The sequence below is a fragment of the Callorhinchus milii genome, unplaced genomic scaffold, assembly GCF_018977255.1.
Source record: "Callorhinchus milii isolate IMCB2004 unplaced genomic scaffold, IMCB_Cmil_1.0 Scaffold8, whole genome shotgun sequence".
NCBI lineage: Eukaryota > Metazoa > Chordata > Chondrichthyes > Chimaeriformes > Callorhinchidae > Callorhinchus > Callorhinchus milii.
This window is the reverse complement of record NW_024704749.1, coordinates 19621187-19904433: the sequence shown is the minus strand read 5'-3', so window position 1 is coordinate 19904433 and position 283247 is coordinate 19621187. Positions and strand designations below refer to the sequence as shown.

At 49.9% G+C, this 283247-nt stretch overlaps 12 protein-coding genes, 1 long non-coding RNA gene and 2 other non-coding genes across 23 annotated transcripts in view; 5 read left to right on the top strand and 10 right to left on the bottom strand.

Moving 5' to 3' along the window:
- ptpa (protein phosphatase 2 phosphatase activator) overlaps window positions 1-7534 on the top strand; it is a 17501-nt gene extending 9967 nt beyond the window's left edge. For 2 of the 3 annotated variants that reach the window (XM_042337141.1, XM_042337140.1), the window contains exons 7-10: window positions 1-19; window positions 671-771; window positions 2545-2652; window positions 6404-7534. The exon at window positions 1-19 is cut by the window's left edge and continues 106 nt beyond it. In XM_042337141.1, the coding sequence (XP_042193075.1) occupies window positions 1-19; window positions 671-771; window positions 2545-2652; window positions 6404-6481 (306 nt within the window). In that variant the 3' untranslated portion in view covers window positions 6482-7534. 3 annotated transcript variants of the gene reach the window in all.
- Window positions 7535-17435: 9901 nt separating this feature from the next.
- Window positions 17436-18683, bottom strand: ier5l (immediate early response 5-like). The gene is made up of 2 exons (XM_042337420.1): window positions 17983-18683; window positions 17436-17835 (listed from the first exon to the last, which is right to left on the bottom strand). Exons 1-2 carry the CDS (start codon window positions 18423-18425, stop codon window positions 17475-17477), a joined length of 804 nt encoding a protein of 267 aa, XP_042193354.1. The 5' UTR covers window positions 18426-18683; the 3' UTR covers window positions 17436-17474.
- A 4139-nt stretch (window positions 18684-22822) lies between these two features.
- Window positions 22823-37415, top strand: LOC103184688. The gene is made up of 3 exons (XR_488549.1): window positions 22823-22838; window positions 31357-31481; window positions 36928-37415. It is a non-coding gene; the product is annotated as an uncharacterized LOC103184688 (long non-coding RNA).
- Window positions 37416-74365: 36950 nt separating this feature from the next.
- asb6 (ankyrin repeat and SOCS box containing 6) lies at window positions 74366-89075 on the top strand. Of its 5 annotated transcripts, none has more exons than XM_042337404.1 (7): window positions 74366-74385; window positions 83052-83254; window positions 84009-84181; window positions 84506-84612; window positions 84704-84812; window positions 84889-84975; window positions 85825-89075. In XM_042337404.1, the coding sequence occupies exons 2-7, from the start codon at window positions 83133-83135 to the stop codon at window positions 86502-86504; spliced, it is 1278 nt and encodes a 425-aa protein (XP_042193338.1). In that variant the 5' UTR covers window positions 74366-74385; window positions 83052-83132; the 3' UTR covers window positions 86505-89075. The 5 variants fall into 5 exon arrangements, with proteins under 5 accessions (XP_042193338.1, XP_007901043.1, XP_042193337.1 ...); XM_007902852.2 differs by lacking the exon at window positions 74366-74385 and adding an exon at window positions 78448-78504; XM_042337403.1 differs by lacking the exon at window positions 74366-74385 and adding an exon at window positions 81776-81806.
- Window positions 89076-89494: 419 nt separating this feature from the next.
- On the bottom strand, window positions 89495-96094 carry ntmt1 (N-terminal Xaa-Pro-Lys N-methyltransferase 1). Its single transcript, XM_042337406.1, has 4 exons — window positions 95976-96094; window positions 93617-93811; window positions 91712-91964; window positions 89495-90551 (listed from the first exon to the last, which is right to left on the bottom strand). The coding sequence occupies exons 2-4, from the start codon at window positions 93776-93778 to the stop codon at window positions 90289-90291; spliced, it is 678 nt and encodes a 225-aa protein (XP_042193340.1). The 5' UTR covers window positions 93779-93811; window positions 95976-96094; the 3' UTR covers window positions 89495-90288.
- Window positions 96095-114515: 18421 nt separating this feature from the next.
- Window positions 114516-125028, top strand: LOC103184691 (paired mesoderm homeobox protein 2). Its single transcript, XM_042337776.1, has 4 exons — window positions 114516-114741; window positions 122233-122411; window positions 123473-123651; window positions 123757-125028. Exons 1-4 carry the CDS (start codon window positions 114567-114569, stop codon window positions 123890-123892), a joined length of 669 nt encoding a protein of 222 aa, XP_042193710.1. The 5' UTR covers window positions 114516-114566; the 3' UTR covers window positions 123893-125028.
- A 151-nt stretch (window positions 125029-125179) lies between these two features.
- On the bottom strand, window positions 125180-131072 carry card9 (caspase recruitment domain family, member 9). Its single transcript, XM_007902855.2, has 10 exons — window positions 130882-131072; window positions 129614-129751; window positions 128874-129199; window positions 128125-128304; window positions 127397-127540; window positions 127104-127229; window positions 126700-126891; window positions 126302-126346; window positions 126095-126174; window positions 125180-125728 (listed from the first exon to the last, which is right to left on the bottom strand). The coding sequence occupies exons 1-10, from the start codon at window positions 131069-131071 to the stop codon at window positions 125602-125604; spliced, it is 1548 nt and encodes a 515-aa protein (XP_007901046.1). The 5' UTR covers window position 131072; the 3' UTR covers window positions 125180-125601.
- Window positions 131073-133511: 2439 nt separating this feature from the next.
- On the bottom strand, window positions 133512-155919 carry snapc4 (small nuclear RNA activating complex, polypeptide 4). 2 transcript variants are annotated; one of them, XM_042337520.1, is made up of 20 exons: window positions 155738-155919; window positions 154102-154154; window positions 153226-153402; window positions 149586-149702; window positions 149271-149349; window positions 147974-148055; window positions 147430-147534; window positions 145358-145430; window positions 144596-144760; window positions 144284-144431; window positions 143837-143943; window positions 143166-143260; window positions 142285-142379; window positions 141809-141894; window positions 140278-140799; window positions 139135-139369; window positions 138577-138647; window positions 136384-138333; window positions 134145-134268; window positions 133512-133873 (listed from the first exon to the last, which is right to left on the bottom strand). In XM_042337520.1, the coding sequence occupies exons 1-20, from the start codon at window positions 155901-155903 to the stop codon at window positions 133851-133853; spliced, it is 4473 nt and encodes a 1490-aa protein (XP_042193454.1). In that variant the 5' UTR covers window positions 155904-155919; the 3' UTR covers window positions 133512-133850. The 2 variants fall into 2 exon arrangements, with proteins under 2 accessions (XP_042193454.1, XP_042193455.1); XM_042337521.1 differs by lacking the exons at window positions 147430-147534; window positions 147974-148055; window positions 149271-149349; ... (2 more) ...; window positions 154102-154154; window positions 155738-155919 and adding an exon at window positions 146609-146662.
- On the bottom strand, window positions 155004-155099 carry LOC121849607. Its single transcript, XR_006085281.1, has one exon. It is a non-coding gene; the product is annotated as a Z30 small nucleolar RNA (small nucleolar RNA).
- Window positions 155920-156529: 610 nt separating the features above from the next.
- Window positions 156530-164152, bottom strand: entr1 (endosome associated trafficking regulator 1). 2 transcript variants are annotated; one of them, XM_042337736.1, is made up of 8 exons: window positions 164058-164152; window positions 161938-162050; window positions 161094-161486; window positions 160364-160437; window positions 159453-159564; window positions 158908-158970; window positions 158134-158273; window positions 156530-157655 (listed from the first exon to the last, which is right to left on the bottom strand). In XM_042337736.1, the coding sequence occupies exons 1-8, from the start codon at window positions 164092-164094 to the stop codon at window positions 157547-157549; spliced, it is 1041 nt and encodes a 346-aa protein (XP_042193670.1). In that variant the 5' UTR covers window positions 164095-164152; the 3' UTR covers window positions 156530-157546. The 2 variants fall into 2 exon arrangements, with proteins under 2 accessions (XP_042193670.1, XP_042193669.1); XM_042337735.1 differs by lacking the exon at window positions 164058-164152 and adding an exon at window positions 163353-163531.
- On the bottom strand, window positions 160014-160085 carry trnav-cac. Its single transcript has one exon. It is a non-coding gene; the product is annotated as a tRNA-Val (tRNA).
- Window positions 164153-164216: 64 nt separating the features above from the next.
- pmpca (peptidase, mitochondrial processing subunit alpha) lies at window positions 164217-172473 on the top strand. Its single transcript, XM_042337536.1, has 14 exons — window positions 164217-164289; window positions 164732-164931; window positions 165569-165648; window positions 166272-166354; window positions 166574-166668; window positions 167160-167260; window positions 167836-168019; window positions 168273-168352; window positions 169313-169405; window positions 169774-169892; window positions 170073-170163; window positions 170319-170381; window positions 170632-170776; window positions 171629-172473. The coding sequence occupies exons 1-14, from the start codon at window positions 164243-164245 to the stop codon at window positions 171796-171798; spliced, it is 1551 nt and encodes a 516-aa protein (XP_042193470.1). The 5' UTR covers window positions 164217-164242; the 3' UTR covers window positions 171799-172473.
- A 384-nt stretch (window positions 172474-172857) lies between these two features.
- inpp5e (inositol polyphosphate-5-phosphatase E) lies at window positions 172858-182713 on the bottom strand. The gene is made up of 12 exons (XM_007902860.2): window positions 182603-182713; window positions 182043-182280; window positions 180053-181041; window positions 178458-178581; window positions 177398-177495; window positions 176956-177080; window positions 176258-176377; window positions 175901-176008; window positions 174903-175064; window positions 174400-174515; window positions 173960-174096; window positions 172858-173406 (listed from the first exon to the last, which is right to left on the bottom strand). The coding sequence occupies exons 3-12, from the start codon at window positions 180919-180921 to the stop codon at window positions 173277-173279; spliced, it is 1989 nt and encodes a 662-aa protein (XP_007901051.2). The 5' UTR covers window positions 180922-181041; window positions 182043-182280; window positions 182603-182713; the 3' UTR covers window positions 172858-173276.
- A 988-nt stretch (window positions 182714-183701) lies between these two features.
- sec16a (SEC16 homolog A, endoplasmic reticulum export factor) lies at window positions 183702-221296 on the bottom strand. Its single transcript, XM_042337419.1, is given in 33 exon segments — window positions 183702-184911; window positions 186077-186151; window positions 186804-187073; window positions 187474-187562; window positions 188606-188740; window positions 188996-189104; window positions 189687-189746; window positions 190566-190637; window positions 190838-191008; window positions 192515-192562; window positions 193795-193883; window positions 194521-194805; window positions 195756-195960; window positions 196257-196370; window positions 197839-197979; window positions 198134-198239; window positions 198716-198827; window positions 199476-199593; window positions 199944-200025; window positions 200773-200870; window positions 201707-201961; window positions 203135-203273; window positions 203489-203550; window positions 204522-204664; window positions 205351-205555; window positions 206188-206377; window positions 206909-207035; window positions 208091-208188; window positions 208530-208566; window positions 208569-208689; window positions 209182-211241; window positions 211244-212925; window positions 221243-221296. Coding segments are annotated over 32 exon segments (7488 nt in total). The 5' UTR covers window positions 212853-212925; window positions 221243-221296; the 3' UTR covers window positions 183702-184848.
- A 5960-nt stretch (window positions 221297-227256) lies between these two features.
- On the bottom strand, window positions 227257-246077 carry LOC103184734 (notch receptor 1). The gene is made up of 23 exons (XM_042337425.1): window positions 245813-246077; window positions 244347-244539; window positions 243669-243814; window positions 243088-243201; window positions 241008-241127; window positions 240721-240873; window positions 239959-240187; window positions 238930-239131; window positions 238427-238580; window positions 237785-237969; window positions 237047-237179; window positions 236531-236788; window positions 236025-236137; window positions 235300-235871; window positions 234387-234806; window positions 233902-234050; window positions 232607-232823; window positions 231655-231748; window positions 231130-231295; window positions 230195-230496; window positions 229512-229659; window positions 229232-229329; window positions 227257-228736 (listed from the first exon to the last, which is right to left on the bottom strand). The coding sequence occupies exons 1-23, from the start codon at window positions 246075-246077 to the stop codon at window positions 227315-227317; spliced, it is 5853 nt and encodes a 1950-aa protein (XP_042193359.1). The 3' UTR covers window positions 227257-227314.
- Window positions 246078-283247: the final 37170 nt, after the last annotated feature.

The following is a 283247-nucleotide window of genomic DNA, read 5'->3' as shown; positions in this document are numbered from 1 at the left end:
GGCAGTTCCCAACTCGTAGGTAAGTGAGCGGACCCTTCCGCTCTGATACACTGATTCATTGCTTATTCCCACCGTCTTGGCTCAGCACCTTGGATTCACCAGCGAGACTGCAGAGATAGACATGTTTTCAACCTGTGAGTGTATTCACTGACAATCGGGCAGACAAGCATCTAATCTTTGTGGTTACCACTTAAACATTTACTTCCTCCCCATATCGGGTATCGGGTGGGCGGTGAGATGTGTGCATTATTCCTAGCTGAGGATCGAGCAGATCACCTTACCCAGCTGACACCCTCCTTCACTTTGCCTGCATAGTGTCTGGGAGCCAGCACAGCATGTGGCCATGACAACAACAACAAATTGCATCTATATAGCGCCCTTCACGTGGGGTAGCGTGCCAGAGCGCTTGACAGTGTTGGAGTCTGACCCCGAGCCAGGGGGAAAGAGAGGGAGGAGGTGACCGTAAGCACGATCAAAAAGGAAGGTCTTTAGGTGGGATTTGAAAGTAGGGAGGGAGGGAGAGGGCAAGGCAGAGGGATTGAGGGAGAGTTGCAGAGTTTGGGAGCGTAGAGGCTGAAGGCTTAATTTAATACTTCCAAATGAAAGAGTTACTCGCTGGCACGGACAATCTCCATATAAGACTGAATGTAAATTAAACCTTCTCTTTCAGACCATCCACACCTGGAACCACGTCACTTTGTGGATGAGAAAGTGGTGAATGAGCACCACAAGGATTACATGTTCCTGGAGTGTGTCCGCTTCATCAATGAGGTAGGAACGCTGTGGGAAGGCTGTATTGTCCCTTTTCACGAACAGAACATCAGCAGCGCTCAGTCAGTTATCCTCTTGCCTCTTGCTTAGATGTTTGTATGTGTGTGTGGGGGGGTGGAGAGCTGTGCGTGTGTTGGTGGAGGAGGGGGCCGGGTGGGTGGGGTGGGGGAGAATGGGACCAGCTCCCACTACCAGCTGTTAAATAGCCATGTGGAGGCAAGTGGGAGCCTTATGGGCTGAAAAGAAACCAAGGTGAAAATTCTCTGGAGCGCATAAGGGGTTAAAGCTTGCTGGTAGATGTGGCGGAGGAAGTGTGGTGGGGGGAGGTGGGGGAGTGTGGGATTGGATTTCAGTTAAATGGCAAAGGAAGCTTACACAGGAAGAGGGAAGCTGAAGCCCAAGGCTGCAAGAGAAACAGTTTAAAAGGGTTCAGTCTCTGGGGACTGGCAAGCCATGAAACCAGTCAGTGAGTAATTTCCTTCCCAAGATGGCAGCCTCTGATTCCCCACGAGACTGAAGAGGCTTCAGTGTTTTGCTCTAAACCTAAAATAGCGCCTCTGACACCATAAAGGGCTTCAGCTTTCTCGTGCGAGAGACGTAAGCTGTAAATCTGTGTAACCGGGATGCTAGCAGGGATGGGGAGAGGCTAGTAATGAAGAGAGGCTTGAGACTCTGGGTCTTTATCTCTCTCTCTCGCTCTCTCTGAAGCCAAGACCATTGAGTTGTGCCCTGCTGGAGGGTTTTCAGGATTATGAAGGTTTTTATATATATATATAAAACTGGGTGAATCACAGGATGTTATTTCCACTGGTCGTCGAGTCAGTCACAGATTTAAGATGATTGCGAAATAATTCAAGGGAAGGTTTGGAAAAACTTGTCGACACAGCTGTGCCTTTCCACACCACGCACAGTGGTGATGTGGAATCCTCTACCACAAACCAGAGCTGAGGCAGAGCCTTTTATAAAGGAATGAATGTTGGAAGAGGAGGAATATTAACGGGGGGGTTTGGGGAGTGAGCAAAAAAAACACACCCTTTGTTATTGACGTTTTGTTTTGTCTATAAATCACACCGTCAAAAAACACTTTTACAGTATATACAACATGATAAGGTGCTATATCAAATGCAAGGATTATTATTATAGTTAATGGCTTCTGATGCTGATGTTATAAATCTGTTCTCATTATTCAGCCTGTCCAACTCTTCTTTTACCCCCCACTCCCCCCAGAGAGAACACAAGCCCCAATCCATTTTCGCGCCCTTTCTCTCTCCGCGCCACCCCCCACCCTCACACCACACACAGAATTGGGAAACCTGAGAGCCTTTCTGATAGTGAAATGCCTTTGATTAGCTGCTGTTTGAGAGCTGGTGTGTGGAGAGCTGCAGGACTGCCATCAGCTACTTATTGGAGGCTTTTGAAGACATCGACTTTAAAAGGGGAGAAAGATCTCTTAAGCTGCTGAATCCTAACCTCAGCCCCACTGCCACGCTCGCGTTCAGCCCCACTGTGTTGCGAGTCCCGTGTTCCTTGTAATTCAGAGAGAACCATAGTTTGACTGCTACCACTAGTGGAATGACTTGCTCCTTGGGACGTGAGCGTGGAGAGTGAATGTGACACTGGGGACAAATTAGTTTGAAATCTCCGTCCACTAACGGCAGAGTTACTGACTACCGTGTGCTCTCCTCTCTCACGGGCGTTTGAGTGTGATGGTAATTGGACTGGAGCAACCAGTTCTCCCTGCCTCCCCTGACCGCCATATGTTTGCTCTTCCAGATGAAAACCGGTCCCTTTGCAGAGCACTCCAACCAGCTTTGGAACATCAGCGCTGTCCCAACGTGGGCCAAAGTGAACCAGGGTCTGGTCCGAATGTACAAGGCAGAGGTAAGGACAATATCGAGGCAGGGGACCCTGCTCCGCAGCAGCTCGTTTTGCCTTATCACAGCAAAATGTCTCTCAGCACTTTAAAGTCTAGTGACAGATTTGCAGCTGACAATGGAAGCCATTTAGCAAAGAGCATCAGGTGAAATGAAGTGAATATTTTCACCCACAAAATACACAGTCAATTCACTTTCCAGTATATTCTGTGAAAAGCTTTGAGACGTCTCGAAGATGTGATAAGGCGCTATATCAAATGCAAGGATTATTATTATTAATAATAATGATCTGGAGTATTTGACCAAGACCCTTCTCTTTTCAAATTGTGTTCAGGGATCTTTAAGATCTGCCTGAACAGACAGATGGGACCCGAGTTTAACATGTCAGAGGCGCGCTGCATTGTTGGGGGTGCTATCCTTCCAATCAGATGTTAAACTGAGGTCCTGTCTGTCCGCTAAGGTGGACGTTAAAGATCCCATGGCTCTATTCAAAAAGAGAAGGTAGTTTTTCCCAGTGTCCTGGCCAAAAACACTAGATAAAATGGCTCATTTACTTTATGGCTGTTTTGGGGACATTGCTGTGCGTAAATTGACTGTTGTGTTTACTTGCGCTTAGAGATAGTTTGATGATGGGAATAGGCACTAAGCACATAATAGTATTATTATTAATGACGTATTTGAACATCAGCACCTCCCAGTCCTGTGCTGGAGTGTCAGCCTGGACTATGAGCTCCATAACCAACATGACACAGAGACAGCAGTGAGCCAGGCTGACCCCTAACATCGCAGGTTTAGCCCATGAATCACAGTCACTCCACTTCACGGTAAATCCTGTGAAGCGCTTTGGGACGTCCTGTTGACATGAAAGCGGGGAATGTGAAGTTGCCAGACAAAATCATGCGAGGCTCTGGGATTGTTATCCTGGAATCCCGAATTCTAATGGTTTTCCCCAAATCCTGGTATTTTCTATAAATTGACGGGAGCTGGCCGTGAACGGATATGGTTTCCCAAACCCGAGGTGCTGGTGTGGAAAATCACAGGCATCTCGGACAAGGAAAGATTTAGTATCTCAGCACCCTGGGATCCTGGGATTTGGGGCATTAAAATCCCGATATCCCAGGATTTAGAAAGAGCTCCGGGATTGCAGCCTCCAGCTGACATCCTGTGGAGAGAGAGAGAAAAGATATAGTAAAGAGCTGTTTTATGGGGGAGTTGATGTCAGTACCTCCTCTGCTGATTTATTTATCACCTTTAAAGTTGTAAAACCTGATCTGGAGAGTGTCAGACAGGCTTGAGTGCAGTCCTACAGAATATAATTTATCACCTCTTTGCTTGGCTGGGTTTCACACCATAAATTCTGCTGCTATGAGGTGTTGGGGCGGGGTGTCTACACTGGTGTCCGTCCATCCGTCTCCTCGCTCTGCTCAGCAGCTCAGCTCAGCCTGTGAAGCCTCTGCCATTGATTCTCCTCCCAGTTGTCTAAACACTAGCCCTGAGCCCAGACCACTGAGCCTGGGCTGTGGCTGTGAGGCTCAGCCTGGCCTGATTCATCACCTCCCTCCCTTCCTCTCAGGGGTTTGCTTTCCTTCAATATTGTACAAAGTTTTTACTGCAATGTTATCCTTCAGATCAGGAGAAGGTGTCTGCTCTAAAATGGGAGCAAATTTTGTGTTAGTGCCGAGACATTGTAAGGCGGAAACCTACAGTAAATGCTAACTCCTCACTCTGAAGGTAAAGGGCCAAGTGCCGAGTAATCAGGAGCTGCGAGTCCTGGGTAAAAATACATAAATAAATGCGGAAGGGATATAAACAGCGCGATGACTTCAGTAGTCGTGACAAGTTAAGTCAGGGTCGAGTTATTAGAAATTTACAGTATTATTTTGATTGCATTTAAGGGGACGGGGGTGGGGCTTCTCACTGTGCGGACCCTGGCTGTATGGGAATAGCTTGCCTGCTCTCATTAGTCACATAACTGTAAGGACCTCTGACAGCTCCTTCCGGCATTCCATGAATTCCAGCCTGTTCCTGACACCCCCGCTCTCACATGACATCGCTGACCTCGGTGTGCAGTTCTCATGGAAAATCCCCCACAACTGCCTCTTGTTCCTCTACGCAGAAATAACCATCTTTTAGCCACAGTCTCCTCATTATTAGCCAGCGAGTCTGAAAGTGGCAGCGAAGGGAAATTCAATGCAGATAAAATGAAGCTGATCCTCCTATAAGATACAGCCCCTGCACTGTCTAAATGTCTTAAAGCGCTTCACAGGGGATTGTTATCAAGTGTAGTGACTGTGTATAATTGGAGGTAAACATGGTAGCTGTTTGGCGCACAGCGAGGCCCCGCTCACAGACCATATTTGGTGAATAGCTAATCTTCCCGGCGAGGAGCTTGCTGCCACATCACAGCATAGTGTAGTGCAGAGCAATCCGTGCCCCCTGCACCCAGGGGCCTGCCTCTGCCCCACTGGGGACCACAGGTCAGCCACAGGAGATACCTGACCCAGGAGATAACTCAGGGTAACGACAACAAATTACACTTGGATAGCGCCTTCACGTTGGAAAGGCATCCCAGGGCGCTGGACAACCAGGGGTTTTTGGACCCGAGAAACTAAGAGCATAAGAAATGCTAGATTAAAAAACAAGATACATTTAGCTTGCCTTCCAGCATCCTGCTGGTTGCATGCACATGTCCCGAACTAATCGCATTATGTTATTTCCTAAAATAAAATATTTAATCTGTGTTTGAAGGAATCAACACATCAAGGATCTCATTGGTGCCTGACTTTAGTTCTGGACTGTCTTGGCAGCGAGGCGATGAAGCTGTGAGCTGAGTTGGGAATGATATCCCAGGCTTGGCTGATTTATGGGAATGATAAATGTTTTGCGATGTTTGAGTGTGGAGTTGGACAGAGATTCAGGTCATGTGCACAGCAGGAGAGGAAGCAGCTGCCGTGCGGTCCACAGCTTTCTTTCTCTCTCCAGCTGATCTCCTCCTCCTCCTCCTCATGGCCTTTCATTGTCAACTTTCAGGATAGAAGACATGTTAATGGGGGGGAGGGGGGGAGGAAAGTTGTCTTAGGGGGAGTGGGGGGACATAATAATAATCCTTGCATTATATATAGCGCCTTATCACTTCTCCGAGAGTCTCAAAGAGCTTCACAGAATATATTGTAAAGTGAATTGACTATATTTTGTGGGCGAAACAACGCGTTATTGCGGGGGTGGGGGTGGAGATGTGTGTAATTGGGGGTGTTGAGGGAGACAGGTGAATGGATGAAACCGCTGAATGAATGGGGCAGGGAAGGATGGCTCAATCACTGAGACCCTGATTGTCAGCTCAGTCGCACTCAAAGCGTCTGCAAACTGCCCTCGCACTGTTCCTCCATTCCGCATGTTAACCACCCTCAAGTAAATCTGAACTTTTATTTTCCTCCTCCATGAGACTTGGCGTGTTCTACACCCCTGGTTTTTGACCTCTTGATCATGCTGTATAAGGTTTTCCTGTTCCGCTTGCCTACACTCTTTAGGGTTGAAAAGTTATCAATAAAACATTAACTCGCGCCCAGCCCTCCGAATTATAATTCTCTCTTGTCTCCAGTGTAGGCATTTCCCAGACAGTGAGTGTAGCGTGGAAAGTGAGCAGCAGAACAGCTACACACAGACATCAGTCTGCTCTGCACAGTGAAGTCCCACCAAGCTTTTGAGGGTGTCTGTAACGGTGTGCCAGCCTTGGCTAACCTGTTTGTTTCTCTCCCCAGTGCCTCGATAAATTCCCTGTGATCCAGCACTTCAAATTTGGCAGCTTGCTCTCCATCCAGCCAACGCAGCAGCCCTGAGCCGAGCAGCTCACAGACCTGCGATTGGTATCCAGACACCAGCCGGCTGCAAGTCTTTCTCCCAAACTGTGACTCTTTTGTTTTCCCTTTGTTTTGGAGTGATTTGAGACCGGCCTCTGAAGCTGGGAGAGACGGGGGTTTGGGGGCTTGTTTTCATGTGATCATCGGCAGTGGCTGCGCTGGGGAGATGTTTGACCGACCGGCACAAGCTTTTCTCCAGCACCATCCGAGATGCACGTCTCAGGATTCGGATGATGGGGATGGGGGAGGGGTTTGGCAGGGAAATCGGAAGGGCTTAAGTTAATGTTCTCTCCGCCACGTCTTAGCTTTTACTGCCGTTCTTTGTCACGGTGACGGCAGCAATGTTCCACGTCACTCGCTGACTTAAACCCTTTCCAACACCCGGCCTCAAAGTTCATAAACCGGTTCACTGCACCCTGTGTGTTTACCAGGTCACAAGCCCCTGTGTTGGCTGCTCATCAGGTAACCAGCCCCTGGCAGTGAGCTATTGTATTGTTTTATTATATTTATAGAAATATAAATCTTACTGGAGTCTCATTGGGGTTCACAATCACCAAGAATCTAACACTCACAGTCCTCATTGCTTCCCCCCTCCCACTCCCCGGTCCATCAGACAAACACACAGGGTCCGAAGCTGATAAACTCCCACATTTTTACCATCTTTGCCGGGGAACTTAGGAGCTGGTAAGAATTTAAACCAAAAAAAGTGTTTCTCCGCCAGTAACTCTCAGTTGCACTTTTACTTTACACGATGCAGCCTTCAGTGTTGAGTGATTCCACATCATTGGAAGCAGTAGTTTTCAGCCTTTGTCAGTTCCGTGTTAGACAATATTTAAAGGATGTTAATATCATCAAATCTTCCTAGATTTATGTGTGAGCGTGTGTGTATACATATCGACCAGGTGTTCAGTGGACGCCTGAGGAGTGCTAACCAGCAACGCCCCCACACCCCTTTGGTGAGCACTCCTCAATTGTGTCCGTATTGTATTATAGAGAATAAAGATGAAGGGATCTTCCCCTCACTGTTCAGTTGATGAAGCTTTTGTTGGTGTTTTTGTGGCAACACGGGGCCAATGCTGGTGCCAGGATATGGGACAAGGGTGGGGTAACTGTTAGTTGAAGTACAGATCAGCCATGATCTTATTAAAATGACAGAACAGGCTTGAGGGGTTGAATAGCCAACTCCCGTTCCTATGTTTCATCCAAGCGTGGATTTTTGTCACCGGTGTGTATTCACGGGTGTGAGACTCCATGCGCACTCGATCTCGCCCAGCCCTGGCTGAGTTGGGGAGGGATAGGGCCCAGCCATGGTGGGTGGGGGGGCCAAGAAGAAACCAAGCCCATCCCTGCAATAAATCTTTACCTTAATCTCCTGTGAGGGGGTGGGATTTGTACTGCAGGCCAGTGGTTTGAAACGGAGAAGAGATGGAATTGGGTTTATATTTATATGTCTGTCAGGCTGGCTCAGTCAATAGCCCGCTGACCTCTGAGTCAGATTCATGAATCACATTGGGGCTTTGCACTCAGTCCAACCTGATATTCTATTGCGGTGCCTGGGGGGGGGGTGTTGCATTGTCGGAGGTAACGAACATCGGATGAGACATTGAAACCGAGGTCCCGTCTGTACCTGTTCAAAGATCCCATGGGACGCTTCAAAAAAGAGAAGGGGTTTTCTCTCTCCTGGTCTCCTGGCTGACAGTCCCCCAAATAAAATTGGTCACTCACTCCATGTCTGTTTGTGAGACATTGCTGTGTGCAAATTAGCTGAGACATTCACCTACGAAATGCAGTCACTACACTGTACAGTATCCTGTGAAGTTCTTGGAGACTTACTCCTGATGTGAAATGTGCTATAATGTAATCTAAGGAATATTATCATTAATAATCAAATCTCCACTTTATTGTTGCGAAATTAAATCAAACTGAATCAAAGAAAACCTGGACATAAACCGGTCACGTGACACAGATTGTTGGGGTAAAAACAGGAGGATTCCTGATTGCTGCTGAGAAGTGCATGTGGGAAGAGCCGAGATCAGGTTCGCTCACGAGAGCCTCCACTGACGCTCACTGTCAGCTCTCCCCATGAATAGCATCCAATTCCAGGCTGAGCCAAATAATAAGGAGCCGTGAGATGCGATGATCATTTTAAGGTCTCGACAGAGTTCAGCCCTCTCTGTAGAGGCAGAGATGGAAGGCTGGACCTCCCTGAGAGAAATCTACACTGGAGCCTGATGTGGAGCTCAGCGCGAGGCTGTGACTTTACCACTGGGAGTTAATGAGCTTAGAGCCTTTGAGTGCGTGTTGCAATTGGAATTTATTTTCAGAGAAAATGACCATCCGTGGATGCATTAACCATCAGTGACCCTGTGAAGCCACCACGGTTCCGTGAGCCGTGACAATTGGTCTCTGTACAGCGATGGCTGTCACCAGGTCACCACGGGCTCTTCTGGTTACACTCTTGTCATGGCTTCCTTAACAAATCTTCATTCCGCAAAAGAAATCCTAGTCCGGGGGTGTGATCCTCTGCAGGTAAAGTAACGTGGTCAAGTTTGCTATATTGCAGTGCGTCAACCTGGCTCAGTGGTAACGCTCTCGGTTCTGAATCAGAAGGTTGTGGGTTCAAGCCCCACATTGGGACTTAGAATCACGTGGTCTTAGAATTCCATTGGCGGGCAGGTGGGCCTTCAGCCTCACTGCCCCTACCCTCTGGGACTCCATCCCACGGTCCCTCCGCCTCACCCACTTCCTTGCCTCCTTCAAGATCCTTCTCAAGACCCTCCTCTTCAATCATGCCTTCGGGCAGGGAGGGTGGGGGAAGGAGACTGATTGAAGGTGTGGTCGAAGAGGAAGGTCTTGAGACGGGCCTTGAAGGAGGCAAAGAAGGGTGCGATGCGGAGGGGCTGCGGGATGAAGTTTCAAAGGGTAGGGGCAGAGAGGCTGAAGGCCTGACCGCCGATGGTGGGGTGTGAGCGGTGGGAGTGGACAGGTCGGCATGGAGTTAGCAGGTCACAGAGGCAGGGAGGAGGGAGAGATATGACAAACGCAGTGCCTGAGCCGTGCAGAGTGAAGAAGGGAAGCTCGGGTGCTTTCAAGAGTTTTAAAGAAACAACTAAAAGAGATTAGCACTGAAGGTAAGTTTGAAGTCGCCCCAGTGATTGAATCTCAGAAAAGCAGCCCCATCCCACAAGAACATGTGTGATCAGCTCCAGATTCCTGTGCTGTGGTTGGGAGAAATTGTGCTGATTTCAGGACTAACCTTCACATCCTGTCACTAATCACTGCTCGCCTCTGCTCAGCTGGCGCTGGCTCTCTCCACAGCACATGCGGTACTGTGCACGTCTGCTCACACTGGCCTTGGGGTCCTGAAAACACTGCCTTTGCCTACAAAAAAAAGTCACTCCACTCGCTCCCTTGGTCCATGCCTTTGTCACCTCTCGGCTGAACTACTCCAACGCCCTCCTCGCCGGTCTCCCATCCATAAAATCCATCCATAAAATTCAAATCATTCAAAACTCTGCCGCCCGCATTCTCACCTGCACGAGACTCCGCTCCCCGATCACCCCAGTCCTGGCCAGACTGCACTGCTGCCTATCCCAGAGAGGATCGATTTCAAGATCCTCACCCTTGTATTCAAGTCCCTGCACTCCTCTGCACCCCCCAACCTCTCTGACCTCCTCTTTCCTCAAAACAGTACCCGTTGCCTTCGTTCCTCCGGGTCTGGCCTCCTCCTCGTCCCCCGAGTCCTTCGTCCGCTCCACCCTCAGCAGCCATGCATTCAGCCACTATGCCCCGAGGCTCTGGAACTGCCTTCCTCACTCCCTTCGTCTCGCTCCCTCCCTTCCAATTTTTCAGGTCTCTGCTGAAGACCTTTCTTTTCGACCGCGCCTTTCGACACCTTCCCCATCCTCCCCCATCCATTACTGTAAAGCGCTCTGAGACGCCGTCCGGCATGGAGGGCGCTATATACATCCAAGTTGTTGCTGTTGAAGCACTCGGAGACGTTTTGACCTGATGAGTTACATAGAGTGATCCACCAGGAATCAGGCCATTCAGCCCAACTCGTCGCATAATGTTTATACTCCACGAGAGCCCCCCTCACCCCTCCTATTCCCCTCTATTCCCTGCCCCCTCTGAATGCATTAGGTGCTGTATGTTATTGCCGTTTAAGAAGGTCTTTAGGCAGGATTTGAAAGTGGGGAGAGAGGGATCAAGGCGGAGGGATTGAGATAGAGAGTTCCAGAGCATATCAGTGGATGGAGAATGATAGACAGATACTGGAGTAGGCCAGTCTAGGGTCCCAGGTGCCCAAAACAGCTTCAAATTTTAGCTGGTTCCAACTGTACAGAACTCCACCAGCGTCTGAGCCAGGCCTGACCTACACATAGTAACAGTGCACTCCATGTCCCAATACTAACATACAAATACAACGGTGCAGAACTGGGGGAAGTGCTGCATTGTCGGAGATGCCGTCCTTCGGATGAGACATTCAACCGAGGTTCCATCTGCCTGTTAGGATGGATGTTAAAGATCCCATGGCACTATTTGAAAAGAGAAGGGAGTTTCTCTCGCCCAGTGTCCTGGCCAACAATCCCCTGAACATAAATTGATCATTTACCTCGTGGTGTTTGTGCGACATTGTTCTGCACAAATTGGCTGCTGCGTTTGCCCAGAAAATAGTCACTACGCTTTACATTAAATCCCGTAACGCTTTGAGACCTGCGCTGATGTGATGATTGCTATAGCAAATGGTAGAGTTTATATACATATATTATAGAATTATTGAAACATTATTAACTTCTTTGAAATTATTTTATTTCCTTGGTAAGATTGAGCTAAAGCTAGCTCAGTGACATCTCTAAATGTTATTTGAGTGTATTCATGTTTTTATATTAAAATATCCACGTATACATTTTTATATAGGTGGTGTTTAATGTTACAGTAGTTATATTTATTTCTTTTTTGGACTTTTGAGCGACTGCAGATGTAATTTGCATGAACGGCTACAAGATGGAGCTATTGTACAATGTGATGCTCAGGTAAGTTAACTGAAGTACCAATCTGTTGTGATTCTGCTTCATAACTGAAATTGTGAATATATGTTAACCCATGTAGTCAAAATAATTATTTTAATAATGCTTAAAAATGCTTATGTTGGCTCGAAAAATAACAAAAATGTGTTTATTATAGCCGAAGGATTGTTGAAGATGTTTGTCCATAACAAATTCATGTTTTAATTAAGTGTTATGTTAAAGCTGAGGTAGTTGAAGATGTTTTCCCATAACAAATTCACATTTGTTTTAAAGATGTTTTCTATAACAATTCTAGTTTAATAACAATTCATGTTCTTCTATAACTAACAATTCTGCAGATTGTATTTTATTATTATTTTATATGAGAAAGGAAAGATTGTATATTCTTATCCTGTGGAAAATCGATTAGAAAAGATGTATGGCTGAACTATATTGGTTCCGCCCAGGACGTAGCATATTGGGTGCTGTCTACACAAGAGCCATCTTTCGTGTGACGATATGAAGAGGTGAAGCAAATGTGTTGTCTTCGGAGTTAAAATCCATCAGACTTTAAATTTAGACTGTTCCATCATTTCATCAACTTTCGTTTTCTCCAGCAATTTCAGGAGGAAGGAAAACTGCAGAAATTCCAGAACGTCTGAAATCGTCTTAAAGGTAATGGGAGGAGAAGAATTACAACATATAACAACTGTTGAGTGAAGCACACAGCTCAGCTGTCCATCATTAAAGATTCAACTTTGATTTTGTAATCAACGAACCCAAGCAACAAGAAAATTCTGGTCTGAAGCAAGAGACTTTTCATCTGATGTCTTTTGCCTGCTGTTTGAATTTACCAACTGACTTTGATAACCGACATTTGTCTGTGCTCTTGATCCGTCTGCCGTATTTGTGATAATTGAACTAACAAACTTTACATTTCTTAAGTAAAGAATTTTCAAAGCATGAGTTGCTTAGTGTCTTTGGTTCCTCTGGTCTCAGGTCCTTAATTAAAAGAGGGCTATAAAGAATAAGCTGGTCTTACTCTGCTCATTCCCCAGAACCCAACAAATAGAGTAAATGTTTACTGCAGTGTGTGTATAATTCCATAACTTTCACTGTAACTCTCTGACATACCCCTCACTGTAGCAGTCTACTACACCCCACTTAAAAGGAGAGTATTGGAAGCTTTATTTATTAAACTGAGACAAGAGCCAAGACTTGGGGACCAGCTAGGAATACCCTACCCATTAGGGATTTGGGTTTATGGACCCCCAAAACACTGCATGTTAATGGGAGGGGGAGAGGAGATTGCTCTGTCCCCAGCCGGGCAGTATTAGCCAATATTAGAGCCAGGCAGCAGGTCTCCAGGTGGGTTCCTGTGTTAAAGATGACAAATTAAACAGATCTGTTCCTGGGAGATGTGCGGCACAAGGCAGGCGTGGCTACTGTTCACTCCTCCTGATAAGGCATCAGTGTAAGGCCTGGCCTCTAATGGAGCTGTATTCCCAGCAGAAGGAAGGGGATGTGCTGGAGAATGGGTTGGGGAGGGGACACGGAGAAGAGAAAGATACACTTAACAGCAATGTGTTCTTTGCCATTAAATTGCAGATGATTACTGAAATGGTGATGAGAGAAAAGTGGTCCATTCTACAACGCGCTGGTCATTTAAGTTAACTTTGGAGAATCTCAATCACCACTGCTCCCCAGTGAACAAGCAGACTGGTCTTCATACAGTGAGCAAGTCACTGGCAATGTGAAGCTGCGGGTATGAAAAGCTGCCATCAGGGGGCAGTAGACAGCCATCAGTAACGGGCACAGCCGCCAGATTTACGCTCCTCCTTACACTCAGTTTACAGAGCCCAATGCAACACTCAAACAACGCACAAGAGATCGGCAAACACCAGGCACTGAATCCAACCACTGTACAGTACACTGACTTTACATCATAATAGGTGAAGTGGCGAGGCACCCAATAGTGTGTGGGTGGGTGGGTGGTGGGGGGGGGGGGAGGGGGGGAGAAGGGGAGGAAGACAAAGGTACCTAATAGAAGTGTGTGGGGGGCGGAGAGGAAGAAGGGAAGAAAGAGCAAAACAGAGTACGTGTCAAGGTTGCGAAGGTGCAAGTGGTGGAAGCAGATACAATAATAGCTTTCAAAAGGGAATTGGATAGGTACTTGAAAAGAAAAACTGTGCAGGGCTATAGGGTAAGAGCGGGGGAGTGGGGCTCGCTGGCAGCTCTTTCAAAGAGCCAGCACAGACACCAATGAGCCGAATGGCCTCCTTCTGTGCTGTAAAATTCTATGATCTCCCCCGCTGACAGCACAGAGTGACAGCCCCCCCCCCAAAACTGAACCCCAGGTAAGGTTTCTTCCCACACAGGATGAAGGCAGGAGAAAGAGTCATTACAATTAAAGAAACCATAGACCACTCTCGGTCCTAAGTTACGTGGGCAGGTCGTTCACGGAGTTAAGAAGCAAATACATCCTGCAGATAGACACAGCAGCTCAACAAGAGACAAAACATTGCACAGGATTTACTGTAAAGTCCAGTGACTTTTGCAGGCAAAACAGGCAGCCAATTTGCAGGCAACAACCTCCCAAACAGCCAGGAAGTGAATGACCCGGCCAAGGCTTTTTTTGTTCCTGCTCTGGGGGTGGATTATGGCTAGGATGACACTGGTAGTTTCCAAAGGATTTACAGATTCAGGAAGAAAGATTAGCAGCTAAAAACTTAAGACAAAGAAAGTTTTAAGACGATCAAATGTGGCGATATACAATTTATTAAAAGCACAAAAATACAGGTTACAGACACAGTAACGATGGTTCTTGGCAAGTGTTGGCAGGGGAAATCTCTCCCCAACATAAACCCAGGCGGACACGATAAACTTAAATGCAAATTGGTAGCTCGACCCTTTTACAACAAAAGGCAGCTAATATATATATATATATATAAAAAAACTTAAAAGTCAGTAATATTCACTTAGCTCACTGGGGGGGGGAGTCAGATACTGTATGTCCACATTAAAATGAACATTGATGGCAGCAACCACGAATTAATGTCACAGCACTGGGGTTGTGTGTGTGTGGGGGGGGGGGGGGGAGAAGGTTTATGGTGCGGTTGGAAGTTTGAAATCATCCTTTTGATGTGAAATGGGGCTGGAGTTTGCGTTTTACAGAACTTAGAAACGTTAATTGCTTTTAAGTCGTAACAGGAACACACTCACAGTGGGAGTTAATGCTGAGCCTGGGTTCGCGTCCAGAGAATGAAAGGGAAAGGTTTTTATTTTTCTAAAAAAAAACACAGGCTGAAATAACACCTTATTAATTCGTTGCAGCTCACTAGAGGTCTGAAGATTACCGGACCTGAGAGGCTGTGAGATTTGGGGGGAGGGTTGGAGAGGGGGAGTGGGGGAAGAGTGGGAGTTTTACCCCAGGGAAAAAAAAAGTTCCTTTTCTAGAAGCAGTGACTGGGAGGGAGGGGGGAGATCCAGAGGGTTAAAAAGAAAAGGCATTCCTCATTTTTTAAATGTAAAACCGAGCAGGAACACTCGATGGAAACAAGGCTGTGGAGCAATTCCCTGGGCCATTGCCACATTTTTATCATTTATTTGTTATTTAAAATAAAAAGGGGGCAATTTCGTGCCATTCACAAGGTTTAAATCGTTTTTTTTCCCCCTTGGACAGAGAGAGAGAGAGAGAAAAAAACACCTCCCATCAATAAGATTCCCCACTGGAGAGAGAGAGAGAGAGAGGGAGAGCTTTGTGTGGAACCCCTTTTTGTTTTAAGAGGAAAAAATAACATTTGAAGAGGGGAAAATTGAATTTGGGAAGAAATTTGGGGGGGGATTAAGGGGGTGGGGAGGGGGGGAAAAAAATCAAGACACTCCCCACTCTCTCCTCCCCCCCCCCAAACCAACAGGAACATCGACAGAGCGGAATCTCGGCGCATTGTGGCGCTTTCGGGCACAATACGAACCCCCCGTGCGCGGTTGGAGGGCCTGTCCCTTTAAGGGGCGCCGGGCGGCGTCACGTGGTGCCTCCCAGTCCCCCATTCAACCAAACGGCGGCGGATCCGCGGCGTCAGGAAGTCTGACCCCATTTAAAGGGACAGCATTCCTGCTCTTAAAGGGCCACACACACCGCACCGAGAGACAGCGAGAGAAGGGGGAACCGCATTCAAAACACCCGGGAGGGAGAAAGGGGGTTACATATAAACAAAGGGAAATAAATAATTCCACCTCAGCAACAGTACAGTTCAGTTTGCATCAGTTTTTTTTTAAAAAAAAGCAGGTTCTCTCCCCCCCACACACACACATACACAGGGAACATTCAGACCCTCAAAAAAACAGGTCAACACACATATTTCCTCGGCTCAAAAATCTCATTGAGAAACACTGGAGATTTTTTTTTTGTGGGGGGGGGGAGGCTTTGAGAAAGGAGGGGGTGAGTGGGGGGTGAAAGTGTCCCACTCGATCCCAGCCTCTGTGATCCGGTTGGTACAACAATCTGGATTTTGTGTGTGTGTGTGTAAGTGTGTGTGCGTTTTATGTTAAAAAAAAGCACAGAAAAAGAACACTTTCTGCCACTCTCTGGACCCAAATCTTCCCTGAAACCACACACAGAAAAAGAGACAAGAAAGGACACGTCTTTTTTTTTTTGCCTCTGGTTCAATACAAACCCCGAGAGAGAGAGAGAGAGAGAGAGGGGGAAAAAAAGAGGATTTCTTCTTTCAACAGAAGCAAAAAAGATTATACACACAAATTCTCGATGCAAAAAAGTATCCTTTTTGTGACCAGGAGAGACTTTATATATATATATATATACACACAACACACATATATATATATAGTAAAAAAAAGCAACAAAGAAAAAGAGAAGCAAAAAAAATATTGATCACTTCCACACTCACTCACAGAGAAGCTTCAGACCCATTGCAAAAAAAAAGGAGGGGGGGTGGGGGGGAAGAGATTTGGGGAGAAAAGTGTCCTTTTCGTGTCTTCAGAGGGTTTTTTTTAAAAGAAAAAGGGGGAAAATGATAAGAGAACTGAAACACATCACACATTGCTGGAGTCTGAGCTCCAGGTGTGGGGTCTGTGTGTAAAAAATATATAGGAAAAAGGGGTCGAAAAAGTGTCCTTTTCTGTGTCTGTGTGGGGAGGGGGAGGGAGAGGGGGTTTTTTTCTTTAAAAAAAAGAAAATATTAAGAGGCAAAAGAGAGAGAAAATAAGAGAGGAGAAAAAAGGGAAGAGGTTTTAAAACAAAGGTCCTTTTCTGTATCTCCAGGTTGGGGGGAATAACATTCTTTTTAAAAAAAGGAGAGGAGAGGAAAGCGATTCGATTAAAACGATGGAGGGAGAGGAAGAGTGGGAGAGAGGGAAGGGAGGGGAGAGAGTGTGTGAGGGAGGGAGGAAGGGAGAGAGAGTGTGAGGGAGGGAGAGAGGGGGAGTGTGAGGGAGAGAGAGTGTGAGGGAGAGAGGGAGGAGAGTGTGAGGGAGAGAGGGAGTGTGTGGGTGAGGGAGGGAGTGTGTGAGGGAGGAGGGAGTGTGAGGAGGGAGGGAGGGGGAGTGTGAGGGAGAGAGGGGGAGTGTGAGGGAGAGAGAGAGGGGGAGTGTGAGGGAGAGAGGGGGAGTGTGAGGGGGAGTGTGATGGAGAGAGAGAGGGGGAGTGTGAGGGAGAGAGAGGGGGAGTGTGATAGAGAGAGAGGGGGAGTGTGAGAGAGAGAGGGGAGTGGAGGGGAGTGTGAGGGAAGAGTGTGAGGGGAGAGGGGGAGTGTGAGGGGGAGAGGGGGAGTGTGAGGGGAGAGGGGGAGTGTGAGGGGGAGTGTGAGGGAGAGAGGGGGAGTGTGAGGGAGAGAGAGGGGGAGTGTGAGGGGGAGAGGGGGAGTGTGATGGAGTGTGAGGGGGAGTGTGAGGGGGAGAGAGGGGGAGTGTGAGGGAGAGAGGGGGAGTGTGAGGGAGAGAGAGTCTCAGAAAGCCACGATGGCCCTGGTCCAGGCCGCTAACCCCGCCAGCGCCTGTTTACCGCACGGCTGTCCGCTCTGCGTCGAGGCGGACTCCGGGAGCTGCTGCTGCAACAGCGGCGGCTCATCGTCATCGCCGTCGCTGTCCGTGTCCGTGCGGTCGGGGTCCGGGTCCGGGTCCGCCCGGTGGACCAAACCCGAGAAACCCGCGTGGAAGATGGACACGAGGCTGGAGATGTGGCCGCTGTGCTGGAGGTGGAGGTGGCAATGGGGGTCGGGAGGAGGAAACTCCCCCAACCGCACCCGCTTGACGCCGGGGAGGAGACTGAAGTCCTCGGGGTCGCCGCTAGAGCCGCATTTGCGCTTCCTGCCGGGGCCGGGACCGGGGCCGGGGGGGGGACCGGGGCCGGGACCGGGGGGGGTCGGGGGGTTGGGGGGACTGTGGCTGTTGTTGTTGTTGTTGTTGTTGTTGCTGGAGGAGGAGGAGGTGGTGGGGGGTGAGGAGGAGGGGGAGTGGGGGGAGGAACCCAAACTGGAGCCGCAGCAGCAGCAGGAGGTCGCCGCGCAGTCCCGGAGGGAGAAGCCCGTCTCCACCGTGGTCACGGTGTGCGTGTCGAGGTCCAGCACCGTGCAGTGCGAGTCCCGGTTGGCCGGACAGACGCACAGCGGCTCCGCGCGGGGCTGCGCCACAGCGCATCCGGAGCCGTGGATGGAGACGCCGCCGCCGACGACAACAACACCGCCGCCGCCTACTCCTCCGCCGCCGTTGTTGTTGTTGTTGTTGTTGTTGACCCTCCTCTCGCTGAGGTACAGTTGCCTCGCGTTGCGCAGCACGTAGGACACCAGGAGGTTCTTGTGCAGTTTGATGCCTCCCCGTTCGCTCCTGGAGTTGTGGATCTTGCGCAGCGACATGGAGATCAGACTCTGGGCGTCCACCGAGCTCTCCGCCGCCAGCATCGCCCCCCCCACCACCGGGCACCGGGCACCGGGCACCGGGCACCGACTCCCCCACTCCGGGCTCCGGTCCGAACCCCCCCACCCCTCCTCTCTCTCTTCCTCTCGTTCCTTCCCCTGCGACAGTCACTTTTTTTGTTGTTGTTGTTGTCTTCCTCTTCCCGGAGAGCTCTCTCCCTCTCTCTCTCTCTCTCTCTCTCCCACTCTCTCTCTCGTCTTCTGTCCTTCTCCTTTTAAGAGATGCACAAAAAGAGGGTGGGGGTGGGGGGGGTGTGGGGGTGTGGGGGGCAAACACACCCCACCACACACAGCACCAGCTCCAGATGCAAAAAAAAGGGGGTTTAAACCCTCCCACACACACACACACACACACAGCGGTACCAAAGTGGTGGGTGGAAAAAAAGTGCCCCTCTTTTTTTTCTCTCCTTCTTCTCTATTTCTATTTGGCACAGAGAAGACTTCTCGACTGTTGCAGCAGCGCTTGGCTCTGTGTCTGTCTGTCTGTGACTCTGGGTGACTTGTCCCCTTTAAGAGATGCAAAGAAATAGGGGAATAAACCCCCCCCCCCCACACACACACACACACACACGAAGCAGCAGCAGCTCCAAATTGCACCCCCTCAATAAAATGGGTTATTATCTTCGCTACTTCCACAGAAGACTTTCCAGCTGCTGCTGTAGCAGTGCCAGACTGTGTGTGAGTGTGTGTGTGTGTCTCTGTGTGTGTGTGTCTGTCTGTCTCTGTGTGTGTGTCTGTGTCTCTCTCTGTCTCTCTCTCTGTGTTCTGTCTCTCTATGTGTGTGTCTATCTGTGTGTGTGTCTCTGTGTGTGTGTGTTTCTCTCTGTGTGTCTCTCTCTGTGTTCTGTCTCTCTCTGAGTGTGTCTGTCTCTGTGTGTGTGTGTCTCTGTGTGTGTGTCTCTCTGTGTGTGTGTGTGTGTGTGTCTCTGTGTGTGTGTGTCTGTCTGTGTGTCTCTCTCTGTGTTTCTGTGTGTGTGTGTGTCTCTCTGTGTGTGTCTCTCTCTCTGTGTCTGTGTGTGTGTGTCTCTGTGTGTGTGTCTCTCTGTCTGTGTCTCTCTGTGTGTCTCTCTCTGTGTTTCTCTGTGTGTGTGTGTCTCTCTGTGTGTGTCTCTCTCTCTCTCTGTGTGTCTCTCTCTGTGTGTGTGTCTCTCTGTGTGTGTGTCTCTCTGTGTGTGTCTCTCTCTCTGTGTGTGTGTCTGGGCACAGTGTGTCGGTGTGTGTCTCTCTCTCACGCTTTATAGCGGAGGCGGCGGGTGACGGGCCTGACTCCCGGCCACTCAGGCCCCGGCAGCCGCTCCCCGCCCAGCGCCCGGGCGGCCAATGCGGGTGAGAGGCGGCTCCATCAGTGCGGTTCAAATCCGATGTGAACAGCTTCAAAAACCGACTGACACTCCGCGGCTCCGGTGAGTCCAGAGCGGCCGTAGCCCAACGCTGCGGGTTGGGCGGCTTTCACGCCCAATTGGGCGGGTTCGTGGCTTTCCGTAGCTCAGTGGTTAGAGCAGTGGCTTTGCGAGCGAGAGACCCGAGTTCAATCCCAGGCGGGTCGGGGCCAAACCTGGGGCAAGTTTCCTTACCCCACCCGCAGCCCCTAATAATAATAATCCCTCCAAAAAAAAAACAACCCCAAAACAATAATAAATCGGTCGCTTTCAATCCCCGACTGTTTGTGGGGACGTCGCTGCGCGCGATCGGCCGCCGCGTCCGCCCACGAATATGCGGTCGATTCACTTTACAGTGTGTCCCGTGAAGCGCTTTGGGACGTCCTCCCGACGTGAAAAGCCCTCTGTCAAATGCGAGGATTATTATTTTTATTATTATTATTATTTCGCTGTGCGTGAGAAGACCGTTTTTTTTTTTGGGGGGGGGGGGGGGGGGTGAGTGCCTAATTGTTAAAGAAAAATATAAACCCTCAAAGGCGTGTTTTTCTCTTTTTTTTTCTTCATTTGCGGTTTCGAAAGCACTAACCGAAATTGGCGCGTGATGTTGGGCTACTTTTGGGCTACTGTTGGGTGGACTTTGGGCTACAAACCTATTTGAATTTGGGACGAGTCTCTCAACCCTTCTCAACAATCCCCCAAATAACCCGCTTCCGTGGCTGTTTGCGGGACGTTGCTGTGCGCAAACTGGCTGCCGCGTTTCGCTCACACAATTGCACAGTCACTACACTTTACAGTGTATCCCGCTTCAACGACGACGACGACAACAACTTGCACGTACATTAGCACCCTCCTCCAAGCAGGGTAGCGTCTCAGAGCTCTCCGAGACGTCTCAACGATGTGATAAGGCACAATGTCAAATGCAAGGAATATTATTATTATTATTAATTTCTGACAACTCTGTATGGATCCCTGCAAACTTGGGCTCACGGCACGACGCACAGCCCTCCCGAATCCAGCTTCCAGCCAGATTAACTTGGGGGGGGGGCACGGTCAAATGTTCGCGCTTCACAAAATGGTTTCGCAAAAAAAGAGAACATTACGTAATCCATTTCAATTCCCTCCCCCCCCCCACCCCCCCCAAAAAAAAAAACCCACATTAAATTACGCCTGAAGTGAAATGCGTTTGAGAATTGACGGGGAAATCGTTGTTGTTTCAAGAGCGGCTTAAAATAATACGATTCCTTAAAAATGATAAGAGTCTCCCGGCATCGTCGAACACTATCACTGTTTTTTTTTTGGTGGGGGGGCAAAGGGCAGGGGGCAGGGAGGTGGCATGTGGGACAAACTGGGAATGATTTTGTAAAGATGAGAATTTACGATTAATAATAATATTAATAGTTACATTTGGTATAGCACCTTTTACATCAAGAGGACGTCCCAAAGTGCCTCACAGGATATACTGAAAAGACTGCGTGTTTTGCAGCCAGTTTTTGTGTACAGCAATGACTCATAGCTATGGAGTAAATGACCGATTTTATTTTGCCGGATTGTTGGCCGAGACACCGGGCGACAGAAGCTGCCTGTTCATTGCAAATCAAATCAAAACTAAATTAAAAGTATTGAAAGTCAGAGAGTGAAAAGGGGGAAGTTAGGAAGTGTTTTTCCTCCTGGAGGATGGAATGGGTCACTGGAGTGAAGGCTGGAGCGGAGTCGGGATAGTTAGAAGGGAGTTGGATTAGCGCGTGTGGAGGAAGGGGATTCGAGGGGATGGGGAAAGGGCGGGAGTTTGGAAATAGGACAGAGATGGCTTCACTGGAGGAGTATACCCTGAGAGTGGGTTAAACGGCCGGCAAGGTTGTGCTGGAGCACTTGGTTTCTATAACATCCGTGTCTCGTTGTCCGGAAAATAATAATGATAATCCTTGATACCGTGCCTTTCACATCAAGAGGGTGTCCTGAGAGCCCATTGTATCTCTCTCTCTCTCTCTCTCTCTCTCTATCTCGCTCTCATGCCTCATGGCCTTAGCTTTATGTCTTAACATGTGTGATCGTGCGATGCTCGAAGGGTGGTTTTCCACAGCTCCTAAAGCCTCACTGCCCCCACCCTCTGGAAATCCATCCCACAGTCCCCCTCCCTCACCTCCTTCAAGACCCGTCTCAAGACCCTCTTCCTCGACCGCGCCTCCAGTCACCCTCCTTCAGTCTAAATTTTAAGATTTTTCAAAAAGGTCTTAAGTCTGAGATCTGTATCTGAAATGCCACATTTTGTGACAAACATCCTAATCACTGTAACACCCACATTTCAAGAAACCATCACGCAATTGACGTCACCCTGTGTTTTTTCATCAGCCGGGTGTCTGACACACACACAAACCGTAGGTGTCTTAAGAGAATCCAAACCAAACCGAGAGTTCTATGTGTCACGTACACGTGGACATTTTCCTGTGTCTCAAACAGAACGCGTACTCTCTACCCGGAGGGATGAGGGATGCACGCACTTTACCTGATCCTGGAGAATGTTAGGCTCAGGTTGGTAAGAGCCAAGGTTTAGGGACGGCAGATAAAGATTGGGTAAATACTTTTCAATATCCCCAATGCTTTCTGGTTTGGAACTCTGTAACCGTGGGGATTGGGCAGTGCTGTCTGCTTCCTGTAGCCCGTGATGGAGAGGTATAACATTCCTACCTCCTGATGGGACTACGGGAATGTCATTCGTGGAATGCAACTGGGCAGGGAGCACTGGCAGGCTTTACAACCGTCAAGCAATCTTGCCTCTTGCACTGGGATCGGGAATATCCTCCTGGTAGCATTCTTGGCATTGCGTTACGTCTCTCGGGAAATTAGATATATCGGGGACAACTCGTGACACAACCAAGACACCAAACTGTCCGTGGCTCTGCTGGAAGCCACTGTGCAGACTTTTGTCTCCTCTCCCGATACTCACCCACAGACGTGAGTGTCGTCCTTCAGATGAGACCGAGGACCGATTAAACCGAGGGCCCATCTGTGCCCTATTGAGGTGGATGTTAAAGATCCCACGGCATGTTGTGAGTTCACTTGCACAGCTGTTTGTGGGATTTTGCCGTGAGCAAATTAGCTGCTGCCATCACCTTACAAAATAAACAGTCACTACACCGGGGGTAAATGATGTGAAGTGCTTTGAGACATGCCCCGGACTTGAAAGGGGCTGTAACAGAGGTAAGGATTATTATTATTATTACTATTATGTGAGCCAAGTCAGCGAGAGTCTTAAGTAGCCGTGAAGAACATCACTGCCAAATCTAATCCTATCTTCCAGCAATGTTCACACATAGATGTTCCATCGAGGGGAGGGAGGTCGGGTGTCTCTACATAACGATCAGGAGAAGGAAGCTGGCTGATTCTCCCCCCCCCCCACCCCCCCAGCCCAGGGGCACTCAGGCCAACTGTTGAAATCAGTAACTCAGCACAGAGCAGGGATGGGATCTGGTTCCTCTCTGGTGTCTGTCTCGCAGTTTCACATGATCAGCTCAGCCCAAACGATCTCCTCCAGCTGCGGACGGACTGGTTAGACAGGAATTTGGAAGATTTCTCGAGCGCCTCTGGGAATGGCTTCCAAGCGCCCCCGGGGATTGGCTTGCGAGAGTCACAACTGGGGAGGGAGGCCACCCTGATCTCATCCTCCCAGCGTAACGTTGAACCCTCATCCTGTGAAATTGCCTCAACCATCCTTCCTGGTAACTTGTTCCAGTTATTAATTGACCTCTGGGTGAAGAAAAACTTGCTGGTGTCGATCTTGAAATTGTCCTTTGCACTCATAATAATAATAATCTTTGCATTTGATATAGTGCCTTATCACGTCTGTGAGACATCTCAAAACGCTTCACAGAATATACTGGGTTCTTACTGCTAGGTAAACAGCAGCACGTGGAGTAAGAAAACTTGCCTACGGTTTTGCTCCGCCCGGGAATCGAACTTGGGTCCTCTTGCTTGCGAGGCGAGCGTGTATCCACTACCTATGGGATTAAGGAAACTTGCCCAACGTTTCACACAGCCCAGGAGTTGGACCCAGGTTGCGAGGCGAGTTCTTTACCCACAAAACCAGAGGACTCCGTGTCAGGCACTATATAAATACAATTTGCTATTGTTGTTGCTCCACTCTACCTCCGCAACCTCCTCAAACCCTACTGACTCACCTGCTCCCTTCGCTCAGGGGGCGGAGGGAGTCTGATTAATGTCCCCGCTCTGCTTGCCTAACCATTGGTGGATGTCCCTTCAGCTAATCTGCTCCTATTAATAATAATAATAACAATAATAATAACCCTTGCACTTGATATAGCACTGTTCACATCTCACGTCTTCCAGACGTCTCAAAGCGTTTCACAGTAACACACCGTGAAGTGCAGTGACTGTGTGTTTTGTGGGCGAAACGCGGCTGCCATTTGCGCGCACAGCAGTGTCCCACAAGGCGTCGTGGATTGAGTGACCAAATTATTATTATTATTACATTTTTTGGGGGGGGAAGGGGAAAGGATTCTTACCCCCGGAAAAGGAATGGCTCGCGAATGGCCTCAGTCCCTTTAATTTGGCCCGATCTCTCTGACTGCTGCAGACTGCAGTCCTGATGGTCTACACAAAGCACCGTACTTCACAGCCCCCACTGCAGGCAGACTGCTCGCCTTGTGCTTTGATTTCACTCTCATGAATATTTCAGACTCTGCAAGTTCCTCTTGTCTTTTTTTTTGCTTCTGAAATATTTTACGGGAATATCACTCATCTCGATTTTCCTCTCTCCCTCGCCCTCTCCCCTCCCCACCCCCCACCCCACCCCCACCCCCCCCGAACGGCTGGGTTGGGGTGGGGCATGGGTGGGGATGATCTCATCCTCAGGAGCCTCAAATTCACACCACCTTATCCCATGAGATCGATTTGTCTTCAGGTTAAGATACAGCCAGATTTGGGGAAATTACGGATTTCAGACTCATTTGGAACCTGTTACTTTTATGAGCCGCGGTTAACTACGACTTGTATTTGTATAGCGCCTTTTCATGTCGGACGGTGTCTCGGAGCGCTTAACAGTGGCGGAGCCCGATGGCGGGAGATCGAATTTGTCCACGGTTCAGGTGTCTGCCTGGTGATCACTTGCTCTCGTCTCAGTGTTAGCCCGGCTCAGTGTTAGCCCGGCTCAGTGTTAGCCCGGCTCAGTTAGCAGCTCTCTTGCCTTTGAGTCAGGAGGTTGTGGGTTCAAATCCTAGGTGAGCACTTTGAGCTCACAGTCCAAGCACTCACTGGGGGTGAAGGGGACATTGTTGTGCCCAAATTGGCTGCCTTATTTGGCCACAAAATGCACAGTCACTACACTTTGCAGTATATCCTGCAGAATACCTCTTTGAGATGTTATTGTAAGTAATCCTCAGATGTTAACGTGCAGCAATTTGCTTGAGAATGTGAGTTGAATATTGAATTCTTTAACCTGGAGGTGAAAAAGCACAGTGTGACGAGAAATAAAACAAACTTAAAGACTTCTCTATGCCCAATACAATCGCAGCATCTCAAAACACTACCATGTGTCATTGCAAGTGTTTGGAGGGGACTTTTTCAGGCAAATACAACAACGACTCACATTTATATTGGGCTCTTCACACAGGGCAGTGTCTCAGAGCTCTTAACAGTTCTTGTGAAGTGGAGCGTCGGTGTAGTTGTAGGCAAACCCAGCAATCAATTTGCTTCAATACACCAGCAAGGCCCACAAATATACAGTCAATTCACTTTACAGTGTGTTCTGTGAAGTGCTTTGGGACGTCCTCCCGACGTGAAAAGCGCTATATCAAATGCAAGGATTATTATTATTATTAAGGCCTCACAATCAGCTCGCAGGTGAAAAACCAATTATTCTGGGAGTTTTGGCCGGGACACTGGTTAAAATTCCCCTTTCTTTTCAAATACTGTACTGTAGCATCATTGTATGTTAACGTCTACCTGAGCAGATAGGCAAGCTGCTTTTATAACCGAGTCCAGGGTTCCAGCCTCATCCCCTTCCCTCCGTTTCCTGGCAATGAGGTTTTAAGACAACTAACTTAGCTTTTAAAAATGTAAAAAGCATTTAAAAAGTAGTTTGATGCCGTGATGAGAGGACAATAGGGTGGATGTACTGGGAGGATCAGCTTAGATGGGCTGAAGAGCCTTCTTCATCCAAACCAATCTTATGAACCAACAGCCCCCTCTGCATTTGGCACAGAACCTTTCACGTCAGGAGAACATCCCAAAGTGCTTCACAGGATTTATTGTCAAGTGGATTGACTGTGTACTTCGAGGCGAATGCAGCAGCCAATTTGTGCACAGCAACGTCCCACAAACAGCCATGTGGTTTGAATCTACAGCTTTCTGATTCAAGAGGAGAGAGTGCCTGTGACTGAGCCAGGCTGAGACTCAACTAGACAGTGGTGAGTGCTCAGCCCTCCCAATGCTATGGAAATTGAGCAGCGTGAAGAGGACACGAGCAGCAGGCTCCAGCTGATTCCCTTTGCTTTGTTATGTGTTCTGAGATATGGTGGAGTGTGAGCTAAAAATAGCCCAACTGCAACAACAACAACAGCAACAAAATTACATTTGTATGGCGCCTTTCATCAGCAGGACTGGTGGTGGGGGTGGGGGGAGAGCGTTGCATTGTCGGAGATGAGGAGTTAAACCGAGGTCTCATCTGCCTGTTCAGGTAGATGTTAAAGGTCCCAATGGCACTATTCAAAAAGAGAAGGGAGTTTCTCTGTCCTGGTGTCCCGGCCAATAAACCCAGAGCTAAAATTGATCACTCACTCCATCGCTGTTTGTGGGACGTTGCTGTGTGCAAACTGGCTGACCCCGTTTCGCTCGCAAAATATACACTTTACAGCAGTCACACAGCGAGTTGTTGGGATCTGGAATGCATTGCCTGAAAGGCTGGTGGAAGCCGATTCGGTAACAACTTTTAAGAGAGAAGTAGATAATTATTTGGGGAGGACAAGTGTGCAGGGCTATGGGGAGAGCACGGGGAATGGGATTGATTTGGATAGCTCTTTTCAAAGACCCAGCACAGACACGATGGGCCGAATGGCCTCCTTCTTTGCTGTATAATTCTCTGATAGAATTATTTCGATAAAGTACAGCCCAGAGAAAACTTCAGAGCCTGTAGGTAATGTGTATAAAATTAATCAGTGTGTGTGGCACATAAATCCTGCAGGCAATGGGATGATGTGATTAGTCACACATGTACATGTAATAAACTATTACGTAAAGTAAACCATATGGATTTGTTAGAACGAAAATCCCTTTAGTGAATGGTTCGGTACTGGGGGAACACAGACGGCCCTCACGGAAGAAGAGAGAAGGGAGTTTCTCCTGGTGTTGTGGTCGACAATCACTCAGATAATATCGATCATTCATTTCACGGCTATTTGTGGGAACGTTGCTGTGCTAAATTGGTGTAAAATACACAGTCAATATCAATATTTTCAGTTGTTGGATCATCGAATCGAATATACCAAAACAGTAAGTTATTTACTGGTATTGCAATTGCAATAATAGCAAATATTTTATTTCTGGCACTTAACTGTTTTAAGTACCAAGCTTATGTTTCTTATATATTCAGAAACAACTTTCAATTTCAAGCCACTGTGTTTACCGAGCAATAAAAAGGAACCCGCTTGTTAGTCAATTGGCGGATCGCTTTCTGGGGGGAATAATCCCTTAAAAAAAATCCTTTATAAAACTCAACCCACGACTGTTTGTGGGACACTGCTGTGTGCAATTGGCTGCCATTTCGTCCACAAAATACAGTCAATTCGCTTTACAGTATATTCTGTGAAGCGCTTTGAGATGTCACAAATACGTGATAAGGAGCTATATCAAACGCAAGGATTATTATAAAATCAGAAGTCGCTGGAAACCCGCAGGGGGTCAGGCAGCATCTTTTTTTTTGCTGAAAATATATATTTATTTGAAAATATGATATTTGGTACAACAATAACCGCAGAAAACCACAAAGTACATCTTTCATTTCACTACTTTTCTCCGCATCCCAACACAAAGCATTTTGTTCTTTACGTTGCATTCCCTTTTTCGGGGCCGCTCTTCTATACGGTGGGCGACCCCTGATATTGACTTGCGCGCAGCAGGTCAGGCAGCATCTATGGAGAGAGGAAAACGAGTTACCATTTCAGGTCGATAAGCTTTCATCAGAATTGGGGGAAGGGAGCAGATTATTAGGACAAGCAGAGGAGGGAGCTGGGAAAGAAAGACAAAGGAAAAATTTAGGTGTGGGACAGAAGACGAGGTGTTGATGGTGCAAAGCAAAAGAAGGCAATAGTGGGAGATTATAGAAAGAAAAGATTTGTCTCATACCCAGAGGATGTGTGAATGGTTATAGAGGAGGGGGAAGCGGGAGATAAAGAGATAAGGCTGAGAGAAACTGGGAGCTGTGTTTAAGGTTTGAAGTGGTTAAAATCAGTGTTGAGGCCAGAGGCCACAAGGTCCTGAGGTGGTCGATGAGGAAGATTATTATTATTATATTATGAAGCGCTGTTCTTCGAGCTTGTGTTGTGCTTCGTTTGAACAGCGTAGGAGGCCATGGATAGAGAGGTCAGAGTGTGTGAAAGGATAATTATTGTTATTATTATTTATTCCAGCACTATTCCAAGATGTTTATACACTTCATTTTATTATGATTATTATTATTATTCCCACCCGTGGCAAAGTAAGATATTTGGGAGCAAACCCTGATTTTCTATCTTATCATAAAATGAGTGATGACATTAAACAAAGGCACTAACACGTCCGTGTGAAGACGCAGAGAGAAAATTGGGGAGGAAATAGGGAAGATGGCCTTACGTCGGAAGCTAACTTACCCTCAAAGCAAACGACACATCTGCTCACTGGCTGCGGGGCTTGGCACATGTGGCTGTGAGATGAACAGTTCATCGGTGGTGGTAAACCCGACCTCCCACAGGAATATCATAGCTCCACGAACACATGGCAGCCATGGCAATTCACTTTGACTGTAGCTAGCCGTGGCAGGCACGCACTACACCATCCTGCCTCACAAGAGGCTGACAATTGTCGCACACCTCAAGGGGAGACCTCCTGGAATACACATTCCCAGTCAGTCACTCAGTCCCCAGTCACTCGATTCCAGTCTATTTACAGAACAGTAAACGTTCCGTCCGGGACTCTACCCCATGTGAAGGTCGCGATATAAGTGCAAGTTGTTGTAGTCGTTATTGTAATGTAGATTCATGTAAACCACACTGGAGATGGCAAGAGAGCTGGCGAAACTGATCTCAAGGCTGTTCTTATGCACTTCCTCACAGTCACTCCAAATTTGAGCAGAATTAATAATAATAATAATAATAATAATCCTTGTATTTGATATAGCGCTTTTCACGTCTTCTTGACGTCTCAAAGCACTTCCAAGAATAGACTGTAAAGTGAATTGACTATATTTGTGGGCGAAACGCGGCAGCCAATTGCACACAAACAGTCATGGATTGAAATGTTTTTTTTGAGGGATTATTATCAGGCGTGTGGGGGTAAGGAAAGGAAACTTGCCCAAGGTTTCGCCCTGCCGGGAATCGAACCCAGGTCTCTCACTTGCAAAGCGAGCGCTCTAACCACTGAGCTACAGGACTCCATTGATGTAATGTAAGGACCAGCCTGGCTAAGTCTCGCCTCTGAGTCACCATGTTGCGGGTTCAAGCCCCACGTCGGGACTTTGAGCTCACAGTCTAGACTGACGCTAAAGTGCAGTGCTGGGGGTGGGGGGGGCTGTATTGTCAGAGGTCCTGGCCAACAATCCCCCAGAAAATAATCATGCTTTGCGCTGTAATTAGCTCTAGATATACAGTATTTACATATATATAATATGTGTGTGTGTTTAATATACATATTCATATATTTTTGAATGTGAATTCCATTCCAACAATTTATCTCTGGAATTTCCATGTGTATGTGGGAGGCATGGAAACCTGTCTGGTTTGGATATTCTTCAGCATGGTGATGGGTTTCCGCATGTGTCAGACATCTGGTTGACCATAAATTATATATTTACCGCGTGTGTGTATATACACGTTATATATATATATATTTATGTAAATGTGGAGAGTCACTGCATCTCATGTGTTCCTTGGCTGTTTTCTGGCTCGAGATGGTGTTGTGTTCGTTCCGTGATATGATGTAGGGTTCCTGCTCAGATAATACATCAAAGCTGTGGTTGACAAGCTCACAGTGCCGAGATATACCACGATGGACAACTGAAGGTTCGGAGTGTTTGTGAAGAGGAGGTGCGGAGGTCACACAAAGTGCTGCCAGATTAGAACCAACCATCCACAGGATTCTTCCCATCTCGTTCGTTCCGTTCGTTCGTTGGTATCTGCCAGAATATCGCTGCTTCCCTCTGCTTTCCCCCTGAGTCAGCGCTCCTCACACAGCCGTGGCCTCACTCCACCACCCACTTCTCTTAAAGCTGCACTCCCTCATTCCCCAAACTCCCGCAGCAGCAGTGGTTGGAAACACCACAGACCATAATCTAGAACTTATATACTTCCGGTCTGAAAATCTTCACGGTGTTGGCCTTGAGGCCGCAGTCTTATAATTCAAGATTCTGTAGATTTATTCGCAAAACACACGATCGCCACACGTTATAGTAAAAAAAAGAATGAAGCACTTTGAGACATCCTCCCAATGTGGAAGGTGCTATTCCAATAATACATATATATTATAGTCACCTCATCGAGATGAAAAGTAAGGATTGTTATTATTGTGAAAATTCATAAAGTTGGTCACAAAATCAACATTTATATAAAATAAACAAAACACTTCTAACAGATCAACTTTACAAATTGGTTTATTGCTCCCTGAAGAAGTCAGACCGTCTTGGAATTGAATCATCATCGTTATAATAATAATAATAATAATAATAATAATAGTCCTTGCACTTGACATAATAACATATCATGTCAACAAGATGTTGACGAGCGTTTCACAGGATTTTACTGTGAAATGGAATGACTGTATTTATTTTGTGGGCAAATGGGGCAACCAAGTTCACACAGCAACGTCCCACAAACAGCCATCAAGTGAGTGACCATTTTTATCTGGGGGATGTTTTGTCAGTTTCGTCTGTTCTGACGAAGCAGTCGTGGACCCGAAACATTGACTCACTTTCCTCTCTCTAGAGATGCCGTCTGACCTGCTGAGTGTTCCCAGCGATTTCGGTTTTTGTTTTCAGATTTTCCAGCATCTGCAGTATTTGGGGGTTTTGTTTATCCGCGGGGGATACTTCCCTTTTTGAATAGCGTCGCCAGGTCTTTAACATATCAATCGCGAAATTGGCTGCCGAGTTTCGCCCAGAAAACGTACAGTCGCTACACTTTGCGTTATATTCCGTGAAGCGCTTTGAGACGTCTCGAAGACGCGATAAGGCGCTGTATCAAATCCAAGGATTATTATTATTATTGTTTAACGTCCACCCGATCAGGGAAAGTCTTTGGTTTAACGTCTCATCTGAAGGGCAATAACTCTTTTGACAGTGTTCCACTGGAGAGTCAGCCGAGACCGCGAGCTCTAGACGAGTCTCGAGTGGGATTTGAATCCACAACCTTCCGACGCAGAGACGGGAGGGTGAGAGAATGGACCAGGCGCTGACAGTGATAAAGTAAGTGACTAATTTTCTGACACGAGTAGTAGCAGGACTTCACATCGAGCCTCGGTTTCTGAGTGAAGGGGTTAAACGGAATTGTTTGGGCGTGGGTGCTGAAACTCTGTGGTTAATTTCTGAGTTGAGGATTTCCTTTGAACTAAAGCACCGGGGATTTTCCCCGCCCACACAGCATTTTAAATAACCTCTGCCTGTGAGTAAGAGTTTGCACTTAAGGCAAGGAGGAAGCTAGCAAAAAAAGGGTTGAGGGTGGAGGGAGGGGGGGGTGGGGAGTGGAGGTGGCGAGGGGAACAAGTTCAAGTCAGAAGTGACACATGGGGTTTGATGTTTTTCCCGGGCATCACGTTTTGTTTCAGAGCAAAGTTCAGAGCGGATCACCCAGCAAATCGAAACTGCTCAGTGCCTCTGAATTCAGTGATCGCTGAGTGTGGGCTTTAATAATAAATAACAATACTTGCATTTGATACAGAGCCTTATCACGTTTTCGAGGCGTCTCAAAGCGCTTCACGGAGTACGCCGCAAAGTGAATTGACTGTGTATTTTGTGAGCGAAAGGCGGCAGCCAATTGCGCACAGCAGCGTCCCGCAAACAGTCGTGGATTGAAGTGACCAAATTATTATTATCATTTTTTTTTGAAGGGTTTATTGCCCCCGGAAAAGCGATCCGCCAATCGGCTAACGACCGGGTCTCTACTTACCGCGGTGTCCCACACACAGCCGTGGTTTGAGTGCCCAAATTCTCCCAGTTTCCCCCGAATAAAATCGGGTCAATCACCTCATGGCTGTTTGTGGGACGTTGCTGTGCGCAAACTGGCCGCCCCGAGACGATCGGGGACCTTCAACACAACTCGTCTGGTTCCAAGTGCGCGGTGGGGCTCTTGCGCTTTGACTTCCTCATCCAAACTTGGGACACATCCTGCGCAAGAACCCACTACGTTTTGGGACCAGATCAACGGTGCTCGAGGCGGGGAGGTTTTAGCTTTGATGGCGAAGCAGTCTATAGGTTTACCTGCTGATACGTCAGGTCTCACTAGCGTCAGGGTTTTATTTCTCCTGTCCTCTGCCATTACATCTGGAATTACTTCACAACATTTAAGCTCAACAATACTGACAGCTGACGGCATCTATCAGTTTTGAAGTGAACTCACCCGGAAAAGTGGAGACCCCATTTCCAACTGAATTTATCATTTTCCCTTGCTCCGCCAACCCTCCCCTCACTGTTTCATCATTTCCATATTCGTTCAATCTATTTCCCCACGCGGTGTGTCAGCCTGGCTCAACCTCACCTCAGAGTCAGAAGGTTGTGGGTTTCAAGTTCCACATCAGGGCTTGCAACTCAGATGGTCCAGGCTGATGCTCCAACGCAGGGCTGGGAGGGTGTGTTGCATTGGTGGAGGTGCTGTCCTACCAACGGGACATTAAACCGAGGTCCCGTCTCTCTGTTCAAGTGCACGTTAAAGATCAAGAAGAGAAGGGAGTTTCTCTCTCTCTCTCTCCCGGTGACCTGGCCAACAGTCCACCAAACAAAATTGGTCACTCGCTCGAGGTTGTTTGTGGGACATTGCCGTGTGCAAGTTGTCTGCCGTGTTCGCCCTCAAAACGCACAGTCACTGCACTTTACAGTAAATCCTGTGAAGCTCTTTGAGGCGTCCTCCTGATGTGAAGGCACATGGAGCGAATGTAATAATTGTCATTACTCCTCTCTTGTCATTAGAGCTGACAGGGATGGGGATGGAAATATGTGAAGAAGACACCTAGTCTCTGGTCAAAATGGGTTTAAAGAAGGATCAATGCAACAGTTTAACATTTACACGGCGTTTTCGTGTCGGGAGGATGTCTCAAAGCGCTTTGCAGAGCCGGCTGAGAGCCTAATCAGGGGTTGAGGGGGAGGCAGGGGAGGGGGAGGTGAAACCAAAGGTCTTGAGGCAGGTTTCAAGGAGGAGAGGGAGCGAGTGAAGTGGGCAATGGCGACACATCCCACAGAAGCGATAATATCAATTGATGCTGAATCAGGGGGAGATGTCTGCTGTGGGCCTGTGTTCTTGGCTGAGACAGATCTCACTGATTTTCCCCTGAGAACTTTTACACCCAACAGAGAGACAAGACGTTCAGCCCATCAGTCCAGCTGTTTGTGGGACGTCGCAGTGTGCAAATTAGCTGCTGCGTTCGCCTACAAAATTCACAATCACTACACTTTACGGTAAATCCTGTGAAGCGCTGTGAGACATTTCGGCGATGTGATAGGGCGCTATATCAAAATACAAAGATTATTATATTAATGTCCTTTGGTTAAGGAAACAATAGCGTCTCAACTGCATTATTTGCAAAGTCCATTCAGGTGGTTAATTAATAATAATAATAATCCTTTCATTTGATATTGCGCCTTATCACATTGTTGAATCGTCTTAAAGAGCTTCAAAGGATTTTACTATAAAGTGTAGTGACTGTATATTTTGTGGGAGAACGCGACAGCCAATTTGCACATGACAATGTACCACAAACAGCCACACAGTGAATAAGTGAATAACTGGTTTTATTTGAGGGATTGTTGGCCAGGACACCGTGTGAGAGAAACTCTCTTCTCTTTTTGAATAGCGCCACAGGATCTTTAGCATTCATCTGAAAACAGGCACAGACGGGACCTCGGTTTAATATCTCTCCCGAAGAACAGCACCTCCGACAATGTGGTGTTCTCCCAGTCCTGCACCGGAGAGTCAGTTTAGACTATATAAGGTCCAAGTCCAAGTTCATTGTTACTAACGATGCACAAAATTCACAAACAATGAACTGTGAATCCCAAACGGCAAAGCCTGAAAAATCACCGGCTTGTTTTGTGCCTTTGCCGGTCAGAGGTTCGCTGTTTCCCCGAATCCCACAATTCGACATTCGCGAACCAGAAATGGAAAATGGCGACTTGCACCGGGAGCTGACAAATGCGATGGCCCCAGGCAGCAATGGGTTAATACGCTGTGCACTTATTAAGTGTTTGTGCTGTTAAGTGATCACCAGCGTGTGACTGGGGAACAGGTCAGACGACAAAAAGCTAAATAAACCCAGTTTTCTACTTGTTCAACCACACCAACTCCGCACTCAAACCTGTTGACCCGAAGGATTAAGCCCAGAACAATACATGTGTGTGGATGAACCTGGGGAGAAAATCACCATCAATCTGGTCCTGTCCTCACCCGAAGGTGCTCAGGACGGGGTATGACTGAGCGACTAGCTCCCTGATCACTAGGAAGCACAGCTGATTAATATAATAATCTTTGCGTTTGATGTAGCGCCTTACCACGTCTTCGAGACGTCTCAAAGTGCTTCGCAGAATATACTATAAAGTGAATTGACTGTGTATTTTTGTGGGTGAAAAGCAGCAGCCAATTGAGCACAGCAGCGTCCCACAAACAGTCATGGATTGAGTGACCCATTCGTTATTATTATTTCTTTTTTTTGAAGGCATTATTACCTCCGGAAAAGCGATCTGCCAATCGACTACCAACCTATTGTTCTATTGTCTTTGGTGCATCCTAAAGCATTGATCTGGGTTAACGTTTTCAATTCCAGTTAAAATGTAGACATCTCTTGAGTTGTCTCCTCTGACTGGAGAGACGCAGCTGGTCTAATTGTTTCTCAAAATTCCTCAAAGGCAACTGGGAAACCTGGAAAAAAGAGGAGAATAACCTTTTCAAGACCCCTCTCAATACCCTCCTCTTCGACCGTGCCTTCAGTCACCGTCCTACCCCACGCTCCCACCCACCACCCCTCCTGATCCCAACCACCAGCTCGGATGCGGATCCCTGAATGTTCAGCGCCTTGGGACTTCCTCCTGATGTGAAAGGCGCTGCACACATGTAGTTTGTTGTTGTTGTTGTTGTTGTGATTGGCTTCCACATTGTGAAGGGGAAGGAGAGACTGCAGAGAATGGCGCACAGACATGGGCAAGATGGCCCAACAAGAAGCAGGACCTTATGTTCAAGGCCAAAGCAGGAATGGACATGACGGGGCCATAGAGAACCCGGCAAGACTGATTGAAGAAGACAAGAGGTGGGGGGGAGGAGTGAGGGATGGAGAGGGTGCGAGAAGGGGATGAGGAAGGTGTGCAAGGGAGCTGGTGAAAGGAAAGGGGTGCAAGGAACGATCTATATGGAAAATGGACAAATGGTAAGTGTGGGGAACAGGGAGGAAATTGGAACCACTGAGGGTCCTGAAGGTACAAAACAATCACTGCACTCAGACGGTGAAGACAACAAGTTTACTTGTTATTTGGACAGCAATAAAGTACTGATCAACGCTTACTCCTGACTCACTCGACGTCATACACCCAGTGTGGGAGGACATGTGTGTATCTGTGTGTGTGATGGTTTGGGCACAAGGTTGTGTATGTGTGGTGTTTGCCCCAAGAGGGCGTTGTGGTCTGTATGTGAGTGTGTGTGTGTGCGCGCGTGTATGTGAGAGTGTATGCGCGGGTGTGCGCACGTGCGTGCGTGCATGTGTGTGTGTGTGTGTGCGCGCGCGGGTGTGTGTTGCGTGCTTGAGTCGTCTGTGTACACGTTTGTGCGTGCTCGAGTGTGCGCGCGCGTGTGTGTGCGCGTGCGCGCGCGCGCGTGCACGCGCGTGTGTCTGTGCGAGTGGGTGTGCGTGCGTGCGTCGTGCGTGCGTGCGTGCACGTGTGGGGGTGCGTGTACGCGCGCCCGGGACGGGTCTGGTGTTTGTCACGGGTTGTGTGTGGGTATGCGTGGTGCTTTCGGCACAAGGGGAGCGCGGTGTGTGGGGGTTTGCTAGGAGTGAGCGTGTTGTGTGTGTGTGTGTGAGTGATCGTGTGCGCGCGCGCGCGTGTGTGCGCGTGGTGTTTGCCGGGTGCGTGGCGTGCGGTTGTTTTTAGCACAAGTAGGCACTTGTGTGGTCTGCGTGGTGTTTGTCACGAGGGCGCGCGCGTGCGTGTGTGTGTGTGTGTGTGTGTGTGGGTCTGTGTGTGGTATTGGCCACAAGGGGGCGTTTGCGGTGTGTGTGTGTTTGTGGTATTTGTCACGAGGGGTATAGAATTGAAAAGCAAGAGGTAATGCTAAATGTATATAAGTCATTAGCTGGACCACAGTTAGCATATTGTGTGTAGATTTGGTCGCCCCACCTCGTGAAAGACATCAAAGCGACACTGGGGTTGCAGAGGAGATTTACTGGGGGATGAGTGGTTCGGTCGATCGGGAGAGATTGGAGGAACCGAGGGTCTTTTTTACTGGCGGAACAAAGAAGATCGAGAGGTCTTTAAAATGGTGAGGGGTTTTTGCGGGTCAACAGCGAGAAATTATTTCCACTGAGTCGGCGCCACAAGACTGCAACAGCGACAGCAACAACAACGCTCACTTGCAGGGGTACCTCATCAATTTAAGATGGTAAACGAGGAAATGGGGAGGTTAGTCACGTTACTTTACTTTGCTTTCCGCCCCCAGATACAGGGAGATCTCCGGGACGGTGAGTGCAGTGCAGGAGGTGCAGTGGAGCACATCATCAACAAACAGAGGATCTGTCAGGAAGCCTGGAACAGAGTCCTTCCCTCTCCACGCCATCCAACACCTCGTTGATCAACACATCGAACGGAGAGGGTGACAGTGGGCAGCCTTGCCTTACCCTGCGTTCCAGAGGGATGGGCTCAGCGACTCCACCATCAACCCTTACTGAGATACACACTCCTGATAAAATCCCAAGATTTGGCCACGTATTCCCATGGCTTCCAGTTTTAACGTGAGGGATTCATGAGGCACGAGGTCACAGGTCTTGAGGAGGCAATGGACGTATTGTAAGCAGGTTTCCCCTGAGCCTTACTACCTTCCTCAATCTCGTGCAAACCTAAAACCTGCCCCACACATTCCTCACGAGAATGGAATCCAGCCTGTTCCTTCCTGATTAAACCACGATACACGTGCAGTGAAAATCCAAAGCCACTGAAGTCGGTGAGATCCATCTATAGTTCTCGGTCTCACTAGGGTCACCCTTCTTGGTGGGTAGAAGCCTCAATTGCACTCTGGAACACTGACGGAGCGTGTGATCGGAGAGTGTCCTACTGGCCAGCACTAGGAGGGCAACTTCAAGATGAAGTGGTCCTACTCAATGCGTGTGTGTGTTTGATGGTATGTTGGAGGGAGTGTTTGCGTGAGTGTGTGAGATTGTGTGCGTGTGAGTGACGATGTATGTGTGTGTCTGTGTGTGTGTGTGTGAGGATGTGTGTTTGAGAGTGTATGTGTGTGAGGGAGGCTGCGTGGGGGAGTGTGCGTGTGTGAGGGTGTATGTGTGTGTGTGGGGGTGTGTGTAAGTGTATGTGTGGAACCAGACGGTGCTTTCAATGGCAAACGACGTGGTTTAGCTGGTTAGACTCCAGCAGTTACCCCAACCCACACTCTGGGGTCTCCAACCCTTGGCTTTTGCCAACCTGCGCCTAACACTCTCCGGAATTAGGAGAGCAGAGTGCATCCCTCCGGGGAGAGGGTGCACAATCCACCCCAGACACAGGGAGATCTCCATGATGGTGAGTGCAGTGCAGGAGGTGCCCAGGTGAGCCCGCCAACAGCACATCATCAGAGGGATGGGCTCAGTGACTCCACCATCCACGGATTACACGGATCTTGGAGCTGGGATACACATTCCTGATTAAATCCAAGATTTGGCCACGTATTCCCATGGCTTCCAGTTTAATCATAAGGCATTAGGTCAAAGGCCCTGTGGAGGCAGTGAAAGCAGGTGGGTTTCACCTGAGCCTTATGACATTCTGTGATCTCATACAAACCTAAAACCTGCCCCACGTGTTCTTCACGAGAACAGAGGCCATCCAGCTCCTTCCTGGTCAAACCACGAGTCTCCAGTGCGTGTGATGCACACACAGTGACTCCTCGAAGCAGCAACTGAAGAGCCACTGAAATCAGTGAGATTCCTCGATAGCGCTCGGTCTCACTAGAGAACATTTCATGTCAGGAGGGCGTCACAAAATGCCTCACAGCATTGACCGTGTAGTGACTGCATTTTGTAGGGATTGTCACTCCCTTCGCTTTTCCAGTTGCGCCCTTTGGATGCTAAGAGTGTTAGGCGCAGGTTGGCGAGAGCCGATTTTTGGGGCCCCCAGAGAGTGCTTTGACAATGTGAGCGTGATATTGGTATTGTATTCCTTTACCAGGTTCTTGAGTGTGGCAACAGATGATTTGATAGTTTGGGGGAAATCACAGCCAAGTCTGACCTCGATCTTGATATTAATAATAAGCGTTAATAACCCTTACAGATCATACTGGGCCTTTCGCTTCAAGAGGACGTCTCAAAGTGCGTCCCTGGATTCAATGTAACGTGCAGTGACTGTGTATTTTGTAGGCAAACGCAGCAGTCAATTTGTGCAGAACATCCCACAAACAGCCACGGAATGAGCGACCACAGCTCTACGCATTACAACAAATTCTGGGAAGCGCTTTGAGACAACGACAAACAACAACGACCGATTACATTTGTATAGCGCCTTTCATGTCAGGAGGACATCCCAAGGCTCTGGACAGTCAGGGATCGACACCTTCCATGACGTGAAAGGAGCTATAACCAATGCAGGGATTATTATTATTATTATTATTATTATATAACCAATTTGATCCAGGGGATTGTCGGCCAGGACGCTGGGAGAAAGACTCCCTTGTCTTTTCTAACAGCGTTGCAGGATCTTTAACACGGGGGCTGCGTGTGTGGGCGAAACAAACTCTTGTGAAGGGAAGGATAAAGCCGCAGACAGTGAAGCCGGCGGGGAGAGGTCAGAAACAGGTCATAACACGTTCCCAATACTGTGTGCAGCTGGAAAAGGAATTCCTGCTTCCCGTTCACCACTGACAACACCTGGCAGCCGGACCTCACACAACAGAGACAGGGAATCGCGTCCACCGGGACCGGTTCAGTCACTTTCCACAACTTAACGGGCTTCATGCAACCGGCTTCTGAGCGAACCCTTGCATCCAATAACACGTCTTTCTCTTCGGGGGGGGACGTCTCAAAGCGCTTCGCAGGATACGCTATAAAGTGTCGCGACTGTGTATTTGTAGGCGAACTCGGGCAGACAATCTGAGCACAGCGACGTCCCACAAACAGTCACGGAGCGAGTGACCGGTTTTATCTGGGGGATTGTCAGCCAGGACCCTGGGAGAGAGAAACTTCCTTCTCTATTCGAATAGTGCCACGGGATCTTTAACGTCCCCCTCGGTTTAACATCTCATCTGAAGGACAGCACCTCTGTTAATGCAACAGCCCAGCACTGCATCGGAGCTTCTCTGCAACCTTAAGTGATCTCACAGTCTGGGCTGAGGCTCCAGTGCAGTGCTGTAGGAGCGCTGCAAAATTGGAGGTGTCGTCTTTCTGATGAGATGTTAAGTTGAGTCTGTGCCTGTGGTTCAAGGTCGATAAAGATCCCATTATATCAATCGTGATCCAATTAAACAGACGCATTGGGTTGAGCTGACCTGGGAGTATGGATGGACAGTGTAGAGGGAGCTTTCCTCTGTCTCTAACCTCTGCTGTCGTTGACCTGGGAGTTATTTCTCTTATCGAATACAAGGATTATTATTTTTTAGATCAGCGTTCCCCCACCCTTCCACCACCTCCCCACCTCTGACCCCCCCTCCCCCGGCAGTACAGCTGTGGTAGGAGGAAGGAATGGGAAGAGAAACCAAGGAAGAGAGGGCGGGAGAGAGAGAGCAAGGGAGAGAGCGAGGGAGAGAACGAGGGAGAGAAAGAGAGAGAGAGAGAGAGAGCAAGGAAGAGAGCGTGGGGGAGAGCGAGGGAGTGAGCGAGAGAGAAAGGGAGGGAAGGAGGGAGGGAGTGATTAATGAGGCAGAGAGGTCACCTCTGGAGGCAGAATGTGAAGCAGCCAATCCTGGGCTTCCTCCCCCACTCTGCGCTCTCCCCGCTCTCCCCGCTCAGCTCACAGTCGTGCTTAAATCCACCTGAAATGATTAACCCTCTCCTGCCCGGAGAGAAAGAACCTGCCGTTTTGCAAAATACGTCAAAGCCTGCTTCGGACGGAGACAGTGCAGAGGGGAGCAGCGAGGCTGATCCCCAGTGTTAGAGGAATAGAGGACTGTGAGCAACAATTAGACAAGCTAAGGCCCTTCAGACTTGAGAGAAAACATCCCGGAAGGGACCTCAGGCGACCAGAACAAGAGGACGCAGGTTTAGAGTCGCAAAAGGGCAATTTCAGAACAGACACCAGGAAGTGTTTCCTTACCCAGAGGGAATTAACAACAACAGCAACAAATTACATTTGTACAGCGCCTTTCATGTCGGGAGGACGTCCCAAGGCGCTGGACAGTCAGGGATTTGGGACCCGAGCTGGGGGCATTGGTATTAGGAGGGGTGGAGGGCGGGGAGCGTAGGGGTAGGAGGGTGGCCGAAGGCGCGGTCGAAGAGGAGGGTCTTGAGACGGGCCTTGAAGGAGGCGAGGGAGGGAGCGAGGCCAAGGGAATCTGGGATGGAGTTGCAAAAGGGTGGAGGCAGAGACGCCGAAGGTCCGACCGCCGATGGGGGGGCCGGGCTGGGCCGGACGGGGGACCATGGAACAGGCCGGAAAATGAGAAACAGAGAGAGAAACAGACAGAGACTGAAAGAGAGGCCAAGAGAGAGAGATGGTGTGTGTGTGTGTGTGTGTGAGAGAGAGAATGTTTTCACCCTAGATTTCAACTTGGCCTGAAATAAGGTATTAGTTCCTCTCCCTCCACCGCCCCCTCTCCAGCCATAGTAAGTGTGAGAGTGAGCACCGTCCCCTTTAAGAGCTGGTGATGGGTCTCCATTAGCAGGTGACAGATGTGTCCTGCTGGTTTGTGCTGACCACATCAGATCCACAGCCCAAGGCTCAGAGACTGCCATATGTCTCAGTTCACCTGCAGTTCACAGCCATCCTCCACATCACAGGGCTCAGTGCACGTACACAGCCATCCTCCACATCACAGGGCTCAGGGTGTGTACACAGCCATCCTCCACATCACAGGGCTCAGTGCATGTACACAGCCATCCTCCACATCACAGGGCTCAGGGTGTGTACACAGCCATCCTCCTCATCACAGGGCTCAGGGTGTGTACACAGCCATCCTCCACATCACAGGGCTCAGTGCACGTACACAGCCATCCTCCACATCACAGGGCTCAGTGCACGTACACAGCCATCCTCCACATCACAGGGCTCAGGGTGTGTACACAGCCATCCTCCACATCACAGGGCTCAGTGCATGTACACAGCCATCCTCCACATCACAGGGCTCAGGGTGTGTACACAGCCATCCTCCACATCACAAGGCTCAGTGCATGTACACAACCACCCCCCACATCACAGGGCTCAGGGTGTGTACACAGCCATCCTCCACATCACAGGGCTCAGTGCACACGCAGAATTGAAATGAAACCTTGTCCGGCAATCAGCACACACTCGCTGTTGAGACTCACACGTGCATTTTTTTTGCTCAGCCGGGTGTCTGACACATGCAGAAACCCATCACCGTGCATAAGAGTATCCAAACCAAGCTGAGATTTCCATGACCGTCAGCCCCAGCTACCCAGGCTACACAGGCTCCCTGTTTCCAAGCAGATCAACTTCCAAGATGTCGTTGCTGTATTTATTTTCGTTGCTGTTATTGATGTTGTTGTTATTGTTGGTGCTGGTGTGTGTGTTAATATTGTTGATGATGTTGTTGATGTTGATGTTTTTGATGTTGTTAATGTTATTGTGTGGTGTTAGTATTGTTGATGGTGTTGTTAATATATAATAATAATAATAATCCTCGCATTTGATACAGCGCCTTATCACGTTTTTGAGACGTCCCAAAGCCCTTCACAGAATATACTGTAAAGTGAATTGACTGTGTATTTTGTGGGTTATATTTTGATGTTGGTGTTGCCGGTGTCTACCACTGTTCAGCACTCTGAGATGCTACTCCGTGTGAAGGGCGCTGTATAAATGCAAGTTATTGTTGCTGTTAATGTTATTGTTGCTGCTGTTTTTGTTGTTATCATTGTTGGCAGTGATATTGTTGTTGGTCCACTCATTGAACATTCTTTCTTCAAAAGCATCAGCACCGTCATTAAGTACAGGAAACCCATAGTACATCTATTTCCTGATTCAGAACTCCGCCGCCTGTATTCTCACCCACCAAACCCATCCATAACCCCATCACACCAACCCTCGCCAGGCTCCGTTGGCTCCCTATCGCAGAATGGATTCATTTCAAGATCCTCTCACTCGTCTACAAATCTCTTCATGCCCTGGCTCTGGCCTCCTGCTTATCCCTCGTCCCCTCTGCTCCACCATCGGCGGCCGCCCTTTCAGCCACTACTCCCCGAAGCTTTGGAACTCCCTCCCCCAATCCTCCGCCTTGGGGCCCACTCCTTCCCCTCTTTTCGATCACGACTGAAGACCTCCCTCTTCGGCCGGGCTTACGGTCACCTCCTCCCTCCCACCCCCGGCTCGAAGTGGCACTCTGCCACTATTAAGCTCTGCGAGACCCTGCCCGTCGTGAAGGGCGCGGAGCAAATGCAAGTTGTTGTTGTTGTAAGTGAAAAATCCGAACGTCTCTTTAACGAGCAGCCGATTCTCTCAGTGACCTACATAAGTCACATCCAGAAAAGATTACAGAAATCACACTTCCCCAACGTCCCTGCAGGCACTCTGCTCCCACTTTAATATTCACATTCAGAACTTCGGAAATTCAAATTAATTAGCTGGAATTGAAATTAGTCGGCTGTTTGCGGCTGAGATTAAAATCTGTTGGTTTTGAGACCTGAGCAGCTGGAGAGCTGACAGAGAACCTAGAACAGAGACACCAAACCCAGCCTCCCGCTAACACACTACACTGTTGTGTTCTTATTTTAAGTGCCACCCCCCCCACTTCTCTCCCCCGCACCCAACCCAGGGGCACTTCCCCCTCCTCCGCATTTGACACATGCGGGAAGAGTATCCGAACCAAGCTGAGAGTTCCACATATGTACGCCAGCTACACATGAATTTCCCTGCGTCTGGAGTGGAATGTGCACCCTGTTTATCTAATCCTGCAGCCGTTCTGCCCACCCCAGCTCTCTGGAACCACATCCCAGGCCTCACCAGGCTCCTTCTCCGCTTACAAAGCCTACCTTAAGGCCTATCTTATTGACAAAAGTTTCTGTCATCTTCCCCCGCCCGCTCCAGCCCTCTTCAGCTCCCCTCCCCCACCCCCAGCTGGAGGCCGAGTCAACTTGACTTCAAAGTGTGAAGCACTTTGAAATGTCCTCTTTACATGAAAGGCACTGTACACATGTAAATTGGTCGTAGTTGGATGCAGTTGGCGAGAGCCAAGGCTTGGGGACTCCAGAGCGTGCATTGGGGGCAACTGTTGTAGTCTATCCAGTTAAAATCACATAGTTTGCGGGCATAGAAATTCTGTACAGTGGAGTTACTCTGTATTTCTAGGCAAACGCAGCGGTCAATTTGTGTACAACAGTGTCCCACAAATAATCATGGAGTGAGTATACAATTTTATGCGGGGGCTTGTTGACCAGGACACCAGGAGAGAGAACTCTGAGACACTGTCTTGCGTGTAGGACACTATATAAGTGCAAGTTTTTCTTGTACTGAACGCTGTCAGTGTTTATGACAGTTAATTGTTCAAATGTTCTGTGTTGAATGTGAGGTACAGCGAGTTAATGATAATTCTCTGTATCTCTGTTCTTCTCTTCAGGTTGACCTTCAGTGACCCTCAGCCCTAACCCCTTGCGATCTCCAACCTCTGCTGAAAGACAGCCTTTCACTGTGTCTTCACTTATACTGTAAACTGTTCCATTCCGTATATGTGAACAGCTGATCTGTTTGGAGATCGGGAGCTGATGGATCCTGGTGAGGACAGGACTGATGGGCGTTGTGTGTGTGTGTGTATGTGTGTGTGTGTGAGGACGCTGTCGAGAAAGCTGGAGCTGGGGAGTGACAGAGGTGTGGACGAGGGTATCTGCAGCGTTTAGTGTGAGACGGGTTGACACACACTGAGCCGGGCTGACACAAACTGAGCCGGGCTGACACTGTCTGTGCTTGAGTAGCCCGGTAGCTCTCTGAGGTCACCAACAACAAATGGCATTGATATAGCCCCTTACATTTGTACAGCGTCTGTGTGTGTGTGTACGTCTCTCAGTATTTCTGTGTGTCTGTGAGTCTCTCTGTATCTCTGTGTCAGTCTTTGTGTGTGTGTGTGTGTGTCTGTGAGTGTCGCCCTGTATCTCTGTGTATTTCCTGGCAGGTGGTCACTGGACAATGATGAGGCTTCTCCTGTGTGACAGATATTGACCTCAAAGAGCTATTGGGCTCTTCAAGCCCTCGCTGGCAGACACGGACACGGATACAGCTGTCTCCAGGCCTCTCTGCATCCCAGGGGAAATCACCACAAGAAGCCCCCAAGGTAATGAAGTGAAATGCCGGGTTATTGACCACATATCTCACTGTCTCCTTCACTCTGCCCACCCCCCCCCCCACCCCCTCCAACCCCCACCCCAGAGCAATGGACTATGGAATTCCCACACCCCGAAATACTGACCCCTTCCAATGCACACTATTTCAGTTATTTGAATAAAAATAATCATTACTATTATTATCGTCACGGAGGTGTTCCAAACTATGAGGGGTTTTGATAGAGTAGATAGAGATAAACTGTTTCCTCTGATGGGTGGGTCGGTAACCAGAGGACACGGATTTAAGATAATTGGCAAAAGAACCAGAGGGGAGACGAGGAGACACTTTTTTTTAACCCAGAGAGTTGTTACGGTCTGGAATGCACTGCCTGGAAGGGGGTTGGAAGCAGATTCGATAATAGCTTTCAAAAGAGAATTGGATGGGGACTTAAAAATGAAAAACGTTCAGGGTTTTGGGGTAAGAGCAGGGGAGTGGGACTAGTCGGTAGCTCGTCCAAAGAGCTGGCCCAGGCACGATGGGCCAAATGGCTTCTTTCTGTGAGATTCTATGATGTATAAATTGGGCGTGGGGGGGTCAGCCTGGCTCACTCAGTGACACTCACTTCTGAGTCAGAAGGTTGTGGGTTCAAGCCCCACATCAGGACTTGGAATCACATAGTTTAAGCTGATGCAGTACAGCGCTGGGGGGAGGGGGGTGTTGCATTGCTAGAGGTGCCGTTCTTTGGATGAGACGTTAAACCGAGGTCCCGTCTGCCGGTTCAGGTGGACGTTAAAGACCTCATGGAGCTATTCGAAAAGGGAAAGGAGTTTTTTTCTGGCGTCCTGGCCAACAATGCCCTAAATAAAATTAGTCACTCACTCCACAGCTATTTCTGGGATGTTGCTGTGTGCCAACTGGCTGTTGTGATCAGTCACTGCACTTCACAGAAAACCTGTGAAGCGATTTGTAAACATCCTCCAGACATGAACGGCACTGTATCAAATGTAAGGGTTATTATAATAATCCTTGTATTTGATACAATAGCAATAACAATAGTCCTTGCAATAATATATAATAACATTATTTATTATCATCATCATTATTGATATAATAATAATAATCCTTGCATTTGATACAGTGCTTTATCACGTCTTCGAGATGTCTCAAAGTGCGTCGCGGAATACATTGTAAATTGAATTGACTGTATATTTTGTGGGCGAAACGTCTATAAAAATATATTTATAAAAATAGAGCGCCGTAGCAGGTCGTCGAGATGCCTCACTGGGCTTTATAGGATATCCTGTAAAGTGGAATGACTGTCTATTTTGTGGGCGAAATTATTATTTGCAAAGTGGCGATTTACAAACAATGTGTTGTCTTAAACAATAAGCAAGACTTTAGTTTCGGGGATGGTTTGCGGCCCGTGGAGAGCAAGCCTCATCTCAAATCTGTCCATATAAAGTTCAGAGTGATTCCCCCACGCCCCGCTAACGCTCTCCTCCCCCCCCCCCCCCTCCCTCACCCCCCCAACCCCGGGAGGGAGGCTGAGTGACAGCGGTTGTTGTGGAGACGCTCCCGTGGGGGCTGACACCGAGCTCCCGATGGCAGCTGAGAGAGGCCGACAGCTAATTCCCTTCCTTTCCCCTCCCCGGCCTCCCGCTCCCATCGGCTCTCACTACACAGTGGTGAAGTCACGCTTCCACCGAGGTGTCTGTCTGTCTTCGTTGCACAGCTTAAGAGCCTGAGCTCCGTCACACAACCTCTCCCCCCCCGCCCACCCCACCCAATACATCCAATTCATACCGCAACTTAACGCGTCAAACCTTCTCAAAGCGCTTCACAGAATTTATTGTCGAGTGTAGTGACTGTGTATGTTTTAAGCAAACGCGGCAGACGATTTATGCACAGCGACATCCCACAAAAAGTCACGGAGCGAGTGACCCATTCTATCTGGGGCATCGATAGCCAGGACACCGGGAGAGAAATAAACTGCCTTCTGTTTTTCAATTGCACCAAGGTGATCCTTAACGTCCACCCAAATAGAAAGACGGCACCTCGATTTAATGCATCGTCCAAAGGACCACATCTCCCGCGATACCACACACCCTCTGTGTTACAGTGAGGGGTCAATGTGTGTGTCAGTTTCACACTGAGGGGGAGATTTACACATTCAACAAGTAAGAGAACAGACGTTTCCAATCAACTTGCTGTTGGTGAGCCTTTCCTTTCCATATAAGGTAAAATATGGAGTTTGCCTCCGTTATGAAACACAGTGGTTTGTCAATCGCTGGGAAGTGGTGTGAGCTGCGGAGAGCTCTCAGTACCTCCCCACATTCCCCGAGCCGGGGCTGGCTGTGTGTCACTCCCCTGCCAGTCGCGCTTTGCGAGCCCTCGAAGGGTTAAAAGAATACCCGTGAGAAGCGTGACCGGCGACGTTAGTAACAATAATAGCACAGTAACCCTCGCATTTGATGTCCCGCCTTATCGCGTTGTTGAGACGTCTCAAAGCGCTTCGCAGGACACACTGCAAAGTGGATTGACCGCGTATTTTTGTGCGGTTTGGATTACAGTTAAGGGTTTCCGTGCGGGTCAGACGCCCGGCAGGAACATTCCGACAGTCAATTCATTAAATGTGTATTTCATCCAAGCGCAGGATTCCGAAATACTCTGTCCCCTTCCCACTCGCTCCCAGCGTCCACAATCCCAGTGGAACGTCGAACACAATCCTGATCTACGAGATGCTTCCGGCGTCTCAGCGCTTCGCCCACAAGACGTACGGTCGATCCACTTCACCGTACATTCCTGCGAAGAGCTTTGAGACGTCTCGGAAGACGTGACGAGGCGCTGTATCGAATGCGAGGAGTATCGTTGTTACTGCGAAGCAAGAAATATTCGCCAAAGTCTCTGCTTTAAACGCTCCGAGAGGCAGCACGTTGCTGCACCCCTACCGGCTTTGAGCGTACGGATGCCTCGCTCAGTGGTTCCTCCGCTGTCGAGGCTGAAATGAATAATTAATGTCGCTGTGTGGTGCAGAGATTTGCAAATTTGTTTCCCTCAGAAATGAACCTAATCAGGGATTCCTCGCATCTGGATTTAACGCTGATTCGAGGTGTCAGTTTGGTTCCGTCGCTCGCACTCTCGCCTCCGAGTCAGTTGCAGGGAGTCACGAGCCCCGAGTCAGCACTCAGAACTCACAGGCCAGGCTGAAACCGCACAGCCAAAGCACACAGTCACTACACCTTACAGCAAAATCCTGGGAAGCGCTCTGACTTGTTCCCCTGATGTGAAAAGCCCCGTATCCCTGGGCCCTAATCCAGGGATTATTGGGATGATTGTTCAGTCTGTGCACATTCCAGGATCGGGAGGAAAGGCATCTCGTGGGGAGGAGGTTTCCCACATTGTGCAGAATGGGGGAGGGTCGGGGAACACAGTCTGTCCGTGTGAGAGTCACCAACAGCTCCACACCAACACACGCACACACCAACACACACCAACACACTCACACACCAACACACTCACACACCAACACACTCACACACCAACACACTCACACACCAACACACTCACACACACACACACACACACCAACACACTCACACACCAACACACTCACACACCAACACACTGACACCAACACGCTCACACACCAACACACTCACACACCAACACACTCACACACCAACACACACACCCACACACTAACACACTCACACACCAACACACTCACACACCCACACACTCACACACTAACACACTCACACCAACACACTCACACACCAACACACTCACACACCAACACACTCACACACCAACACACTGACACCAACACACTCACACACCAACACACTCACACACCAACACACTCACACACCAACACACGCACACACCAACACACTGACACCAACACACACACACACCAACACACTTACACCAACACACTGACACCAACACACTCACACACCAACACACTGACACACCAACACACTCACACACCAACACACTCACACACCAACACACTCACACACCAACACACTCACACACCAACACACTCACACACCAACACACTCACACACCAACACTACACCAACACACTCACACACCAACACACTCACACCAACACACTCACACACCAACACACTCACACACCAACACACTGACACACCAACACACGCACACACCAACACACACCAACACACTCACACACCAACACACTCACACACCAACACACTCACACACCAACACACTCACACACCAACACACTCACACACCAACACACTCACACCAACACACTCACACACCAACACACTCACACACCAACACACTCGCACACCAATACACTCACACCAACACACTCACACTAACACACTCACACACTAACATACCAACACACTGACACCAACACCCTAACACCAACACACTGATACCAATACACTCGCACACCAATACACTCACACCAACACACTGACACAACAACACACTCACACACTAACACACCAACACACTGACACCAACACACTCACACACCAACACACTGACACACCAACACACTCGCACACCAATACACTCACACCAACACACTCACACTAACACACTCACACACTAACACACTAACATACCAACACACTGACACCAACACCCTAACACCAACACACTGATACCAATACGCTCGCACACCAATACTCTCACACCAACACACTGACACACCAACACACTCACACACTAACACATCAACACACTGACACCAACAAACTCACACACCAACACCTGGCCAACAATCCCGTGTGCATGTTTGCGTGTGTTTCAACGTATGTGTGTGTCAGTGTGTGTTTGTGGGGTGGGGTGGGGTGAGGGGTGGGGGGTAATCACTTTACACAGCAGAGCCCCCCCTCCCACTCCCATCACAAATGACATAGCTGTTTCTCTATAAGAACCCAGGAGTGTGGCCGGTAACCCGATAGGAGCCCCAGCCTTCCACCCACTGACTGACGATGGAGCCAAACACAGGCAGTTCAGGCTGCGGAGGAGGAAGGGAGGCCATGTGGCCCCATTACAGTGGGAGCCCAGCAGGAGCTCAGCTCCGTCTGTCTCGCACAGCCGGACCCCAGAGCAGCCACCGACCAGGGAGACGTGACTGCGTGTGTTTTTTTGCTGCGAGAATTCGCTCGTTCTATTCTCCGTCCCGGGCTCCTCGAACACACGCAACCAATCCTTGCTTCAACGCGTTGTCCAAATGTCTGGAAGTGATTCACAGTAAAGCAACAGCTCGCACTCATATGACGCCCTTCCACGTGGGGGGAGCATTCCAGGGCCCTTGACGGTGGCGGAGTCTGACCCCGAGCCATGGCGGGGGGGGGGGGGGGGGAGAGGGAAGGGGGAGGTCCTGACTTGGGGCTCGAACCCACAACCGAACCTGACTCAGAGGCAGGAGAGCGAGGGGCTGAGTCGTCACAGACTGTGACCTCGCAGAGCCAGGGAAAGGAGCAGAGATGAGGAAGGGGTTTTGCAACGTGCGGGGAACGTGTCGTGCAGCGTAGTGGTGTAGAGCGCTCGTCGCATCGCGCGAGAGGACCCGGGTTCGATCCCCCAGACGGGGCAAAACCTTGGGCAGGTTTCCTTACTCCCCTTACGCCTCTGTTTACCCGGCAGTAAGTAGGGACCCGGTTGTTAGTCGACTGGCGAAGAATCCTTTCTTTTTAAAAAAAACACAGCAGGGACACCGCCGGGCGCAGTCGGCTGCCCGCGTTTCGCCCGCAAAACACGCAGTCAATTCGCGTGACGGTATACGCGGCGCGAAGCGCTTTGAGACGTGACGAGGGGCCTCATCAACTGCAGGGATTATTATTAATATTTTTCGACCGTTCCCCACAAAACCCCCACCCCCTCCCCCCCCCCCCCCCCTCCCCAGCACCCCACCCCACCCCATCCCCAAAACGCTCCCAATCCAAGGCGCAGAAAGTAAACGTCTGCGTAACGCTGGAGCCGCAGCTCGCTCTCCCGGCTTAATGTATTCCTGGGAGCAGAACGCGAGGCAGGTGGGCGTTGCGCAGCCGTTAATTACTGCTGCCATCAATGGCTGAGCCAGGCCGGGCAGCAGGAGCTGAGTCAGACAGACAGCCTCGGATGCTCTGCCTCCCTCCGACAGCAGAGAGGAAGCCGATCTTGCTTGAGCTAACACGGTTGCCATGGGGACGGGGGCAGCGATGGAGACAGGAAACGGCGCACGACAGCATCTCGTTTGCGCCGAGGCGGGCAGGCTGCTCCCCTGCCCGTGGCAGGCAGGTTGCCCCTGCAAACGCCGGTCCCCGGCCCGCGCCCGCCCGCCTGCCCGGCGTGAGCGAGAGGAAATCCTTCGCACCCTGACGCCTCCTCCCTCCTCCCTCTCCAATCCGCTCATTCCCCCGACCCGCTGACTGCCGCCGCCTTCGCTCGTCACCTCGTGCCCCTGCGCTCCGCCCTCGGCAGCTGCGCTCTCAGCCACTTGCCCCCGAGACTCCGGAACTCTCTCCCTCCCATACCCGCCGCCATTTTCAGGTCGCGCCCGAAGATCTCCCTCTTCGACCGTGCTTAGGGCCACCCCCCCCCTTCCGCCTGGCTCAACGTCCTGCCCCGCCACTGTCGAGCCCTCGAGGGACGCAACCCCCGCGCGAGGAGCGCAATGTGAACGCAAGTTTGTCGTTGCCGTCAAAAGCCGGGGCAGCTGACACTTCCTGTCTCGCGGCCAGCGGCCACGACGACGACAACTTGCCTTTATCTCGCCCTCTTCTCACGGGGTGGCCTCCTGGAGCGCTTCGCAGTGGCGGAGCCATTGATGGCTGAGCCACGCTCGCCAGCCCACCATGACACCGTTTGACCGTGGACCGGTTTGCGGGAGCCAGCGCGGGAACTTGACACAACACTTTTCCGCTGGCGAATACTAACCGCCACCACCACCACCACCACCACAACAACTTGGCATTTATATGGCGTCCCGGAGTGAATATTTAATAGTCTTTCAGTTGTAACAGATCACAACCGAAAGACCATTAAATATTCACACACGCAACTCACCTCCCCACCCTGTCCATTCCACCCCCCCACCGTGGCTCAGCTGGTGAAAATCAGCGACACAGGTTAGCAGCCCCCCACCCCACCCACCACTCTACCCCCCCCCCCCTCCCCTCTGCTAACCCGTGTTACTGATTTTCACCAGACAGATGAATCCCCTTCGTGATTCCCCTCTCCGTGATTCTTGCGGCAAAGTGTGTGTCAAGTGAAGACAACAACGACAGCTCATTTATAATAATAATAATAATAATAATCCTTGCATTCGATACGGTGTCTTTCACATCAGGAGCGTGTTTCAAAGTGTTTCACTGGATACGCCGCAAAGCGCGGTGAATGTGTATTTTGCGGGACAAAACACGGCAGTTACTTTACGCACCACCAACATCCCATCAACACGGGAATCGAACCCGGGTCCTCTCGCTCGCGAGGTGAGCGCGCTAATCTTTACGCACCGGGACTCGACATTCAAAGAGGTAGGATATGAGGTAATAATAATAATAATAATAATCCTTGCATTTGCTGTAGCGCCTTAGCGCGTCTTCGAGACGTCTCAGAGCGCTTCACAGGATATACTTGTAAAGTGAATTGGCTGTATATGTCTTGTGGGCGAAACACGGCAGCCAATTGCGCACAGCACGAACAGTCGTGTTGAGTGACCAAATTCATCTCCTTACTTTTTTTCAAGGGATCACTATGCCCGGAAATGCCACCCGCCAATCGACTAACAACCATGAAGACAGAGAGAGTGAGAAAGAGAAAAAACAGGGTCTGTCTTGGCTGTTTCTCTTTCACCACCTCCCCCCCCCCACCCCCACCCCCACCCCCACCACATGATTGAATAGTCTGCCAGCAGCCACTGTCTGTCTGAGGTGACATGGAGTGATGAACGCTGTGTTGTGAGGAGGGTTCCCAGTGCTGTGCGTCCGTGGCTGGGCGTGAGTCAGTCTCTTCGCGAGACCAGGGCAGAAATTGCAAGCCCGAGTGGAGAGATCTGAGGGTACGAAGCTTCTCGTTTCACAGCAGCGTTTGTGAGTTCTACGCTGGATTTGGGATTGATTGGGAGATGTTCAGAATCTTTGGAACACCATTGGTCTCGCTCCCTTCCTCCCTCCTCTCATTTAAAGCCCATCTCAAGACCCTACCTCTTTGACACCTTCTTAAGTCTTCTTCTCCCCCATCCCCACCATCCCCGCCGGCTCTCATCCCTTGGCTCGACTTTGTCAAACGCTCCTGACGTGCGATTCTCTCTGCAAGTGTAATGTCGGCCACTCTGGACCCAGCTATTATTGCCTGGGGCTGCTCTATCCTCACATCACTGCCACACAGGGAGCTGCTCGCTCAGCCAGTCTTTACGGTGGGGATGGGTGGGGGCTACACATGACATCTCACTGTGGTTGAGGACGGGGTTGGTTGTGAGCTGATAAATGTGGTAAAAACCATGTAAAACTTTTACATCGTGTTAGTAGTTTAACGTGGTTCCAGACAGTGATATCATTTGGTGTCCCTCCAAGGATAGAGGACGCCGTCCTTTCCAACAATCTATCTCTTTCCACGGGTACGTGGGATGCATGGAATTCCCAACTTGGTTTGGAGACTTCAAACTTTATCTAAAGCACGGTGACGGTTTTCCGCATGTGTTAGACACCCGGCTGACCCCCACCCCCCCTCAAAACTTAAGCAAGGTGTGTCTCACCAAGTAAGAGAGTGCGTATTCCGTTCCAGACGCAGGGAATTTATACGTGGAGGTGGCAGATAAGCGTGGCACTCTCAACAACGACAACAACAACTTGCATTTACATAGCACCCCTCACTCAAGGTAGCATCCCAGAGCACTCTTGGTCTCCTCCACTCTCTAGCCCAGGCTTGCTGGAGCCAATTGTAACACCCTCCCCACCCCCCCCCCCCACCCCGAATCCACTGCCCCAGTTGGGAACAGCAAAGGCAGCACAGACCATAGACTAACACTGGTCTGTCCAGGGCTCACACCTCACCACGCGAGAGAGAGACGAGGCCCTGAGCCATGGTCTAGGAACCCGGTTGTTAGTCGATTGTCGGATCGCTTTTCCGGGCGAATCATTCCTTAAAAAAATAAAATCCACGACTGTTTGTGGGACGCTGCTGTGCGCTATTGTCTGCCGTGTTTCACCCACAAAATGTACAGTCAATTCACTTTACAGTATATTCTGTGAAGCGCTTTGAGACGTCTTGAATCAAAAAGGCACTACATCAAATGCGAGGATTATTATTTTTATTATTATGGGGGGAGGGGGTACCAGTGTTTTGCCCCTCACATGACAACAGAACAGATAATTATTGATGTTATTTTGCTTGCGTTCGGACACCTTTGAGAACACGAGCAAAGCTCGTCCCAGGTCCCGATCGCGGCTGGTCCAGCGCCTTGGGACGTCCTCCCGACGTGAAAGGCGCTATGTAAATGTAATTTTGTTGTTGTTGTGGACTTGGCGCAAACATTAAGGCCGGGATCGAACCTGCAATCAGGAGAGGTCTGACCCTCTGCGCTTCCCACCCCGACCGTCTAAACCTCCCTCCTCTCAGGCGTGTGGGTGTCCCCGGGTGAGTTAGATGGATCAGGCAATGTTATGGGTTAATGTGTTCTATTCAAGCCTTGTCATCTGTCGAGGCACCATTTCCTCCCCCTCCCACTCCCCTTCCCCCTGCGCCCCCCCATCCCCACCGCCCCCCCAGCAGCAGCCCAATCGAGTGAGTGTGTCTGAACAGATCCAGGCAGGCAGCTGGGCTGAGCCAGCGAGCGAGCAGACAGATCCATGGCTGAGTCAACAACAGATGGATAGGGGTTAGGTGCACTCGGCTCATTTATTTAAGGCCTAATCTATCAGCTGCAGGGACGCCTCGTGAATACAGGCCCTGCACAATGCACGGCTTCACAGGCAAACCAATCCCGCTAATGCACTCTCTGGCGGCAAAGAGATTTTGTTTAACTCTTTCAAGACCCCATTGAATCTCTTCTCTCATCCACTGGTGAGCTGGGGCAACGGCTCAAGGGCAGCCGAGCGAGAGGTTACAAGCTCAGGGTAGCAAAGGGCATTTTGTGTGACAGACACCAGGAAGTATTTCTTTACAGAGAGGGCGAGTTAACGACTGGAATGGGATGATAATAATAATAATAATAATAATAATAATAATCCTTGCAGTTGATAAAGTGCCTGATCACATCTTTGAGGCAAGTGGAGTAAGGAAAGGTTTTGCTCTGGCCGGGAATCGAACACGGGTCCTGCGCTTGCGAGGCGAGCGCGCTAACCAATACTCTGCAGGAGATCAGCTGAGGCAGCGCAGGCGAGGGAAAGGAACCGAGGTTCTGAAGCCTCTTGTTGTCTGGATGCGGGGGAGGAGGAACAGCAACCTCTTGGAGCCTCCCTTTGCTTTCTCTTTCTCACTGACAGCAGAGAAGGAGCTGAACAGGAGACCTGCCTGTGGCCCACGTTGGTGAATGGGCCCTGGGAAGGCTGCAGATCGACTGAGGCTAAGAGGGGAAAGGGACCAACTGGCCTCAGATGGTCCACAGGTTTCTGTCCTGCTGCTACGGTGACAGGTTTTGGCTGGAGACCAGAATTCCCGACCACATTTCCCTAATCCGTAAACAGCAATGGTTTGGGAACGGATGTCAGACACTGTGTCTCCCTCTGACCTCTCTGGCTCAGGATGTAGCATCACAGCCAGAAGCCATCAAGAGGCGTGAAGCGTCTAACCATGAATTAATTTTATCAGTATTATTCATCATAATAATAATACTCCCATTTTTTATAGAACCTTTCATGTCGGGAGAACGTCTCACAGCGCTTCACAGGATTCACTGTAAAGTGCGGTGTCTGTGCAAACGCAGCGATAAATTAGCATACAGCAATGTCCCCCAAAACAGGTGGGCTACAACACGGGTTAGAGACAGAGTAAAGATCCCTCTACACTGTCCATCCACACCCAGGTCAGTGACAGCACGGGTTAGACAGAGACAGCTCAGAGATTGGCACAGTCTGAGGTCAGGAGATCCCCGCCTACTGCCGATGTATGACATTTCTATGTTGTGTGGCAGCCAAAGGTTGGATGAGAATCCCAATTCCGAGTCAAACTCGGTCGCTCGTTCCCAACTGTGCGGAAATCACCTCGAACACACTGCACCTTGTGTGCCTCCAGCCTCAGCCTGGACTGTCGAGCCTTGCTTGGGTCAGAGGTTAATGTTTATCCTGAGATAACACATTTTAAGGATGTTTAACCTCAATATTTTCCTTGTGTAGAGAATGGTGCGAATGAACTGAACGTTGGAAACTCTTAACATCTGTCTTTATTTAATGGCTTATTTTGACGTTTTGCCCTGCGCAGTGACAAATCGACTGACAGAGCGTACCGGAGAGAGATTGTAGTACATCGGGCTCACACACACCCGTGGGGAGGCTGTGGTCTTGCCATCATCATTCAATACTGGAGGGCTGCCATCATCTCACAGTAACCCGGCTCAACCCCCTCATCCGTGCTTCCGTCACCTCTTGGTTTCTCCATCACTCTCCTCACTTGGCCTTTCTAGCTGCGTCCTTCCACAAGCTCCAGCACATCCTTCATTCCCTTCCTCCATCCTCCCTCAGGGTCCTCGAGCCCCACTCATCTTCCCATCTAACCATCTGCTCTCCTCCAACCCAACCACACTGCAGGTTCCTCGCCTTCTCCATTCCAACAGCCACTCTGGAACTCTCCGAAAAATCCCATTGCCTTGTGTCATCCCTCCCTGTCTCTGTCTGTCAGACTGACTCAGTGGGTAGCGCTCTCACCTCTGGGTCCAAGCCCTATGTTGGGTTGTTGAAGTCAACAGTCTAGGTTGAAACTCCTGTGACAAAATGTTAAACCGAGGGCATCAAAGAGTCCTGTAACATGGTGGTTAGCACCTCCAACAATGCAGCACACCCCAAGCACAGCGCTGGAGGCTCAGCTTACACTTGATGAGTTCAAGTCACGAAGTGGGGCTTGAACCTACAACCTTCTAACTCAGAAGCGAGAGCCCTGACTGAGCGCTGAGCCAGGCTGACTGACACAAGATCTTACGTGAACAGGAGGCGGTCAATGGGTTTTCAACACGGGAAAGTCCTACAGCATCGTCACCTGACGGGTACTGACCCTCTGAGCCAAGCCCAGTGTCTCCAGTGGGAATTGTTTAGAGTCAGTGAATGAAGTATCGCTGTGGTCAACAGCCGATCCAAGTGGTGTTGAAGGAGACCCTTCGCCTCCCTCTCACCCTACCCACTTTAAAGTCCACCTTAAGACCTTTCTTTTGGCTACCTTCAACCCCCTCCCAACTCCGGCACCTCAATCCCCCTCCCGTCCCAAGTTCCCAGACAGCTGTCACTTTGAGATGTCCTCTTGATGTGATGGGAAAGACTCTGTATCAAACACAAGAATTATAATTATTATTTATCTGTCTTTGATCATGTATTAGATAACCATTGTTGCCATGTGAGCTCAGGTATTACAGCTAAACCCTTTCCTGTCCCCACCTCACACAAACACAACCACACGCACACTGACACATCGCACACACACACACCTCACACACACACACACCTCACACACAATCCTGACATACACACACCTCACATACCCACCCACGCAAACCCGCACAGATACACGCCTCACACATATACACACAGGCGCTCACCTTACACACACAGGGATCAAAGGTTTACAAAGAATGCATTTCAGCGGTGAAACAGGCCACTCGACCCAACAAGTCCATGCAGTGTTTATGTTCCACTCTCTCCTCACTCACTCCCAAACTCTTCTATTCCCCTCTCACTCAAGTGAAGCTCCAGCTTCCAGTCGAATGCATCTACACCATCTGATTCAACCACAGCAGTGAGTTCCACAATCTCACTCCCTCGGCGTGAAGTAGTTCCTCCTAAACCCTCTTGTTGATCCCCTAGTGGATATCTTATACTTGTGTGCCCTGGTTACAGACTCTCCAACCTGTGCAAACAGACTATTTCTGTTTACCTGAGAGCCCAGACCTGGGGTTCACTGAGAACGAGGTTAGTTCTGGCTGAGAAGAACAGCGCCAGGCTATCAGGGGCCAGTATGGCTTTATTAACCCCAACATCAGCCGCCGAGGAATAAGGAAGAATAAGGGAGAAAGCAGACCTGGGGTGGGGGGGAAAGTCCCCCATATCCCACCCCCACCCCCGGTTGCTTATTTGGGTCTGGAATGTAATTTCGATCGGAGTTTCGGTGTCCGCCGGGGAGAAAGAGTTAAGTGGGAAGCGAGCTGTGAGCAGCAGCCTGCATGCAGCAGTAAAATCCCATCTCTCCCCAGCTCTCCCACCCCCTCCTCCCCCTCCCCCAGAGAATAAAGGTCACAGCGCTGAAATCCCTCTCCCTCTCTCCTATCCGCGCGCAGCCTCCCCCAGGGGAATGAAGCTCATTGCACAAATGATTACTCAGAGCTCAGTTGCTCTAGCAACAGGGACGCGTGATGGGAACAGGCATCCATCCAGCACAACAAAGAGCAAAGCCTAGTCAGGGGAGAGAGAGAGAGAGAGGCAGAGAGGCAGAGAGGCGGGCAAACTCGGGCAAAAAAATTAGCCCTGTTTTTCCTCTCAGCGTCGTCGCCTCTTAAATCTATTTTTCTTTTTCGTTTCGATGAACAAGATTATTTTTTTTTGGGGGGGGGGGTAGGGGGGTGGTGTTTGTGTGTGTGCGGTTGTGTTGGTGGACTTTCCTTGTTGATCGCGCTTACGGTCAGCTTCCCCTTCCCCTTCCCCCCCCCCTCCCCCTCCCTCTCCCCCTGGCTCGTTGTCAGATTCCGCCACTTTAAACGCTATCCCGAGTGAAGGGGGCGGCGGTATAAGCACAAGTTGTTGTTGTTGTTGTCGTTGTTGGAGGGGGGGTGGTGGGGAGGGGGTGTGGGGTGCACCATGGTCTTTAATTGATTCTTTGGGGCACGATTTTGGGGACGGGAACGATTCAGAAAGTGAAGTTTTCACTTTTACTTTCACTTCGGTAAAAGTGTATCCTTTGACCTTGAAACTGGACATGAAATCGACATGGAATGATGGCGAGGGAAGGAGGGAGGGAGGGAGGATGTCACCCATCCTAAATTTAAGGCAGAGGGAGAGGGTGTCAGGCTCTTAATGAGCAGTTAACAAGGTCACCAGTGCGTGGAACTGCCAGAGGAAAGCTCCTGAGCAAATGATACCAGGCGGAGAAGAGATAAGCTGTGGGTTTATTAACCATGGAGGAAGCAATGGAGAGTTGGGGGGTGAGCATAGGGATCATTGGAGCCTCATACTCTTTCCTGTGCTCCCTCATACTTCCTCTTCACCTAAAATCCAGGTCAGCCGAAAGAAAGCCTGGCTCAGTCGCTGGCCCTGAGTCAGAAGGTTGTGGGTTCAAGCCCCATGTTGGGACTTGTAATCACACAGTCTAAGCTGATGCTCCAATGCAATGCTGGGAGGAGTGCAGCATTGTCAGAGGTGTTGTCCTTCGGATGAGATGTTAAACATCTCATCCGAAGGACGGAAATCCCATCAGCCTTTTAAAGTGGGTGTTAAAGATGGCATTATTCGAAAAGAGAAGGGAAATTCTCTCTCCCAATGTCCTGGCCAACAATCCCCCAAGTAAAATTGACTGTATTGACTCCATGACTGCGCTTGCGAGAGAGTGCTCTAACCACTACTCTACTGGATGTATTAACAATGTTGGACCTCTATTGGTTTATCTCCATGCCTCTGATCTTCCCTGAGTCTTCCCTTCTTTAGTCTTAAAAAACATTCCAAGCTTCTGCCTCGTCTCCTCTTCACTCGGAGTCTAATTCCAGCCATCCGTCAGCTTACCCTCTCTGTGCCCCCGTCAATGTCACTCCTACAGCAATTGTAAACCTGCTAGCCTAACCTAAATAACTGGGAAAGTGATGGCGTCAATCATCAGAAAGGAAATGGAAGATGATTTTAAAAGGAATATGTGAGAAAAGGACTGACACAGAGGGCAGATCCTGTCTGCTCATCCTCATAGCTGTTGTTTGAGAAGGTGACGTCCCAGACTGTATGAGGGAAGCCATGTAACCTAGGCATACCTAGACGTCTTAAAAGGTATTTGACAAAGTACCACATGAGAGACTCCTTCCTCATCTTGAGCAGAGAGCCCAGCAGCTTAAGGAGGGAACTGAGTGAGATGGAACAGAGTGAGAATTCTGTGAAGGAATTTGGTGAGATTGGGAATTCTTCAGCAAGCGAGATACCAGAGAGTGAGAGAGAACGCTTTCATTCAGCAGAACAGTGGGAAATCTATCTTGAAGTCGCGGCAACCTTATCTGTAAGCAGGCAAACAAGTCAAGTAGCAGTTAATCGTAGGCCAGGTGTTGGGGATTAATAAATTTACGGACCAGTCGAAACTGGGTGCTTTTGTTTGTGTCCTATATAAAGAGGAAGACTTGCGAGAGCCTCACCTGAGCAGATTACAACATTGTTAGGTTTAGAGTACTTATGGAAAGAGACAACGAACAATCAAAGGTGTAGATACTCAACTGGAAGAAGCTAATTTCAGTGAGTTAAAAAGGGACTCAGTCAAGGTGGACTGGAAAAAAAGATTGGCAGGAAAAACAGCTAATGAGCAATGGGAAGCCTTCAAGGAGGAGCCAGTTCGGGGACAGAAGAAATACATTCCCACGAAGGGGAAAGGTAAGTCACCCAAACCTCTCTGGATGAATAAGGAAATTGGGATTAAAATAAAACAGAAAAAGAAGGCTTATGACAAATGTCAGGTCCAAAATACAGAAGATAATCAAATAGAATATAGAAAGTACAGAGGAGAACTGAAAAAGGAAATAAGAGGGGCAAAGAGGTTGTATGAGAAAAGATTAGCGGGTAACATAAAAGGGAAACCCTAAGGTATTTTAGAAGCATATAAAGAGTAAAAGGTTAGTCAAAGGTAGGGTGGGGCCAATTAGAGACCAAAGAGAAAACCTTCTTGTAGAGGCAGAGATCATGGCTGATGTACTGAGTACTTTGCATCTGTCTTCACAAAAGAAAATGATGCAGCCAATGCCACAGTATCAGAGGAGAGAGCAGAGAAATTGGATGAGATAAGAATAAACTGAGAGGAGGTATTAAAAAGGTTGTTGGTGTTCAAGGTAGATAAGTCACCCGGTCTGGACGGGATATATCCAAGGTTACTGAGGGAAGTAAGGTGGAAATAACGGAGGCTCTGGCCACAATCTTTCAATCCTCCTTGGACACCGGGGTGGTGTCAGAGCACTGGAGGGTTGCAAATGTTACTCCCTGTAAAGAAAGGGCAGAGCCTAACGTCAGTAGTGGGGAAACTTCTAGAGACTATAATCCGGGACAAAATAAATTTTAATTTAGATAAATACGGATTAATAAAGGAGAGTCAACACAGATTTGTTAAAGGCAAATCATGTTTAACAAACCTGATAGAGGTTTTTGATGAAGTAACGGAGAGGGTGGATGAAGGTAGTGCAGTTGATGTCGCTTATATGGATTTTCAAAAGGTGTTTGATAAAGTGCCACATCAGAGACTTGTAAGCAAAATAGAAGTCCCCGGTATTAAAGGGACAGCGGCAGCGGATACAGAACTGTCTGGGAGACAGAAAACAGAGAGTGGTGGTGAACGGTTGTTTTTCTGACTGGAGGGAAGTGAGCAGTGATGTCCCCCAGGGGTCAGTATTAATCTGTATAAATGACCTGGACTTGGGTATAGAGAGTACAATTTCCAATTTTGCAGATGATACTAAGCTGGAAAAGTAGTAAACAGTGAGGAGGATAGTAACAGACTGAAAATGGACATAGACAGACTGGTAAAATGGGCAGACACGGGGCAGATGTGAAGAAATGTGAAGTTTAATGTGAAGAAATGCAAAGTGATGCATTTTAGGAGGAAGAATGAGGAGAGGCAATATAAGCTGATGGTACAATTTTAAAGAGGGTGAAGGAACAGAGAGATTTGGGGGTTCACATAAGTAAATCTTTGAAGATGGCAGGACAGGTAGATAAAGCTGTTAAAAAAACATACGGGATACTAGGCTTTATAAATAGGGGCATAGAAGACAAAAGTCAGGAAGTTATGATGAACCTTTATATAAATACTGGTTAGCCCCCAGCGAGAGACTGTGCTCAGTTCTGGGCACCACACTTTAGGAAGGATGTCAAGCATTGGAGAGGGTTCAAAGGAAGTTTACCAGGATGGTACCAGGAATGAGGGACTGCAGTTATCAGGAGAGGCGAGAGAAGCTGGGATTATTGTCCTTGGAGCAGAGAAGGTTAAGAGGAGACTTCATACAAGTTTTCAAAATTATGAGGGGATTCAATAGGGTGAACAAGGAGGATCTATTTCCCCTGGGGGGTGGGTTGGTAACCCAAGGACACCGATTTTAAAATAGTTGTTAAAGGAAACCGAGGGGAAGTGAGGAGAAATATTTTCACACAGCGAGTTGTTCAGATCTGGAATGCATTGCCTGAAAGGCTGGCGGAAGCCGATTCAATAACAACTTTAAAGAGAGAAGTAGATAATTATTTGGGGAGGACAAGTGTGCAGGGCTATGGGGAGAGCGCGGGGGAGTGGGATTGATTTGGATAGCTCTTTTCAAAAAGCCAGCACAGACACGATGGGCCGAATGGCCTCCTTCTGTGCTGTATAATTCTATGATTCTATTATCTTCAGGTCACGCCTGAAGACCCTTCTCTTTGACCATGTCTCGGCTTTAGGCTCTAGCACTATCAAACGCTCTGGGGCACTATCCTTCCTGAAGGCGTGCTATATAAATGCAAGTTGTTGTTGTTGAGATGAATGGGTATCACCTACAAGAACACACTCCCCCCCCAGCAGTGCAGTGGAATGTCAGGCTGGACTGCGAGTTCAAACTCCACAACCTTCTGATTCCGAGGCGAGAGCGCTACCGCTGAACCAGACTGAGTAGCGCCCTATGTGGTTGTCGCCTCTTTCTGTGGGGAAATGTATAGAAGAAGGGGTACAGTCAACATCATGAGCTCGCTGGAGTGAGAACTGTCAGCACAGACTTGCTGCCCGAAAGTCAGCACGCTCAGCTTGCCCACAAATACACAGTAAACACTTGAGGCGTGCTCGGAGATGCGGTCATCAACAATGTGAGCCAGCCTGGCTCGGGGGTCGCTCTCTCGCCTCTGAGTCGGAAGGTTGCGGGTTCAAGCCCACATCGGAACATGGAATCGCGTAGTCTAAGCTGACACTCCAGTGCAGTGCTGGGGGAGCATTTCGTTGTGAGAGGTGCCGTCCTTCGGATGAAACGTTAAACCGAGGTCTAAACCGTTTGCCCATTCGGGTGGACTTTAAAGATCTCATTGTGTAATTGGGTTTCTGCGTACACATGGTCAGAACCCACTGAGTGCGCCTCAACCCACTGAGCGGCCTGGGAGCTTAGTAAATAAAGCTCTAATCTGTGACTTTCATTTGCCACATGGCCTTCCCTGAGACTGTTACATGGTCTGTGCAGAGGGAGCGCAGCTCAGTGAAAGCTCACGCAGTCTCTCCCTGTGCCACACGGTCTCAAGACACTCTGCAGTTACAGCCTGGAATCTGCAGAGATGATTGCAATGAACAGCTTCTCAGTCATTGCCCTGAAACTGCATTAATCCTACAGGGCAGCCTGCGAGAGAGCGAGAGAAAGAGAGAGAGACAGAGAGTGAGTGTGCGTATGTGAGAGAGAGAGAGAGAGCGTGAAAGGGAGCCAAGAGAGAGAGAGAGAAAACAGAGAGAGCGCGGCATAAGAGGGAGCAAAAAGGGGGAGAGAGAGAGAGCTCAGAAAGAGAGCAAGAGAGAGAGAGTGTAAGAGAGAGAGAGAGAGAGAAAGTGAGATGAAGTCAATGTTTCAGCTCATATACCCTACAACCCCAATGAACTCTCGTCTCTGGCAGAGATTGCGTCTGTCGAAATCTCACCATTTATCTAAGAGAAAAGCTGGATGTCATTTTTTTTCCCAATGACTCTTTATTGTTGCTGTAGGTTTCTAGCGAGGGTTCTGGGGAGGAGAGGGGGGAGTGATTCAAGCCTTTGTTTCTCATACGCTTTCATTTTTTTTTCCCTGCTGATGGGAGCCGAGAGCTTTGGCGCCAGCAGTCTGGAGCAGGCGTGACAGGGGTTGAATTATGGAAGGGAGAGAGGCGGGGATGAAAGGCAAGGTGCTGAGTGAAGGCGTGGGGGAAGGGGGGAGAGAGAGAGCGAGAGAGAGAGTGAGAGAGAGAGAGAGCACCGGAGAGCGAGCGAGCGAGCGAGGAGACAGAGAAAGGCAGCGAGAGAAAGGGAACGAGAGATTAAAAAAACACAGGAGAAAGAAAGTGAGAACGTCAGTGAAAGAAGAAACGATAAAGCAACTGTGTGATATAAATAATAATGAAATCCTTACGTTTGATACAGCAACCTTGCACATCAGCAGGATGTCTGAAACAGGGGCTCGCTGTAAAGTGTAGTGACTGTGTATTGTGTAGGTGAACGCCGCAGCCAATTTGCGCACAGCAACGTCTCATAAACAGCCGTGAAGCGAGTGACCGATTTTAGTTGGGGGATTGTCGGCCAGGACACTGAGAGAGAGAAACTCCCTTCACCTTTCTTTAACGTCCAGCTCAACAAGCAGACAGGACGTCAGTGTAACATCTCATCAAAGGACGGCTCCTCTGACAACGCAGCACTGCCCCCAGCGCTGCCCTGGAGTTAACAAGTTTCTCTTTCCCGGTGTCCTGGCCAACAATCCCCCAAATAAAATCAGTCGCTCACTTCATGGCTGTTTATGAGACATTGCTCTGCGCAAATTGGCTGCGGGGTTCAACAACAACAACTTGGATTTATATAGCGCCCTCCACGCCGGACGGCATCTCAGAGCGCTTAACCCCACCTACAAAACCTTGTAGGTTCACCTGCAAAATACACAGTCACTGCACTTAACACTCAGCCATGGATCCGGAGTCCTGACACGGGGCTTGAACCCACGATCTTCTGACTAACGACAAGAGAGAGTTGGAGGCAGAGGTGGGTTGACTGACACAGCCACTCACTGCCTGTAGCAATAAACACTCTGATTTTCCTCTTGTCCAAATCCCAGACTGGGCGTCCTTCTGACGTGAAAGGCCCTCTACAAATGTAGTTTGTTGTTGTCGTCGTCGTTGTTGATTCCAAGACCCGAGAGCTTGTGACGTCACAACTGCTTCATTTTCTTTTGGGGTTGATCAGACCACCTGAACAACAACAACAACAACAAATTGCAATTTGGGTGACCAAAGGCACGGTCGAAGAGAAGAGGATGGTCTTGAGATGGGCCTTGAAGGAGGCAAGGGAAGGAGCGAGGCAAAGGGACTGTAGGATGAACCTAAAGCACTGGATGGACAGGGTAGAGAAAGGGAGGGTGCGATTCGATTACTTTCCACAGAGTCAGTACTGGAATGGGCGGGCGGCTCAGGCAGACAGGAACAGGGAATCATAGAGAGTTAGTCTAATGAGTGATCAATGATGTAGATTTGTTACTCACTCTAGGCTGCAGTAATAGTGTATTACTGTGTCTGTAATGACTGATCTCAGCGTGCAGAGAGCACGCCTGGTTTAGTGGAGCCGAGGGTCAGTTCCCGATCACTGCTGTGTGGACGCAATTTGATGAGAGGGTGTGACTCAGGCTCAGGCCCCTGCATTGCTGACTCTCACAGTTTGAGCACACACACATGGCTCATGGGGAGGTGGGGGTGGGGGGGCAAGGAGCAGAGCACAGCTGCGAAGAGCTGGATTGAGAGATTAAACAGGAAAAGCCAGTCTGCCTGAGCCATGCGAAAAACAACGCTCACGCTCACTCACTCACCCACAAAACTCAGTCACTACACTTCACTACACTCAGCCACTATTAGTGAGTCAGTCCCCAAAAGCTTTGAGACGTCTTTCTTGCTGACGAGGAAGGCGCTGTAATCTGATGTAAGATCATCATTTAATAAAACAATAAATTGGTCACTTTAATCCATGACTGTTTGTGGGCCGCCACGTTTCGCCCACAAAATGTACAGTCAATTCCACTTTACAGTATATTCTGTGAAGCACTTCGAGACGTCTCGAAGACGCGATAAGGCGCTGCATCAAATGCCAGGGTTATTATTATCGTTCAATTGAGCGCGGCACAGACTGGGCTGTTCACACAGGAGGCCGGGAGTTGCAGTTTGACAGCGAGGAGAGAGGAATGGGATCAGGTTACTGGGCGGAAATCAGAGAGGTGAAGGAGTTAAGTCTGTAGTCTGCGTGGGGCTAGAGTCCTGTAATTGCTAGCAGTGGCCAGAGCCTGATGCCTGGGGTGGGGAGACTGAAAGGCTCTGTGTGAGATGGGAACATTACAGAGTTTGGGAGGCGAGGAATTCTCTGGGGTCTCCCGTGCGGCTGGGAAAGGGAGCCACACACTGAGCAGCCAGGCTGAAGCCGTCTCACATCTCGCTGTTATTCTGAGCGAGGAATGTGAGCCAAACAGAAAGGCGGACGGCAAGGAGAGACCGGGAAACTGAGGGCTGCAGCTAGACCTGAACACATACCATAGCATGTGAAGGCAAAATACTGCAGATGCGGTAAATCTAAAATAAAAACGGATGTCACTGGGACCTTTCGTCCAGTTTTGACAAAAAGGTCAGGGGCGGGCGACCAGCCACAAGGCCAGGGGGATGGGGGGGTGGCGGTCAGAGGAAGAGTGAGGAGGCTCTCTGGCCCCTGCGTGTGTGCTGATCCCCAGATCAGTCTTCACCCAAACACATAAAGAATCAATTAAGCGGGGTCTCCTTGGAGCTGAACTGCCTCCATCTCCCCTGCCCGGCTCAACCCACCATCTGCGGTCAGACTTTCAGCCTCTCTGCCCCACCTTTGGAACTCCATCCCACAGTCCCTTCATCTCATTCCTTCCCTTGCCTCCTTCAAGGCCTGTCTCCAGACCCTCCTCTTCGACCACGCCTTCAGCCACCCTCCTACCTCCCAGCCCTCCGTACCCTCCTGATCCCAACCACCTGCTCGGGACCAAAACCCTGACTGCTTGGGACGTCCTCCCAGCATGAAAAGCACTTGACAAATGTTATTTGTTGATGCTGAACTATCAGATTAGTCACAATACCTAAGGAATCTCACTGATTGTGGTGGTGCTGTTGATATAAAGCCTCATAATGAAACTGGAAAACATGACCACAGAATGTCTGTGTATGTCAGCTCCAAGATTCATGTAAAGATTGACGGTAGACTCATCAAACCCATCCCTCTTGAAGGCACTTCCAACACTGCAGCACTCCCCCAGCTCTGCGTTGGAATGTCAGCCGAGGTGTGAACTCAAAGTCCCAGGAGTGGCATTTAAACCCAATATTTGGAAATCCACAATGTGCACAGCCGCGAGTGAGTTTGTTGAGGTTGAGGTCTCAGCCTGGTTCTGTTTGTCCGTTAGCCCTTTCGCCTCCGAGTCAGAGGATCGACATTCGTGGGACGTCCTGTCCCAACAATCCCCCAAATAAATCGGCTGCTGTGTTTGCCTGGAAGATACACAGTCACTCCATTTTACAGTAAATCCATTGAAGAACTTTGAGACGTTTCAATAACATGATAAAGTGCTGTGTGAAATGCAAGGCTTATTATTATGTGGGCCAACCACGTGTGCTGTGGTCGGTAAGTTTTGTGGGTTTATAAACATAATAATAACCTTTTATTATAATAAAATATAATCAGCTTATGGTATTTATAAATGTGCTCTTATAAATCCCATGCATTTGAACTTTGCAGCAAAATTGCATTATAATTGGAAAATTACATTTTACATATGAAACGTGTTAGTTATTTCAGGAACAAATGCACATTACTCACTAAACAGAGCAGAATAACAACAACAATAACTTGCATTTACACAGCGCCCTTCACTCCGGGTAAAGTCTCGGAGTGCTAAAGTTAAGAGGGTTTTATATGGCACCTTTCGCATCAGGAGGACATCTCAAAGCCCTTCACAGGATTTCACTATGAAGTGCAGTGAATGTGTAATTGCAGGTGGCAGCCAATTTGAGCAAAGCAACGTCCCCAAAAAACAACCATGAAAAATGGCGATTTTTTTTTTTATCTGGGGGATTGTGTGCCAGGCCTCTGTGAGAAACTCCTATAGTGTCATGGGATCTTTTACACCCACCTGGACAGGCACAGACAGGACCAACACCAACGAGGCAACAACACCCCCCCCCCCCCCAGCACTACACTGGAACGTCAGCTTAGACTGAGAGTTGAAAGTGCATACATGAGGCTTGCACTCACAACCTTCTGACTCAAAGGCGAGAGTGCTACCAGCCTGACATCTGTAGAAAGTAGAAAGGAGAGAGAAAGAGAAAAAGAGAGAGAAGGGAACAAGAAGAGGATGAGAAAAAGAACGTAGAAATATGACACAGAATGTAGCGCACGGAAACAGAGAAATCAGCCCCAACTAGTCCGTGCCAGTGTTTATATTCCACACAAGCCTCCACCTCTCTCTCCTCTTCGCCCTCCCAGCACAGAGAGCAAACAGAGATTGAAGGAGTGGAGATAAGAATAGATATTGTCCCACAGGCAACTCACTGCCTGGCTCCGTGTGAACAGACACATCACATGCTCAGCCCGTGCTCTGCCCAGATGGAAAGTCTCTACTCCTCGGCTGATTACGTTGTGAGATGCGTTGGAGATGCCCAAACCCTCACAGTCCTGGGCCTGGGCACTGCTTTGTAAGCAGACCTGTTCCTTGTTTGTTGTTGACACTTGGACAAACTGGTAACCATCTACTGGATCAGGATTTCTGGAGATATAAGTGGCCAATACTTGAATCGTTGTGACGCAGGAACCTCAAACCAAGTGCCAGGCAACACATGACAGACACGAGGACCCTGTTCCCAGAGCGCATTTGCCAATCAGCGCATTTGCCAATTACCGATCCAGAGAAACCATTTCCTCTGGTGGAGAAATTCAGTACAAGGGGGTCATAATCTGAAGATCAGAGCAAGGCCATTTAGGAGTGAAATCAGGAGTCAGTTTTTCACTCAAATGGCAGTCGTCATCTGGAACTCTTTCCCCCCAAATCCTGGATCCATTCACATCTTCAAGACTGAAGCGAAAAGATATTTGTTAGGTCAGGGTATTAAGGGAATTCGGGGCAAGGGCTGGTAATTGGACTTGAGGTTCAGATCAAACTTGATCTTATAGAATGGCCGAACAGGCTCGAAGGGCTAAATGAACTTCTCCTGTTTCTATGTCTTTATGTTTCTTATCCGGTGCCCAGCTCAGCACCACACCAGAGAACTGGGGGATGTTCTGCTCTTGGTTGGGTCAGCATTTTATATCTCGTGTCCATGTCTATACACCTTGAAACAAGGGACTAGGAAGTGTTTGGTCTGTTGGGATAATAATAATAATAATAATAATAATCCTTGCATTTGATACAGAGTCTTTCACGTTGGGAAGGACGTCTCAAAGCGCATCATAGGATTTCCCGTGCAATGCAGTGACTGTGTGTGTTCTGTGAGCGAACATGGCAGCCAATTTGTACACAGCAACGTCCCACAAACAGCCGTGGAAATTTACAGTCAATTCACTTTACAGTATCTTCTGTGACGCGCTTTGAGACGTCTCAATGACGTGATAAGGCGCTCTATCAAATGCGAGGATTATTATTATTTTAACCGAACCATAAAACCTCTCCAAACACGACTTGAAAGTTCCACACGTCTACACATGAAAATCTCCCTGTGTCTGGAGTGAAATACGCACTTTCTCCCTGGAGGAACGAACCCTGTTTAACCAACTAAACCTACGGCTTGCCATCGAGAGCTTAGAGCTTTGTCTTGCGGGGTTAGCAGGACCCGAGAGGGAAGGATCGCAGTGACTGGTAGTTTGAGTGTTGGAATGTACACGGGAGTGTGTGTGTGTGTGTGTGTGGTGGATAGGCTGGTGGGGGTGGGGGGGGTGGGGGTAAAATGGAGGGTACGTTCCTGAGGCTTACACTCGCTCTTTATTTCTGCCTGCGCGTCTCTCTCTTCACTTTAAGCGGTTGCGCTTGGCTGTTGCGTGCTGGCAGTAATTGCATGCTGTCTAGACTCTGTCTGGAATGAGGTGGAGGGCCTCTTTTCCCCCGTTCCCAGCCTCTGGTCATTTCTGCCAGTTCCCGGGATCCGAGGAGCAAAGGTGAAAGAGTCGGTTTCAAGCTGTGGGAACACAAGAGCTAAACCCAGCCTCTCTCACCGCCGGGATGCAGCAGCAAGTTTAACCCATGACGTCCCGATTTCTTGCTTAATTGGTGCGGTTGCAAACAAAAAAATTCCACTTTGAAATTTTCTGCCCAACTCTCTCACACAGCTCGACTTACATGGGTTAGTTTCACAGACAGGCACCTGCCAGCCTCAGCCTCCTGTCCTCATCAAGCGATCGCTCTTCATGTGTGGGCTGAGACGGGGGCAGTTTATCTAACATGGGGCGGGGGGGGGGGGGGGGGGTGGCAGGGGAGGTGGTGGAGTGCGGGGCAGGTAAGAGGGAAAGGGAGGAATTGCTGCCTCGTCCCTTTATAAGCCTGGTCGGTTGGTAGCACTCTCATCTCTGAGTCAGAAAGTTGTGGGTTCATGCCCCACACATTAGGACTTTGAGCTCTTAGTCTAGGCTGACACTGCAGTGCTGTGGTGGGGGGTTGCATTGTTGGGAGGTACCATCCTTCGGATGAGACATTAAATGGCTCAAGGTCCCATCTGCCTGTTCAGGTGGACGTTAAAGATCCCACGTCATTATTCGTAAAGAGAGTATCTCCCAGCGTCCTGGCTGACAACCCCCTCCAGATTAAATATTGGTCAGTCACTCCACGACTGTTTGTAGGACGTGTGTTTGTGCACAAATTGGCTGTCGGGTTCACCCTTACACACACAACCACTACACAGACACACAATTACTCAGTAAATCGGGTGAAGTGCTTTTTGCGACATCTCAACGGTTTGATGAGGCTCTTATATCAAATGTCAAGCTTATTACTATCATATTAAGCCCCGTCTTCACCCCTATGTCGACGAAGGCACATTTTTCCATCGGTGGCCAGTGAGGGGGCGATCAGGAGCCCAGGGCAGAGGACAGCGAGTGTAGGTTGGCTCACTGTCGCTTGCCCTGGGGGAGGTTCAGAGACTTTGTGTTGGTGAGCACTGCAGTCAATCTGTGCTCAGCAATGTTCCCGCGTACAGTGTGAAGTGAGTGACCTATTGTATTTGAGGGGGACTTTGGATCAGGAGAGAGAAATTCCCTTCTGCTTTTGAGTATTCCCGCAGGATCTGCAGTTTGACGTCTGACCCAGAGGAAAGGACGGCACTCTGCACAGTGCAGAGCTCTCTCAGCACTCTGTTGGAGCATCAGCCTAGACTGCGAGCTCAAAGTCTTGACGTGGGGTTTGAACCCGCAACCTTCTGACTGAGCGGCGAGAGCGAGAGCGGCTGGACCGGGCTGACACAGTTCTCGGTGACAGAAAGTGGGACTTTCCTGCTTGCTCCATGTGCTTTGCTTCCCCACATTCCAGTTGGGTTGGGAAAAGGCAGCTGAATTCACTTACACATTTCGTAAATGCCCTCATGGAAACTCTTCCGTGTTCATTCTGTTCAGTCGCAGAGAAACATCGCTCTGAGACCAAGTCTTTCAAAGAGAGGTCCAACAAGGGACAGAGGTCAGACCCAGCTACACAACAGCGGACTGTTACAAACAGGAGCCAGGGCCAAAAAAAGGGACCACAGTATCATCCAATTTTCTAAGCCTGAGCTGTTTGACTCACGGAAATAAAAGGATTTTATGTTCGAGACTTCAGGACCCATATGCTTTCCATCAGCCACAGGGACAAGACTTGCCCAGTTCCTGAAGGTCGAGCGGTTTCTGAACAGTGAGAGTTTGTTCTCTGCAGCATCCATCCTGTTAGGATTATTCAGTTTGGGCCTCGTTCAGTCCCGACATTTTGGGGGGAATATCTTGTGTTTTCCTTCTTGTTCCTTCATTGCCTCCGAGTCTGAAGGTTTGTGGGTTGAAGCCCCACATCGGAACTGTGTGCTCACAGTCTGGGTTGACACTCCAGCGCAGAGCTGGGGTAGAGCTGCATTGTTGGGAGGTGCCGTCCTTCACTCGCGATGCTAAACCGAGGTCCAGTCTCCCTGCTCAGTCGGACGTTAAAGATCCCATGGCACAACTCAAAACAAGAAGGGGGGTTTCTTTCTCTCCCGGTGTCCTGGCCAACAATCCCCCAAATAGAATTGGTCACTCGCTCCTCGGCTGTTTGTGGACTTCGCCGAGTGTAAATTGGCTGCCATGTTCACCCACAAAACACACCCTCACTTCACTTTAGAGTGAATCCCTACAGTTGAGAAGCATCCCACTTGGAGAAATGAGTGGGGGGTGGGGGGATTTGGAGCCACAGCAGGTTAACAACAACTTGCATTTACGCAGTGCCCTTTATGCATGGTCGTGTCTCGGAGCGCTTAACAGTGGCGGAACCTGACGCTGAGCCGGGGGAAAGGGAGGGAGGTGATGATCTGAAGATGGGGACGAGAGGGCAAGGAGGAAGGATTGACGGAGAGAGTTCCAAGGTCCTGGCCCGGAGAGGAGAAGTAACAACTCACCCATTTACCCATTTCTCAGAGGTCTCACTCTCACCTCAGAGACGGAGTGGAGTGTTCTGTGTAAAGAGCTAGAAGGTGGATTTCAGTGACACAGAATGTGCTCCCCGGCTCTAGCTGAGCTGGGAGGCTCTCGCAGGCTTGTAATTACCATCAGTGTGATTATCCTCGCCTCCAATCCCACCTTCCTGTCTCTCTTTTCCCTGAGCCAGCGCATCCTTTGTAGCCTGCAGCAGCTCTCCCCAGCTCGCAGATTAATCCCTCATCCCTGTGTGCCAACATCACAGCATCGATTCCATTTCTTATTCACTTTCTTCCCTTACAGTCTCTGTAACCAGTTTGATCAACTGTATGACTACACTGATAGAATATTTCACATCCTCCCCCTTGTACCCGGACCCTGCCTGTCTCTCCTGAAGGGGGCGACTCTTTATATACATTGGCCATTCAATGCAATACAAGTTGACATTTATATACTGTAGCACGTTTCATATAGGGAAGTCGTCCCAAGGCACCGGACAGTCTAAGGTTTGCACCCGAGCTGGGGTGGGGGTTGAGGAAACATAGGAACACGAGTAGGCCATTCAGCTCCTTGAGTCTGTTCCACCATTCTATTAGATCATGGCTGATCTGTACCTCAACTCCATTCACCCGCCTTTGCTCCAGATCTCCATGGTGGGGGGTGGGGGAGAGATAGCCAAAAGCGCAGCCAAAGAGGAAAGTCTTGAGGCAGACTGCCAATGGCAGGGCAGGGCAAGGGACACAGGCCAGTGCCCACCGAGCAGAGGGAGCGGAAAGGTGGGTATGGTGTTAAAGCTCAGAATGATCCCGACATCCACAGGCCACCCCATCAATGGTGGCCACTGGGCAGAAGCGGGGAACCTGCTTCTCTGGTGGGGGAGGCACTGGGCAGTGTGGAGCTTGACAAGAAGGACACAGGAATATCCCATTTATCTGTGGCCTGGCTGAGATCATGAGGCTGGCACGACACAACTGATACATCCACGGCCCACAAGGTAGCCAATAAAGGTAACAAGTACCACAGGTTGGATGACGTTGTCTCAGGTCCAGTGGGTGTCAGCCTGGCTCAGGTGGCAGCACTCTCACATCTGAGTCTAAAGGTTGTGGGTTCAAGCCTCACGTCGGGGACTTTGAGCTCAGTCTCGGCTAATGTTGCAGGTCAGTGCCGGAGGGAGCACTGTCGTGTCTGAGGTCTGTCCTGTGTGTTCAGGTGGATATTAACAATCCCTTGTGATGATTCAAAAAGAGAAGGGAGCTTTCTCTCTCTCTCTCTCTCTCTCCTGGTGTCCAGGCTGACAACGCCCCGGTCAAAATCACTCACTCGTTTTGTGGCTGTTTCCGAGACGTTGCCGTGCGCGAAAACGCAAAACACACAGTCACTACACTTCACAGCCAAATCCCGCGAAGCGCTTTGAGACGTCCTCCCAATGCGAGAGTCACGATACCAAATACGAGGATTTTTTTTCAAAAACAAAAGGGTTTTAGAAAGAACTACAAACAAATCAGCTCCCAAATTCAGACTGAATGTCAGAATGTTCCCCGGATCTGCGCGTTCTCAGGCCTGAGTTGTCTTGCGGGCTAAGACTCGGTGGAATTTGAGGCCTGGGGGGAGGGGGGGGATGGGAAACCTGACTGATTTTTTCCTTCCCCCCCCCTGCCGCCGCCGCTCCTGTTTTCTAGCCCAGGGGCACCGAGGCCAACCTCACACAGAGCTTTCACAAACCAGCGGGAGAAGAAGCATCGACACCAAATGAGAATGGAATCAAGAGAGAAGAGAGAGCGATGGAGCGAGCGAGTGGGTGGGTGATACGCGGATCACGTCTGATTTCTTTTAATGGTCGAAAAGCAAAAAAGGGGGGGGGGGGAGGGGGAAAAAAATTGCAGCCCTGAAACAAAGCAGATTTGCAGAGCGTATTGCGCGAAGAGTCTGACCGCTGCTTTAATCGGAGCCAGATGTTGCCAGTGTAACGGACGGTCCAAGGGTTTCTGTGGTGGCGGATGTGCGGATAATAATTGCCTGCATTTTTATCACAATCTTTTTGGGAGTGGAGAGAGCGCGGGAGGAGGCGGGCACAGACAGACAGACAAGACAGACAGACAGACAGACAGACAGATAGGCTGCAACGTTCCCCTCTCTCAGATCAAAAGGCAGCAGCTTTCAAAGGCTTTTTACACAAGCCTCAGTCAGAAGTGCCGGAGAAAAGGGTTGGAGTTTGCAGTGCAGTGAGATGCTGTAATTCAATAGTCCTGCCTGCTGCACACATCCCCAGAGGCTTTTTTCCATTACACAGACACAGCAGAATGCTGAAGCTCTCTTTCTCCTTCCTCCTCTCGTCTCCCCCTCCCCCACTTAGCAACGCCCCCCCCCCCCCCCCCCCCCCCACCACCCCCCTCCCCGCTCTCCTCCACCCACCCCCCACCAACCGGCACTGTGTAAATGTGTCCTTTCATCAATCTCTCTCTCGCTCTCTCCCCCCCCCCCCCCACCACTCCCACCCCACGCCTCACTCTTTCACATACACTCACGCTCATGTGTGCAAAATTCTCCATGCGCTCACGTGCTTTTAGGCGTGTACACACGCAACGAGCGGACCGACACACGTGCGCTGGCTTACAAGCGCGCCCGGGGCAGACAGGGTGCGTGTCTGTACAGGGCGATCGAAAAGTCATGATACCATAACTATGTCTAATAAGTCTTAAAGAAATCATGCTAATTATCAATGATTATCATTAAAATAAACGGCATCACGACTTTTTGGTCACCCCGTACACTCCTCACCTCTCCTCACAAAACCACAAGCTCCGTCTGGATGCAGAAGACTCTTTGGCCCATCCCAGCTCAGAAAACTCACCCCACCATCCATCTATCACAGCATCCAGCTGCTTTTTAAATGAGTCCCATTGTCCTGGCCTCAGCCACCCTTCCTGGTAACCCGATCCAGTCATTATTTACCCTCTGAGTAAAGAAAATCTTCCTGGTGTCTTGTCAGTGAAATTGCCCCATTCCATCTCTAAACCTGTGTCCTCTTGTTCTGCTGTCTTGGTGCTTCTGAAAGTATTGATCTGGGTTTACATTTTCAATCCCATTTAAAATCTTATCCACCTCTACAAGGTCACCTCTGAGTTGTTGTCTCTCAAGACTGAAAAAGCCCGAGCTTGTCTAATTGTTGCTCACAGCACATTCCTCCAACGCTGGGGATCAACCTTGTTGCTATCTATTCTAACCTATCCATCCTTGTCTATTCCAACCTCTCTTAACCCAATCCAGTCTATTTCTAACCCTCCTAACCAATCTAGTTTATTCCAAACTCTCTCAATCTATTCTAGGCTCTCCTAACCTAATCTATTCTAACATTTCCTAACCAAGCATTAGATGTTCCTTAACCTCAAGTCCAGTTTGGGAAGACAATTGAATAAATTTGGGAAGTAAGGGTTGCTCACAACAAGCTTGATATTTAAAAGGCAGTAGAGTGTAAGAAGAGAAGAATGAGGGAGGTGAGGAGTCCTGGAGAGTAGGAAAAAGGGAAGAGTGAGGGAGGTGAGGAGTCTGAACATAAGCAGAGACCGTGGAGTGATTTAAAGATGAGAACGAGGATGTTGCACTGATCGCTGAGGGTTGAGGAGCCAATGTCACTTGGATATTCTGGTTCTGAGACCTGGTTTGGTTGCTAACTGGACCTTGGCTCTTGCTCAGGGGAAACAGGAACAAAGAAGGAGAGAAGACTGAGAAACTGGTGAAAGAGAGAGAGAGAGAATGAAAGGCAAGAACCACAACCAAGAACTAATAAATGGCTGAATTGATTGAGTAGGTTAAGCTTTGGCCTCACTGTTTATCTGTCCTGAGGGCTTTTGGTGGATTGAAGATATCTCTTCCCTCTGCCAGCGCACCTGGACTTTGAAGTCCTAAAGCAGCTAATAAGGTGTAGGAAGATGTTCCCATGGTTACTTGTGTATCTCTCTGCCACTATTCATGTTCTGTTTCCTGGTCCTACAAAAATCTTCCTTTCAGCATTTCAGTACTATGAAACTCTCTCCCTCAATCCCTTTGCCTTGTCCCCACTCTCCCCATTTTCAGGTCGGACTTAAAGACCTTCCTGTTCGACTGTGACTGTGGTCACCTCCCCTCTCCCCTTGGCTCAGCATTGGGCTCCGCCAATGTTAACTGCTCTGAGACTCCGTCCGGCATGAAGGGTGCTATATAAATGCAAGTTATTGTTGTTGTTGCCTCAAACTGTTCGACTGTCACAGGCTGTTGCTGTCAGGTGTAGTGTCTGTTTCTCTCCTATCAATCTTCTCCTACCTACTCCCCCGCTCGCCCCCATCACTCAGCTAAATCGTCCCCCGCCCTCTCCGCGCCATCATCAGTGACCAAGGCCTTCAACTCCCTCGCCACTGAGATCTGGAACTCCTTCCATCTACCCCTCCATCTCACCCCATCTCTTTCTGACCTTCAGTTCCACTTCAAACCCTACCTCCTTGAACATGCTAATGCCACCATCCACCTCCCTGCCTCTCCTCTCTCCTTCCCCCCATCTTCTCCTTCCCCCCATCTCCCCCTTTCCCCCCATCTCCCCCTTTCCCCCCGCCCAGTGTTCAGCGCTGTCCCTGTGAAATACTCTGAGACATTGTCATACATGATAGGTGCTGTATAATTACAAGTTCTTCTAGGCAAACACAGTGGTGTTTAGTTCACCAGGAGCTCTGGATAACAATGAGAGCCAAGGCTTGGGGTCCCCAGTCTGTGTTGGGGTAACTGCTAGAATCTAACCAATTAAAACCACACCTTGCCATTGAGAGCACTGCCCAGCAAGCTTTCCTGCTGCTTGTCTAGCTAGGGCCACCCTCTCTGTTAGGGCTTTGGCTTGCAGTTGATTGGGAGGATTCCCTCCCCCAGACTGGTCTGCCCCTTCATGTCCTGCTGAGGAGCCAGGCTGGCTGTGCTGTCATCAGAAGTGACCTGGAGTATTGTAGACCTGCCCGGCTCAGCAACTGGACTAGAGACAGAGGGTGGACTCGATTCTAATATTCCGTTGCCAAACACGTCACGTTGGAGTCAGTTCAGCTCCAAGGAAACCCCACTTACTTCCCCCCCCCCCCAAGAAGGCTGGTAACTGTCCCCTGGTTTAGCACAGCATGGACCACCGCTGTTCAGTCTCAGCAGAGGCACTGATAACGTGGAAGCTGCAAGAACCATCTTTAAGAGTAATGCAAAAACACAGTCACTACACTTAACAGTGAATCCTGCGAAGCGCTCTGAGACGTCCTCCCAACTTGAAAGGTGCCGGATCAAATGCCGGCATTATTCTTCTTACTATGATTGTTAGTTCATTGTGTCTGGTATAAACGCTTTGACCCATCCCAGCGCTGAACAGACTGCTGCAACGTAAAACCCAACAAAGTCAATTGAGAAACCAGGGCAATAAAAGTTTGCGATGGTTTTTATTGTAAAAGTTTGTAAGATTGGAGTAGTAACTGGGAAATCAGCTAATCTCCAGACTGTATTCATAGAACAACATTGTCACCTACTGTAACATCTGGGCAACTGCAGGGACTGGGAAGAGCATCGGTTCATCAAAAGTGCAACGTCCACATTTATAACGAGATTTCTCAAACTTGTTCTTTCTCTTGTTTTATTTTTTAAGAGGGGGACAGGAGACAGCACGACAGGCCTTTGGAGATATTCTTTTCCTTCCTCGTGTTTTTTTCCTAAGGAAAAAAGATATTCCTTTTTATATAATTCCGTTAAAACGAATGGAAATTGGGGTTTGGCTGTGAGCTGGACTGTGCTCTAACCCCCAATCCCTGCCTCTGTCAGGTCTTCACGTGAGGAATGGTCGCTTGGGTAAGGTACTGGAGAGACCGAGGACACCCAGTGTCACACAGGAGGGGGAGCGGGAGGATGAATATATACTTGGGAGGTAAGATGTCAAATGCCCTTGTTGAACTCTGTGTCTTTGGCGAACCCCTGACAAGCCACGGTGCTCACCAAACAACATCTTGGCTCAGCGGCAGGACCTAGAACAGCAGATCAGTCACTGAAGGCAGGGAGTCATCCCACTCAGCTCCTGTTAACCCTGCAAGCCAAACCCTAATGGGTAGGGTGGTCCCAGCTGGACAAGCAGCGGGAAAGCTCGCCCGACAACAATATCAATGGCAAGCTATGTGGTGTTAGCTGGTTAGATTCCAGGAGTTACCCCAATGTGGGGTACCCAAGCCTTGGCTCTTGCCAACCTATGCCTAATACTTTTCGGAATTAGGTAAGCAGGATATGTCCCTCCAGGGAGAGAGTGCGTAGTCAGGCTGCAACTGGCCTCAGAACCCCTGGGTTAGGGAGGAGGGAATCAGCCAGCGCTCCCGCTCCTCTGACATAGTGATTTTTTGCTGAAATATCCAGGGTTAAAATGATGAGTGAGGGTGCAATAAAGTGGCAGGGAACTTGGTGAGGCAAATGGCCTCGTTTAGCACCTACGTTATTATGGCTCAGTTCAGACGCTGTTTTTAATGCTTCTACCAACCGAGCCGGAGGGGGGCCCATTGTCCACCGTTATAAGGAAATTCCCATTATCTAGGCCAGTTAGACAGAACCTGTGGGCACCAGCAGCTCTGCCAGCTCATTCCCTCTCTAACACTGGGTTATCTCACTCCGCAGCTGTGCAGCGTTTTCAAATAGCATTCGGGCAAAATACAGCCAATTCCGTCGTGTTCGCTAGCTGCGTGACCTTTAGCCCCGACCCTCAAAACCAAAACCTAAAATGAGCTATTTCTTACCTCGGCTGCCTAGCAACCAGCTATTCACGTGGTGACTGGTACGGGAGCCTGGAAGCTCGGTCGATGGGCAGCCAGCGTCGTGGGAATGCAGATTCCAGCCTTATTATGCTATCCTGACAGAGCGGTTGGGAAAATCTCTGCATTTTTCTCTGTGTCAAATGCGGATTAAGTCAAATTGAACACGTAAGAAATTGCAGGCATCTCGAAACAAATTTACTCTTTTCAAACTTGCGTGGACATTCGGTTCATATCTCGGTTTGCGTTGGTTACGTGGCATCCTGCAGCTTAGTGGTTAGAGTACTCGCCTCGCAAGCGAGAGGACCTGGGTTTGATTCCCGGGCAGGGCGAAACGTTGGGCAAGTTTCCTTACTCAGCACACCTGTGCTTACCTAGCAGTAAGTAGGAACCCCGTTGTTAGTCGATTGACGGATTGATTTTCCAGGGGTAATCATCCCCTCAAAAAAAAAAAAAATTGGTCACTCAATCCAGAACTGTTTGTGGGGACGCTGCTGTGCGCAATTGGCTGCCGCGTTTCTCCCACAAATTATAGTCAATTCACTTTACAGTATATTCTGTGAAAGGCTTTGGGACGTCTCGAAGACGTGATCAGGTGCATTATCAAATGCGCGGATTATTATCATCACACCGCAGAGAGCGATCAGCCAATCGACTAACGACCGGTGGTCCTAGTTACTGCTGGTAAACGGAGACGTGTGGAGTAAGGAAACTTGCCGGGTTCGCTCGCAAGTCAAGCGTGCTCAGCACCTACGCTGCGGGGCTCCACGCTATGGGAGTAGCAAGAGAGCGGGCGGCCTTGATACGGCAATGGGCAGGTCAGCTCGCTGGTTGTTATTGCTGCTGGTTTGAATCCCAGTTCGTGCTGAGCTTGATGTCTCAGCCGGAGAGATGCAACGAGGAGGCTGGCTTTCCTGTACCTGAGCGCCGTCCAGTGGCTGTGGGTGTGTGTGGCAGCCCGGTGGGGAGACTTCAGGTCCTCACTGCTTCACACCACCGCAACTTGCATTTATATCGTCCACTTCACAAGCGTAGGGTCCGGCCAGGGGTAACTGCTCGCGAAACCAGAACCCAGCCAGCAAGAGGGCCAGACCGTGCCAACGGGGAGAAAATAATTGAACGCAATAGGTTATTCAAAGAATATCAGAAAAGAATCGAACTTTTATTGAGTCAAAACAGCCATCCCCTCCGGTACACTCCTCCTACACCCTTAGTCCCCCTCCCCTCATGCTCCTTCCCACCCTAAGCCCTGCACCCCCTGATCCTTCTACACCCCATCTCCCCAAACCCCTCGAACTCTGCTCCCCAACCTCCACAACCCCACACATCCCCTCCAGGTACTTACACCCCGTTACCCCTTTCCCTACCCCTCTATGCTCTCCCTCGCCCAAATTTGTCCACACAATGCACAGTCACTCCTTTTGTTTTGCAGTATCTCATGTGAATTGCTTTCAAAGGCAGGACACCCAACGTGAAAGGCGATGTATCACATACAGGGTGACCAAAAAGTTGTGATACCATTACAATGTCCAATTAAGTCTTAGAAATTATTATTTTTAAATAGATAATAGTGTAGCTGAAAAAAGATTTTTTTGGTCACCCCGAATAAGGATTGTTTAGTCCTTACCAAATCACCCCAAATTCCTTATCCCCATCACCCAACACTCCCCTAAACCCCTTCCCCTCACCCCCATAACCTCCCCTCCCCTCCACCCCCATAACCTCCCCTCCCCTCCACCCCCATAACCTCCCCTACACCGCCTCTCCACCCCACCCTAATCCAACCCCCACCCCACCTCTCCCCCTCCCCCTTTGGCACTGGGATGGCCTGTGGGGTGGGGATGGCCTGTGGGGTGGGGGGGGGGTGGCCTGTGGGGAGGGGGGGGATGGCCTGTGGGTGGGGGGGGGATGGCCTGTGGGGGTGGGGGTGGCCTGTGGGGAGGGGGGATGGCCTGTGGGGAGGGGGGGGGATGGCCTGTGGGGAGGGGGGGGTGGCCTGTGGGGAGGGGGGGGGGATGGCCTGTGGGGTGGGGATGGCCTGTGGGGAGGGGGGGTGGCCTGTGGGGTGGGGGGATGGCCTGTGGGGGGGGGGATGGCCTGTGGGAGGGGGGGGATGGCCTGTGGGGTGGATGGCCTGTGGGTGGGGGGAGATGGCCTGTGGGGGGGGGATGGCCTGTGGGGAGGGGGATGGCCTGTGGGAGGGGGGGATGGCCTGTGGGTGGGGGGGATGGCCTGTGGGAGGGGGGGATGGCCTGTGGGGGGGATGGCCTGTGGGGAGGGGGGGGATGGCCTGTGGGTGGGGGGGATGGCCTGTGGAGGGGGGGTGGTGGCCTGTGGGTGGGGGGGGGGAATGATTCTCCTCCGGAACCAAGGATAAGGCCGGAAGCGGAAGTGCGCGCGGGGGGGGAGAGAGGAGGGACGGCTTCCGGTGTTTGAGGTGTGTTTGAGCGCGAGAAGGCGCTCCTCCTCCCCCCGCGGCCAGAGGGCAGGTCAGTGTGAATGGTCAGCCTCCCCCCCCCTCCGTGACTGCTTATTAACGATGGGGCAGCATCTATGGAGAGAGGCAAGTGAGTTAACGCTTCAGGTCATGACCTTTGATCGGAGATCAGAGATCAAAGGTCACGACCTGAAGCGTTGACTCACCTTCCACTCTCCATAGATGCTGCCTGACCCGACCCGACTGAGCGTTCCCAGAGGGGGAGAGGTGAGTGGGGGTGGGGGGTGGGAGGGGGGCGTTGGGGAGAGGAGACGGGAGGGGATTCATGCCAAAAGGGGAAGGGGTTTGGCGCCCCTCCCCGCCCCTCCCCCCCCCCCCCCCTCCCCGCCCCTCCCCCCCCTCCCCCCCCCCCCCCCATTATAATCCCTCAAGAGAAACTATTTTTCTAATCGGGTCACTTCAGTCCCACTCGAGGCCGTTGGCGCCCGATCGGCCGCCGCCTCTCGCCCACAGCGGGTCCCGCCACGCGCTGTGAGACGTCTCTGGAGACGCCGAAAAAGCGCCGTGTCCAACAAGGAGGGGCGTCGTCGTTATCAGCCTCAAAGCGCTGCGCGGGAGGCGGTGGCTGTGTCTTGTGGGCGAAGGCGTGAAGTGAATCGTCGTTTTTTTTTATCGGGGGTGGTGGGGGGGGGATGGTTTCGAATAGTGCCGCGGGAGCTTTAACGTCTGCCTGAACTGGTTCGGTGTAACAGGTCATCCGAACAGCGGGACCTCCCGACAGCGCGACACGCCCACAGCCCTGCGCTGGAGCGTTACTTGGACTGCGAGTTCAGAGTCCCAACGTGAGGCTTGAACCCACGAACCTTCTGACACATGAGGCATAAGTGCTGCCGCTGCACCAGGCCGGCCGGCCGGCCGACACACGTCTGCGTTCCAGGCATTTCTCAGTGTGATCCGGGCATCCAGAGTCATTAATTATTTAAATACACCTTGATTTTTTTTACCGTCAGTGTCCAGCCTTAATCGCTCTGCTTGGTTTCAGAGTGTGTTGCGTTCACCCCAGCTCCCCCACCCCCCCACCCCCCCCCCAGTGATTGTCGGGAGTAGCCTGCTTGTTAATGGTCCTTATGTGGGAGGATGAGAGATGGAAAGGGAATTAATGTGAGAATTTTGGCTCTGTGCGTGCTCAAAAATGAACTGCATGCAGTACATTCACTGCTTCATTTTTCCCCATTTCTGCTGCAGACAGAATGTCCTGCACTGAGTGAGATTGCAGACGAGAGGGAAAGCCACGCACAGACTCTTTGAGAGTGAAGACTGACAGCCATGTCCTATCTGCACGGATTCCGACGGATTATTTTTGAGTATCAGCCACTGGTCGATGAGATTCTTGATGTTTTGGGACTAAAGGAGACACCCAGGAAGGAGGCCGGGGACCCTGGGGACGGGTGAGTCACTGTCAGATTTCACCAGCTTCATTGTTTCTGTAGATGCATTCAAATTCTGGGGCTATCACCTCTGAGTCGGGATATTGTGACTTCAAGCCCCACAATGGCTGTCACTCTGGTTGGTGCAGGTGCTGCATTGTCCTCAAATGAGACATTGAACCAAGGTTTTCCGAGCTTCCAGATTAAACATCCACATTTGAAAAGAGCTGGTTGTTACTCCCGATGTCGTGGCCATCAATCCTCTGCTGTAATAGGACGCTTCCCTTATGGTGGGACCTTGCTGTGTGCAGAATCGCTGCCATGTTGGTTGCAAACAGTCACCACACATACCTGTGAGGTTCTTTGAGACGTTTTGAAATCTCAAAAACAAACAAAAGAATGCTTTGGCATTTTGTTCTGCTACCCCACTCCTATGTTCGCTTCCCCCTCTGCCCTGTGTTCAGCTAACACACGTCCACCACCCAATCCGCTCTACCATCAGTTGCTGAGCTTTCCAATTCTGTACCCCTAACGTCTGGAACTCTCTCCCCCCCGCACCCCCCTCCTACTGTGCCTCGCCTTTTCTCGATTTGTTTTATTATTATATTAAGTCTTGTCTAGGTTGGAGGTGCTCAAACATTGCCACAGCCCCCAGGACTCCGGAATGGTTCTGGAATCGGAGAAGAGATAGGTGTAGCTGTTCATAAGCCTCGGTGCTTGTTCCTGTTTCCCAGCGACCAGTCCTAACTCTCCCGCTCTGTATGTTTGGTTGCAGATGCGCGGAGGGCGGGGCCGGGTGCTCGGCTTTGCCGGAGCTGCTGGCGAGGGAGGCGGAGTCTGCCTTCTACACGGATGCCGTCAGCTACTCGCTGCTCAAAGTGGCTGAAGCCGGACGGGTCAGTGCTGCCGAGGAGCTGCTGTCACATGGAGCTGATCTGAGCTTCGAAGGTCAGTGTCGTCCCAGTGGGAGGACGGTCGGTGGCCAATAGGCGTGTGGGACGTGAAGGGGGGTGGGGAGGGAGATACGTGGGTGTGGAACTTTCCAGGTACAAGGAAATGTCCGTGTGTAGATGGGTGTACATATATGGAACTCTGCCTGGATACTGTTAAGCATGGGAACATGTCAGACCCCAGCTGAGCAAAACCAAAACCTGGCTGTGTGCGGGGTGGGAGGGGGCTGCTGTGTGTGGGTGGCTGCGGCTGTCACTCGTCGCTGTGCCACGCACACAAGGGGACATTCTAATGGCGTCACGTTGTTTCTCTCCGTCACAGATCCCGTGACATATTACACGTCTCTGCACGTGGCCGTGCTGCGCAACCAGCCCGATATGGTGGCCCTCTTGGTGCGGCGCGGAGCGGACATCAACAGGCGAGACCGGGTAAGAACCGTACCCTGCCGCGCTAATCCGGCCCCAACCTTGTGGCTGTGATGGACGCTGCATATAACCCGAGTCGTTGTCGGTGTTGCAGGTTCACCGGAGCAGCCCGCTGGATCTAGCGAGCGAGGAGGCGGAGCGAGTGCCGTGCCTGCGACGGCTCCTGGAACTCGGGGCCGACGTCAACGGCGTCGATAAAACCGGTCAGTCGCCCGTTCCCGGCTTTCTCTCCGGTTCCCGAGAGGTTTCTCTATCTGATTCCGTCTTGTTTTTTTTCAGGCAAATCCGCGCTGCTGCACGCCCTGGCCAGCAGTGACGGGATCCAGATCCACAACACACATAACATCCGGCTGCTACTCGAGGCAGGTAGGTTTCATCCACAAAATACACAGTCACTACACTATATCCTACGCTATCCTTGCTTCCATTTTCTCTCCATTTGGGTCTAATCCCCGGGAGTTGGAAGCAGCGAATCGTGCAGATACCCGGATCATTGCCAGGTCCCTGATCTGCCGTGAGTTGCTCTCTCTTTGGGCTGTAATCTGTCCACAATCTGACGTGATCCAGCATGGGTGGTCCTGTGAGGGTCATTGCGAAAGATCTGGAGACCTGTGGGATTCCTTCTTCACAATGCCTGCCTCTGTGTACGTGCCACCACACAGTATTGCAGGCATTGTAAAAAGAGGGGATTTCTAGGGTTCATGCCCACGAACTGTTCAAAGGCCACTCCAGCCTCACTCAGCCCTTTAATACATAAGCTGATCGAGTGATGCTGATCAGCTTGTAGATTTGATTTCCAGCATCACGTGTCGCTGTTTACTTTGTTCATGTAGATGAGAGGATGGAATTCAGCACCAACACTGCCATAGGTTAGAGACAGTAAAGCTCCCTCTGCACTGTCCGTCCATACACCCAGATTAGCGACAGCACGGGACAGACACAATAAAGCTCCCCTCCTACACTGTCCGTCCAAAAAGTTAGTGTTGGAAAAGAGATGGGAGATCTCATTTCATGTCTTGGCCAATAAACCTGCAGATAAAATTGAATGTTCATTTTACGGCTATTTGTGAGATCTGGCTGTGTGCAAATTGGCTGCTGTGTTTGTTTGTTAATAAAAACATTGACAGCAATGCCACGTGAGGCTTTGGTTGAGATATTTTGATGTCCCCGAGCGCTGTGTCAGACGGAAAGGGACTCAGTAATGTTCTATTGCAGGCGCTGACGTCAAAGCCACGATGTCGGATGGTGACAATGTCTTCACGAATCTGATCTTCCTGTTGGGGGAGACGGAGGGCAGAGAGCCGGAGGAGACAGCAGCCCTGCGACAGTTCTGTTTGGAAGCCACACAGTTGCTGCTGAGTCACTCGGCTGAGCCGAACGCCTGCCCACCCGAGGAGTCCCTTGTCTACGTCTGCATTAACCAGTATGAAGTCCACCTGCCATTGCTGCGAGCGCTCCTGGACTCTGGGGCCTGCTGCTACTGCCCACAGCATGGCCCTTCCTGCTGGTCTGGTTTCACCCTCGTCTTTGAGAGACTCCGCGTGTTGATGAACTGCTCGGACTCCGGCATAACCCATACAGACGCCTTGTGCCGAGCAGAGACTGCTCTCGAGCTGATGGTGGGCAGTACAGCTCACCCCAAAATACCTTCAGGTTGGAAGGTTATACCCTCAGCTTACCCTGTCCACACAGAACATGTCCTTGGACTCTACAGATCTCTGAAGCTGATGGGGAGTTCTCCAGCTACACTGAAACACCTCTGCAGGGTATCCATTAAATGTCTTCTGCGGCCCGTGCCCTTAGATGCCAAAGTGAAAGCTTTGCCTTTGCCAGACCGACTGAAGTGGTTCCTGCTATTGGAAAATGGCAAGGGGGCGGAGGAGGAGATTCAGTGACGATGTGAGAGGAGGCACAGATGCAGCTGTTGGAGATTGTGTGTGAGAAGCTGACTTTTCCATCAGCTATAGGACAGCAGAGCCTCAGCTTCTCACGCTGTTTGGGCCACAAGCACCCATTTGCTCTTGCACACAATCTCACATCCAAGCAGTCAGCAGCGTGGACGAGAGGCTTGTGGAAACATTGCACAAGTGAAATCAGCGTCGTGTGCCACTACTGTCAAGCACTCTGGGACGCTACCCCTCGTGAGAGGTGCTACATAAATGCAAGTTGTTGTTGTTGCACTGGCCTGGTCTGTGGTGTGCTGCTGCCAGCTAGCACTGCAAAGACTTTTCATTAACAGTGAGTTCTTGCTATGAGAATGGGAAATTCTTCCCTATAACTGATTTCTCTTTTGTTTCCACCTTATTCCCAATCCCTGCAATTGTGAGCAGATTGTTAGGGAAACGCGTGTGGTTGGGGGGTGGGGGCTCTGAGTTAGCTCCACAGCAGATGAGCTGGTGGGGATGGAGCCCCCAAGTTCTAGCTGTTAGTGAGATTGGTTGCTGACACAGCATTGCTTGGTTCTCCCTGACCAGTGCTTCCCTTGCGATGGCTCTTTGATTTGTGAATAATTCAATGAATTGGTTCCCCCATTCTCCTCACTGTTGATTTCTCTTCCGAACATAAAGGGATTTCTCTCCAGATGGCTCATACTCTTTCCTCCGCGCGCTCACTGTGGCCAGCCTACTGCATGCTGACTATCCCGCTCTGTGCTGTCACTCAAGTCTGCGAGAGCAGCCTGTGGGGAACAGCTGACAGCACAAACCAGGGATCAAACCTGGGACCTTCCTGACCTTGCTCCTGAAATAACAGCAGCCGAGGCTGGGAGATATGCTTGAACGTCAGGCTGTTTGGCTCCTAATTCCGCCATGATTATTTCAGGACTGTAGTTGTTGCATTTGCATGTCATTGCACTTTTCCTTTGAGAAACAGTGGCAACTCCAAAAAGGCTCTGGGATAATGTGATTGGATATTTCAGCTGCTTCGGAGAGGGATTATTTCAGGCTTTTTCCTTTGAGTCTATGTAGACACTGCAATTACAACTCGTTCTTGTTGATTTGTGCTGTTGTAGCTAACTTTCACAAATTTTTTGTACAGTTTTTAACATTGTATTTGACGCTCTGTGGGAGCTCTCAAAATGACTTCACAATATTTACAGCAATGCTGAAATAATTGACACTCCGCATTCTACATAATTATATGTAACTTCAAAATGACCAGAATAAGAGAGAAGCATGAGAATACTGTTGGTAAAAGGTGCCAGGCGTGAGGAACAAACTACCAGCACAGCGAGGGGTTCATAAAGGAACCAGGAAAAATCTGGAAATTAAAAGGATTCATGGTTTATAGAATCTTACAGCATGGAAGGAGGTCATTCGGCCCATCGTGCCTGTGCTGGCTCTTTGGGAGAACCATCAAGTAATCCCACTCCCCGCTCTTACCCCGTAGCCCTGCAAATGTTTCCTTTTCAAGTACCTATCCAATTCCCTTTTGAACTCTGCTTATTAATGATGAGATGAAAATAATGTTTTGGAAAGCTGGACTGGAGTAACTGCTGCTATGCTGCTGGAGTGAGAGGCGAGTCTTCCTCTGGGATCGGTCTCTCCTGGGGTATCTAACTGGTCTGTACTGTGTGAGGGAGTCTGCTCTAGCCTGGCCACATTTGATTCGAGCCTATGTCCATTACTAACAGGGCATCCTGTGCCATAGATAGGTGTCCCCCTGGCTTGGTTGGTAGCACTCTTACCTTCGAATTAGAAGATTGTGGGTTCAAGCCCCAGATTGGGATTTTGAATTAGGCTGTCACTCCCAATACCGTGCCAGGGAAGCATCGTGTTGTCAGAGGTGCCATCCTTCAGCTGAGATATTAAACCAAGGCCTATCTATTCGTTCAAGATGATTTGATATCCCATCACACTTTTGGAAAGGAAGTTTCTTGCCAACAATTCCCCAGGTAAAATTAGTAATTTACTTCATGGCTGTTTGTGCGACATCGCTGGGCAAAATTGGTTGTTGCATTCACCAACAATTAGTCAGACTTCCGAAACACTTAAGATATTTCAATGAGATAAGGCACAATATCAATAGCAAGTTTATTGTCTGTAATGTGAGTAACTGAGGTAGTTAACTTGTCCTTTGCCCCGTAGCACTGCTGAATGTTGTTGCACATACACACTGAAGAAAATCACCCATGTTGCATTGTATTTACAATCTTCCCTTTTAAAAATCCTGAATGTTTTCACCCTCTGTAATGCTTTGCTCTTACTAACATGCTTGAAGCTGTATGAATGACAGAATATTCCAAATTTTTATATCTTCAGAATGTAATGCTCATTGTGAAAAGAAATGACAACTTAATGTAAATTGCTGTATGCTAAAATATTTGTATTTAGTCTTTATTTTAGGGCAGCCTGTAACAAGTAGCACCTCAGATTTACTTTCCCAATCCCTGTTCTGGATCTCAGGTGTGTTATGAGAAGATGCCCAAACTAACTCATTGATAGAGTAGGTAATTTTGGTAGCAGTTATGGAGGAGCACACTTATCTCTGGCTGATAAGAAATCTCTGCAAACAGTTGTGCTCAGCTAACCGTGCCACCGTCAGGGGCCAAGCTTGCAGCAACAATACCCCTCTACCCATCTGTCTGGCCCTCTGTCTTTAAATCACACCTAAATACCTACATCCAAAGCAGGATCCTCCCCCTCACCATTCTTCACAGGCCTCAGCTGAAAAGCAGTTTCGTTCCACGATGTTGATATGTACCTCAGTATGAGTCAGTGTTTTCAGGGGGAATGGGTGAGGAGAGAGAAGGAAGAGAGACTGAATTCACATTTCTAATGTGTTCTGCTTGTGTTAGGACACCTGATGGACCTTTACCCCGAGCACAAACCTACCACTGCAAAAAAAAACACAGCCACAGATTTCATATTTTTACTAAACAGTTTATTTTTAATTCCTGAAAAGCAGAGGTGGCTTTGGTTTTTTTTAAACAATAAGTTATTATAATGTGATAAATTGTGCCGTTTAAAAGTGGGACCCAAGCTCTGAGGCAGCAGCAGTACAGGATCCTCCTGAAATTTAGAATGTTCACTCTCACAGCACCCCAGCCAGGGGCTGCAGAGGGGAATGCCATAAGATCTCAAGAATTGTTGAACCCTCTGCACTGATGCTGGCTTCATTCTCCTCAATACAAGCTTCCTGATCTCTGTCAGGGCACCAGGCATGAAGGAAAGGAAACTCATTAAATTGGTCATCTCAGCATCTGGAACAGCCTGGGAGCAAGTTACCTGGTAACCTCTGGGTTTGGAAGTGCAGCTTGGCAAGAGAGGAGAAGAGAAGCCAACAGAAATAATGGAAGCGTTCCAGGGTTCTTTTCCATTGAGAGTGATTGGGCGTTTTCAGTGCAGATTTAACCTAGAGTGAATCAGGGAAGTGAAGTTTGAAAATAAGAATCTCCTAAAAATGACAGACCGAGGCTCAGATTAAACTGAAGGCAAATGAGTTTTTTTTTTGGCATGACAAGCTAGTTATCGCTCACCATTATGGAGAGTTCAGGACCTCAGTTTGTGCCCTTGCTCACAGATTAGTCCAGTCATTGGAAAGATTGATCCAGCCAAAGGCAGGCAGCGAGAGTTGTGTGCTTCTGTTCAGTGTTTGATGTGATGTTCTGTGGATTCCCCTCCCCTCCCCCCAAGCTCAGACACAGGAGCTCTGCTTACAAACGCTGCTCTTTATGAATGGTTAGCTGGGCCTCATGGCGAGGCTGTACACCTGGTAAATCTCATCGGGGAAGTTGTCCTGCTTCTCCTCGGCCAGCATGCTGAGCCCCGCCAGTTTGATGATTTTGCGGAGGGTCCCGAGGTCCCGGCACACGCTGCTGTCCACCTCGTCCATCACCAGGCCTTCCTGGGTCACGTTGTCCTTGATGCAGATGATTCCGTTTGACCGAAGACCCTTTTTGCATCTCTTCAGGAACTGGGTGAGGTGCTCGTCCGTCAGGTGTCCTAACACAAGCAGAACACATTGGAAATGTGAATTAATTCCTTACTTCATCTTGTTCCTCGCCCATTCCCCCGAAAACACTGACTCATACTGAAGTACATATTCATGGCTCCACAGCCCATTTTCCTCTATAAACTCAGTTAGTAGGTTATTCAGCAATGGAAGGTATCACAGCTGAACATCATCCTGTCGTCATCTAGATTCATACACTTACCTTCCAGCAAAATAGTCTGGATAAGGATTGGAGCTGATTTTCCTAGCCCGGGGAGTGGAAACTGAGGAGAGATCTATTTTTTATGAAACACTTTTTATGGCTTGGCACTGCACCACTTGGCCACCTTGCATTGAAAATACAATACAATTTATACTTAAATAGCACCTTTTAAAAGGTGCTATTTTACATTCACAATGCTTGCTGGCTGGCAAACGTGGCAGCTAATCTACACCAGCAATATCCCGTAAACAATGAGATGAGCAACTAATTCATTTGAAAATAGGCTAGGGGATTTGGATGGGGAGCAAACAGAAACAAGGAGAAAAGAAAAAACAGCAGTAAGGTAGTCCCTTTAAATCCACCTGAATCACAAAATGCAGATACCTAAACAAATAGCACAATTAACAATGTAGGGTCATTCACACAGGATAGATGTGCTGTACAAGGATGAAATTGGACGCCAAGCAAGGAGGAAGAGGACCATAGGTGCAGTCAAAGATGTGGGTCTTAAAGTGGGATTTAAAGCTAGATAAAGCAGGGGTGAGGTGGAGGGATTGAGGCAGGGAGTTCCAGAGATTAGGTGTAGTGGCTGAAGGCACAATCACCGATGGTGGCACAGACAGGTCAGGACGCACAGTAAGTCTGTGTCAGAATGAGGTGGGATCAGGAATTTTAAAAATATATACTGTAGTCTTAGACTGGAAGTCTCAGGCAAATTGTGGATCAAAACTACAAACCAGCAACACTGAAGCATATAGTCTTCCCGAGAGTTCAAAGCGGAGGACACATTGTTGGAGTAACAGAGGCAGGTCACGGCAATCAACCATTTATAGCTGATCTTTGCATGCTTCATCCCAACACTAAATGCGGGTGGGGGAGTGTTGCAGCGGACAAAACTCAACTCAAGATCTGACGCGGTGATAAGCTGGAAGATATTGTACAACCTACCTATTACCCATTGGATCCAGATGACGTCATAGCGCTGGGACTGTGGGGCAAAGAACTGGAGGCCGCAGCAGAAGTAGTTCTCCACGCGCTTTCCGTCTTCCCCCAGGAACACTTTAGCCTTGGCCAGGAAGCTCTCAGTCACGTCCACCATGTCAACCTTTTTGAACATGGGCAGCAGCAGACGCTTAGTTATCCTTCCAATGCCCGCGCCGCAGTCCAGTGCCAAATTAGCCCCCACTTTGCCAGCGCCGTCCTGTGGCAGACAGAAGGGAAGAGATTTCAAGGGTGAACATTTGGGTTACAGCTACATTAGTTTTTTTAAGTTTTACTAATAACTGCGGTTTCTCCACTTTGTGGTTCAGGCTGCTATACTATTTCAGAGAAATAATTTTTTCTGCTGGTTTCTATTTCCCTCTTCAACCAAATGTAACCTTTTTCAAATGAATCATCTCATTGTTTAAGGGTCGCTTTTCACACACATTAGCTCCCACATTTGTTCTATAACAATCAGTTCATTTCTAATTAATCAGAATCGTAGAAACTACAGAAGAAGGCCATTTGGCCCAGCGCGTCAGTGCTGGCTCTTTTGAAGAGTGATCCATTCAATCCCATTTAACTGCCTTTTCCCCTATAGTGATAGTTTACTTTTTAAATATTTATCAGTTTTCACCCTTTTGAAAGCTAATATTGATTCCGCCTCAACCACCACTCCCGGTAAGGTGTGTGAAAACATTTCTTAATAAAAGTATTATTATTATTTCTCCTTGCCTCCCCATTTGCTCATTTACTAACTATCTTAAATTGATGCCCTCCATTTACTGACTCACCAACCAGTGGAAATAATGTCCCCCAATTGTCCATCAAAACCCCTCATTAATAATAATCCCTCCAAAATCAAAAACAATAATAAATTGGTCATTTTCAATCTACAACTGTTTGTGGGACATTGCTGTGTGCAATTGGCTGCCGCGTTCGCCCACAAATATACAATTCACTTTACAGTGTGTTCTGTGAAGTGCTTTGGGACGTCCTCCCGACGTGAAAAGCGCTATATCAAATGCACGGATTATTATTATTATTTTAAAGACCTTGATCAGGTCAGCAATCAATTCTTTGTTCCAAAGGGAAAACATCCCAGTTCCTTCAGTCTCTGCCATATCACTCTGCCGGTATCATCCTAGTAAATCTCTGCACCCCCTGTATCACTTCGACAACCTTCCTACAGTGGAGCGACCAAAAACTGGACACAATAATCTAACTGTGGTATAACTAACGATTTATATAAGTTTATCATTGCCTCTTTTTAAAAATATTTTTATACATCTATTTACTAGGCTACAAGAGCCTGTAACTCCCATCCTCTCCACTGGATCCCCACCCCTGAACGTATTGAGTTCAAGATCCTTGCCTTTGAATCCCTCCACTGTAATAATTTGATCACTCAATGTTCGACTGTTGTGGGATACTGCTGTGTGCAACTGGCTGCTGCATTTCACCTATAAAATATACTTTACAGTATATTCCGTGGAACGCTTTGAGACATCTCAACGCCGTGATAAGGCGCAGTATCGAGTGCAGCCCATCATCGGTAGCCAGGCTTTCAGTCTATCTGTAACAACTCTCTGAAACTCCATCCTGGAGCCCCTCTCTCCCTTCAGCTCCCATCCCCCAGTTCAGGTGCCAAACTAGGATTGTTTAGTGCCTTAAGGTATCCTCCCTGTGTGAAAGATGCTGTATAAATGTACATTTGTATTATATAAAATCAAGCATTCCATTTGCTTGCGTGACAGCTTTGCACACCCCCCTTCCCACCTTCAAGCTTCTGTAAATATATTATGCAAAGCTCTTCAAGATGCTTCTTTGACACTAAACATGCCTCGTGGCTTTTCTTTTTATATGACTCACCCCAACAAATCGTTGAAGGAACTTCTTAGAGGAGTTAATATCTATGTTGGAAATGTGCCCATAGCCCCCCAACATGCCATCCACTGTCGGAGGAATATTTTTCCAGTACTTCTGGGCTTTAGAGTAGAACGCCACCTCGTCATCAACCACTTCCGTAGTCATGATGTACGACTTTAATGTCACTGGGTGAGTCAACTGAAACATAGAAATAAGAATTAGATCATATGGATTAATCGGGAGGATGTCCCAAGTACAGGAGCACCATCAAACCCAACAGGTTTTGAAATCTGTGCACCACAAAGTAAGGTGTGAGGTTTGTCAGTTATAGCCCCAAACACTGCCCAGTTACATTCAGTTAACTCAGCAGGCGTGGCCACGGGACTTTCCTGGTCTGTGCAAGTTTCTCACGAGGTGCTAGTTTTACCAATTGAGTCATCGGGAAGCAGTACAAACAGCTTTGAATTGACAATGTGGCCTATCAACCCTGAATAAATATAAATCCGAATCTCAAAACCTTCACCAACAAAGGCAGAGTTCAATCAAAGCCAGTGTGTTGTGAGAAAAGTGGCTCAGGGGTTGATCCATTAATGCAGCGTGCAGCCACAACAATAGGAGAAAAATCTGAATTCACTGAGCGGAGTGTATTTGTGGTCACGTTTGACCTGACAGTGAGAAGCCCAGAATTCAGAACGACTAGGGAACTCAGACAACTTTTTAAATAGTCTGACAGGTTAAACAGCTGTGGATGAAACAGGTGGAGAATAACCCCCTGCTGCCTTTTCAAGGAACCACCAGCCCCATTCTAAAAATTCACCAACTATATTGGGAAAGCTCACCAATACCCCTCTTCAATCTGTCAGCCTCTCGCACCAGAGGGGAGCTTAATTAAGAACACATTCAAGCATTGAAACATTTTGACCTTAAAAAACTGAATTTCCTCAGCAGCATAACACATGCCCTCAGTATTCTGAAGAGAACATTTTAGTCTTCAAGGGTTATGGTCACTCAACAGAGCACGAGATACTCAATAAAACAAGGAGAGCTATTTAAAGGAGGTCGGTGGGGGGTGGGAGTTGTGCGAGTGTTTGATTTCAAATTTTCGTGTGGAACAAGTACGTTCCGAGGGTTCCAGCCAGGGGGGGGNCTCATGACAAACCTCCTTCCATCCCACAGCATCATTTTGACCAAGATAGCTCAGGACAGACGATAGGCTTTGGAGCACATTGTGGACCAAGTCTTACCAACTTGGGATTCATCTAGTCCCTTCAAAGCAATAATTTACATTTATGTAATGCCTTTCAAGTGGGATAACAGTGAATTCACAGAAGCAGTGTCGGGCATCGAACAAGGGGGGGGGTTAGGTGGAATTTAAAGGCATTAGAGGGGGCAAGACAAGGTTAGGGGGAATGAGACAAAGACAGGGTAGGGGGAGCCAAGTCAGAAACTGGGACAGAGGGGGACTAGGTAGACAACAGGGCAGGGAAGGGGTGGGGGGGGTGTGGACGAGGCAGAAAGTAGGAGGGGGGGAACACAAGACAGAGCAGAGAGGGGAATGTGATAGAGGGGGGAATTAGAGAGAGGAAGGAACGAGACAGAGAGGGGGGTGGGTGGGGCAAAGGCGGAACAAGCCTGGGAGTGGGGCAAAGGGGGGAACAAGGCAGAGAGTGGGGGAAAGGGGGAACAAGGCAGAGAGTGGGGGAAAGGGGGGAACAAGGCAGAGAGTGGGGGAAAGGGGGGAACAAGGCAGAGAGTGGGGGAAAGGGGGGAACAAGGCAGAGAGTGGGGGAAAGGGGGGAACAGGGCAGAGAGTGGGGGAAAGGGGGGAATAAGGCAGAGAGTGGGGGAAAGGGGGGAATAAGACAGAGTGGGGCAAAGGCTGAGGGGTAGTGGCTGAGGGTCAGTAGCATAGTCTTTAACTGGTTCTTACACTTCAACATCCTCTTAAGTGTTAATATTAAAGCCCCAATAATCATTACGGCACGTGCCGAGGTTGGGGGGACACCCTCCCACCCACCCGAGGCGTCAGCGCTGCGGTCGCCCCTCGGCGAGGCAAGAGTGTGGGGGGGCGCTCAGCAACGCCCGGAGCCCAGCCTGGGCCCACAGGGGACGGGAGGAGAGAGGGGGGGGAAACGGGCGCTGCGGCAACTTTCCGGGCCCGGAGTGCGCCCCAGAGCCGGAGACTAGAGTCGGATGCTACACCCCGGCCCCGGGGCCACCCGAGCGGCGGCGGCGGCGGCTAAATCACCGCCCGTGTTTTGGCCGTCGCTCTGGCGACCCCCGAACGGGCGGGAGCGCTCCCCACCCGAGCGGGATATTCAAACCCTAACCGTCTCGGTGTGGCGCGACGGGAGTCACTGACCTGCTGACTGACTGACCGGCGGGCGGGCGGGCGGAGTGTCCACCTCACCTCAGGCTAACGGTCGCTCGAAACGGCGGCGGCTGCGGCGGCGGCCCCGCGAGCAGCGCGCGCCATGGCCGGCGTCTTGGCAACGTGCGTCACGACGTCATGACGCCTTCCCGCCGGCTGCTACCGGATTGGACGGCGGGGTTCACGCCCACTTTTGGCCATTTGACTCTCTATATATATATATATAATGATGAGACGCGCCGCCATTTTTTTTTCACCCCCTGTGGTGGTGTCGGTTTTTTTTCGCGTGGAATGCAAATGGCTCGTTGGGCAGGTGCCTAATTTCTAATTTTGTCATTGACCGCGACAGTAACAATGGTTCGCTCTGACCCCGCGCCTCATCACGTGCACACAACGCGCTTCACAGGCCACAAAGCGCTGCGCCTGTGTATTTTGCGGGCGAAACCCGGCAGCCGGGTTCGCGCACGGCGGTGTCCCGCGAAAGAGCCGCGGATTGAGTGGCCAATTTTATTCGGGTGATTGTCGGCCAGGACGTGGGGGCCGCTCTTCTTTTCGAACAGTGCTGCGGGATCTGTAACGTCCACCTGAACGGGCAGACAGTCTTAGCGAAGGAAGGCACCTCCGACAATGCAACCCCCACCCACACTCACCCACCCAACCTCCAGCACTGCAATGGAGCATCATCTCTTGGACCGCGTGATTCCAACCTTCGAGATGCGCCTCGAACCCGCAACCCGGTGACTCGGGAGGCGAGAGTGCCACCACTGAGCCAGGCTGACGCATCATTTAAACCCGCAAAACGTTTTCTTCCCCCCCCACCCACCCCCACCACAACCTCCCTTTTGTAGACCTTTTATTACCCGGTTTCAAAAGTACAAATCTAAATCAGGTGAAACATAATATTGGGCTGTTTCGGGAGAGTATTTGGTGAACTTCGGGCTATAAACAGATTGTGGGTGGTCGCTATCCTCCCTCTCCCCTCCCCCCTTCCCCCCCCTCCGGATCATGTTCTTTTCAAAGATAGCACCACCTTAAAACCATACAATAACATGTGACAGTTTATTTGCATGTTGTGACTATGGAGGAGGGAAAGGGACCGGTGGAAAGCGGTGAAGAGCCACGTGACGGTCGACGTGGTTACACGTTGGTGATGTCACATGGACGCGTCGCCAATGGCAACCGGGCGGGCCGGAGTCCGCAGGCGCAGGCGCAGGCGCAGATCGGCGGCGAAGCGGCAGACGGCGCGATGACGTCACGCACGCCAGCGGGAGCGCGGCGGCCCCCGTTGCCGAGGCGACGCGACGCGACGCTCGCGGACCGGCGGTCGGTGTTGAGGTGGGGCTCGGCCGCCGCTGCCGCTTCGCAGGTCAGTTCACGAGGGCCGGGCGGCTGGAGGTCAGAGGAGGAGGAGGGGGGGCGGAGGAGGAGGGGGGCGGAGGAGGAGGGGGGGCAGAGGAGGAGGGGGGGCAGAGGAGGGGGGGGGCAGAGGAGGGGGGGGCAGAGGAGGAGGGGGGGCGGAGGAGGAGGGGGGGCGGAGGAGGAGGGGGGGCAGAGGAGGAGGGGGGGGCAGAGGAGGGGGGGGGCAGAGGAGGAGGGGGGGGCAGAGGAGGAGGGGGCAGAGGAGGGGGGGCAGAGGAGGAGGGGGGGCAGAGGGGGTTAAAGGAAGGTCGAGTGGGGCAAAGGAGTTGGGCAAAAGAGGGGAGTCAAAGGACGGGGTGGGGGAAGGGAGGGGGTGTGGGGCAAAGGTGGGGGCTAGAGGTCAGAGAACAGAGAAGCTAGAAGTCAAAGGGGGGTGAGCAAAGGAGGGAAGGGCAACAACAACAACAACAACAAAATTACATTTATCGAGCGCCTTTCACGTCGGGAGGACGTCCCAAGGCGCTGGAAGGTGGGGGGGGGGGGGGGGACAAAGGGGAAAAGGAGATGGAGGGCAAAGGGGTGGTAAGGCTGGCCGCCCTCGCCCTGAGCCTAGCAGTGCAGCCAGGCACCTCCGCTCAGTGCTGGGGGAGCGTCGCATTCTTAGTGGTCGCCGTCCGCCGGGTGAGACTCTAAACCCAGCCTCCCCCCTCCCACCCACCCCGCCTGATTTAAAAATTGCGATATAAATCATCGCCCACAAATATACAGTCCATTCACTTCACAGTGTGTTCTGTGAAGCGCTTTGGGACGTCCTCCCGACGTGAAAAGCGCTATATCAAATGCAAGGATTATTATTATTATTATTATCATTATCATTGCTGTCCATTGTGAGGATGACAACTCAACTTTCTGATTTTTACAAAAGAAGCTCATGCGATCGGGTCTAGATTTATAAATACGGCGGGGTGGGGGTGTATAGATGGATAGATAACCTGAAGGAAAGCTGATGTGAGCGCAAATATAGTTAACTTGCATTTTAAGTTGTATAAACTAATATCAGAAAATTGTTCATTTCCTTATGTCTGCCATATATATATCTAAGGATCCTCCTTCCAGTTGGGTTGCTGGGAGAACACCTTAGAGCCAGGCAACTCCCCAAAACTGTCGGAGCAGAATCAAAATGGGATATTTTATAGAGTGACGGATACTTGGGATGTAAGGGTACAGGGAAAAGTGGGGAAATGGGATTAAAAACCCACCATCGGAGATCGTGCTTTCAGCCACTATGCGCCAAAACTCTGTAACCCTCTCTCTCAATTCCTCCGCCTTGCCCTCTCCCTTCTTTCAAGTCCTGCCTGAAAGTTTACCCCAGAAGTCAGGATCAATGACCTCCATCAGTGAACTGTAGATATGCATCCCACTTGCAGTAGGGAAGTTGTCAGACTTCATTCTGAACCTTCTTCTGACTGTTTAGAAACCTGGCAAATTGATATGCCAATTATTTTAAGGAGGCCCACAACCAAGTTGAAATCTATTTCTTTCCTCCTTCCCCCCCAGCTAATCTGTGAAGCTCCCACTTTTCGGAATGCAGTAAGAATGTCACTCTAGTCCCCCTTGGCTTGATCCATGCGGCTTCAGTTCCTCCAATCACTGCTTTCCAACATGTCTGCACGCACACTGTGACCTGCTAGTCTCCTGCCATCTCACTGTCTGCTGCAAACCATCTCGGGGTTGTAAGTCGGTTAAGATGAAGCTGATTTGAGCTGAGTGGGGTCTCCCGTGGTTCAGGCTCGCAGCTGGCACTGTGCCATTTAAATTGTTATTGTTTTTTTGAAAAGTTAAGACAGAGTGCATAGGTTTTTTTAAATATATATATAGGGAATTAAATAAATGCTTGAAAAAAAGAGGAATATTGAAGGGAGCCAAGCAGGTGATTCGTATGGAATAAAATAGCAGGCCAGACTTGATGGGCCAAATGATCTGTTTCGATGCTGTAACAGTGTGTGAATTTGATTCTTTATAACCAGATGTAAAAATAAGAGGGTGCTGACGTACACTAAGTATTCCCCTCTATGTGTCTCTCTGTCCCCCTCCTCGTACTGGTATAGCTCCTGCCAGCCGGTGTCAGGGCAGCATTGCTCGTTACTTGTGATCCAGTCAACCCGCTTGTCCAAATGGCAAGAAGAGAGTTTATTTCTCTGTTAAACTTTTTTTTAAAAAATTTGGTACTGAATCGTTGCTCTGGTATTTATTTTTAAGTGTATTTCTGAGTTAACTTGCCACTCTTTCTCTTTCCTTGCTCTCTGGTTCCATGGTGGGGGGAGTGTGGGTGGGGGGGAGCGAGAACGAGAAGCGAGAAGGGTTCCTGGAACATTAATTGGTTTCAGAGATGAAGGCAGAGGGGTTTTTTTTGGTGCCAGAATGAGATCTCCAACAACGAACCACTTCAGTGACTCAGAGAGCAGCATAATTAAGGAGAGAGTCCCATGTGTTTCTCCTCTCTTTTATGAGAACCAGATTTTTGGAAGTCACTGAAAATTATTTTTTGCAGATGTGATGTGATTGTGATGAAAAGCAGCTGCTCCCTTGGAAGAGAGGCTGCAGAAGATATTTTGGGAGAGTGGAGTTGGAGAGGAGAGTGGCAAAGTCCAAGTCCCAGTCTGCGATCAAGTCAATGCAGCCAATTGCATAGATTTTAGGCTGCATCATTCATATGGTTCTGGCTTCAATATATTTAGCTGGGATTTAATTAACTGGGGATTTACTTCTCTCGCCTGAGATAAAGAGATCATGATGGTTGGGGAGGACATTTTCAAAAATTATAGCACAATAATAAAATAATAATCCTTGCATTTAATACAGCACCTTATCATATCGTCAAAACATTTCAAAGTGCTTCACGTTATTTTTTCAGTTTCCTTTTTCGGCAGTTCTGTTGACGTTAGTTTTGGTTTTGTAAGATTATTCTCTGTAAGATAATAATCCTAGCGTTTGGTTTAGATCCTTTCACATATCCTTTCATGTCAGCAGGTACTAGAGAGAGAGAGAGAGAGAGCCCTGTGGAGCCATACACGAACACGAGTCACTACCTTCAGAAAAGAGAGTCAGCGCAGAAGCAGGTTCTGTGCTGAAAATGTCTCTTTCCTTAAGGCGGTGACTTGTTGGGGTAAGGTTGTCTTTGGACCTTGGGAGTAAAATGCCGAGGACACTGATTTTTTTCCATCTCAATCGGTCCTGGCACATATCCACAAGGGGGCAGTAATCACTTGGGTTTTCCTTGTCTTGTTCTACAGATAACTGGAATCTTGCTAACCCACTTCTCTGCTCAAATACTTACGACTCACGACAACTACAACAACAAATTTACATTCATACACTGTAGAGCCTTTCACATCGGGAGGACACCCCAAGGTTCTGGACCATCCAGGCTTTGCACCGGATCGCTTTACAATGATGGAGTTGAACTTTGAGTAGAGTAGAGAGTATAGAGGAGGTGGCCATTGGTATAGTTGACGAGGAAGATTTTAACATGAAATGGGGCTGCTAAAATGTTGGAAATGGGACTTCTAAAATGCTGGATTTAATAATAATAATCCTTGCATTTGATAAAGCCACTTATCGCCTAGTTCAGATTCTTAAAGTGCTTCACAGCGTATATTGTAAAGTGAATTGAATTTTGTGGGCAAAACGCAGCAGCCAATTGTGCACATCAGTGTCCCACAAACAGTCGTGGATTGAGTGACCAAATTATTATTATTTTTATTTTTTTGGAGGGATTATTATCCCCTGGAAACAATTTGCCAATCGACTAACAACCGGGTTCCTATTTACTGCTTGGTAAGCAGAAGCATGTGGAGTAAGGAAACCGGCCTAAGGTTTCGCCTCACCTAGGAATCGAACCTGGGTTCTTTCACTTGTGAGGCAAGCGAACTAACCACTACGCTACGAGACTCCATAGACAGGGACAAAGAAAGGACGAGGCAGAGGAGAAGACAGGGGGGCTCCAGAGGCTAGGAGCATAGTAACTGAAGGCTCAGCCACACGCCATCCCAACTGAGAGCTGCCTCAGCATGAATTGAACCTGAGAACTTCCCCCTGTCTAAGCTACTAACTGATAAAGTCATTGTGGGAGCCCCCTCTTTCCATTTCACGAGTATTTCAGGAACCAAACCAATGAGAAAAGTTTGAATTCTGGACAAAGAGTTACCCAGTTTCACAACTGTCTCTAGGCAGCATTTGGTAGCCATGTTACTTTGTTTTAGTGGCTGAACTTTAAAACTGGATAATTGTGGGGCATTTTTTCGTTAGATCAGGAGTCATTGTGCAAATGTTATGTTTGGATCAACTGTACACAACGGGAATGAATGGGAAGTGGTTTGCTCCAAAGGAATTCTCCACTTGAACATAAAGCGAGCATGTGGTTGTCTGGTGTCTGAAGAATCCAGTTTTTACAATTCATTTTATATGTCTACAACTTTTTTTTCTCTAGAAATATTTAAGCCCAATGTCCACTTCCTGTGTGCTCCATGTCTGAGCCTCTGGCAAAGCCACAATCTAACCCACTGCCCGGAGAGGAACGGATACAGGCACTGGTGTGAGCTTCACTCAGTTCACGTTTATACCTTTTTCCCCTCACAAGGGTGTATCTGTCAATATGCTGTGCTAGTGCTGCACTGTTGCACCTTCAAGCCTGTGGCACATCTTTAGTTGCAGGAGGCGTGTATGTCCACTGCAGGGAGATGTTTTTTTCTGCAGTCTTTAGAAGGACGTCTCCCTAACCCCCCCGCCCCTCAACTGCAAAACAGGGTGAAACACTATCCTCATAATTTTCCTTGTGGTCTCTCTTAATACTCCCAGCCCCTCAGATCTCTGTATCCGTGCCAGCATAAACACAGAGCTTCCAAGTTTCAGAACTGGATTTGAGGGAGGTTATTGGGTATGGTGCTGGAATCTGAGGTTTTTAGGTCTCTTTGTCTGTATAATCCCAGGAGATTTCTGCAGTGAAATTGTTGAATGTATTTCACGTTACTTTTACAAAGTAAAATGTTGGAACAGGAGCCTAGGCTAGCCAGCACAAGCCAATCATTAATGTATAGATTTTAAAGGAGAGAAAACATCAGAACACAATATATGGGTGCGGTTTGTGCCACAATATTGTTGCTTGTGATTTGCTTTTACTAACTGATTTTCTATTTTTTCACCTTGCTCCTCTCCTCTCCTGAAAATAGCTTATGCTTGAGGGTGGCCCCATATTTTGGTACTTTGCCCAAGTGCCAGCAATCATTGTGTGGACTCATACATTCTTTGCGTGTGAGTCCACACAATGATTGTTAGCATGTAATAATCTAGGCTGACACTCAAATATAGTGCTGTGGGATTGCTGCATTGTTAGAAGTGCAGTACTTCAATGAGATGTTAAACCGAGGCTCCGTCTGACTGTTCAGGCAGATGTTAAAGATCCCATGACACTATACCAAAATAGATGGGAGCTTCTCTCAGTTTCCTGGCCAGCCAACAATCCTCTCAATAAAATCGGTTATTACTAAACTGTTTGTGAGACATTTCTCTGTGCACCCTTGCCTATAAAATTCAGTAACGACATTCTACAATAAATACTTTGAAGCACTTTGAGATGTTACAATGAAGTGATTCAGCACTATATCAAATGCAAGGATTATTATCGGCGACAGTGGGATGGCCCCCACAGATGCAGCAGGAAAAGTCACTGGATTTTCTCACTTAGGAGCACTGAGGCCACCTGTAGCCCTACTACTGACCGTCTGAGATCAATAGCTCAAGACAGAGTCGGAATTGAATATGGCAACTTCCTGGTCTGTATCGGACAGTCCTAATTGCATGTGGTATGTTAATAATAATAATCCTTGCGTTTGATACAGCGCTTTTCACGTCTTCTAGACGTCTCAAAGCGCTTCACAGAATATACTGTAAAGTGAATTGACTGTATGTTTGTGGGCGAACGCGGCAGCCAATTGCGCACAGCAGTGTCCCACAAATAGTCGTGGATTGAAAATGACCAATTTATTATTGTTTTGTTTTGGAGGGATTATTATTAGGCTCTGTGTGGAGTAAGGAAACTTGCCCAAGGTTTCGCCCTCTGCCTGGAATTGAACCCAGGTGTCTCGCTTGCAAAGCGAGTGCTCTCACCACTGAGCTACAGGACTCCACAAAGCCATCAGAGAAGCTTGCCAAATGCAGTTTGATACTTGGTCACTTTCCCCAAATACTGCGCCGTCCAGACTGATTCTTTACCAAACAAGTAAAAGTTATTCCTCACTTGTTCAGCAGACAGCAACATCGTGAAAATGCGTAAAAGTCAACATCAAAAGGGAACTCATCAAATTCTAGCGAGTCCCACCCGGTATCCTCAGACTTTATACTCTGCTGAAATTGGAAGAATTTAGTTGTAAAATGAAACACCTAGCAATTAATTCCTTCCACATTGGAAGAATTTAGAATCTGATAAATTTATCAACTTATCAAGAAAAAAAAATTTGATTTTTATAGGGCCTTATCAGATTGGAATAATAATCCTTCCATTTGATATAGCGCCTTATCACGTCGTTGAGACGTCTCAAAGCGCTTCATGGTAAAGTGAATTGACTGTATATTTTGTGGATGAAATGCAGCAGCCAATTGCACACAGCAGTGTCCCACAAACTGTCATGGATTGAGTGACCAAATTATTATTATTTTTGGAGTAAGGAAACTTGCCTAAGGTTTTGCCCCGTCCTAAAAACAAACCCGGTGCTCTCGCTTGTGAAGGCGAGTGCTCTGATCACTACGCAACAGGAGTCCACAAATGTCTCAAAGTGCTTTACAGTAATTTGTCAATGGCAGTGATTGTTTTTGTGGATAACATTTTGCACACAGTAAATTCTCAATACCATGAAGTGCATTTAATCCGAAGGGTTGTTGGCCAGAACACCAGAGCAAACTCTCTATCTCTTCCAAGCATGCAACATCTTTATCTAACATCCCTTATAATTGCAGCTTCCCCACAGAGACAAGCTACATTTTGGTTGCAGCAGTTGCAAAAATGAAACTAATGTTTTTGTTCATGTGGGTGCCTCAGACGTCAAGCACTCAGTAATGCTGCCCTGTGTGAGAGGCGTAATATAAATGTAAGTTGATGTTGTCATTGGCCCACTTTCGTGATAATGTCTTATATTCTTGCACAAATAGCACCAAAACATTTCTTCCCAGACATGAAAACAGCTCGCTACAGAGACAGAACCTCTGCTTTTGGCATGTATTTTGAACCACCAGAACCGCAATCTATAAACCAAAAGTATCATAACCAAAACAGATAGCAGTAAGTTTATGAGACGGGATCTCATTAAGAGCAAAAGTGTTTTGACCCCGTCTGATTGTTGTTTCACAGCAAGTTGTTTATAATGCTAGTTAGAAAGGATGAGATACAGATGGTCACTTGGGCTGACAGATGGGTGCTGGCCTGGAGATACAAGCCCACAGTGGAGTGCAGTGAGGGATGCAAGAAGGACTGTTATGCTCAGAAGAATATAGAGCTGGGTCAGCCCCAGAATCCAGTGTGAGGAACAGGTTTTACTCCTAAGAACATTGATGTAGCTTGAGACACAGCGAGGGCTTTATAGCTCACCTGTGCTGTATATGACCTGGGTATTTTGGGCAGGATGATGTGAAAGGAGGTAGTTGTGCTCGATGGAACAATATCGTTATTTTTTATGTACGCAGGTAACAAATGTATGTGAGTGTTTGAAACGCAATTCACTTACGTAGTTGGGGTACAAAGGCTTTGACTGACGAGTAGCAGGTCTTTGGGTTGGAGTTTAAATAGAGCAAATTCAGCACAGAAAGAGTTAATGGAATTATTTTGGGGGGGAAATGGACACTTCTTTTCAAAACTAGAAGCAAGCTCTGTTTACCTAAAACCCCGCTGTGATGTCCTGAGATTTCATCACTGATCCATCAATTAGTAATACTAATCCTTATTTATTATAATTTATTATAAAATTAGAAAGTAACAGCAAGAAATCTTTTTTTTAATAAATGACAAGTATACTACTAAGTCTGATGATGGATGTCCATCAAACCTGTTCTTGCTGCTCAATGTTATTGTCCCTACTCCAGACGGTAATTATATGTGATAAGAACTCTTTCTGAATATTCTCATCAATTGTCTTGTATTTCAAAAGGGCTGTATTTCTGCTGTAAGGAGTCAATGTGGGGCTTGTGCTGAGGAGATTGTAAGCCAAACAATGTGGGTCACAATTTTCTTTCTGGGAGGAATTACACTGCAAAACTATCACCTAACATCGAATGATACTGAGTAGTGACACAGCACTGAATCATAGAATATTACAGCACAGAAGGAGGCCATTCAGCCCATTGTCCCTGTAGCTCTTTGGAAGAGTCCCACTCCTGTGCTCTTTCCCCAAATCCTTGCAAATACATGGCATAAGAATATATATAAAGTGAATTTACTTTGTTTTGCCCACAAAATATACAATCAATTCACTTTACAGTATGTTCTGTGAAGCCCTTAGAGACATCACAAAGACGTGATAAGGCGCGATATCAAGTGCAAGGATTATTATTAGAAGGAGCACGGAAAGTTACAGGATCAGAAAAGACCAGTGCTTAAGAGATGCTGAGGTCTCTGAGGCAGTCAAGGATTTCAGTCTCAAGAGAAACTCTGAAAAAGATTGTGTGAACTGAATCATGGATCCTGAAGCCAGGAGGTGGGGGGAGAGAGCTCCTCATGGAAAATGGTGATTCAGGCAATTGCGAATAGTTTAATAATAGAACACGGTCTGGGTTGTACCATTCGGCTCCCTTGACGCTGAACGGCTTTCATGTGGCTGGGACTGTTGATGCTGTCAGACATCGGCGGCTCTGCCCCAGGGCACTTGGAACGTTTCCGAGTTGTTATACTTGAGGTTTTAATGTTTTACAGGTACTGGATGTGCTTGAAGTGTCAGCATCAATAAGGGCGATGGACGAGGGCAGGGGAGAGTCTTTACAGAGTTCGTGTTTAACCCTCTAACACCCAGCTTGTCTGCATTAATTCAGTGCATTCAGCTCAGTCAAAGAGGAAGCTGCCTTGCACAAAAAAAGGTCTACATTTCGGTAGGGCTTTGCCTTGCAGAATTATCTGGATCGATGTTGTAAGGAATCCCCAGTGACTGGTCTGTTACTCCCAAGTCCTGCCAACTCAGGTATCAGTCTACTGAAGCTGCCAAGGGATTGATTTAATTCCAATCTTCCTTCACCAAGTGTCTCAATGCCCAACACAATGCATTTACTACATTTACCATTGAGCCATGCAGTGTGTCTGTCACCTGTCCATCACAACAACAACTTGCACTTATGTAGCACCCTCCACACATGGTTGCGTCTCAGAGCACTTAACAGTGGCGGAGCCTAACTCCAAGCTGGGGGCGTGGGGGGGGGAGGTAACTGTAAGCACGGTCGAAAGTATCTAGTCGAAAATATAAAAGGTTTCTCTCCTGTATTTTGTAACAAACTTCCTTAGAGTGTTAACTTGAGAGTCACTACAATGGCATCTGCAGGTCTCAGTTACTCTGATTTCCCTTCACGCTCTTGACGGATGTTTGGTCAGGATGTATGGCTGTGGGGAATCCTGAGGAGAGCCTGGTGCACTCACTATCCCATGATCAAACTCTTAATAGTGGACTGCTCGGAACTAGAAAACTAATAACAACTCTTGCATTTGATTTGGCCCCTTATTACATAATTGAAACATTTCAAAGCACTTCACTGTGGATTTTACTGTTCACTCAAAGGATTTACTGTAAAGCGTAGTGACTGTTATTTTGTATGCAAACACTGCAGCCAATTTGCACACAGCAGTGTCCCACAAACAGTGCTGAATAAACCATGATTTACTCCACTCCTCTTCCAAAGGCTGCAATTCATTTCCATGGGATCCAGCAAGAGAAGTAATAATAATAAAATAATAATCCTTGCATTTAATATAGCCCCTTATTAGTTATGAGACGTCTCAAAGCACTTCACAGAATATATCGTAAAGTGGATTGACTGTATTTTGTGGGTGAAAGTGCTGGAAGAGCCATTCCCAGATATAGGAGTGCTGTTTTAAGTATTGGATGAACCAGACGATCATGGAGAGCTGTTGAGGGGAAAAGAAATGTTTAACAAGAAATAGGAAACCGAGCTTCTCAGAGGCAACTTTCGCAGCAGTGAAAGTGTGATCATTCCATGAGAGATCTGAAGCGATAGTGAGGCCAAGAATGTTGATAGTTGGAGTTGGAATAAGAACGAGATTGGAGGAGGCTTGGGAGCCTACTTCAAGGGCACGTCTGATGGGTGGCAACACACACGAGAGCCCATCATCAAATTGAGAAACCAGTGGTCAGTGCTTCTGACCCTTCTACACAGGCTCCCTCCTTACCTATTCACCACCACTAGAGAGATACCCTCAGCAAATCATACTCTCATTAGCTGTTCTAATTTAGTGAACAGCTACTCACAGGATAAATACACTGAACATTCAAAACATCTTTATTAAATAGATTTTACTTTAATATTTGTAATATTAACCCAAAATATTTTAGTCAAGTTGAGAGGGATTCGTGTTGAATTGAAAATAATAATATTCCTTGCATTTATACAGCATCTTCATGTAAGGATAACATCTCAGAAAACTTCACGGTGATTGGAAGGAACCCAAAGCAGAGGGGAGAGGTAACCGTAAGCTTGGTCAAAGAGGTAGGTTTTTAGGTAGGATTTACAGACTGATAAAGGGGTGGGGGTGGTGGTGGTGAGGTAGAGTTTCAGAGGTTAAGGACATAGTGGCTGAAGTTTTGTCCACCGATCTTGGTGCGAAGAGGGTGGGGGAGCACATAGCAGGCCCGATTAGCCAACTAGTGAAAGAGTGGGGTAGAGGAAGATTAGAAACAGGTAAGTGCTAGACAAGAAGGGGTTTATAGGTGACGATCTTGAAATCAATCTGTTGGGAGACAATGAGCATGACAAGGACTAGGGTGATGGGCATGTGGGTGAGGATGTGGGTTGCGGAGTTCTGGATCAGCTGGAGGTATCTCGTTGTTGAAACTTCTCAAAGTACTTCACAGGAGTTTTATTATGAAGTGTAGTGACTATGTATTTTGTAGGTGGACTTTGAGTCGGTTACAAGCTTCAAAAGGCAGTAAGTAAGTCAATCACCTGAATCTTTTCTTTTTCCGTAAACAAAATAATTCAGAGGGGGAAAAAAGGGTTAATGTTTCTTCAAAACTAAGCGGAGAGCTGGCTGGAGGAACCTCAGTGAATATACAACAGGAACAGAGGGTATTTTAGAATGAGCGCCAGCGAAATTTGATCATTTCTTTTTAAAAAAAAATCCCTAGGCGTCTGGGGGGATTTAATTAAATTTGTGTAGTGCTTGCAAGCCGCACATATGGTTTCAATATGTGGAGCTTTTGATGGCTTTGCCCTTTTTCCTATCTCATAGCATTCTGGAAATACTGGAGCCGCAGTAGATTTAATTTATTCGGGCCTCTGAATTCCTGCCTCATTTAACTAGCTGTTGGCTGGAATGCATCGCTTTGCTGTTTCTTTCCCCCCCCCTACCCCCCCAAAGACAGGAGGGGAGCAGGCTACAAATGTTGAAAAGTCCCAGGCTATTAGAACAAGTAGCAATCTTGCAAAGAAGAAAAGGTTGTCAAAGTCCAAAGTGATTTATAACAGGCTGGTTTGTTAACGTGAGAAATAGCTGTGTATCCTGCGAGAGAAGCCAAGAATCTGAAGAGGCAGAAAAAGAAAGAAAACAAGAGAACAGAGATAAAGATAATATAAACAAAGCCAAATAAAAGGGGCATAGAGAGAAAACGAAGGCTAATGGAGAGAGTGAGATAGAAGGAAAGAAAGGTGGGGGTGGAGAGAAGGAAAGAGAGGAGGGAAGAGAGAGAGAAATGGTGTGTCAGTATATCCTGTGAAGCGTTTGGAATATCCTCTGACTTTAAAGACCGCTATACCTAATACAAGGATGATGAAGATTATTAAGGAATGAAAGGGAGAGAGCTGGAGACATGGTGATCACACGTCTGCATGTAAGAATATAATGACAAGACTATCGTGGAGATGAAGAAAGGGCAAAAAGGAGAGGGAGGTGGGAGAGTCATGGGTAGAGGTGGGAGGAGATGAACAGACATGGATAGAGAGATCACTGATGTCTGTGTGACACTTACTATTCAGTTGACTTTTTTACCGTTTTACAAAGAATGAGAGGAAGTAATCTGGTGATGTAGCTCAGTGACACTGAGCCCTAATGGAGCTTCCCTTCCATCCGCCTGACTGAAATCAGCTAACTCAACACGTGCAACTCAGCAAGATCACTGTCTAAAAACGGGGTTGAGGGTTGGGAAGAGATTACCACGGACCCAGAATGCGTCCACAGAAATGTATTCTGCCACAGAATATGTTTCATTAACTCTGCAAATTGACTGACTGATTTCAGTCCAGAACTTTACATGTTGCAAAACCAAGAGAGCAAAATGAACCCTTGCTCACAAAAAGCTCGGTCACAGTCAGGTCACAGAGACACCATTCCTGGGTAGTACAGTATATATAGCTGCTGTGTATTGAGAGCATTTGAAGCAAGGCTGCAGCATGAAGCCAATCAACCAAGACAAGTCGACCATCCCTTTAAACGTGAAACATATTGATAGCAATTGACTGAAGTGGCCTCAAATCCATATGCAGAAAACCAGACCTTCCCCAGTTGTAGTGAGTAAGTAATGGTTGTAAATAACACTGTTTGGATTTAAGGTTAATTGAAATGTGATTGCACAGTAAGTGCCTCAAATTAGCCTCAGATTGAATGGTAACTGTAACTGAGGTCATATTGGAGCCCAAGTATAGAGATAATTACAGCTCCTCATTCATTGTGGTCCATCCACCCTCTTATCCTTGACTACGGATATGCCAATGAAATACAACCTCTTTAGAGATGAAAGAGCTCTTTGTGACAGCATCTTAAAGAAAATATACACGGTGTGCTCTTCCATTCCTATTGTGACCTCCCAGAACCCCCGCAAAAAGTTATACAGGGATGTGACCAGTGACCTGGCTTTCCCACCATTAGCAAACATTATCAAACAGTCCTGAGGTTACTGAGTGGATGAGTGAACTTTCATTCAAATCACAATCATTTAAAAGTAAATAGATTATATAATAATAATAATCCTTGCATTTGGTATAGTGCTTTTTACGTCTTCTAGACGTCTCAAAGCGCTTCACAGAATATACTGTAACGTGAATGGACTATATTTGTGGGCAAAACGCGCCAGCCAACTGCGCACAGCAGTGCCCCACAAGCAGTCGTGGATTCAGTGACCAAGTTATTATTGTTTTTTTTTTAAATTATGCACTATTCACACTGAATTGATTCTGTATTGTATTGCTGTACATGTACACGTCTTGATTTTGGAGAGGTGATGGGGAGGAACAACAGTGACTCTCCAAGGGGCAATTCAGAGATTCATAGAACATTTGCAGCACAAAGGGAGACCCACTGAGCTGTATGGGAACCGCTTTTTGTTTCCCCGCTGGAGCTCTCTCCAATGCCCCATTCCCCATCAAGTCTACACTGGTGCTCGCTTCCCACAATGGAGCTATACCATTGCCTACTTTTTCCTTATTCCCTTTTCTTGAGCATTTATTCTTTTCCTATTTAAATTCTACTTCGACAGATTTTTGCACTAAGACAATCCACATTCTAACAAGCATCTGTGTTTAAAAAAACTTCTAACCTCTCCCTTTTTTCTTGTGATATTACTATTTTTTTCCTCTTGTTAATGAATCACTGAACAGTAAAAACAATCTCTTTATTTACCCTATTAAGCCATTCAGAATTTCGAAAACCTCCATTAGATCATCCTTTAACCTTCCCTGCTCCAGCCAAAACACTCCCTACTTCTCAAGTGTCCACATAATTCAGCCTTGGTATCATTCCAGTAAATCTTCGCTGTATCCTCTGTATTGCTATGCTGTGCTTTCTATAAACATAATCATAGCAATATAATGGTGTGTGGTTAAAGAGAGTGACTGAGAACTTAGCAGTACAGTGAGCTTCAAATAATATTAATCCTTGAGTTTGATACATTGCCTTATCATGTCATTGAAATGGCTTAAAGGGTTTCACATGATTTACTGTAAACTGTGACTGAGTATTTTTTGGCGAACATGGCAGTCAATTTGTGCACAGCGAAGTTTCACAAACAACCATGGAGTGAGTGAACAATGTTATTTGGCTCGCACGCAGAGGGGAAAGCTCCCTTCTCTTTGTGGATAATGCCATGGAATCTTTAACATCTTTAGGCAGACACCACCTTGGTTCATCTCATCTAAAGCACAGCAGAGAGCTGAGGCAGAGGCCATTTCATTCTCAGAGGTGTAGACCTTCCAATGAGAAGTTAAAACAAATTCCCATCTGGAACGTGGCTGACAATCCCCCCAGATAATTTGGTCACTCACTTTATTGACCATGTGGGAGCTTGGGCTTTGCTTAAATCAGCTGCTACATTGTTCTTAGGCAGTGATATGAAGCACGCTTAGCACTAAATAACAATTTTTGCATTTAATGTGTCTTTCACGTCAGGAGGATGTCTCAAAGTGTTTTGCAGGATCTATTGTAAAGTGCAGTGACCGTGTATCTTTTTGACAAACGTTGCAGCCAATTTGTCTACAGCAGCGTCGCATAAACACCCATGGAGTGAGTCAACGATTTTATTTGGGGGATTGTTGCCCAGGACATCGGGAGAGAAAAACTCCCTTCTCTTTTAGAATAGTGCCATGTGATCTTTAAAGTCCACCTGAACGCGCAAAACGGACCTCGGTTTAATGTCTCGCTGTATCAAATGGAAGGATTATTATCACAATTATCTTCCCCCGGAATTAGGTTTAGACTTTTAGATGAAAGGCTGGTTCAGGCAGTTTGAGTAGAGCACGCCATGGCACCATCACTCCCTCTTGCTTTCCACAGGAAATATAAGTTAGCCTTTCAGTCAGCCAGTCTCCTAAAGAGGGGGTATCTATGGCAACTTCAGAGAATTAAACCCAGAGGTTGTAAAGTTAAAAAACGGGATATAATTAAATCATTAACTGCCAGGGGAGGGGGGGGGGGGGGGGGGCAGGGGGGGGAGGAGGGGTTTAGAGCCCCGGAGACCTGACATTTATCAACCAGAGTGAACAGCGATTGATCTCCCCCTCCCCGTTAAAAAAAACTTTTAGAAAACATGTAAACTTTGTTTAATAATCCTTGCATTTTTAATAATAATCCTTGCATTTGGTATCAGCGCCTCATCATGCCTTCAAGACGTCTCAAAGTGCTTCACAATATATAATAATAATAATAATAATCCTTGCATTTGATATCAGCGCCTCATCATGCCTTCAAGACGTCTCAAAGTGCTTCACAATATATACCGTAAAGAGTGCGTATACGTTGTGGGCAAAACCCGGCAGCCAATTGCGAACAGCAGCGCCCCGCAAACAGTCGCGGATCGAGTGACCAAATAATTATTTTTTAAAAAATTATGTTTCGAAGGGATTATTACCGCCCGAAAAGCAATCCGCCAATTGACTCACCGGGTTCCTGCCTACTGCCGGGTAAACAGAGCCGGGCTCTGCGGAGTAAGGAAACTTGCCTAACGCTTCGCCCCGTCCGGGAATCGAACACAGGTCCTCTTGCTTGCGAGGCGAGCGTCCGAACCAATACGCGGCCGGACTCCCCAAATATTTGTCAACGGGGGGGGCTTCGTGGGGGTTTTTTTTTCACAAGTACGCAAAAGTTTCTCTTTAGTTTTATAATAACAATAATAATCCTCGCATTTTGATAAGAGCGCTTTTCACGTCGGGAGGACGTCCCGAAGCGCTTCACAGGACAGGACACACTGTAAAGTGAATCGACTGTGTGTATATTCGTGGGCGAACGCGGCGGCCGATTGCGGGCAGCGACGTCCCCACAAAGAGTGGGGGATCGAAAATGACCACTTTATTGTTGTTTGGGGTTTTGGAGGGATTATTAATTTTGGAAAACCTTTCCGGGAGAGAGGGGGGTGTGGGTGGGGGTGTGGGGGGGTGTGGGGGGGAATCCAATGCATTAAATATAAATATGATTTATTTTTATTTGTTTGATTAATAAGTTATGTATTTGATTAATAAGTAATAAGTTGATCCCAGTTATGGTTTGAGTAGTGGGGGAACTTTTGCAAAGTGGACATAAAGTTGATGGGGACTCACAGTCGCTCTCGGGATGGGGGGGAGCAGTGGGGGGGGGAGAGGGGGGGATATTTTTCTCTCTCTCTCTCATCGCAGAAGGTGTCTCCCCCCTCCCTCCCCCCCCCCCCCCCGGGGCTGTGTGTGAGGGGGGGACCGGGGGCAGCGGAGACTGTGTGTAACTGCGGTTTGGGGGAAGTTTTATATAAAACTTGTGAGAGCTGTGCTGTGCTGTGTGTACGTCAGTCAGGAGGGAACCCGAGCGGCAACACCCCCCACCCCCACCCCCCACCCCCCACCCCCGGGCTGTCAGGAGGGTCTGGGACTGTGCTCGGGCTGTGAGTGTGTGTGAGTGTGTGTGTGGGGGTGTGTAGGGCCTGTGGGGTGCAGTGCTGTGTGTGTGTGGGGGTGCGGTGTTGTGTGAGTGTGTGTGTGGGGGCTGTGGGGGCTGTGGGGGTGGGTGCTGTGGGGGTGCGGTGCTGTGTGTGGGGGCTGTGGGGGTGGGTGCTGTGGGGGTGCTGTGCTGTGTCTGGGGGCTGTGGGGGTGGGTGCTGTGGGGGTGCAGTGCTGTGTGTGTGGGGGTGCGGTGCTGTGTGTGTGTGGGTGTCCGGGGGCTGTGGGGGTGGGTGCTGTGGGGGTGCAGTGCTGTGTGTGGGGGCTGTGGGGGTGGGTGCTGTGGGGGTGCGGTGCTGTGTGTGGGGGCTGTGGGGGTGGGTGCTGTGGGGGTGCAGTGCTGTGTGTGTGGGGGTGCGGTGTTGTGTGGGTGTGTGTGTGGGGGTGTGTGTGGGGGCTGTGGGGGCTGGGGGGGTGGGGGCGGTGGGGGTGGGGGCTGTGGGGGCTGTGGGTGCTGTGGGGGTGGGGGTGGGGGCTGTGGATGCCGGGGTGGGGGCTGATGGTGTGCCTGGCAGTGGCAGTGGCAGTGGCAGTGGCAGTGGCAGTGGGAGCGGGAGGCCGGGGCAGCTGATGGAGAAGTCGGGCTCTGTCCGCCCCGGGGCCGCGCCGCCGGACCCCCCTCCCGCCCCCTTCTCGGTCAGTCAGCTGCTGGGCAGGAGCGGGGGGCGGCCGTCCGGCGGCCAAACCGGAGACCCCCGGGACCTGTCGGCACTGACCAGCGGCAGCGGGAAGGCTCCGCAGGACGGTGAGTGATGGGGGGGGGGGAGTGTGTGGGGGAGAGGGGGCTGGGAGTGATGGGGGGAGTGATGGGGGGAGTGATGGGGGGAGTGAGGGGGGAGTGATGGGGAGGGGGCTGTGAGGGGAGGGGGACTGACGGGGAAGGGGCTGTGAGTGATGGGGGAGTGATGGGGGAGTGATGGGGAGGGGCTGTGAGCGATGGGAGTGACGGGGAGGGGGCTGTGAGCGATGGGAGTGATGGGGAGGGGGCTGTGAGGGGAGGGGGAGTGACGGGGAGGGGGCTGTGAGTGATGGGGGAGTGAGGGGGGAGTGAGCGGAGGGGGCTGTGAGCGATGGGAGTGATGGGGAGGGGCTGTGAGGGAGGGGAGTGACGGGGAGGGGGCTGTGAGTGATGGGGGGAGTGATGGGGGGAGTGAGCGGAGGGGGCTGTGAGCGATGGGAGTGATGGGGAGGGGGCTGTGAGCGATGGGAGTGATGGGGAGGGGGCTGTGAGGGGAGGGGAGTGACGGGGAGGGGGCTGTGAGTGATGGGGGAGTGATGGGGGGAGTGAGCAGAGGGGGCTGTGAGCGATGGGAGTGATGGGGAGGGGGCTGTGAGGGGAGGGGGAGTGACGGGGAGGGGCTGTGAGTGATGGGGGGAGTGATGGGGGAGTGAGCAGGGGGCTGTGAGCGATGGGAGTGATGGGGAGGGGGCTGTGAGGGGAGGGGGAGTGACGGGGAGGGGGCTGTGAGTGATGGGGAGTGACGGGGAGGGGCTGTGAGGAGGGGGAGTGACGGGGAGGGGGCTGTGAGTGATGGGAGTGACGGGGAGGGGGCTGTGAGTGATGGGGAAGTGAGGGGAGGGGGCTGTGAGGGGAGGGGGAGTGACGGGGAGGGGGCTGTGAGTGATGGGGAAGTGAGGGGAGGGGCTGTGAGGAGGGGGAGTGACGGGGAGGGGGCTGTGAGCGATGGGAGTGACGCGGGGGGCTGTGAGTGATGGGAGGGGGGGGTGTCCCTGTGTTGTGGGGTGACTGTGGCTTCTGCCGGTGATGGGGACTGAGAAATCAGATGAACTTTGGGTACCGACGGCCTCGTTCGGGACACACTGCGAACCTGTACCTGGGAATCCCGACTGCACACTGTAGCAATATCTGTCGTTGTGCCTTACGCCAATATCACGGTTCATAACAGAGTCTTTGCAGTTTGTACTAAATAATTACAACGATTATAATTTTTGGTCAACCAGATGTCTGACACGCAGTGGGTGGGGGAGTGACGGGAGGGGACGGGAGAGTATCCCTACACGGAAATCCCAGCGATAGATTGTTGGAATGGATGCTCTCTCTCTCTCTCTCTTTCCCTGGAGGGACGTATCCTGCTTATCTAATTCCGGAAGGTATAAGCGCGGGTTGGCAAAGCCAAGGCTTGGGGACCTCAGAGTGTGCGTTGGCGTAACTGCTGGCGTCTTCAGCCAAAACCCGGGCAGCTTCATATTGATATCGCTATCTAGCAAGGTTTCTTGCTGTTTGTCCGGCTAGGACCACCCTACCCGTTGAGGGTTTTGGCTCGCAGGGTTAGCAGGAGCTGAGTGGGATGACTCCTTTCCCCGGTGACTGGTTCTGCCCTTCCGGATCCTGCCGATGAGCCAGGATGGGCTGCGCTGTCATCAGCTGTGCCCTGGAATACTGTGGATCCGCCTGGCTCAGGAACCGGACTGGAGACCATCACAGAGGGCTGGCTCGATTCTGACTTTCCGTTGCCAAGCATGTCACTGCGGAGCCAGTTCAGTTACAAGGAGACACCGCTTACAATTATAATAATAATAATTCTTGCATTTGGATATAGCGCCTGATCACGTGGTTGAGATATTTCAACAGGATATATTATAAAGTGAATCGACTGTGTATTGTGTGGCCAATTTCGCACAGCAGTGTTCCACACAGTAATGGAATGAGTGAGAGATTAAGGGATTATTACCTCTAGAAAGCAATCTGACAATCGACTGCTTACTGCTACGTAAACAGAGGCGTGTGGAGTAAGGTATTATTATTAATAATCACATTTTGTATGAAATAATCATGCAGGGGTAGGTACCCAGTCAATGTCCCACAGGATTTCTTCCCAGGTCTATCTCCTGACCCTAAATGCTTCTAATTTCCAGGAGTTTGTATTTTAGAAAAACCTTTCTATCTTCTTGTTGCAAACCATTCCTTCCCAAACCACTGGAGCGTTGTTTGTCCAAGAAACACATCAACATGCACCTGGAGTATATTTTGGAACTTCAGTCTGAATCTAAACAGATTCAAGCACAAACATAGATCAAAATATTTATTGAAATCTTTGTAATCTACAATGTGAGACCACATGACTGTAGTCAGGCTCATTCGGCAGCAGGTGACTACCACCATAAGACTTGCACTCGTCTCCATATAAACTTTCTCCCCATATAAACTTAACGTAGAAACTTTCTAACCTTTATAACAGCTTCAGTTCTCCTCACTGCCCAGGAGAGCAGTTAGTTTGGAGCCGGCTGCAATTCACGTCACTGTTGGAAGGGACACGCACGCCTTTGTGTTTCACATTATATCATAAACCGGGGTCGTAGGCAGAAATCAGCTGTCACGTCCTAACTGCTTTAATTTTCTTTAAAAATCATAGTTTATTGCAGTCTGATTCTCACTGTGCACAGAGGCGATTTACACCTGGAAGTGTCATTATACACACTCGTACAGAATCTCCCTCCTTGCCTCCCTCTCAGCCACTGACCTGTCGATTGCACCTCAGTTTCTCCTGAATTAATTTGGGACCTAAGCATTTTGTTTTCTAAATTCCCCGAATCTGTATTCTCTTCCAAACGTGTGTTCTCGCAAATCCAGAAAAACAAATTCTCATTCATCGAGAACACAGTGCAAAATGTATAATCGCTGGAATTTCAAAACAGGCAAGTACCGTAACGTCTAACTTAACACCAGCGCTTCCTGTGGTTTTGTATTTCTCATCTGTGGAATTTCCATCCATTGTTGGCCTTTATCTGCATGAAATCTAAAAATTGTTTTGACTGTACAGTAAAACCCTGCTGCCCAACTCCTCTCCTCATTTTGTCCCCCCCCCACTCCTTCCAGGGTCTGGGGAATTAAATTAACCAGGAAATTATTGATCAGGGCGTGGGGATAGCAATATATACAGGGTGACCAAAAAGTTGTGATTACCATTACAACGTCTAATACGTCTGGAATAAATTATGTTTTTTTTTAGAAATAGGGTAGATATCACAATTTTTCGGTCATCCTGTACAAGGTATACTTGGCAAAAAATAGGGGGGGGGAGAACTCGTTGGACCTGTGAATGATTTATACACACACAAAAAAAATCACCCCCCCCCCACCCTCACCAAGAGCTAATGGAAGAGTTACTCTTCCTTCTCCTCCTCGTGGGCACCAGTGCAGTGAAAGATGTGCTGGACTAATATAGTGACTTTCAAAATACAGGAGATAACATGCAAAAAAAAACTTTGTATTATTTACAAAGCAATATTATTATGTTATCAGCGGGGAGAGAGAGGGGGGGGAAGGGGGGAAATAGAGGCCTCTTATTCTGAATTTAATTTTTACTGTCGTTTCTTGTACAGCATTTAAACCTCCCAGCTGGGAGGTCACAAACACTGTGCGAAGGTTTTTGCCGTTATTTGGCTGAGGCAGACAATGTGGCGGAGGTGAAGGAAGGCTGTTTTGGTGAGGAACGGGAGGAGAGCTGAAGTTTAATCCTGTTACTGAGCCAAGCGTGGGACATCCCCAGAGGGGACAGTCCATGGCACCTCTTACTCCTTTCAACCTGGTCATTCCCTCACTGTCAGTTCAGTAAACATCCTGCGTTACATCTGATCATTTGCCAGGAAATCTCAGTCTGGCTGCTGTTGTTTGGCTGTGTACGGTGATTCCAAAACACTGCCCGATCGTTGTACATTTAATGTGTGAGCGGCACATTAGGTGCCGTGTAAATAATCCTTGCATTTGATATAGCGCCTTATCATATCATTGAGACGTCTCAAAGCTCTTCACACAAAAAAATGGTCACTCAATCTGGTTGTGGGACACTGCTGTGCGGAATTGGCTGCCGCGTTTCGGCCACAAAATGTGTAGTCCATTCACTTTACAATATATGCTGTGAAGCTTTGAGGCATCTCAATGATGTGATTGATATCAAATGCAAGGATTATTATTATTATTATAGCTGTGGAGCTGTCCACCAGCGCTGAATTGCGACAGTCCCTGACGCCTAGAGGAGACTGAAAAACCGAGTTGTTCAATTGAATTAACACAAAATGTTCGGATGTTTCAAAACAATCTGCGTTTTTAGTTTAAATTGAGTTTAATTGAGTTTACGACTGGTCTATTACATGAAACAATGCCGGTAACAGTGAATGAGTAGTTGTCAGTCTGTGCCTGATTGCCGGCGGGTAACCAGAAACACATTTTTCTGGCTGTTTGCTCAGCATTTGAGGCTGTGTCAGTGGAGTGGTCTCGCTCTCGTTGCTGTGGGTTAGTCAGGCGCCGGAGTGAGTCCCCGCACCATATGTGCTGAGGCGCCGAGCGGGAGCTCAGTGAATCAGTCTCACCAGCCCTTCACACGCAAAACATTGCAACACATGTCAGCCCACTCGGCCTTCCTGCTTCCTAATCAGCTCAGCAGAGGGAGGAGGCAGGCATCTCACACACTGACCCTCCCTCGCTCAGCCTGGAAGGGTGGGGGAGGGAAGCTGTGGGGAGTTAACTCTTATGCTACTGAGCTGGTTATTAGCAGTGAATGACCCTCCAGCACTGATCAGTCCATTAACCCCTTGAAGCCGCTCAAACAATGCGCAGTGAGCCTGGTAATTCTCTGCAAACAGCAGGGTACATGATCAACAACAACTTACTACAGTTATGTAGTGCATTTCACATAAAACAGACTCCTTCAGTAACTCACGCTACAGCGACCCCCAGATACATCCACACACATTCAGTCTGAACACGACCAGTGACAAATCAATTTGTCGCTCAGTTCGCTCTGAGGCAGTTCGCTTGACCAGTAAGTGATTGGAAAGAACCAGGCTCCTAACCAAGCTTTTAACTCCCCTGATCTCTGCTCACATTCATTACACACCAGGCCTGTTGGTCTACCCACACCCACCCACTACCCCTGACGGTAAGTCCTGCAAAGTGCTTTGAGGCATTTCAGTGTGATGAGGTGTGTCAGACCCTAAGCTTGCCCTTTTTACAGTGATCAGAAACGAGCGCCTCTCTGTGACTGTGTTCACGTGTTCACACCAGAAAGCAACTTATAACCTGCTGTATGATCACCAGGCTAGCGTGGAAACCTTCATGAAATGCAATTTTAAAAGATTCACATCCAACTTTTAAGCGACTATTTGTTTACGTTGCAGTTGGCCCTGTTGAACTCACACAGTCTAGGCTGGCACTCTACTGCAGGGATGGGGGTGCACGACATTGATGGGGGCGTCATCCTTCGCATGAGACATTATACCGAGATCCTGCTTGCCTGTTCAGGTGGATGTTAAAGATCCAGTGACATTATTCAAAAAGAGCAAGGAATTGCTCTCTCCCGACAGTTAAAATTGGTCACTCACTCCATGGCTGTGTGTGGGTGGCCACAGTAGGGTGGGTGTGGGAGGAGACGCCCAGAATGGTTTAATGGTCCAAGGTGGTGAAGCTGACAATGATGAGCCTCTCATTCAAGGTTCAGTTCCAGCTAAAAAGATACAAGTTAGTTAAAAAAATACGAGTTATTTTTGGAGGCTTGCTGTAAGTGAATAAATGTCTCTTTCCCCGAGTAATCCAGGAGAAGGGAATAGCAGCCTATTTGGGAGCTGTGGCCCACATCCCCTGATGTGCTTTTAGGTCTGAAATTCTCTTTCCTCGTTGACGTGGATGAGCTGATCTAAACAAAGAGACAGTTGGCGGTGGGCCAGGGAGCTACAGCACAGAACGGTCCCCGAGTGGCCAGCAGCAGCTCAGAGACCGACCAGGAAAGGAAACTCACACATCAAAGCTTCGGGAACTCCTTTGATGGAACTTTTAACAGAGTTCTTTCAAGTCACTGGCTGCTCTCGCTGCAGCCCTGTGTTTTTAACTCTTACTGTTTGAAGAAATGTATTGACGCCAAAATGTGTCCAGTCTAAAACAATGTCAGTGAGGCGATCCAAACCCAATTTACATTCGATGTTGGCACGTACAATGCAATGGGAAATAGGGTTATTTGCTGACCTAAAAGCCTCCTCTCTCTCTCTTGGCTGTTAGGCTGTGAAATGAGTTTGGGCTCAGCGCACAAAACTGCAGCGCCTTGGGACGTCCTCCAGACATGAAAGGCACAATACACATGTAAATTGTTGTTGTTCCTGAACTCCATGACAGGACTTTAACTCAGAGTCTAGGCTGAGCACAGTGCCGGGGGAGCGTTTCATTATCAAATACATCGAGAGTTTACAAGGTCTCGTCTGCCCGTTCAGGTGGATGATTCCATGAAACGTTTCGAGAGTAAAGCCTTTTGACTGACTTGCTGAGCAGCTTCATGAAGTGAGTGACCAATTTTATCGGGGGGGATTATCGGCCAGGTCTCCAAGAGGAAACTCCCTTCTCTTTTCTAATAGTACCCTGGAATCTTTATCATCCACGCGAACAGGCAGACGAGTGCTCCCCCAGCACTGCACTGTAAAGCAACCTGGATTGTGAGCTCAAAAGTTCTGGCAACCTTCCGACTCGAGTCGGGAGAGTGTGACCAACCGAGCCAGGCCGACACTAGGCAGGTTCCGATTCTCACTTCCTCCACACACTTTAGGCGTCTGTGTGCGCTGTTCCTGTGGCAGATGCTCGAGCTTCACTGGCTGGGAGTGGGTCTGGAGCAGGGAGTGGGGGCTGGCAGGAGTGGGTGAAAATGCTAACAGATGTGGAATTAAGTTAATGAAATCTGTAATCCGACAACAGTAACGTCCAGTGTGTTTAACAATCAATAAACAGCTACCAAGCACTAATAAACACCTTGACCTCCCAAAGCCTCGTAAACTCAGGGATTGCTCATTTTACGGCTACTTGTTCATGTTTTTCGTTACCTGACTCCCGAGCTGGAGCCTCTCGAGCCTTTCCCACGTTTGTCTCTGCTATTTCGTCCCCTGTCTCCTCGTTCAAGACACATCTCAAGACCTACCTCTATGACTGCACTTTCAGTCATCATTCCCCACCTGCTCCCACAGCAGCTTCAGCCTTGCATGCATGTGTGGCTTTACTCTAACCCATGCTGTCACTGCCCCGGGAGTGTGGACGGACAGTGTAGAGGGAGCTTCACAGAGTCTCTAACCTGTGCTGTCACTGACCTTTGGACAGACAGTGTAGAGGGAGCTTTACCTTAAGCTGTCCTGTGCCTGACCCTTTTCAGGACTGATCTCTCTTACATGATGAGCACAATAGCAATCGGCCCTTGCCATGCTGTGTGTAGCTGTGTGTGACTAATGGGTGTGTTCCCCTCAGGAGCCAGTGTGCAGGAGACCCTCCACAAACACAGGAAGAAGCAGCGCAGGAACAGGACCACCTTTAACAGCAGCCAGCTACAGGCTCTTGAGCGCATCTTTGAGAGGACGCACTATCCAGACGCCTTCGTCAGAGAGGACCTCGCACGGAGAGTCAGCCTTAGTGAGGCCAGAGTCCAGGTCAGTGAACCCTAATCCCAGCTCAGCACTATCCAGGTCACCCCCACTTCAGCCTCATTACACAGCCAGATCCAGAACTTCAGGAGCCAACCAAGCTCTTGCTTCTGAGTCAGATGGTTTTAAGTCCCAAGTCAGGACTTTGAACACACAATCCAGACCGACACTCCAGCGCAGTGCTGGGGAGAGCACTGCATTGTCAGAGGTGCCATCCTTCAGATGACAAACTCCCGTCTCTTTCCCAATAGTTATACAGGACCTTTAAAACTTACCCGACCAAATGGTGGCCTTGTTTCCCTACTCAGGAGGGTTGAGGCTGGTCACTGAGGATCTGCAGGAATTGGGAGAGAGAGAGAGACACACACACACACAAATACACAGAGACATACACAAAGACAAGGACCGAGAGAGAAAGACAGATATACACGGAAACACGCATACACACAAGGAGACAAACAGACAGAGCGCAAAAGACATGATGAAGGAATGAGATAGACAGCGAGAACAAACCACAGGGAGAAGGGATAAGCAGAGAGGGAATGCAGACAGGAAATGAGGGAAAGAAAAGTAGAAAGACGCAGACAAAGAGAAGACAAACTCGTTCATTCTGTATAGCTACCTTTGCTCAATCTCTCGCTCTAACAAACCTTTATTCCCATATAAGCCTTATTGTCCATCCTGCAACAGGCCACTTTACTAGTACAATAGACCCTAATTATCGGAGTATCTTTAGTACTGTAATATCTGTTTGGTTTATCCTCGCAGTGAAAATGTCCAAAGGAGGTGGCCTGAGGAAGCAATGTCCCTGGAGCTGCTGGCACCCAGGGTTACAATGAGGCGTCTGTTCATTCATTTTGAGATGTTGAGCAAAGCCTTGGGCGTAATTAAATATCTGCAGGGTTGTGTTTGGCGAGAAAGGCAGCTGTGTGTGTGTGTTTGAGTGTCCCAGACACACACACACACAGTCTCAGCACTTTGGGACGTTCTCCAGCGCCGTGGGACGTTCTCCCGACGTGAAAGGCGCTTTACAAATGTGGTGTTGTGTTGCATCTCCTCTGGTGTAGGTGTGGTTTCAAAATCGAAGAGCCAAATTTCGGAGGAACGAGCGTGCAATGCTCGCCAGCAGGACGGCCTCACTGCTCAAATCCTACAATACAGACACCAGCGTGGAGCAGCCCATGGCACCTCGACCCTCGTCGCTCAGCACCGAGTACCTCCCGTGGAACACAGTCACCCCGTACAGGTAAACAACCCCCTCCACACACACTGAACTGGGAGGGCACCGGACAGAGCAATTTCTGTAGTCGCTGTGTGTATGTGTGTAACGCTGTGTGTATGTTCCCCACAGTTCAGCACCTTCTTATTCTTCCCCCGCGACGAGTGTGGCCACACATGGGCTGAGCATGGCCAACAGCATCGCCAGCCTCCGACTGAAAGCCAAAGAATTCAGCCTCCAGCACAGTCAGGTCCCCACCATCAACTGACCCGCAGCAGCTGGGAACAGTCAGGGCATCCTGTCCCAGAAGGAGGAGAGACTGACCCTGAGAGAGGAAAGTCAGCTGTCTCCATTGCCATCACTCTTCTCAGTACACATCCACTTAAACCTCCCTATGGGATGTAATGTGATTGTGTCTGGCTCAATACTCAGGACACAGCCACCCTGTTCCACATCAACTGTCATTGACGAGGCTCGACCCCCGAGGCTGAATTCTGCCCTGGATTGACCTCAGGACAAGTGGGGGGAGGTGGGGGGAATTAGGTGTGATGTGAACCTGATCACTGTGTGGATTGCAGAGCACACAAGACTTTTCAGCCTCACCATTTCCCTCGTCTCCTGCTCTGGGTGAGGGGCTGCAGCACAATGTCCTGGCATCAAGCCCCTGCCAGCCCTTTCCCCAGGGTTAGACACTGCAGCTGTGTAGACACAGTCAGTGAGGAGATCTCACCAGCAGCAACCATAACAGCTGTAAGGTAGAGGCCAGAACTTTTCACATGGAAGAATTATTCGTAAGGAACAAAATCTTGTTGCAAGGGACACTGATCAGGCAGGAACAGTCGTCAGAGCTATGTGGAGACACTGAGCAAACAAGGCCTCACCTCACTCCCTCCTCTTCACTCTAAAATGGAATAACTCACTCTCGTCCACTGTGGAACAAGTGCCTTACTCACCTCGGGAGAGCCCCACTGTTGTTTCCAACATCCTTGTGTGAAAGGGACAATTTTGTGCTGAATTACAGTAGGTTTTGCATCCAGCAGTGAAGCTAGACTCCTCCCTGCGTCTCCGCACTCACCAGCACCTCAACACTTGCCGTCCTCGCCTCCCTCTACCTTCTCTTCCCTGGCGAGACTTCAAATTGAACCGTTGCCTCTTTCACTCCTACTCTGAAACCACCCTCCACCTCTGCTCCCCTCGCAAACCGGGCTTAGTCCCCAGTGACTGTGAGCAGCTGGTCACAACCTCACCCTCCGTTTGTCTGTTGTACAAACCCTCCTTCCTGTGGGTTCCCTGTCACAGTCTGGGGTGGGTGGTGGTGTGGGGGGGGTAGGGTTTGCATAAATGGTTTTGAAAAGTTTTTTTTGTAAAGCAAAAAATATTTGTCTAATAAATGAACGAAAACTACATATTTTATCTGAGTGGGTGCTGCGGGAGGGCAGGCAGGCTGAAGTCTTGACCGCAGATGGTGAGGCGAGTAGGGCAGTGGATCGAGAAGAACAGTACACCTCAGATACTAACCCAGGCTCCAGACAAACTGTTACTCAAACTCACCACGTTGTCAAACTTCAAATTTACTTACGTTTTCACGCAATCATTTAATTCAGTTAAATCTGGGGTACTGCTGTGCGTAATGTGGTGGCTGCGCTTGCCTACAAAACACACAAGTCACTACACCACAGTCAAGTGCTTTCAGCCGTCCTGAAAGGGAGCTGGCAAATGTAATTCTTTTTAAAAATTCAGATCCGGTTTATAGTGACAAGTGTTCCCAACACACAACCTCACAATGCTCACCCACCACAGCACCAGTCTCCCTCCCAGATCAGTGACAATATGGCTCAGGTACAGAGTAAAGCTCCTGACTCCGTCTTGTTGCCAGGATACTGAATTAAAGACATGTTCACTGCACTGAGCACACTGGGCATTGGCTGGGGCAGTTACAGTGAACACAGTGTGCTGAGTCTCTGGGCTGGAGCCCCTTCACTGCACGTTGCTTCTCCCATCTCCTTCGGAGAAGTCAGTGTCTGTGTTATCGCTGCCTGTGGTGTTCTCACACCTCTCGCTGAGGTGATGCACTCTCCGTTTGTTCAGCCGGATCGCTCGCTTCCTGTACACACAAGCAAGAGAATGCTCAAACTGGATACACAACACAAACCTTTACCCCCCACCATCCCAGGTACCCCCTGGGGTATAACTGAGTTAGCTTCTCACTTGGAATTGGCAACAATCGGCCTGAGTCTGGACTAGGAAGGGTAAAACCATGCCAAGATCCCGGTCTGGTGAGCACTGGCATTCACAGGTGAGCACTGGCATTCACAGGTCAGCACTGGCAGGCACTGGCATTCACAGCCAGGCACTGGAGCTCACTGGCGAGCTGTGCTCTTTGTGAAAGAGGCTGGGTTTACGTCGCTCGCTCGGTTTCGGAACAAATATAATCGATTCTTCACAAAGTTCAAAAAGATTCCACACAAACCTTCGATAGTCTTTGAAGATCTTCGGCATTCGCTGTTTCACATTCTTCTTCTCAGCTGCATTCTCCGCGGCTGCCCCGAGCTGAAAATACACAAAAACAACAAATTAGGAAAATACACTCAAATCTCCTTGTGCTTCATTACCCACCGCCCCATCCCCATCCCAACACAGACTGCAGAGAGAGAGAGAGAGAGTGAAAGAGACTTACATTCTGTGCGTCACAAGGCGAGGCTGACTCCTCCAAATCCGAAGTCTACAATGAAATGTGAAGATCAGCGTCACTCATCAGTGATCCAAGTTTTTACACATAAATGGTCAGAGAGATGTGTGGCAGCCACTCACAGTCACCATGACAACACACACACACGCAAACATAGGACCTTCCAATGGGTGTGGGGGAGCACTAGGTACTTTAGTGATTCCCCCACCCCACCCCGATCCGTGGAACTGAGATCAGCGTCAGCCACAACTGCTGGCCGCGTGGAACCATCTCCCAGCACAAGTCTCCTTGTGCTTCACCCCCTCCACCCCCGCAGCGTCACCCAGATCCCCACAGCCTGGGGTGGACCAGGCTGGGCGCCGGGGGCTATAGGCGCTGGTACGTACCGCGGTGGGGGAGGCACTTTGGCTTTGCTTGACGCGGTTCTGCAGACTGAGTAGCTGCTCCTCCTTCCTGAAGAGCTGGATGTGCAGCTCGTCACAGCGCTCGCCCAGCTCCCGCAGCAGCTTGCGGTACTCGTCCTTCTCCCGCAGGCTCTGTGAGTACTGCCCGAGCAGTTCCTCCCTCCCCTGCAGTGCCTGCGCCAACCACAGCAGCAACAACAACAACATGTTACATTTGAAAACCAGAGTCTCAACAGAACGAGCATCCAGACAGGTCAGTGACAGCACAGGTGAGAGGCAGAGTAGAGCTCCCTCTAAACTGTACGCCCACACTCCCAGGTTAGTGACAGCATGGGCTAGAGGCAGGGTTAAACTCACTCAGTTTAAAGATTACAGCCGTACATCACCTGGTCTCTCTCTGTCCCTACTTCCTCCATCTGATGAAGAATTGCTTCAATCCGATCCTTGTACATCTTCGAATCCTTCCTCAGTGTGGTACACTGCAGCTCGAACACCTCCTTCTCCTCCAGGTACTGCCAGACACACACACAGCTCATCACATCCTTCCCTCCCACACCCGCAGCGCTGCCCTACACTCACACACACACACACACACAAACAGCACCTTCAGCACTGCCAGACACACACATTATCACGTCCCATAGCCAGGACACCGGGGAATGGGTCTGGTGCCATGTACCTGGTCCCGCAGCTCCTCCGCTTGCCGCAGCTCCTTGCGGAGACTGTAGATGTTGTTGACCAGCCCCTGGTGCTCCTCCAGGGCCAGCCGCCGGTCTGCCTCCAGGATCTGGATGTACATCTTATTCTTATCCAATTTGTCCACCTTGCGAAGGAGATAGAAACGGACACAGATCAGAGCCCACGTGATGGGGGTACAGCACCAGATAATCAACACCCACCCAACGGGATCACACATGCTGACAGTCTGCCTGCACACACACACACGCACTACACACATATATGCGCACATACACATGTGTGGCCAGGCAACTAAAGGGGTCAACATTGTCAACACACATACATGCATTTCCCAGCAGGTGGGGGTGGAGGGAGGAGAGGGTGGGGAGGGAGAGGGTGGGTGGGGGGAGGTGGTCTCTGAATAGGAATCAGGAGCAGGAACTCTGGGTGATTTTCCTCACTCTGTGTTTCAGGCTCCGTAATCCACAACCGTCAGAAGAGAAACGGGTAGAACGGGGACTGCGAGCTGTTAAATGTTTCGGTTTCCCCTGTGGCTCTGGTGCCCAGAGCAGAAGTGAGTCACGGAAAGTCCTGAGTTCTGGAGTCTGTGCTACTCCTGAGCCTCGATTCCTCCTGTGTTCCAGAGGGTGAGGAAAATCTGCTCGAGTTCCTGCTCTTGATCTCGATTCAGAGACACCCCCTCACCCTCACCCTCACCCCGTTAGGTACCTGGACGGTATTCTCCAGCTCCTGGATGTGGGCCTTCAGCAGGTCGTTCTCCCGCTGCACGTCCCAGATCAGCTCCTGCCGTGGCTGCTGCTCCATGGCGTGTTTGAGTTTCATGGTGTGTGTCCGCTCCATTTTATAGCCATCCTCGGCCAACATCAGGTTGTGTTTCAGCCGCTCGACCTGCAAGCATAGAGACACACACACACACACACACTCGCACAACGTATCTTTAGGAAGTTCTCCTCCCAGGATTTGGTGGACCACCAGGTTGATCCTCAAAGCCACATAAGTCTCCTGTTTGTCTTTCCTGCCCACTGTTCCACCATCGGTGGCCGCACTTTCAGCCACTACACCCCAATATAATAACACAATAATCCTTGCATTTAATACAGCGCCATATCACGCTGTTGAGACGTCTCAAAGCGCTTCACAGGATATACTGTAAAGTGACTTGGCTGTATATTTTAAGCGTGGCACGCGGCAGCTAATTGCGCACAGCAGTGTCCCACAAACAGTCATGGATTGAGTGACCAAATTATTATTATTACAGCACTGTTTTTTTACCCCTGTAAAGCGATCCACCAATCGACTAACAACCAGGTTCCTGCTTACCGCTAGACAGTTAACAGTTACTTTTAAACAGAGGCGCGTGGAGTAAGGAAACTTGCCTAAACCTGCCGGGGAATCGAACCTGGGTCCTCTCGCTGGTGAGACAAGCGCTCTCACCACTAAGCTCCCCTCCACCTCACCTCCAGCTGCAGGTCTCGGTTCTTCATCAGCACCGAATTCTTCTCTTCGCTCAGCGTTGCGAAGTCCTTGGCCCACTTGTAGTTCTCCTCTTTGCACCTCTTGAGCTCCTCGCAGGACTTGTCGCTCTCCTCCTTCAGTCTGCGCACTCTCTGCTGGTGTTTGAGCAGCTCGTTGGCCTTCACCTGGAGCTGTTTGATCAGCTCGTCCCTGCTGACCACCTGCCTGTTCAGCTCGTTGACTTTCTTCTTCTCCTGCAGCACCACCTGCTGCTGTTTCTGCACCTCGGCCATCAGCAGCTGGGTCAGGCTGGACTCCCCGCCTGCATCTGAACAGACAAACAAACAGACAGACAGACTCCCATTTTGTGCCGTTCGTTAGGGTTGGCGCTAGAATCCTGTAGCGCAGTAAGCGGTTTACGTGTTCGACTCTTCGAAGGTGGGCCTGGCAAGGCCGGGGATGTGGAGCAGGTCAGGTTGGTGTGATCTTAGTTCGTCGCAGAGGTAAGGAGGAGGGAGACAGTGGAGGGCTTTAAAAGTGAGGAAGGGGATTTTAAACTCGAGCCTCTGGAGGGTGGGAAGCCACAGAACCCAAGACATTGGGGGGATCCCATCTACCCAGTCCCAAAGCCTCCCTCCCCCCAGCCCCCCCTCCTCAGGATTACACTCCAACAACAACAAGATTACTCCAACATAATAAACAAAAACGGTGTAAAATGCAAGTGTTGGTTGTTGTCCTGTACCGAGAATGACGGAGAAGGTGCGTGTCGGGTCCTGGCCGGTGATTCTCTTGTACAGCTCAGGGTAGTACAGCTCCAGACTCTCCAGGAAAGCAATGTATCCCTTCTTCCCGGTCCTCTGCAGGATATCCAACAGCACTCCTGCAACGCAACACAGAGAGGGAGAGAGAGAAACGCCAACCTTTCGTCCACATCCAACAAAAAGTCATGCTACCATTTATTTGAATAATAATTATTAATAATTATCATAATTTCTTTAAGACCTATTAGACATTGTAATGGTATTACGTCTCTTTGGTCGCCCTTCATACGGGGTGCCATCTCGGAGCACTCAGCCCAAATCCTTCCAGAATCCCCATTCAACCAACTACCCATTAAGGTTTCTTAAACAAATCCCATGTCCTGGCCTCAACCACCTTCCTGGTAACCCTGTGCCCGCGGTTAATTACCCAGTGAAAAAACACACTGGTTTGCCCTGAAGCCACACCCACTGTCTAGACATTCTTGTAATAGGGAATTACAGAAGTTCTCAAAGGAGGATTGTGAAAGGTGGGTGGTTTGGGGCGAGTGGATGGAGAAGTGCGAGCAACTGGAATTAAACTAATGGATCATGTGAAGCAAATCACCAGCATGACATTTCTGTTCTATAAAGGGAATCTCTGATCAGGTGCTCGAGAGATATTTCGTTAGATCAGGGTATCAAGGAATATGGAGCAAAGGCAGGTAAATGGAGATGAGATACAGATCAGCCATGATTTAATAGCACGGTGGAACAGGCTTGCGGGGCTGAATGGTCTAATCATCATCTGTAGGTGAAGAGACCAGACCGGATTAAATGGTGATGGGAGAAGGGGGCGCGGGAGAGGGAGAGGAAGGAGCTCCAATTTCTGAGGCTGCTCTCTCATAGACAACTACTTGTATTATACACAACGCAGGACAGCACCTTAACAATGTGCCTGTTAGTGCTTAAAATGGTGGAGCCTGACGCCGAGCCAGGGAGAGGGAGGGGGAGGTGACTGTAGGCACAGTCGAAGAGGAAGGTGTTCAGGTGCGATCTGAAGATAGGCAAAGCGTCTGTCAAGGACAAGGAGGATGGATTGAGGGGAGAGTTCCAGAGTCTCGGGCGTAGAGGCTGAAAGTGTGGCCGCTGAGGGTAGAGCGAAGGGGGCGAGGAACGTATGTAAGGCTTGAGCCAGCTGAGTGTTGGGGGAGTAAAGGTAGAGGAGTGGGGGGGGAATAAGCACTGCCTGGGGAGCAGGGAAATCACCCACCGACTTTGCGCCTGCGGATGACGAGGTTTGGGTCGTTGAAGATCTGCTCCTCGTCCTCATGGTTGATGACCTTGCACTGCCGCAGGTAGGCGGTGATGCGGCAAGGCTCGATCAGCGAGGTCAACTTGGCACGGTAGCTCTCCAGCGAGGTCCACAGCTCCTCCACGTCAGCATCCTCGTTTTCAGACATCTCACCAGCGTCTCTACGGAGAGATTCCCGAGCGGCTCTCGTTACAGCTTAACACGGGGCGGCAAGCGGAGCAGGGGGTGTCATTACATTGATCAGAAACACCGCACATTAAAATACTGTCTCGCACCGACCACTACTAGTCTCTCACCAATAATAATAATCCTTGCATTTGATATCACGCCTTATCACGCCGTTGAGACGTCTCAAAGCGCTTCACAGGATATAGCCTAAAATGGATCGACGGTGTATTTTGTGGGAGAAACGCGGCAGCCAATTGCGCACAGCAGCGTCCACACAAACAGTCGTGGATTGAGTGACATTTTTTTTCTCTCTTTTTTTGGAGGGATTATTACCCCCTGGAAAAGCGATCCGCCAATCGACTAGCGACCGGGTCCCTACTTAATGCTGGGTAAATCGAGGCGTGTGGAGTATAGAAACTTGCCTACGTTCTCGCCCCGGCCGGGAATCGAACCCAGGTCTCTCGCTTGCAAGACGAGTGCTCTAACCACTGAGCTGTGGGACTTTTTGCTTGGGGGTCCACATACACGGGTAAAGTCACACGACGGCGGAAAGCAACGAAAGGCACTTACGGTGTGGCGGAGCCCGGGATGTGCGGGAAGCTGGAGCGGTCCTGCAGCTCTCTGTGGAAAGAGGAAGCGGTTCTCTTCTGCTTACCTTTAACAACAATATTGCACTTCCTGCTTGCACACCTTCCATTGTGAATTATTCAAATGTCCTGGACTTTACAGGGGACGGGCAGTCTGCAGCTGCATTGATTCAAACCCCCGATCCTTCCCCTCGCCCACTCCTGAGTGTTCCTGACCCACACCTGCAGCTCTGCCTCGCTCACACCGGTGTGAAAGTCACCATAAAAATATCATTTACGTTGTCGCTTGCTGCACGTCCCCCCACCCCCCCCACTCTCCACTCCCCAAGCCTTCAGCACTAATGCTCCTCAACATTGCAATTCCCTGCCACCGTACCTCCGCCTCACCCCCTCCTCTCTATCCGACTTTAAATCTTACCTTGAAATCTACCTGGTCGACAAGGAATGCAGTCTCACGACTTGTTAGTGATGAATTAGAGAAGAGGTTAGGAAAGAAGCAATTTCTCCAGTCGGGGGGCTGCTGAAAAGCTCTGTAGTGAAGAGTCAGAGGGGAAAGAGCTGGAAAGTGGGATTCTATGCAACTTGGAAACCAAGAGCAATGGGGGCTACCTGTGCTGAAAGTTCCTGTTTCCTATGTGACCTCACTCGAGTCCAGGACGCAAAGGTTATAAAATGAGAACCAAGACAATCAGAGGGGAGGGAAGGAAAAATCCTTTACACAAACGCACTGCAGACACGATGATACGAATGGCCTTCTTCTGTGCTGTTAATTTCTAATGACCGCCACAGATAGTCCATTGAGGCATCCAAGAGAGAGACAGAGACTTGGGATATTTAGGAATAAGGAGAAAAGGCCGGGGGTGAAAGTTGTGGGAGAATTAATAATGGAGCAGGAGGGAAGCTCCCTCCTGGTGCTATGTACCACACCGAGTGAGGTTGTCGGGAGATGAGGGCAAAAAAATGATCGAGTCATCAAAAGGTTAAAGTGAAACAGGTAATTGTGCAGATCACTTGATAAGAGATCAGAGCAGAAATGAAGAACTTGCAGATCATTGTTCAGTTCCATAACCTCATCTTATCCAGTAATGGACAACCAGGAACAAGCCACTTCCCCCTCCCCCCCCCCCGCCCCACCATTCACAGCAATCAGCCCTTTGGGTTTCAGCCTTTTTTTCACGTGGGAAATGGACCAATTTGCACTTTTCGAATCCAGTGTCAACATCAAAAACACCCAGGTCAGTGACAGCACCAGATACAGCGTAAAGCTCCCTCTACACTGTCCGTCCACCATCCTAGATCAGCGACAGCTCGAGTTAGAGACAGAGTGAATTTCCCTCTGCACTGTCCGTCCACACTCCCCAAGAATGAATCTATTCTATTGTGAGGAAGAACCAGTCAACACACTGTTTGGGCTTCACTCACCGTAGCTGAGTTCAGCTCCAAGAACAAGAGGCTCGGGAGGGAGCAAAGACACACTGGATCCTTGGCTCAAAAGCCTGCTGCGTTTCTCTCCAGCTCAGATGGGAAGAATGAGGGGATGAGATTGTGGATGAACAGCCCAAGTTGAACAATTCTTTGGGAGAGGAAAAGCAAGAGAGATGGTGCGTTTGTATTACACTCCTGCAGAGCAAAGTTACTGTGCCAGTAACTTAAGTTACCTTACGCCAACTCTACCAACTCTCCAAATCCAAGCTGCACCTTGGAATGTGTCCCAGCCCTCTGAGCCTGCCTGCCTGTCAAGCTATCCATCACAACCAGATGGGTTTGCCGTGGATTATTTAAAGCCTGACACCCCCAAAATTCAGAAAGAAAGAATCTAAGTGAAGCTACAGATACCGCCAAAAATGTTTTATTTAAAAAAAATACGTTATATCTTAATGTAACCGGTGCTAACGATAAACCAGGCGAAGAACATTTCAACATGATCCCCTCACTTTCAGCTTCGCAAAAGCCCTGAAAATAAGGGCAGAAGACAGCAGGGTATGAGACGCAGGGATACTGGGCAGTTCGATGGGTTCCGTTCAAATGTTAAAACATAAAAGTTGGAAGAAGTCTTCATTCTTCTCTCCCGCGAATCCTGACTGCAAATCACTGAGCCCAGACTGCTGGATTGAGCAGGATGAAGGGTCTTCAGACGTTCCCACTGAAAGCAGGGAGAAAGGACTTGGGAGCTCAGCACTGGGTCACACTGCGTCCTGCGACAACAAAAACAAATTCTTTTCTCAACCATTTCACCAGAGACCAACCCCTGTGTACATTCACAAACAGTGCGCATGCTCACATAGGCTTGTGCTCACACAACAACTTGCATTTATATAGCACTCGTCACGTGGGGTAGTTTCCTGGAGCGCTTCACAGCGGCAGAGTCTGACCACAAGCCAGGGGGAGAGGGCGTGGGGAGGTGACTGTAAGCACATTTGTAATACACTCACTCACAAACGAACAGAAATCATAAAAAAAAACTACCTGTTTGTTTCCTGTTGCGTCTCCGCAGGCGCAGGCGGTGCCCAATACCTTGGGTCAGTTCAGTATCTTGGTCGTTCTCGGAATCCTGGCAAATCTCTGGGTCTCGGCTTTCAATAGCAGCTTCCTGTGAGGAAATCAGAAACCAGGTTAATGCTACAGGCTCCAACCCCTGGTCTGCGCCGAGTGACCGAACCAGACAGCCATCAGGCAGGCTTGAGAACTCCAGAAATGAGGAAACTCAGTCGATCATCTGTCTCCTGTTGCTTTCGAGCTGAGGTAACAGTTTAATTACAGTATCACGTAGGGGCGGTGGGGTGAGATTTACTCCCAATTTATATTTTCGTCCACAAAATATACAGTCAATTCACTCTACAGTATATTTTGTGAAGCACTTTGAGACGTCTCGAAGACGCGATAAGGTGCTATATCAAATGCAAGGATTATTATTATTATTATATATGTCTCGTCAAACATTCACCCCAACAATGTAAGCCCGCATCTTAATATTTGTGGAACGTTGATGCTGAGAATTAGCGGCCACTTCCGTCTCCAGAACAATGCCGTTCATTTCTAAAGCCCCAGTTTGTAAAACGTTCTGAGATGCTCGTTTTTACGTGAAACAAATAAATCTGCCGCTGTTCCTTAAAATGTGGTTACAGTCTCGGGCTCCACAACCACCTGTGGCAAAGCATTTAACCTCCAATCTATGTGAAAAAATTGTTCTTCCATTAAGTCTTTGTGACAATCTGAGCTGTAGCCCTTGTTAACAATTTCCCGACCAGCAGAAATAACCAGTTGTTAGTCGATTTCCATGGGTAATAATCCTTTAAAAAAAAATTGGGTTACCCCAATCTGTGACTGTTTGTGGGACACTGCTGTGTGCAATTGGCTGCCACGTTTTTCCCACAAAACACAGTCAATTCACTTTACAGTATATTCTGAGAAGGGCTTTGAGACCTCTCAAAGATGTGATGAGGTGTTATATCAAATGCAAGGATTATTATTATTATTATAATGATCTTTCACTATTTATCCAGGAGATTTTAATTTAATCTGTCGATAAACAAAATTATGCAAAATTCCTGGCTGGGGTGGGGTGGGGGGGAAAGAGTTTATGCTCCAATTAATATTTTATTCCTCACTTCTAATATTTAATCTGCACTTTAATATGTGGTGTTTTGATTTGACGGGTTCTCAAACATTTATTTTTAAAAAACAATCAGATTGGAAAAGTGCATTGTTCTGCACAAGGTTTAAACACCTTTACCACATGTGATGTGTAAACATGTGCACATTACAATTATGTAATTCAAAGCTATTAAGAGGGTTAGATAATAAATTCTTCAATGGGTTTAATTACATAATTAAGGGCACCTGTAATTTCCTCTCTTCCCCCTACACGTGGATTAAAGCCTTAAAGGTGGATTACACATAGTGCAATATAAATTTAAAGGATTTAATTCCTTATTCTGCAGTCTCGTCCATTTAACAAAAATCAAACATTTTCGTACTAAATTTGGACTTTGTGTAAAAAAAAGTTGATTGTAACACATTTAAATGCTCCATACAAAATTTTTAATAATCTCTTCAAATAAATATAATAATTTGGTCATTCAATCCACAACTGTTTGTGGGACACTGCTGTGCTCAATTGGCTGTTGCGTTTCGCCCACAAATATACAGTCAATTCACTTTACAGAATATTCTGATGAGGCGCTATATCAAATGCAAGGATTATTATTAATATCCTCTCACATCTTTTGAAGACCTCTGTTAGATTCCCTCTTAACCTTCTCTATCTCGATGAAAACGGACCAATTTTCAAACCTATGCTCACAGCTAGAACTCCACATCATGGCATCGGTGTGTACCTTCATTGTATCATTTCCAATGTCTCCGATGTCAATGTATTGAGCTATATAAGTAATAATTGACTATCATATCCTTTACACTTGATACAGCAACTCTCACTTTGGGAGAATGCCTCAAATCGTTTCACAAGATAAGACTGCAAAGTGGAGTGACTGTGTACTTGTCGGTGAACATATTGGTGACAGATCAGTTCGATAGAGACTGATGCTTCTCAGATGTCTACACACGCTCCTACTCTGTGGCATCTTTCCCAAAATCCCTGACTCAGTCTTCAGCTCAGTCAGGGGTCCCCAACCGGTCAATTGCCACGAGGCGGCGCTCTCACTAATGATCAAAAAGCCAGACCGCCTGAGGTTCTGAGCATTACCTGAGGTTGCTCTGTGGTTGAAAGTGAGGGTGCGGGTGCTATGCTCCTGGTCTCCTCTGTATCTTGCTCTACAGCCGAGTCCATAAAATTCTCGTCCTTGCCCTCTCCTCTCTCATCCGTGGTCTTTGTTTCCAATAAGCGGCTCTTAGAGCTGGGGCCTTGGTAGGCAGGCAGAGAAGCCAGGAAGGCAGGGAATGTAAAAGCAGAGAGGAACCTGGCTTTCAGAAGGTGGTACCCTGGGTTGCTTCGAAGTGTTTCCTGCACGAGTCCCCTCATCATCTCCACCCTCCCTTGAGAGCCCGTCACCTCAGTCTGCTCCGAAGGCCAAAAGCCTGAGACGTTTTGCTCCAAGTTCTTCTTCTGCAACAGGAGGTTGGCCAGAGCCTTCATGTTGCCGACAAATGGCGGGAGATAAGGCAGCTTGATGGACACTCCGGCTAAAGGAACACCGCTCCGTCCTCGGAGCCAGTTTCGACATCGAGCTTCTGTCTCGTTGTGGAACAAGAGGCTGAACTGGACAGGGGCTTCTCCCGCGGGTGGCTGTTTGCCTGCCGGCCGGCTGCTGCTTCCCTCTGGCTGATCAGGGCAGGTGATCAGACCCCCCACTGTCTTGCACACTTCCTGCCCGTGTGGACGTTGCTCCGGCTGCCTGGCCCCGCCATCGGAGTCCAGGCTCGGTGGCACTGCGGGCTGAGCAGCAGGAGGATGCTGAGTGGAGGAGGGTTGTGAGAGCGAAGGGTTTGTGGGGCTGACGTCTGGCCCCGCCACCATTATGTTACCCGTGGCCAACTGCATGGCATTACCCGCTGGGGCACAAGTACTGACTGCTGACACGCTAGTGTTTACGGGCTGGGCTTGTCTGCTGGTGGAGGGCACTGTCCCAGGCTCTGTGTCCTCCTGTGCACCTCGGACTCCTGCCCGAAGCCTCTGGTCAGCCTTGTTGCTGGCAGCTGTGCCTGCGCTGTTGTCTAATACATTCGTGGGGGGCAACGGCGCCGCTGTGAGTGAAGGAGTCACGGAATGAAGCATTGCAGCTCCTCCCAGATGAGAGAGGGGAGGCCCCGGGCCGGCTGGTGTGGAGATACCATCTGTGGTGACCCGCGTCACTGGCTTGACGGGTATGAGGACCAGCCCCTGGGGAGTGAGCACCAGGGAGAACTGGTTCATTTGGGTTTGGGGTGGAAGTGGAGCGGGCGGCCTACTCGCCTGGGGCTGTGGCTGCTGCACGTTCGGAGCTGGGACCTGGAGCTTCGAGTACACGGTCGGGCTGTTTTCAGTTGGGCAGGGGTTGAGGTGCCAAGGCTGCCCTGGGGTGGCACCGTGACGTATGATTTGAGGCTCAGGATTCACCAGCTGGGTCGGTGGTGCTGGGAGTTGGCTGGTGCCCTGCACTGTTGGGGCGGACATGGCTCCCTGCGCCAGCTGCTGGCCCTCGGTTTGACGTGCGGAGGTGACTCGTTGTGAGTCCCTGTTTTCAATCAACAAATTCAAGAGGGGCTGTGAGTGTGCGGAGGGTACACTGGCCCCCAGCACCCCTTGCTGGGGCAACACCACCGTTTGCACGAGGGGAGGCTGCTGGGGCATGATCACCAGTGGGCACTGGAGGTTGGCAATCTCTCTCTCCCGAGCTCTGGCCTTAGCTCTAGATTCCTTCCGCTTTTCGTACAGCAACTCCATGACCGTCTTCAGTCTCTCTTTTGGCACAGTCGGATTGACGGGAAACTTGTTGATTTCCATGTGTTTACCGTTTCCAAGGTTAATGTTTTTCTTAGTGATGGGCGAGGAGAGCTGAGCCCTGCTTTCCTTGGCTTTCTCCTTCCCTTTCTCCTCGGCTTGTGCGTTCTCCAAGAATTTCCTCTTCTCCGTGGCTCTCTCCTTCTCTGCTTCGTGCAGTCTCGCTGACCTCTCTTCGATCATCTTCTTGCAGCCCACTTGGTCAATACGAAATACCTGAACAAGACAGAAGAACATTTCAGTCCCTTTGCCTCTTCTTAAGGTACAAATCACGCAGAGGTATGGCTTTACAGCGTAAAGCTCCCTCCACACTGTCCGTCCATGCTCTAAGGTCAGTGTCAGCACAGTTTAGAGACAGAGTAAAGCTACACTATCTGTCAAGCACATGCAGATGGCATTCAGTAGGAGGAAAGTAAGATTGCAATAATACTAAGAGGATTTTTTTGTTCACAAACCTACCAACAGCAATAGTGCAAACACAGGGGTGGTCTTTATCCCACCCGCCTCCAGCCTTTGCCGCAGAAGTTGAGCTAGACAGGAGAGAAATAAAACAATTAGCAAATACGGAGATTGAAACACTGTTTAACTGCCTCCTTGATAAGGCGCTATATCAACTTCAAGGATTATTATTATTATTATTATTACTACAGAGCAGCTGATTACAGATGAATCATTATTGTATGGTCAACGATTGGCCCAGAGACTGTGTAACGTAGGGGTTAAAATAACAAAGCAGGGTTCCTGCCCCTGATCGCCATCAAGAAATCCCCAGTGTAAGGTGCATATGACATCGGGTGAGCGTTCACGGTTAAATTCCCAGCAAATAGTCATGTGGGTGGGGATCAGGGGGAAGGGACCTTGCTCATTCGTGACGAATGCCTACTGGGGGGTAAAGCACTGGAGACCACAGGAGCACTCTGCCATCCTCATACCTCATAGCCGCAACCTGCCCTCCACCCACCTCAGTCTGTGACTCACCGCCATGACACCCCAGTTGTTCTCAGGTTTGTACCCCACCTTTTGATTGATTGCCACAGAGCAGCTGGCTCCTTCCCAGCCAGGGGACAACAGCCTTTACAAGGTTTTGGTTCAAGTTTCTCTCCAACTCTATGGCCCGGAGAGTGCCTCGCCCCGGCTTCTTTCTGGCTCTCTCTGCGGGACACTCGTCTGCCTGTGCTGGACAGCCCTCTGTCACAGCCGGCTCTGCTGTTGAGGACCCAGCCGGATCCTGTCCTCCTGTCCCAGTCTGCTTCTACACAATAAAGGCAAAAGGGCAATTCTCAGCAGGTTTCCAATCACGTGAAAGCGCTTTCTCCACCCCCCCAGCCCCGGCGAAAACCCCTCATTCAGGCTGTGGGGCTACCAACCGTCATGCTCTACCTTAAACTATTGGGTATCACTGGGAAAGAACAGGAACCAGCAGAGAAGATTGAGCGGAGATTTAATAGAGGTGTTCAAAATTCTGAGGGGTTTTGATAGAGTAGGTAGGGAGAAACTGTTTCCACTAGCAGCTGGGTCAGTAACCAGGGCACATTAGATTTAAGATAATTGGCAAAGGAACCAGAGGGGAAATAAGAATTTTTTGTTATCCAGAGAGTTGCTATGATCTGGAATGCACTGCCTGAAAGGGTGGAAACAGATTTGATAATAGCTTTCAAAAGGGAATTGGATAGGTACTTGCAAAGGAAAACTTTGCAAGGATATGGGGTAAGAGCCGGGGAGTGGGACTAGTTGGCAGCTCTTCCAAAGAGCTGGCACAGACACGATGGACCGAATGGCCTCCTTCTGTGCTGTGAAAAAATAGCACTGGCACATGCCCGGTGAGGACAGTCTATCAATCGGGGCCGTCAATGAAGGTACTCGCTGGACTCATGAGCGATCCTGCTGACTACTTAGAAGACCAAGGTCGATCTAGTTTATCTTCCACTATCCTGGCAATCGCTTGACACGTCGTGCCCCAAACTATATACTGTATCCCCAAATATTATTTTGTAGCAGAAATCTATCTTATTTGTTCTTGAAGCAAACAACATTTTCTGCTTCCACCGTCTCCCTCCCTAGGGGAGCCTGTTCCGTAAGTTGACTACTCGGTTACTGGACATATACAACTAAAACGGCGTGAATAACTAGGCAGGAGCGGACAGTATTCACATCTCTTACCTGGTGAAGCTCTTCGGGAGGCACGTTGGCACCAGGGTCAGTGCTGACTGGAGGCGTTGCTCTCCCCGTTGGACTGGGATTCGATCTTCCAAACTCTTTTGCCATTTGCTTTTTCACTCCAGATTTGGCTCGATTGTCCGCCCCCTCATCCTCAGTAATGGGCATCCACAAGTCAATGTCCAGTACTTTGAACTCGCTGCCGCTCCCACTCCTTTTCTGTCCGTGGGGTTGGACATTTTCCTCCTTCATCCCTTTGTTTAGTTCCTGCAGCCTCACATCCTCATCCTCCTCCTCCTCACTTACAACTCCTTTATTCTGTCCCTTTGGCCTCTTGTTCTTCTCGCTTGTATCTCGTCTTTTCTGTGCCTTTGGCTTGACATTCTCCTCCTCGCTGTCGTGCAACGAAATGTTACCGGATGAGACCTCGGACTCAGAGCTGCTCTCCATAGCCCGGACCTTCGCGGGCCTCGGTCTTGTCGCTGAAGTCTTTTTCTTTTTCGGTTTTCGCGGAAAGCGGTTTGTCTAAATGAAATTTCGGAGAGTTTTAGTCATTTCAGAGTGAAGCAGCACGAGGGGGCACTCTATCGTGAGCCCTGGCTTGGTTTCCGCGCCCCCCCACTCCCAACCACTAGGGCTGTGACTAATTGTGCCCCCCCCACCCCAACGCTCTCCTGGGCTGAGATCAGTAACTCAGGTTGTGATAATCAGTAGAAAGGTTTTTATTTTGGTCTCAACCTGGCTCAGTTCATAGCACTCGTCACCGAGTCAGAAGGCTGTGCGTTTTTTGGTCCGTTGCATGTGTGAGACACAAGGAAACCCAACGCCGTGCTTCAGAGTATCCAAACCAGACAGAGCTCCTTGTATGTCACCTTCCCTGGAGGGTCACGCACTTCTTAAGTTCAGAGTCTATAAGGGGCAGGTTCGCTAGAGTCGAGGGTTGTGGACTCCTGGAGGCCAACCAGCTAAAACTGCTTATCTTTTCAATGAAAATACCACCTGACAAGCTTCCCGCTGCCTACCCAGTAAGGCTCTGGCTTGCAAGGTTAAAGAATCCAAGTGGGAAGAATCCCTGCCCCCAGTAACTGGTCTGCCCTAAGTCCTGCCAACAAGCTAGGCTGGCTGGTCTCTTATCATCAGTGCTTTGGAGTACTATGAACCTGCCTGTCTCAGGACCTGGACCACTGAAACCACCACAGAGAGTGGACTCAATTCCAACGTTTAGCTGTCAAGCGAGGCTTTTGTCATGCATTGCGCTGTCAGAGGTACTTTGAACGAGAGTTTTAATCAAGGCCGATCTGCCTGGACATTAAATATTCTCTCACACAATTGGAAGAAAGAAGAAAGCTTCCACTGTGTCCTGGCCTCCAGGTTTATTTATTATCTAGATAAATTGTTCGTACATCTCATGGCTGTTTGTAGGACCTTGCTGTGACAAAATGGCTGCCGCCTGCCTACACACACACAAAGTCACTCTGCTCAGTAGAAATTCCCTTTGACGCAATACTGCAAATATCAAAAATGTTCACTTTACCTTAATACCCACTAACCATCTCCATTTGTTATTACACTGGGATGCGCTCCTGAGGGACAAATCGGCTGCTATTTTGGACCATTGCCCTGCAAGAGAAATTGAACACAGGATTTTAGGGATCACAAAAACAAGGTAGATAAATAAATCCATCACCTGGCATTAAACACAACCCCAAGAATACCTAACCTGGTGCTGTATTGTACACAGAGCAGCAGTCCCTTGTAAAGGTGGCCAAAAGCACAATCAAAGATTGTCTTCAAAGAGAATCAAAGGTCTTACAGAATCAAAGGTCTAGTTGTAGGTTTCCTGAGGTGGCGGGTGAGGGTTGGGGGGGGGGATAATGACAGCAGTTTTGATGGGGAAGGGGATGGTGGTTCCGCGAGTAGAAGAGTAAATCAGAAGAGAAAGAAAAGCTTCCACGTAAAGTCAATGCTTTGAAGAGGTTTCAAAGCAGCTTGAGGTCTCCCTTCCCTTACCCACTCCGTGTTTCTCTAGGAGTTGTCCAAGCTTCTGTACCTCCTCAGCATCCCATTTTCCTTTCTTCATTTTGTCGTTTAAACCATGGATATACCTGCAAGAGGTTTGTTACAGTTTGTGATTCTGTACTGCTTCAGTCCCATCACATTCATCTCCCACTACCCACTCCTTTTCCAATAATCAATAGAATGCTCCATTTATACCTCTTGACAACGCGACTCAGATCACTTCCCTTCCTGTCCCTATCCTCCACAACCCTGTACTGACAGCGTAATCGGGAAACACTCACTAATTAGGCTCACAGATGAAGAACAGTCATTTAGGCACCAAAGGGTGCCTACTGACTAACCCCCCAGGTAGGGTGGTCCTAGCCGGACAAACAGCAGGAAAGCTTGCTGCACAGCAATATCAATGGCAAGCTTTGTGGGTTAAGCTGGTTAGATAAACAAAGCACACTCTGGGGTCCTTAAAACTTGTCTCTTGCCAACCTGCGCCAATATTTTCTGGTTAGGTAAGCTGGATATGTCACTCCAGGGAGATTTCCACGTGTAGGTGGGATGCATAGAACGCTCAGCTTGGTTTGGACATTCTTGAGCATGGCGATGGGTTTCCACATGTGTCAGACACCCGGCTGAGCAAAAGTAAATCTTCAGGAGAGGAGAAAGCAAGGTGACTATTGGTACAAAGTAAAATAACTACAAAATACCGATGAGATTGAGTGAGACGCCATCTGCTGTTCAGAAAGGAAACGGTACATGTGGCTCAGTGTATGAAATGCCAGACTTGCAGTTGACACGTCTAAAAGGAACAGCAGAATAGTGTGAACTGAGGGCGACTCCCTGCGGCAGACTGGAGCATTCAACATTCAAGTAAAGCACACCTGTCTCGGCACTGCACGTCGTTCCTGCCTGGAACCTCATCTCGGATCTTGTACCAATCTTGACATCCGTACTTTTCCACCGCCTTCAGAAGTAGCTGGAGATCAAAGAAAAATGGCATTCGTAGATTAACAAACTGCATATTTTGAGGCTTCTGAAACATTTCTGCTGAAGCGAGGTCTCAGTGGAGACACTATAACTGCCAGCAGCTCGACTCTTCCCTCTGATCAATTTCCATTGACTGTTTGTGGGACACAGCTGTGCACAATTGGTTGCCACGTTTCACCCATAAAACATTCACTTTACAGTACATTCTGTGCACCAGTGTATGTCAGGCGAGGCCAGGATTAGGCTTGATTATGAAGGCGCCCGGTGTGGGCAAGTATCCTGCCAATACTCACTGCTGGAGCTCACACACGTGAAGAATGGCTACTTGGAAAAAAGTAACAAAACTTGCAATTAATCAGTGCCCTTCATGCGGGGCAGTGACTTGGATTGCTTAACAGTGGCGGAGCCTGACCCTGAGCTGGAGGGAGATGACCATTGACCATAAGCACAGTCGAAGCATCAGGGGGAGGGAAGAGAAACAAAAGGAGTGATAGCCGAGGAGCTCGGTGTCATGCTCCCAGGAGGCCGGCATGTGGCGACTGAAAAATATCAAACCACCACGTACGTCATCCTCCCAGGGTGACCAGGCACCGTGGGTCAGTTCTGGATCCAGCTTCTTTGTCCACCGTTGATGGAGCTGGCTGGCGTTTCTTCCCTCCATGAAATATGCCACTAGAAAAGAAGAGGAGAATGACAGTCTTTCTGGCAGCCTCTCTGTATAATCATCCTTCTTACAGTTTTACACTAGGAGCTGGGCCCAGGATTTTTTTTTTTTTGAAGACCCCACCCAATGGAACTCCATTCCCCAGTCCCTTCGCCTCGCCCCTCCCTTGCCTCCTTCAACGCCTGTTTTAAGACCCTCCTCTTTGACCACGTCTTTGGTCACCCTTCTACCCCCACCCTCCCTGCTCGGGTCCAAATCCTTGACTGTCCAGCGCCTTGGGAGGTCCGCCTGACGTGAAAGGTGCAGTATAAATGTCATTTGTTGTTGTGTCTGATGTTACACACTCACTCTTGGTGTAAGGGATAAAGTTTCCCACTCTCATCCTTTCAACCAGATCCCTCAGCATCTGATCCTCCTCTTCTGTCCACTTTCTCTTCCTCAGCTCTTTGTTGGACTCCTGATACTTCTGCAGGCACATGTAGGCTGTGCGCTGGGTCTGTTGGAAGGGGATCCGGTCAACCATGTAACACGTAAATTCCGTCTCACTTAAAATTTGTCTGGTATGGAATAATTTTATAGCCCATGTCGGCACTCTGTAAGAAAGTGTTTTCTCCCCACACGCCTCCCCCAGCTCCTGCCCCACACAATGAAGCCACACACCTTCAGCTCCTTAGCAATAGTCTCCCAGTCCAGGTAGTTATGCTGCTGTGCAATCTCCTCCAGCTTCTGCACCTCCTCGCTGCTCCACTTACTCTTGTTGACAATGGGGTGCTGGTGATTTTGCCAGTAGCATCGGATATCCTCCGCTTTGCGGGTCCCATCGAACTAAGGAACACAAAATAAATGGCCAGTCATTATCACGCAAGACCCAGTACTTTCTGAGCGGCGGGGTGGGGGCGGGAGGGGAGGGAAGGACAGAAAAAAAGATGTCAAAATGTTAACTTTGGGGGCTTCACACATACATGGATCACCCTAGTAGCACCCTGAAGTTCTCCCTAGATTACTGCCAAGCCATAAGGAAGATCCCAGTCTCCATTGCTGTCTGTGCCGAGTTGTTGATCTCAGCCAGGACAATTGTTGGGGCTACAGTTGGCTTCATTGCCCCTGAGGGACAAGGAGTGGGTAAAAAGAGAACATTTGCCAGGCTTAGCTAAGTGCCAGCGGCAGGAAGATACAGGAAACATGTGGCCACTGAGTGGCGGCAGGTTTAGGCTCGGCTACAATGGCCCCCAGTTTAGTATGCTGCTGCAAATCAATCAGGCGTCTTGGGACGTGCTCCCAATGTGAAAGGTGCCATACAAACGTAATTTTGTATTGTACTGCGCAGCTGTGATCAAGGATGGCAGCCTGCACTCAGCGTGGTTCACTGCCTTCAGAAGAGTGGAGACAGCGAGATCTAATGATTTGGGAGGATAAACTTACATCAATGTTGGAGATCTTCATCCAGTCGTGCTCGTCGTACCTGTTCCCCAACAAGTGCTGCTCACCTAACTGGCTATAAGAAAGTTAAGGAGTATAAACCTCAGGTTCATTACTACCATTCCCCCCCCACCCCGAGAAATAACTCAGTAGTTACTTCAGTTATCGAGTTATCAGGTCAATTATCAAAAGAGCCAGCAAAACGTTTGGACAGTTTGGAGCTGTTATAATAATAATAATCCTTGTATTTGATATAGCGCTTTTCACGTTTTCGACATCTCAAAGCGCTTCACAGAATAGACTGTAAAGTGAATTGACCGTATATTTGTGGGCGAAACGCGGCAGCTAATTGCGCACAGGAGTGTCCCACAAACAAGTCGTAGATTGAAAATGACCAGTTTATTATTGTTTTGTTTTGGAGGGAGTATTATTAGGCTCTGTGTGGAGTAAGGAAACTTGCCCAAGCTTTTGCCCTGCCTGGAATTGAACCCAGGTCTCTCCCTTGCAAGGCGAGTTCTCTAATCACTGAGCTACAGGACTTTTCTCTCTCTCGTTGGGCTGGTTGAGAGGGGACTTGATCAAGGTGTCTAATATTATGAAAGGTTCTATAAAGTAGACACTGATGAGTTGTTTCCAATTGTTGTTGATTCAAAACAAGAGGCATGAATATAAGGCAGCTAGTAAATCTAATAAGAGACTTTAGGAGGAACTTCCTCATAAAGAGGGCGGTAAGAATGTGCCAGAAGCTGTGGTTGAAATAAAAAGCATCAATGTATTTAAGAGAGGGGAATAGGAAGGGTGGGGTAGGGATATGGCGTGGAACCACCAGCACAGACAAGTTGAGCCAAGTGACCTATTTCAGTGTCATATCTTATTATTCTACATAATTCTATGTGTAACCATTGAGATATTCTGTATAGCCACATACTGAATAAAACTAGATGAGAACCATAAAATTCCAACCCACTGAGGGTGGTATTACTGTGTATGTGAGAAGCGAGCCTGCCCACTCGTTGTACCCTGGCCGGCTAACACACTAAAATAATTGGCTAACTTCTGGGTCATCAAAGCTGATGGCAACCCTAATGACCCAAAAGTCTGCCATTTTAGCATGAACACCAGCAGCACTCAAGACTCGATCAGGTGTGAAGGGTGTAACTTTGTCATTGTTGAAGCCAGAAGGTTAACTACACTCGTGTGCAGTGAACAGGGTTCACATTACAACTGCATTAACCATTTGTGCAATAAGGATACGTTATAACAGAGCTGCAACCGTTATACTCCTGGATTAGTCGGATTTAAGACCGGAAGCTGTGGATTTCAATCTCAATTATTTCATTCGCTCTTTTGAGGTTGAGAAATTGAGCACAATGTCGATAAACATCTTTCCTGATGGAAGGGAAAGCATGTCCAATTCTAGGGAGACCTCATTCGCTTTGCTTACCCGCTGAGAATACCAGTAATATCTCGTAATTTTACGCTGAGGATCTTCAATTATACACAATGTTTAAGCAGGCAGAAGGTGATTTTCAGCTCCTGCATTCAGAGATCTAACACAGGTTTACTAGCGATTGCAAGCCGAAGCCCTGATGGGTAGGGTGGTCCAAGCTGGACAAGCAGTGGGAAAGCCTGCCAGGCAATGATATCAATGGCAAACTATGCTGTTTTAGCTGGTTAGACTTCAGCAGTTACCCCAACGCACACTCTGGGGTCCCCAAGCCATGGTACTTGCCAACCTGTGCCGAATACTTTCCAAAATTAGGAAAGCAGGATGAGTCCCTCCACAGAGAGAGCGCGTATTCCATTCCAACAAGCTACCTCTGGGATTTCCATGTGTAGGTGGGATGCATGAAAATCTCAGTTTGGTTTGGATATTTTTAAGCATGGCGATGGGTTTCAGACATCCAGCTGACCAAAAAAATACTTATTGAGAAGGGTTGGCACTGGGAGGGGTAGGGGGGAAGGGCACGCGGTGGGGGCTGGCACTGGGCAGAGAAGCAGCATTGGAGATAACTGCAGTTGAAATGTTTATAGGATCCTAGTTAAAATGCCTGTGGACAGGAAGCACAGCTCACTTGATATCGTGCATTTCCCGCTCGACTTCTTTAATCTGCTTTCTGAACATCTGCTTGGCAGACTCCACCTTGGCCAGCTCCAGCTTCTTGTTCACGTAATCCAGCCTAAACACACCAGAGACACAGCATCACATTACTAGCGGCTTAAGCTACAATATCATGTCCAGCAAGCTGGACATTTACTTTTTATTGTCACATTACATCCCCCTCCCACCCCTCCCACTCCCTGGCTAAATCCCAAAATATCTTCCTTTGGAGGGAGGGAGAGAGGGAGGGGCCCATTGGAGCCGGGCTGGCTCCAAGGTGACATGCTTGGCCACAGAATGTTAGAATCGAATCGTCCCTCTGTGGTGGTTTAGGTAATCTGGTTTCTACAGTATTCCAGGGTCACTGCAGGATTTGGAGGAGCAGACAAGTCATTGGAAGCAGGGCATCTTCCCACTCAGCTCCTATTAAGCTTGCAAGGTAGGCTAATCCTAGCTGGAAGAGCAGCAAGAAACGTGTCAGACTGATTCAAAGCCAACAGCAGTGACAGAGGGTTTACCTGGAGAGCTTGGGCTGGAGCAAATGCTGCAACGAGTCATTTACAATGGATCTTAGGAGTTTTTCTTCCTCTCTCGGTTTCCCTGTGAACAGCAAACACAATAAGGAGAAATATTATCCCACTCCAGGAACTAACCACTTTCTGTCATTGATTCCCTTGGCATTTTATCCCTGATCGGCCTGGACACAGAGATACAACAGTAACAAATGACATTTGTATAATGCCGTCAGGAGGACGTCCCAAGATACAGAAATAAAAACAGAAGTCGCTGGGAACACTCAGCAGGTCAGGCAGCATCTATGGAGAGAGGAAAGTGAGTTAACGTTTCAGATCGATGACCTTTCGTCTCTGATGTTAACTCACTTTCCTCTCTCCATACATGCTTTCTGACCTGCCGAGTGTTCCCAGCAACTTCTGCTTTTATTTCAGATTTCTGGCATCTGCAGTATTTTGCCTTCTGCCACAGATACAGAGACAGATACCTCATCACTGGCTGTATTGTTGTTTTAAAATGTGTATGAATTTTCACATTGCCTATTTAATTGCATTGTATCTAAAGTATAGTGACATTAAACAATACAGTTACACAGTTTAAGACATAGGATTCCTATGATTCTTATGGCTTATGTTTCTGGAAGGGAAACACAAAGTATTTCTTATGTGGCCTGTGGGTTTTTCTCAAAACCAGCATCCGGCCCTCAGCTGCCAGAAGGTTGGACCACCCTGAGCTAGGGAAAGAGTATGCATTCCATTCCAATTTATACCTTGGCAATTTCCATATATAGGTGGGATTTGGATTTCTGCATGTGTCAGACATCCATCTGCCCCCCCCCCCCCCACCTCCCCATCACCAAAAAATAAGACACAGCATTTCTTCGTGTTCATGTCTCAATGTTCTTCGCACAATGAGTTACTTTGCAGGACAATGATCTATGTAAGCAACTGTGGCAATAAATCTGCTGATCTCAATAACAACAACTTGCATTTATGTAGCACCCTCCATGCTGGGTAGCGAACCGGAGCACGTAACTCCATTGGGAGGGCAGGTGAGGTTCCTATTTCTAATCACTGTCCAGTGAAAGTACAAACGGTGGTCAGGTGAGGACACTGTTGAGGCTCGGCAGTGATGCCCCAACAGTAAAACATCCTGACAATACTGACTGCCTGGGCCAAGAACAGTGATTACCAGAGTGTGCTGGTGAAACAATCCCCAGGAGGAGAAAAAAAGCTTACACAGTGCTTTCATCCCAGCGCATCCCACCACCAGCCAGCACCCCCTTACCCTGTCAGTACTTACAGAGGACAGTAAGGAAATCTGCAAAGGATTTGATGCCTTGTTTTGCCTTCTCCTTTGTGTCAGCATTAGAAGGTGGACCCTTTGTAAAGATACAGAAACAAAGGTTTATTAAATGGCTGTATTTGGAGAATGCACCAGTGGAGACTACACCACACACACGGGAGCTAGAGCACAACAACAACAACTTGTATTTATATAGCGCCCTTCACTTGTAATAACGTCTCAGACCGTTTTGATGGAAAAGTGTTGGACCCTGAGCAAGCGAGTAAAGTGATAACATTCTGAGTTGCTCTGTGAAACTTTCCTCATACTCACAAGGCCACTAACTTTATCCTTGAAGTATGGCTTCATGAAGTGTCCTAGGTAATATAACGAAGATGGACCTGTGGACTTCTCTGCTTTACGTCCTCCAAGTACACCTTTTATTTCTAGCTGTGGAGAAAACAAAGAAGAGGTCCAGATTTACTGATTACAGTAAACAACAGCTTGTATTGAGCGGCAGGGCCTCGGAAACCCATGCAAACTGAGAGGGACTCACGGAAGGTAAGTCAGGCAGCGGCAGGGAGTCATAGGGCTGGTTTCCTGGAGATCGGGACCAGCGGTAGCCAGAATGGGGGCTGGGTCCGGTAACAGCTAGTGGTAGGGCCGGTGTCTCGGGGATTGGAGCCGGCGATAGGTCGAGGCAGGGTTGGGGTCCTGGGGATCGTGACCGGCGTTAGCCTTAGCCAGAGGTAGGGGCCAGCCGGTAGCTGCAGGCTGGGCCGGAGTCTCGTGGACCCTGAGGTGGGGGCGGGTGTCTCGGGGCCGGGGACTCGGGGGATCGGGGGGCGGCCATTACCTGGTTAGGGGGAGCCTCCATTTTGGACTTCCAGATTTTCCTGCCATTCTGTGTGACGTCACTTCCGCCCGCCAGGTTTGAATCCCTGGTAGCAGGTACAGTATAGTTTATACCAGTGTCTCCTTCCCATCCTCTGTCTGTCTCCCTCCCCTGTCCTTCCCCTGCAGGCTGCTCATTGCTAACCACAACGAGTGCCCACCTACCCCCCTCCGCGCCACCTCGAGCCCCCACAGCCTCCTGCAGGCTGACAATGTCCCACTAATCCGCCGCCTCTTATCTCAGCGTGCGCATCTTGGCTGCCGCCCCGGCCCCGAGCTGGCCCTCCCTCCCTACAATTCTCCCTCCGTCCTCCGTCCCTCAAAACCGCCACTATCCCCCCCACCCTGAAGAAACCTTCCCTTGACCCAACACAGCTATCCAGCTACCGGCCCATCTCCAACCTCCCTTTTCTGTCCAAGGTCCTTGAGAGAGCCGTTGCCTCCCAGCTTCGTTCTTTCCTCTCCTCCCACTCCCTCCATGAGCCCCTCCAATCGGGTTTCCGTGCTGCCCACAAATGACATCCTGACCACATGTGACCAGAGCTCCTTTTGCCTCCTCGAACTCTCCACCGCTTTTGACACTGGATCATTCAATCCTCCTCCAGCGCCTCTCCTCCCATTTCAACCTCCAAGGTCCTCTCCTTGACTAGTTCAGGTCCTACCTTTCACACCGCCTTCAGTTTGTCTCAGCTAACGGCTTCTCCTCCAGCCCCCCCACCATCTCATGTGGCGTTCGTCAGGGCTCTGTCCTCGGTCCCCTCCTCTTCACCCTCTACATGCTTCCCCTTGGTGACATCATTCTCAGAGATGGGGTAAATTTCCACATGTAAGCGGATGACACCCAACTCTACCTCCACTCTCAACTCCAGCTCCGCAACATTGCCAGAATCCGCCACTGCCTCATCAGACAACTACTGGTGTCCTGACTGACTGCCTGTCTGACATCAAGTCCTGGGCGAGGGACAACTTTCTCCAGCTGAACATCAGCAAGACTGAAGCCCTCTTGATTGGCTTACGCCAGCGCCTCCACACCTCGGGCGCTGGCAGCATCAGACTCCACGGCTGCACACTCAACCTCACTAAGCCAGTCAGGAACCTGGGTGTCTTGTTTGACCCCGAACTGTCCTTTCTCCCCCACATCCGTGCCATGACCGGCACTGCCTACCACCAGCTCCGCAACATTGCCAGAATCCGCCACTGCCTCACCCCTCAGGCTGCCGAAACCCTTACCCACGCATTCGTCACATCAAGGCTCGATTAATGGAAATTCCCTCCTCATCGGCCTTCCCAACTCTTCCCTTCACAAGCTGCAGAACATCCAAAACTCTGCAGCTCATGTACTCTTGCACACCAGGCTCTGTGACCCCATCACTCCCACCCTCGCCCGACTCCACTGGCTCCCCATCCCTCAGAGGATCGAATTCATCGATGGCCTTGCCCCCTCCTACCTCTCTGACTTGCTAACTCTCTACCAACCTGCCCGCTCCCTCCCGTTCAGCGGGCTCCGGCCTGCTCCATGTCTTCTGCCTGATCTGCCCTACCATCGGTGGCCGAGCTTTCAGCCTCTCTGCCCCCACACTCTGGAACTCCATCCCACAGTCGCTTCGTCTCGCTTCCTCCCTTGCCTCTTTTAAGGACGGTCTCAAGACCCTCCTCTTCGATCGTGCTTTTGGTCACCCTCCCACCTCTCTGCCTTCCCTCACCTCTACCCCACCCCTCCCCCATGCTCGGTTCTTGACCTCTGACTTTCCAGCGCCTTGGGAAGTCCTCCCGACGTGAAAGGCGCTCCATAAATGCAATTTTGTTGTTGTTGTCCCGCCCCACCATTGGCAGGAGAACCTTCAGCCACTCTGCCCCCAACCTCTGGAACTCCATCCCCCAATCACTCCGCCTCGCCCCCTCCTTAGCCTCCTTCAAATCCCGCCTCAAAACCCTCCTCTTCGACCATGCCATTGGTCACACCCCTTCCCCTCCCCTCTCCCCCCTGACCCCAGCTTGGGTCTGGAATGCTGCGCCTTGGGACATCCTCCCGTCTGAAAGGCGCTATACAAATGTAATCTTGTTGTAGTTGTTGTTGTATTTATATAGCACTTTCATGTGGGGCAACATCTTGAGAGTGTTTAACTGTGGCAGAGCCTGACCCTGAGCCAGGGAATTGTGGGGTGACCGAAAGCATGTCAAAGGGGAAGGTTTTCAGATACGATCTGAAGACGAACAAAGTGAGGATGAGGCAGAGGAATTGAGGCAGTGAGCTCCATAGTTCCGGGACATAGTGACTGAAAGCACGGCCACTGATGGTGGAGGGCTAATAGGAGCTGAGCGGGATGACTCTCTGCCCCCAGTGACTGCTCTGCTCTTCCAAGTCCTGTCGATGAGCCAGGCTGGGCTGTGCTGTCATCAGAGGTGCCCTGGGATACTGTGGACCCACCTGACTCAGGAACCAGACGAGAGACCGTCACAGAGGGCTGACTCAATTCCAACATTCCATTGCCAAGTCTGTCACCTTGGAGCCAGCTCAGCTCCAAGGAGACCCCCCTTATGACAAAGGATGTTCTGTCCACCTGCGGCCAGGGCTCTCTCTATCTCTTTGTCCTTCTCAAACGCTTTTGATACTGTTGACCACTCCATTCTTCTCCACTGCCTCTCGTCTCACCTCCACCTCAATGGTTCTGTTCTTGCCTGGTTCCAATCCTACCTTTCCCACCGTCTGCACTTCATGGCCCACAACGGCGTCTCCTCCAAATCCAGTCTGGAGACCTTCCTCTTCGACCGGGCCTTCGACCACCCTCCCACCCCCAAACTCCCCCTGCTCGCCTCCCCTTCTGCCCTCAGCTCGGGCCCAAAACCCGATTGTCCAGTGCACTCTCTGTGGTCCCCAAGCAATGGCTCTCGTCAGCCTGAATCTAAAAATTTTCACAATTAAATAACGAGGAAGAGAGTGTGCATTCCATTACAGACTCAGGAAATTTCCATGTTTAGGTGGCAGCATACATGGTCCTCTCAACCTGTTGTAGATATTGTTAAGCACGTTGCCAGATTTACCTGAATGACAAAAACAATTCCCCGGCTTCACACCCACCTGCTGCTCTTTATTTTGGGCCACAAGCTTCTCAACCTCCTGCAGCTTTTCCATGATGACCTCCTGATACACCAGGTTCAACTGCAGACACGTCTCGGGACCTACGGGGAGGTTGTCTTCCTCGTCTGTGTCACTGTCCAGGGGCTGAGAGGCAACACCCCTGCTGGGACCTTCTCCCTGATCGTGCACACATACACAGCAAGTTAGTTACCTCTCTCTCTCCTGTGAACTGTTTCACCATCAACACAGACAGAATATGGGAAATTGTCACACATGTACGTGAATTAGAGCATGATCACACTTGGCTGGACAGAACATTCTAAACTTTAACAACCAAGTACTAGGGTCCTGTGCCAATCATTTGGCATGAATTAAGAATCTGTAAAGATCCCCAAAAGTTTTAGGCAGACCTTGAAGGAGGTGAGGAAAGGGTGGAGCCTATGATGGGAGTTCCAGAGGTTGGGGGCAGATGCACTAAAAACCCAACTGCTGATGGTGGGGCGGGTTGGCCAGTACCCACTGAGCAGAGGGAGCGGACGGGTTGGTAGGGGTTGAGGAGGTCACAGAGGTAGGGTGGGGGAAGGACCACGGAGAGATTTAAAGGTGAGGATGAGGATCTTGAACTCGATCCACAGAGGAGTCATTGGTGCTGGCGAGGATGCTAACAGGCTCGCGGAGCCTAGTGCGGGAAAGAGGCACAAACTGCAGAGTTCTGGATAGTTGGCAGATCGTGAAGGGAAGAGGCAGGTGGACAGCAAGCAGAGAGTTGGTGTAATCTAGTCTGGAGAAGAGAGGAACAAAGCTGCCAAACCTGACTGTTATTGAGGTTGAAAGCCACCCCCTGTACAAAGAGGTGCTTAAAAATGTGATCCTTACCCCAGAAGCATGTTCCACTTCCTCATCTTCCTCTTCAGCCTCTTCATCAAAGTCTGTTGGGGGCGAAAGGTGAAAGTATTATTCAACCCTCTCTCCCAAGCATCACCCCATCCATTACTAAACCATCTCTTTTCCAAAGGAAGGATTTTTATCCTCTTCAAGGTATGATATAGTTCTGGAGAATGCACTAAGTCTTTCTCCCAGATCAGCTATAACATGGCTTGGATGCAGAATAAAGCTCCAGCCACACTGCCCCAGATAAGCTCCAGCGGAGGATAAAGACAGAGTAAAGCTCCTGCAAAACTGTAAACCTAAATTAGTGACTTTCCAATAGAATTCTCCCATCCTGGCCAAAGGCACTGAGGCGAGGACGGTAGAGTAGGTTTCTGGATGAGATGAGATGGGCCGAAGGGCCTTCTTCATCTGAACTATCCAGCACCTTGGGACATCCTCCTGCCGTGAAAGGCACTATACACTATATTTTGTATATGTATCAAGGACGTCAGATTTCAAAAGACCTCTTTCTCAAACACAGCAGCACATTAATTCTCATCAATTAATGAAACTGAACAAGTTGAAAACTCTTCAAATGAACAAGAGCAAAACAAAATATTCTTTTTTCAGAGGAATATTAAAACATGGAATGACCTACTAAATAGTAATTGAAGCAGAATCCATAATAGCTTTTAACAGGGAATTAGACAATAACAAATTGCATTTATATAGCACCTTTCACATCAGGAGGACATCACAAGGCGCTACAAACATCTGTAAAAAATATAAAAGAGTACGGAAAAGGGCAAGGATATGGGACAACACATTTAGCTCCTTTAGAAAGTTGATACAGAAATGTGCCAAATGCCTCATATTGTACTGCAAAATTCTATGATTCGAGATATTGGAAGCTCAGAGAGAAGATTAACTGTTCATTTCCTGGTCAGAGCCACCCAAAGGGTTTGGCAATACCAAATCAGATATACCTCAACTCATCATAGCCTTGGGTTCACATTCATAGCACTACTCAGATTGTGAACAAAGTTCCATCCACAAAATACACAATCAATTCACAGTATATTCTGTGAAGTGTGCTGAGACGTCTCAACGATGTGATAAGACGCTACATCAAAAGCAAATTGTTATTATCATTATTATTAGGTTTGATCTACTGCCCAAAAGACCCTTTAATCCCCATCTCAGGACACGAGCCATTTACACTTCCCACACCAGCCATCCGGGTGGCGAATGGAAGCAAGACCGCCATTTAATGAATTAAAGACGGCTTTGGACCACACCCACACCCAGCCTTCACCGCCCCCCTCACCCCGCCCCGGCCCTCGCCCCACTGTCACTTTCGCCCCAACCTGCCCCTGGCTCCATGTGCAGGTGGGATACATGGAATTATCAGCTTGGCTTGGATACTCTGAAGCACAGTGATGGGTTTCCACATGTGTCAGACATGAGGCACCGCCCCACTCACCACCACCCCCCCACCCAGCCCTGACCCGCCCCCCCAGCCCCTCCCCCCACCCACCACCCGCCCCCCAGCCCTCCCCCGCCCCACCCCTCCCCCGCCCCCCACCCGCCCCCAGCCCTCCCCCCGCCACCCACCCCTCCCCCACTCAGGACCCTCACCTACCCAGATCCCCTATCGCCACTCCGGTCTGTTTCGTGGCCTCCAGGCTCTTCTCCAGCTCCAGGATCTCACGGCAGAGTCGCTCCCGTTCGGTTACGAGCACATTCCCGGGGCCCCGGGGGGGTGAGAGGGTCTCCCCGGGGCCCTGGAGGGGTGAGAGCGCCGCCATGCTGGTCCCCAGTCCCGCGCATGCGCGCTCCGCAGCGCGTCTCCCTGGTTTCAGGCACTTCCGGTCCCTCTCTGACGTCACGTCGTCAACTTCCCACTCGGGTTCAGAAGAAGCGATTCTCCCCCCAACCCCTCCCCCCCCCAACCCCCCCCCCCCCCCTCACCCCAACCCCCCCTCACCCCCAACCCCCCCCTCCCCCCAACCCCCCCTCACCCCAACCCCCCCCTCCCCCAACCCCCCCTCACCCCCAACCCCCCCCTCCCCCAACCCCCCCCCCCCCCCACCCCCCCCCCCCCCCCCCCCCACCCCCCCCCCCACTCCCCCAATCCCCCCCCAACCCCCCCCCCCCCCCCCCTCCCCCCAACCCCCCCTCACCCCCAACCCCCCCCCCCCCTCCCCCACCCCCCCTCCCCCAACCCCCCCTCACCCCAACCCCCCCCCCCCCAACCCCCCCTCCCCCAACCCCCCTCCCCCAACCCCCCCTCACCCCAACCCCCCTCCCCCCAACCCCCCCCTCACCCCAACCCCTACCCTGACATCCCCCCCCACCCTACCTCCCCCGTAACCCCCCCCCACCCCTCACCCCCCCACACTTCTGAATGATGAATACTTCAACTGCGGAAACGCAAGTTCCCTTCATTTTTATTTTCTATAAAGTTATTGAGAATTATAAATTAGTTCAATTATTCCAGAATCCCCACTGCATCGATCTTTCAATCTTATTTTAAAAAAGTAGAGTTTCTTCAGTCAAATGAAATGGGTTTCCATCTGATGAGGTGGGAGGGCAGCTGTGCAGATTGGGGAGGAGGGGGAGGAAACTGCAGGAGAATAGGAGGGATAGAGTGGACACGCCTCAAAGCCCTAACCTGCTCGTGCACTCATAAAAATAACTAAAGGGCATTACCATAATTTAGAATCAATAATGCAATCTCTAACCGATCTTCCATTACATTATTAAAAGTGAATGTCCATTAATCCATATTTAAAATGTAAAACACGAATATAATAAAACACAGCTGCACTGACGATTTCTTTCAGGCGATGGTTAGGCAATTCGAGGTGTAAGGTAATTGAAGAGTGGTACAGTTGATAGACGCTCTCCCAAGTTGCTATCCTCCATGTGTGAGTCTTGGCAGTTAACCTGGGGAAGCTTTTTGACCATGGAGGGCCCATTCTAACCTCCTGGAAGGTGCATGTCCACACACAAGGGAGGTTCTGGATAGTGATCCGCAGCGGGAATCCTGGCTGATCTCCCAGCGACCCTTGTGGCCCCAACTTCTGCCCGACTGAGATCAGTTAACACCACAGATCTGTAACCCTCCTGGTTACACTACCAGAGAGGAAGGGAGGTGGAGGTGGGGGAGGAAGGATCACAACTATTATTGATCAGATTTTTGATCAGCATCACCCTGCCAGGAAAAGCTGTGAAACGTTCCGCTTTACCATCAGGAGTATGTTCAGAAGGTAAAGGAAAACATAGGAAAATTAAGAGAATTAGAATAAACTGGTGGATTGAAAAAAAGAAAGCAGTCGGGCAAATGTTCAATTTGACACCCACAAATGATCGCTGGTAAACAGGAGTAAGAGGAGCTGGGTGAGGGCAGAATGATGCCGAGAAGGATTTGGGGTCTGGTCCTTGTGCCTCAGCTCTGCTCACTCTCTTTGTCCTGAGGCTGTAGCTCTGATATTCTGTCGACAGACCGGAGTAGGTCAGACACTAGCCGCAGTGTCTCTGCTCCCGAAAGCAGCTGTCTGAAAAGCAAACGAGAATCAGAGAACCGTGCACCAAAGGCCTTTCAGCCCATTGTTGTGTGCTGACTCTCTTCCATACTCCCACTTCCCTCTCTTCTCTCCCTTTCAAAGTGACCTCTACAAAATCCTGTATATAATAATAATCCTTGCATATGATGCAGCGCCTTATCACATTGTTGAGACATCTCAAAGCGCTTCACAGAATACACTGTACAGTGTAGTGACTGTATATTTTGCTCCCTGTGGGCTAAACACGGCAGCCAATTTGTGCATAGCAGTGTCCCACAAACAGTCGTGGATTGAGTAATCCAATTATTATTATTATATTTTTGAAGGGATTAGTTCCTGGTTGAGATGAGTCCCAAATCCCTCCACCTCACCCCTTTCCTTTCTGCTCTCAAATATCGGCTGAAGTGTGAAAGTGTCAATTATTGAGTAAGCTCAGTGCAAAATGGGAATTGAACTGGGACTTTCTTACTTTACAGAGGTCTCTGCATCTTGTGTCGTCTTCCTGAGATACGTGGATGCCACTCGAGCATTGGTCTTTGCTGTATTGAGAGCCTCGGAATCCGCATGCCGTAGCCTCTCGTTCTCAATCTTGTACTGGTCCCGTTGATTCTGACAAACACAAGCCACATTAACACGAGCAATTTGCACTCACACCCACATGGGCACATCAGTGCCGTCAGGAGACAAGAAAACTGGAGGTGGGGCAGTGTAGCAGTATTGTGGTAACTTACCAAACGCATTTTAGCTCCTGACATTGGTGCAAATTGCGATATTTCTCAATTCTAATACTTTCTTATGGATTTTCTTTGGGGGGGGCAATCGATATTTAAATACCACGGGAAAAGACAATGAGGAGAATAAAGTCAAAAACTTTTAATTTCCCCAGCTAGAAATTCTCTCTCTTCTCCTGAATGAACTGTATTCTGCTGGGTGGGTGGGTGGGGGGTCCAGATTCCATTGTTCAAGGGTGCGTTTAATCACAAGGAAACTTTCCACATTTAAAATGGGAAATATCATCAGCGCCAAACAAAATACCCATTAGCTTTAGCAAACAGGATGTTACACTCCGTCCCCCCACCACAAAGCTATTCAACCAAAGGTGGAAATTACATCCGAGCTCGTTTTTGTCTTCACCCCAAATGCACACGCGGCTGCCAGCAGGTAGTCACTGGATAACTAACCCCGAAAGCCGTTACACTATATTCTGAGGCACTCTAGCGGAGTCTCGGGTTGATTTTCTCACCTGGACGACTGCGAGTTCTTGTTTCAACTTCCCCACAATGTTTTCAGCTTTTGCAGCTTGTTTCTGAAACACACAGAGAGACGGGATGCTTTACTCAGGCTGCTTGTCGGACTTCCCAACTCTTCCCTCCGCAAGCTGCAGATCATTCAGAACTCTGTCCTCTCCCGCACCAAGCTCCGTGAACCTATCACCCCTCTCCTCGCCCGGCTCCACTGCCGCCCCCACCATCGGTGTTTTCCCAGGAATGGGCAGGTGTTCTGCCAGCGTCAGGGGTCAGAGCAAGAGTTATCTGAACTCCGCTCTCAGAGGTCAACTCCACCAACCTGCAAGTAACCCATGGTTGAGCCCATGGGTGCACGTGTTCAATTCACTCATGCTGATGGTCACACACCTGTGCCCTTGGGCAGACACATATGCTCACATGCATTCAGTCAGTCAAGCACACAGCGCACAAGCTGTCAAGTTGCGTATTTGCCTAGTCGGCATAGACAAGCACACGCACATGCACACACACATACACACAAACACACAGCACACGCTTGTACCGTCATGAGCTGTAGGTTCTGTTCCACTTGCTGAACCATGGATTCCAAGGCTCGAGTCTCCTTTTCCTCTTTGATCTTCCTACTCTCCAGCTCGGCCTCCAGCTTCCTGGCCCTGAGGATTTTAACCAAAGTCGTCAGTTACAATCAGCAAAAACAAATCCCTTCCCGAGCCCCAATACATGCTGTAACCTGGCTCCATATCCCCTCCTTATATGAAGAGCAAGTTGGTGACGGTAACCATGTTTCTCCCTGGTGTCAAACACAATGCAGGGTAAGGGGGAATGGGACTTTTTATAGACTTGGCAACATCAAGACTTATGACATTTAGATTTCAATTGGTAATAATCCTTGCATTTGATATAGTGCTTTTTCAAGTCTTCTAGATGTCTCAAAGCGATTCACAGAATATACTGTAAAGTGAATTGACTGTATATTTGTGGGTGAAACGCGGCAGCCAGTTGCGCACATCAGTGTCCCACAAACAGTTGTGCATTGAAGTGACCAATTTTTTTTTGAAGGATTATTATCAGGCGTGTGGAGTAAGGAAACTTGCCCAAGGTTTCACCCTGCTGGGAATCGAACCCAGGCCTTTCGCTTGTGAGGCGAGTGCTCTAACCACTGAGCTACAGGACTCCAAATTGTATTCTGGTATTGTACATTGCTACGATTGTCCCACAAGAGGCTCCAAGTGAGCTGTCCATATAGTGGTATTCCCTCTAGTGGATACACACTGCAGCATTTCAGTTCATCCCACAGGCCCCACTGAAATATCCTGCAGCAAATGATGTTTCCCATCTGCAATAGACAATTATAAAAGTCTGATTTTAAGGAATATGGACATTGACTGCTTAGATAAAAAGTTTGGCAGCCTTTGCTGAACACAATTACAATAAGGACTCCTATATTCGTACTTCTTTGCATGATCTTTAACCAGTCGTTTCGCCTCCTTTATCTGCATCCGAAGCCGAGTGTTTTCTTCCTTCAGCTGACAGCAGGACAAGAGGAAAGAGCATTAGCTGAAAACTGGTTTCGACACACATCAATTCAATTCAATACTCCCACTTCAATATATCAATTCAATATTCCCATTTTATTATACAATTCAGCTGGTCACATCTATTGGCTCAGAGAATGAAATTACTGGTAGTGCAGAACAACAACAGCTTGTATTTATATAGCAGCCTTCACGCTCTGTGAAGGGCTCTGTAGAATCCCAAAGCGTTTCAAAGTGGAAGAGTCTGACATTCTTACAAGACAATAAATCTTTGAAACTGAAGTCAAGAGTATATGAATACAGTCAGTGACCAGTGCCCTCTGGAGCTGGGAATTGAGTACAGTCAGGATCAAGCTGGGCTGCAATGCTCCCTCCACGTTCCCCACTACTGTGGGCTTATACACAAAGGGCAACTTGAGTGAGGTCCCAGGGTGCCCAGTGTCTGTGGAACTGTCCCCCAGCTACTGCAGCAGCTTCAAGATGATGTGGTATACAACAACAACAACAAGATTCCATTTATAAAGCGCCTTTCACGTCAGGAGGACGTCCCAAGGCACTGAAAGTCATATACGGGTGGCGGGTGAAAGAAAGGAACTTCAGCAAAGGTGACTCCAAGCAAAATGCTGCTAACTGAGAAATAAACCTACTTTCTCGTCGTTTAAGAATTGTGTTTGATAAAGGACCTCCCCGTCCAAATCGTACTGCTGCACCGGAGCATCCCCATCATCGTTAACTTTCTCCTCTTCCTCCTCCTCATCGTCCACCTCCCATTCAGAGAGGATGTATTGCGGGCGGACTTGCTGTACCGGCTCTTTGCTGCTCAGCAACAGAGACGTGAAGGAAGCTTGGCACAGATCGTGGGCGACCTCGATCGCCGCCGGCTGATACGCTTCACTCCAGTCGTCCTCGTCCTCGTCCAGTGATGGGCTGTGCTCCATTGGGTCTGGGGAACAGTGCCCCCGGAAAGGCAGCTTCAGGCTCAGCCCTTTGGAGGCCATGCAGACCCTATGGGAGGCTGCCCCCACAGTGGAGGAGATCTTCTGTGGAGATAAGAAAGTGCCAGAGGTGGAAGATCAAAAGGGAAGATAGGACGGGAAACTTAAGGGTGTTAAGAGGGTTTTCTCTTAAGAGGGTGTTCAAGATGTGGAAAGAGGGTGAGAAGCAAATGGATTTGGGGGCAAATTGGGGGGGGGGGGGAGAAGAGAGATCTAATGGGGTGTTGTAGCTGAAGGCTTGGTCATTCTTGGTGGAAAGAAGGGAGAGGAATGAGCAGTAAACCACAGCATAATGCGTGAGTGGGAAGGGATAAGGTTGTAAAGCGTTTTTACAGTCGACCCACTGTGGTGCTGAGATCCAATGGAGATTGGTGAGGGTGGTTAGTGAGCTTGAGGAGGACTGTTGAGGATGGCTGCGTGGAGAGGTTTGTATTTTAGACCCAATAATGGCTTTATTAGCAAACATTTGATAGTTTATAAAGAACTGGTTCTGCACCTTTGGTGTCTGCCGTTTTCTTTCTTTTTCTTTTGTCACTGATTGACTCTTTGTCTTGATAAATTCCTTAAAGGAGAAAGGGTTGGTTTCATCAGGATCCCCCTCTTGATCATCTGCAATAAGAGACATCAATAAAACAGGGTGATTAGTTCTCTCTCATTCAGAAAACGCTGCTTTTCCTTCCCTCCTCTCCTCAGCACCCAAGTTTTCACGTGTGCACCCAGTTCGTGAGAGTATTTGTCCATGGAGGAACAGCACAGCTCCTAATGTCCACACACTGACCTTTTAATGGGGTGGGGGGGCGCATATATAGCAACCACTTTTGCTGGGCTGGTATAACTCCACTTCCAAGCTTGATTTAGCCGTTCGCAACCTTCTAGAGCTACCAATAGCACAAGTGTCCAGCAAGGCCTTCTGCAATAAGCTTGTATGGCAATGATACAATAAAATATAAATTCACATTTGTATAGTGCTTTTCACATTGCGAGCAAGTCCCAAGACGCTGGTCAGGTGCATAATGAAGTGTAAACTCCTATCTCTGAACCTGTCCTAACTGTTTGCAGCTTGGTGCCCCTGGTTTTGTACCTTTGTGGGGTCGCTTCTGCTCAGGGTTTTGGGTTGTGTAATCTTCAATCCCTTACTTTTTGCTTTCGGCCTTTCTGCCTTCCTCCCGACCCTGAGCTTTTACAGTCCGAGCAGTTATTGGACGTGTTACCAGTGTCTGTTACATTTTAAAACAGAATGGTTTGTCAATTCTTGGATTTTCAACTCATGTGGATATCCCAAATTGGGAGTAAATCTCACAAGCCTGATTTACAAACTCACCCATGGACCTAAAATTCTGAGATGTTCTGGAACTTTGCAACAAGTCTACATCGTATGACCTGACAAGGCACTATATCAAATGCAAGAAGTATTATTATTATTATTGATTTGAACTGAAATGCAAAGTGGGGACTTTGCAAGGATTTTTGCAAGGCTCAGAAACACCTCCCCTGAATCCTGATGTCTAACATTTCTGGAGGACATTACTGCCTCTATCTGGTAGGATGTCAGTTATTAGAAAGGTTGTCTCAAACTCTGCCCACAAATGGATTGGACCATTTTGAGAAAAAAATGTCACGTCTCAACCATAAGCCCAACAACATTACCTACACAAACACTTGTTCAAAGTTGTCCAACTTTCCTTCCATAATATTTATCCTTTTGTTGCTTTAGTTCCAATACTGCAGTGAAATTATTGCAAACAGTACATTGACAGTTTAAAATGAGAATGGGCCCATCCATATGAGCGCTCTGAACTTAAGAGCCCCCAAATCCTTCCAATGTTTGTGCTTCAAAAACTTGACAATAGATTCCAAGTCGGAAAAATGTATTTAAACACCACTCAAATGCTCAATCTGCTCAGTTCTCACCCACTATTTTTGGGTCGGCGAAGGTGTCTGAAACACGCGGAAGGAAGCCCATCACTATGCTTCTAGAAGCCAGGCTGAAAGTTCCTGTGTACGCCACCGACACATAGACATTTCCCTTTGTCTGGAAATGGAATGTGCACTCTGTCCCCGGGAGAATGCATCCCGATTCCCTAAATCCAGAGAGGATTGGGGCACGGGTTGATGAGAGCCGAGGTTTGGGGACCCCCCCCCCCACACAGAGTGCGCCCTGCGGTAACTGCTGGATTCTGACCAACTGAAACCGCTTCGCTGAGTCGTCTCAAAGTGCTTCACAGAGTACAGCGTAAAGCGCAGCGACTGCGCCTTCTGTGGGTGAAACGCGGACAGCCGGTCGTGCGTGGGAGGGCCGCGAAACACACCGAGCGGCGCGCGGCGCGCTGCCATCGGAAGTCAGTTCGCTTCACGGTATATCCGGTGAAGCGCTTTGAGGCGTCTCGGAGGAGGCGCTGATGAGGCGCGGTATCGAAGGTTATCGCTGTGAAGTGATCCCAAATCCCAAGGGGGCGGTTTGAACCGCCCACAACATTGTGCCTCACACACACACAGAGAGAGAGAGAGAGAGAGGGAGTCAGTCGCACTGAGAGCCCGACTCACACACAGCATTATTTTACATTAAATCCCCCCCAGCCCCGGGGGGGGGGGGGGGGCAGCGAGGCTGTCGCTCACCCTGGCCGGCGGGGAGGCCGCTCTCCGGGCCGCTCATGGCCCCGCCGCCCCCCTCCCTCCCGGGCTCCGAGGCAATTGGGGCGGCTCTGTTGTTGCTCTGCTTCACTTCCGCCGCCGCCGGAAGTGCTCGCCGCCCCGGAAGCAGTTCCCCCGCTTTGGGGGGAGGAAGGTCACCGGCGGCAAAGATGGCGGCGCGCGTGGTCAGGCTCAGGCCGTGGGGCCACTTACCCAGGTAACGGCGGCCCCCGGGGTCCAGCCCCCGCCCCCCGCTCCCCCCCGGCCGGCGTCTCCTCCCCCTCCTCCTCCCGGCGGACAAACTGCCGGAGAGTGCGCTCAGTGGCAAATTACTGCAGTTTAAGCCGAATAAACTCCAGCAGTGACGCCCCCGCGGCTCTCGGGTCCCCAGACCGCGGCTCTCGCCAAACCCGTGTCTCACCCGCTCTGGAATGACACGAGCGACTCCAGTCACTGGAATTTCCTACACTACGTGTGGAATTCTTTCTCAGTCCGGTTTGGGGGCCCCTCGAGCACTGTGTGATGTGTCAGGACCATCCCCCCCCCCCACCCCCCCCCCAACGACAGAGGTTTCCGTGAACCTTGCGGCAGCTTTGCTGCACTGAACATTACTGTTTAAAAAAAAATCTTCTTCTGAAATGTTGTGTTTTCTCTTCCAGGTTTGGGGGTGCCACTCGCAGGAGTTACAGCAGCGCCGGTTACCCCAATGTGCCACTCTCCGCCCCTTTGCCGAATGTCCCCAATCCCTTATTCGCCGCAGTCGGTGGGCACGACAAATACGAAACCAAAATCACCACCTTGGAGAATGGGTTGCGGGTGGCGTCTCAGAACAAATTCGGCCAGTTCTGTACGGTGGGCAGTAAGTGGTCGCACTGGAGAGAATCGGGAGCAGTCTGTGATTTGTGTTTCTAGTTGTACAGGGAAACCTCGCTCGCGTGGCATCCCGTAGCGTAGTTGGTCGCACACTCGCCTCGCAAGCGAGAGGACCCAGGTTCAATTCAATTCCCGGGCGGGGCGAAACCACAAGCAAATTTCCTTACTCCACAAACTTCTGTTTCAGTAGCAGTAGGTAGGAACCTGGTTATAATCGATTGGTGGATCATTTTCCGGGGATTATAATGTTGTTGTTGTACAATCCCTCCCCCAAAAATTGGAGATTGATGTGCGCAATTGGCTGCCGCGTTTCACCCACAAGATACATATTCAATCCCCTTTACAATACATTCTGTGACAGAGATTCCATCTGCTTGTTCGGGTGGACATTAAAGATTCTGCGGCGCTATTGGCAAAGAGAAGGTAGTTTCTTCCAGTGTCCCTGAGTTGAAGAGCCAATTGAATTGAATAAGAGTTACGACACGGTGTGTCACAAAGCAAGACAGATCGGAAAGTCACAGGCTGGAATTGAGCCCTGTGCTGAGTTACCTGATTGCAGCCATAGCCATTGGGGACTTCAGTTGAGCACTGCTGCTTCGTACTAATAACCTCATCTTGTTCAGTCTTAGTAAATTCCGGCTCGAGGCACGAGGTGAAGTATCTCAGCGGCATTTCCCACTTTCTGGAAAAGTTGGCGTTTTCAGTAAGTATTTTTGTAGTTTAAAAGCCAAACTCCACAGAATCTTGAGATTCTGAGAAAGCCGGGGGGTGGGGGGTGGAGAGAATCTCTTCAGAAAAAGAGGCATGTGCAAAACGCAACCTGAAAGAAATTGTGAACGTTCGTGGTTTACTGAGAGAACACAGAGCAGTGTGTTCCTGGCATCATTTCTGCTGCTGACAGTGCTACGTGGAGTCCTGTAGCTCAGTGGTTAGAGCACTCGCCTTCCAAGCGAGAGACCGGAGTTCAATTCCAGGCAGAGGGCGAAACCTTGGGCAAGTTTCCTTACGCCACACAGAGCCTAATAATAATCCCTCCAAAACAAAACAATAATAAATTGGTCATTTTCAATTCACGACTGTTTGTGGCACGCTGCTGTGCACAATTGGCTGCCGCTTTTCGCCCTCAAATGAACAGTCAATTTACTTTACAGTCTATTCTGTGAAGCGCTTTGAGACATCGAAAAGATATGAAAAGCGCTATATCAAATGCAAGGATTATTATTATTACTCACAAAGTGTGTTTCCTGCTCGCTCCTAATGGGGCATCTGACGCAAGGAGGGATGCTGTATTAGAAGCTGAAGATTGAAATGTGTTTTTATTTACAGTCAACAGCACAGTTTGGCTCAAAGGATGAAATCCTCCTGACTCTGGAAAAGCATGGGGGCATCTGTGACTGTCAGTCCTCCAGGTAAAGGTTATTAATAATTATGCATTTCACATAGAGCCTAAACTAACATCAGCTTGAGTAGGGCCTTCAGAAGGAAAATTATACTGGGAGGAATAAAACCTCAAACCTCGGGGTTGCAGTGCACTGTGGTAGATTGAGGGGAAAAGTGAGAAATATCAAGTAAAGGTTAATAATAATAATCCCTGTAATAAAAAGAATCTGAATGAAATCCCATTTCAGAGACACCACAATGTTTGCGGTATCTGCTGAAGTCAAGGGGCTCGAGACTGTGGTCAACCTTCTTGCTGATGTGGTGCTTCAGCCCAGGTTTACAGGTAAGGTTAGACATTTACACCGTCATGTCTCTGTTATCTTTTCATCGTAGATCTCAGATCACCTGACAGATCTTGTAGGTTCAAAGGCTGGTATAGATTTCACCTCTGTATAGAGAGGTATAAAGGAGGTTTTGTTTATAACCCCAGGACCTGTAGAAGAGTAATAATAATTCTTGCATTTGACATAACTCCTTACCCGTTATTGAGAGTAGGTTGAAATGGTGTAATTCTATTTCCTGCCACAAGTTTGTGCAATACAATGGACATTTATACAGCGCCTTTCACGTCTGGAGGATGTCCCAAAATGTTTGCTACTACTTCAGCAGCTCACCTGGCGACAAGTGGCGACACTGTTTTACAGTCTGGCCCCTGGAGACGTGTGAGAGCTGAGGTGGCAGGTAGCTGGGAGGTGCCAAGTCGGTCAGGGCATCAGGCATCGAGTCCAGGCCAGGAGTCTTGCTGGGGTTTAATTTGTGGAATCTTTTCCTCAGATGAGGAGCTGGAGATGACGAGGATGGCTGTTCGTTTCGAATTGGAGGATCTGAACATGAGACCCGACCCTGAACCTCTGCTGACAGAGATGATTCACGCGGTAATGCTCATTTTTTGGGGTTCAGCCGGGTGTCTGACACATGTGGAAACCCATCACCACGCTCACCAGTATCCAAACCAAACTGAGAATTCCAGCGATCCCACCTGCACATGGAAACCCCAGAGATAGATTGTTGGAATGGAATGCGCACTCTCTCCCTGGAGGGACGCTTCCTGCTTTCCTAATTCTGGAAAGTATTAGGCACAGGTTGACAAGAGCCCAGGCTTGGGGACCCCAGAGTGTGTACTGGGGTACTGCTGGAGTCTAACCAGCTAAAGCCACGTAACTTGCCATTGATATCACTGTCTGGCAAGCTTTCCCACTGCTCTTCCAGCTTGAACCACCCTATCTGTTAGGTCGTTGTCTTCCATGGTTAACAGGAGCATCCTTGCCTACAAATTAACTGCTGAATTTGCTGACAAATAACCAGTCACTACATTTGGCATTAATTCCCTGTGAAGCACTTTTGAGACACCTTGACATTATAGACACTGTATTAATTATTATTGTTCTATTTACTGATGAGTACAATGTGTCCACTGGAGTGACTGATGCCCTGCTCGTTGCCCTCACAGGCTGCTTACAGGAGTAACACCGTGGGGCTGCCCAGGTTCAGCCCCACAGAAAACATTGACAAGATTGACCAGACCTTGCTGCATACGTACCTGCAGAATTACTACACACCAGACAGGATCGTGCTGGCGGGGGTCGGCATGGAGCACGAGAGGCTGGTCGAGTACGCAAGCAAGTACCTGCAGGGTATGAGCACCATTCAGTCACTGGCTTCTACTCTTCCTGCTTTTTGCATTCTGCAACTCTGAGGTACTGTGTTCTGGTTTTAGGCAGCAAATCCTTCCACCTCTAATAAAGGCGGAGGTGGGGTGGGGAGGGGAGGAAAATTATACATAGTCAGGTTATCGTAAGTGCCAATGCCCTGGTTGACTCAATCGAACTGGGGTTGTGAGAGTAGCTGCTGTGTTGATCTGCCTTACCTCTCTGTACTGTGCTGCAGGTGTAACTCCGTCATGGGGGACAGGGAAGGTGATAGACGTGGACCGATCGATCGCTCAGTACACGGGAGGAATAATCAAGGTAAGTGGATGGCTCCTTGGGCTCTGTCTCTTCTGTTAAGCCTCTGAGAGACTCATAAAAAAAAGTTTAGAAACAAGGTTGAGGAGAGCATAGAACGTTACTCCCTGTCCGGCAGCTTGGCCACGGAGCTCGGCTGCTCCCAGGAGGTCTGGCGCTGCCAAGGGCCAAGCATTTGATTTAGTCCCACATCTGCTCTGCTTTTGAGCTTGTCCGGTGTCAGGCTGGCTGAGTTGGTAGCACTCTCCCTCTGTGTCTGAAGGTTATGGGTTCAATCCGCACATCCAGGCTGATGCTCCAGTGCAGTGCTGGGGGGAGCGCTTTATTACAGAGAGGCCATCTTTCCAACGTGTCATTAAACCAAAGTCCAATCTGCCTGTTCAAGAGGGCGTTAAATATACCGCAAAACTGTTGGAAAAAAGAAGCTTCTCCCAGTATTCTCTAGACAACTGTCACTGTCTTACTGTCTGCCTGTGTATGTGATTCCCACTGTAATCTTCGACCATGCCATCGGTCACCCCCCCCTCCCCTCCCTTCTCCCCCCGACGCCAGCACGGGTCTGAAATGCTGCACACTGTCCAGCGCCTTGGGACGTCCTCCCAACGTGAAAGGCAGAGGGCGAAACCTTGGGCAAGTTTCCTTACTCCACACAGAGCCTAATAATAATCCCTCCAAAACTAAAAACAATAATAAATTGGTCATTTTCAATCTACGACTGTTTGTGGGACATTGCTGTGCGCAATTGGCTGCCGCGTTTGCCCACAAATATACAGTCAATTCACTTTACAGTGTGTTCTGTGAAGCGCTTTGGGACGTCCTCCTGACGTGAAAAGCGCTATATCAAATGCAAGGATTATTATTATATTATTATTATTATTAAAGGCGCTATACAAATGTAATCTTGTTGTTGTATGTCTGAAACTGTCGGTGTCTCACTCTGTTCTGGGCTGTTTGTTTCTGAAGGTGGAGAAGGACATGAGGGACGTCAGCCTGGGCCCCACCCCAATCCCGGAGCTGTGTCACATCATGATTGGATTGGAAAGCTGCTCCTTCCTGGTCAGTACATAGATTGCCCTGGAAAGGCAAGTATAGCAGAACACTGTTTATGCCCATGTGCAATCATTGCTGTTCCAATGTGTGATGTGGTCGGGCTGCTCTGACCTGGATACATGATCCCAGTAACCCCACACTTGCATAACGAACAGGACTATTTTTTATACTTTTAAGTAACTTACTGGACTGCAGGTAACTGGAAATCGAACCTAGCCGGACTGGGCTCGAAACCCTAATTTTATTTTAAATTCCTGCAGGCTCGTGTGCATGTAGACTCCAAACTCTTTCTTTTCTCCTCGGGGGTGGGGGGGGGGTTGGGAGGAGGAGGTGCTCCCGTTGAGTGATGGCGTTTGGTTGCTGGTCTCCTGCAGGAGGAGGATTTCATTCCATTTGCGGTGCTGAACATGATGATGGGAGGCGGTGGCTCGTTCTCAGCCGGGGGGCCTGGCAAAGGCATGTTTACACGGCTGTACCTCAACGTCTTAAACAGGTCAGTGACACATCGTGGAGGTGTACTGTGGATAGAGTGGCTGAGCTCTGGTTGTTAGTTCTGGTTGATTCATCATGAGTAGTAATTCCCTCCCCTGAGAAAGTCTGTCAGTCATTCCCAGCCCCTGTGTAATTTGGGGACAACATGGATCCAACCTGACAATTTAAATTTTACCCCTAGGCACCACTGGATGTACAACGCTACCTCATACCACCACAGCTATGAAGACACAGGCCTCCTGTGCATACACGCCAGTGCTGATCCCAGACAGGTATTGTTCCCTCACACAACAGAGACCGATCGCTCCACCACATGTACTGAATTGAAACTAAAGCCGATTAGAATATTTGCACCTTTTTGATTTCTGTGCAGAATGAAATACTTCCAGAAAGGGTCAGAATTAATGGAGGTTTTTCCTTGTTGCAGGTCAGAGAAATGGTGGAGATTATTACTCGGGAGTTTATTCTGATGGCCGGGGACGTAGGGGAGGTAAGTCAGCCAAGTTAGGAAATCTTAGAAGGATTATATTTTTAAAACTCAGCACAAGAGGCAACGATTTAGAGGGTAGTTGTTTGAGGGGTGTCTCATAGCAAAGGAGAAGCTATGCCCCCTATCACTCTGTCTCACATTATTGGAAACTCAGTCTCACCCTGGAGTGGCAATGGCAAACTGCTGTCCCTGACCTGGGAGTGTGGACGGACAGTGTAGAGGAATCTCACGTCTGTTGAATTGTTCACAGAATGAACTTGAACGGGCAAAGACACAGCTGAAGTCAATGCTGATGATGAATCTAGAATCCCGGCCGGTCATCTTCGAAGACATTGGACGCCAGGTGTTGGCCACAGAGACCCGGAAGCTTCCTCACGAGCTGTGCAGGCTGATCAGTGAGTATCTTACTGAGCGGAGGAGTCGCTATATAGTGATGTGAATTACATAGAAAACAAAGAACGGAAACAGCCTAAGAGTTCCATTGTATCCACTTTGGACGATTCCCCACAACACGAGTCCTTGACACTCAGGTCCCTCCTAGTGTCGAGGAAAGGCCGGAGAAAAAAAATCATGGCTAATTTGGGGGACGGATGTAATTATCTGGAGGAAATCCCGATTCTCAAAGGCTTTTTATCACTCGAGCTCCAGGAAAGCCAAGCCACCACTAACAACAACACAGCCTCTCCTCACCACCTCCTGCACCCTCTATGTTGGTGTCAGCCCTGTCACTGCACACACAGCAGCCGCTAGCTTTAGCTGCTGATCCTTCGCAAGCAATCTCTTTGGAAGTCTGTTGAACAAATGGATGTTCTTTGCACAGACATCAGCATATAGGAGCTTTTCCAGATGTCCATCACCACCCTCTGTATTACATTCAGCGATTAAAATCTACGCAGAATCCCAGCGGATTCACACGCCACTTCCCTTCCCCCAGCCCCCATCTCACCCACACTCTGTGGCCGTTACTCAGCGCTTGACACCTATCTCTCGGACCCACTAGTTCGTTAGACCACAGCCGTCTGTCAGTGTCCAGTAAATTCTTTCTCCATGTGGGTGTCACTTACTGTTCTCTACTATGATCCTAATGTGCCAGTCACTACGGTGGGGGGGGGGGGGGGGGAGAGGAGAGAGGATCACTGCCAGTGAACACAGGTAAGAGATACAGCAATGTAAGAGATTGGGGGCAGTTACAATATTGAAACGTTGAGCAAACCATTGTGAACCAATACAAAACCTTCTGTTTTCAGGCAATGTAAGAGCCAGTGATATAAAGAGAGTCACCTCCAAAATGTTACGCAGCAAAGCATCGGTGGCGGCTCTGGGAGACCTGTCAGAACTCCCCACCATGGAGCACATTCAGCAAGCACTGAGCAGCAAGGACGGCCGGCTGCCCCGCATCTACCGCTTATTCCGATAAACTCGGGGGCATGAACGCCGAGCGGGTCAGGGGCTCCTTTTTAAACAAAGGCTGTAAAAGCAACCTTTTGTAATCCTTTAAAATGAGTGTCTCTCACTTGGTAGCCATGTCTGTGAGGGGAGGGGGAACAGTCTATAACTAGGGAAGGGTATTGCACAGATTGGTATTTTTTATTTTTAAAATGACCGTTAAAACGATTAACTGTTGTGTGTGACGATCGTGATGGCGACCTCTCTCCGCCACCCCACACTCACAGCAACTGCCTCTGCTTTCTCTCCCTCTTCCTCTCAAAGGTGCGGACCGACCTGGGTCTTAGCCATGACTTTGACTCAAGAGGCCTGATATACTTGGGACTTGGGAGAACAAAAGTGCTACCCACTGAGCCAGGCTAACACCCAAACAACTACAGTACACAAGGGGTTAATGCCCCTTTTGAGAGGAGTGAATAATTTTCATTCCTTAAGCAACATAAGCCCCAACATTGTCTGATCAGGGCATGCTGACTGACCCATGCAGGTACAGAGCAAGTGCAGGTATTAATAATAATAATCCTTACACTTGGTACAGTGCCTTTCATGTTGGGAGGACATCTTAAAGTGCTTCACAGGATTTAATGTAAAGTGTAGTGTCTGTGTGTTTTTGTAAACAAATGTGACACTTAATGTCCTATAAACAGTTATGAAACAAATGACCCATTTTATTTTGGGGAATGGTTGGCCAGCACACCAGGAGAGAGAAACCTCCTTCTCTTTTCAAATAGTGCCACGAGATTGTCAACGTCCACCTGAGCGGGCAGACAGGTTTAGCTTCTCATCCGAAGGACAGCACCTCTGGCAATGCAGAACCCCCCCCCCCACCTCCAGCACTGCATCGCAGTCTCACCTTAAGACTGTGATTCCAAGTCCAGACATGGGACTTGATCCTACAAGCGCGTCCAAGGCGAAACATGCCAACACAAGGCAATGACGGCTGTGAGGAATGGCATTGTGCACAATGCAGGACCATACAAGCCACGAGGGGTGTGCACCACGCAAGCCAGGAACTCACAGGTGCTCGGTCCCTCCAGCACTCCCTCTCTCTCAACTTGGGTTTTAGGGACGCTTTGTGGAAGCTGCCTCCCCATCTGCAGAGTCCAGTTTATTCATTAACATTGGTACAAAACACGTTTAATGTTCTCTAAATACTGAAGGGTGGGAGTTGGGTGGGGTCAGACAAACAACAATAAATTATTTCTTGGAACAAAAATGGTAATTAAGGGAACAGATTTGTACATGGCTGATTATAGTCCTGACTTACGGAATCTCCCAGCTCTGCTAACGCTGCCTGGCTGGGGGCCGCTGGGAAGAGGTTAGAGATTCCAATTCTGGTTCCGGCCAAAGAACACCATCCCGTAAAGTCGGCAGATTCTCGGCGACCTCTGGGCTCCGGCCACGCTCTCCCAGCGGGAGCTACACGGTACCTCCCGTATAGGGCTGTCATCATGACACTGTACACACCGCGCTGTTTCTTTGTGCTCTTGAAGATCGTTTACTCATTTCTCGAGAGAATCGCCGTTTGATTCCCTCCAGGTAGATCTCCCTCTCAAACTGGCCAGCACCAAGAGGAATGCTGTGGGCAGTGAACATCAGTCAGCATCCAATATTGTTTCACTCACACACACACACACACACACACACACTCACTCTCTGGTAACTGATAGCTGGGTGTGAATGTGTTTAACAGGAAACTGTTAACACCGTTAAAAAAGTGGAAGGGGCGAGGCAGACACTAGGTAGAAGCTGTGTAGAGGAATAGAATAGGCTGTGGCTTACACCGAATGAGGGAATAGAATGACCTATTGTGCTCCCATTACAGGAGCTGAACACGCCTCTTGAGGGGTTACGTTGTCCCCTGGACAGTGGATAAGAGGGGGGAATATTTCAGCAAAAACTCCCACTATTTATGGTTCATGAGTGGCCATTAGGTGAGCACAGGTTGACCCTGATCCTCCCTCTGTAAGGATGGAAACCAAAGCTCACTATCCAGGCTGACATGTGAAGGGTGGCCAATTGGGGAGGTTTGAGGGGAGGAACTGCTGTTGCCATGGAACCGATTTGATGTAGAGCCCCCACCAATGGTGGGGGAAGGGGGCATTAAGGGAGGGGAGGCGAACGTCACTCACTTGTCTCTTCCAGGCCGCAACTTCACTTTAAAGCATCCATACACTGGCCTGTGGTCTGATGTCTTAATCGTCTGGCAACATCCATACTTAACCATGTGGACTTCATCTTTGTGACGGCATTTATATAAAACTCGATCCTGAGGGATAAGTGAAGGCAGTGCGTTACCACCGTGACTGTTCGGTGTGTGCATGTGTTCAATATACGCTGTGTATATATGTTCAGTGTATGTGTGTGCTCAGTGAATGCACGTGTTCAGTATATGCACTTTCATGCGAGCGCTTGTGTGTGTGTATGTCTAACTGCGTTCAGGGTCCGCGATTGTTTACAACCAAGTCCCCAGCAGCCTCACCACAGGTGCAAAATAATGATTTTGTTAATGCAGCGCCACATCAAACATTAATAATCCTTGCATTTGATATAGGTGGGTCCAGTAGCTTACTGTGTAGGAAGGAGTCCTTTGCTTTGAGCTGCTGTCGTACACGTCACACCCGATATCGAACTTGTAAGTTGGTAGAAACTGGACAGTGCCTTCTCGGAAGCCTTTAAATATGGAACCTGTACAGTAAGGACATCAGAGTTACTGAGAGAGCAGCGGCAGAGGACACACTAGCAGGCTAACACCATCGGGTTACAGGTAACTGAACACCAGGGAGTATGACCAGGGAATGAATGCCAGGCTCAGCAGAAGCCAGACTCTTCCCTATGGTGAGAGGCAGGCTGGCTCTCCTGCACCTCAGACCATTGGACTTGTGCTGAGAGCTTGGCTGAGAATCAGAGACTTGCTGTGGGGAGAAGCTGGGCTTGAGAGCGACTCTCTACTGCCCTGAGATGCAGTACATTCCCCAATGTGAAGCGAGAACCTCATCATTCCATACATTACAGGACCCTTTAGACTACGCACTTTACTACGGCTCTCCAAGCCTGTGCTGGCGTCTGACATACCTTCCTGTAGTTTCTTGGTCAGCTGGTCATACACCATCAGCCCGGACACACTGGCATTGGAGTCCTGCCGCAGGAGGTGGTCAATTACCTTCCGCTCCTTGTTGAGGCGAAAATTGAAGTCTCCGAACCAGAACACAACATCGAAACGGGTCGTGACGTCAGCTACAGGTACAGAGGGGGCAGGTTAGAAAGCATATTGGTTCTGTAATGCTGGATCAGCCCTGGATTGGTTTGCTCTCACTGAGTTTATCTCTTCTGAAGACATACGATTTCTTCTACTGAAGTAAGAATCCGCCAGCATCCTCCAATATATATATATAATAAATAATCCTTGTATTTTTATATAGTGCCTTATCACATTGTTGAGATGTCTCGATGCACCTCACAGGATATACTGTAAACTGCGTAACTTGAGGGCGAAACAGGTCAGCGAATTGCGCACAGCAGTGTCCCACAAACAGCCGGTCAATGAATGACCAATTTTATTTGGTCGATTGTTGACACCGAGAGAGAGAAACTCCCCCTTCTTTTTGAATTGTGCCATGGGATCTTTAACGCTCACCTGAACACTCAGACAGGGCTTGGGTTTAACCTCTCATACAAAGGAGGTCATCTCTGACAATGCACTGCACCCCCAGCACTGCATTGCAGTATCAGCTTAGACAACGTGAGTCCAGGCCCCGACATGGGGCTTGAACCCACAACCGAACACTCACAGCAAAGTCACTAGCAGAAAAGAATCTAAGAGAGATGGAGGGGAAACATCTGAACCGGAAGACGGCTTTCATTGCATCAAATCTGCTCTGTCAGTTCATGGCTAATTCCATTTCCCTCTCCCACATTTTCCCCATACCGCCTACTTGCCAAATGTCTCTCCATCTTCATTTTAAACAATTCAATTGAAGCTGCTGCTGCACATTCCACATCCTCATCTCCAGTGTGTCTCACTCACAGTCTCGCTCTGTACATACTTTAAGTTGAATCCTGAGGGTACTCACAAGGGTCTGACTTGTAGGGGTTGGTGTCTGGGAGGAGCCTGGGTAAAGCCAGCGCTTCCACAATTTTATTATAATCCAGAATCCTCTCGTAGACTTTGCCCTCCCCGGCTGCAAAAGAAAGAACACAACGGGAGTAATAATATCCTTACATTTAGGACAGCGCCTTTCATGTCAGAACACCCCAACGCGCTTCACAAGATTTACCGAAACGTTTTGTTTTGTGGATGAACATAGCAAAAATCTTGCACACAGCAATATTATTATTAGAGTAGAGAGCTCCAGTGGGGAGCTGGCCTCTCCACGTGCTGGGAACCTGCTCTGATGCCAAGACCAGGGGAACAATACCAGCAAACTTACAGGTAAAGTGGGAAGTGATGAAGAGGAAGGAAGTCCCAAAGAAGGTGAAGGAAACTCCCACGGCTCCTTTCGTCCTGATTTGGGAGACGATGCGCGTTGTGACTGTTGCGTGTTCCACTTCTGGGGCAAAAAACAAAAGGAAAACACAAATTAGTCAAAATTACAGCACAAACTGAGTTCAAGAGCACATCGAACTGTATTACAGTGCAGGAGGCAACAATTCAGCCAATGCTGTCTGTGCTGCTCTTTGAAAAAACAGGCCATTCCTTCCCATTTACCAGCCTTTCCCCCATATTGTTCCTCTTTAGGTATCTATCCAGTTCCCTCTCGAAAGCTAATATAGATCCTGCCTCACCCACTGCACCAAAAGGCATTCCACATCCAAAATATGCTCCTTTCAACCTTCTCTGCTGAATATTGCACGACGCACGCAAACAATAATAAACCTTGTGTTTGACACTCTGCTTAAAACATCAAAACATCTCAAAGCACTTCACAAGGAACTGTTGTCAAGTGCAGCAATTTGGGACGTTCTCCTAACATGAAATGCAATTTGTTGTCATTTGTTTACATCGGCAAAGATGGCACCTATTTTGTGCACAGCAAAGTCCCACAAAGAGCCATGAAGTAAATGACGAATATAGCTAGAGCACTGTTAGCCAGGATTTACAAGCAGTTTACTAATGGTACTAACCCACCTGAGCAGAACCAGATGAGGTCCCTTCTGATCAGCACAGCGAGATGCAGCACTCCATGTGAAGCAGAGTACAACAGAACGTAATGGGGCCCCAGCGTCTCCTGTAAACGAATCTCCCACTCTCGCCTTTGGAAACACAAATGGCAAGTGGATTATTCAGGCTACATTTGGGGAAAATACCACCAAGAATTTAACGCAGAAAGAATTATACATCACTCCCCCAGTACTGCACTGGTGTCAGCATAAACTGTGAAGCTTGAAACCATAACTTTTTGACTCAAAGAGAGTGCATCTAAGCCAAGCTGAAACCTGAGCCAGACTGGAGGTATGGGCTGGGGGAGGGGGTGCAAGGACGTATGGGGAGTGGGGGCTGTGAAGCAGGGCTGCGGGCTGGAGGAGAGGACAGGAGCTGGAGGGTCTGCTGTTCTAAGTTGCCACACTACCTGTCTGAGATGCTTTCCTGAATACCAATGATGTACATGTCCTGAGTGACATCGCAGTCACAAGGCAGGAGGAAGTCATTCAGACTATCCGGAAGTTCCTGGAGAGAACAACACAGCATATCAGCGGTTACAACAGGCCATTTGTGAAAGCAGCGGCTGGCGATCTTCAGCAAATAACTCTCGATACCAGCCCCACCAGACACCGTTAATACCTCCTCACCAGACATCCTCAATACCCACCCCACCAGACAACCTTGTTACCTGCCCCCACTGGAGACCCCAGATACATTAGCATCACGGACGTGCTCTCAGGACAACAGGGCAGGTTGCTAAATGGCCTTGAATGGTCTGTATCCAGCCAGAGGGGTGAGGTTCACAAATGGAATGTTGAAGGAAAAGTATTGAGTTTCAGTGTCACAATCACAACCTGTCACATGGAGATCCAAGCGGGTGTCCGTACCCTGCTCATGTGGTACAATATATTAGGGACATAGGAAACCAGGGAGAGACCATTCAGCCCATTAAGCCGGTTCCACTAGCCTTAATCCCCATGCCTTGCCCATTCGCCATGCTCCTTAAGCACAGTATTTTCTGTGAAGGGCTTTTAGACGTCTTGAAGACGTGATAAGGCGCTATATCAAATGCAAGTATTATTATCTACTACCCAAGTAGCTATATCCCTCCCTTTTAAACATCTCCTTTGATTCTGCATCTACAGCTTTCTTGGACAGAGCAATATATATCTTAATATTACCAGCACTCCCCAGCACCTTTCTCAGCAAGTTCATGAAAGGGCTGAGCTCTGGGAAAGCTGAGATTGAAGAATAGAAAAGGCAGCATTCTCATCCTACAAACATTCTACAAACTTTGGGGACTGGCAAATGGACTGCAATGATCGTGTCTCCTACTGTACATTCCCAGGCTGCTCATCAGAGATAATAGCCAGAATCGTTCCACAGATCAGAAAAAGATGTGAATAGTTTCTTCTTTGAAGGGGCTGCAGAAGAAATGATGGGAGTTATGTATCCACCCCACCCTCCTCGCCCCAGTCACTTCTTACCTTTCTGCCCTGCATGTTCCACGTGGTGATAAATATCCCGACTCTCCGGTCTGGGAAATACCGTTCCAGCTCCTCACCACCTAACAGTGCCCCTGAAGCCAGCAGGCTGCCCTCCAGGTAACTCCTGCAAAACATTAGCACAGATATTGTTCAACAGGTCCTCAGTGTACGCAGGAAACTAATCCAGGAAGGCAGTATATAACCTCAGGCAGCTAAGGGCACAGGATTACAAGCAGAGGCCTTGATGATCAAACACCACCACCCCCCCACCCACCCCGACACACACACACTCAAATACATCCCCACCGCAAACAAACACACACCACGACACACAGCGCACCCAGACAATGCACAGACCGCCCTCCACCCACAACAAACCCACCCCACAGACAACCCCTCGGAAGACCGACAGACACCACCCCCAGATAGACACACAAAATACACAGAGACCAGTAGTATATACCAAGACAAAACTACCCAGTGATTAAGTGCTGAACCCATTATAACATTGGTTTATTATACTGAACATTATTTAACATTGGTTGAAGGTGAAATCAGATGAAAGTCTCATAATTGTAAAGTCACAGAGGAACAGGCTGAATACCAAGTCCAGTGAGCGCTGAAGAGCACGCCAACAAGCCTTCGAAAGAGGTGCAAGGTCAGAGCTTTTTATTTTTTAAATAAATTTCAGCTTTCAATCAATTAATGTGTTTACCAACGAGTTGCTGAGCTGAACAGACAACTTGCATTTATGCAGCACCCGTCACGCAGGATAGAGTCTCGGAGCGCTACATGGTGCAGGGCAAGATCAGGGGGAGGTGGGAAACTGCTGCGCCAATTGGCTGCTGCGTTTCACCCACAAATATACAGTCAATTCACTTTACAGTATATTCTGTGAAGCGCTTTGAGACGTCTCGAAGATGTGAAAAATGCTATATCAAATGCAAGGATTATTATCAAGGAAAGGTTGGAGGACGTGCGGAGGCCTGTGTTAGCTGAACCAATGGGGTGGACAGAGGAGTGGGCTTGGAGGAGGTCAGACAGGGAGGAAGGTGCTAGGGATTTGTACACGAGGGTGAGGATCTTGAAATCAATCCTCTTGGAAAGAGGAAGCCAGTGACCCCTGACAAGAATTAGGGTAATGGACGTACAGAGTTTGGTATGGGTTAGCCTGAAGGCTGTGGAGGTTTGGATGAGCTGGATCTTGTGGATGATGGAACTGGGGAGACCAGCGAGGTTTTTTTTTGAGAAATCAAGGCGAGAATTGACAAAAATAGCAGTAGATGAAAATAATAATCCTTGCATTTGACAGAGCGCTTTATTACATCGGAAGGACATTCTCAAAGCGTCTCATAGGATTTACTGTGAAACGGACTGTGTATGTGTAGGCAAACGTAGCAGTGCAATTGCGCGCAGGAATGGAATGCGCACTCTCTCCCTGCAGCAAAGCGCCAGGATTTAAAGGTTAACAGACGACAGTAGTACATCCTCTCAATAAAAGCTCCTGAGACGGCAGCACCAGCAGAGCTCGGCAAGCAGAGAATGCACACAGAGGGCCCTTTGCACACCACTCCCCACCCCGGGATGGACAATACCTCCTGCGCAGGTCTTCGGTCCGCACCCGACACAGCAGGCTGCTGGTGGATTTCATGGACAGGACAGAGGTGGTGTCCAGCAAGGAGCTCTCTTGGTTAGTCAGGCTGTGCTGACTCTGCAAATCACTCTGAGACAAGCGATTGTAATCTACATAATCCTGGTCAATGCGATTAGCTGTTCTTAGTGCTGAGCAGGAGAGATTGATCTCCATAGGAGGGAGCGGCCTCGTGGGCATCACTGGGGATAACCTCCTTTTGGCACGATGGAGGTGCCTGTCCAGCACAGGGTGGTTGGTTTCTGAGTCCGAGTTCAAGGCCGGCCTGTCCTGCTGGTCTCCAGCAGTGCCTGTCCTACCACCTTGAGAAGGGACCTTGACGCAGTTAGACAGCAGGCCCCGCTCGCCCTGCACTGTGTGGCACAGGCTGGAAGACACAGAGCTTTCCTGGCAGACCGATCCACAGGAGGACTCTGAGTCAGTCGGTTCAGACGAGCTCTCTTGGCTGCTTTGGGGTTTCCTCGACAGGACCCTCCCTTCCATTGAGAACCCACGGTGGAGTTTTTGCTGCCTCGGGGGTTTAGGTTTGGTGGGGGGTCTCGGCAGAAACTCCACCTCAGGGCCCTGCACTCCATGGCCCAGTTCCTCTGGGGGAAACTTCAAAGTGTCATTAAGAAGGGGCTTGGAGTTCTCCTTGCCCGTGGGATTCATTTTCCTCAATTCCTGGCATCTGTGGGGTCGACCAAAGCCATCTGACCTGCCAGGGAGGGTGGCAGTGCCCTTCACAGCAAAACCCTCTGGGGTCTCCATTCTTGCAGTTCCTGTGGTACTTGGCAACCAAGTGTGTTCATTCAAGCTAAGCCTCACAATCATCAATAATGTTTCCAGGTAGAAAGACTAATTAATGGGGTATCAGCAGAGCAGCATCCCAGCATCCACATGTTGGCACACCAGAAGAAATCAGTGGGGAGTTCAGATCATCTCAGTTCCCACCTGCAAAAACAAACCTAACATGTCATCAGGAGAAACAACTCTACAGCCAGTCAGAGGTCCTTGTTGACAATGCCCACATAACATTCACTTTATTTTTTATTCATAAGGAAAGCCTGTTATAGTGTTCTTTTATATAGCACCACCTCACCCATAGCTGTAAGTCTAGTGTATCCCACACTAATGAATGTGTGGCTGACATTAATTGAATTTTTTTTGGTCAGTCAGGTGTCTGAGACTACAGAAACCCATCACCATGCTTAACAGTATCCAAATCGAACTGAGAATGCCATGCATCCCACCTACACATGGAAATTTCCAGAGATAGATTGTTGGAATGGAATGCGCTATCTTCCCCTGCAGGGAAGCATCCTGCTTACCGAGTTCCGGAAAGTATTAGGTGCAGTTGGCACGACCCGGCTTGGTGACTGCAGTGTACATTGGGGTACTTCTAGAGTCGAAACCATCTAAAACCGCAAAGCTTGCCATTGATACCTCTATCTGGCCAGCTTTCCCATTGCTTATCCAGTTAGGACCTACTTATCAGTTATGGCGTTGGCTTGTAGGATTAACAGGAGCTGAGTGGGATGATTCCCTGCCCCCCAGTGACTGCTCTGCCCTTCCAAGTCCTGCCAATGACCCAGGCTGGCTGTGCTGTCATCAACAGTGCCCTGGAATACTGAGGACATCCCTGGCTCAGAAACTGGAGTCTGCCGCAGAGGGCTGGCTTGATTCTGACATTCTGTCTCCAAACATTTCACCTTGGAGCCTGTTCAGCTCCAAGGAGTCTCTGCTTACCTCCCCACAAGGAGGATAGTCACAAGTCGGTCATTCGACATCCGACAAATGCGGGTTTGAGCCCCGACTCGGAGTATGGTTGGTACCAAGAACTCCCTGCTCGCTTCCCAGTGGGCAGCACAGCTCAGCATAAAAATTCACGCCTAACCACCGCCTTGTCTAAATTTAATCACTGCCGTTCTTTTGTATTCAATTGTCCTACTTACAAAACTTGAGCTATCAGTATCCGGTGGAAGGAAGTGGTCTTCGTCCAAAGACGTTTAAGGCATTGAAACAACCGGAAAGCAGAGATAAACCAGAGAAAGGCACAAAGCTGCTTTGAAAGGGCTGGTCATCTCTACAGATGGAGGTCCTCATGGGCCCTGTCACAGAAGATTCTCAGACTCTTACTTTTACTCTTTGTGTAAAAGAAATCTCAGGATCTTGACTTGATCGACCGCATTTCTGTTGGGAGAAAAGAATACCGCAGCACACGTTACAAGTTTGTTTTGTAACTTGTTCAACTCCCACTCCTCTTTCAGGCATTCTATCCCCGCCCGCCCGGGCTGAGGTCAGTCACTGTGCACAGAGCGAGGAGCGGCCTCACTCGGCGTGAGGCTGTGCTGTGCTGTGACAGGCGGGGAGCGACCCCCATTACCCTCTCACCGTGTCCCGCGGATGTTAGGCCTCAGGCCTCAGGCCTCGGCTCTGAGATCAGTCAGTCTGCCCGCAGTCCAGCAGCCCTCCCCGGGCCACTCTACCTCCCGCCCCCACCCCCAAACTTTACCTGAACCTCCGACCACCCCGCGGCCTCCGAAAACTCCAGACATCAAAGAGCCCCGCGGCCCATAGCAACACCTCCGAGCCATAGCAACGCGACCGCAAAGCATTCGGGGAATTAGCTGCTTCCCACGGGGCTACCATCTTTGTAAAGCGGAGTCGGCCATCTTGGTAAAGGTGAAGTGACGCATGCGCACAGGGTTGCCAGCAAAAAAAAACCCCGCTTGTAGCCCAAAGTCCACCAAACACTAGCCCAAAAGTAGCCCGACATTATAACCATCTTCGCCTCCTATGGGCAGCAGGGTGGCCAATTTAGGTTTGTGTCTTTGTGACTGTGTAAGAAAAGGTCTTCAAAGGGAATAAAAAGTTGCAGGTTTCATTTGAAGATTAGGCACCCTCCCAAACCAGTTTTGTTTCATGTGCAGTGCAACACAACCCGCCCACACCCCACCTGCCCGCTCATCTGAAGGTGGCCTCATCATGTCAGGCTGGTTCAGTCAGGGACTTTGAGCTCAGTCTAAGATGACCCTCCAATGCAGCAATGGGGGTCTGTTGTACTCTCGGAGGTGCCGTCCTTTGGATGAGACATTAAACCTAGGTCCCATCAGCCTGTTGAGGAGGATGTTAAAGATCCCGTGATAATATTTCAAAAGAGGATTTTATCCCGGTGTCCTGGCCAACAATCCCCCAAATAAAATTAGTATTTACTCCGTTGCTGTTTGCGGACACTCCTGTATGTTCACAATCCCCCAGATAAAATCGGTTCTTCATATCAGGTTTCTTTGTGGGGCACTGCTCTGGGCAAATTGCCCGCCACATTCACCTACAAATATTCTGCACTTTACAACAACTTCTGTTAAGAGCTTTGAGATCTTGATTAAGTGATAAGGTGCTGGCTGTATCTAATGCAAGGATTATTATTAATATTCACTCTTGATTGGCTGTTCTTCAGTTAAGGTTGTTTGAACAAGAGTCTAAACCAGATTGGCTCCCCCGCCCCCCACCACCCCGGAGTATTGTTTTGGATTAAACCCCCTTTAAAAGTAGGAGGTGCTGAAGACAGAAGTGTTAAAACGACAGGCCAGTAAAAGACGAAGACCCAGCAATAGGTCAAAATGCGCCAGAGCACAAAATATTGTTTTATTTCCATTAAGAATTTACAGTGTGAAGTCTAACACATTATGAAAATAGCAGCACCTCCCACAAAGGAGGGACCCTTTTGATTTTAAAAACTAGTTTGAAGCCTACATGGAAAATAGCACAAAGGCTTTGCTTCAAGGAGAAAGAGAAGGGAGATTCAAATATATTAAGAGATAGGGAGGGGCAATCACTCGGCTACCCAGAAGAGGAATGAATCAGTGTTTATCAGCACTGCATACTAATTCCAGATCTAGTTACTCACGGCGTTGAGGTCTTTTGGTAGGTCGCAGCAGGTGTGAACAAGTCACCCTTTCAAACACTGTTCTGAACACAGGCAAGTCCTCGCCCACCACAAACAACCCCCCCAGCAAATGTTTGTGCATTCTGCCTTTTTTTTTCATAGTCTCAAAAAAACAATCTCTCACAAGGAGAAGGTGAGCATCTATATTGCACTTTAGAAATTTATTCACACCATCCATCTTTCAGATATTTCACGGGTATTATTTTACAACAGGCTCTCTCCTGGGTTTTCAATACTCTTTTACAGCAGCCTTTAATATATTACCTACATACAAATGGTCAAATCCCCAGACCTTTCAGTGTCTCTCCCCTTCCTGCAAACCAACCTCCCTGATCATTACAGGTCAACAGCTCTTTATTCTACTCTGACAGTAATTGGAGGATCTCCAGAATGGAACGCTTGTGATATGCCACTTTGGATTAAGCCAGCTCTAGTATCGGATGACTGTAAAGTATCATGACATTTACAATTAGATTCAGAGGAGACAGTCCTTTCGGTCCCAGTTCAAGAAGACTCAAAACTCACTGACGTTTCATTTTCCTCTCAACAGCCCTGGTTTTGGGAGACAAAATATACATTTTTAATTTTTTTAAATCAATTTTTCAGGCTCTTCCCCCCATCCCGCCCCCACACATTTGGCAGCGACAGTTGCTGCGGTCAGCGACTAGATTTCTTTCCAACCTAAGTCCATATCCAACCAGCTCAGAGTGAGAGAGACCTGCAGTTGGAAATGTCACAATACTTTGTCTGAACCTGTATCAAGAAAATTTACAATTTCGTTGGGTTATTCACGGCTTTCTGGGTCCAGTTCTTCACTTTAATGTTGGGTATTTCCTTTGGCCGAATCGCCCCGGTTTCGAGCCTGTGGCCGGCGGCTGAAAGTTAAAATAAAGCAATCACCGATTAATAAAGAGGGTATCACCTGACAGACACACACACACACTCCAGCTAGGTCCTGAGCTAGGCAGTGGCTGAGGTTACAATTCGCTTCACTGCTTCCTGGATTTGGAGAGGGTAAATCAGCTCAACAACAACTTGCATTTATATAGCGTTCTTCACGTGGAGTAGGGTCCCAGAGCTCTTCAAAGTGGCGGAGTCTGATAATGAGCCAAGGGGAGAGTGAGGTGATTGTAAGCATGATCGAAAAGGAAGGACTTTAAGCGGGATTTGAAGGTGCGGAGTCAGGGTCAAGGCGGAGGGATCACTATCCAGAAGCTGGAAGGTGCCTTGTGTTGGATGTTGGGTTACAACAAGTTCAGGCCTGGGCTGTACGTTCCCCCTATAGTTACATGCTTGCTTCTGCTCTCACATGAAAGATGGCTGCTTAGGCAATCAGTTACTGGAGGGACACCTAAGGACCACACTCTCACGGGAAGGGTAAAAGCAGAATGAAACTGGTGGACAAAAATACAACATTCTCCTATAAAATAAAGTGAGAGGAGAGCGCGGAGCAGGGCTTAGTGTGAAGTGAAACAGAAAATAATGCACCGTGCTGAGAAAAAGCACTGCATTATTTCTGGGGAGGTTTCCCAAGGCAACAGTTATAGTAGTACTATGGGAGCTGGATTAATATCAACGCGAGTAGTAAAACCCTGACTGTCCAATGCTTTGGGACGTCCTCCCCCCGATATGACGGACTTGGCTCTCAGGAAAAGGGAAATTTTCTGCTCTCAAAATGGGAGGGCTGGAAAGAGGGGCTTTTCTACAGCACTTGATAGCTTGTGCCTAAGTTGAGCCCTCCCACAAAATCACTTAAAGCCCCCCACCTCCTCATCCCATCCTTGGCTCTTGTGTGAATGGCTTGCCTCTCATTGCCCAGCCATATATGCCTTCTCTGTCCTCATTGTGCCATGGATCTGTGCACCGCACTAGGACCTGCCCACACTCATTTCTCATCAGGCCTCCGTGAGCCCGCAGAACCGAGGGAGCCAGCATTCAGCCTTGAACCCAGCAGTCTGGCCTCCACCCAAACTCGGGCCCTGAGGCGGGAGATCGAGATCAGTCACCATTGCAGATTTTGTTTTTAAACAAGAAACTTACTTGTGAAAACTGGGCCGGGTTGTAAAACTGCACTGCTCCCATCGACGGAACCCCTTGCACTGGTTGTCCGGGGACCTGAGAAGCAGATGAGTGGGAATTAAGACTCAGTAACACAACACAAGGCATAATCAAGATATCAACAGGAAACTCTCTGCCCCCATCCACCCCATGGTTTACACTGGGGAGGTGCTCTCATAACAGAATGAAATGTCACAGTGAAGTAAACTCGCTCATTATATCAAGTCTCGAACCACTTCAGCGATTATAATTGAGGGATTTTCCAAGGTCTAACATTTTTGGCTTACAGGATTACAACCGAATCACGCAAAAAGTGTAGACCTCACAAAAAGGGCACCAAGTCACCGCTGATGTCACGTCCTGTGGGATCCGTCAGGAAATGCATAAGAAAACGGCCATTTTTGGTGCTAGAAACACTAGGGGTAACTGTACGGTGTCCTGAGACGTATGCAGGAAACTGCCAATCCAGGCCAGAAGCTACTACACCTCCGGTAACCAAAGGTCCATAGAATCCCCATCTCTATCGAGGCCCTGTAACTACTGTCAGGTGCAGTGACTAGTTTCTTGTTGCCACATAATTCCCATTGCTCACCTCTTTCCCTAAGGTCTGCTCCCTAACCCAACTGACGAGCATTGGCTGTGGGTTCAGCCCCTGCTCGGAGGGGTGAAATAAATGCCCAAGCTCAAATCCCCGTTCGGTGCTGAGTTAGCGTTTCTCAGCCACACGATGCCAAGACCTGGCATCTGACGACTGTTCCTTGCACTTCTCGGCCCCATCACACACACATGTTGCTCGATAGCAGAGTACAGGGTAAAATGCGTTGTGGCCATGGAAAGAAAGCACGCGCACACTCTCGCATTCTGAGTTCAGATCAGCTCTGACAAGTGAGCGAGGCTGGTTACAACACACACACACACCCACCTCACCAAACTGCAAGCCATCCGGCACGGGAGCAGATCCATCAGTGCCTGAGTTCGGCTAGAAAAGGAAAGGAAAGCTCAGACACAAATCCACACCACACAACTAAGCACTCCCACAGCCCACTGATCAGCAGTCTCATGGCAAGGGGTTGGCAGCCAGAGCTCGAGAATCAGGGGGGCGGGGGAGGCAGAGAGTGCCTTTATCTGCAGACACACTTCACACTTCACCCCTCTCCCAACTCCCCACTCCCCCCCACCCACATACAATGTTTGGTGTGGGAAGCATAGCCCATGTGCCAGCATTCGACCACTCTACAGGTGGCTGGTGCAGCCATCAGTCAGCTTCATTCATATCAGCTTAAAGCACAAGGCAGACGGGGACTAAACCCAACAGCCCACAAACAATTCGATGAATTTATCTGGGTCCTGGTACTGGAGTGTAACTTGCTCTCTCTCACCAGCGGCTGTGTGTCCACCCCAAAGTTGTTGTTGTCTGCAGGCTGCCCACTGTCAGCCATGCTGGCGTCCGGGATGGGGTGTCCCTCCCCTGCAAAAGTAAGGAAGAACAATTAGCATATAATAAACTCAGATCTCAGCAAAAAATTTTCATGGAAAGGGCACTAAACAAAAGCTTTTGTTCTGGTGAGGGAACGAATACTCGTCCAACTGACAGCCTCAAGAGCTGGCGGTCACTGCAGTCGATTCATATACAACAACACCCCACAAACAGCTGGTTGCTGAAATTCCCTTCTCTTTTCAAATAATGTCACGGGTTCTTCAACGTCCACCTGAACAGGCAGACAAGACCTCAGTTTAACGTGATGAAGGACTGAAGAAGCTTTCACGCGGGAGGGAGGTGAGGATAACGCTGTCGAGGAGGCCGAGACCATAACATGTATAAGTAAACTGGATAATCAGGAGAGGGTTATGGAGAAAGAGCCGAGGATTGAGATTAGAGCAGATAGCTCCAGCGTGGGACCAAGCACGAACATATCCTCATTTCTTGCTCTCTTCTCATAGCTTTTAATTTTGACATTTCCTTAAGTATTAAGTATTGATGCAACTCATTTTTAAGATCAGTGGATTCATCAGTGATGAAGATTCCATAAGTAAACAACAACAACTTGCATTTATATAGTGTCCTTCACATGAGGTAGTGTCTCGGAGCGCTTGAATCCTCTATTTTAAAAAAAAACCTTCTAACCCCCCCTTTTTTTCTGACAACAATCCCCTTGTTACTGACTCACTGATCACAAGTTTATTTATTTGCCACCAAACCATTCAGATTTTAATTCTATTATTAGATTACCCCCACACCTCCCCCACACATGCACAAATACTGTTTGTTCCAGTCCAAAAAACTCCTACTTCACCATAGAACTGTAAGTTCACATTCCCAGTGCCATCCTTGGGATGTGAGCCAAGCAGTCAGCTGGCCGGGAGCCAGATATTCATAAATTCACCCTCACTGCAGACAGCCCCACATCCCTGCCTGTTCTCCCTCGTGTCGTGGCCACCCCTCCCCCACCACCCGTTACAGCCACCAACCCCTCCCCAGTCACAATGCAACAAAGAGAAGAGCAAACCTACCCGGTGCTGGCATAAAGAGGTTTGCTGGGATGGCCATTGGTGCCAGTGGGGCAAACAGATCAATGGGAGGTGGGACGTTGCCACCTGGTCTTGTTCCACTGGGGTTTAAGACATCCACGTAACGTGCCCGGGTACCTGTAACAGAGACTTTAGTACTGACCAGACGGACTCAGCAAACATCCCAGAGGCGTAGCTGCTCACAGGATCAGATCCCAACGCGGAGGTGGGGTTGTGATACTAGGAAATAAAATCAGCTGTGCAAGGGCGCGTGAGGCAATGGAGTGAGTATAGCGTAGAGACAGAGACAGGGAGAGAGAGAAAGTGAGAGAGAGTGTTTGATTTTACTGAGGCTTGGCGCTGGCTGTGTGTGACAATGTGCTGGGAACTTACCTGCTTTTTTGGAGAACATGTTAACGGACGGTGGGCCACCTGGAGGGCCAGCCATGGGCAGGGACTGGGTGGGCTTCGGGAAGCTAGGCGGAGGCGGGGGAGGTTTGCTCTGCAATTAAACAACACACACAAGTCACATGAAAACAGTGTCAGAACCCAACAAAGAGCCTGTCAACACTTCACAATCATATTCTCACTCTAGCCATTGGATATGCAAAAACCCATCAGCCTTACTTCAAAATTTCCAACAGATTTGATATAGAAATTACAGCAGCAACATTACAAGTGGCTGGTCAGTGCCTGCTTCACACCCAACCTGTCCATGCACATGTGTATACTCCACTTAGATTCTACCCTTCCTAAAGCCCTTTATTCCCTTCTCTCTCGTGCACATGTATGTGTCACGCTTCTTCTGAAATTGCTTGATGCTCTTTGCTTCAATTAAAACTTCTTGTCCTCAGTTGTTTGATTTCCACATTCTCTCCACCCTCTGTGCAAAAGTATGTCCTTCTAAACTTTCTGTCAGATCTGCTCCTGGCTAGCTTGTATTTAGGCTCCCTTGTCCCTTGTTTTGATTAATTTGAGTCATTGATGTGGTGGAAGCGCCAGGAGCAGTCAAGAGTACAGGTTGTCAGCACTTTGGGATGTCCTCCTGATATAAAAGGCACTATACAAAGTTGTCGTTGCTTACCTCCTCCTCTGCCGGCTCGTTCAGGTTCACCCACCGCTGCTGCTTCTCATCCCAAACGATCTGTGGACAGGACCCGAGGTGGAGAAGAGGTCATCGTAATCTATCTTCGGATCAATCGTTACACTACTCTACTGACCACGCCAATTACAGCACTCAAAGGAGAGAGTGCGCATTCCATTCCAACAATCTTATATCTCCGAGATTTCCATGTGTAGGTGAGACGCATGGAATCCTCAGCCTGGGGTGTGGATACTCTTATGCATGGTGATGAGTTTCCACATGTGTTGGACATGGTTGAACCCCCCCAAAAAAAACAATTACAGCTGTGGCCTGCCCCTCTCACACATCGTTCAAAAAGTCAATCATAATTCTCAGGGGAGTGTGTGTGGGGGTGGGGGATGGGGGGAGAAGCATGTAATAGCCAAACCCGCTGCTGTCCTTACCTGTGATCTGTTTGACGTGTACTTTCCAGCATGGGAATCACTGTGCAGTGATCAGGAGCAGCCTAGCCTCCCAACCCAGGGTCACCAAGATTCACTTTATTACAATTTACCTCCAAATCTCTGATGAATTGGCCATTTATGTTGTTGTTGTGTGTGGGAGTAGCTCCCGCGTCTGTGTATACTACATCCACTTAAGTTTCAAATCGATATTTTATGAAGGGGCTTTGGCTCAGTTGTTTGAAGTGAGAGGAGCTGTGTAACCGTAAGTTCTTATTGTAAGAACACTCAGGAGATAAGCTGGATCTCCAAGGGCCTTCACAACGCACACAAATACGCTCCACACCATGCACTCACTGCCTTTACCTCTGCACCAGGAGGCAGACCCTAAGAACGACTATTAAACAATTCACAATGACAACTACGGAGGTTCACTCACCGATTTATTTTTATCGTCTGGGAGGTGAGCTTCAGGTTTCCTGTTCGGCCTCAACCAGCTCAGCCACCCACCCTGAGGAGACAGGAGAGGACAAGAGTCATTTCGTTTTAAAGAAAAATACCACACCATCAAAATGAATTAATCCTTCACACAATCCCCTCGGACCAGTGGTAGGACAACTCTTCATTGCCATCCTTCGAATGAAATATTGGCTGTTCATATGTACATTAAAGATCGCAGCAAACAAACAAGCCACAAGCAGAGAGCCTCACCTTTGATTTCTTGGTCTCGGCTTCCCTCCTGGGCTCCTTGACCTCGGTGGCTCTGGGGGCTGCGCTATCCTGTGCCGGTAGGGACGGCTGTCTGACCAGCGAGGACCGCCGCTCCCGCCCTCCTGAATGGGTGGACGATTCGGATGTAGTCCTGGATCGCCTTCCGTAGGGCTGAAATTACACAATGGACACAAAGGCAGACTAGTCAGCCAGCGCCTTGAAAGCTCTCCTCCACCACCCTCAACCCCTCCCATCCGAAAATAGGGAGAGGCACCAGGCAAGGTAAGATGGAGCAGGGGACTGACGCCTGAATGAGGCATGAGAAGAAAGTTCAAGCCCCATCTATCAGCTGCTCGGGGCAGAAATTACCAGATTTTTGGACCCTTTCACCAACAAAAACAACAAATTGCATTTATACAGCGCCATTCACATCGGGAGGACGTCCCAAAGCACTGGACAATGAGGGGTTTGTCCCTGAGTTGGGGCTTGAAATCAGGAGAGATGGAGGGTAGGGGTAGGAGGGTATTCAAAGGCGCAGTCAAAGAGGAAGATCTTGAGACAGGCCTTGAAGGAGGCAAGGGAGGGTGCGAGGCAGAGGGACTCCGGGATGGAGTTTCAGAGGGTGGGGGCAGAAAGGCTGAAGGCCAGACCAATAGTGGAGCAGGCAGAGTGGGGGAATGTGGAGCAGGCCAGTGCCTGCAGAGTGGAGGGAGCGATTGGTGAAGTTTTAATAGGTCGCAGAGGTAGGGAGGGCCAGTTCCGAGCTGGACATTGTCCACAATTCAACACGAGGTTTGCCTTCACGGAGATCAATGGAGCAAATGTATGAAAAGTGTCAATACTGGCACAGCTTGAATGTGGGTCCCAGCATATTGCCCGGGGTCTGAAAACTTAACAAACACTGCGGGAGAAGAGCAGTCTCCTTCACCAGCACCAACAGATCAGACAGAAACACGTGCCCACAACCCACAGAAACTATTCAATGCTTGCCCACAGGGAGACAGAACCAGAGGCAGCAATATTACAACAAGCCTTGCATTTGATATAGCGCCTTATCACATCTTCGATTCGTCTCAAAGCGTGTCACAGAATATACTGTAAAGTGGATTGACTGTATATTTTGTGGCCGAAACGCGGCAGCAATTGCGCTCAGCAGTGTCCCACAAACAGTCGTGGTTTGAGTGACCAAATTATTATTATTATTATTTATTTTGAAGGGATTATTACCTCCGCAAAGCAATCTGCGAATTGACTAACAACCGGATTCCTACTTACTGCTAGGTAAACAAGAGGCCTGTGGAGTAAGGAAACTTGCCTAAAGTTTCGCCCTGCCCGGGAATCAAACCCAGGTCCTCTTGCCACATGTTGAGAGAGGGTGGGAACGGAGAGACAATAGAGAGCTGTGGTTGCTGCTCCCTCAGGCTGCCTCTCTGTGGGAAACACGTGGACAAACTTTCCTCCTAAGAGCTTGTGTCTCTGCGGCTCGAAGCACAGCAGAAATACCATAACACAAAGTAAAAACGTTTGTAGACAGGTTGCGAAGCGGTGAGTAATGGAGATGGGATTAATGGCAAGATCAGGCAAGAGAGCAGAGAGCCAGCACCCCCCCTCCCCATGGCCACTGTGTGAGAATGGCAGAGTGAAACAGTGAGAAGCCAGTGCCAGATGGCATCGTACCATGTGCAAGGATGACTGGGACGTGGATCTCGATCTTCTTCCTGGAGCCTGGTGCAGACACAAACGTTCAGCCGTGTTACATGCCGGCGCAGTCAGTCAGTCACTCACTCAAACTAGTCAGACTCAGCCTCTGCCATCCATTCACTCCCAGTTCATAGCAGGCCTATTTAGCATTGGCAGCAAAGCGTGAGCATGGGGAACATGGCGATCTGAATTCTCTCCCACTGTAACACTGTCCAGCCTTATCTCGCTCCGTCTCTGCCGCTCCTTTTGCAAGTGTTTTGAAACGTTCTGTTACACGAGAGGTGCTACCTAAGCATTTCCCAGCTCCTAAAAATGGAGCCTTATTACTCTCAACTCGGTCAGCCGTTGCTGGGATTTATGAAGCGGGAGAAAGCTTGCAGTTGTAAACTTGCACCAGTTGCCGAGTCTGTCAGTCTACTTTCACACAAATCACTTTGTGCCCTGTCACCTCCGTATCTCTCTGACCTCCTTACGCCCTACTCCATGACCTGCCCCTTCACTCAGCTGGCTCCGACCTTCTGCACATCCCTCGTCCCCTCCACCATCAGCAGCTGCACGTTTAGCCATTACGCTCTGAGGCTCTGGAACTCTCTGCCTCAATCCCTCCCTCCGCCTTGCCCGCTCCTTGTCGCTCTTCAGATCGCACTTGGATGACTTTCTTCTTTGACTGTGCTTATGATCATCTCCCCCTCTCTCTCCAGCTCAGCATCAGGCTCTGCCATTATTAAGTGCTCTGAAACGCTACCGCACCCAATATAAACGTAAGTGGTCGTTGAATTGAAGCAACACATGGAGGGGTGAGTCTGGAAGTAAAGCACGCGGAATGGGGAGTGCAGCTGCAGTTGCTCACTGGATTGTTGGCGGCTGATACAAGAGGAAGATTCAGGCTTCAATGCGATACGCTGACACAGCCCCTCCGTCCTTGGGAGCTCTGCGATCCCTCTTATAGAGTGTATCGGATACTGAACAGGAGCCGAATACACAGCACGGAGGAACACGGCAATCCAGGATCCTCTCCCTTCTCCTCTCATCTCCCTCCCTACTGAACCTCCCCTCCACATTAACAATCCCCCCACTCCTTTACTCAGCTGAATTCAGGCATCCAGTGGGGACGTGCTAACTGGAAGAGGTTACTGTCTGCACTTGCACGCCTACTAGTGGCCAGATCAGAGCAGCGCAGGACAACAGCAGCCAGGAGCCACAGGCTTTTTAGCCGATACACGGTTAACGGCAGAGAAACACACAGGAGGCCTTACCATTTTTGCCATGTGATTGTGGAAATCAATTTGTCCGGTGTCCGAAAAGCTCTGCCTTTTTGGAGAAATCTGGGTGTTAGGCTTAAATTCTACAGGAGGGAAGGGAAAAAAAAAGGGGGGTTACCACACAATAATCTTGAGACAGATTGAACTCAGTGCATTACAACCAGATACAAACTTGAGGTGCTGCCTGTGATGATGGGTCGGTCATACGTGCAACAGGCAGTGCATCAAGACACCAGTATTCTATAATGTGGAACGATGTCCGGCCAAGACATCTCTTCCCCTCGCAATGAATTGAATGAACCCCTCCGTGAGACTAGCACAGGGCTGCAGGGGGCAACTGGTGCCGGAGGAGAGGGGCCAGTAAAAACATGTGGGGGTCCCCCTCACCAGCCACACCCCCACCCCCCACCTCCCCATGCACGCATGCCTCTGGTGGCTATTTAGATATTTGAAATCCTAGAAACCAGAGGTTTGCTCCTCAAATGATCCATCCTAATCCCATGTTCTTTCCCTGAACCCGTTACCCTCTGGTCCCCTTTCTGTATACAAGTTTGTCTAATTCTCTTACAAATGGCCACGATTGAGTCCTTCCCACCCCTACCTCTGGCAACTCATTCCACCTTCCAAATCTCTCCTTTCACACTCCTGCTTATAATCGCTGAAGATACTTTTGAGACCACTTCAGGCAGCATCCTGGGGGCTTCCCCGACGTTTACTAACCTGGGTTGGCCACCTGCTCTGGCACTGTCTGCAGTGGCTCAGCTGGGAGGCCCGGGGGTGGGGGGCCAGCTGTTCCCATGTACACCGGCTCCTTTTCCAGCTCGTAGGGCTGCCTGAAGGCAGAGTTGAGTGACTGGCCGGGAAAGCCTGGCACCTGTGGAGCTGTGGAGGCCTGGAGCGGGAAGTACATGGGGATGTTGCCATCGACGGTCATCTGAGGAGGGGGGGCCACAGGCAACTGTGGAACAGGGGCCACAGTCGTCCCGTCAAGGATGGCTTGAGGAGCTGTGAGAAATGAGACGATCACTGAATCCCAGAGCTTGCAATCTTTGTGTTAAAACGGTTCCTCTCCTGAAGAGACCAATTCTTTCTGACACTTTCTAGTCTCTTAACCTCCTCCTGATTAAGTAGGATGCTGATACATTTACTGGATATTGAGAAAGTGTTCAGACAGCTTAAATAATTTATAATACACAAGAGCTGTTATTATTAATTATTAATAATAATAATCCTTGCATTTGATATAATGCCTTATCACATGTTTGAGATGATTCAAAGCACTTCACGGAATATACTGCAAGGTGAATTGACTGTATAATTTTATGGGCGAATGTACTCAATTTACCATATGTCCACAAAGCAACCTGTGCAATGTCGCTACACCACTCGGTATTTAAAACATGCTCGTCGCAGAAGAGAAACCTTTTCAAGCACCTGAGAGATCAAAATTCATTGAAAATGAAGTGAATGTCGTTACTGAGGCAAACGGGGCAGCAACAACCCATAAACAATTAGTAACCATTTGGGGGGGAAATTTGAATAAGTTGGGAAATACAAATTGAGATAGCTGGGGAAAAAAAGCCCCACATTTTTATGAACTGATAGGAAGTGAGTTTGTGTGTGCGTGTGTGGGGGGGGGGTGGGCGGGGAGGAAGGAGAGGAGAAGACCCCTGTCAGAGATCTCGGCATTGCAACAGTTAACCACAGTAGACTACAGAGAAAGGCCACTCTAAATAAATAAACCACTTTGTTGACCATAACATTCATAGCAGTCACCCAGAAAAATGTGCGAAAGAGACAGTATATGTGTTGAGTAAACCTGTTGTTCAGCATCGAACATGTAAGCCCTTCAGAAGTAAAGGGATGAGGTTGACAATTCCCCTGTGAACCCCAGGGCCGAGCCCTACAGCGAGGAAGGCAATGGTGAGCACTGCCCTCAGCACGGGTTGAATTACCTGGTGGCACAAGCTGCACGCTGGGGCCTCCTGCACTCGGCACAAAGGAAGTCATCAGAGGATTGTCGGTGCCAGATCCGCCCTCGGGGAGCCCTGCCATTGCCCCGTCCAGCTGGCTGCCGTGGTCATACTCGGAGCTGGGGGTGCTCGAGCCATACTGGTGAGGAGTCGCTGCTCTCTCTGAGCTGTAGAGAAACGTCCCCTCCTGGCACAGGGCAAGAGAGATCAAACATCAAGTACAGAAATGGGGGAGAGAGGAAAAACCGATTCAGGTAGAGAAAACACCAGGGCAGAGATGAGGGCCTCTTGTGATTCTGACAGCATTTCAATGAACTTCAGAGAATAGCTCACGGGGTGGGGGAGTGAGGGGGGAAGAGAAGAGCAGGTGGGGACAGTTAAAGCGGTGGGCGGAGAAGAAGGTGGGAAGAAAGTGAATCGATTATACTGGGAAGTGGGGGAAAGGCGGGCAGTTATATGGGGAAGACAGCTACAGACACTCACCTTCATCTGTTGATCCAGCAGTTTCAGGTGCACCATCCACTCCGGTTCCATGTTTAATTCCTGCTCGGATTTCTCCCTCAACTGAGGGTCAAAGAATCGCAACTGCGAGGAAACCTGGTCAGACACGGAGTAAGAGGCAATGTTCAACCCAGCAACTAGGGGCTTCCCCTCAGGAAAAGCAACACGTGCGCTTGTGAAAAACAACAACTTACATTTATATAGCGTTCCTCACGTCTCGGAGCCCTTAGTACTCGCACTCATGAAAAGCGACATGTTGTAGGACATTCAATAACATGTGAGAACCTCTGGTTCCGATAACAGCTGTAAATTTTGTGGCTTTACACCACTGAGCGTCCTGTAACCCAAACCTGTTGAACAGCCACTCTTACGGCTCACACTTCCTTACACTGCCGAGAACAGTAACTCAACTTGGCTAGAGAATGCTTAAGAGAATACCAGGGCAGTGCTTGAGATCTCTACCGTTAGCAATGGTGCACTCGACATGTCCGGTCAGTGCAGTCAGCCACATGGTTCGCAAGCAAATGGTGTTGGGAGGAAGTGACCATCACTTGTGGGTTGGGGTGGCACTTGAGGTGATATCTGGTGCCGATGCAATGCAGTGAGACGTTGGGAATTTCAAGGTGTGATTTTGGATCTATCTCTGTCTCTCATGTCTGCGGAATTCTCCCCTCAGAGGAACCAACCTGCAGCAACTAGCGCCCCCACCCCCCCCACACACTCCCACCCCCCACACACAACCACTGTAACTGTGCAGTGAATCAATCCCGTTACCCTGGCTTGACATCACAATTGCTGGGTGACCTCACCAGATCCCTATGAGCTCTTCACCCCTGAAAATCATTCAGCGAACCAACCACCTTCTCAATGTCTTTCACACGGTGCAGCACTGAGTAACCCAATTCCCTCGATATCATCAAACCAGAGTCTTCCCTGAACACCAAACCTAACATGACCTTGATGCAGAAATCAGATCAGGCTCCCAATTTAAATGTAATCCTCATATTTCAGTGTTTATAACAACAACAACAAACAACAATAGATCACATTTGTATAGTGCCTTTCACATCAGGAGGACGTCCCAAGGCGCTCAACACAAAACTTCTCAAGTGCTTCACAGGCAATTGCTGTCAAGTGTAGTTAGTGACTGTCTAGTTTATAGGCAAACACAGCAACTATTTATTTGCATCTCAACAAGGTCTCGCAAACAATTATGAAGAGAATGACAAATTTTATCTGGGGGCTTGTTGGCCAGGACACCGGGAGAGAGAGAGAAACTCCCTTCTCTTTTCCACTAATGTCAAGGGATCTTTAGCATCCGTCTGAACAGACAGACAGGTGGAGGGTTTTGGAAATGTAACTCAGTTGAAGCAAAAACGAGTAAAACATTTTCAGGAGAGGAGGGAAATTGGTGCGGACAGAATTCCTACTCAGTCTTCACTCCCATATAAATCCCAGACACCAACACAGTCCACCTGCTGTTAACATAACGTATTACAGCACAACATGAAATGCCCTAAATCAATGTAATTTTTGTTGTTGTTGCAGTGGGCGAGGTACCTACCTGTACAAGCTGGCTATAAAGCACGGGCGAGTAGTATAAAGCATTCTTCAGCATGGTTTTAGCAATGACCTCACAGTAGTGAAAGGCCTGGGCCGTGAGCCCCATCTCTGCCAGCCGGCACGCATAGATGAACTTAAACACCTATAGCAAAGGGGTGTGGGGAGGGGGAGGAAAAAACAGAGTGATCATCAACGTTGATACAGACAGGGATACACACAGACATTGCAGCTCACCGCGAGGGACCGATGTAGACAATGCAAGACAGAAAAGGCAGTGGGAGCTGCTGAGAGCAAACCTGGAAGTTGGGGAGAAAGCTAGGCTGGCTGCCCAGGGCCTGCGCGTACTCATACGTCTCCGTCCGCTGGATCGCTTCAGAAGACGCAAACTTCAGGAAGGACCAGCTGCAAACAGAGAGGGAAGCCAATCATCACAGAGCCCCATGCACACCTGCAGTCTCCTCTATACTCTTCACAGCTAGGCCTAACCCGCAGTACTTCTAAACCAGTTTCCTACTCCCATCAAGTGCCAGGAACTCCGTTCCAGGGAGCAGATGGCATGGGAACAGCAATCCCAAGAGTCGGTGCGATGGACTTCCGGGTTACCAGGAGGAATCCTCGTTTTGCGCAACTGAGGGAACTAATTAAAAAAAATTAAAAACAAAATAGAATTAGACCCCAGGCAGTGAGAAGAAAGACAGGCACCTGCCATGTGAGGTTAGTAACAGTTCTAGTGGGGTGGGTTATCTCAGTCTGTTGGGGAGCTGACAAGATGTTATCATATGTAAAATAATGTAAAATGCAGTTCAGCCCCTCGGAGACCCAGCTAATTCCCTCCTCCCCTCCCTTGGATGTTCAGGCACTAGGTTACAGGAGCTCACCTGTGATTTGAGCCAATCAGGACCAGTTTGGTAGATTTTCGGGTGTACACCCCAAACCCAACCTGTGCCATCAGGTAACAGAAGTGAGCGGCCTCCAGCAGTCCCTTGGTGGCTGGAAACAAAGCAAGTCTGTTAACCCCTCGCGTGCGCAAATGGCTACATCCCAGTGCGGTACTGGGGGAGTGTATCTGTCTGAGACGACATCTTTCAGAGGAAACGTAAAACTTTGATTGCCCGGTCGGGTGTAGGTTAAGATTCTGCGACACCACTGGAAAAGAGAAGGGACTTTCTCCTGGTGTTCTGGCCAACAACCCTACAGTTAGATTGATTAGTCACTGCACGGTTGTTGGTGGGACTTTGCTGTATCCAAATTGGCTTTAGCATTTTCCTATAACATCATTACACTTGACAGCAATTCCCTGTGAAGTGCTTTGAGATGTTTCGACACCATAACTGCTGTATTAGATGTGAGGACAGTTATTATTTCTGCTTTCTTTTTCCCCAGTAATATAGATAGTACAGTGCAACGTAATCCAGTGCTCCCTGTCTAAGAGACTGGGGAGCTTCTACGGATTGGGAGAAAATCAGAGGGAGAGGCCAGGAGGCGACCAAAAGAAAGCTGGACTCCGTGACTTTGGAAGAGGTTAGGAGATGCTCTCCCTGCAAGTGGAGCCACGCACTGGAAACTCGAGACAGGGAGGAAAACACCTCAACACCTGAATGAACATGCTGAGCCAAAGCAGAGCCTAGTGGGACCCACCTAGAGTGTCTCCCATAGTTGTCATGGTCCTCCTGTTCAGCTCCAGACCGTTGGAAAGATTCGACAAAACCATGGCAAGGTGTGGCCGCCAGTGTCCCCACTTCTCTTCTCCACAACACTGCAACACAAGCCACTGGTCACAACACAAGCAAGCGACCGATTAGCAGAAAGAAACCCGATCACGCTTCACCTGGTGGAATCTCAGGCAGATCAGTTGCTTGAAGGAGAAGGGTTTCAACTTGAACAACGCAACAACTTTCTGCTTGCATTAGTGCCAGCAACCAGTACAAGACAGAGCTAGAAAACTAGCGCCCACCCTCCGCCTACCAGCCCAAACATCATAAGAATAAGCGTGGCAAAGACCAAGGTCAATCCAGTTCGCCTTCCACCATCCCGGCAGTCAGGTGAAGGCAGCTCGGCTTACTATTAAGGCGCACACGTGAATAAGGAAAACAGCTACATACTGACCGTGGCTGCTGCGGGCATTCGGCCAGACATCAGCTGGTAGACGGTCTGTAGCGGGTCATTGATGGGCAGGCTGTTGGCAAACCTGGAAGTGTATGGGAGAGAGCAATTCAGTCAGTACCGCTCAGTGGCTCACATTAATGGTTGAGGCAGAATCCAGATTAGCTTTCGAAAGGGAAGAGGATAAATGCCTAAAAAGAAGTAAAACACAGCAGGATGGAGCAGACACAAGGGACTGGATGGTCTTCTTTTGTGCTATACCCCACATCCGTACCATGACCCGGTCTGCCTTTCTTCACCTCCGCAACATCGCCCAGCTCCACCACTGCCTCTCCCCTCAGGCCACCAAAACCCTCATCCACGCATTTATTACATCTAGGTTTGACTACACCAACTCCCTCCTTGTCAGCCTTCCCAACTCTTCCCTCCACAAGCTGCAGATCATCCAGAACTCTGCAGCACGTATCCTCTCCCGCACCAGGCTCATTGACCCTGACCCCCACCCTCACCTGGCTCCACATTCCCCAGAGGAGAGTTCAGAATCCTCTTCCTCACCTTCAAAGCCTTCCACGGCCTTGCTCCTTCCTACCTCTGATCTGCTAACTCCTTATAAACTTGTCCACTCCCTCTGCTGTGGCCTGCTCCACGCCCTCCCGCCTGACCCACCCATCCACAATCAGCGGTCGGGCCTTCAGGTTCTCTGCCCCCACCCTTTGGAACTCCATCCCACAGTCACTTCACCTTGCTCCCTCAATTGCCTCACTTCAAGGCATGCCTCCTCTTCGACCACGCCTTCGGCCTCTCAGAGATAGATTTGGAAAGAAGCACATACCTGGTCATGACTTTGGCATGGGTCCTGTTGTCCATTTTACTGGCCAGTAACAGAGCGTGGCCCCACAGCCCGTGTTTCATGGCAGACTCCAAGGCATCCTGTGAAGCACACAATCAACAGCACTGAGCCATGGTCAGGGAAAAGACAGCACACGGTTTCCCTTCCAAAAACATTGCATAACAGTGTCAGGTTATTTACGGTTGAGGGCTTAGAGTTAGTTACAAGGACTGGCTTTGAAAAATTGGGTCATTTTTCAATTGCAAGAGAGAAATAATAGACTTCAACATTCTGAAAAACTTTCAAAGAATCAATAGTTAAAGACTATTCCTAACGCAGAATTGTCAGTGGAAGGGTACAGAGGAAACCTCTGTCAGCAGTCAGCAGAATGCTTTGCCACAACTAGCTATTGAGTTTGAAGCTATAACAAGGTGAAAATGGAATTAGATAATTAGTTCATCAGAAAAGTGAACAATTCCAGTGGGGGAACAAGCACCCGTACAGACATGATGGAAAAGGAGCAGGGGATGGGATTAAAATAGAGCTCCAGTGGGAAGCTGGCACTCACACAGATATGTAGAAAGAGCAAAGGAATGGGATGAGAGAACTATAGAGTAGTTAGCACTTGTTCAGACATGATGGAGGAAGAGCAATGGGATGGAGTAAAGAGCTCCAGGGATGGAGCAGAGAGCTCTAAGGATATTAACTCTTGCATTTGATATAGTGCCTTATCACGTCTTTGAGACGTCTCAAAGTGCTTCACAGGAATATACTATAAAGTGAACTGACTGTATATTTTGTGGGCGATAGAGATAGAGTAGAGAGCTCCAAGGCTGGGAGCAGAGAGCTCCAGGGATTGATCAGCGAGCTCCAGATTACCCAATGCACAGGGGAGCCCGGCTCCACAGGCGCTTTCTCTCCCTCCCACAACTCTCACCTTCTTCCGTCCGAACAGCAGCAGCTCCCGGAAGCGCTCGGTCTCCTTGCTGGGGTTCTCGGTGCTGGAGCTAGTGCCCTCCATAAAGCTGTCGGTGAGGAGGGACAGCTGAGTGGTGCACGACTCATCCTCTGCCCGCGGCACCAGCTCATTGTTGAAGTCAATCAGATTGGCCTCGTTGGGTGACTTGCCGGGGAGCCAGACAGACCGGTGCTCCCTGAGCAGTAGCTCGGCGATGTCTGTGCCAATAACAGTCTGCAAAACATCCCGTTCACAACACTTCAAAAGAGGAACATTAAAAAGAACATAACCTGATAGTCTGCAGGGCGGTCCATCCGCCCACAACCCCCTCCCTCCATTTCATCAGGCCCACCCACTCCCTCCATCACCTCTAAATATTATGCTTCTGGAAGGGAAACACAAAAATATTGCTTATGCAACCCACGGACGTTTCTCAAATAGGGCATCTGGCTCTCAGCAGCCAAAAGCTTGGACCACCTTGGTCTAGTGGGTCGGTGCATTTCAATACTGAGCCACACAGGTCCAGATCACTGCTGAGCGAGCTCGGCATTTCAGCTAAGGCAGCAGTTAGGGACTAACACACAAACACGAGTGTGGACTTTGGGTGAGGACAGGATTGCAGCTGCCTTTTCCTTGTGCCAACACTCAGTGTCAAGGCTCACAAGTGAACAAGGAGAGAGCTAGAACTTGAAATTCATCTTTAGAAAAACAAACAGTAGCTCACAGCCAAAACAGGTCTTGTTCTGTGCAGCAAATATCTGTTTCGACATCAATCAAATACTGGCTCAGTGGGATGTTGAAGTCTGTTCTCCTGGATCAGTTTTGTGAATAAGGCCATGCTCAACTTTGGGTTTGTGTCAGATTGCACATGCACACTGTGAGTTATACAATTCAGGGCCATAAGTAGGACATGGTGTATTAGCAGATCAAAGGGTAATGTATCAATCTCAGATCCAGGGTCAGTTTGGTACAGGAGGAAGCATGCCTGGCTTTGAGCCTGCAGTTGGGACCGACACACCAGTGGGCAGCACTGAACTGTCGGAGTTGCCATCCTTCGGAGGGAATGTTAATCCAAGGATATTAAAGATACTGTGCCATTATTAAGAGAAGAGGAGTTTCACCAGTGTTTTGACCAATAATTATCCAATTATTATTATCATCGTTCATTTCAGGGCTGATTGTGAGACCTTGCTAAGTCCAAAATTTGGCCATCATGTTTACCTACAAATAGTCTTATCTTTCATTGGATGCTGCAGGAGATTAGATATCCCTGCAATGCACTATGAAATGCTTTGACACTACACAAAATGCAGAGATTATTATGACTGTTAGGATTATAACAGCTGCAAATAACTCTGCGATTGCAATGCCAGGGAGGTGCGAAGGTCGGACAGAGCAATAACACACCCCGTTCTGTCGGCAGAGCAGCACCATCAGATCCCACAGCAGGTTGGCGGATTCCTTATCCAGCAGCTCTTCATTCCTCAGGCATTCCGTGCCCTTGTTCTGAGCAAAGTTGATCACATCAACCTTATGCGTCTCCTCCCTAAAAAAACATTGACCAAAGAGACCTTGAGCTCAAAGTGTGCTGATTATAAAAAACACACACAGCACTGTTTGCATTGGCAGCCTCAGCGGCAAACAGCTGCTGAATGCCCTGCTAATGTATTAACAGCGGCTAATGACACACCACCTCTAGTCCCTCTGTGTGGAAGTAGATTTATATCACCAACAGCAGTCAGAGTGGAAAGAGAAACTCACTTCACCAACGGCCCCGGGAAGTTCCTCAGCTCCTCTTGTTCTGGCAAGTGCTGGAGCATCGTCTGCAAACACACAAACTGGTGAATTCTCAAAGCAATGAACTTTAACGTCCATCAGGCCAAATCCCAAAGCTTCCTACACTGGGGCACTGGAAGCCCGCAAGCAGCTTTCCCAGGCTATTTCACTAGCAGGCGCCGATTCTACCTTCCCTCCCACTCGGGTTCCAGATTGGGATTATCTGTCTTGCTGCACCAACATCACCTTGTATTTATATAGCGCCCTTCATGCGGGGTAGCGTCCCGGAGCACTTCACGGTGGCAGCATGCTGAGCAAGACTGTTGCCAATTTGCCAACCTCCACCCAGTCGTCACTGGATACACGCTCTCTTTCTCTTCCCCAATGCTTCAGCCTCTCACTGCAAGTCAGCCTGGGATTTGCCTGTGTGAAAACTCAGACGCAATCCTTCAGCCCATGAAACAACTACAGCTGTAACGCACTGCACTGCAGTTACCATGTAACCAACGTGCACAAGGTCTCAGGACATACCGATACAGGATCAGGAACAATGCACAACAACTTGCATTTATGTAGGGCCTCCATTTAATGTCTGAGTGTTTCATAGCGACAGGGCCAGATAGCGAGCCGGGGAGGGTGAATGGCAGAGGAAAAAAGTGCCACACTAATGCAGTAGTATTAGTGCAATTAGACAATAATAATAATCCTTGCATTTAATACAGTGCTTTATCACATCATTGTGATGTCTCAAAGTGCTTCACAGAGTACACTGTAAAGTGTAGTGACTGTATTTCGTGGGTGAAATGCGGCAGCCAATCGCGCACGGTAGGGTTCCACAAACAGTCGTGGATTGAGTGACCACATTATTATTATTTTTTGGAGGAATTATTACGCCCGAAAAGCGATCCGCAAACCGACTAACAACCGCCTGAGGCGATAACTAAGGGTTCAAGATTTCTTGCATCAGCTGGTTATTAAATGCTGGTTAGTTAAATATTAAATTCCTCCCCAAACATACCTCCAAGCTGTGTAGCTCCACCAAGGCAGGCTGGCCTTCTGAAGGGAGGTTAGGCAGTACTTTAAGAAGCTGCCCTCCGGGACTGAAGCGAGCACACACGTGAGGAATCATGAATTTCTCAGGGGTCACTGGTCTCGGTGGAGCTAAAGAATACATTAATATAATCTTAAAAAAGCACAAATGACCCCAAAAAAGTTAGACTACGACAACAGAACCAAAGACAAACATACTTATTCCTGCTAAGCTCACCCAGACAAGCCACTTTTAAGAAAAAGTGTAATCTAAATTCTGGTTCTCTTGTAAATAAACTGTAAGATCTCCGGTTTGGGGAGTGGGGGGGAAGAGAGACATGAGGAAGTAAGTAGTGTCTCCTTGGAACTTAACTGGCTTCAAAATGATGTGCTTGGCAATGGAATATCGGAATCGAATCAATCCTCTGTGGCTGAACCAGGTACTTGATGACTGCTAATGACGGACTAGCCAGCCTGGCTCAACACGTGTTATTGGAGGGGCAGACCACATGACTGTATTTGTAGGCAAACACAGTAGCTCATTTGCACCAGCAATGCCCCACAAACAGCCATGAAGTGAGTGACCAATTTTATTCTTTAACGCGCTCCTGAATAGGGAAACATCGATTTAACATCTCATCCAAAGGATCTCCAACAATGCAACACACCCCCAGCGCTGTATTGGAGTGTCAACTTAGATGACTATGTTAGCTCTAAATCTTGGCTTGGGGCTTGTACTCACGAGCTGACTCAAGGGGCGAGAGTGCTACCAACTGGGCCAGGCTGACAAATGAAGGAACCACCCTCCCCGGGCATACCTTTCTCCACAGGCTGCCAGCCTGTTTCTGCTGGGTAACCGTACTGATAGTCTGGGTAACCCTGCATCACGGCAGTGCTGTCCTGATAACCCTGCATCAGGGTAGTGTGGTCCTGATATTGGGCATAGGTGTAATCGACAGGAGCAGGCTGTCCTGGGGCCTCACGTGTCGCGGTCAAATCCTGCTGACTCTTGTAAACCTGGCTCTGCAAACAAACAAGAGTTTCGCCATCTTACCGAACAGTCCAAATAAAGCCACTCAGAGCAAGTTGGCGATGCCTTTAGTGCTAATTAATGTCCCCGAGCCACCCCCGCCTTGCCACAGATGGGAGTCAGGAGAGCAAGATGGCTCCACGTGAGATCAGTTTACATATTCTGTCCAGAGGCAGATACTCGCAGAATTGGCGGAAAATGAACACATTATTTTAGGAGAAACAAGCATTGTATAACGAAGGCGATGTGACAACAGCAGCAACGACATGCATTTATATAGCATCCATCATGCAGGGTAGAGCGCTCGACAGTGGCAGAGCCGGGGGTGGGGGAGGTAATATTTGATATAGCGTCTTATCACATATTCGAGACGGCTCAAAGCGCTTCACAGAATATAAAGTGAATTGACTTCATATTTTGTGGGCAAAATGTGGCAGCCAATTGCGCACAGGCAATGCCCCACAAACAGTCGTGGATTGACTAACGACCGGGTTCCTTCTTACTGCTGGGTAAACAGAGGTGTGTGGAGTAAGGAAACTTGCCCAACGTTTAGCCCTGCCTGGAAATCGAACCCAGGTCCTCTCGCTTGCTGAAGATGGGGTTGTAAAGCCAGACGACGGCTCACCTGCTGGGAATGTGCGCTGAAACTGCTGCGGCGGCTGCGGGTGCTGCGGGAGCTGGGCAAGGAGTGCTCGCTGTGCACACTGCGCCGGTCAAACTCGTCCTGGTATATCTCCTGTGGCCGGTCATAATCGTCATCGAAGCTGGCATCGTATCGAGGGTCGTATTGCCACTGGCTCTCATACCCATTCCGCCTGTCACACAAACAGCCTGGTCAACGCTTCAAACTATTACAGCTTCTGCCCTTTCTATTACAGCCTGACGCCCTCCCCCACCTTCTGAAGTCTCCCCCAGCACAGCCCTTAACCTACCCCCTGCCTCTAATCTCAATCCTGCTCTTTCAGGAAGTTACGGCTCGATGATCAGAAATCCACGGTCGGCTTTCCTCTCTGTAACTCTGAACCAATAAGCAGCTTCTGATACCCTTACCCTGATGCACCAAGATCAGCTAATCCAGACTGAGGCCTGAACCTGGGATCTCCAGGGTCTGTGCACTAGGCCACACTGACAGCTATCAGCTGTTGCCTCCCCTACCCCCCCATCACAAAGAGTTTCGCCTCTCTGCCTTGTCTTGCCTCAGACATCCATTGAGCTTAGCTTGCTCTCTTGCTCCCTCCTCACTGAGATCTGCTCAGCCGCAGTGTAACATTGGCTGGATTCCTGAGCTAACAATGTGGAAGCTGTAAAGTTAAATCATGTGATACTGAGAGGCTCCAGTCACTCACCTGCCTCCATAGGGATCGTGGTAGTAAGGCTCCCGCCTTTGATAATTGTTGTAGTACCAGTAGTCCTGGTATCGGGGATCGTAGGCAGCGGGGGCAGCGGAGTCAAACCTTTCCCAATGGCTCAGATCTAACATCAAAATACACAACACATGGCATCATTATAAATAACTTGCCCAATGCAGCTCTGCAGCTCAGTAAACAGGCCCAGTGTGCGGGTCGGGGGGGCGGAGAGAGAGAGTTCTCCTTCATCAGACAGAGATCCAAAGGTCCAAGGCACATGGAGAAGAGAAGCTGTTTCTCCCGGTGTCCTGGCCAACAATTCTCCAGATAAAGTAGTTCAAACTTTTTGTAGGACATTGTTGTACACAAATTGACTGCTGCGTTTGTCCACAAAACTGTCACTACTTTATAGTAAAATTCCGTGACACTCTAAAATGTCTCGATGATAAGGCGGAATATCAAACACAAGAATTAATATTACACTACAGTTGAAGCTGGTTAACCCCAGATGTCGGGTAAATCGAACAAAATGCCCGGCCCCGAGTCATTTGTATTCTCAGCTATTTGAAATATGCCAGATAATGTGGATAAAAATCCAGTTAATCCGGACAAAATACTGCGGCTACTCACTCTGTGTCTCGAACAGCTCTATTCAGCCATGAGCGTCTCTGGGATGGAGATGGGAGGAGTCAAATTGTGAGAATGATTGACAGCGGACTCCAGCCATTCACAAGCGGCTCTGGGCTGTCAATCATTGAGGGGGCGCGGAGGAACAGGAAATAAACAAGGGAGGGAATGGGATGAGTCAAATCGTGATTGACTGACAAGCCTGGAGCCATTTGTCAGTGGATGTATTCAATTCAAATACAGCTCCAGTCTGTCAATCACCTCAGAGCCACAATTAATTGGTCCTCATCCCGTCAAATGGGAACAGCAATGGGAGGGAGGAGGTGCTGCCCCCACTCCTCTGCTGGGCAGGAAGAACTTTGGGTAACCTCGGACGGACGCCCCTTAAACTAGACAAAATGGCTTGCCCTGATGAATCCGGCTTAAGTGGCTTCCACTGTATATTACAAAATAGTCACCACACTTCGAAACAATTCTCTGTGAAGCTCTTTGAAACATTGACATATCAAATTTATTACAAGTTGTTTGGTCAAGTTGCAAGTGACCATTTCCTACCTGTATAGTCATGCGGCCTTCTGTAATAATCTGCATAGTAAGCACCGTACCCTGCTCGGCTATTCCTCCAACTGTAGTAATCCTCAGGGTAGCCTTGCCTACGGAAAAAATATCAGCCAGAAATGTGAACCAAGAAACCAGGAGCATTGGTAATTTAGTGACAGAGTGGATTCACTGCAGCAGTCACTGCTGACACTGCATCCACACAGATTCCAGCACAATATGCCGGCTAAGGAGGGGAGACAAGAGGAAAATAAAGCAGGAGACAGAGAAAATGGGGAGAGAAAGAGGGAGAGCGAGACAGAGGGGTAAGAGAGAGAAAGAGGGGAGAGAGAGAGGGGAGTGAAAAACACACACAGACACAGATTAGAGAAAATCTTTCAAACAAAGTGCTTTTGAGAAGCATACATTGAGCTCTAAGGCTGGTGACTTGACTAACCTCGAGCTGGGTCTGTCTGAGCACTGGCTCGCTCGGAGCTGGGGCGACTGGGCCGCTCTCGCTCCTGGTCCGTATACTGACTCCTCTCAGCCTCTTTGTACCCAGCATTGCCTTGATCATATCTGGGATAGCGCGGATCATACATTCGGTATTGGTCATCCTAGAGAAAAGAGCAGTATTAATCGCTACCCAGAGTCACAGCTAACAGCAACAAACATCAAAGTATCATTAACTTCATGCTCTGGCTAAAAGATAAGAACTAAAAGTTCCTGCCAGTCGGTAGCACTCTCGCTTCTGGGTTAGAAAGGTTGTAAGTCGGGGCTCTGAATTCACAGATCAGGTTGACTGAGGCTCCAGCGCAGTGCTGGGGAGTTCTGCATCGTTGGAGATGCTGTTCTTTGGTCAGAACGTTAAAATTGAAGGAAGACTTGAAACAACCTACAACATTTTTGAAAGAGGGAAGGGAGTTTCTCCCAGTGACCTGACCTCCAGATAAATAGGACATTCAACTCGTGGCTGCTTGCGGAACTTTGCTGTGCGCAAAGGAGCTGCCACATTTGCCTCCAAATAACCGTTATACTTGACAGCGATTACTGAGAAGCGCGTTTTGAAAACTTATGAGGCGTTCAAAAAAAACACAATGAGTTATTACCTGGTAGTACGGCTGTCCGCTTCTGTTGTCCACTGCAGGGTAGGGCATTTGCTGGCTGCCTCTGGGCTCCTGGGGAGGGTAAACGGGATAGGACCCTGGGTAGGGCTGCCGAGTGTCCGCACTGTAATCGGGGTAGTTGTAGCCGTAATTGTAAGCGTGTTGCTGAGGGGCGCAGTACACCTGTTGGGGAGTCCGTGCCGGCGGTGGCTGCTGCATGTCTGGCTGCGATGGTGGGCGGGCCACATTGGCAGGGGGCGTCTGAGCCAGAGTAGGAGCCTGCAGCACGGTTTGGGGAAGCCCCGACCCTGGGGGCCCATATCCCGCAGAGGGGAGCAGGCTGCCAGCTAGCACTGGCTGGCCTGCGTCAGTGGTTGTGGCCTGGGCAGAGGGCAGGGGAGCAGTGTGTTGCCCTGTCACTGCAGTGGGCGACTGCTGCACGTCCTTTGTAACCTGTAGATAGAAACCTGGTTTGTCATTAGCTTGTACGCCCTGCGGGTAGCTCTGGAGAACAGCGGGCTGTGGAGCAATCACTGCCGTGCTGGGAAGCGATAGGACATCAGTGGCATTAGTGCTGGCAGAGGGCTCATTAGGCAGTGTCCGAGGCACAGTGAAATCAAGCAGCTCACAATTGACGGATGCCTCGGGCCGGTTATACGGCTGATTCGTTGCATTTTTACCGGGAGCGAATTGATAATTTGAAGCAGCGACGGCCACACTTCTACCCGGACCTGGAGCCTGGCTCAACGGTGGACTAGCGGCCGGGATCTCCGGCAATCCTTCAGCTGGCAGTCTGATGCTGGCTCGGCTGTCGGCGGTTAAATTCAGTGGGCTCGGATCTGGGGGCAACACGCCGCTGGTTCTGACTGAATTGTGAGTGGGATTAACGTGGGGATGGGGTGGGTGCAGACTGGGGTTACTCAGTGGCCCTTGGGGAACAGGAGGGACTGCACCAATGCCGAGTGAACTCGGGATGAACCCCACGACTTTCTCCCCTTCGATTTGGTTTCTTAAAGGCTGGCTTGGTGAGGGAGCCGATGGGTTTGCCAGGGTAGAAGTGTAGCTTTGAAGAGGCTGAGCAAGCAGAACGGGCTGGCTGGGCAGGGCCTCCGTGGCCGAAGGAACCAGCAAGGTTGCGTAGCTGGAACTTGCCTGGGACTTTAGGGCTGGATCTTCGACCACCAGGGGTGGGTTTTCCAAGTTCTCCGAACCTGGGTGGGGGCCCGGCCCGGGTATCCCCAGGGCCGGCGCCAGAAATCTTTGACCCAAACCCTCAAGGCTGCCTTCGTGCTGTAGGCTGGCCTCGGCCCCGGGCTCTCGCACGGCCACGTGGACTGCCGGAGCCGCAGGAGCCAGGACAACACCTCCACAGAAGCTGGGCAGCTCACTCTGTGCCCACAGTGTGGCAGCGGGGCTATCGCATTTCACCCGGACGTTGTTGACCCTGGACGAGGGTCTCTTCTCCGGGGTCTCTGAACCGGTCCGTGGCGGAGGCTGTGTCTGGGCGAGCTGCTCAGCTCCCCCGAGCTCGGGGCAAGGCTGCGGCAGGAACAAGTTCTCCAGGTTGTCCGGTGGTTGCTCCAGGTTCCCGGGGGATGCATCCATGTGACCGGCAGGCTGCGGAGGTCCAGGCCGACGCTCCCGGTTCAGCTCCATTACCATCTTCGCCTGGTCCACTTCGGGGGGCTTGAAGGCCAGCTGCCCGTGTGATCGGACAGGTTCGAATGAGCTGTTGGCGCTGGCTTGGAAGGTCCCGGTGGGCTTCGGTGGACTGGGAGTGGGAGGCTGAGGTGTCTGGGTGTGATATAGGCCTTCGCCTCCCTGAGGGGACGAGTCGATCTGCTCAAAGAAGTGGGCGGAGGAATCTGGGGCGCCCTTTCCGCTTTCCTGCTGGATGAAAGTGCTGGGTGGGGGCGGAGCTGGAGCCAGAGCCCGACGGGAACTGGAGCCGCTGCTGTGGTTGGAATTGATGCTGTCCGATCGGAGTGGGCGAGGATGAGGAGCCAAGTTTGGTTTCTCCAGGTTCGGCACGCCTTCCCGACTCTCGCCTGCCGGCTGTGCTGGCTTCCCAATCCCGGGATGGGCTGGAACCGGGCTATATTTTCTCTAATCTGGGCCCGATCTGGCTCGCTGGGTAAAACCTCCTGATTCTGGATAAAATCCAAATTCTCATTATTTTCAAACTGCAAGCGCTCATCCCTTTGTGATCGACTCCCTCCCGTGCCAGCGTTAGGGTTAGCCCCCAGCTCAGTGCTCCCAGGGAGGTAATTATCGTACTGGCCTGTGGCGTTGGGGAGGAAGCTTGACTGCTCAGCAGACGGTGCCTGGCTGGGCTGCCGCTGTGTATGGATGTTGGGCTGAGCCGAGTTAGGCAAGGGATAAGGTTTAAAGAACGGCACAGAACTGGGTTGAAAAGAATCGGCTGCCAAAGAGTCCGTCCGCTCGGTCCGAAGAGTTTCCTCGTTTTCCACTTCATCTCCTTTGAAGAACATGGAGATGGTCCCTGACTCTGTGTCCACGGGCAACATGCTATCTGCAGGCTGAGCCGCTAACTGCTGCCGATCCTCTAGCCTCTCTCCCCAACTCACAGCATTGCTCTGATATCCAGCTTCAGCTGCTGCCTGGGGCTGGAAGGGTTCGTTGCGAGGGCCGGAAAGCCATGCCTCCGCGCTCCCCAAGTTTGGTTTCAGGCCGTGGTGCTCTTGCGGGATGAAAGCCTCAGATGGCTGCGGCCCACTGTGAAACCCAGGCAGTCTATGCCCATTGGGATCCACCGCTGCAACAGCGGATGCAAATGGCTCCTGTGATGGAGGCTGGTGCTGATCAGCTGGCACCAGATTGTGTGGAGAGGGAAGATGAGCTGGAGAGGAGGACGGGGGATGGGGCTGAGAAACTGAGTAGCTGTTGAAGCTCTGAGTCTGAGGGTCACTGGGCTGAAAGTAATTTTGAACCGAAGGGGGTCGGCTGCCCTGTGCTGGTGCCCACTGAGCGGCGTTTTGCTGCGGGAAGGCTGGTGGTCCAGGGGCAGGGGGTGGGTAAGCCATGGGATCTCTGGCCGGCTCTTGTGCGTACGGGGCTCTGCTCTGGAAAGGGGCGGGCCCCAGGGCCAGGCCAGCATAACTGTTTTCAAGCCCAGCACCCGTGTGAAAATACGACAGCTCTGGGGCCAGGCTGTGGCCAGCTTCCGTGTTGTGGGCTGGGGGGGCCGGGGAGAACTGGCCGCCACTGTTAAACTGTGGCATTAATGGCAGAGGAGCCACCAAGCTGTTGGGCTGATATGGAGGAGTCCCTGATTCGGCTGCATTTGACTGTCCGGGAAATGGTGCTGGGGCACTATGTAAGGCGTTCGTAAACTGGTGAGGGAGCCGGTTTCCATCCTGACGATTTGGGAAGGGAACCGGGAACACTGGAGGGGGCTGACCCGGAGGAAGAGGCCCAGCCTTTGCCGGGTTGGGGAGTGCTGCGCTCTGCCCTGAATGTCCATTTCCAGGTGGGCGCAGACGCCCATGCCCTAGTGGGTCAGTCATGGGCGGCACGGAGGCTGGCGGTGCTGACATGGGCGTGTTGGACCGTCTGAACGGAGAGTTGCGGCGATAGGCATTTGGAGCCCCTCCACTTGGCGGAGGCCCAGCAGCACCTCCGGCCCCTGGAGATGATCTGGGCGGTGGCTGCATCGCTTGGGTTTACAGCAAGGCTATAAAGCTCTTCTTCCCAACTTCGGATCTCAGGGCGGGCTGGTTACAGGACCTATAAGGAGGGAGTCAATCAGTCAGTTACAGTTCTACAAATAAAGAAAAACTCATACAAGTCACATCAGCCGAGACCATAACATTTCATTTGACTTTCGGAAAGTCCGAGCTGCAGGCAAACTGTATAAAGAAAATGTAATCAATAATCTCCAATGCGGATGCATAATAGGATGTCCTCCTGACATGAAAGGCGCTATACAAATGTAATTTTGTGCTGTATTGTAATTTAATGCAGCCAGTAAGTGGTGATGGGTCAAGACTACATTTCTTGCAATTAAGGTAGCTGCAGCACACATGTAATTTTACATAAAATTTATGTTCAAGATTTTTCTTATGCCACTTAATCATTTGCCCCGACTTTGGTGCATGTTTTGGTTTATTCTGAAGCTAGTGTTGACAGCAGCTTTGGTTGAAATTAAATGACTGCATTAGAAGTGTTTGTATACATGTCTGAAGTCAACTGAGCACTGGACAGCTTTCTATTGGCCATCGTACCTGTATCCCAAATGATGTTTAAAAATGTTTCACACATGCAGGTCCGGGATATGACGGACAATAGGCCACATACATATGTGGTGTTGAGATTTAACTACAATAGGTACATCGTTCCCAGTATCTGTTAGCTTAAGGTCTGACACTGAACTGAGGACCCACAAAGGTTAATGGAGTAATGGATTGTAGGGGAGAGGCATTACGAGTTAGGAGGTTGATTAATACAAGTAGTGCAAACTGATATAAATGGTTTTGATAGGAAACTGAATGGGACTCAAGTGATTTAGGCAAGTATACGATTTATAAGGATACGAGTTTTACTGTATAAAGAAGCTAGGTGGCAACACTGAATGAAATCTCAAACTGCAACATACAGTCTTGGGTCACAAATATTAGCAAACGCACACACATACGTACAGTACAGCCCTTTCAGAGAGCACTCAATCTCACCCAGGAGATGCCACCCTAGACTACAAATCGTATATCAACCCCGTCAATCCAGAGCAACAATCGGTTTCAGAGCTCCAGGGCCAAGGAGCAAGGCAAACTAAAATCAACCCACTAAACTATCTTCGCAGTCAAAAACAAAACTTACATTAATTCAGAACTCTTCAATTAATTTCTTAACTGTATGTTTGATTATAGCAGTAAATAATCCAGATACAAATACAGCTCTCATTGAACCAAGCTCTGGGTTGGGGTCAGGAGCGGGACCCATGAATAATAAACCCCTTCCTAAAACGGGGTGTCAAGGGATAGCTGTAACCCCGGCTAAGATCAGTAACTCGACCCAGGGGTCCATTGAGGCTGCGCAGCTCAGATTCACAATGAACATGCTTACTGCTTGCAGCCGCTGTAAACAAAGAGTGAGGAAACAAAGGCAGTCAGCGCAGGCAGCACACAGGAAAATTCCCATTCACATTCCTACTGTGACCTCACAGGCAAAAAGAACAAGAAAAACATTGACTGGAGACATTAGTGGGGAAAAAGAGCCCTTCAGACAACAGAATTAATAGAAAGAAATGGCTCGACCGCAACTGGCTCTGAGTGAACCCACACGTACCAAGAGCGAGTTTCGTTTTAGAACAATGTCGCTGTGATGTTTGAGTCGAGTTTTCTGCAAAACATTGAGCTCCTCCACTGGGGTGAAATCTGGCAAAATGTTACTGGAAATAACAGTGAATTCACAGTAAGACTTGGTACATTGTTAAATTGTGCACGGAAAGTCAATCTGGTGATCAGCAGAACCCCTAAAATCCTGGGTCACTTCTCACAACGTGCTGAGTTACCAATCTAAGCCTGGACAGTGGCTGGGCCATAACTGACCTTAGCGCCTCGTGGTTAGGGGAGGGGATAAAAAGGGTCAATAAGGGGTCTTGCTTTGTGATCACTATTCCGAGATTCTTGTTGAACAGTGAAGGCTTTTTTGGGATGGGGGTGGAGGGAGGAGGCAGACACGGGTGAGGGCAGAATCAGGCTCAGTCGCAATATCTCTAAAGCGAATCACAGCTAAGCCTTGCATGTACATAATGTGCCCTGGGAGAGGTCCCAGAGGCAGACTGGCATCCGTGGAAATAGAGTCAGACACGTCCAGCTGGTGACTGGTATAAAACCTGTCTCTCTAATCTCCTTTGAATTTACTAACAACGTCTGACTACTTGCTCGTGGAGTGCCACTGATCCGCGACATTCCTGCTGGGTCACATACACTGTCAGCGCAGGGAATATTAAATAGTGACATCTTCCCCAGCATCATACCACAACTGTCAGGACTGGTATACCCACTCCCACCCCACGATGCAGCCAGAGAAGAGCAGTTTCACCCACAAAATACACAGTCAATTCATTTATGGTTTCTTCTGTGAAGCACTTTGAGATGTCTCAAAGATGTGATCAGGCGCCATATCAAATGCAAGGATTATTATTATTACTTACAATAAAATGTACACATATATAGCATCTTTCATGTCAGAAGGATGTCTCGAAGCACTTCGCCCTGCTGAAATGTGCACCCAAACAAGAACAAAGGGGGGGTTGGGGGTGGGGGGGGGAAGAAAGCTGAGGGATGGGGGGTGGGTAGAGAAAGATGACCAAAAACGAGGTCAAAGAGGTAAATATTGAGGCATCTCATGTACTATGATTTTAGTTACACACCTTTATTAGATTATTAATGTAAATCCTGTCTGTCTCGTGATTCAGGCGGATGAAAAGGGCCCAGCCGTGTTGTTATTTCAGAGAAACGTGGAGCATTTTCTCCAGGTTTATCCTGCCTTATATTCCCCTCCTCATCACAAATTCACCCTCAAACTGAATTGAAATCAGCCGCTCATTTCATTGTTGTTTATTGAACATGGGTGGCTGGCGCAGATTAGCTGCTGCCTTTGCCTGTATAAAATCACTTTAATTCTAATTAAATCTTGTATAATTATATAATAAAGCCCATCAAAACATATTTTTTTTACTTGACAGACGCTGGAGAATATGCAGGTCATTTTATGCAATAGACAAGATTTGATCCAGCCGTTTTACAGCCTAATTTTAACTCCTCCATCATGTGCACTTCAACACAATAGCAAGCCGCAGTAAGGTCAAGAGCTCTTTCGTTATATGCCACATAAGCAAAGTACAAGATGGCAGTGAAAAGCAATTGCATTACAGCCAGAAACACGTATATGAACTACAGCATTTGCACTCAGTCCACTACCGGTGCCACTGTCATCCAATCCTCACAAGTAGGACCAAACTGCTCCCCATCCATTCCAAATACTCATCAGACAGACCTCTCCCACAACTACACTTCCCAGCACATCTATTCTTCACACACAAGCTGTTACCTGTTCTGTGAAAGACATGATCTCAATTTTACAGCAGACTATCTTATTTGTAAACATAGGTGCGGAGTCACCATCTGTCTGAGGGAGCAGCAGCAAAACCACCTTAACCTGCCACTGCCTCTAATCTTTGAACTTTAGGGGCATTCAAGAACCAGGTCCCACTTACAGTCATGCCCCCCCAGCCCCCCAAAACAAACACACAGAATTATTATCATCAAAAGACAAAGGGAGGTGAGATTTTCTTTTACTATTTAGAGCATGTGGAAAGCACCGTCAAAAGCGCTGGTTGAAGCAGAATCCATAATTGCTTTTGAATGCGAATGAGACAAATACAGTATTTGAAGAGGAAAAATACCAAAGGTAGCTCTTACAGAGCCGACACAGGCACAATGCACTGAAAAGCTGCCTCCTGTGCAGTGAAACTGTCTGATTTGATGATTCCAAGTCTGTAACACGACAATAGAACAATAGTTCATTAGTAGGAGCAGAAACGTGGCCCTTCAAACAATAATTGATGACATTTGCTGACAGGTGCAGAGGCAAGAGCATGTGTTAGGAGCCAACAGTTGCCAGGAGGGACTTTTAAAAAAAAAAACCACAGCATAGGGATGCCGGATATCCTGCAGAATGAGCACTCCAGGATCTGGCCCTCAGCTACCCTGCAAACACGTCGGTTAAATGCTGATGATGCAGAGTCAACATAGGACTTTGCAGCTGGGAAGCTTCCAAAAAAGTGATGAAATCTACAATGCTGATAAAGATTCAACTCCTAAACAACCAGATAATCAAAGTCACCAGGAAGGACCTTTTTGGTTCAAAGAAGATCATTTTCCTGAAACTGTTTCTGTTTCCCGTACACAAAGTGAATGATTAATTTATCCAGAGGATTTTTGATCAGGACACCAGGAGAAACTCCCTTCTCTTTTCCACTAGTTCAGGGGATCTTTTAACGTCAACCTAAACAGGTAAACAGAAGGTTGTGGGTTCCAGTTCCACATCAGGAACTCAAGTAGTCTAAGCTGATACTCCAATGTAATGCAGAGGATATGCTGCATTGTTCGAGGTCCTGTCCTGCAGACAAGACGTTAAAATAGAGCCTATTCTGTTCAGATGGATGTTAAAGATCCCACAGCACTATACGAAAGGACAAGTGAATTCTCCCAATGACCTGGCCAACAATCCCACCTTCATGTCTGTTTGTGGGACATAGTTGTGCGCCAATTGTCCTCTGTATTTGCCCACAAAACACACAAAAACTCTACCGTACAATATATCCTGTGAAGCGTTTTGGGACATCCTCGTGACATGAATGGCCCTAATCCAAATGTAAGGATTATTATCTGAAAGGCAATTCAGCACTCCCCTCAGTACTGTACCCGTGTGACAGCCTAGTCCATGAGCAAAGATCAGATATATAGTAAAGAGTAGGGCATTTAATAGAATGAATATTTTTAGGAAGTGCTGGGTGTATTCTCTGTAAAACATACCCCGCTCACATAGAGATCAAGCTGCAGAAAAAGTCAAGAATCAAGATGTACAATCAAAAATGCGTCTTTGATATACAATACTCAGCTGAGAATGACGCCCACAGGTAAGAATGAGTTACGTTTCACGGCTAAGAATAGGTTACGTTTCCCAGCTGACTTCCCATATTTGTTTTGTTCTCTTTCCCTAACTGAGCAGGGCAGAGGGTGATCGAACACCACATCCTGGGTATCTCTCCCACTCTCCCTGCACTCAGCACACTGCTAGCTGGGAACATCTCATCAGTATATTGGTCTGAATTCTGCCTTTGAATCATTAAAGAGTTAGTACTTTGTCATTTTGACTGTGTTTCAGATACAGTACACTGCAGTTCAAATCACCCCCGCCCGCCCCAGTTTAGAAAGGACCTCAAAACACATCACAGTAATTGTCAAGTGCAGTAACTATTATTATACATAGCTACATCAGCCATCAGGACAGGTAGATCTCGGTATAGAAATTTGCAGCACAAAAGAAGGCCATTTGGCACATCGTGTCTGTGCAGGCTCTTTTAAAGAGCAATCCTTCCCATCCTATTTACCTGCCCTCTCCCTATATCCTTAGTAGTTTACTCCTTCTTAAAATGTTTACAAAGATTTTAAAAAGAAACAGCATAGAAACAGGCCACTCGCCCAAATAGTCCATGCTGATGTTTATACTCCACACGAGTCTTCACCCATTCCTTACTTCCTTCCACACCCCTCATCCCTCATGTGAAGATCTAGCTTCCTCTTGAATTCATCTACACTATTTGCTTCAGGCAGCAAGTTCCACAATCTCACTTCCCTCCCGTGCGTGAAACGGTTCCTCCTAAAACATACAAAAAATCCACATCGGGCAAATCAGGCTGAGCCAGTTCACGAAGCTGGTCACAACAGCTTGCATTTATAGAGCATCTTAGAGCTCTGCATAGTTGCAGGGTTGGACATCGAGTGAGGGAGAAGGTAGAATAGCTAAATCTTAAGGCGGGAATTAAAGCTAAAAGGGGATGAGGCAGGGGACTGAGTGTAGGGGGGCGTAGTGGCTGAAGGCACAGCCTTTGATGGTAGCTCGGAGGGGTTAGGAGACGCATCGCAAAGGGGGTGGACAGGGGAGTGGGATATAAGCAGGTCCATGGTTGGGGCATGAGGGGAATTGCATGCGACAATCTTACACTGTGTGGAGTCAGAAGAGCCTGGCAGGGATGGTTCCAATCAACAACAACAAAATTACATTTATAGAGTGCCTTTCACGTCAGGAGGACGTCCCAAAGCGCTGAAAGATTCCATTCCCACACTGCCACCATCACCCTCTACTTCCCTTTTGAAAGCTTATACGGATTTTGCTTCAACCACTGCTGCCAGCAAGGCATTCCACATCCACCACTCAGTGCGTGAACTCTGCTACCCCTTCCCAATATGCTGCACTGAACTCTCACGCTATACTATGTGCTCAACTGCTACATGAGGCTTGAATAAACAACTCTCTGATGGAGAGATAATATGATCAAATGAACCAAGCGGATGAGTATAACTTATTACCTGGGCAAATAGAAAAGTGCAGCTTCCGCTACAAACATCCCCTCCGCTACAATCCTGTACACACAGTGTGCTCGGCCCCGGGCCTCTCGCGCTGTTTGCTCAACGCTGCTACTGTGGTCGGAGCAGCTCCGCTCGCGCACGCCCGGTGCAGAGTGTTGGAAGTGGCACGAGTGGGAAACCAGCTTCGCCCGGTGCGCAGCCTAAACTAAGCTCCTGTGACAAATTCTTGATATGTACTCGTGGTAAGCACTGTACTATTGATATGAACATTTTTAGTATTTTAAACAAAGCTACACGCTCAGGAAACATATGCCTATAGTTTTTAATTCAGGTTGTTTCACAAAATGCGTCCCTCAATAGTACCAATCAACCCGCCACAATTTTCTGAAGATTTTAAGCAAAGCTCTCCGCAATTTTTGGCAAATATTTCTGCACTTTTCTATTGGCCCAATATCGTAACACGGGACTGAAATAAGAAAAGTAGAAATAAATATAAACTCCATGGTTCAAACCTGGTCAGTAGGTTATGGGTAAAAGCCTCAATAACAGCTTCACACTGAGCTCACAGTCCAGCCGCATGGCTATTTGAGGGACTTTTGCAGTGGGTAAATGGCTACTGTGTTTGCGTATATAAAACACAAGGTACTATACTTGACAATTATTGTAAGCAATCTTTTGATGTAGGAATGCTAAATCTACATTTGCTACTACCCTGCTTGTTTCGATTTTCGGTTAGCCTGAATCTGCCACACTAATGTTCAATGTGCAGAAACACAACATAGGTGAAAACATGTTACAAAAAATTATTCTTCCAATGCATTCTTTCTCACATTATGGTAGCTATGTGCATGTTGAATAATCCTTTGCTTAGAAATTTATAAGCAATCCCATAACATAGTGGTTAGCGCATTTGCCTCCCAATGTGAAAGGCGCTATACAAATGTAATCTTGTTGTTGTTGCTTTGCAAGCGAGGGGACCCGGGTTTGATTTGAGGGTGGAGCGAAACTTTACTCCACACACCTCTATGTTATCTAGTAGTAAGTAGGAAACTGATCGCGAATCGCTTTCCAGGGTAATAATCCCCCTGCCCCCAATAAATAAGTAATAATTTGGTCACTCAATGCACGACTGTTTGTGGGACGTTGCTAGCGTGCAACTGGCTGCCATGTTTCGCCCACAAAATACACAATCAATTCACTTTACAGTATATTCTGTGAAGGGCTTTGAGACGTCTCGAAGACGGGATGAGGCGCTATATCGGTTGCAAAGATTATTATTGTTCTAAACAATACAGAAAAAATTATTCAGTGCATTTCACACAGGATAGGAGTGGGGGGGGTGAGGGCAGTGTGGGGGGGGAGAGGGTAGTGGGGGGTGGAGAGGGCAGTGGGGGGGGGGAGAGGACAGTGGGGGGGGAGAGGGCAATGGGGGGGGGCAGTGGGGGGGGAGGGGGGGGGGAGAGGGCAGTGGGGGGGGAGAGGGCAGTGGTTGGGGGGGAGAGGGCAGTGGGGGGGGGCGTGGGAGAAGGCAGTGGGGAAGGGTAATGGGGGGGAAGAGAGGCTGTGGGGGGGGGAGAGGGCTGTGGGGGGGGAGAGGGCTGGGGGGGGAGAGGGCTGTGGGGGGAAGAGAGAGCTGTGGGGGGGGAAGGGCAGTGGGGGGGAGGGACAGTGGGGGGGGGGACGTAAGGAGAGGGTAGTGGGGGGGGGGGGGGGGAACGTAAGGAGAAGGCAGTGGGAGGGGGGGGGGAGGCCTAACCTCGCGCCGCCGGTTCCTGGCAGCTGTCACCCGGGACCCGCCTCATTCCAGCCCGCGCTCTCCCTGCCTTTACCCTGAAGCGCGGCTGGACCCTCACGGGGGGGGGGGGTGTCTTGCCTGTCGCCAGCCGCTGCCCGGGGGCTGCCGCCAGCGCCCCCCCCCCCCGTGCGCCCGCCTCTCGGACCCTCACCTGACGCCGCTCCGGCAACGCCGCCATCTTCCTCTCGCGATCGGCGACGTGTCCATCGCGACGTCAACGTCAAAGCGGCCGCGCGATTACGCAGAGGCGTAACGTCAAACGGCTACGCGGTGACGTCGGGGGGCGATTGGCACCGTTTGGTCAGCAGTGGGTCTGACACATGGCCATTAATAATAATAATAATAATAATCCTCGCGTTTGATATAGCGCTTTTCACGTCGGGAGGACGTCCCAAAGCGCTTCACAGAACACACTGTAAAGTGAATTGACTGTATATTTGTGGGCGAACGCGGCAGCCAATTGCGCACAGCAATGTCCCACAAACAGTCGTAGGTTGAAAATGACCAATTTATTATTGTTTTTGGTTTTGGAGGGATTATTATTAGGCTCTGTGTGGAGTAAGGAAACTTGCCCAAGGTTTCGCCCTCTGCCTGGAATTGAACTCAGGTCTCTCACTTGCAAAGCGAGTGCTCTAACCACTGAGCTACAGGACTCCACCCATCAACATGGCCCCCACAGCCTTCCCTCCCACTGAGAGACGGGGGAAGGAAGGGGCGTAGAGTCTGCACCGGACGCCCCGTGTGTTCGGCGCAGCAATGATGAGCCGCGCGTTTGCCGAAGCGCCGCGTCACGCTGTTGAGACGCCTCGACGACGACAACAACAACAACAACAAGATTCCATTTACAGAGCGCCTCTCACGTCGGGAGGACGTCCCGAGGCGCTGGACAGTTGGGTCGGGACCCGAGCCTTGGGGGGGGAAATGGTCAGGGTGAGGGGAGGGGAGGGAGGGGGCGAGGAGGGGGGAGATGGTCAGGGTGAGGGGAGGGGAGGGAGGGGGCGAGGAGGGAGGAGATGGTCAGGGTGAGGGGAGTTGAAGGTACGGCCAAAGAGAAAGGTCTTGAGACCGGCCTTGAAGGAGGAAAGGGAGGAAGCGAAGGCGAAGGCACTGGGGATGGAGTTCCAGAGCCTCGGGGCTGAGAGGCTGAAGGCCACCGATGGTAGGGCGGTTGGGGCGGGGGACGTGGAGTAGACCGGAGCCAGAGGAACGGAGGGTACGGGCGGGTAAGTCGGGGGATAGTAGGTCGGAGAGGTAGGAGGGAGCCTCAAAGCACTTCACAGGATTTTACTGTAAACAACAACAACAACAAGATTACATTTGTATGGCGCCTTTCGCGTCGGGTGTGAAAAAACAAAGTGATGCGACCGCAATCAGCAAATAGGGTGGAGCTACCTGTTAGCGGTCATTGCTGTTGCGCAAATTGGCTGCTGCGTTTGCACCCCCCCCAAAAAAAAACACGGTCACTACACCTTCCAGCATACCCTGAGACGTCCTCCAGCTGCAAAAGGTGCTATACTAAATGGAGGGAATAATTTATTTTAATACACTCCGGAATGATATTAATATAATAATAATGCTTGCATTTGATATAGCGCCTTATCATGTCGTCGAGACGTCTCAAAGCGCTTCACAGAAAATACTGTAAAGTGGAGTGACTGTATCTTGTGGCCGAAACGTGGCAGCCAATTGCACGCAACATTGGCTCACAAACAGTCATGGATTGAATGACCACATCATTATTATTTTTGGAGGGATTATCAGCGCCGGAAAGCGATCCAGCAATTGATTAACACTGGGTTCCTACTTACTGCTCGGTAAACAGAGGCGTGTGGAGGAAGGAAACTTGCCCAACGTTTCGCTCCGAAATGAATGAAGGAAAGCAGCATGCACGCCTCCAGGGAGGGAGTGCATATTTCTTTGTAGACACAGGGAAACTTCCACGTCTAGGCGAGAATACATAAGTGGAACTCTTGTCTGGTTTGGTCACTCCCAAGCATTGTGGTGGGTTTCTGCATGTGTTAGACATAACCCAAAAAAAACCTGAGACCGTCACAGAGGGTAGGCTCAATTCTCATGTTTTGTTGCCAAACGCGTCACCTTAGAACAAGCTCAGTCACAAGAAGTCCCTCCCCACCCCCCCGCCAACACCTCTGGAAGGTCCAGGTTGGCTGGTCCATCAGCAAACTGCCTTGGGAGCAATGCGGATTTCTCTGACTTGGTCACTGATTTCAATGTCTTTGCCACCCTCGTGTGGTCAACAGTTAAAAATGCAGCAGAATTGGTTCACCTTTTTTTGCACTCAAACCGTGCAACAACAAGATTAATAATAATAATAATCCTTGCATTTGATATAGCGCTTTTCACGTCGGGAGGGCGTCCCAAAGCGCTTCACAGAACACACTGTAAAGTGAATTGACTATATTTTGTGGGCGAACGCGGCAGCCAATAGCCAATTGCGCACACCAATGTCCCACAAACAGTCGTAGATTGAAAATGACCAATTTATTATTGCTTTGTTTTGGAGGGATTATTAGTGTGGAGCAAGGAAACTTGCCCAAGGTTTCGCCCTCTGCCTGGAATTGAACACAGGTCTCTCGCTTGCAAAGCGAGTGCTCTAACCACTGAGCTACAGGACTCCACATTTGTATAGCACCTTTCACGTACAGCCCTGGATGCTCTCTTCACTCAACGAGGTTCATTCCCCCCGCCCTACCCACCCCATTTGGGTGGTTGGTCTTTCCAATATACCCTGAGATTTCCAGTATTTCAGCCTATTTGCCCCCACTCTCTGGAATTCCATCTCAGAGTCCCTCTAACTCATTCCCTCCCTCACATCCACCTCACCACCCCCCCCCCCCCCCCCCCCAGTCAAATAATATCCTGTGACATTGGTCAACACTCACAAATGAAGAGTAGTTTGGTGAGCGCCAGTGGAATTGCCCCCAGCATGTCAGTACCTTCTGGAGTAGAAACAAAGGGTCCAAAAAAACTCTCGAGGATTCAAAATTGCACTGCAACAGTTGGTCGTGCTCTTGTCAGGAGGTTGTCAGCCTGGCTCAGTTGGTAGCACTTTTGTCTCCGAGTCAGAAGGTTGCGGATTCAAGCCCCACTTCAGAACTTGCTTCTGTTTTGCTTCCTTCAACTCTCGTTTCCTTCAAGTCCCATCTGAAGACCTTCCTCTTTGACAGGGACTTTGTCCACCATCCCACCTCCCTGGATTCCAACCCCTAGCTCGGGTTCAAACCCTTAAGTGTCCAGCGCCTTGGGATGTCCTTCCGACGTGAATGGCGCTATAGAAAATTTTATTTTGTTGTTGTTGTTGCCACTCCAATGTACTACTGGGGGAGTGATGCATTGTCGGAAGTGCCGTCCTTTGGATGAGATGTTAAACCAAGGTCCCATTTTGCCTGTTCGGGTGCATGTTAAACATACCACGGTCAAAAAGAGAAGGGACATGTTTGTATGGCACTGCTATGTGTACATTGGCGGCCACATTTGCCTGGAAATACAGTCTGCAAATTCACAGCAAAATCTTGTGAAGTGCTTTGAGATGTCTTGATGATGTGATAAGGCGCTATGCAAAGATAGCAATTTGAAGGATTATTATGGTGGGTGCAAACCCACAGTCTAGACTGTGAGATCAATATCTTCGAGATGCTTGACATTAAAGGTGTTTTTTTCAAGCGCTCAGATCATTATTACTTATTGTGAAAATTGTTTTTATTGCATTTACAAGAGAGACAGAGATTAATAAAATCTAGGTGCCAGTTGGCAGTTTATTGTAAGACCATTTTACAAAATCAATGATGCAACAATGTGGTCACACTGTGCCATTGCTCTGGGATACGTACGTACATACATACAGACATTTCATTTAGGCTGGTAAACTAAATTGTATTCTCTAGTTTATAAAACGTGACGGAAGAAAACCAACACCGTGCGGAGTGTTTCTCTTTCATTACGACGTGTAACAGTCTCGTTAAAAGTCATTCAGATTTCTGAAACAAAATCTTTTCGCGGTTTTTTTCTTTTCAAAAAAACTTTTTATTTACACGGTTTAACGCAGAAGAAAAGCGTCCTGAATACTCGCTGCAGGGAAGTTAAGTCCCTTTACACACATCTCCTCAAAGAGGCTCCTCGTCTTCGCTAACGCATATTTTGGCAAAGTTACTATAATTCCGTGTCTCGGGAGAAACACTGTGGCACGACTCATCTCCACCCCCCGTCCTCACGTGGGCCATTTAATTGTGACAAATCCCCCCTGCCCCCCCGGCCAGGATGGTGCTAGTCTCCGCTCGGGAAGTGGTCCGTCTCCCTCCCGCAGTATGGTTTCAGAGTCTGTGATATCTAGATATATTTGGGACGTGACGTGTGTGCAAGCGACTGCCAGGATGGTGGAAAGCGAAATGGATGGACCTTTGCCGAGCAAATTCTTATGTTCTGGAGTCCAGCTGCACTGAAAGGTTTGGCGCTGGATTTTTCGGGAGTGACTTTACCATCGGGACAATTTAGTGCAGTGGGAAACGAGGAACGGACACAAAAGGGTTAGTGTTCGCCACGTGTTAAGCCTGATGTTGTGTTACACTACATCGGCCAACAGGAGACAGCATTCCCCTCTCTGGAAACATCCCTTTTTGTTCAGACCTGGACGGCTGCTCTCTCGGACATCATCTAGTGGCGAGGGAGGGATGGCAGTCAATTTATTTCCTGTAAGAAGGGGCTGAACAGTCTGTTAATACTTGTTGAATATATTCTGAGGATGATCTGTCAAGAAGGGGGTGACAGCCACAGGCTTTCCCCCCACCCAGGAATTGTGTTCAACCCATTGGGACCCATGAAGATAGCAAACATCACCTCTATATTATATATATATGTATATATATAAACTGAATATATATTTTCTATACTCCCGCTCGCACCCCACTCACAGTGCTACAGGCTCCCCAAGATACAATTCCCCCAATTTCTCTTCTCTCTTTAAAATAATTTAGCGGCAATACTTTTCTCTGCAGTACTGAAAATAGACGAGACCTTCGCTTACAAACACTGGCTTTTTTTTAAAAAAAAGAAGAGACTCCCAATTGTTTTTTTTTTAAAAATTAAATAATTTCATCCACAAAGTATTAAGACGACAGACATACTTTTAGATACCTTAGATTTGCCTTTAGATTCAGAGTCTGCGTTACTCAGAAGAGTTTTAAACAATACGAGAAGTGGGAATAAGGTTAATGTTAGCCGCTGTAATACTGAAAGACGGCATCGATTTCCAGGCTACTCTGGGTAGATTTCCTGCCCTAAGACATTGTACACAATTTACACCCAATGTGAACACTCACCATCAAACCAGCGCCTATCTTTTTCCGTTGGCCACGAGTGTGTGCGCGCTCACGTGGCGACAAGTGTGAACGCGCCAATAAGAGCGTGCTCAAATATATGTCAACACTCAGCATACCAAGCCGTGTGTGAGTAAATCAGCATGTGGGTGTGTGTGTCTGTGTCACTGGTAGTGTGCACACGTGTGTGTGTGTCTGTGTGTGTCAATGCAAGTGTGCGAGTGTGAGCAAACGCAAGTAACCCTCCCCTCGCCTAAAACATTTTCAACTTATAAATAAATATAAGTCAAACCATTTTTTTCCCCAATAACAATACATTTTTTTTAAAAAATCACAAAGTTTCCTATAAAGTGGATGAACGCGAATAATCTGCCCAAATCTCCTTTACACAGAGCGGAATCTCTGTGGACGGCGGGAGCTCCTCGCTCAGTGCCGGTGGGCTGGGGGTGGGGGTGGGTGGGGTGGGGGAAGGCAACGACTCTCTCTTGCTCGCTCCCGCTGACTGTCCGGGGACACTGCCGAGCTTACGTTACAAACCCAACAGGACACGGGCAGCTGTAACACCAAACCCACGGCTCATAAATAACAAGGCAGCCGTGTCGCTCGCATAAGACTCAACAAAACAAAACGGAACAGAAATAAATACTAAAACAGAAAGAATAAAACACGCTCTCTCTCCACATTTATATTAAAAAACACACTTAATAATCCTTTTCCTTTTGCGAAAAAAAGATTCCTTCAGTCAGAATGTCAACTGCCTGCAGTCTGGGTGGTGGGAGAGGTATTGGAGGGGGTTGGCGGGTGGGGGATGGAGGGGGTGGGGGCAATGGGGTGGGGGGGGGCGGGCAGGAGGCAGAGGTCACATCAGGCTGAGCCCCACACGCATGAAGTCACTTGAACACGTGATCTGGGGTGTGTCCCATTTGTGACTGCATGCTGGTTGGGGGGCTGGAGATTCCTTCCGACCAATCCGACATGTTGGAATGAGGAGAGGAGCTGGACCACTGGTCCGGGGATTCGGGGGAGGGGGTGAGGAAGGGGTGATCGGGGGCAGGGAGGTGGCGGCCTGGGGTGTTGTCCATGGGCGAGGTGTAGCTGTGTTGCGAGGGGGGGGTCAGGAATTGGGTGGTGGTCATGGACTGTCCCAGGGACGTGGGCAGCGAGGTCTGCAGGTGTTGGGGCTCTTGAGCGCTGAGGATTTGCAGCTGCTGGAGGTCCATCTGCCCCAGGTCCCCACTGCAGTAGGTTTGGCCGATGGGGTGCCCGTTGGCATTGGACATGGCGTTGTGTTGCTGCTGTTGTTGCTGCTGTTGCTGCTGCTGTTGTTGTTGCTGCTGCTGTTGCTGCTGCTGTTGCATGCTCTGTTGCAGCTGCTGCATCTGCTGCACTTGCATCATGTGTGGCTGAGAGAGCCGGGTGTTGGAGAGGCCTGGGTAGCTTATGATCTGGGAGAGCGAGGGGCTGTGCAGGGCGGGCATGATGCCACGCTGGAGCCCCGGCCCGGGCTGGTGCATGGCGGCGTGTGGTGGCATCGAGCTCTGCATGGGGTTGTACTGGTTCTGCACCAAGCCCGCCTGCATCCGCGACAGCCAATCGCAGGGGTTACCGATGGAGGCATTGCCGCCACCTCCCATACCCAGGGACATGGGGCCGTTGGTTAAGGCCGAGCTGCCGACGGTGGACATGTGCGACAGACGAGGGGGCACAGAGTCAAAGGTCATCCTGCCGCCCCCCAGCCCCAGCTCCTGGTTCCCGCTCAGGTTCAGATGAGTCACGTTCAGGTGCCCGTCGCTGGGCAGCCCCTGCAGGTGGTTGAGCTGGATGGAGGGCGACTGCTGGAACGGGGAGGGCATCAGTGGTGGCGAGGCCACGTCTGACATGTAGGCGTGAGGAGACTCCAGGGAATCCACAGGGGACAGCACGGCCGAGCTCTCCAGCAGAATCTTCCCGTCCTGGGACTTCTTCCGCTTGGCTTTGGCGTCCTTGGCCTCTTTGCCGTTGCCTCCGCCCAGACCCTTGCCGTTGGTTTTCCGTGCCTTTTTGCCCTGCGCTGTGGGCTTCATGTTGCCCAGGTAGGCGGTGGGGGAGCAGATTGGGGGCGAGAGGGTGGGGCCCCCGGGCAGGGCGGGGCTCCGCACCAGGTTGTACTCGTCCAGCAGCCGGACGATGTCATGGTGCATGCGGTCCTGGGCGATGTCCCGCGGAAGCCGGTCCATGTGGTCGGTGATCTCCCGGTTGGCGAAGTGGTCGAGCAGGATTTTGGCCGTTTGATAGCTGCCTTCCCTCCCTGCTAGGAAGAGCGGCGTCTCCTCCTGCTCGGCAAACAGGGAAAAGTGTCAGCCTCGCACCTGCACACCTCCCCCCTCCTCCCCAGCCACAGCGCAATCCTACCCTCAATCTATATGTCCACATGTGCCCCACTTACACTCATTTCCTGACTTTATCCATCGCAGACGAGAGGGAGAAGGAACCAGAGGTGTATGATATAGAAGGGGCGAAGGCTAGTGTGGAGTATAAACACCAGCACAGACTAGTTGGGCTGACTGACCTGTCTCAACACCGTATGCCTCTATGTAACCCACTACTCTCTACATCAACAGCTGAAATGTGTTTGGGGGCAACATAACTCCTTCCTGGAGCAAGGTGGGGGGTTGGGAGGAAGCTGGAAGGACAACCCTGGAAGAGGAGCAGTTTCTTATCCACGCTTCGCCAACGCCCTCCGCCATCCTTACCCCCCCTCCACCCCTTGCACCCCACTTAACCCTCCCCCTTGCTCCCCACCAAACCCCTCCTCGCTCGCCCCTCACCTTGTTGTCCTGCATGTCTTTATTGGCTCCGTTCTTCAGCAGCACCGCAGTGGCCTCCACGTTGTTCACAGCTGCGGCCCAGTGCAGGGCGGACTTTCCTACAGCACAAAATACAACGTATCAAGAGAGCAGAAACTCTCAGCCATCAACAATCCCCCCCACCCCAACCAACATGCCCCACCCCAAACCCTGCACCCTGCCCAAATCACCAGTCAATGCCCTGAGTCAGCACTTTCCGCCACAAGAGAGATAACAGGTGAGAAAGCCGTGGACCCCATACCAAAATCATCCACGGCGTTGACGTCAGCGTGGCAGTTCACCAGCTCCTCCACCATCCCCTCCACCGCCAGGCGGGCAGCCAGGATCAGAGGTGTTGTCCCATCGTGCATCCGGGCATCAAGGTCAGTGGCCCGGTTCCTGATCAGGATCTGCCGGGAAACGAGTCGGGAAAACAGGTCAGAATGTTCCCTGTTCGGGCCAGTGCAGGGTGGTGGTGGGGGGGGGGGGGGGCAGAGAGACCTTAATTCAATCACAAAATTCACTCTACAATATAACCTGTGAAGCGCTTTGAGAGAAGTCTGAACGACGTAATAAGGCCCTACATCAAACGCAATTATTGTCAAATCCTCACAAAAACCTGGCACTTGGTGTTGGTGGGGAGGAGCTGCCCTATTGGCTAGAGAGTAAAGCACGGTTGTGGGCATCGGGGGGTGGGGTTGAAGAGGTCAGGGTTATAATCAGTCTCTCCTGGTCCCCCCCACCCCTACCTCCCCCCCTGGTTAGCGCTGGAGAAAAATCAGCCAGGATTCCCAGCATCTAATCTAATCACCAAAACAGTGATGCTCCACTGCTCCACACTACGTGTGTTGGGGGGAGTCGGGTGATGTCAGAATTGGGGCAGCTGATGAGCTTTACTGTGTCTCTAACCCTGATGGTGGGGGTGGGGGGCACGGGTGCTGGTACCTGGAAGACCCCTTGCGCATCGGCTGCCACAGCGGCGTGGAGGGGGGTGCGGCCCATGGTGTCCTGCACGTTGGCATCGGCGCTGGCCTCCAGCAGGCGCTTGGCGGCGTCCGAGCGAGCGTAGCGTGCGGCCAGGTGCAGCGCCGTCTCTCCCGTGCGGTCCGTCTGGTTGTGGAGGTTCGCTCCCTGATAGATGAAATCGGAGATGACGTTCCCGGAGGCGTCGTCGCCCTCCTCCTCGCTGTTCCCAGTCTCCAGGCCCCCACCGCTGCACGAGGCGATCATCAGTGGCGTGAATCCGTCTGCACAGAGCGACACACAAAGGCTGCATCAGCTACACACATGTACTACGCATGTACGCATTACACGCCGCAACACGGAGTGTGTCGTACACCACAGGGGATATAAAAAAAAGTTGCGATAACTACTCGATTATCTAAAAAAAAATCGTATAATATCAATTAAGACTTAATTAGACATTGCTATGGTATCATGACTTTTTGGTCACCCTGTAGAAGGAGCCTCCACACCAACCCCCCACCCCCGTAACGCAGTGTTATACAGTTAAAACTTGCGCAAGTCTTATCTGTATCAATCGTTCAGTCGCCTAAGTCATACACGCACCCGAGTCCCATTCAGTTTCCCATCAAAACCACTTAGAATCGCTTGCACTAGTCGTATTGATCACCTCCTTGCCGCGGTTCAATGCGATCCCAATCCTTGCCGGTAAGTGTCAGGTCAAGACGCACTGAATGGCGGAGAAATGTAGTCTTGTTCCCCCCACCCCCACCGCGTGCGTGTTTACCGGCTGCTTTGGATTCCGCATGCTCATCGGTGATTACTACACGACTTGCAGTTTCCCTGCAACCCCAGCTGTTATATAATACACAGGATGCTGCACTCAGTCACACGGACGCTGTGTGGTTGTGACGTACCTGGGCCTCTGACGTTGACATCCATACAGTCGGAGTCGATCTCTCCCTGGGGTGGGGTCGGGGCCATGGACGGGATGCGAAGGTCGGCAGCGTCCAGGTGTTGCTGTGTCCACTGTCTGTGGTCAGTCTGGTCCTCGTGGTCTGAGAGAATTGTTTGATCATCGAACTGCGAGAGAGAACACAGGCGTCATTCCCTGTCTACCACAGGCTGGGCTGCACACGTGTACTTGTTCATCGTCCCCTCCGCTCCACCATTGATGGCCGTGCTTTCAGCCGCTGGAACTCTCCCCCTCAATCCCTCCACCTTGCCCCCTCCTTCCCCATCTTCAATTTGTGGCTGAAGACCTTCTCCTTCAACCGTGCTTACGGTCACCGCCCTATCTCCCCCTGGCTCGGCCTTGTGCTCTGGCACTGTCAAGCGCTCTGAGGCGCTAGCCTGCGTGATATAAAGGCTAGTTGTTGTTGTCTGTGTAGTTGGGTCGTGGTAGATGGGCGCTAAACCACGGGGATGGACGGAGCCTTTACCTTGAACCTCTTGTTGTCTGTGGGGTCGTCCTCAGCCCAGTGCTCATTCTGGTTGTCATCCATCAGAGCCCCGTCAGACGAGCTCTTCAGAGGCCTGTCAATCAAATCAAGGAATGAAATGGGTTTGTGTGCTACAGACACACAGTGAGAGAGAGAGAACGAGAAAGAGAGAGAGAGAAAGACAGACAGACAGACAGACAGACAGACAGAATCACCGAGCCACAGAGAGAGGGAGAAGCAAAAGAAATGAACAGTGAGAGATACACAGACAAAAATAATACGGAAAGACAAATAGATACACACACACAGAACAGGGATATATACATACACATACATAGAATAGACATACACGCAATAGACATACACACACAAAAACAGATACACAGTATATACGCACAAGAAACAGAGATAGACCCACACAAAAAAAATAAACAAATTCACACATGCATATGACTAGGGATAAAGGTCAAAATATATTAAAGAGAACCAGAGACACTGAGTAGTGCCTGTGGTCCTAGTCCTGCGGGGTGTGGTGGGGGTGCTGGCCGGGACCAAGTGAAGCCCCTGAGCCGAGCCCGACCACTTACTGATTCCCACAATAACCATTTCTGCTCCCGATCCAGCGCCCAACATGTCCGAGTACCTCACAGACCATTGCTGTCATGGACAGTGACTGAGGAACGTTAGCCAGACCAGGACACGGTGGGGTTGGGTGGTGGGGGGGGGGGGGGGTGGGAAACCCACTTCTCTTTTCCTGCAGCGCTGCAGAATCTTTCAACACCCGCCTTCCCGAATAGGCACCGAGGAGTGGAGCTGGGTTTGGAGAGCGCTGCGGTGAAGTTACCGGGGCGTGAAGGCGCTGATGTCCTCTCTTGGTTTAAATCATCACAAAACGGCAGCAGTTTACCGAGACGTGAGCAGTCGGCAACGAGGTGACAAGACACCCACTTACTTCAAGCCGACGGAGTCCTCCCCCACTGGCTCCCGCCGTTTCTTCTTGCTGGAGTCGGTCACTTTGAAGCCTTCGGGGAACCAGAGCTGCCCATGCTCCCGCCTGCGCTTCCGAGACACCAGGACCCCCACCCCGATACAGACCAGGAACAGCAGCGCGGAGACCACCACGTACATCGGGTAGAGGGTGGCGTTGGGGGCGATGGAGAAATCTTTACCTGGGGAGGGGAGAGAGAGAGAGAGAGAGAGAGAGAGGGGGTTGGGTGGGGGGGTCACAGAGAGAGAGAGAGTGGCTGCGTTAAACCGATGCGTACACACACGGAGCGAGTGTAAAACAGTGAGCGTTCGACACGGAAAGCGAATCCAGTCTGACGGCGAAACTCAGAACACATCTTCATTTATATGCCTGCGATCAGAGATGCAAAAAAAAAAAAAAACGCCCCCGACACTCCTCACAACCTCGGCTCGTTTTAAACTCCAGATCGAGCTGAACCCTACCCCCCCCCCCCCCACCCCGCACTCCCACCACCACCCCTCCCTCCACACTCCACTGCAAAGCAAAGGATTAGCAAATCATCAAATTATCCCGCTCGTATTAATCTGCCAAAATCTGGGGATTTCTGTGGGTCGACACTCTACAAAGGCAGCTCGTTCCCGGACTGGTAATCGATTCTTTTTTACTAATGATTTTCAACTGATAAGCTCTCACGCTAACCCCCTTTGAGACGTCTTAATTATACACTTCTGCAATGCATAGATCAGGAGGGTGGGGGTGGGAGGGGGTTACTTAAGAAGCGAGATGAAGAAACTCCCTTCTCTTTTCGAATAGGGTAATAGGATCTTTCCATCCACCTGAACAGGCACAGCCCGGATCTCGGTTTAGCATCTCGCCCCAACAATAACAGCATCTTGCATTCATACAGCGCTCCTCGCGCAGGGTACCGTCCTCGAGCGCTTGACAGTGGCGGAGGTGACCGTAAGCACAATCAAAAAGAAAGGTCTTCAGGCGCGATCTGAAGATGGGGAAGGGGAAGACAAGGCGGAGGGATTGAGGGAGAGTGTTACAGATATTTGGGGCGCAGTGGCTGAAAGCGAGGCCACCATTGGCGGAACAGAGGGCACGAGGGACAAGCAGGAGGCCAGGGCCAGTTGAGCGGAGGAGGCGGGTAGTGGATTGAGTAGGTCGGAGAGTTAGGGAGGTGCCAGGGCATGAAGGGATTTGAAGATGAGTGACAAGATCTGAAAATCGAAGATCCACCCCCCCTCCCCCCCCAAGGACAGATGGAGATAACTTACTCTTCACAACTTCAATGTCGTACGGGAACTGCAGGCTGCCCTGAGAGGCCATGGCTCCCAGGAAGGCGGCCACTTCGGTGGCGCTGGCAAAGCATTCGCTGAAGGTCTGGTAACATTGCCGGTTGTCGATCTCCAGGTACACGATGGAACTGTGGGGAGGAACCCAGTGGCTGTTAGCACATCCCACAACTGACCAACACAGCTTCAAATCCTCCCTGCCCGCACACTGAGAGAGACCGACACGGCGACTGAGAGAAGAATGCCACAGGTGTATCTCTTAACACACACTAGAAGAAGCCTATCTTGCCTGTAACTGTACCAACCCCATCTTGATATGCTTCCCAATCGGGGTGACTAATGTACATTCACGGTTCCCACGTGGTGCACAGAATTCCTACCCCCACAGTGAGGGGACCGGCAGCATTCAGTGCGCTTCCCAAAACCAGTCTCAGGGAGGCGCCCAAGTGCTCGGTGCACTGACTTACCCTTTGACCTCTTTCTGCTCCAGCTCGCGACGGGCTCGGGGGGTGATGGCGGTGTAGAGAGACCAGACACTGTCCGTCCCCGTTCCCCAGGCCGGCTCCCCCACAGACCGCTTGACGTGCCGCTTGTCCACCTCCTCCTCGTCCCCGAAGTAGGGGAGGATCATGTCGTCACCCTCCGGCTTCTTCTTGAACTTGAGGTTGGTGTGCAGTAACTTGCTGAGCTCCCGCAGGAAGCCCACAGACTCGTTCCGTAGCTGCTGGGGTGGCACCAGCACAATGACCACCAGCGTCCGGTCCGCCAACTTCTCCGGCTTGTCGTTGGCGCAGTCCAGCCCGTCCCACTCACACTCCATGTTGTTGCAGCCTTGGTCGCAGTGTCCATCCCCATAGTGATCCCTGCAATACTGGTCATACAGGGGGCTGAGGAAAACAGGCCACGGAACGAACATGGTCAAAGGAGGAATCCAACTCCTGCCCCCCGCTCCCACAGACAGACAGTGCTCTCAATGGGCAAGCTATTACACCCCGGCAGTTACCCCAACGCACACACTGAGGTTCCCAAGCCTTGGCTCTTGCCATCCCGCTCCTAACACTTTCCAGAATCGGGTAAGTTGGATGAGTCCCTCCAGGGAGAGAGAGCGCATTCCATTCCAACAATCTTTCTCTTGAGATTCCCACTGAGATTCCCTGGTGTAGGTGGGATACGTGGAATTCCAAGTTTGGGTTTGGAGACTCTTCAGCACGGGGATGGGTTTTCGCAAGTTCAGATTGCTTCTGACCCCGGGTAGCAGCCCCCTCCTCAGTCTCCTGCCCCGCCCCTGTGCCCCGTATGCATATCCCTCGGCCCGCCCCTCTCCCACCCTTCACCCCACCGCCCCCCACGCCACCGAGCCCCTCCCCGGCTGTCACTCACTTGCAATGCGACTCCAAGCTCTGGCAGTCGAAGCCGTCGTACAGGCAGCCGGGGGTGTTGCACTGATCGTCGCACCGGTTGTTGGCGAAGTACCGCCAGCACTGGAGCGAGAGCGAGCAGTTCTGCCAGGGGTTGTTGAAGTTGAGGGAGCAGTCGCCGCCGTCCCAGTGACAGGCGTGTGTGTTGCACCGGGCGTCACACAGCCTGTTCCCAGCCAGCATCGCGCACTCCGACACCTCACAGCTCACGTCCTGGTCGGGGGGCAGAGTGATGTCCTGCCCCTCGCCCCCCACAAAGCTGTAGTCCAAGATGAAGCACTGGAGGCCGTTGAATAGTGGGGGGCAGCGGCAGTGGTAGTAGGGGGCGGTGGGCCTGGGTTCGCAGGTGCCGCCGTTGTAACAGGGGTTGACCTCGCAGTGGCTGTTGGTCGGGAACTGGCACTCGGGGCCGGTGAAGCCGGTGGGGCACAGGCAGTGGGTGGTGCCGTGCCGGTAAACACACGTGCTCCCGTGTGGACAGTGCAGGGCTCCACACTGACTCACCTTGTTCTCACACGTGGCCCCGTCGTAACCCTGAGACACAGGACACAGAGAGGCTCAGCCACACGCAGTGACACACGGCGACACAGAGTGACACACGGCGACACACGAGTGACACACGGCGACACAGAGACACACGGCGACACAGTGACACACGGCGACACAGTGACGTGGTGTGGTACTCACAGGAGGGCAGCGGCAGATGAATCCGTATGCTGTATTCCCGGCCACGGCGCAGGCCCCGCCGTTGCGGCACGGCCGGTCCTTACACCCATCAAACACCATGTCACACCGATGCCCTGAAACACAGCAATCACCGCAGTCAGCACTAACTGTATGGTGGGGAGGGAGTGGTCTACCTGAGCCCAGAGGGTTGGGATCAGAGAGGGGTAGAGGGCAATTGGGAGTGGAGGAGGGAAGATGGCTTTGGTTTACCAACAACAATTTCTATAGCACTGCTCAGGTAGGGGAGCATCTCGGGAGCAACCGACAGTGGCAGAGGCTGACGCCGAGGCATAGGGAAAGGGGAGGTGACCACTCGTTCAAAGAGGAAGGCATTCTGAAGATGGGATCTCATCTGAAGGACAGTGTTCCCACCCCAGACCACCACCCAGCCCCCACACCCCCTTGCGCTGTGCTGGAGTGTGAGCCGCAGATGAAGGTGTGACGGTCAGGGTTGGGCAGGGGCTGACCTGTGTAGCCGGGCCGACACTCGCACTTGTAATCGTTAACCAGCTGGACGCAGTTTTGGGTGCCGCGGGCGTCACAGGGGTTGGACAGACACTCGTTGACGTCTCCCTCGCAGTGCTCGCCCACGAAGCCAGCCAGGCAGATACAGCTGTAGCCCCCCACCCTGTCCACACAGCGGCCTTTGTTGAAGCACTTGCGCTCGTGGCTGTCAGGGTCCCCAAAGGGCGCACAGTCGTCCACGTTGATCTCACAGTGAACGCCTGTGAGAGAGAGAGAGAGGAAGGGGGTCAGGACCCAGCGCCAGAGTGGTTTCAGCCTGCCCCACCAACCCACCGGAAATATACCCCCCACACTCACACACAGCCTGCCTCCCCTCCATATATACCCCTCCACACACACACAATGGGGGTGGGGGAGGAAGGGAGAGTGGGGGGGAAGGAAGAGTTGGGGGGGGGGAGGAGGGAGAGCGGGGTGGGGGAAGGGAGGGAGGGAGAGTGGGTGCAGGGGGAGGCTGATACCTTGTGTGCCCCGAGGGCAGGAGCACTTGTAGGTGTTGATGAGGTCGATGCAGGTGCCCCCGTTCTCACAGGGCTGCGAGAGGCACTCGTTGATCTCCTCGGAGCAGTTGATGCCGTGGTACCCGGCCACACACTGTCAGTGAGAGAGAGAAAGAGAGTCAGACAGGCTCAGCACCAACCACACACACACACACACACATGTAGTCACCCCGGCCAGCCCAGACCTCACCCGCAACCTCCCCCACTCCCCCAGTATGCCTGTTCCGCCATTCTATAAGATCATGGCTGATATGTACCTCAACTCCAATTAGCTGCCCTTGCCCCATATCCCCTGATATACCCTGACCTAACAAACATGTATCCACCTCAGCCTTGAAATCGTGAATGGATCCAGCCATAATCCACAGCCTTTGGGGAGAAGAGAGCTTCAGATTTCCACAACTCTTTGTGTGAAAAAATGCTTCCTGATTTCACTCCTAAATGGCCCAGCTCTGGATTCCCCCACCAGAGGAAACAGGTTCTCTGTAGCGTCCCCTATCGAATCCCTCCATTTTTTTTTAAATACCTCAATGAGATCAACCCTCAACCTTCTAAACTCAAGGGTGTAGTGACTGTGTATCTCTGGACAAACGCGGCAGCCATTGTAGCCTTCGTGCAGGATAGAGTCTCGGATAAACGGCTATTATCTTGGGCTGCGTGGCTGGGGGCAGGCGCTGGGTTGGTGCGGTGTGGACAGACCTGGCAGGAATAGCCCCCAAGGTAGTCGGTGCAGGTGGCAGCGTTGTGGCAGGGGTTGGGGGAGCACTCGTTGACCTGCTCCTCGCAGTAGCTGCCGGTGTAGCCAGCCTGGCAGCGGCAGTGGTGTGTGTTCCCGGCGTCGAGGCACAGCCCGTTATTCCGGCAAAGCTGCTCCACGTCCACACCTGCACAGGACAATCATCATCATCACAATAATAATCCTCGTATTTGATATAACGCCTTCTCACGTCTTTGAAAACGTCTCAAAACAGTTCACTTTGGTTTGATTGTGTATATTTGTGGGCGAAATCGTGGATTTACGTAACCAATTATTTTTAAGAAAAGGAATTATTACGCCCAGAGGAGCGATACGTCAATTGACTAACAACTGGATTCCTACTTAACTGCGAGGTAAACGGAGGCGTGTTGGGTAAGGCAACTTGCCTAAGGTTTCAGCCCACCCGGGAATCGAACCCGGGACCTCTCGCTTGCGAGGCGATTGCTCTACAGGACTCAACAACAGCAAGAAATCACATTTGTATAGCGCCTTTCACGTCAGGAGGGCTCCAAGGTACGGGACAATCAACCCAACTCCGGGGAGACGCAGGCTGGAGGTAAGAGATAACCTGTTCAGTTACATACCTTGCTGCTTGGCGGCCACCTGGCAGGACACGCTGGGCACGTCACAGTACAGGCCGGTCCAGCCACTCTGGCACCCACACCGGTACGTGATCCCCGTCTGCCAGCACGTGCCGCCATTCTTACACGGCGACGAGTCGCACCAGCGCACCAGGTTCTGGGGAGAAACCGGGGCAAAAAAAACAGAAAAAAAAAATCAGTCGAGATCACGCGAGAACACTGCCACGGAACAGCAGACGCTCCGAACACGCTTCACAGATACACTGAACACGATCTACACAAACATTAAACACGCTTCCTGCACGCATCGAACAACACACTACGCACACACACTGTACACGCTCTGCAAGCGCCAACCACGCTCTGTGCATGCACTGAACACTCTTCAAGCGGACACCAGGAGGAACACCCTTCTCTTTTTGGAATTAGGGTCTTTTAGGGTCCACCTGAACAGGTCACCGGTGGGGCCTCGGTGTAATGTGTGAGCTGGGGCACGAGTTACTGACCTGACAATTGATCCCAGTGTAACCCTGAGGGCAAGTACATTTGTAGGTGCCGTAGCTGTCCTGGCAGGTGCCCCCGTTCAGGCAGGGCCGGGAGTCGCACTCGTTGATATCGTGCTGGCAATAGTTGCCGGTAAAGCCAGCGGGACACAGGCAGCTGAAGGTGTTGATCCCGTCCACGCAGGTCCCACCGTTAAAACAAGAGCTGGAAGAGAAGGGGAGGGGAATAAATACACTGCTTACGCCGCTTCCCCCATACAGCCAGAAACAAACAAGCCCCGGGAAAGGAGCTGCGAAACGCTTTATCCAGCGCTAGATTGGAAAGGAATGGAAATGGGTCAGCTCTTGTTCCGACAACTTCTGATACTCATCCCTCTACCTCTCCAGCATTTCCCCTCCTGTATGGGATACAACACCCCCCCCCCCCCCCCCGACTCACCCCCCAGCGGATCCAGTTCAAGATCCACGTTCACACCTTTAAAATCCCTCCACAGTCTCTCCCCACCCGACCTCTGCCACCTCCTCAAACCGTGCCCACCTGGCTGCCGCCTTCGCTCAGCGGACACCAGCCTGCTTCACGTTCCCCGCCCCGCCCGCCCGCTCATGGCCCTCCGACTCATTCGCTCCCTCATCTCGAAACGGACATCGTTGACCATGCTTTTAGTCATCTCTCTCCTTCCCAGTGTCCCCTCCCCCCGCGACTCCTACCCCCAGCTCGCATGCCAAGCCAGGACTGTTGAGAGCTCTGAGACCTCCTGCTGAAGCAAGATGGCTTCTGTTGCTAACAGTAACCAAAATGGCTGGCACCTTGAGTGTGGGGGGCGGGGGGCTGAGGGGGGAGAAAGATGGCTGCAGTCAACGACTTCAAGCCCCAACTTTGTGCCAAAGATCACACCCGGACCCGATTGCTAATTATTGTTCGAGATTAGCACATGGAACGTGGTATGTAACATCCCATGTTTAACGCCCGTGCCGACGTGTTTGACAATTAGCGAGCACCGTGCTGGAGGCTGGAACTGGACGCTCGCTTACCTCTCTGTGCAGTCGGGAGCGTTGTTCTCGCAGTGGATGCCGCTGAAGCCGGGAGGACAAGTGCAGGTGTAGCTGTGCACGCAGTCCGTGCAGTTGGCCCCGTTCTTGCAAGGGTTGCTCGCGCACTCGTTGATGTCCTCCTCGCACTTTGGACCCCGGAATCCGAGCAGGCAGGCGCACACAAAGGTGTCAACGCCGTCCGAACAGGAGCCGCCATTGTGGCACGGATCTGTGAGAGGAGCGGGCAGGTTAGCACCATTCCCTCCGGGGCACGTGGCAGCCAAGCTCCGTGGCCAGCGCAGAGCAGGGAGAGAGTAACGGGGGAGGTGGGCTGGTATGGCCCTGTGACTCACAGCTGCGTTGGGGCCTGGATTGGAGATGATTTATGTCTGGGTCAGGGGTTGGGTTAAGGGGGTTTGTTTGGAGTCCTGGAGGTCAAGGTCATGCCTTGGTTGGGGTGGGGAGAGGGTGTCGAGTTGGGTTCGTGATTGGGTCTGGGGTGGTGGTTGGGTCGGGGATGGGGTCATGTTCAAAGCCAGGGTCAGTGTCTGCATCAGGATCATGGCTGGGTTGGTGGAGGGGGGGTGGTGTTGAGTTGGGGTCTGTAAGATTATATTTGTGACGCTTAAATTTTTTTTAAGACATCTAATTACAGGTCGAGTGGGGGGGCGGGGGTGGGAGGGGGGTTGGGATTGTGGCTGGGTTGGGTGGGCGGGTGTTGGGATGGGGTGAGGGTCCATCTCCTACACGAGAGTCACTTACTGGGCTGGCAGTCGTCGATGTCAGTCTCACAGTTGAGGCCTGTGTAGCCCGGTTTACAGCTGCAGCTGTGGCCTCCCATCGTGTTCTGACACGTGGCGCCATTCTGACATGGACTCTTAACACACTCGTTGATGTCCTTCTCACACGTTTGCCCTGGAGAGAGACAGAGGGACACTCACTGGAGGAACGACAGAATCCCGACAGATTATGTGTCAGATAGACACTCCGAGCTGGTCTCGGCCAGTGTAGGCCTGTTGGATTGGTGAGGGGCTGGTACCCGCCATTACCTTGCCATCCCTCCGGACACACGCAGGAGAAGTTCTCGTAATCGTCGGCCTCTCTGCACTGGCCGCCATTTTTACACGGGTCCTCGGAGCATGGAGCCAGCACGTCCTCGCAGTTCACTCCTGAAACAGGGAGCATTCCCACGGTTACACGGCCTGTGCAAGTGGGCAAGGCCAACAAACCCCAGAGCTCCGACACTGAAAACCAGGTCTTTGCTAATCGCCCGTAAAGCGGAGCACCACTTGATTCTCGCTCTGCTCAGGCTCAGCCTTTGCTGTTCCTGGTGTAGCCACCAGGAGGGGCTGGTTGCCAACACTCGGACCTTCTCGAAATACATAACTGGTCCGAGGGTACGGGGAAAGTGGACGAGCAACAAACAGCCATCACCTATAAATCCCCTCACACCCGAGCACTTCCCCATCTCTCCAATCTCCTCCTGTCCCCCCTCCACCGCTCCCCTAACCCCCTCCATTAGGATAAGTTGGGCTTGCTGCATGTCCCCGCCTGCTCCGCGCCACCATTGGTGGCCATTTCTCCTGCGCCCCAACACCCCAGCAAAAAATACCTCTGGAACTCCCTCCCTCTATCTCACTCCCTCTCTTGTGTGTCTTCACGTTTTGCTTCAAAACCCATCTCTTCCCGACGAAAGGCGCTGTACCAATATAATTATTTGTTGTTGTCATTGTTCTTCCACTGCGACCGTAGCCACCTCCCCCCTCCTCCCACTCATTGACAGGCTCCGAGGCGTCACTGTAAGTGCCGGGCGCTGTGTAAATGTGAGCTGCTGCTGTTGTTGTTGTTGTGCGAGGAGAGACCGTGTCTAATGCAGTCCCGTCACTGCCATTCCCAGCACTCTATCTTTCCCTGGAGCCTTTTCCTCTCGTGTTTCCAAGGAAACCTGCGCTGGGACGGGAAGCTCACCAGCTTCCACCAATTGTCCGGCATTCCTGATCCGTGAGGCCAGGCAGCCAGGAAGACGTCAGGAGTCATGTCTCTCCCACCCCCCCACCCCCAACCCCCCACCACCACCTCTCAGTCTTTGGTCACCGGAAAAACAGTGTTTTTTCCGATTGAGTCAGGGAAAAGTAAACACAGGAGCTGGAGGAGTAGGGGGAGGGGCGGGGGGGGAAGAGGGGAAGGGGACGGGGAAGAGGCAAGGGGCGGGGGTGGGGGGGTTTGCCTCTCTCCCCCACCCCCACTGCTGCCCATCACTGCATAGACACTCACAACAGGAAAGAACTCAGAGCCAAGCCCTCAGCACAGCTGTTTCGATGAAACATTTTGTGAATCAGTTGGAACCACAGAAACAAAACCCACAGCCGGTAGCCATTCGGCACATCGTGTCTGTACAAATCCTGCCTCCCTCACTGCACTGCGGCTCACTGCTTACTCTCAGACCATTCCTGCTCTCTCTCTCTCTCTCTCTCTCTCTCCATTCCTGCCTCGTGAGGTGAGACATTAAACCCAGCTCCTGTCTGCGCCGGTCGCTAGAAGATCCCGGGACATTTTTTTGGAAAAGAGAAGGGAGATTTCCATCCCAGAGTCCCTCCAACTCGCCCCCCTCCTTCCTCGTCTTGAAACCGATCTCTTCAATCTTGCCCTCTGCCACCTTTACCCTCCCTGCCTCTGCCCCCCTCCCACCCAGTTGAAGCACACTCCTAGCACGAAAGGCGATGGATAATGTAACTTGTTATTGTAGGACAGCAAAGTGCATTATAATAATCCTTACACGTGATATAGCACCTTTCACATTGGGAGGTTATCTTTAAGCGCTTCAGGAATTACTGGAAAGTGTGGTGACTGTGTATTTTGTAGATGAACGCAGCCATGGATTGAGTGGTCGCTTACGTCCACCTGAACAGGCAGACGGGGCTTCGGCTTCATTCTAAAGGACGGTACCTCCGACAATGCAACTCTTCCTCTAGCACTGCGCTGGAGTGTCGACCTGAGGACTTGTGAGTTTCAGATCCCCGTGGGGCTTGAACCCACAACCTTCCGACTCAAGAGGCGAAAGTGCTACCGGCGGAGCCGGGCTGGCACATTGGAAGGAGAGTTTAGACTTTGAGAGTGTGAGAGTGTTACCTGTGTAAGGCAGGACACAATTACATTTGTATCCAGCCACGTCGTCAATGCAGCTGCCCTGGTTCAGGCACGGGTTGGATGCACACTCGTTGATGTTGGTCTGGCAGTTGGGTCCTGCGGGGAATCAAATGGAGAACGTCTCAGCCCACGAAGGGATTGGTGGGGGGGGTGGGGGGTGGGGGGCGAAGCTCAAACACTGATCTGGTCACTGAGTGACCCAGGTGGAGATTACGAGCAAAACGTGTGGAAATCCACGCGTGAAACACGTGAGAAGTCACGCGTCAGGAGCCCCCATGCCCAAGCATAATCCGTGGGCGAACGTGAGCCGCGCGGGGGGGGGGGGAATCTTGCGTGAAGCAGGTGCGAACGGTGTGCAAGCCACGTGTAAGCAGTGTGGAAACGTGTGCGCGCAGAGGGAATCGCCTTCATTACGGATCACTGAAATAGTAATAATAATAATCCTTGCATGTGATACAGCGCCTGATCACGTCTTCGAGACGTCTCCAAGCACTTCACGGCATACACTGTAAAGTGGAGTGACTGTGTATTTTGTGGTTTGCCACAGGTTCTGCGGCTCTTACCCCTGAAGCCCAAGCGGCAGGCACACACGTAGCCGTTGTTCATGTCGGTGCAGGTTCCTCCGTTGCTACACGGCAGCGACATACACTCGTTGATGTTCAAGTTGCAGTTGGTGTCGCTCCAGCCCGGGTCACACTCACACTTATAGCTGAGAAAAGGCAGAACAAGGGAACGCTCTATGAGATCCTGTGCTTCTTGTGAAAGCCCCCCCCCCCCCCCCCCAACCCGGTCGCAGCTCGGAATATCTCACTCACACGTGAGACCACCGCAGTCAGTAAGCGATGAACCGGGGGATTGTCGCCAGGACAATAATAATAATCACAAGCGTAATCATAATAGCAACAACTTTCAAAAAGGGAATTGGATAGGAAGTTTGAAGAGGGAAAAAATTTGCACAGATATGGGGAGGGAGTGGGGCTGATTGGGTGGGCGGCTCTTCCAAAGAGCCGGGCACAGGCACGATGGGCCGAATGGCCTCCTTCTGTGCTGTAATGTTCTAGGATTCTCCTAGTCGCTTTGCCTGTTCAGGTGGATGTTAAGGATCTGGGATCGCAGTTCGGGGCCTCGGGTTAACATCTCGCCCGAAGGACAGAGCCACAGGCTGAGATCGGAGACCTGACGGACAGGAGGAGGACATTTAACAGAGGACTTGACCCGCGATCGGCGTCCACGTCACGTACCCATTGACGGCGTCACTGCACACGCCGTGGATGCAGGGGTTGCTGTTGCACTCGTTGACCTCGGACAGACACACCAGGTCGTCGTAACCCTTGGGACACAGGCAGGAGAAGCCATTGATCATGTCCTTGCATGTCCCGCCATTGCGACACGGGTTTGAGGCACACTCGTCCACGTTGACATTACACATGGGCCCTGGGGACGTGACACAAGGAAACCTTTACAGCGCTTCATCACAGCGATACATTGCAAAGCCCCGCGCACACTGCTGGCCATCATTGTCACTGTCCGTGAATACATGTGCAGATATGTGTAGGTGCGTGTGTGTAGGTGTGCGTGTCCCTGAGGCCAAACTTGCCCCGATTTGAGTTCACCTACATGAGGTGAGAGGCCTGACACACGTGAGTGCCAGACAGACGCTCCTGGGAGACAAAGCCAGGTTGACGCCGAACTGTATTAGCCTCAACGTGTTATTGTTCCCACGATTCACTCCACCTTAAATCACCCCCGAGTTACCTCGGACCCACCAGCCTCACACAGTGCTCCCCCCCTCCCCTCCCGTCAAATCAGGCCACTTTCTCTTATTACCTCCGTGAGTCAGTGCAAGAAACACAACGCTGCCCGGCCAGGTACAGAAAGCCGATACCCCTGAGAACCCGACGCCGACATTCAGCCTATTCACTGAGTTGGCGACATTCACCAATCTCCCAAACACACACTCAGTCTCACTGACACAACACTCAGTTCAGAAGCACCAACCCCCCCCCCCCCCACCCCCCGTGCTCTCACCTCCCACCCTCCCACCAAATCCCTCCGCTCTCACCCCCACCCCGCTCTCCCGACTTCAACCTCGCCACCTCTCCCTCAAACATCTTCCCTTCCCCCACCACTCGCTCCCCGTTCTTACCCACCCTCACCCCGATCTGTGCCTCAGGAGCCTGAAAGAGGGAAGCATAATAGCAAAACGCTCTTACAAAAAGCAAGAGCTCGCTATAGATTAGTCTCATGAAAGAGATTGTAATATAATCCGGGACATTTTGTGGTGAGCAGTGGTGCCGGGATCTGGGCTCTTTAACACACACAGACCCACACACACTCACAGTTAATACAGTAACTGTAGAGGGCACGAGACCCGGCTCCTCGGGAACCGTATGTTAGCCCCAGAGAACGTCTCATTACCCATACCTGTGTGCGTGTGTGACAGAGCGAGCGCGAGAAAGAGAGGGGGAGTGTGTGTGTGTGTGTGTGTGTGTGTGAGCGCGAGAGTGTGGGAGAGTAAGTGGGAGAACGAGTGCATTTGAGAGAGAGTGGGAGTCAAAGTTTGGGTGAGTGCGCGAGAAAATGAGTGTGGAGGGAGAGGGTGACTGTGTCGGGAGGGAGGAAGTGAGTGTGGAGGGAGGGAGTGTGGAGTGAAGGAGTGTGGAGGGAAGAAGTGAGTGTGGAGGGAAGGGTAGGGGCGGGCTCTGACCTGAGTACCCTGGCTCGCACACGCAGTCGTAGCTGTTGATCTGGTCGATGCAATTGCCGTACTCGCAGGGGTTACTGGCGCAATCATCCAGGTTCGTCTCACAGTTCACGCCTGAGATTCCAAAGAGAAAGACATAAGTTTTCTCCACGACAACAGTCACGTCAGTCACACAAAAGCCCCCAAAATCTATCCGCACGATGTTTCCCCTCACCAACTCCTGCCCCTCTTCTGAAGCCACTGACTCACTGGATGTCTTCCGCTCCATCGCTGACGCCTTTTCCTCAGGCCTGAGGCAGGAGTCAGGGCAGGAGAGGGGCAAATGGAGCCTCAGTCCCCGGTACGGCCCCAAACGCCAACCCTAGCTGAGTGAGCAGTCGTGGGGGAAGATACAGAAGCGAGTCAGAGGGGAGGGGATGTGGGGAGAGAGACAGGGGTGAGTGAAGTACCTTCAGTGCCCTTCAGACAAGAGCAGGTGTAGCCGTCCACACGGTCCTGGCAGGTGGCCCCATTGAGGCAGGGCTGGCTCTGACACTCGTTGATGTTGATGTCACACACGCGGCCGGTGTAGCCCGGGTTGCACAGGCACTCGAAGTTGGCGATGACGTCCTTGCACGTGCCATAGTGACAGGGATCCTGTTCGCACTCGTTCACGTCAGTCTCGCAGTGCGTGTCCTCAAAGCCTGAACAACAACAACAAATTAGATCTGTGCAGCGCCTTTCACGTCAGGAGGACGTCCCAAGGCGCTGGACCGTCGGGGATCTGCACCTGAGCTGGTGGTTGGGATCAGCAGGAGTGGACGGTGAGTAGGGTAAGGGCTGGGAGGGTGACCGAAGGCACGGTCTAAGAGGAGGGCCTTGAAACGGGGGTCTTGAATGAAGCAAGGGAGGAGGCGAGGTGGAGGGACCGTGGGATGGAGTCCCAGAGGGTGGAGGGTAGAGAGGCTGAAGGTCTTTCCCGTTGGGAGGACGTCCCAAGGCGCTGGACACGCAAAGAGCAGGCGGGTAAGTCATAATCTGAGGCAGGTTTGAGTGTGCTCAGTGCCCCAACATTGGGGCGGTCACCAAGGTCACAGAGAGAGAGAGAGTACAGAGGAGAGCCCAGTGCAAGAGGTCTGAGAAATGAGAAACGTGGTCTTTTTTCACTCAAACAGAAACCTTTGAGAGGAGACCTGGTCGAGGTCTTTCAACACAATGTTCAGAGAGAGAAGGACAGAACAGATGAGACGCTTTTCTCAAAGAGAGAAGAATGGTCCGGTACCTTCCGCACACTCGCAGTGGTATTTATTGGGTCCGTCCACGCAGCGGGCGCCATTCTTGCACGGCGTGCTTGCACACTCGTCCACGTCGATCTGACACAAGTGGCCGTTGAACCCTGCAGAGGTCAAGTGACAAAAGTTGCGGGTCAATCACAAGCCATGCGGGGGTGGGGGGGGGGGGGTGGAAAGACGGGGCGCGCACTCGCTGGTGGCGAGGGGAGGAGCCCGAGGAGAGGATGGCAATGATACGCCCATCAGGGCTATCAGCACGTCAGTATGTTTGGGGTTTGCTGGTATTGCCCACAAAATATACAGTCAATTCACTTTACAGTGTATTCTGTGAAGAGCGAAGAGCTTTGAGACGTCTGGAAGACGGGATAAGACAAGAATTATTATTATTATTATTGTTGTCAAGAGTTTGGCCGAGTGCCTCCACTCGCACGCCTCTCGCTCTGGTGATGACGAGGACTGAGATGCATTCCCATGTGAGAGGCACTGTGTGCAAGCGGAGGTTGACTGTGGAGCCTTCCGCTCCCCCCACACCCACCCACCCCCCCCCACCCCCCCCCCCCCACCCCCACCCCCTCACCCACAGCAACACATTCAGGAGAGATTTCCATTTTGCATTCCGCCTGTCCCACAGTCACTACACTTTACAGTGAATCCTGTGAAAGGCCCCGAGACATCTGGGAGACATGATAAGGACGCTGTATGAATGCAAGGATTTTCCCTGTCCTCTCCGGGTCTTGTCCGTCTCGCCCTCAGCCCCAGACTCTGTGTGTGGGGGTGGGGGTGGGTGGGGGGGGTGAGTGGGGGAGGGGTCGGTGGCAGGGGGAGTCACGGTCTTTGCCCTTTTTGTAAAATTGAACATCTTCACGGTTGCGTTCGCCGTCTCCGCGGCAACGGTGCTCAGGGGGAACCCAAGCGATGTGCTGACCCCGAGCTGAAAGGAGCTGGAATTCCGACGCTCAGCCACACCGAAGGCTTTGCCAACTTCAGAAAGACTCCCAATGATTAACTGTCTGTTTGCTCTAAGCCCCGGCCTCACCCCGGCCAATCCCCTCGGCTCCCAGACTTCACATTCATTTAACGTTCTGACTGCATTTCCACCGGCCACGGAAAAATACCCCTGAACGTCGGCCAGCGCTCCAGCGTGTACCTCACTCTTACCATTCTGACCCCTTTTTTGCTCGCTCCGGCCCTCTACTGCGCTAACTGGTCAGGTACGGTGCGCTGTGGGCGGGGGGCGGGGGGGGGGGGGGGGGAGAGAGCAGGAGCTATAACGTCCGCTCTAATTTACACAGTATTCTGACCCCCATCTCCTCAGAATAGTAATGATCTGTTTAAGCTCACGCTTTGAAATCCTGAGATGTCTCAGGCTGCATGTCTAAGATCTTAGCTTTACTTCTTGCTCACCGCCCCCCCCCCCCCCCCCCCCCCCACCACCCACCCCTCTCTCTCTCTTTGGCCTGCCTCTCACCTCTCTCTCTCTCTCTCTCTCTCGCACCAGCCTCACATCTCTCTCTCCCTGTCTCTCTCGCACCCCCCCCCCCCTCACTGCCTCACACCTCTCTATCTCTCTCTTTCTCCCCCCATCACGCTCCCATGCCCTCTCGCTCCCCACTCACTTTCTCCCTCTCTTGCACCCCTCACGACCCCCACCCCCCAAAGTATTTAGCCTGTGAGAAACTAAGCCGACGAGTGGGGGTGCGGGGAGAACAACAGGGAGCCTGGATTCTCTCTATGTTGGTTGGTCTCAGGACAGTCAGATTGATGCTCCAATAATAATCATCATCTTTGCATCTGAAACAACCTCGTGTTGGGAGGTCGCTCAGAGAGCTTCACGGGATAATACTGTAAAGTGCAGTGACTGTATATTGTGTAAGCGAATGTGGCGGGCAACGTCCCACCAATAGCCACGGAATGGAGCGTGAGTCCAGTTATATTTGGGGGATTGTTGGCCAGGACACCGGCAGAGAGAGAGAAACCCCATTCTCTTTTTGAATAGCGTCACGGGATCTTTAACGTCCACCTGAATACGGCCGGACAGGACCTTGTTTAACGTTTCACCTGAAGGACGGCACTTCTGACTATTCAGCGCTCCCCCACCACCACACAGGAGTGTCAGACCAAACAGTAACCCACGTCCCCTGGGCTGCAAACTACAATCCTCTGACTCAAAGGCAGAGAATGACTGAACCAGCCCGACACAACCTGGAATTATATAGCTCTCTTCACGTAGAATAATAAGTGTGTGTGTGTAGATGTGAGTGAGGGCGGTGGTGGGGGGGTGTGAGTTTGTGAAAAATTGAGCGTAGAGTGAGAGAGAACACTTGAGTGTGGGGGGTGGGGGAAGTGAGAGAGAGAGAGAGAGAGAGAGTGTGTGGGGAGGGGTAGAGGAGAGGAAGAGATTTCTACCTCGAAAAACCCAACAAAGAGTTTGGATTTCGCGATATCCAGGGAGACGATTAATTGACGGCTGCTACAGCCCGGAATATTCTTGAGCGGATGCACAAAGAAAGACTCGACTCTTTTGCCTGTGTTATGTTCCCGCGGCTGCTCTGAGGTTGCTGTGAGCACGCGCTGCGGGCTGTCAGTAGCTGGAGGCCGTGGGGAGCGAGGGGAATTGGTAAAGCCTGCCCGTAGGTCGGGATTACAGACTGCCTCAATTTCAGGCAGAGAGGAAGCGGCTATTGAGCGCTCGCTCACCTGAGGGGCATTCGCACTGGAACTCGTTGATCTTGTCGATGCAATTACCATTATTCAGACACGGGTTACTGGCACATTCATCGCTGTTTATGTCACAGAAAATCCCTTCGTAACCTGCGGGGGGTTTTTTTAAAAAAAAAAGGCAGAAATACACGTGAGAGGAGTCAACTTGCTTTTGCACCTATTTTGGTGGTAGGTGGTGGGGGTTGGGGGTCGGGGGTGTGGGGGGCGCGGGAGGAGAGGTGAGGTAGGTAGGGTTCCTCTGGGGATTGTGTAACAGGACTCCAATCACTTCTATCTCGTAGCGTGATGCCAGGAGGTGTAGACGTGTGCGCATATATGTGTACATGTATACATATGTGCGTGCGTGTGCATATATGTTTCTGTGTGCATGCGTGTGCACGTGTGTGCGCATGTGTGTGTGTGTGCGCATGTGCGTGTGTTTGCGCATGTGCATGTGTGTGTGTGCGTGCGTGCATATGTGTGTGCGTGTGCACCTGTACAAGTGAGAGCGGGCGCACATGTCGCTTGTGCGTGATTGCACACGCGTGTGCTTTTGCTTACTGTGAATGAGATTAGGGCTATAATGCCCCCACGAGGATGCGGGGCCTGGGCTGACGGGGCAAGGCAGGTGGGGTGGGGGATGAGGGTCTGTCACTCACCGGACATACAGATACACTGGAATTTGCCGATCAGGTCGAGGCAGGTGGCTTCGTTCTGGCAGGGGTTGGACATGCACTCGTTGAAGTCCATCTCACAGCGCGGCCCGTGGTAGCCCAGGGGGCACAGACACTCGAAGGAGCCCAACGTGTTGATGCACTTACCCGAGTGCTCACAGGGGTTGGCACCTGGCGGAGAGGCACACAGCACGGAAATGGTCAATCTTCCTCCCGACCAACACACACACACTAAACACACAGTAGTAACACGCAAGTGATTGGCTCATCACACGGTAGTAATACGGAAGTGATTTGCTTGTCATGTGGTGGGTCACATGGTAGGAACACGCAAGTCATTTGCTAGTTACACGGCAGTAACACATGAGTGATATACACCGGTAACGATGATAGTCACACACTGATGACATACTAGTCACACAGTAGTGCCATGCTAGTCACTGGATTAACCCATTGCATAGACCATGAGGATGCCCTTATCTTGCTCTGCGCCTGATCGCTTATCTCCCTACAAACGTCACTCAGTTACTGATGAATGGAGGGAGGGGAAGCAAACAGTGCAGGAAGTCTTGCGTCACCGGGAGGAAAAATACTGGGAGTCCATCACGAGGGATAAGATAACTGCCTTAGACAATGGCCTGGATGAGGCAGTCAGGGTGGGATCTGGCAGGGCAGGTCATGTCTGATAAAGCTGCGCAGCATATATCTGAGACAGTCACTGAGTGCTGGACAGGGGCATCCGTAGATGTGGTTGCTATGGATAAAGTTCCACATAAGAAACTATTGAGTGTAATCCAGGAGTTGGAGGGAACACTGAGACACGGAGAGGAGATTGGTCGGGGCCAGAAGGGATAAAGGGCAAGTTCTCTGATTGATGGCCAATGACAAGTGGGGTTCCTGAGGCCTCAGGGCTGGGACTCAGCTACTCCCAGTATAGATTATATACATTACATAAATCATAGATTGCATAAATAACCTTGTCTGAAGGGACAGAGAGTTGTATATCTAAGGAAAGAAATGACAGAGCGGGTGAGCAGACAAGTTCCTGTGATCATGGGCTCCAGAACGAGACATAATGTAAACATGAGAGCAAGATCTGTAAGTGGTGAAATCAACATTTTCTTTCCTCGGCGAGCTGTGGGTTTGTGGAATTCAAATGACTAGCAATACAGAGTCACTGGGAGTGCGTAAGAAGGATAAATACTTGGCTGTGAGGTTATCAGAGTATGTGGAGAAAAGGTGAACGGCTTTGAGGTACAGATCAGCCAAGGTCTGAGACAATCACAGAGCAGGCTTGAAGGACTGAATGGCCTCCTCCTGTTCCTATGTTGATCCAGCCCCCATCCGTTCCTCCTTCACCCTGACTCTATCCCCATGTATCTGCCTTGGGGAGGGGAGGGGCAGACATCAGTGAGAGCTGGAGTGAGAGAGAGAGAGAGAGAGAGAGGAAGAGGAAGCGAGAGAGGGAGGAAGAGACTGAGTGAGGATAAGAGGGATGGAGAGAAGGAGTAAGGGGGGAAAGAGAGAGGAGAAAGGAAAGAACATAGAAATAGGAGTAGGCTATTTAGCCCTCAAGCCTGCTCCACCATTTTAATAAGATCATGGCTGATCTTTACCTCAAGTCCAGGTACCGCGTTTGCCCCATATCCCTCAATACCTTGAACTAAAAAATATCAGAGAGGATGAAGGATGAGATAAAATGGAGACTGTTTTTACCTAGAGAACACTCGTCGTCATCCTGTTTGCAGGCAGCTCCAGAGTAGCCGACGGGGCAGGTGCAGATGGCCATCCCGTTGACGGGGTTGGTGTCACAGTTGGCCCCCTCGTGGCATGGGTTACTGATGCACGCGTCATCCAAGTGGCACAGCAAACCTGGAGCAAGCAAGCAGCAAAAGCGGACCTCAGCCCAGAGCAGCTCCACAAAGCAAAGCCCTCCCAAACCTACCTCCACCAGGGTCAGAGTCCTCAGGCCTGCTCCCACTGGGGCCTGGTCACAGCACAGGCCTCTCCCCCCCCCATCCCCGTGTCCGTGCAGGATATACTGTAAAGTGCAGTGACTGTGTATTTTGTTGGCAAAACGCTCAGCAGTGTCCCACAACCAGTCGTGGATTGGTGGGGGGAAGGGTGGGGGGCGGATCTTTGACTTCTTTGCCACATGAACAGCTGCAGTGGTCAACCCCCGACTTGTGCTCACCCCTCTGTGCTAACCCCACCCTTGTGCTCAGTCCCCCTTGTGCTCCCCACTCTGTGCTCAGCCCCCACTAGTGCTCAATGCTCCCTGTACTCCCCCAACCCTGTGCTCCCCCACCCTGTATTCTGTCCCCACCCATTTGCTCACCACGGTCAGTGGCAACAAACGCCGTGGAGCAAAGGGGTTGAAGTCATTTTCCCCCCCGCACCACCCTCCCACCCCACCTTCCGGCCGCTGTGCCCATGCTGCGAGACCTACCAGTCTTGCCGTGGGGGCACTCGCAATAAAAGGAAGCAACGCGGTCATGGCAGGTGGCACCGCTGTAGCACGCGGCGTTGGCACAATCGTCAATGTTCTCACTGCAGTCGTCGCCAGTCCAGCCGTTCACACACACACAGTTGTAGCCGCCGTTGCTGTTGTGGCACGTGCCCCCATTCTGGCAGGCATTGGGCTGCAGCTGGCACTCGTCCACGTCCTCCGTGCAGAACTGGCCTGTGGGTGGGGGGGGTGGGGGAAGGAGGGGAGAGAGAGAGTGAAGTTACTCTTTTACAACTTACAGTCCTTCTGATAACTGTGACTTGCACTAACATGGGACCTGTCATACCTACGTGGGGCTACGAGGAGAGGTAGAGGGAAGCATTTCCGGGGGTTAGTGGCGGAGGAACTGACTGCTTGGATCCCGATGGTAGCGGGGAGGGGAGGGCGTGGGGGTAGGGGAATGTGGAGCAATCCTGTGGGGGAGGAGAGGGTAGAAGATACAGGGAGTGGATGGGTTTGTAGATGAGGAACAAGGATCTTGAAATCGACCCACTGCGAGACGGGGAAGTTAGGAGGCGATTTCAAGTGCCTGCACCCCAGCCCCCAGACTGCAGTCAGGATTCCAGAAAGTATCAGGATCACGGTAAACCGCAGGGAACTGGTGGGCTTTGCTGGACTGCAGCCGAGGAAGTGGGGGGGAACGAGCCTTACCTGTCCATTCTGGGGGGCACTGGCAGTTGTAGGTGTTAACTCCGTCCACACATGATCCTCTGTTCTGGCAATTGTGAGCGGGGCAGTCATCGATATTCACTTCACAGTGTTTCCCGGAAAAACCTGAGAGAGAGGAGGACGGTGGTCAAGTCGACGGATTCCATCTTCGAGTGGCCTCTGGGCCCTAATGGAACGCCAGCTGTAACCTTTACCGTGTCAAACACGGAAACCAAGGACTCGGGAGAGCTCCCAACAAAACTCATTGAGGAACGAGAACAGTGTGTGTCGAATGGTGGACAAAATGAGTTTGATTTGCAGTGAGTCAACAACAACAAGTTGCGGTCATACAGCGCCCGTCACGCCAGACTGCGCCTCGGAGCTCTTAAACCAGGGCATGAGGTCCTGGAATAGCTGGTAGCAAAGGCTTTGTTTTGCCCCGAGGATGAAAGACCTAACAACGTGACAGCTGGCCAAAAGGAGCCCGGTCCCCTCCCCTCCACCAGGAGCCCATCCGCCTCCCCTCCCGTGAATAAGCCAAAATATACCCTGGACCAGTCCAGCGCCATCTCACAAAGACACTTTCATCTTCGGAACAAACCCATTGCGACACTAAAGACACTGGAAAAAAAGAATAATAATAATTGTGGATAAAAGTTTCTTTGGGACAGAGGAAGTGCGTTCAGTGGGGCTGACTCACAGGAAGTCGGTTTGGCAAAGCCCAAATTTCCTGTAGCAGACATTTTTAGCTTTTATCTAATTAGTGTTCATTTCCCGTCTCTCTCTCTATTTATTCCTCAATTGAGTCTTCCCTCTCTCACTTCTCAGTTTCTTTCTCTCACTTTTATACTGGGCTCCTGGTGGAGGGGAAGGAACTGGGCTTCTGGTGGAGGGGAGGGGATGCTCTCCTGGTGGAGGGGAGGGGATGGTCTCCTGGTGGAGGGGAGGGGATGGTCTTCTGGTGGAAGGGAGGCGGATAGGCTCCTGGTGGAGGGGACTGGGCTCCTGGTGGAGGGGACTGGGCTCCTGGTGGAGGGCAGGGGGCTGGGCTCCTGCTGGAGGGGAGGGGGCTGGGCTCCTGCTGGAGGGCAGGGGGCTGGGCTCCTGGTGGAGGGCAGGGGGCTGGGCTCCTGCTGGAGGGGAGGGGGCTGGGCTCCTGGTGGAGGGCAGGGGGCTGGGCTCCTGGTGAAGGGGAGGGGGCTGGGCTCCTGGTGAAGGGGAGGGGGCTGGGCTCCTGCTGGAGGGGAGGGGGCTGGGCTCCTGCTGGAGGGGAGGGGGCTGGGCTCCTGCTGGAGGGGAGGGGGCTGGGCTCCTGGTGGAACGGAATTGAACTCCTGCCCCGATGTCAACAGTCGCAACTTGTGGATATCACAGCCCAGATGTTTCCTGAGTGATAAGATTTAATTGTGAGCGGCTCAAAGGGAGAAATACAAAGAATATAATCGGGGAGGCACCGCGAGAGGGAAAATGTTGTTCATTTTGTGTCTCCCTGATTTCCCTCTCTGCCCACCAACCCGAACTGCCGAAGTGATCATGTGTGGTGGGTGCAGGAAAACCCTCTCCTCTCCACCTCCCCCCAACTATCGATAAGACTGAATATGTCTGCAATAATGTCAGAAGTCAAAGAGGAACACGCCGGTCGTGCCCTAGACCATTGGATTATATTCCAGCTAGTAAATCATCCCAGGGGTGGGGGCTGGGGCGGGTGCGTTATTCCATATATAATTATTATTATTATATATTATTGTTATATTATTATAACTCTCCTTGCATTTGATACAGCGCCTTATCGCGCCTCAAAGCGCTTCACAGAATATATAAAGCGAAGTGACTGTATTGTTTGCAGGCAATGCGTTAGTTCACATAACCCCCCACCACCCCCGAAACAGAAACCACTCACCTGGGAGACAGGCACAGTCGTACGCGGTGTCACCGAGGGACCGGCAGGTGCCCCCGTTCTGGCAGGGAGACGGGGAGCAGGGAATGTACAGCTTCTCACAGTGCCGGCCCGTGAACTCAGGGGGGCAGGTGCACTGGTATGTCCCGATGTCGTTCAGGCACTTGCCCCCATTGCGGCAGGGGGGAGGGGTGACCGCACACTCGTTGATGTCCTGCTTGCAGATGGGCCCGTGGAAGCCGGTTGTGCACTTGCAGATGTAGTGGGCCTCGAAGGGCACGCACTGACCACCATTGGCGCACGGGTTGGAGGCACAGGGGTCTGCCTGCTGGCAGTTCTTACCTGGAGCAAAGGACACAATGTCAGTAACAACCACAATTGACATGCGCACGGCGCCTTTCACGTCAGGAGAATATCCCAAGGCGCGGGATACTCAAGGATTTGCACCCAAGCCAGGGGTTTGGGATCATCAGGGGTGGACAGCAAAGGGGTTGGGGTTGACGGAGGGAATACCAGAGGCTAGGGGCATGGCTTGACCACCAACAGTGGTCTGGTGGGCTAGGCCTACAGGCCATGCACTTAAGCAGAGGAGTGAGGAAGGAGGAGATAGGGAGGTGCAGGGGCATAAAGTTATTTAGACGCGAGGGCGAGGACATTGAAATCGATCGGCTGAGACAGACAGCCAGAGAGTAGAGCGGGTGAGTGGGTGAGCGTGGGTGCGGCATTTACCTGCCCAGCCGGGTGAACAGCGGCACTTGTACTCCTGCAGCGAGTTCACCAGCTCACACGAGCCCCCATTGCGGCAGGGGCTGGACAGGCAGGCGTTATTCCGCGGCGTCAGGCACAGGGCGTCTGTGTATCCCAGCCGGCACGTGCACACGTACTCCGCCGAGCCCCCTCGCACCACCGTCTGGCACTTCCCGGCGTTCCGGCATGGAGAGCTCAGGCACAGGTCCTGGAACTGGCACTGCTCCCCCACATAGCCAGCCGGGCATCTGCGGACCGAGGAGACGGAGAGGTTAGCCAAGGGTAACGGCAGGAACAGGTTCAATGACAACTTTCAAAGGAAAAACTCGCAAGGATTCTGGAGCAAGAGCGGGACTGATTGGGCAGCACTTCCAAAGAACCAGCACAGACACTGTGAGCCGAACGGCCTCCTCGTGCGCTGTAATACGTGTTATGATTCTATGAGCGTCAGCGGGGCTCGTGGAGAGAGAGAGAGAGAGAGAGAGGGAAAGAGAAAAAGGGGGAGGAATAATTCACGTATTTATAGCGTCTCATCTCATCTCCGAAAAACCTCACAAGTAATTGGTGTCAAGCGTAGTTTTTCCTGTAGGCAAACGCGGCAGCCATTTGATGTACAGCAACGACCCCACAGGGGTGACTGACCAACTTTTTACAACACGATTTGCAATTATATAGCGCCTTTCCCTCAGGGAGGACTTTTCAAAGAATTTCACACTGCTGGTCGAACGCCGGGGGATGGAGGGGAAAGGGAGCGGAGAGGGGAGTGGGGGGGAAGAGGAGAGAGGGGGGAGAGAGAGGGAGATGGCGGGGGAGAGCGAGAAGGGAGGGAAGGAGAGATGGGAAAGGGAGGGGGAGAAAGAGGGAGAAGGGGAGTGGGTGGGTGGGGGGGGGTGAGAAGGGAGGGAAGGAGAGAGGGGAAAGGGAGGGGGAGATGGAGAGAGAGAGGGAGAGAAGGGGAGGGGGCGGGGGGGGGGGGGTGGTGAGAAGGGAGGGAAGGAGAGAGTGGGAGTGATGGTAGTCAAATGTAAAGCAATTTAAAAACAATAAAATGGCTGAGCAGATTTTCCCAGCGCCGGTCAAGTGTGAACCTCCTTCTCTTCGCCTCTGAAAGGAGTCGGGTCAGTCGCCTCGGGAATTAAAACAAGGGGATGAAAAGGCAGCATCTCAATGCTAACAGCCAGGCTCCCCTCCCCTCACGTTGGCCAAATGGCCCCAATGTCCCACGTTCACACATGTTAATGTCTTATCTCAGGGCACAGACCCCGAAATAAACAAAAGGCCCCAAAGAGTAATATGGTAAACGAAAGGTGTGAAACAAGACATTCGTTCTTCCTACCATCTGTTACCAGAAGCCAATGGGCCCCGGATTATTGGCTGGAGAAAGACAAAAGGAGAGGGAGGAGGAGGGGGAGGAGGATGGAGGCCCTTCATTCAAAGCGATAAGTTTACAACCGCCTGAATTTTATCACCTCAAGTGAGGAAGTAGGCCACGGGGTAGAGGAGGGCAGGAAGGGGGTTCAGTGTGAGCTCGTCAGTAAACGTTATAACCATTTACTTCAAAGATTCCTCACTCGGTCAGGTAGATGTTAAGAGATCTCGAGAGCCTGTTGAAAAAAAGAGAATGGCCTTTCTTCCTTCTGTGCTGGTCAACAATCCCAACCTCTCCCACCCCCCCCCACCCCCCCCCACCAGGATACAATTGCTCAGTCACCTCATGGTTGTTTTGCTCAAAATGGTTGCCACATTTGCCCACAAAATATAATAATTCTTGCATCTGATACAGCGCCTGATCACGTCATCGAGACGTTGCAAACCGCTTCATGAGATACAGTGTACTGTAAAGTGGATTGACTGTGTGTTTTGTGGGAGAAACACAATGTACAGCAATGACCCACAAACAGCCATGGAATGAGTGACCGATTTGTTTATGTGGTAGATTGTTGGCCAGGACTCCAGGAGAGAAAAACGCCCTTCTCCTTTCGAACAGCGCCACAGGATCTTTAACGTCCACCCGAACAGGCAGACGGGACGGGACCTCAGTTTGACGCAGCGGCTGAAGGATGGCACCTCCAAAAATGCGACGTGACAGCAATTGTCTGTGAAGCGTTTTGAGATGGTTTGGTGTTTACGAGTGGCATCAGCTGCGCTGGTTTTGTTATTAATATAGCTTTTTTTCAACCTCACTCACACAAACACACTCGCTCCGAGCTCTCCTCTCGGTTGCTGGACAGACAGACAGACTCAGACAGACAGACAGACAGACAGTCAGACAGACAGGCGTCACTTTGATGAGCTGATATCTTCTTATAACAAACACCGACTCACTTCCAGGACGGTTGTGGTTGAGACTTGACAGAAGTAGAGATATAAGGAGACAAGAGGAAGGCAGTCGAGCTTTGTTGCTTTGCCTTTCATGCCTCAGCACCTCCTTATCTCTCTCGTCAAATCCTAACCCTAACCTGCTCCTCTGCTGTCCATCCACTCGAGGCTTGATTCCAATCCCCCAACCCTCTGTCTCCGCGTCGCCCGCCATTGTCGGCCAAGATTTCCCTCCTCTGCCCCTCCGTCTCGCCTTATCTCTATCCGTCTTTAAATCCCTCCTTGAAACAACCCTCAGGCGAGATCCCGCAACGCTGTTCAAAAAGAGATGGGAGTTTCTCTCAGAGCATTTAACAGGAGGGAGAGAGGGAGTGAGGACGGAGGGAGGGAGGGAGGGAGGGAGGGAAAGCGAGAGGGAGAGTGACGGGGGGGTAGTGAGGAGGGAGGGAGAAGAGGGACTGAGAAGCAAGAGAGAGGAGAGGTATGCGCTGGTCATTGCTGTGCTGTGAGGCCAGTGAGAAGCAGGTGGAGCGGCAGCTGGTGGGACCGGCCGGCCGGGGGGGTGGGTGGGGGCTGGTGGGGGAGACGCCATGTGTGGACGCAGGGCAGCTGTGGGGGAGGAGCTGCTCTCAGTGTGAATGAGGAGGTAAATGGCCTCTCTCAGTCATAGTCTGAGCACCTGACAGTGTGATTGTTTACAGGCGCCGAGACCACAGAGAACCCCCCCCCCACCCCCACCCCCCAAACAAACCTCAATCAATCTCTCGCTCACACGCACACACTCTCTCAATCGCTCGCTCTCCCTCCCTCTGTCTCCTGACGTGAAAGGCGCTATATAAATGTAATTTGTTGTTGTTGGCTCCTCCTCAATCTCTCCCTCTCAATCTCTTTCTCTCCCACACGCGCTCTCAATCGCTCTCTTCCTTTCGATCTCTCTCTCCTTCTGTCTCCTTTTCAATCTCTCTCTCCTTCTCACATACACTCTTTTTCTCCCTCCCTCCCTCCCTCCCCACGTACACTCTGTTTCCTTCTCCATCTTCTTTATCACTCGATGCCACTCGGGCAGGAGTTGGGATGTGTCCGGGGCTGGGAGGGTTCAGTCCCCACCCACCGCCTCAATCTCTGGGCCGTGAAAGGGAATGAGAACAATGGGCAACACTGGCAGCTCGTCACCAGCCGAACTCCACCCAGGGAGAGAAAGACGGGGAGACTGAGAGGGGTGGGAGAGAGCGAGACAGACACACACGCAGAAAGACTGAGAGAGAGAGAGAGAGAGCGCAACAGAGAGAGCAGGGGAGATAGCAACAGAGAGAGAGACAGACACACATACACACACGGAGACTGATAGAGAGAGCGAGAGACACACACACACAACAAAAAGGGACCCAGAGAGACACAGGAGAGGGCAGGAGTCACCCCTCCCTCCTTCCCTCCCTCCTTCCCTCCCTCCCTCGGGGCTCCAGTTCAGGGTGTGACAGACTTGGTCAGGTGCTGTCTGAGCGAGCGGGAGTGTGATCCCCGCACCTCGGCTCTCAGGCAAACGCTAAACAGCTAAAAATAGCCCATGTAAACACCTTCAGCTCTCACTCTCCGCTCTGTCACACTCTCTCTATCTCTCTCTCACACTCGATCCTGAAAATCCTGACATTCCTGAACGCAGCAGCTGCCGAGGGACCAAGCTCTCTGCAGGAATTCAGGTTTCTGCAGGTGTAATAATAATAATAATCCTTACACTTGACCACAGTTTTAAATATCTCACTCAAAGAACAGCAGCTCTGATAACACAGTACTCCCCCAGTCCTGCATTGGAGCATCAGCCTAGACTGGGAGCTCAAATGCCCCTAACTTTCGGCTTGAACCCACAATCATCTGACTCAAAAGAGGAGAACACGGATGGCTGAGCCGGGCCGACTTGTCATAAAGATCGGGGAAAATAACCAGCTGGGAAACTCCGGAATTTTCTTTCTCTCGACCCTCCTTGGCACTCGCCTCTATATTAAGCCGTGCATTTGGTATGACTCCTTTCACGTCAGTGGGACATCCCGAAACCCTTGACGGAATTTACCCTGAAGTGTCCGTTTACTGTGGGTGAATACCAAAGCCGATTTGCGCATAGCAGCGCTTCACAAACAGCCACGGAGTGAGTGACCAATTTTATTTGGGAGATTGTTGGCCAGGACACCAGGGGAGAGAGAAACTCTCTTCTCTTTTTGAATAGCCTCGTGGGACCTTTAAACGTTCACCTGAACAGGCAGAATGGAACCTCAGTTTGACATTTCATCTGAAGGACGGCGCCTCTAAGAATGCAGCCAAACCCCAGCACTGCATCGGAACAGTCGGCTGAGACTATATGAATTCCAAGTCCCAAAGTGGGGGTTGAACCCCCACAAACTTCTGAAACAGAGGCGAGAGTGAGCCAGTCTGACACAAGATAATAATCGAATAATCCTTGCCTTTGAAACAGCTCTTGTGTTACGTGGATGAGACGTCTCAAAGTATTTCACAGACAGGATATACTATCAAGTGTAGTGACTTGTGTTTCGTGGGGGGGGGACGAGGCAGCCGATTTGCTGATGTCTCAAAGAGCCTCGTGTGTCGGGCCGGCTCAGTCAGGAAAGAGCACTCTTGCCCTCTGGAGTCAGAAGGTGACACGTTTAAGCCCCACTTTGGTTGAGGACTTTCAACTCGCACTCAATAGTCCAATGCGGTGGAGAGCGCTACATCGTCAGAGGTCCTGTTCTTCAGATGAGACGCTAAATATTGAGCATGTTCTCAAGTGTCTGAGCAGCAAACAATAGAGAGAAGGGACAGGAAGCAGTCAGTCTGTGAGTCCCCCGAGCCCGTGCAGCTGGCGTTAATGAGGACGATGGAGTCCAGGCCGAGGGACGGCAGCTGGGGCTGAGCCTGACTGAAGTAGTGGTGGAATCCCAGCTCCTTTGTTTAATGGCTCCATTGTCTAACACACGCTGACGGTCTCTCTCTCTCTTACTCTCTCTCTCCTCGTCCCTCTGTTCGCCACAGTTTTTTTATTCCCATCTCACTCCGCACCCCCCCCCCCCCCCCCACCCCCCACCGACCCGCCCGGCTCCGAGGGAGGGGGGTAGGAGCCAAACAATAGAAAACAGGCGGAAAGAGACGCTCTGGAGGTATCCAGGACAGATGTATCTGTGACCTCTGAGCCCGAGACTAATCTGAGGGCTGTGCTCTCTCTCTCTCTCACTCTCCCCCCCCACCCCAAATGTAAACCAAGCGCCATCTGTCAGCCGGAGGGGCCGGAGGCTGCACTAAGCAGGTCTGGGACTGGCAGACAGAGAGAGAGAGAGAGAGAGAGACGCTGTGTGCATTTGTGCTGCAGTCCCTCTCCTGGGAGCCTCGACTGCAGGAATGCCAGGCCACTGTTCGTCTCCCCTAGCAATGCATCCGACAGCAAAGCCTTTAACACGCTAGTTGCATGTCACACGGCAGTCCAATGCAGCGCTAAGGGTGTGTTGCATTGTTGGAGGTGCTTTTGGCTGCCCCGTCTGCCTACAAATACACAGTAAATCCCGGGAAGCGCTTTGAGACGCCTTTCCGACGTGAATAAGCACTGTACCAAATGCAAAGATTATTATTATTATATTACACAGGAGCACACACTTTATATACCCATTTATACACCACTCAATTCACACCTGTTTGTGGGACACGGCTGTGTGCAATTGGCTGGCGCATTTCGCCCACAAAATATACAGTCGATTCGAAATTGATCGCTTTGAAATGCTTTGAGACGTCTCGAAGACGTGAGAAGGCGCTATATCAAATGCAAGGATTATTATTGTTACAGGGAAAGCCTCTGGTACGCTCCCGTCTACGGTCATTGCTGGTGTGAGAGACCAGACAGACATCGGGTGCAGGGCTTAAGATTAAGACTTTAGTGGCTGTGTTGAGGCTGGTTTGAAGGGTTACGGTTTGCTACCGCTATTCACTGCCATGCTTAAATCTAGCAACACATCACCAGCACCGATAAGACAATCACAGACCTCAGCTCACACTTTCTCGTCCCCACAGCTCTCACTCATTCTCCTCAAAACCAGGTTTATCCCACTGACACGACCAGTGTTGCATTCAAACCACAACGAGATTTTACACCAAGCTTTCAGCCACAGGAATTTGCACTTGCACTTGTTATGTAACAGAGCACGAGATCAGTGGAGGAATGAGTGAGAGCTTTACACTGAGTCTAACCCATGCTGTGACTAACCCGAGAGCGTGAACGGACAGTGTAGAGGGAGCTTTATTCTGTCTCAAACCATACAGCCACCCCACCCCCCCCCCCACCCCACTCCCCCCGGCTCGGAGTCTGGCTCCACCAATGTTAAGCGCTCTAGGATGCTACCCTGCGTGGAGAGTGCTAAATAAATCCAAGTTGTTGTTGTTGTGCTGTATTCTCACACTGGTAAATCAGGAAGAATAGACATTGAGAAGCTGCAAAGTGTCTCAGAGCGATTCCTCAGCTTCTACATTGACCGTCTCTGAAACTCCTGCCCAAGGCACATGAAGATTATTATTATCATTATATCCACACAAACACCTCCACACCCACCCACATCCATCCATCCATCCACCCACACACATCCACACCCACAAACATCTACACACACACACACACACACACAGACACCTCCGCCCCTATGCCCATACCCACGTATACACATCCGCACACCACTCTCTCCTGTCCCAGACATACACGCACAATCCACCTGTGTACCCTCCCCCACTCCACCGCCCCCCCACCCACACACCCACCCGGTCACAACCAAGAACACTGACTTGATAGTTTCAGTTGAAACACTAACTGTGACTGAACGAGAGGAAGCGAAGCTACGCACTGCATTTACTTTCATTTCACACTTTACCTGTTCCATTACAGCGACTCCGAGCCTAACCCCCTCCCGCTCCTTCACTCTCCACCCCCCCCACCCCCATCCCCCACTCCCTGTCTCCTGCCAAGACAGCCGCGACAGAGGAGAGGGGAGGAGAGCTCTACGTTGTGATAAACAACTATTATTCATTTCATGCATTAGATTCTGTGCCTCCAGTGAACCTGTTCGTCATCAAGTGTTAGTCACCAGTAAACGTGCTTGGCTGCTTTCGTTTCCACAAGCCAGCGATCTGCTCACCGCAGTGTCTGCCCTAACCACAGCATGTGACACACATACACACACACTGCCTCGAGGGTCTGTGCTCTGGGCACCCCCACGCACCTCACAACTCGTCACAGCTCAGAGACACAGACCACAGGTCACTGGGTGCAGCAACAACAACAACAAACCCTGTGTATTATACACTAACACACACTGTTACTGGCTACAACTCTCTGTGTATATTATATAACACACCACGTTACTGAGTATATCATTATGTCTGTATTACATCAGACCGTGTGGTGCGTATAACGTCTTGTAGTAGATTGTACGATAAAACCACCTGCACAATTTCCACTGAAGTGGATTCAGGTGGGGAATGTTACTGTTTACATTGAACTTCCCTCACTCTGAAATTCCCCCCCAAACCCACTGAAACCCCCGAGTTTCCCAGGCAGGCGGATCACTGCTGATGACGATTGTAAAAGCATAGTTAGTATTTATCCACCCGGGGACTCGGTTCAACCACAACAACTTGCGTCCCAAAGCACTCAGGCTTCCCGAGGGCCGGAAACACGCCCACTTCAATCCAGTTTAATATTTAACAGAAGACCTAGGAACTTAGGAATTAGGAGCAGGAATAGGCCATTCGGCCCCTCGAGCCTGCCCCACCATTCAAAAAGATCATGGCTGATCTTCTAACCTAACTCCATCTGTCCACCTGATCCCCGTATCCCTTAATCCCTCTATCCTTTAGAAATGATCAATCTCAGGCTTGAACATGTTCAATGACTGAGCATCTACAGCCTTCTGGGGTAGAGAATTCCATAAATTCACTACCCTCTGAGTGAAGAAATGTTTCCTCAACTTGGTGCGTAAAGGCTGACCCTTAATCTTAAGACTGTGACCCCCTAGTTATAGATTCTCCTACCAGGAGAAACAGTCTCACACTGTCTACTCTGTCAAGCCCTATAAGAATCTTATAGGTTTCTATAAGATCACCCCTAATTCTTCTATATTCTAGATAATATAGGCCTAGTTTACTCAACCTATCCTCACAGGTCAACCCTCTCATCCCAGGAACTAACCTAATGAATCTACGCTGCCCCCCTCTAAGGCGAGTATGTCTTTTCTTAAATAGGGAGACCAAAATTGCACACAATATTCTACATGCGGTCTCACCAAGGCCCTACACAGTTGCAGCAAGACCTCCCTACTCTTGTATTCGAACACTTTCGCAATAAAGGCCAACATGCCATTAGCCTTCCTAGTTGCTTGCTGTACCTGCATACTAACTTTTTGGGATTGGTGTACAAGGACACCCAAATCCCTCTAAACACTAAAACATCTAGTCTCTCCCCTCTAGAAAATAATCTACTTTTCTGTTTTTACTACCAAGGCGAGTGGGCAAGAAGCCTCAAGACGCTGTGAAGGAGGCGAGGATTGGGAAGCAGGTATTGAGACGTGAAACCGGGACAACCTAGCGGGAGGGGGGGGGTTGCACCTGAGCCACGCACTTTCCGCCGGGAAAGCTAAACAGGGAACACTGGTCACTCCGCTGGGTAGAGATTCCCGGTCAGAATTTTGCTGCTCCAAAGATTCACGGAGTTGATCCAGGTAGTCATACGGATTGGGAAACTTGCAGGTTCCACTCACAGTGCAGTGCTGATCTCAGTGTATACTGGATCAGGGGGCGTATTCCCCCCCACCCCCTACTCCACTACCCCCCTCACGTCCCCCGTTTACCCAACGGAGTCCTAAGACTAACTGTGTCTCCAACACCCATCTCCACCCACCCCCATCTACATTGAGCGACTGTTGTTTCTGTTTAATAACTGTATTTCGCCTACAAATATACAGTCAATACACTTCATGGTAAAATCACTCTGAGACATCTCAACGACGTGATGAGGATAATTATATTCTTACTATATATAGACTAAAGGGCCCCCCACACACTCCCTCCTCCCTCCACACACGCACACTCCGCCACCCCACACACGCACGCCCCCCCCCACCCCACACACTCCCTCCCCACCACACACTCCCCCACCCCCACACTCCCCCACCACACACACGCAGACTCCCCCATTACACACATAGACACCTTCCCCCCGTGGCTTTGCAAAGTAACTCTCTGTGAACGTCAGAGATTGAAGAAGTGAGGAAGTGAGCCCTCGGCTGAGCAGGACAACAATGGAGGCCGAGATACCAGGGGTGGTGGGAAAATAAGTTGGCTTCTCCTCTCGTCCAGATCACACACTTTGCTGATGCTAAAAAAAGCCACACAGTGATCCTGAGATCCCTTCAGATGCTTCCTATTTCCTCCCCTTGGCCTCCAACCCACTACCTCCCGCTCACAGTCCTGCGTCAGCCAGCCAGACACTCACCACTAAACGTGGGAAGCCACCAGCGGTCTGCCCCCCCCCCCCCCCCCCCCCACCCCAGCTCCAGTGTCAGCCTGGGCGATTGGTCATCCATGACGCCCCTTCCCTTAGCCAACAGGGACTTCCCCCCCCCCCCCCCACCCCATAAATCACACAGTAAAGCCTGTGACTACACAGCAACAACATATTTTCAAGACTGAGGTGAATCGATGTATGTTAGGGTAGGGTATCAAAGGATATGGAGAGAAGGCGGGTAAATGGAGTTGAGGTACAGATCAGCCATGATCTAGTAGAATGGCGGAACAGGCTGGAGGGGCTGAATGCCCTCCTCCTGTTCCTGTGAAACAGCCTTAAAGACTTTTACTGACAGCAATGGATGGGTGGTGGGTGGTGGGGGGGGAGTGTGTGTGTGACGGTGGAGGGGGATAATTCAATGTGTAGTCCAAGGAGGTTTGTGCCCCCACTCCACTCCTCCACCCCCCACCCCCCCCCCCCCCCCACCCCGGTGGGGAGGGAAAATAAGTCTCTAAAGTCTAACATCCGAAAGGTCGATTCTGAAGCTTTAGCGAAAAACAGAAAATATTTTTTTTTAACTTGGAACGATTGGTGGGTGGAGTGTTATTACTTCACGGTAAGGTTTCCAGTCAACTCCTCCCCGTGTGGTAAAGTGTCTGATGACGAGAGGGGTTGCAGCAGCTAAGGAGAGACGGAGGCTGAGTGTGGTTGGTTTCTCTCTCTCTCGTGCTCTGTTGTGGGTGATAGCGTGCAGAGCTGCTGGCGACTGACCACAGCACAGTCTCAGTAGCGCACGCACACATCTCGCACTCACTCAGCCCCTGACCTGAGTCAGACGGAGGGCAAGAAAGACAGCCACACAGCATCACAGATCTCAGTCTGACTCAGTTAGAACCACCATTATAATAATCAATAATCAATGCGTTTAATATAGCACCTTCTCGTGTCTGTGAGACGTCTCAAGGCGCTTCACAGAATATACTCTGTAAAGTGAATTGACTGTGTAATTTGTGGGCGAAATGCGGCAGCAGCGTCCCACAAACAGAGGGCAGAGGGCATTGTTGTGTCTTGACACCCACTGAAACCCATCACTGTGCTTAATAATATGTAAACCAGACTGAGAGTTCCACCTACACACAGAAATTCCCTGTGGCTGGAATGGAATTTCATTCTCTCTCCCCAGAGGGATGCCCTGCCGACTTAATTCCAGAGAGGTTTAGGCGCAGGTTGGCAAAAGTCAAGGCTTGGGGGCCTCTGATCTCATCTTCTACTGTCCTCCACCTAAAGTATGTCACCCTGGAGCCAGCTCAGCCCCACGAAGACCGGGCCTCCCGCCCCCATCCTTCCCCCCACCCCCACCCCTCTCCCTCCCAGGACCAAGGAGGAGGATGTAGGTTCAAGCCTGACATTGGGATTTTGAGCTCACAGTGTACACTGACTCCCCAGTACAGTAATGGGGGAGAGCCGCATTGGCAGAGACCCAGCTTCAGATGAAATGTTACACCAAGATGTGCAAACTGGCTGTCATGTTCCCCTATAAATGCACATAGTCACTACACTCGACAGCGATTCCCTGCGAGGTGCATTTGAATGCTACAGCAGACGCCGTATCAAATGCGAGGATTATTATTGTCGTATGTTATTATATTATATTATATCAAGTCACCTCCACAACAACAACAACTTACATTTTTACAGCTTTCACTACTAAGCGCTCTGAGACACTGCCCTGCGTGAAGGGCAAGTTGTTGTTGTTGTTGTTGTTGTTGTTGTAGTAGAGCATCCGTCATTAAAATAGGACGCCCCGAAGCACTTTACAAAATGTAACTGATCAGAAACAAAGTCAACTTTGCTCTGTAGACAAACGCGGCAGCGAAACTGCTGCAGTGATGGCCCGTAAACAACAACAACAACAACAAAATTGCATTAGTATTGCCCCTTTCACGTCGGGAGGAGTCGCGCTTTGGGCCCTTCTTCCAACGTGAAAGGCGCGACACAAACATAAACTGTTGTTGTTGTTGAAGATGGCATTGCAATGAGCGGCCAATTCAGGTGAATTTGAGAGTGAAACCGGGTGAGGCGGGCAGGTGGGCGGGGGCGGGTGGTATGATATAAACTGGAATAAACTGTGGGGGATTGAGAAAACGAGAGCCGCCTTTAGACCTATCTCAATCACAAGATAGACAGGACCTGAAATGAATAGCGTTCAAACCCCTGGGGACGCTGATCGGGAGATAAATAAATAAACTTGTTAATAAAACAGAAAGCTGTTTGGGAGGCTGCGATTCTTACTCTCCAAAGAGAGAGAAGTACAGTGACACTTCCTTGGCATTGCAGTCAAAGGCTCGCGCTCGCCTGTCCGTCCGTCCGTCCGTCCGAACAATTTTTCCCATTTTACTTGCTAATTGAGAGCGGGGTGGGAAGGCGAGGGAGGGGGGTGGGGTGGTTGTGGGGCGGGGGGTGGGGGGAGGCTTGGGGGGAGTGGGATACAATGGGGACATTGTGAGACACTACGCAAGGAGGAAAGAGCAGATGAAACACGGGACGGTTGCCAAAAGGGATCGTTTCATTCATTCACTCATTCATTCATCTCTCTATCCTATCCTCTGTGCTCCCGACTGATATATAAAAAAAAACCTTGGGATCCTTAAAACTATCTAACTGGGGGGGGGGGTGGGGGAGAGGGAGGGTGGGGGGGTGGGGAGGGGGTGTCTTTGCGGAAACATTAAGAGGCAAGCTTAAAAAGGGGCCAAGAACAGTTCACCACTAACTCTTCGTGCCTCCCTCTCCTGCCCTGCAAATCATTTGGAGGACAGAGCGTTGCAAAGCTCTTGTCAGTCTAATTAGATTCTGCCTCTCTGTGTGCCTCCATTGTAGGCTGGGGGCACGTGAGGAGCAAGCCAAGTCCTGGAGCCAGGGACGCGGGCCTGAGACACAGGCACACAATAATTAGTCACACAACATTAATCTGTGGCGCTAACAATAGCCCTCGGACTCCAGCTGTCGCTGTGCGTAAGAAAGAAAAACAGATTTGGAGCATCAAGCTCCCACGCTGCTCCAGCACAGTGGCATTGCTTTTGGCCGGTGAAAGAGAGCGTCCGGGCTCTTTGTCTGTCTGCCTGCCCGACTGCCCGCCTGCCCGCCTGCCCTGCCCCGGGGATTGGCTCAGCGCAATGCAGCACACACAATGCAGGTGGCCACCAGGCCAGCCAGCTATTCAGGGCACAGAATGGAGACTCCTCTTCTACAGCCAGGGAGGGAGAGGGCGAGGGAGGGAGGGAGGGAGACGGAGGGAAGGAGGGAGGGTGGGAGATGGTGAGAGAGGTAGGAGGCAGGGTAGGGAGGGAGAGGGCGAGGGAGGGAGGGAAGGAGACGGAGGGAAGGAGGGAGGGTGGGAGATGGTGAGAGAGGTAGGAGGCGGGGGGGGGGAGAAGAGGGCGAGGGAGGGAGGAAGGGAGGGAGAGGGTGAGAGAGGTAGGAAGCAGGGGAGGGAGGGAGAGGGCGAAGGAGGGAGGAAGGGAGGGAGGGAGAGGGTGAGAGAGGTAGGAGGCAGGGGAGGGAGGGAGAGGGCGAGGGAGGGACGGAGGGAGAGGGTGAGAGAGGTAGGAGGCAGGGGAGGGAGGGGGAGGGAGGGAGGGAGGGAGAGCAAGGCTCTCTCCATCCTCTCCCAATTGCTGTGCGCATTTGGCTGCCGCGTTTTGCCCACAATGTACATAGTCACTACACTTTGCAGTATATTCCGTGAAGCGCTTTGAGACGTCTCGACGACCTGATCCGGCGCTACATCAAACGCAAAGATTATTATTATCACAAGGCAGAGAGGAGGGAGAGAGAAAGGATGGTAGGAAAGAGAAAGAGAGGAAAGGGATAGCGGAAGAGAGAGGAGGGAGAGTGTGAGGGGAAGAGAGAGGGAGAGCAGGAGGGAGGGAGTGAGGGAGAGAGGGGGGACAAAGAGAGAGATAAAGAAGGAAGGTTTTAAAATCAAACAAATATTCTCAATTGAATCGAAACCTAAAATTAAGGCACTTAATAAATAGAACAATACGGACCCTCTTTCCCCTCTCTCACACACACACACACACACACTCTCTCTCACTCCCTTTTCTCCTCACCTGCTCTCACTCTTATTGCCCTTTTCCCCTCTATCCTTTCCTCTCTCACCGATTCTCTCTCTCGCGCTCTTTCACTCTCTCACTTGCATCTCTCATCTCTCTCTCTCTCTCTCTCTCTGGCGTCTCACTCCGCAATTTAAGGTGATACACCGTGTCTCTAACTGGAGCGATTGAGGCCGCCGTCACAGGCTGGTCGGGGTATGGTTTTCACGGTTCCCACAGAGGCTCGGAGTCAGGAATATCCCTGGGGATGGGATAGGACACCCCCCCCCACCCGGCTGCCATTGTGCAGCAATGATGATCTGTAACTACTAAACCCCAAAGCAGCAGGTCCCACAACAACAACAAATTACATTGACACAGCGCCTTTCACATCAGGAGGACGTCCCAAGGCGCTGGACAGTCAGAGCTCCGCACCTGAGCTGGTGGTTGGGATCAGGAGGAGTGGAGGGCGGGGAGGGTAAGGGTAGGAGGGTGACCGATGGCACCGTCGAAGAGGAGGGACTGGAGACGGGTCTTGAAGGAGAGTAGCTGACCTCACACACAGGCCAGAGAGAAGCTCCACATCCCACTGTCCCTTCACATCATGTTTATATGAAGGTAATTCCACCGATAATACAATACATATAACATTGTGTATAATATACAGGGTGACCAAACAGTTCTTATTTTTCAACTACCCCTATGAACTAAAAAACAAACATCATCATTTCTTTGAGACTCATTAGACATTGTATCACGGTGTCACCCTCTATTATACACGTGGTAACGTGGTAATGATAATATATATTATATAATCGATTATATATATATTATATATATAGTATATTCGGAGATAAACGTTCCAGAGGGTCTGACCCGAGACATCTAGGATCCAATAGGTAAAATTCATGTTGTGAACCCCTCCCAACCCTATCCCTGTACCTTGTTTGCCCCTCACATCCCCCAGTACACGGCTGACACCACTTCCCGCCTGATCACGCTCAATACCACACCAGTAAACATGTGTGACCACAGAACACGCACCAGTCAGTAAACATGCATGTCAACGCAGAAGTTACACACAGATCTGAACCCCAGGAACACCAGGCAAGGCGCGTGCACATGAGACTTACACACAGACAACAACAACACATGAGGCCCTGCAACACGGTACTTACATGCAGACCTCAGTCCCGTTATCATGACGGTTACACTTTCCGGCATTGAGGCAGGACTCTGCGGGATGTGAACACCTTAAACCTGCAAGAGACGGGACGGAATCAGTACAGCAGTGACCCCCTACCCACCCCCCACCCCTCATCCACCACACCCCCTCCCCCCCCACCCACCCCGCACAGCGCTTTCCCCGCAACTCTAACATCACTGTCAAACACTACACACCATCGTTCTCCTCATCACAGCCCAGCAGTCACTAACAGACCCAGGACAGCGTCACCAGAAACCACAGGGAGAACATCATTCGAGCGACTTTATGCGGTGGTTAACGTGTTGATACAAACTTCTCTCCCCTTTCCTAGTGGAAGCGGGGGGGGGTGGTGGGGGGCTTGCTCGGGACCCCAAGTGGGCTCTGAAGGTGTATCGTATCAGGGCCCCGATCTTTCCCCCTCCCCCGGACGTCCCCTTACCCACACTCTCCAGCAGGGAGCGCTGGTGGGGGTTGGATCCCCGGCTGATTTTTCACTCTCTAACCATCTGTTGTTGGGGGAGAGAGGGGGGTAGGGAGGGGGCAACATTTGCAGGGACTCCTTAAAGCGTTCCTCATCTTAATTAGTACAAGGAACGGGTTGAGCAATACCACAATGCACGGATGTCTCGAGGTACTGACTGAGAAGTCCGACGTGTCGTGACAATCCTGGGCAGTTCTGCCTCGCGCCCAGTGACTCCGTTGCGGCTGGAGTACCGGATCCGGCCATAGGGAGGCGCTGCGCTTATCAATGGAGAACCATGGCTCCGTTTTTATTGGGATGTTGGGGACAGGGCTTGGAGCAGGGCTGAGAGCAATTCTGGTGGCTTGTTGTTTTCCTCACCGCCTACCTACAACTTCCACATCTCTCAAAAGCAATTTGCAGGAAATTGCTGCAAAGGGAAGCGACTGGGTATGTTGTGGGTGGGCGGGGAAGCCAATTTGCCACCCGGTAACCACCCATAAACAGCCAGGACGCGAGACCGTTCGCGCTGGAAGGCGCCTGCGCGCGTGCGTGTGTCCGGGAAGGGATGAAGAGTTGCGGCGAGGGCGGGTTTAATAGGTGAGGCAGCAACAAAATGCAAAACTACATTTGCGTAGCGCCTTTCACGTCAGGAAGACGTCCCAATGCCCTCATAGTCAACGCCACCCTCCCTGACACTTGCTGCCCGGGTAACTCATAAAGGCGCCAGCGGGGGAAACGAGAGCTGGCAGGGGTGGCAAGGGGGTAATATTTCAGTCACATGGGCTTGGGGTCAACTTCAAGGGTATTTGTGGAGGGTTAGTGGGGTATTTTGTGGCTGTGAGGAGGAGAGGAAGTTTAAGTCCTTTTGAGAGACAGAGAGGGAGACAGAGAGTCGGGGAGCGAGAGATAGGAGAGAAAGACAGAGAAATTCTGAGAGGCAGAGAGAAAAACTGAGGGGCGGACAGAGAGAGTAAGAGAGAGATAGAGAGAGAAAGAAACAGAGAGACGATAAGAGACAGCGAGTGAGACAAAAATGGAGAGAGGGGAAGCAGAGTGACAGAAAGACAGACACAGGCAGACAGAGAGCCGAAAGAGATTGACAGACAGACAGACAGACAGACAGACAGACAGACAGACAGACGTAGCGAGAGAGATACACAGAAAGAAAGAAACAGAGAGGGAGATAGAGATAGAGAGAAAGAAATACAAGAGATAGACAGACAGGGAGAGAGGAGCAGAGAGAGAGACAGGCAGAAAGACAGACAGACAGACAGCAGAGAGAGAGAAATACAGAGCGATAGACAGACAGAGAGACAGAAATACAGAGAGATAGACTGACAGAAAGACAGAGAGACGACAGCTGCAGAGCAGGCACTCCGCAGGCTTCTAACAAAAGCAAATGAGGGAGAAGGGAGGAGGCCAGGCAACCATTGATGGGGTGACTGACCATTCACATTCAGCTGCATTCACATAACTGACATTACCAACACTCAAGTCACCCCAACAAACCTTCTCACTCAATGATCCCATCTCTACCCCCACCCTTCCCCCCCGTTTCTGCCCGAGGGGGGGTGGGGGGTGGAATAAATAACCCTCGCATTTGATATAGCGCCTTATCACGTCTTCGAGACGTCTCAAAGCGCTTCACGGAAGGTACTTTGAAGTGAACTGACTGTAGATTATGCGGGTGAAATGCGGTAGTCAATTGAGCAGGGTGGGGGTGTGGGGGGGGGGGGGGCAGGGGTGAGGGGTAGAAGAGTTCAAATTGACACGATAGGCTTGACATCCAGTCTCAGCTTCCGAGACACCATTTTCCGGTCTCAAAACTTAAGGTGTCACGGAATTGTGCAACGTTATCAATCTCGATTCGGAAAGGGGGTGTTTTTTTTTTCTCTCTCTCTGCCGCCGTTCTTAAAAATGGAAGCGATTCACGGATTCAGACCGGATTGAAGAATCTTGACGACAATTCCGCCTTCAATCTTAAGGGGGAGAAAGGTGCGACGGACAGGCAGAGACACACCGGGCGGAATTTCACCCCATTGGTTTAGGAGAGATTTTTGCTTTGAATTAAAAGTAAACCGTAAACCAGGAAGTTCATGTGTGTGTGAGAAAGAGACCGAGCGACAGAGCGAGAGATAAGAAACACACATACACACACACACACACACACCACACACTTGTTATGTTGCACATTTCCCTACACAGGAAATAACTTTTTGACAAAAGGAAAAAAAAGGTCACCAGCACTTATGAACGTTTAACTGATCCATGACTGGGCCGGGGAGAGAGAATGCACTTTAAACAGTGCTGCAAATTCTAAAAAAAATAATAATAATCCTTACACTCGATTCATGCAGCACTTGAGGACGCCTCAAAGTGCTTCATCGGAATTCCTGTACAAGTGTAGTGACTGTGTTACATTGTGGGTAAGTGACACCAGAGGCCCCCTAAATTCCACCCAGTCTTAGCCCGCCACACCATTTGTGCCTTGAAATTGACACAGAATTGCGTCTGACACATGTGGAAACCCATCCCGATGCTTAAGAGTCTCCAAACCGAACTGAGACCGTGCCTTCAGCTCCCTTCTCGACTCTCTACCCCCTCCTCGCTCCCTCCCTTCCCTCCCCTCACCCTGACCATTTCCCCCCTGCCCGACCCAATTGTCCAGCGCCTTGGGACATCCTCCCGACGTGAAAGGCGCTCTATAAATGAAATCTTGTCGTTGTTGTTGTTGTTGTTGAGAATGCCACGCATCCCACCTGCACGTGGAAATTCCAGAGATAAATTATCGGAATGGAATGCACACTCTGCCCTGCTTAACCAAAGTATGAGGCGCAGGTTGGCAAGAGCCAAGGCTTGGGGTCCCCAGAGTGTGCGTTGGGGTAACTGCTGGTGGGGGTAAAAACTGCTTTAATAAAAAATCAGAAACTTCCATAACTCTGCTCAGTGTGAGAATTCCAGGGGCTGGTACGACCGGATGGAAACTGGGGCCTTGGTAACAATCCCAGTGTTAAATATAAGGGCACATCGGAGTCTTAGAGGATGTTGAAAGTCAAACAGGAAGAAGTACAAAGGGCTGCGGGCTGGATGGAGCAGATTGATGTATGGCTGACCAGAGGAAGGAAGGGTGAGGAGAGGACAGGCCTTCTCTCCTCTGCTCCTGCGGCTGGAGAGGAAAACACGGACTCGTAGCTGGACAAAATGGGAACGAGGGTAACGAGCGCTCACTCTTCCCACTCGTTCTCCCACAAAATACACAGTCACTCCACTCTGCAGTATATTCTGTGAAGCACTTTGAGACCCCTCAATGACATGATAAGGCGCTATGTGAAATGCAAGGGTTATTCTTTTGATTACATACTGAAGGGCAGATGGTGAGGGGGTGGGTGAGGGGGGGCGGGGGCGATGGGTGAGGGAGGCAACAGATGAGAGGGGGTGCGGGGCGGGTTGAGGGCTTGGGTGAGAGGGGTGGTGGGGTAGGGGGCAGGGGTGAAATCTGATCTGAGATTTGGTGGGAGGGTGGGGTTGGGGTGTCAGTCCTGGGATCCATAACAAGATCCTTCATGGGTTCATGGCATGGGTGGGGGCAGGCAGGGGGCAGAGATCTCTGAAGATAGCAGTGCTATTTCTCGTAAACGTAAAATAAGTTAACGGTGAATAAGGTTCAGCCCAACTCCGAAACTGACATTCACACTTACACATACCACAGCTCAGCAACATCCATCTCACTGAACCGATCATAGACTGCTGAGAAACACAAGATCTCAGCAAAAAAAAAGCCAACACACACACACACACACACAGAGCAAAAATCCAATTCAGTATCCTGTCTGACAAACTTCTATGTGTGGTCAAGCAAAACCATACTGGTCACAAGTCAGTAAAACAAACTGAATCCTATTAATTGTATATATAATATATGTATATGTAATACATACACACAAAGGCAGAGGAAATATCACAGTAACAGCAAAGCAAATTTCAGCAAACCCACATCAAACACCACACACACACACACACACACCAAAAAAAAACACAGCTGCCCTTTTTTTTTCCTGTGAGTAATAAGAGAGTGGCAACAAGTACAAAGTGATGGAATTTCTTCTGATACACACACACACACACACACACAACTTTCCCCCAGTCTGAGTCTCTCTCACATTCACACATTACATCGATGTAGTCCTTCTGACGTTTGCAACAGTTTAAGATGATTTCAACACTTAGCAATCTCTCTATCTCTCTCTATCTCTCTCTCTCTCTATACCCCCCACCACCAAAAAAAAATACCCCAGTTCTCTTTTACAGTAATCACACTCTCTCTCTCTCTCTCTTTCACTCATTCACACACTCAAATAACCCCCCACCACCCCAATGATTTGTAATCTGTGAACCTACCTGTGACAGAGGGCAGTGCTATTAGAAGCAGAAGTTCCACGATCATTCCTTCAGGTCGATTTTGATGTGTTCCCCCAGGGAAAAAAAAAGTAAAAAAAGCTTTTTTTCTTTCTTCCAATTGCAATGAAAAATATGTTATTTTCGCTGGAACAACAGCATAGATCCACTCTGGGGTATTTTTTTTTGGTGGGGAGGGGGTGGTATTGGTGAGATGTAGGATGCAAAACTTTTTTGTTGGGGTGGAAAAGAGGGGATAAAGCACTGGGGATCTCAGTGAAGATACAGTGAGTGTGTGAAATAAGACTACGTATCTGTCCTCTATGTCTATGTGTGTCTCTCTCCTCTCTTTATCTCCAAAGTATAGCCCTTTCTACCTCTACCTTTTCCTTACAGATGTTACCCCACTCCAGTAGCTAAGATGTATGTGTGTGTGTGTGTGTGTTGTGGGCTCAGGTACCAAATTATCTCTCTGTCCAAACTATAATACTAATAAATAAACCCAAGATCTAAATGCAAACCCACTATTTGTCTCCCCCCCACACACACACACACACATACACACACACACACACACACTACCACCACCCCCACCACCACCACCACCCAGGTTTAAGTTGCTCTGTGTGGCTCTCCCTCTCTGTCAGTGTGGTGCTGAGTTCTAAGGTGGGGACAGAATAACTCTGAACTTTTTTTTTGGAGAAACTCTCTTTCTCTTTTTCGCTCAAAAGGGGGCGGGTGGGGCGAGGACTCTTTTTTTTTCAGAGAGGCTTTTCTTCATTTGAATATTGGTATTTGCATAAAGCTGTTCAGAAAGAAACAGGTCAATGGGCTGAATCCCCCAGCTGTTGCTTTTCACTTGACTGGGCTCAGGGTTTTTTTTTGTGTGTGTGAGAGTGTGTGTGTGAGTGCGTGTGCGTGTGTGTGAGTGCGTGTGTGAGTGCATGTGTGTGAGTGCGTGTGTGTGAGTTATCAATCAGAAAAAGCTTTCGAAGAATTCAATCTGGGAGTTTCAGCGTCTCGCGCTGCCCTTACCTTCGCTCGTTCACCTGCACCTTGTCCAGCGCTCTGGAGAGAGAATGTTTCAAAAAGTTTTCTTTTTGGGTGGGGGGGAAAGTTTTATTGTGAAGCCCCCTCACCGCTCTGCCCCCATCACCACCACCACCAACAACAACACCCACCTCCACCCCTCCCCCCCCCACAACCTCAACAAGTCAAGATTTTTTTTAATAGCGGCAATGTCCGCGTCTCTGCGACGCAGCAGCAGCTCAGACCTTCACAGCGAATCGCCGGCGAGTGTAGTGACTGCGTCATTTTGCAGAGGCGAAAAAGCAACGCAGCCGAATTGGGCGCAGCGACGTCTCCCAATAACCGCCGTAATATGATTAATCCTTTCATTTGGTGTTGTGCCAAACACATCAGTCTCAAAGCGCTTCACAGGATTCACCGTAAAGTGCAGTGAACGGTGTTTTGTAGGCAAACACTGCAGCCAATTTGTGTAGGTGACGTTCCTCCCCCCCCCCCCCCACCCAAACAGCCGCGAACTCAATGAATGCTTTCATCTGAAGGAACGTTGGTTGGGACACCCGGGAGGAATTCCCTCCTCTTTTCCAATAGCAGACAGACGGGGACTCGGTTTATCGTCTCACCCAAAGGACGGCACCTCTTGTCAACCTAGCACGCCCCCCTCACTTCGCCCCCCCTCCACCTCGCTCCCCCTGACCTCGCTGCCCCCCACCCACTTCGCCTCCCTCCCCAGCTGCCTCTCAAATACAGTAAAATACAATCACGACAGGTGACAGCGTGAGAGTGAGCACCTGAGACAAGCTGAGCTGAGCGGACACCAGACTCTGCCAGGAAGATCCAACTCCGAGTCTAGATTTCAGGAATACCATGGGTTTAACACTGCGTTGGTCTCCGGAGCTGAGCAGAGCATATCCCCATCCCACCCCCAGGAAACCAGCGTAAAAGATGTTTGCTGTCGTGTTTACTCCCTGGTCTCTGCCACCCCCTTTGTGTAAAGTAATTCTGTCGGAGCCGGCTGATCACCTGAGGCCCTGCTTTTCTTTGATCGCCAATGAATAGGCTCCTGAATAAACAACAGCCGAGACAAAGGAAAGTTCCTCAGAGGGAATCCGTGAGTCTCTTCACGAGGTGTCACCGTGATATGACACGAGGGGACCTGCCCCATTTACACAGCAATGCCAGGCTTGCTGGGTGGCAGTCCGCTCACATTATAATGATCACTGGGTTTCGCACCAGCGCCCTGAACCTCCCATCTGCTCCAAACACTTCACAGGGAACTACTGTGAAGTGGAGTGACTGTGTATTTGTAGGGAAACACGGCAGCATAATCGCACACAGCAATGTCCCACAAACAGCCAAGGCGTGAGTGACCAATTTTATTCTCTTTTCAACTAGCGCCGCAGGCTCTTTAACGTCCACCTGAACAGGCAAACGGGACCTCAGTTTAACGTCTCATCCGAAATCCCTGACCCTGGAGCTCGAACAACTTCTTCTGATCCAAAGGCAAGAGAGTGAGCACCTGGGACAAGCTGAGCTGAGAGCTGACTGGCTTATAGTGAGTCAGTAACCGAAGGGCACAGTCTAACATTATCACCTAAAGTTAGGAAAATTCTTTCACACAGATACTCAAACGCATGCCAACACATACATTAACACACTGACACATGCCGACATCAAGAAACACACCGATACACAGCAACATCCTGACACACACATCCATACACCGACACATATCCACACATACACACACCGACACCCACCCAAACACACCAACACACTCACACCCACACAGCAACAAACTGACACACACTGACCCACATACACACACACACACTGAAACACACACACTGACATAGACACTTACACACACACACACACTGACATAGACACTGACACACACCCTGACATAGACACTGACACACACACTGACATAGACATTGACACACCCACACACACTGATATAGACACTGACACACACACTGACATAGATACTCACACACACACACACACTGACATAGACACTGACACACACCCTGACATAGACACTGACACACACACACACTGACATAGACATTGACACACACACACACACTGATATAGACACTGACACACACACTGACATAGATACTCACACACACAATGACAAACAACAGTGACCCCCACCCCACACACACACACACACAGGCACACACAAACAAACAGGATCATTAGAACAAGTGTGGGGGGAGTGGGGGTGGGTAAAGGCACATGAGGGATAGCCGTCACAGAGACACCCCCCCAAACCCCCTCCACCCCACCATGGGCACCACCATGGCCTCTCTCTCTGCCACAGCATTCTGTGATAATAACAACAGTCCTTGCAATTGATACGGAATCCTTATCACGGGGTTAAGACGGGGCCTTAAAGCGCTTCACAGAATATGCTGCAAAGTGGATTGCATGTGAATTTTGTGGGTGAATCACAGCAGCTAATTGTGCACAGCAGTGACCCACAAACAGCGGTGGATTTTGAGTGACCACATTTTTTTTGCGCGCTTCCACGCAACCAGGGCCGGAGTGGCAGCTTGTGATCTCCTGGGAAGGTTTCTAAGAGAGGCTATTTCCCTATCGGAGCGCGATCACAACCTAAAGGCGTCCTGGATCCCAACCAACACAATACACAATACAGCCTGCCCTCAACTCCCTTCCTCTCCTCCCAGGATTAACACAGCACAGCAGTCTCACTCTGATATGAAAGTCCCTAAAAGCTGTGGATGCCAGATCCATTCACATTTTCAAGAGGGAGGTAGATAGATATTCGTTAGGTCGGAGTATTAAGGGAAATGGGACGAGGGCGGGTACTGGACTTGAGGTACAGATCAGCCGTGATCTTGTAAAATGGAGGTACAGGCTCGAGGGCTGAATAGCCTATTCCTGTTTCTATGATCATGAGTTAATGCACTCCCTGGGCGCCTCCAGCAGCAGCTCAGGCTAATCTCAACACTACAGTATCAGCAGCAGCAGCTCTATACTAACAATACTATATATAGTATACACAGTGTATGCTGTAATATATACTGCGGTTCATACTGTACACTGATGTACGTCAGTCTGGCCCAGTGGTAGGTAGCATCCCTCGTCTCTGAGTCAGGAGCTTGTGGTTTTAAGCCCCACGTCAGGGGTACTATCTTTCAGATGAGATGTTAAACCGAGGTCCCATCTGCTTGTTTGGGTGGATGTTAATATTTTGAAAAGAGAAGGGAGTTTCTCTCTCTCTGTCTCTTGGTGTTCTGGAGAACTATCCCCTAAATAAAATCAGTCACTCACTCCATGGGTACTTTTGTGGGACACTGCTGTGCGCAATTGGCTGCCCCGTTTTGCCCACAAAAGACACAGTCACTACACTTTACAGCATGTCCTGTGAAGTACTTTGAGACGTCTCAGCTATACAAATGAACATCATGGCGTTTAGCGAGACTTTGCTGTGCGCAAAATAGCTTATGTTCGCCCACACAATACACAGTCACTCAAGCCTCAATGACGTGATAAAGCACTATATCAAATGCAAGGATTGTTATTATTTTTTATTATTGTCCACAACCAATCCATGGATCGTTATATCATGTCGTTAGTTGACTGGTAAATAAATAGAAGCTCATCAGCCCCTGTGACACAGAGACAGAGAGAGAGAGAGAAAGGGAGCATCTCATCTGTCCCTGAGGAGAGACCAAGAGATAAACACAAGCCCCAAATGACACATTAAACTTTATCTATTAAAGCCATTGGACTCCAGCCCATTATCAGGCGTCTGATTAATTTGAGCTTGTTCCCCATTTGCACCAGCGTCGGTCTGAAATCACACACTCATCTGTATTCCTCCCCGACGCTTCTCCCAAGCTCTGGCGTTTAAAGGGGCATAAATTAGGGCTCGCTGGGGCCAGCCTCCTAACAGGCCCCAGCAGATGGCCTGTGTTAGTCGGCCGCACAGAGGTTAAGCGAGCAGATGTTCAGGGATGCAGCACGTGACTGAGGGGTGGGGTGGGGGGGGGTGAGTTTGGAGAAGCCACGGACACTGACAGCTCCTGTGTGGGAACACTGATCTCCGAACACGGAGAATCAGGCCACGCAAACCCTTTACCCACCCCTCGCCCCAACCCCTCCTCCACCACTCGCCCCCAACTTCCCCCACCACCTTTGTACCTTATCAATTAGCCCCTTGTCGCTCTGATTTACTCACTCTGCAGGACAGATCACTCACTCTCACACTCACACTCAGTGGGAAATAGAGACGCGCAGTGGTCATAGCTCCATCCCCACAATGTCTGGAAATAGAGCGATCGACAGGTGTGCGGAGCAGAGAGAAAGAGATTGAGAGGGAGAGACAAACACACGGACACCACAAACCACGCACGAAAATACACAGAAAGAGAAAGACAGCGAAAGAGAGACACACACACACAAAATTGTGGAACTCTCTCCCTCAATTCCTTCGCCTTGCCCCCTCTCCCCCCGTTTCCAGGTCGCGCTTGCCTGTTCGACCGTGCCTACGGTCACCGTCCCCCCTCCCCCCGGCTCGGCATCGGGCTCCGCCACTGTTAAGCGCTCCGAGACTCCGTCCGGCGTGAAAGGAGCTACACAAGTGCAAGTTGTTGTTGTTGCTACTGCTGCTGCTGCTACGAAGCCCAGATACACACATACACACGCACACATTGAGAGAAACAGTGACCCACAGATACACACGCAGGCTTAGAGAGAGACACGCAAACACACATCACAAACGCACACAGTCTGAGGAGGCTACCATTTGCTCAGCAATTTGCCCTTCATTCAGAAAAACTGACTCCTACCACCCACTCCCATGCCTGCTCAGCTAGAAACCCTGCGCCGTGTAAACCCGAGCCACAGACAGCTGCTTCTCAGCCCGGCACGGGCTCCGGGAGTGACTGGATCTCTGCAGCTGAGATGTCACGACAATTGTCCTCAGTGTGACTGGGCTGGAGAAGAGGAAACCAGCTCATGATTTGAGCTGGATCAGGGACCGGATCGTAAAACTTGGTTGAATCAAACCACATTTAAAAAGGCATTTAATTATGGTATCTTATCATATCATCGAGACGTCTCGAAACATCATCTAGGATTTTTAGTGTGAGGTGTTGTGACTGTGTTTTATTCCCTCGGCTCCTGCACCCAGATCGTTGGGGATATAAAGAATGAGAGAGGATCCCTCACTGATCCCCCGAGGCATCTCACTAACTGATCGCTCTTTGCCAACCAGAGAAACACTAATCCTTATCCGGGGAGGAGAGAAACTAATGACTGATACTTGGCGCTGATCAGACCAGGTGTTGAGATCTCTAAGTAATAATAATTAATCCTGCGTTTGATACAGTGCCTTTGACAGCAGGAGGACATTTCAAAGCTCTTCAAAGATTTTTACTGCCAAGTGCAGTGACTGTGTATTTTGGAAGTGAGAGCGACAGCCAATTTGCGCAAAGCAAAGTCCCACAAACAGCCATGAAGTGAGCGACTGATTTTATCTGAGGAATTGTTGGCCAGGACACCGGGAGAGAGAAACTCCTTTCTCCTTTTGGTGCCGTCCTTTGGATGAGACATTAACCCAAGGTCCCGTCGGCCTGTTTAGGCGGGCATTCAAGCTCTCCAGGGCACTACGCTACTTGAAGGGCGCTATATAAATACAAGTTGTTGTTGCATTGCAGTGTCAACCTGGACTGTGGTGGGTTCAGAGTCCCTACATGGGGCTTGAACTCAATCCCATTGCACTGCCCCGTGTCTAAACCTCTTGTAGTCTCTATCTTTCATGTTCCCGTCTCTTGAAACTATCATATTTATTACATTAATTAACTTAGGCGAGTTTCCTTACTTCACACGGCTCTGTTTACCTAACAGTAAGTAGGAACCTGGTTGTTGGTCGGTTTGCGGATCGCTTTCCAGGGGTAATAATCCCTCCAAAAAAAAATGTGGTC

Bases quoted from the DNA above. Each gene is read 5' to 3' on its own strand.
- ier5l (XM_042337420.1), bottom strand. From the start codon at position 18,425: ATGCTGGCGGCGGAGAGCTCGGTGGACGCCCAGAGTCTGATCTCCATG. The intron at 17,836-17,982 runs CTCCCCCTCCTC...CGGCCCCGGCAG, and splicing joins AGTTTGGGTTCCTCCCCCCA to GAAGCGCAAATGCGGCTCTA.
- asb6 (XM_042337404.1), top strand. From the start codon at position 83,133: ATGTCCTATCTGCACGGATTCCGACGGATTATTTTTGAGTATCAGCCA. The intron at 84,613-84,703 runs GTAAGAACCGTA...TCGGTGTTGCAG, and splicing joins ACATCAACAGGCGAGACCGG to GTTCACCGGAGCAGCCCGCT. The intron at 84,813-84,888 runs GTCAGTCGCCCG...GTTTTTTTTCAG, and splicing joins CAACGGCGTCGATAAAACCG to GCAAATCCGCGCTGCTGCAC.
- ntmt1 (XM_042337406.1), bottom strand. From the start codon at position 93,778: ATGACTACGGAAGTGGTTGATGACGAGGTGGCGTTCTACTCTAAAGCC. The intron at 91,965-93,616 runs GTGAGTCATATA...TGTCTGCCACAG, and splicing joins TCCTTCAACGATTTGTTGGG to GACGGCGCTGGCAAAGTGGG. The intron at 90,552-91,711 runs GTAGGTTGTACA...TGCTTGTGTTAG, and splicing joins CTGGATCCAATGGGTAATAG to GACACCTGACGGACGAGCAC.
- LOC103184691 (XM_042337776.1), top strand. From the start codon at position 114,567: ATGGAGAAGTCGGGCTCTGTCCGCCCCGGGGCCGCGCCGCCGGACCCC. The intron at 114,742-122,232 runs GTGAGTGATGGG...TGTTCCCCTCAG, and splicing joins CGGGAAGGCTCCGCAGGACG to GAGCCAGTGTGCAGGAGACC. The intron at 122,412-123,472 runs GTCAGTGAACCC...CCTCTGGTGTAG, and splicing joins TTAGTGAGGCCAGAGTCCAG to GTGTGGTTTCAAAATCGAAG.
- card9 (XM_007902855.2), bottom strand. From the start codon at position 131,071: ATGTCTGAAAACGAGGATGCTGACGTGGAGGAGCTGTGGACCTCGCTG. The intron at 126,892-127,103 runs GTGATGTACGGC...TGGTTGGCGCAG, and splicing joins TAGGGACAGAGAGAGACCAG to GCACTGCAGGGGAGGGAGGA. The intron at 126,175-126,301 runs GTAAGTCTCTTT...GTGTATTTTCAG, and splicing joins CGCCTTGTGACGCACAGAAT to CTCGGGGCAGCCGCGGAGAA.
- snapc4 (XM_042337520.1), bottom strand. From the start codon at position 155,903: ATGGCGGCGCTCTCACCCCTCCAGGGCCCCGGGGAGACCCTCTCACCC. The intron at 143,261-143,836 runs GTACGTGGTGGT...TTTGATCTCCAG, and splicing joins GGTCACCCTGGGAGGATGAC to CTACTTCTGAAGGCGGTGGA. The intron at 133,874-134,144 runs GTAGTTTTTTTT...TTGTTGTCGCAG, and splicing joins ACGCAACAGGAAACAAACAG to GACGCAGTGTGACCCAGTGC.
- entr1 (XM_042337735.1), bottom strand. From the start codon at position 163,404: ATGGGCTTCCTTCCGCGTGTTTCAGACACCTTCGCCGACCCAAAAATA. The intron at 159,565-160,363 runs GTACGAATATAG...TAAAATCCTCAG, and splicing joins GTTAAAGATCATGCAAAGAA to GGCCAGGAAGCTGGAGGCCG. The intron at 157,656-158,133 runs GTAAGAAAGTCC...TTTGCTTTTCAG, and splicing joins GATGCAGAGACCTCTGTAAA to ACAGCTGCTTTCGGGAGCAG.
- pmpca (XM_042337536.1), top strand. From the start codon at position 164,243: ATGGCGGCGCGCGTGGTCAGGCTCAGGCCGTGGGGCCACTTACCCAG. The intron at 165,649-166,271 runs GTAAGTATTTTT...TTTTATTTACAG, and splicing joins TGGAAAAGTTGGCGTTTTCA to TCAACAGCACAGTTTGGCTC. The intron at 168,020-168,272 runs GTATGAGCACCA...ACTGTGCTGCAG, and splicing joins CGCAAGCAAGTACCTGCAGG to GTGTAACTCCGTCATGGGGG.
- inpp5e (XM_007902860.2), bottom strand. From the start codon at position 180,921: ATGATTGTGAGGCTTAGCTTGAATGAACACACTTGGTTGCCAAGTACC. The intron at 177,496-178,457 runs GTAAGAAGTGAC...TGTTCTCTCCAG, and splicing joins GGAACATGCAGGGCAGAAAG to GAACTTCCGGATAGTCTGAA. The intron at 174,516-174,902 runs GTATGTCAGACG...CTTACTGTACAG, and splicing joins GACCAAGAAACTACAGGAAG to GTTCCATATTTAAAGGCTTC.
- LOC103184734 (XM_042337425.1), bottom strand. From the start codon at position 246,077: ATGGAGCGGAAGACATCCAGTGAGTCAGTGGCTTCAGAAGAGGGGCAG. The intron at 235,872-236,024 runs GTGAGTACCACA...CCTGTGTCTCAG, and splicing joins TCATCTGCCGCTGCCCTCCT to GGTTACGACGGGGCCACGTG. The intron at 229,330-229,511 runs GTATGGGGTCCA...TTTGTGCTGTAG, and splicing joins CAACGCCGTGGATGATTTTG to GAAAGTCCGCCCTGCACTGG.